General features: G+C 38.2%; 1 protein-coding gene across 1 annotated transcript; it reads right to left on the reverse strand.

Moving 5' to 3' along the window:
- Positions 1-1,734: 1,734 nt before the first annotated feature.
- Positions 1,735-126,379, reverse strand: cntn4 (contactin 4). Its single transcript, XM_053315477.1, has 24 exons — positions 126,323-126,379; positions 120,075-120,273; positions 113,841-113,877; positions 113,171-113,356; positions 106,618-106,793; positions 89,886-89,981; positions 69,171-69,374; positions 64,645-64,747; positions 63,507-63,691; positions 56,574-56,713; positions 51,443-51,572; positions 50,441-50,591; positions 31,298-31,425; positions 18,251-18,426; positions 15,854-15,974; positions 15,224-15,382; positions 14,200-14,349; positions 12,272-12,342; positions 10,499-10,733; positions 9,636-9,751; positions 6,657-6,843; positions 6,448-6,560; positions 2,233-2,401; positions 1,735-1,826 (listed from the first exon to the last, which is right to left on the reverse strand). The coding sequence occupies exons 1-24, from the start codon at positions 126,377-126,379 to the stop codon at positions 1,735-1,737; spliced, it is 3,381 nt and encodes a 1,126-aa protein (XP_053171452.1).
- Between the last annotated feature and the right edge of the window lie 127,431 nt (positions 126,380-253,810).

Genomic DNA, 253,810 nt, shown 5'->3' on the forward strand with positions numbered 1-253,810 from the left:
CTGTATGACATGTGGGTATTGTATTAAGACAGACTTGAAAAAATCCTGAACCAATCTCTAATGTAGTAGGTGTGAATGAGAATTATCTTATGAAAGTTTTACTTACTTATTCATGCTCTTTGCCCCCCTCACCTATCATGATCTTTAGCAACTAGTTGTACCTCACCCCTTGAGAGACCCATCTCCAGCAATTCAACGTCTACTGTTCTTCACCAGGTGATCTTTGGTCAGCTTCATTTCCCGTTTACCTGGTGGTGTATATTTGTATTATGTGTCCAAGTCATCTTAGACGACAGAGTCTTATTGGGCTAGAATGTATGGCAGATCTTTTGCAGACAGTCACTGTGGAATGAGTTGACTTGTTGCATGTGGTTATTTGCCAGCAGCACTCATACCCATATAATAGAACCTGCAGGACCAAGGCAGAGCTTGGTTTTGAGGCTGTAGGTGTTAGAACTCCAGATGTTATGGTGTCTTGAGTCCAGCGCAGATGTGGAACTGTCCCACATAAGAGCTAGATATCTTTTTGGGTTCCAAAGTCCAAAGATTTCCATTGTACACAAAGTCATCAATGACCTCAAGTCACTCACTATTTATAGTGACATGTATGAGTGTTTCTGTTGATGGATATCACTTGGGTTTTGGTGGTGTGGATGATGAGGCCTGTTTGTTAAGCATACTTGGTTGAGTTGATTAATTTTTTCTTGCAAATATTTTACATTTGTTGAAAGGACAAAAAGTTTATCAGCAAAGTCAAGATCTTCAAGCTGGCTAGAGAAGGTCCAATGGATGCCTCAAAGTGTTTGGCAGCAGTTGTTTTTCACATAATCCAATTGATGACAGTGAGAAAGAGAATAGTAGAGAGAATGCAGCCTTCACATACTTCAGATTGTACCAGGAACCATTTGGAGATACAGTAGTATTGCCAAGTAGGACACTGCATTCAAAGTGGTCATAAAACTTTCCCCATTAACAAGACTATCTTATGAGGACTTAAAGTTGTTTATTCTGCATTTTTCTGCAGATTAATGACATTTTAGGAGAAATTCTTAGTTTTCCTCATTAGGGAAATCCACCTTGAGTCAAATTTAGCTAGTATCACCAAATTTGCTAATGCAGTATGGTAAAGCTGTGTTGTCTTGACAGATGATTTTAGATGCTAATCCTCTCTTTACATACTGGGTAAGAAACAAACCAACATGTCGATGCAGCCCTTTGAGTGAAACATTGCAGAAACAAAAACGCAGATATGTAACAGATAACGATTAATAGTTAATTCACTTGAAAAAAATTGACTCTGTTACAACTTACAAGACATTTTAGAAGACAAAAGGTTCGCTGTCAAACTTTGATTTGCCATGCACCTAATTGTTCTCGCCCCAATAAGCCCAGACCGACTTCTGATTGATTAAGAAAAAAAAATCTATAAAAGCTCAACATGTCATACAAAAAGATGCATATAGGACATTTTTCTCTTTTCTTTATTTTTCCTATGAAAGCTGCTTTGGTAACAACATAGTCACGACATCGGTCAATCTCCTTTACTTAGCCTGGGTGCTGAAGGGGACTCCTTCCCTGTCATCTCACTGGCGTGTTTAAAAAAAAAACTTCAGCGTCTTCCTTCTGCCTCTAAAATCAAAATGAATGGGTCTAGTTACACCAGAGTGGGCTGTGTTTGCGTTCCGCCGTAGAGCTGTCTCCACATCAGATGCAACGTCTGCTGGGAGCTGTTTGTCATAAAGATGTCCGTGCTGTGAAAGACAGTGCTATTGTACTGAGGGCTGATAGAGTGGAGACCTTGGATGCTGAGCCAACTGCATTGGGGCCTGAAAAGGTATTGAAAAGAATGAGGCTGTCAGTCTATTGTTTGGAAAAAAACCCAAACCTGACTTTTTGGCATTTAACTTTTTTAATCGACCGTCGCTTCAGTCTGCTTTGGTAATTATGAGCTGAAAACATTCATTTCTAAAAATGCTTAAGAGTTATTATGTGAGCAGTGAAATGAGACATTGAAAATATACTATATAAATTGCTCAACTTTTCATGCAATACTTGCATTATTGTGTCACGTAGAGGCCATAATTACACAAATATCTCATGTAGCCCTTTATTTTCCCACTCTCTCTGTTCCTTTGGAGATGATGATAGCTAATCTGTTCTGGCAAGACAGCGGCAGGGGACTGGATTATTTAGCTCAGCCACAAGGGAGACACTAACTAACTCTCCACTGACCTGGTATCCTTGGGATGGTGATCTGCCTGCTACTGCTGCCTTCCCCTCCCTCTCCAAATGGCTTGATCTGGATGATATAATCCTCATCAGTAGGCAGGGCGAGCTCTACAGAGGTCGTGTTGGTCTCCATGACGTTTGGGCGGCTATGACGGTTCTTCTTGTATAGCACCTAAGCATAGATTAGAGGAGTTAAAACAAAAGTCAGTTACAGAAGCTAAAAAACAAGCCAGTTTTCACAGCAGTTTGTAAAACAGTCACAAAATGTAATCTATAGATTTGGAGCACAGAAGCTGCTGTGTTGTGTTAATCTCATTTATTATTCTTTTTTTGAACTATAACCGCAACATTACTCTACATTTATCACAAGATTTTATCCTTGTTTTTATTTCTTTATGTTAATTTTATCAGTACAGTCAGTGGTCCGCAGACCAGAGAACCCGCTGCTGGGAAGCATTTTCCTCACTGTTGAGTTTAATAATATCTTTAATATTTCTTTGACAATATGATAGATTAATATGACAATATTATACAACAATATGATAGATTAATGTTAAAACTATCTGTTTGAATTATTTCACCTTTGATTCTGAGAGTATGAGTATTTTTGTCAGTTTTGTATTGTTATGGTGAGGACACCAGCTCAAGCCGTAACATAACCTATACTCAGTTTAACATTATATAGTATTTTAGATACTGTATATTCCTGAGGGTGCTAAACAGAAAGAAAAGAAAAAAAGATGAACTGACATTCTCATGATATTTTTCACCCTGGCCTGATCATATGCAGTATAAAATATGTTTTGGCTGTAAAGATAAAGTTTTTATAACCGTAATTACAAACCTACTCAGGAAACTGAAATAAGTACAAGTATGCCAACAGATTTGTGCACTTCATAACAAGTGCTATGGTGCATCTCTAAATGGGAATTACAGCTTTTAAATACACTGATATAGTCCCCATGATTGGAAGTTAAGCATTAAACTGCTTCTAATGTGGTTTTAGGGGTTGGGAAATCAGATTTTAAAAATCTAATCATTAAATGAGTGAAAGTTGCCGAGTTAGTGCCAAGCAGACACCATACCCACATGACAACTGAAGTCAAGAGCTTTCCATAAAAGCTAGTTTTATGTCTGTAGCCCCTCCTGATGCTGAATGATACTCACTCATTCATACTCGCTGAATGATGTCATCATGTACTGGGTTCAAGGTCAGTATTTCAAAGCAGGAGCCATGCATCATCTTCATACTGACATAATGTTGAGACCTTTCCAAAGATTTATTTGGATTTTGATAAAGTTTGAATTTTCACCTCCATGGACACAACTTCACAGAACCCCTTGAAAGAGGTTTTTTTTGTGTGTGCCTATTTTTGTGGAAATAGTGACAAAAATCCTGCTTGGTAAAATTGTTTGACCTGACCTACTTTTTACTTTATTTTCATGATGAAATGCAAGATGTACTTAAACTATAAAACCCTTAATAAGAGAATCCCTGTGGAAGCAAAACATGCTTTCACCACCAGATTGTGCTGTGGGTAACTTAAAATAATGTTTAATATGCAACATGCACACAACAACCCAACATTCTGGTTATGTCAGGATAGTGCAGCGTCTCTGACCCCTCTGGCTGTGGTGACCTCACAGAGCACAGTGGTTATTAATAACAAATTACAACAACTACTTAACTAGCTGCATTCACTTTATTGGCTGAGAAACTTCAGTTGTGGGGAATCAGCTTCTTATAAACATCTGGACCACAATATGTGCAATTAAGATACAAATGTTCTTCTTACAGCTTGTTCCATAAGCAATATATACATTTATTTGTAACCTAGCAACATGAGGATCTAACTATCTGTATATGATTTATTTTTTCGTGTAAACTGTGATCTGATAACTGTGTGCAAATAAACAAAAGCAAAACGACTTAAATGAATGACTTGTGCATTATTATGTATCTATTATTCCCATCTGCCTATGCAATATTTTATGTTTTAACAAAACATGAAATATGAAAACTCATATCAGCATCTAAGGTGTTGAAAAAAAACAGGCTGTAAAGATGCCTAGTCTTATGAACATATCCAGTAAGCTTCTGACAGAGAGGAATAGGCTATTCACACAACCCTGGAAATTTTTTGTATCTATATGAATCTTGATTTTGGGATTATATGTCAGCATGACAGCGCCCATTCAATCAGACTCTGTTTTATTAGCCAATGTAAGCATACAAAGAATGTGTCTTGGTGTTTGCTCCCAATAAATGCAACACAGAAGGATAAAAAATAGACCAAAGCAGGGTAAATATTATAAAAATTTAAATTTTTTAAAAGCTATTTACAGAATGGAATAGTAATATTTTTGAAATGGATATAATACTTGAAATGAAATACTGAATGTAAAAATGTATCAAAGTGACAAGTGCAGACATTAAATAATGAAATGTAAAGTCCAGTCTAATAATTTTATGATCTTCCTGATTATATGGCCATGGTACAAGATTTGATGCAATTTAGTGCAGAGACAGGTTAGAGTTAGGGAAGAATATTGTGTTGTGGGCGAGCTTGTTTGACTGCTGTTTGGGCTGTCTGCCATCGGTGGGCTTCATTTATCTATTAAAAGGTAGGAATGTCTGTGTGTGTGTGTGTGTGTGTGTGTCTGTATGTATACAGACTTACACACACACACACACACACAGACAGACACACAGACAGACAGATTGACTAATATATCATAACTTTAAACTCAGAATAAACAAGCGTTCAGCCGCTCCGCTCTGCAGCGGTGGAGCAGGGATTTTAGCATGTCATGATCAGAGCTTTACAACCCTGCCATGAGAGAGAGGAGAGGATAAAAATCTCTCTTCTTTTGATAACGTTCAAAGTTTGGCTTTCTTGTGGGTTTTCCGTCATTTTAAATAGACAAAAGATAGAGAGAGGGTAAGCTTCAGAGAGAAAGTGCTGCAAAGCTTCCTCTGAGAGAGAGAAAGTCTGTGAATGACAGAAATATAATGTTATCTTCTGACTGTTTCACTGTGGTTTGGTTCTAAAGCACAAATAAACAACCATCAAAGACTCAACAGGTGATTTACTGTGGAGGCCGATGCTCTTTTGGTGCAATTTGGACACATAGCACATTTAATATTAATACGTTTTGGATAAACAAGCGAACCGCTCAGCTCTCTGTATGAGTATAGCAGGGGCTGTTTGATATAAACACCTTTACAGCAAGATGGGGTTTCTGGGTTGTGACTTGCTTAGCAGGACAAAGGCACCCTTCTCAGTTAAACTGCCCCAAAGAGAAGAACAAGGGCACACGGGAGAAAAAAAACAGAGGTGGAGCTCAGACAGTGTTTTATTGGCAGCTGATTTAACCAACGGAATAATATTAACTGCTTCTATGGTTCAACCTCAGTTTAGTCTTGCTGGTGAAGTCTCTGTCTGGATTTAAAGCATTTATTAACTCCTTATAGTTTTAATTAATACCTTTTTTCAGTTGGTTCTAAAGAAATAATAAGCAATTGGCACTGAACTAGTTTTGTTTCAAATTGCTACTGGCCGACTACTATGATAACTACAAATGCTTCTATCTCTGTTGTGTGTGAAGGGTGGGACGCCATCAACACACACAAAGTCAGTAATTAAAAGTGAATAGTAGGTATAAAAGTAAATGGAAGTTTTGGAAAGGGTAACAAACTGGACCCTGTTTTTGTCTCCATTGCAACAGTTGATGAGGTTCATGTGTAATGTGGTCGCTTCCACTATCTAAAACTAATACCATCTATATTGCTGAGTTATCAAGGACACTTTGATGTTGTTGTGTTGAGAAATGTTAAAAATATCATTAAAACTGACAATGAGGAAACGCCTCCTGGCAGTGAGTCCTGCAGTCCGCCCACCGGACTGATGTGGACCATTAACTGTACTGATAAAATGAAAATAAAGACATTTAAAAAAAGGATAGGATCTTGTGATTAAATGTTGAGTAATGTAGTGATTGTAGTTTAAAGCAAGAATAACAAATGAGAACAAACAACACAGCTTCTGTGCTCCCGAGCCTAAAGTGGTGCAGGCATAAAAGAGACTTTGAAATACTTGAGTTTGAAAGTTTGAGTGTCACAAAAGAATTTGTGTCTATGTACATGTAGATGATATTTTGCCACTGTTTCACTAACTGCTGTGATACTGGGTTCAAACTGAGCGACTGGACACTTACTTTGTAACCAGTAACTTCTGACTCATTCTCCAGGGCTTTGACCTGCTCCCAGTTCAATATTATCTTGGAGTTTGATGTGTTCCACATCACCTTACCCGGCGGCTGACTGGGTGCTGAGGGGAGAAAAAACACATTATTCACCTCAAATAGAAGCTGAACACTAGAAGAAAGTCACCAGTACAGTAGATATAATTAGATGTGATAATTACGTGGTTTCTTGGTGGTGACGTTCACAGTGGAGCTAGGGGGCCCTGTTCCTGCGGTGTTATATGCCCTCACTGAGATGTAATACGTAGTACTGCCTTTCAGCCCACGGATAATAGTTGATGTTTGGTTTCCTACAGTCCTTTGCACGCTGGCTGTGTCTTCCCTTTCACTTCTACTCCAGTACCTCAGCTGAAAAGCAACAGGGCAGAACCTCAGATGCGAACGCAGAAAACACGACAGACATCTTAAAAGCTTTCCGTTACACCCTGTCAATGAAGTGCAAACTGGAAACAGGTAGATGTGAACTCAGCTGGATGGAAGATGTGAACCTTTAAGCAGCGTGTCACTGTGCACCTATTGCTCTTGTTCAGCGTGAGCTTACGTGTCTCAGTTGTGCTGATCAGACACGTGTCACGGTTTAAGTTAAGAGTGAGGAGGTCACGTATGCAAAAGGAAGAAAAAGAGAAAATAAAGAAGAAAGAGAGAATCCTCAAAAATCCCCTGCCATCAGCTTCCACTGATAACAGATTTTCTTTGTCACTCTGCTTGTCAGGGCTGAAATAGCCGGCACGCTTGACGGCACAAATATAATTTGTCTTTCCTCACAGGAACGGTTTGCTCAGGCTCTGCTCCTCTGGTGACTTTGAGTGGTCAACAATTCATAATTCTGCCACTTTATGCAATCTGTGGATGAAAACAGCGCCTTTGTTCAAGAGGAGTGCAGCGCTACGTGTATTCTTTCTGAACCGCCATGGTGCAAACGTTACAGTTGGGTGAATGCAGTCTTACAATGAATACGCTCTGAGAACCAAACAGTTACTGTCAAAATAATTTAAAAACTCACTCCAATGTGCAGAACTATAATTCTAGAGCTGCAGTTCCATCTCCAACATTTTGGCAGTGCACCACTTAGCTATAGCATAGTCAGGAGGTGCATTCCAATCAGATTGCTGGAAGTTGACAGCAAAATTTCCCATCAGTCATTGTGCCTCACTGGAGCGTTAAAAACAAATAATGGAACTTTGAAGCATATAAAGAAGTATGCCACACTAAAAGCAGTGAAAAGTCTGGCTCGTTTTACCTTAGAAGTATATGGTTGACAATGTTGACAATAACAAGGTGCATGAGACCTGGCATTAATTTCATGCACCATTCATAATTATCAAGAATGACACAATATTAACCTCCTGCGACCCTGCGTCATTATATTTTGGGTTTGCTGGACCTTATACTTCATTCTGCTTAACTTTGACCTGATCAATTGACCTGTATTCGTGCACACTTTTTTGTGCCACCTAGTGGCAGCAAAAGTGCAATACAGTAATCAGGCATGTTGGCTGAATCAATCAACAGCTGATCCCCAGACACAAAAGCTCATCCAATTTTATGGTTGAAACTTGATTATTTAAGCTTAATAACGTTTGTAGTTTGATATGTTATACAAATTTGACTAATTTTAGCAATAGCAACAAGCTAGCACACAGCTAATCAGGAAGTATGCATTTGAGGACATTGGGACTTTATTGCCGTTTGTGCAAAAGGAAGGAGTAAATGTAAGGAAATTAATTGTCTTATACAGTAAAATAAACCCAGTGTCTCCATATGAGGACTTTTTTCAAAAATGACTTCCTGTTCAAAGCTTAGTTTTTATACTTATCAGGTCCTACTCATCTCAAATATCTAGAAGAAATTAAAAATGCTTAACAAACAAAAGATCTGGTCTCATGGAGTTAATATTACATAATAATAATAATCTGTAAGTAATCGACATATATATTACTTAATAATCTTCATAATAATGTCTTTAGTGATGACACCATGCATCTTGTAAATGAATCAAATCACATTCATTCACAAGTTTCATACATTCCAATAGAGTAAGTTTTGTTTCAATATATATTCAATATTTTATTTTAGTTTTGTAACATTTCCACAGTCGCAGCAAATTTTGTATATGTTACCAAGGTAACACATGGACAAAGTGATGTCTGCACTGGTGATGTTGCAGGGTGTCCTGAGTGAAGGAATTTTGTACTCCCTGACATTCCCTAAACAAAGAGCAGGGAGTACTGTTTCTGTACACTGTGTAATGGGATGCAGCTATGGGATGTATACTAGCTGGCTTAACCAAGGTAGCCTGGTTACCTTGGTTACCCTGTAACGTCACTGCAGCCAGAATGACAAACAAGAGAGCTATAACACTGACCAAGTGCAACACTATTATTAAAATATGCTTTGTTATCGCCATAGTGAAACCATACTGAGTCTCTCTTCCTCCCCTCTCTGTGATGGTCCGTTTTTTACTCCACCTTTGAGTGAAGCTGCTCAGAACATCTATAAACACATGTGATTTCTGATGTCAAACCGTTGTGAGAGAAAAGAATGCAGTTAAAAAGTATTACAGTCAAAGTAGTGGTTTGGACCCTCTGACTAATATATTATCATATATGACAACATTAGATTATTAATACTGAAACATCATTGTGTAAATAAGATGTTACTGTTGCTGGAGATGGAGCTAGTTTCAGTTACTTCATATAGAGTTTGTTCACATCTTGGATTTCAATAATGAAGGGAATTAAAATGACAAGAACTAACTGAGCGCAAAGCCAGTTTTTGAAAGTGCTTTGTTGTGTGGATTAGAAGCTAAATGTTCAATCCCTTAGAGTATTGCATCAGTACACTAATCAGGGTGGTTACAGTACTTAGGTAAGCAACAAGAGAAACACAACTAAACCCACAGGCATGGGACTAGGCTGGACCATTATGCATGCAGCAAGCTATTATCTCCTATGCCCAAGGTGCATGAGCCTGAAACACTTATCAATAATAGAAGAGAACAAGATTCAACAGCATTAGTTGCCATGCGCTTCTGAACACACACACACATGCACACACACGCACACACGCACACACTCAAACACACACACACACACATCCAATGGAAGCACACACAAACAAGGTAATTCATTGCAGCTCACCTCATAGCCTAGTACTCGTTTCTTGCTGGCGTTCCAGGGCAGAGCTTTCCACAGAACTTCAATCTCAGATGCAGAAAGGCTCTTGGCACGGACCCTTGTGGGCGCTCGGCCAGGCTCTGGAGTTAATGTATAAAAGACTCTGAATGATTTTAGAAGTATACTGAGCTTTTGATGACCCCTCAAAGTGGGAACATCAAAACTGTTTCAAAGCTAATTCTTTCATGAGAACAACAGAGGGAGGGAAGTATGGAAAGAAGACATCTGCAATAGCTGATAGAAGAACGCTGGCTGCAGTATCACTGCTACTGCTGTTCAGTCCCTGAATGGATCTAGTCATATACACATTCATTAATAGTGACTGAGCCAGTAGAGTTTATCAATAACATGTAGGCCTGTCACGATAACTACCTTTGTGGGACGATATATTGTCTCAGAAATAATCGCGATAAATGATATTATTGTCATTTTAAGATTATTTTATACCACTGATATAATGATCATATAATAGCATAATAATAAAAGGGGGGCATGGGGTGGGATTGGAGAGTGGGCACTAAGCTTTCATTAAAACATAGACTGCCATGATGGGCTGGGACAGAGTTATTTACCTTTAATAACATATAAGAGGCACCGCTCACTTGTGCAGTCTCCACTCAGTACATACACAGTGAGGAATGGAGGACACTACTTGCTTAGCCAATGTGACATGAATAGCCTCTTAGCTGCTAATGTGAAGTGTGGAAATATTGAGGTAAAAAAAATGATCATGTCTATGTATAATACGATAAGTCCATATATAGACATGATGATGTAACACGTGACATAATTACGTGACAGGCCTACATGCATAAGATCATACGCACCTTCCTCAGCAGAGTAGATAGTGGTAACAGGTCCGAAAGGGCCTTCCCCTTCATTGTTGTAAACCCCGACCTTCACGTGGAAAGGCGAGAATGGTTGGATGCTCTCGTTTTTAAAAACGTATTTGGATGCCTCGGGGGAAGGGACTGCAGCCTGCATCCAGCCGGTGGCACCGTGTGGTCGAAAAGCCACAACGTAGCCGAACCCTGCTCCATTCTGCTGCTCCTCTGGAACAGGCTGCAGAAACAAAACAAATATGTGATTTTAATGCCATTTTGCACATATAATCAATCAACGTGTATCTATTAAAACTCCTGATTCATCTTAGTGAATATATAAACTCTGAGTATGACGCAGAGTGCAAAGACAGACTTTCAATTCTTTGCTTCAAATATAACATGCTGTGCACACAAGAACTATTATTGGACACATCCATTACATAGTACAGTGCACTCAGCATGATACCATAAACTCAGCTGTTGTCCAGACTGATAACATGCCTCATGCATTTATAGCTGCTGATTTCATTCTAGTGGATAAACCCTCTTCACCCCTGTCCACTAAGAACCTCACTCATATAAAAGCACTTAATTTTTCCTTTTTTTAATTTCATTTGTAGCCACGTTTATGATAGTCTTATGCTTTGGTGTAGATATCTCTCGCCTTGTCTCCTGTCACCTTCAGGTCAAATTTCTTTTCATAACAAATTAAGACAGGATGCAACATTTGCATGGATTTCCCTTTAAGACTGGGTGCTTGTCCATTTAGAGCCAGATGCGACATGAGCAAATTTTAGATTATGTCATTGTTTTTAAGACGTGACTGATGAAATGCATTGTGATTTGCTAAAAATGGGGAAGGTAAAATGTGGTATGGGATGCATTTTTTCCAGTGCTCTTAGCTGGTGTTAGCCTCAGGTTTAAGGAGGTTGTTTTTTAACAGTGCATTAAGTTTTAGGATGTTTTTTTAGAGGGTGCCTTTGGTCATAATGGGATAATGGCCTTTTAATTTAGAGCCACCCCCTAGAAAAACAACACTTTTTAGCCCTTTTTCTTGTAAGGCTCTGAAAGAAACAGCTGTCCTGTGCCTTCATAGTGAATAAAGAAGATTGGAGCCTCTGTTGTGTGCTTTAAACTTTTATTCTTGCTACAGTATTTCACCTTGGTTCTTAAACTTGGCTCTAGGTTACAACTATACAAATAGAAATTTAGAGCATAAATTTCCCATTTTTGTTCAAGCAAAAGTTAAAATGAAAAATGCATAACTTCATCTCTACTTCTGTATCAAAAATGAAAAAAACGCCTTAGGAATTTTCATTGTCGAGGCAAAACAGTGACTTTGTTAAGCAGATGTGAGACTTTAATTGAACTCTTGCATATTGAAACATCAACACTGATTCTGTGAAACGTTTCACAGCAGGGATTGATGATTTTGAACAGCCTGAATAAATATAAGCTGTTGGAGTTGGCGTGATATGTGAGAGCTTTGTACAAAGAAAGAAAAAGAAAGAATGAAAGTAAAGGCAAACAAAGTGGAAAAAGAAGTTAGGACTTTGAAGGAACCATTCAGTTTAATTATCTTATTGAAACCTCAAAAGCATTTTTCTCTCCCCCAGGGTGACAGCGGCAGTTATTGCCTCTCTGTTCTTAAAAATGAAATGCCATACATTAAGCCATTCAGCTGTTATTAATGAAACAGAAGCCCAGATCCACAGAGAATAATGACGTCTGGCTCCCTCCTCCATGGGTGAGGGGGTTTTGAGCGGGCTTGCTTACCTCCCATGTGATGACTAATTCGGAGCGACTGCCACCGCCTCCGCTTACATTAGCTGGTGTGACCTTCGGTACTGGAAGAAGAAGACAGATCAGCTTAGCCCTGCTGACTTCACATGACGGTGAAAAGGCACTTGTAATCATTTTCCATGTTGCTAACTCCCATATGGCAGAGAGATTTTTGAACTTAAAAAATCCAGAAATCCTTTAAGATATCAGCAAACATCTCACAGCTGAGTTGTGTTTGCAGACGTTGGCCAGTCTGTGATTTTACACCAGATGATGCATAAAAGATCTAACCTTAGTGAGTCCAGATGTCTGTGGGTAGATTTCTGCTTTTTTCACTTTAGCTGAAATTTGAATACAATTTCAGCAGTGGCACAATACTAAAGTTGCTGAAGGCATACATTTTGGGCAATACTTACTCACTTTCTCAGTGAGAGATAGGTTAAAAGTATGCTAAATATGAAGCCGCAACTAGGAGACCATTAGCTTATCTTGACATGAAGACAGGAAACAGCCTGGCTCTCCTGATACAAGAAAATACACCTACAGACCTCTAATGAATCTTTGTTTAATCTGTTCAAGTGTAAAAGTGACACATTTTGGATTTATGTCGGTGTTATGTGGTAGAAATGATCTACAAAATGTTGTTATGCTTTTATATAAATTAAAAAAAGATGTCTTCCAGTCTTTATGCTAAGTCTTCCGGTCTTTATGCTAAGTCTTCCAGTCTTTATGCTTAGTCCTCAAGTCTTTATGCTGAGTCTTCCAGTTTTTATGCTTAGTCCTCAAGTCTTTATGCTGAGTCTTCCAGTTTTTATGCTAAGTCCTCCAGTCTTTATGCTAAGTCTTCCAGTTTTTATGCTAAGTCCTCCAGTCTTTATGCTAAGTCTTCCAGTTTTTATGCTAAGTCCTCAAGTCTTTATGCTTAGTCCTCAAGTCTTTATGCTAAGTCTTCCAGTCTTTATGCTAAGTCTTCCAGTCTTTATGCTAAGTCTTCCAGTCTTTATGCTAAGTCTTCCAGTCTTTATGCTAAGTCCTCAAGTCTTTATGCTAAGTCTTCCAGTCTTTATGCTAAGTCTTCCAGTCTTTATGCTAAGTCTTCCAGTCTTTATGCTAAGTCTTCCAGTCTTTATGCTAAGTCTTCCAGTCTTTATGCTAAGTCCTCCAGTCTTTATGCTAAGTCCTCCAGTTTTTATGCTAAGTCTTCCAGTTTTTATGCTAAGTCCTCAAGTCTTTATGCTAAGTCCTCAAGTCTTTATGCTAAGTCTTCCAGTCTTTATGCTAAGTCCTCAAGTCTTTATGCTTAGTCCTCAAGTCTTTATGCTAAGTCTTCCAGTCTTTATGCTAAGTCTTCCAGTCTTTATGCTAAGTCTTCCAGTTTTTATGCTAAGTCCTCAAGTCTTTATGCTAAGTCTTCCAGTCTTTATGCTAAGTCTTCCAGTCTTTATGCTAAGTCTTCCAGTCTTTATGCTAAGTCCTCCAGTCTTTATGCTAAGTCCTCCAGTTTTTATGCTAAGTCTTCCAGTTTTTATGCTAAGTCCTCAAGTCTTTATGCTAAGTCCTCAAGTCTTTATGCTAAGTCTTCCAGTCTTTATGCTAAGTCTTCCAGTCTTTATGCTAAGTCCTCAAGTCTTTATGCTTAGTCCTCAAGTCTTTATGCTAAATCCTCCAGTCTTTATGCTTAGTCCTCAAGTCTTTATGCTTAGTCCTCAAGTCTTTGTGCCAAATCTTCCACTCTTTATGCTAGGCTAAGCTAACATGCTTCTGGCACCAGCTTCACATTCAGGGTATTGTGTATTTCCCCAACTGTAGAACTATTCCCTTTACAGAAATAAGTAAATTATGTTGAGAGGGAAAAAACAAACATGCCATACATTTTTGGAAGAGGCATAAAGTTTGTTCTATTCATGTAGTAAGTTACATACAGGTCCCCTTTGTCCTTGCTTGTTTGGACGGCTTGCTGGGCTCGCCGGTCCCGATGGTGTTGCTTGCCAGAACTCGAAACTCATACTCCACCCAGGGGCTCAGGTCTATTACTTTAGCTGTCAGCCGGTGGCCCCCCACCACCTCAGGATCTGGAATAAAACACACAGTGGCCCCTTCAGCATCTTGAAACTTTGTATGTGTGTGTGTTTGTGCGTACATATGTGTGTCAGCTTAGCATCGGCAGCACACTGTCCTCTAGGCTGACAGGCCTGGTAGGACTCCACCACAGGTACATAGGACAGGTATAATCCCTCACAAGGACACATAATGCACAGACTCAAAGAACAAGAAAACAATCCAAAAGAATCACATACAAAGAAACACAATGTTAACGTGCTGCTTTGGCAATAGGCTATTTATTCAATTGTTTAATGCTAACATGTGTGTCAAGTGGAGTTATAGAAATCCATCAAAGTCACTGTAAAGCTATAAATATCAGAAAATAGAAGTGCTCCCACTGGAAATGGCAAAAAGTCCATTTCTCCTTTTGCACAAGGATATTTGTCTACCTGCAAGGTCATAATGTAATTCAGTTACGAATATATGACCCTGATTTGGTAAATCAATGAGGCCAGTAAAACTATCTTGTCCTTAATTCACAAAAATATCAATAAAGCAAGGTATACTGTACAGCGTTAATGCACATTATACCAATCATGCGTGAATGCTAAGGGCCCCATTAAAGAGGATGTGGGGAAAAATTACACTCTAACCATCGGTGCTATCACTTCTCGACACTATCAAATTACAGCCTTGGAAGCAAGCTTCATCATCAGGCAGATATCCATGTTTCAGGGTTCCCAGGAGTCCGATGAAATGGCGGTCAATGGTCATGCTACAATTGCGCACCATTTGGTGCTGGGGTAAAAATTACATCTCCAATATTCTCACAGGCGAGGCAGAATGAAGAGCGGCCCCCTCCATGTGATTGGAGGAGGCCACGGCTGGTTGGAGAGAGCTTACCTGTGGTGACAGCCTGCCACCCGAGGGAAAATGGTGTCCTGGCCTGGATGGTGTATGCCGTAATTGGACTGTGATTATCAGGACCAGGCCTCCAGGACAGAGAGGCTTTGGTATCAGTGATTTCTTCTACGTGGATGCTGGTGGGGGGGCCCGGGGGACCTGATAGATGGCATAGCCAGGCAGGAAAAAATAGAGAAAGATGGAGAGACAGACAGAAGGTGGAAGAGGAGGAGGGGGGAGATGGGAGGGTGGGATGTAAATCAGGAAGAGATGGAAAGATAGAGGGAGTCGTGGTTATTTTAACACCTGCGGCTACTGTAGCGAAGTCAGTTCAGTATGAAACCTTTGGGAACTATTCGGTCTACTTAAAAAGTAAATTTCCTTTAAAGCTTGAAGAGAGAAATTCTTATTTCTTTCTACTCTCTTCTTTCATTTCCTCATCAACGAGGCTCAGTAAACACGAATCACTACAAAACCTCCACCTTCTCCAGCAGTGGATGAATTATTGAACTGTTCTGAATTCTTAAAATGCAGGTAGATGTAAGAACTGGTCAGTAGTCATTTTGAGTTGAAGGCTGTCCGTTCATATTGGAAGCGAAAGCAGAATGGATGTTCACTGTTGTGGCTTACCTCTGACAACCAAGTCAACAGCGATGGAAATGCTGTCAACCTTGGTTTGCACGGCGCATGTGTACTTCCCCGCATGCCTCAGCTGGATGTTTCGAACCATAATGTCCCCTGCTGAATGCTGCTGTCATTCACCACATGCGCAATCAGGCAAACAAGCACACACACGCACACACACACACACACGCACGCACAGTTCTATAAGTAACATGGTAACCCTCCAGCCTTTGTAATTTAACAACAATACTGACTTTCCAGCCACATGGGAATAGAAAACCTATTCTCATGTACGTGTATCTTGAAAAATAAATCCATAAGTCTTCCTGCAGCATTTTCTACCACACTCTAAAATGACAAAGAAATACCTCTCTATAATGGAAACGCTCCACGTGTTTATTGTATCACTATAATTACTGAAATGTACTTTCACAAATAGCTTGATTTTGATTGCGGTACGAAGCAGTTTCCGCTATAAGGAGAGGCCTAATGGCTAGTTAGTTCTTTAAGGGAGACTTTTAGTCCATCTCTCTCTAATTGCAATTTCCATCCTACATTATCATTTAATCAGAGAAGCAGAGCAGGTTCTGCAATAAATTGGACATGATGGAAAGATGGTGGCAAGAATTCTATAGAGTGGCTGCTAGCTTAATCAATGTATAGATGTATAGTGAGACATGTAAATTATATTACACGAGAATGTGAATTATGTTTTTAAAAAAAGCTCAAGAGAAATGCTAGAGTACTGTACTGTACTGTATTTTTTTTCTTTTCACCTGCAGTTTTTTTTAAGGCATCTTGAGTTCATGAGAAAAATGAGCCTGCATATCACATGCTGAGATGTACGCTGCAAACCTTTTTAAAGTATACTGACGAAGGCTGGTTTGCGGGGGCGTGTATGTAAATTTAGTTTTAAAATAAACCACAGGCAGCAATTTTCTGGCCATAAATAATACACTTGATACAAACATTCCCTCTGCACTGCGGCTGAATTTATTATGACCCTGCTAAAAGAAGAAGTATACTATTGATGTACCAATGAATCTTTGGGCACCTCTTGACCTGTATTCAATGAAATCTCTGAAGGAGTTGAAAAAAAAAATCAATGTCTTTTATGTAGCAGATTTTAATAAGAGCGCAGTGACATTACTACAATTCTTCAGCACATTGCAATGGGGTTCCTTAATGATTCATTATATAGTCAGGGCCATCTAAAAAAAAATGGTATTAAAAAGCGGTGACAATAGGCGGGTTTCTAAGCGAGGGAGGTCAAAAAACAGTCTGAATAACAGGGAAGATCAACATGAGGTGTTGCACGAATCGTAGAAGTTATAAATGAAAATGTATGAAAATGCTTACAATCTTCCTTTTAGCTCAGAGTGCATAATTAGCGATTTTGTATGTCGTGATCTGGTCGGCCTGGATTTTAATGAGGTGGTGGATAGTTCTGAACAGAAGCTGGTGGAGGAAGAAACACCTGTTTTAAGGTAAGGCTCCATATACTATTACTGTGCTATTATTTAAGGGTGATTATTGCAAATGTTTGTCATGTTCTGTGATTAATGCTTAGGTGATCAGTTTGGATAGATCAATGTGGGACTTAGTGGCAGCTGACAGAGTTGCAGACTGTTGGCTTTGGATGGAAAATGCATCATATTGTTAGAAATTGTTGGCTGATGAATATTAAATCCTGTATTGATACAGTTTCTCATCTGTGAGATATTGCCTGTATCCGCTGCAGGCATCGAAAATTTTAATTTGCACTGTATAACACATCTGGCGTGTATATATCTTGTGACTTGCATATTATATATCCGAAATGAGTGCTCAAATGGCAAGAATTTCACACATGGTAATGCTGCTTTTAGTTAGTTAGTTTTTTTTAGCCTATATGACCCGTGAGGGGTGCTTCTCTGCTTTTACTTTTTGCTGTCTGTTGATGTGCCTTCATGACAGATGTCTATCAAAGTGTTGCTTATTGTAGAAAAAGTTTTAGAAATGCACGCAAATTTACCTCTACAGCAATTTCACTCCTTTTAACTTATAGCTTCTTTTTTAAAAGTGCAGTGTGTAGAATTTAGAGGAATCTAGCACAACATATATTCATAAGTGTGTTTACATTGGTGTATAATCCCATTAAAATAAGAATTTGTTGTGTGTTCTCATTACCTTAGAATGAGTCATTTTTATTTCCTGCCACTTGTTTCTACAGTAGCTCAGAACAAACTACATACTGTCACTAAAGAGGGGCCTTTCACATTTTTCATTTGGTCGCAATCTACAACCTTACCAGTAGATGTCACTAAATTCTACACACAATTCCTTTAAATACTGACAATGTCCTTATAAACTATTATGACTTTGTGGCAGGGTGTTTTCAACCATGAGGGATTATAAACTTACGCCGCCCACTTTTTCAAAAAATCCACCGTGGCCCCCAAAGTGGATGAGCTGTTCGTTGAAGAACCAGGTGAACTTGAGCTCCAGAGATGGATCGTGGCTGACTTGACAGGGCAGGACCACACTCTCCCCTACGGTGACATCCAGCGTGGACGGCTGGGTGGTGATGATGGTCGGCTCTGAAAACACACAATCATATCCATGCATGTTTGGTCAAACACATGACTCTGTTCCCCTTTTCCAGGCATTACCAGTACAGGAAATGGCTTTTCAAAAAAAGCCAAGCCCTTCCATCATCCTTATGGATATGTCAGACTCAGTTAATAGAAGGATATACGGGACAGAGCACACAGCAAACTAGGGCACACAGCTACAATAACTGGTATTAGTTTCGGCCTGAGCTTGTCTCTGTGGGGACTGGGAGATGTGTCTCTCCTGCATCCTGAGAAGCCTCCATGTGTCACTGTCAGCTCAGCCTTCGGCCCGGAACTCCCCCAGATCGGTCCGAAATTCCCAAAACGCACCACTAGGAAAACAGTAAACACCAGTGAGCACTTCCACCAGTCGGAGCCACTCTCTTTTCAAGCCTGCAGTGCATTACAATGGCATCACATGGGAATAAGGCAAGCGTCCCTTATCTGCACTTGTGTGTGAGGAGTGGAGGAGGAAAGTGGAAGGACATGAGAGAGGCGGGATGAGAGGGAGAGGCTTTGTTCTGAGAGTGTACAACACCTGTCTCCCTCTTGGGGGTGCTGTGATTACTTGGTTGAAATTGCCACTCTGAGCACACAGACTAAATTAACCATGGCAAATGATCCCTGGACAGGCATAGATTCATGTAGAAAGTGCCGGCAGTGCAGTCTTCATCCAGAGTGAATTCGATACCTTCATTGCATTGGCCCGTTCCCTCCCTGCCCCTTCCCTCCCTGACTCACACACACACCAACAGCATGGGCTCCCAATGTGATTTATCTAGTCGTTTTCTGGTATCAGGACAGAATGCTATCAGCTGGTAGGTTTAGTCATACACACAATGAAAGTGTGTCTAAGAGCCTCTGTCCTGTATTGCTGGGGCTAAATGGTGAGCGATGGCGGTGCTGTAAAAAGGTTGTAAAAACACACAGGAGGTATTCAAGGGGACTGTATCTGTTCTGTTTCTAAAGGCTGCCTACACCTTGTAGAACAAGTGCAGAAAGGAAATAGAAAGTCTAAAAAATTTAAAAGGTACGAAACACTACTCTTAAAAAAAAAAGAAAAAAAGGAAGAGTGTCAGGGCTGTTTCGGAGTGGTTTCATGGTAAGACAGTTACTCTAAATGACATGAAGAGGATGGAAGGCTCAGGAAGGATCTGCAGGGGAATACTTACATGGATCCACAGTTAAGCATATTTTACTCCTCTATCCCTGCAACATGGAAACATACTATAAACATTTATGTGCTTTATTGTGTCTCCTTTGGGGTTACTGCTTTTGCTTCTTTTCTACCATGAACTCGTCTCCTTGTGGTTTGTGCTGCCCGGCCTCGTATTGCCTCCAGGGATTCACTGTGACAATGATGGTGGGAATATGCTCCCTTATTACTCTCCTCTGTCATCATTTGTGACAGATTATATGGACAAGCAAGGTTGGTTACACAACCGCACACTGGGCTCTTGAGCATAATTTGATTGATTTCTATCTTGTATAATGCCTTGTTACCTACTGCCACTGTAAATGAGAGGATAGTAACCCGCTCACTTAGCAGGGTCAATCAGAGACAAGATAGAGAGCACCTCTGTGAGTGCTGCTCGAGTGGGTCAAACCAGTGTTGACGGGTCTCTGTTTGGATTGGAGATGCTGAAAATGTCATTCAGCATGTGTAAAGCATTCTTTCTATACCTGTTACATTTCATGGTGTTTATCATCAGTGTTGGGCACGTTTCTTTGAAAAAATAATTAATTATAGTTACTCATTACTTCTCCCAAAAAGTAACTGAGTTAGTAACTGAGTTACATCATTGTCAAAGTAAGTAGTAATTAATTACCAGGAAAGGAACTAGTACGTTACTTTAAAAAAAATGTTTTAAATATGTCAAATTAGTTGGCTGCCCCAATCAACTGGCCCAAAGCACGTTCAAAATTAAATTATGCCAAAGAAATGTACTAAAAAGAAGTAAATAATAAAATTGTACATGTAGCAGATATGCAGCAATTTAATTTTATTCCTCAAAAAGCAATAACAATATAAACTTCTCTTAATATAATATATACTGGAAATGATTAAATAAATATTGGCGTCCTACTCTGTCTTTGGTTATGCCTCTAAGTGCAGCCACTCTTTGGTAGGGAGAGAGAGGGAGAGAGGAAGAGAGAGAGAGAGAAGAGAGAGAGCGCCTGTTCGGGTGAAAACCACTTCAGTGAGGTCTGAAGAAGTAACGTTTTTGGCCCTAACGGTAACAGCATTGTAGCGGGGGAAACAGTAATTAATTTGATTACTCATTATTGAAAAAAGTAAAGTAACAGCGTCATTCCCATCACTGTTGATCATTAATTGATGAACTTTCCATTGTGTCCATGTTTAAAAAATGTAAAAGCACTCTGTTAGCCTACTGCTTTAGACATACCACATAACTGCAATGTCCTGTATTGTATGTCATACATCTCTCTTTACCCATGATTTGTGTCTCTCTTTGCACTTCCAACCATTAAATAAAGGCAAAAATGCATTCTTTGAAAAAATAAAAGAGAATATCTGTGCTAATGGTTCACTGCAAGGCTGCAGCATTCATGTTTGTAGCCTTTAGAAAACATTTACATTGCGTGTCATTAATACAATGAGGTAAAATAATTTACTGTTCATAAAAAACCTACCTGGCAAAGAGAGATTTGAACCTTTGAGTCACTGGTCTTCATTGCATTTCATTTTCATGTAGATCATTAAAAACAAGAACAATAAGCAACAAGGGCTTTTTGGGGAATAGGGTATATCTGTGCAAATCCCATTTATGAACTTGTTTTCATAGATAAAGTCATGACTTTGCTGTTGGCAGGGCTCAACCAGTCACATAAGGGCGTTGTTATTCTGAGCTGTCACCTCTGTGGTTAGAGTCATGTTATGTTTCAGCAGTTAAAACTAATTGGTTAAAGTTTGGGAAAGATATCTTGCAGTGTTGGCAGTGTTTTATATTTTTCTTACTGTCAACAAATCCAATGAAAGGAACAATACTAACATGTACAATACTGTCAGACCACTTGTAAAGCAGTCCATTTGTTCCTCACATGAAAATCTTAAAAACAAAAAAAAACTTTCATTTTTAAGGCTGAACATTTTCCTAGTAGCTGGGCACTGTAAATTGTATATTTGTTGGAGTGATTCTGTGCTGCAGATTTGAACCCAAGAGAGTATTTCCACCAGGACAGTGTATATGGGACTGAATTTATATCAACTACAGTGCCCATGTTCATAGTAGTGTCACTCTGTGCAGTGTTGTGGTGTATATATATGTGTTTTTCATAGTTTTAGGACAACAAAAGGAATGAGAGGACTTTGGATACACAGACAATACTTAGCAGAAGTTAGTAAGATGTTAGTAAGATCACTCATTGTTGGTTTTTGTGAGATATCACATAATCACAAAATATCACATAAAAAGTCACATGATTTTCTAAGCCAACCATCTGTGCTGAACTACTCCCCATAGACATGATGCGATGGTATATACAGTATAACAATGTCACAATACTTTCACATTTACTACTCAGGTCCAAAATTACCCCTAAGACTGCACGAGATCATTTTTCAGGAACATGTATAGGTATTTATGAGGGGAGTCTAAATCCTTTAGTGTGTTGTGACTGGAAATGAGGACAGCAACTATGTCAAGCCATTTTAACATTTAATAGCTAGACTGGTTATGTATTACAGACATCTGTAATTCAACTCTTCCTAGTCAAAATGAACAATTCCACAGTGTCATTCTTCCTAGGGCAAATGATGTCACTTTTGTCATTCATGTGGATTGGGCTTTCAATTTCAAATAATTACATTTCAAAGATGTTATGAATATGTCACAGTGTCCTATCTACCCATCAACAGATATCCACAGTTCAACTGCGGTTATCAGCAATTGTTTCTAATCATAATTCTAATCGTAGATATCTGGAAATTGTACTAGTGACACAAATTGTGGATTGTGAATATCCGCAATGACAATTCTGCTAGTCACAAAGTATTTTGGACATTCAAAATTACATTATGGGTATATATGGGGTGGGGGGTTTTTTTCATTTTGGGTATCTGATATTCAAATTATGACTAGTAACAAATTGATTGTATCTGAAATGAGAGAAATTCCTAATAGGAAATCTATTCAAAAATTCAGTCTATTGAAATCTTCTTTTTAACTAGGAAGAATTGAATAACAGATATCTGTAATATATATCCAGTCTAGGTATTGAATGTTCAAATGGCCACTTATACTTTTTAGTTGTAGATATCTTGAAATACAATGTCTACTTCTCAGAATATTATTGTGTAATATCTTTAATTACTATTCTGACTAGTGGATATACAGTTTTGACTAGGAGAAAATGCTGTTATGGATATCTAAGATGTAATTACAGATTAGAGCGTAGTTCGATTAAATGTTCAAACAGCTTGCCATAGGCTACGAGGTACAGCCAATGAAAGTGCAAGACATTTCCCATGTCTCTTCTTGCATGTATTTTCATTACAAAACATAGTCTGGGAATCATACAAACTCGTTGGGGATTCCTCCTGGTGAAAGATCTTGTAATGTGTGACCTCCTGTTGCTGATCAGTCATGTAGAATGCAAACCACAAGATTCCCAATTACAAGACAGAAAGTTATGTAATATGAACAGTACAGTGATCTGACGAATTTGAAAGTCATGCGGTGTGACCGAGGCATTAGGTGAGTGATGTAAGCTTGAATAATGCATCGAGGAGGGCACTGAAGAGCCATGAGCCATGTGATCTGTGGATTTGGAGCAATGCCTCACACCCAATCCTTCAAACTGAGATTCATGCAGATGATGTGACAGCATGCAGGTTCAAGACAAACACAGACTTCTGAAGGAAATGGTTATTCACAGGTAGATCATAAGCCTTTTTGTAAAAGGATCAACAAAATCTGACGGTACACATCAGACTAAGGTTCACACCATGTACTCAAAGACTCAAAAAACTGGGAGTACAGGAGGAAAACCAACCCATGGGGTCATGTTATTTTAGTCTAGTTGGCTACTTATCTCTACTTTCTTATGTTCAAGATATGGTATGTTCTTATTTACAAATGCAAGGCCATGCAAAGACCTTCAGATAGGCAGGTATACTCATACTTAAAAGAGGACACACGGAACAAGATTCCAAAACACCAACACAATGTATAGCATGACCTGCTGAACTATAGCGACCCATATTCAAACTGAATGTAACATGGAATCTTATAACAAACTGCATAATACTATTTCTCCCACCCAATGAAATCAGAGGGTGGAAGGTGGAAGCTATTTTATATGCCATTTATATGAAATTATTCATGGCATATGAAACTATTTTCTTTTAAGAACAATTAGCTTTTTTAAAACTCTGACCTCTGAGTGGTGAAAAGGTTGATGTGTTATTTTACCAACAAATTTATAGTATCGTTGGAGTGTGATAACATATTTATATTCTCATCTAAAATAGGCAACACTTCACATATTACAGAACAGATCAGAGCTGAATACTAGAAAGACAGAAGACTAAAAGGATTCTCAGTACTAAAGGCACCGTTTCACATCAAAAAGTATTAATGCATGTATCAAATACATGACTTACACACTCTTATTTTTTGCGTGACATACAAAAATAACGTACAAAGCTGACATGTTAATGCAGTTGTTATTCCAATTACTTTACTATCAAAAGTGTCCTATTCTAATAGTTACTCTAAGCTTATTTCTCAATATACAGCTCAGCGTAAAAACAAATATGAAGACATTTTTCAAGAAAGCAGCCAGACCTCCTGCACACTCATTCACACAATCACACATCTAAAAACTGGATCAACTCCAGAATGAATCAGCCTCATTCCACGTGAGTCCAGACAGCCCACTGTAATCCTTCAACAGCCTCATTGTCCAGACAAACTACCTACAGCACATTATACAATCTTTTTGCTGCATTCTTGTTAAGGAGATACATTTACACAAGAGCCACAGAGAAAGCTTTAACCACAAGAGAAGAAATTAGCAACCGAAGAGACAGAGAGAGAGAAGGTGTATCTGACTGACGTTATCCGTTATCTTTCTTTCATGGAGATGAAGTAACTTATCATGACATAATGTCCATTTGTGACTGTTGGTCATCTTGTGTGTTAACATAACTTTGTCGCTGTTGGTTAACCAGTCTGATATCACAATGACAAGCAGGCTAACTCTACTGGTTGTTTCATTTAAATGATGTTGTTAACTTTCAATTATTGATGAGAGGAGTTCACTTTAGAGCAGCAGCATGTTGGGCTGCCACACTGACCTGCTGTGGGTCCAGACTGGACAGCTGAGGCAATGAGGCCCGACTCTGCACCAGCAGAGCGGAGCTCTCCATCCTGTCCCTGGTGATGCCATGCTAGTCCAAATCCATTCTCGCCGTTAAATTAACAACAGCGATCAACTGTCCTTGACGACTTCTACAACAAGCTAACTGTTGTGTTGGTTATACACAAGTAGCTATCTATTGTTCAATTAAAAAAGGAACTGTAATTCTGAAAAAAAGGAAATGTGGACTCTGTTGAAAAGGGATGAACAAAATGTCATTTTTAGTGATGTCTTTAAAGCGAAACAAGTTTACAATTTGCACATTTCTGTGCTATACCCTTCTATATGAATCTATCTTACAGTGGTAAGCAATGAAGATGACATTCAGAAACAATCAGTGGACCAATACAATGTCCACTGACTTTTATATCATATTATGTGATTTGCATCATGTGTTTTTGTCAATCATAGATAAGCATAATGCAAAATGAAGTACATTGAATTGATATATGAAATCCAGCCTGAAGGAGGAGAGCAGGAGCTTGTCCTCCCTATACTCTCCTATGCTTTACACAAATTACCCTTCCCCCTCTTACCTGCCCTACAGATGTCGCTGTTTAAGTATTTCATTCAGAAATTTAAAAAAGGATTTTTCAGAAATATTTCATAAACTGAGATTTGGTAATGGTTTATTTCAACCAATTACTATTTTTTATATTTTGATTTCCCTCTCGCTTCTCAAAAACAGAGAAGCAACCCCCTGTGCCTCTATGGATGAGCCTCCTCAGATTCAAAGGTAAATTACTGTAACATTATGCATTGCATTCCATGCAGCTGAAAAAGCCCTTCAATCCTCAGTGTAATCTCTCAGGTCATTTTGAAACAAAACTGCTGTGACCGTTTTAAAAGGAAATCATTCCATTCCCAATTTTTTCCTTCCAGTTGCTTTTCACACCAAGCAGAATGCTTTCATCAGCACATCACAAACTCTTTTGACGTGCTTTTTTGAATGCCATTCATTTTTCAAAGGACATATCAAAGGTCTCTCAAGGACAAACTTCAATTGGAGGAGAACCTTGTGTATGTCGCTCAACAGACACATACAAAATGCTCTCAATAGCGTATTCATATGTTGTGCAGTGGCAAGACCTAAAATCACTGAGGCGTTAGTACATAATGGCGAGAAAGGAAGAAAGGGCTGCATTAGCACAGCTACAGTATATCCCAAAGAAGAACCTCATTACTATCCACAGAGCATAATGGCACAGGAGGAGAGCCAGAGAGAGGGCCAGGAAGTGTGAAAATGCATTGCGATACCACTGCTTTTACAAAGCAGCAGCTAGGACAGAAACACAGCAGACATCTAAGAGAAAGTTGACCAGTAGCTCAACAACTCTTGTTGAATGAGTTGAGCACAATGAGCACAACTGAACACAAGAGCAATATTTAGACACATGCAAAGCATTGATGACACTGCCAGACATCACTGCTGAATTCAACATCAAGGAACCTACTCTGAAGGAGATGCAGGAGGTCCTGAAAGGCACAGGAACAAGCTCAGCTCCAGGACCTAGTTAAGGCCTGTACAAGTTTAACAAGAGGTGCCCCAGGCTCTTTCACTGTCTATGGAGGATCTTCAAGGCGTTGTGATCTAGAGAAAGAGGGGCTGGCCCAGCAGTGGAGGGTTGCTGAGGCTGTCTGGATTGCAAAAGAGAAGAACTCAAGTAACATTGAGTTGTTCAGAACCATCTCATCAGCACTGAAAGCAAGGTATTCAGTATTGTTGCCCAATGTCTGATTGAGTACCTCCTAAAGAGCTAGACACCCCAGTGCAGAAGGGGCTTGTCCCAGGCATGGTGTTGAAGTCGAGGATGGCAATGGATAAGTTCTTCTTCATCCTAAAAGGCATTCACATCTCGTCTATTACTGAGAAGCCGTTTAGAATCCAAGGCAAAGTCTTTGATAGCACCCTAAAGACAGTGCATCACTCTAATCAATGAGCTAGTAGTTGGAGTCATGGCTGAATTAAGAATCAAGTTTTTGATGCAGTTGTTGAATGATATTTTTCCCAGCACAACCAACCCATATTGCTGAGGGTTGGCTGAGATTCCAACATGCCCCCTATGTCACTCAAGAGGATCACTCAAACACATCCTTAACTGTTGCCAAAAGGCTCTGGGAGAGGAATGCTATCACTGGCATCATGACCAGGTCCTGAAGGCAGTGACTGATTTCATCTGCATGGGGAGCAGCCAATCCAAACAACAGCACCCAGAAAGATAAGCCATTGCATTTATCAAGGCAGGGGAGAAACCACAGGCTCAGGCAAGGATGTCAGACAGGCTCTCATCACTGCATGGGGTTTGGCAGCTGAAAGTCAACCTGGGGAAGCAGCTCATTCCCAGAAATCATTGCAGTGACCATACTAAGGCCAGACATGGAAACATCAAGGCAAGTGATTCTGCTGGAGCTGACTGTTGCCTGGGATGACCAGATGGAGGAGGTCTACAAGAGGAAGAGGGCCAAAAATAAGAACTTGTTTGGAGAGTGCCAGAAGCAGGGATGGTAGGTGCAATGCATCCCTATGGAGGTGGGCTGCAGAGGCTTTGTTGGCCAGTCTTTCTACAGGTCCCTCAGTCTCCCAGGCATCACAGGACTGCACAATAAAAAAGCCATCAAAAACACTACCAAGGCTGCAGAGAAGGCACCCAAATGGCAATATATCAAGGGAGGGGGAGGATCTGTGGATTACACAGGCCACTTGGACACAAGTTAGGGCTTTATAAACCCTGGCTGGGTCACCTGAACCATGTTGTATGATTGTTGATAGACCTGAAAGACCCCAGGTTACATCACTGACAATGTGTATAAGTTGTATGTAATAACCAGAAATCTGATGGTGATCACTAAAAGATGACTGTAGATTTCTATAATGCCATCAGGAATCACACATTGCATTCTATCACACAGTTGCTGGCATTCAACATGGACAGAAGGGTTTGGTATAAAACTGAAATCCATTTCTGCCCTTTCCCTTTTGATTTATTCTCTACAGCTCAAAAAAGCCCCAAAGTGAGTAAATCATTGATTAGTGTCGTATTTTTCTAGGTTTAATTCCAATCTCATGTAACTCAGGAGCTTTGTGAGATTGGAATTGTAAGCTAAATGCTAATATCAGCACGCTAAACCACATTTTAACAGAATTTCCAAAATAAATGGCAAAAGAAAGTGTGAATCAGCATGTTTCAATCCACTACTATCAGTGCCATTATACTATTGCAACAAAAGAGGATGCAACAAGATGACATAATAAAAAGGGTGCATGGTTTTTCCAATAATGGAAAACCATGTGGAAAACATGATGGAAATAGGGAATTTATATGTGTTTCATGTATCGTTTTAAGGTACATCACATCTTTTTCTCTGACACTATTTATAATCTCTCTAGAGGAACGGAAGCTTCTTCATGTATATTTTGATTTATTTATCAGGTCTTTTTCCATTGTTGCCTTTTCTTTTTTACTTTCCAATTTCCAGCATTTCCACTCTGGTTTCTTTATGCACAAATTGAACGTGTGCATAAAAACAGGAGGATGAAAACACACTCAGTGACAACTCAAACATGCTGATGTTTAGCACATATGTTTATCGTGTTCAAAATACATTGCCATCCCTAGAGCCATAGTTGAAAAGGGCCAAATAGAACATGATAGTGACAAAATATTTCCCTTTTTGCTTTCTAAACACCTCCAAAGGAAAGGGTGTAATGATATGTCAGTGTTGATGGATTACCTTCAGGGTTTACAGAGGCAAACAGAAGTGAACACAGTATGATCTCAGAAGTTTTGAGTTCACTGACCATCTGTAATGATCGGAGGCAACCCTAATTGCAACGGCTCATCTCCAGTGTAATCAAAATTCACAGAGCACGTCTATAATCAAGTGCAATTAATCTGCTAATATCCCCCCAGTGTTGGAATAATGGGGACATTAACAGGGCTCATCTGTTGTGACTGCTCCGGTGCTGTTTGCTAGGTGGCTTATTCACAGCAGGAGACGCTGAATGCTTTTTGACAGGTATTTTTCAGCATTCATATCACCAAAGTCAATTTGAATAAACTACTGTCATCTCCTATAATGGCTGCTCCCACAACACAAATTTCTTCCCGCTAAACAGGTTTCCAATCCTCAATCAAATAGTGCATGTAAATTACCCCATCCCATTTTCCAAACAATATTGATTGTGACAGAGAGGCATAAGATCATATACAGGAACATTTGTACATCAGCTGCAGAAAACAGCTTTAACATATGATGATGGAAAGGAAGCGGGTGAGAGAGGGTGTCAAATAAAACCCCTCTTCCTTTTCACAAGAATAATAAGTGGATAACGGCGCTATCTATTTATGCTGAGAGGACACACACAGTGTTTCCTTCCAGCTTGATTGGAAAATCACATATAGGCCATCAACCTGAACCTACAGAGAGAGCGGCAGGTTTCACCCCCCCCCCCCTCCAAATGGTGATTGGCTGGTGCTTCTCTACCATTTTCATTTCATAGTGTGTGATAAATGGGTAAAAGGACAATGTAGAGTGTAACTGACACGGTGTGGCAATGTTGTGCTTTTCATTAGACTTCAAAGTCAAGCTCCTTTCAGGAGCAAATCAGGACAATTAACATGTACATGTGCAAAAATACAAACACACTGACATTTTACATTGTTAATTTCTTCCCTTAAATTATGCAAAGGTTACTGATTATTTTTGTAGAAAGGCAGAGTCAATGGGAGGCAGAGTGAGGCATCAGCATAAATCAGCAGCAAGGTGCACTCTAAGCTCTCCCTACATCCTTGACTGCTGCTGACTTTCAAGCATTCATAATATATGAAATCTGTCTTTTATAATTCAACAGAAAAAGGAAACATGCCTTGATAGTGATTTACAGAAGACAGAGCTGTTCCAGAGTTTTAAAAAAAAGTCCATTATGTGATGTGTTTTCTGGTAAAATGAGAATTACTGTATAGATACGGGACATTTGTCTTGCTGTTATTCACATTGGTATTAATCAATATTTTTTCAAAGTATTCAATCAAACACTAGCCTCTAGGCCAAAAAAGTCAATTAATCTAGGTTTCTATGGCAACTACTTGGAAAAATTGGGGTGAAAAAACTGCAACCCCTTTGCTGTTTGATATAGTATTCCAAAAGATTTTTACAGATTGCTAACTTCTAGAAGAAAGACAACTGAATGGATTGAACCCTTCAGCAACAATCATAAACTACAGAAGAAGAATGGGAAGCTTTGTCTTCTAGACGTTATAAAAAATGATTTTTCTTTTGAGAGTGGTGGAAAACACAGCAGTTCTCATCATATAGTCTGAGAGACTGAGAAGCACCACTTTTTGAAAGGTTTTTTTTTTTGGGTTCTTCATACCTGTGTAGTTCATCCCCTACCAGGTGAAAGGTTTATACCGAGACAAGCAAACAATAAGTGCGTGCTGCATGACTACAAGTGTTTATACTAAACTGTATTCTCTCTTAGGTAGGTAAATAACAGTTCGGAGGGAATTTGCAGAGCATGATCCCGCCTTCAGGGTTTGCTTTATCTCAGAACTTGCTGCATGTAGTGAAACTCAAGGAATGCAATGGCAGTTGCCTGGTTTGTCTACAGATTTTAATGCAAATATTCCATGATGTGCTGAAATATACTTGTAAATCAATACCAAACCTTTTGAAATATGAAGCATGAACTTTCCTCCCTAAGGCCAATATAGGGAAGATCAATAATTCTATAAATCTACACAAGCAAGCCGACAAGGAAGGTCAAGGCGGAACAAATAACAATAACACAAATAAACCACGCAACCTCTGTGAAAGGGGGGTCACAGTGAGGGTATAGTTCACTGAATATGTCAGCAAGTCCCCCAGGAACTAGAGGAGGTGAGAACACTATCCCCCATGGAAATAGGACAGAAAAACAGCAGTGTGCACAGAATAAAGCCATTCAATGCACAGCACTTTATACCCAGCTCACATTCATTTTTAATGAAGTATAATAAGTCACAGCACCAGAGCAGAAATGCAATCCCCAGCCCAGATGATCTAGCAACACTAGGCCTTTTTCACACAGCGTATCCTTTGACAGTACTGGAGGCACCAAGGCAGTGAGCTGAATGTTTTCAACACCTCTGCAAACAGACATGGCAACCGAGGTGTCTCAGTCTCTCTAGTAATGACAGCACTGAAAAAAAGCCCTGCTCCTCAAGGCTTATCAAAAGACGAGGAGAGGGCAAGGTGGTTGGATGCTTCAAAAATCAGTGTCTGTCTTTACTACGTTGGTCATATTCTATTTATGAAATCGAATATTTCTGTGTAGTTTTCTAGGGGTAGAATGAAATATCAAGTGACTCTGGCATGCTGTGACAGTGAAAAACATGTTTGAAAAAATGTCGGGTGGATTATTGGTCTGGGTCTTTGCTGACTGAATTGTAAAAGAGACTTTGATAAAATGTAAAGATGAAAAAGGACAAACCTTTAACTGTGATGCTTCCTGTGCTGCTCGCCACGCCAAACTGGTTGCTTGCCACACAGGTGTAGAAGCTTGCGTCAGATTTGGTTACGTTCCATATGCGAAGGTTACCGTTGTCCAGAATGGAAACCCTGTGGTAAAAAGAAAAGAGAAAATGTTTTTTAAAAAAGCTTTTATTTTGCTGGCGTGACATCAGCTTGCACTATTATTAACACATGCTGCAATCCACACTTGGTAAAAATGTAACAGTGTGGCATGATGCTGGCATACAGCAAAGATAAGTGACTAACACTGGGCAGAGAACATTTCTCAGTGTCCCTAATTAAGTTCTTCTTCTTTGCAGATGGCAACGATGAGAAATAGGATTGCATTTTCGGGGGGTGATTAATTCAGTGCATGACTTCAAGAAATCTAGGACAACAGTGGCTCCATGCCCTTTATACAATGGCCACAAGTGCTTCAAAAAGGTCAAAAGGCCTTAACGGAACTTGACATTTTCTAAATAACAAGCAAAAATGGAAATTGTGCCCTTGAAAGCTAGGTACTATGGGAAATCAAGGGTGGACCAACTCATCAAAGCACACTGAATTTTAATTATGTGAAATGCTCTGCTGAATCGGCAAACTGTAAATATGAAACGGCGTCAGCCTGACTGTGAGAGAGGGGAAAATGATGTGTGGCCGGTAAATTGCTCTGTTCACCTACGAACAGAGTCAAAGGAGTCAGAGCAAAGTAAACAGGCTCATCCACTGTTAGATAGCAGCGAGGGTGTTACATACTGCGAAATTATGTAAAGAGGAGAGCTGGGGTTTTTTGTGATGGTTCTTTACTTACACAAGTTATTCCACTCATATGTTGGCACACACACAGACACTTAAAGCTGCATCAATCAATATATTCCTTTATATATTAACAACTGGTTAAGTGCACATGTGTAATGTGAAAGTGATTGCTTGTAGTGATGAACCCACTGAGGATTATGAGCTGACTCTGCAGATTCCCTCAGCTCCACAGAGCATTTTGGTGTGTTTCAGCTCATTGTTTTGGGTTTATGGCCCACATCTGTTCTCATTAAGCCTATTTCCTAATGAACAACTATTCTCTTATAAACCCACTGACTGGCAGATAAAGTTAGTGAGCAGTTGTTAAACATATAAAAGCAACTCTATACAGTGTTCCTATGTCAAAGTTGGGTTTACAGTTTACTGTGCTGCCCCCAAGTGGCCAAAAAGAAGTCAATTAATAAAGGTTTCCTGTAAGCATCTAAGTACATTTACCTCTTACTTACAGTTTAAAAGTAGAAGGTCTAGCTAGTCTAGGTGTAGTCAGGCTGGTGCCTTTAGAGAACCTCTTTATAAACCAGTGTCAAATATCCAAAATCACCATAAACCCCACCACTTATAACACTGATGGCTATTTCTTTGTCCGTTTGTATTTACAGCTCTTGCTACAAAGCACCAATCATCTATCTGCCACTATGTCTTCTAATAATTACTACATGACTTAATTCAACCTGCAATCATATTTTTTGGACACTTGGGGGCATTGCAGACAAGCTGTAACAACAACTGTCACACAACATATCACCTTTGAAGTTGATATGACAAACTGGTCAGCAAACAGTTGCCAATATGGAAGCTACTGAGGAACATAGGCTTTTATTAGCTCTATTTTTGGTCTTGCGGGAGACATCAGCAGTAAAAACATTCCACTATGTTCACCAGCTAGCTGCTAATTATCTGCCGTTTATTGCTGGGAAGGTAACTTGAATGGCTTTTTGCTGAAAACTGCTGACTGTGCTACGAAAGAGGTGAGAGTGATCCAAACAGTATGTGCTCTAAGCTCAGTGAAAGTGCAGTAATGTGATATAATGTGTGGGTTTGTACCTACACATGACCCGTTTTACCTACAAGTATGGCATCATGTAAAACAACTGTTGTTTTCAAGTTGCCAGTGCCAGATTTTTATAATCATAGAAAGTAATCAAAAAAGTAAGGAAAGTTAGATTTATACACACTGTTCAGCTGGCAGGTTGTTAGCTATTACTGTGACCCTATATATTTACTGCTATAACTGTAAAGCACCAATTAAAACAGTCTGTCACCACTATATTCAAATACTGAGTGCATGACTGCATTAATTAACAGAGCAACAGGTTCAAAGATTCAAAGCAACAGAGCATGTGAAACGGCCCTGCTGCTCCAAAACATACTCCTACTCTGCTTTTGATCAATTCAAAGCAGCTATGTGACAGTTAGAGACGCCACAGTCGAATGCGAGCCTGAGCTCAGACGCAGAGCATTTTAATAGCCGTGCTAGAAGTCTAAATGACACATGACACACAAAACAGTTCATCAGCTTCTGCTGTTATGTGAGAGCAGAGTGTTTTTTTGTTTGCACCAGTGGATGTGTTTAACTGGATGTACTTGTGAAATGCGGTTGACACAGTGTGACACAGTGTGATATCAACTCCTCCTGCTTCATTGTCTACTCGGTGTCTTTTTTTTCCAAGTGGTGGATGTGATAAGAAAGTGCAGAGATTTTTAGAGAGAGTCTACTTCTAAAACCACACGATGCTGCTGAGTGGAGGCTTCTTGGTTGATATCAGGCTGGGTGAAAAGTGCTGAATGCAAAGTAGCCAACAATGACCATCGGTTACATGAGGTGCATATCGCAGTGTGGGATGGCCTACACTCTAATGGCATCTAACCTGGAGGCTGATCCATTTGAAGACAATGGCCTATTAAATGGCACCACGGTCATACAACTGACCATAAACCTGAGCAGAGTAAGCACAATTAAAACAAATACTACACATTAATTACATTGCATTGCTGGTTCTCTGATGACTCAGGTTATTTAGAGGATAAGAGTGGACTAAAGGCTTAAGCCCACATATATATCTACCATTAATTAACCAGTGAACTTTTTGTAATCAGTGAGTGTGAAAACAAATGGGAAAACATATAATTGTAACTAGAACAAGCTCTGACCTAATTCAAGTCAAACAGCACGGGGCTCACAGCAATACCTCAACATAACTAAATACCTGAATTTGTGCACTGCGCTGTGTATATCCACAATCCCCTTATCCTCAGGGACAAAACAGCTATCATGTGACTTGCGCACCATGCATCTTGTAAGAGGAGGCTCTGCGGAGAGCGAACAAGTGGTGCTGCATATGAGCACAATGGCTCTTACAGAGTGTTAAATCCTCAGTAGCTCTCCTGTGGAGCCAAGACGGTTCTTGGCCATTCACTGCATTGTCTATCTCTTTAAAAACATTTTTTTATAAAAGCATTATATGAAGACCGGGGAGGCACTTTCCTTTCAACGATGTTACAGAAAGAGGAGCAGACCAGCTGTCTGCATAAGTGTTCATCATTTTAGTTTGAAGCTAATGGAAGAGCAGATGAGGTCAAATATAGTGGAAGTCAGCCGAAGCACAGCGGTGGTGAATAAGAGATGGAGGCTTACTATTAACACGTTTCAGTTTTGCTCCTGCCTTCTCTCTGCTCTGCCACGGCCCAGACAACACGTCTGTACGATGCGCCCATTATGTGAGGAGGCATTTCCCACCTCCATCCCGAGGAGAGCCGATGGTGGAGGCAGGTATCAATAATTCACAGGTGAGATGAACACAAGTGCCACTCCTTTCATCCCTTGCCTCACACACAGGTTTAATGGACACGGCAATAATTCTCCTAAAAGGAGGCGATTATTTTGAACAAGGCGAGATGGCCAAATGCACTCGTGTAATCCTAAAAAACACAGGTGTGTATTTTGGGGGTGAGATCAAGCCTCAGAGGACGGGGGCTATACAGTGTTGATCCTCCCAGCTTCTGTGACAAGATGAAAGAGACAAATAACATCAGTCACAGAGCAGCTATCATGGTGTACTGTGAAGTGGAAATCGCAGGGAAGAGCCGGCTCCAAAGTAAAAAAAAAAACAAAAAAAAACACAACCTGTTTTTGTTATTTCCTTACATTCTCTTTGAGACGCTGTTAACAGATGCAGGCGTTGGTTTTTGTAAGCTTCCTCACAATCAAAAAGGCACTTGAAAACCACGGTTTGATGTTTCATTCAGACATATTTTGTCTTTGATCTGTTTGATAAATTCTACATTGTGAGAGGAAACTGTCACAGTCCAAATAATGAGTCACAAAAAAAAGCAAGGAAACTGCGTCGAGAGCAGCCGCTTTGAACTAAGTGTGGGCCTGAGATGTGTAGTGAGTTTTCTAAAAGGCAGCAGCAGGAGCCTCGTGCTCGAATTGGTGAAATTAGCTCGCTCTCTATATAAACACACTAACTCGCTAATGCTGCTGAAGAATTGGAGTGTACTCATAAAAATTCAACATGCAAACAATATGCATAATCACAGATCAGAATGTGATTTGAGAGTTCCAAAAAAGGGCCGTTCATGAATACTTAGTGACTCCGAGATGCCATGGCTGATTGGTAGCATGACTGCAGGGTGGAGGCCTGTATGCGTCTCTACTTAATTAACAGGGTAAATAAAACTGGCTTGTGAAAATAGGGGTTAAGATTCTATCAGTGGAACTACTCAGCCATGAGACCACAGGAAGAGAGATCGTCACAAGCTTACGGTGATTTTCACCAAATAATTAGTCTCAGCTAAGGCCTTCTATACACAAAGATTACTGCCTCAGTGCACACACACACACACACACACACACACACACACACACACACCACTTGCTCCACTCGCCACCACGGCAGCCATTCTCTTCCAAATACCAGTTAACTAAATGGAAAAAAAGTAAGTATGAAAAAAGCACTGCAGGGGAAGTGTTTGATATTGTGTTTGCCGGCCGCGGCGAGCTCACAGATAAGGTGAGGCGTGTCTGCGTTACCATTTCCGACCCCCATTGACCATCATCGACCTACCTGCGGGTGATGTTTCTAATCATAATTGTATCAAAACGTCAGTGTTGTTAACAGTGCCTGAGGCGATAATGTGGTGAGTGTGTGGAGAAAGAGGCGAGGTCACCATATCCTCTGAGCCGGGACAAGGGGTGGGACCTAACTTCAGGTGTTGATCTATGCTCTTGCCTGCTTTAAAAACCCTGAAGTGTATAAGGGGGTGGGGTTGTCTGAGATAAATTGAAAGGCTGTCTTTCCTAAGGTTCCCCACAGTGTGCTGTGCTGGAGAGAAACGGCCTTGTCAGCTGCATAAATCAAGCCCAGCTGTGCGGCGTAGACCCGGAACGCTAGAACCTGCAGAGTGCAATGCAAGTGCGGTAAAACTTCTCAGATGTTTCCTTTTATGCAGCTTTAAGAATTAAAAGAACGTGCATTCTGCTTTCATGTGAAGTCATCAACATCAAGGTTAACGCTCAATTAGAGGCCGCAAAGCAGGTGCGCTCTTGATTTTTGTTATCGTTCTTTCAGTTATCAAAGCGACTGGCTGACACCGGTGAAACAGGGACACCTGGGCATTTACTTTTGACAATTCTCCGATACAGGTGTAATTGATATTGATTTTTGCTGTACTCAGACCTGTACCAATGACTCTCATCTTGTCACATGGATCATTAGCCGCAGTAAATGATCCCAGTATTATCACATGGCCGTGTGATAGGAGATGATTAACTTGGAGGTGATTTGAAAAATTAAAGCTATGCCTAACATTTAAATGCAACAATAGATAGAGGCAATCCATGAAACCCTTGATCATAACTCTGCTGCATCAATGACAGCTTAGTTCTTGTCAAACATATTTGTCTTTCTGCCATACAAAAGAAATATCTGAAGACTGAAATATCTCAACAAATATTGAAAGCCATAACATTTTGACATTTGTGGTCCTCAGAGGAGGAATCCTCAAGACTTTTCATCATTTCTTGACTTTTTATTAAGCACCACCATGAGTTTGGCATTTTTAATTTAACAAAATATGTCTTCATAGGACAAATTGTGATGACTTTGGTAGTCTAGACTTTTTACATAGAGCCATCATAGATTAAATGCCTATTTGTCCAATACTTTGGCTTATGACCAAATATATACAAAAGTCATGACATTTCCATCAGCCTCCGCTGTACTTTGTGTTTATTGCCAATTAGCAAATGGAAGCATGCTAACACACTGAACCGACAAGGAACATTGTAAGCACCTGCTGACATTGTCATTGCGAATTTGTTAGCATGCCAACATTATTATTTTAGGGTTTTTTGTCATTATTGGGCAGTTGGTGGCAGAGGGGCTGACAGGAAACAAGGGGAGAGAGCGGGGTATGACATGCGACAAAGGCCCCCACCGGACTCGAACCAGAGACGTTGGAGGTACATGTGCTATAACCACTCTGCTACAAGGGCTCTCTAACATTATCATTCAGTTCAAAGCTCTGCCCAAGTGTGCAGCCTCACAGAGATACTAGCATGACTATGGACCAAATCTGACCAAAATCTTGACATCTGTCTCTCTATTAATGAAGCTGTATTGTGTTACCTGGATGTGCATTTATTTTACACAGTCAAGAAAGGCACCACTGAATACTTAAACACATTTGACCCTGAAATCATTAAAAGTGTGTCATGACACTATTTAACTTTAAATTTAGCCCTGACCTGATAGCTATCTTTATTCATTTTTCACAAATATGTAGACAGGAAGCTGCTGGCAGTGATCACTGAGGACCAAAAGAAGAGCTAGAGAAATGACTGTTGTACAATCCAACTACATGAGACACTCTGCGTCCAGTGTATTTAACATTCTGGGTTTAGGTTTGGAGTATCTGTAATACTGTAGGAAAGTTTTGGAAAGTTGTGCACCTTTGTAAGAATGATGACAGTTGGTAGGATGGAAAAATAAGTACGGATTTATAAAAAAAAAGAAAAAAAAAAAAAAAAAAAGCGAGGAGTTGTGCTTTAAATATGCTAGTGAGTCAGAGCTCAGCCTGATCATATTAAAACGCCTGGTAGCCAAAACGAGGAGCACAAATCACTCCCTCGGTGTTACAAGTTATCAGGCGGCTCGATTACAGTTTACTCTACCAGGCTTTACCAAAGTACCGCACTGTGCAGACAATTACCATCGGTCGTGTAAGAAAATGCCCATCTGACAGGGATCTTTTGGAGGTGTCAATCAAAGCTTGACAACAATATAACAAGTGTTTTTTGTGACCAGTGTTGCAGGGAGCTCTTGCTTCAAGACAGCGCAAATGATTATGAATGATTGACACAGAATAATCGCTCATTCTCCGGCTCTCAACAAAAGCAACTGGCAGCAGGGTTATGAGCTCTTTTTCCTATTCAGCTATGTTACCAGTGGAGTAAGTTCCAGGCGGCAATACTTGAAATGACTTTCCTTTTGGTTCACTGTGTATTGACACTTGTCTCCAGGGCACTGGCTAACATTAAAGCTTCTCTGGCAATATTGTTGCTTTATAAAAACACGGCCAGGGGACAGAGGTGCTGGGCTGCAACGCTAGTATTAATCTCTTGCTCTATGAAATGCACAAGACCGCTACTGCTCCAGTGTGTATTACCATAATGTAGGCAGGGAAATGGCAAGTTCTTCCCCATTGCCTCAACAGCTGAGATGAATTAAGCTTTTTCTCTCTTTTTTTGCATTCTCCTTTGATAGATGCAGCAGGAATTGCACACTTGGTTATTACACCAGCAGTTTTTTAGACCATTTGAATATTGGATGCTCCATTCCAGGAATGGGTTGCTAGATTTATTTATTAAATAAACAAAAGTTAAGCCTCAATATTCATAATTTTGAGATAAATGAAATTAAATGTACAACACATTTTGGCACCTGGTCTCCCTTCAACAATAAACGGAGAAACTGCTTACATAATGTCCCCAGGCATGAAAATATTGTCAACTTCTTATCAGTGCTTATAATGAAAAAGTAACAATAAAAACACACTCCAACTCTCTCTCACACAAACAAACAGTGAAAATGAATTTTCTCTGAATAAATGCGTAAAAGTGGCTTTTTTTTCTTTTTTTTAGGAAGGTGTCTTAATGAAGCAGGCTGACTGAGAATGTCTTAATTCCCGCCTGTGGAACATGATGTGATTGTGTTTGTAATTGCATTGCAAGGAGAGGGAGTTCATCAAGCTGGGCCGTGGAGAGGTTTGTGTATGTACTTCCAGAGGATTCCTTTAATCACAAATTGCTCTCCTGGTTTATTCCCTTCCAGAGATATTCATCTCTTCTCGTGTGTGCTGAGGTATCCCTTCAGGAATAAAGAGCACACATATGTTCCACAGGAAATTGTCAGAGGAACCAAGATGGATTACTCATGCTGCGCTGGCGGATTCTCACTTTGAAAAATGATATCAGCCACAGTCTCCCAGATAAAAATAATCCCGGCGAGCAGTACATGGGATGCAGACGGGTAAAGAGGGTTCTGACCTAATCTCAGCAAACATCTCAGAATTCACTTTATCTGCGGTCTGATATATATATATATATATATATATATATATATATATATATATATATATATATATATATATATTGAGTTTAGTCAGTCAGCACCAGATTCTTTGCAGAAGCATGTTTTACAACTCTCCGCCCCACCTCGCTCCCTCCTCCTTTACAATGAGAAAAACTGCTAATTTAGCAGAATGGTGCAGAAAGATGATTGCAATTTTATGGCCCTATTTGATCTGAACTCATGGCTCAAAGGTTTATACTTTGAGTGATGTAGTGGGATGTATGGCCACATGACTGGAAGGTAAATTGATCTACTAATTGATGGTCTCTAAATACAACAACAAAATCAATTAAGGCCAATAATCATGACTGACAAACAAAGACTGATGTACTGTCTGCCCATCAAGGATGTGTCCTAAAATGTAAATCACACTAACCCTAACAAAGAGGCATCTGAGACACTGTCAAGAATTTTGACAGTTTGAACATAATGCTACTGTAATGTACTTGAAGGCAAATCAGAAGCTTTGCAAAGACCACACTCTTTATATTCCCCAAGCTCAGTATTTATCTACAAGATTCAAGTCTAGAAACTTACCACTAATAATCAACTGACCATTTGTTAAGCTCTGCCCCCTTAGTAACTGTTGCCTGTCAACCTTTCCATTCTTGCACAGGCAATTTACAATGATAATTGGAGCAGATTTGCCATTTGAAATTCTCATTAATTTTTGGAACAACAGGTCCTTGATTACAAACTGAGGTAGACAATAGCAGCCTTTTCATTTCTAGCCGGCGACTCTCAATTTTCCCAGCTGAAGTGGATGTTCTATTGTGAATGGATCTTCCTTTAATCAATCTGTAGCCTAACTGATAATAATGTAATATGAAATACTCCATGGCCTTGAAAGTAACACAAGTTAGTACACCTAACTAGCTAGCTTATTACCTAACATACAACAAGGAACATGTTGCTTAATTGTTGGTTTTACAAAGGGTTAAAATAACCCTCCATCCCTGATTCTCTTCATGTAAAGACTATGTTCCTCCTACACCTCCAATCACACAGTTTGAACATGTGGAGAAAACCAAGGCTTCAAAGTCCTGCGTGCCTAGTTACGGTTGCTAAGCTAATGTCACTAATCTTCTATTGTGCAGCCCGCTAGAAATGATTTCTCTAATGGGCAAGGCAAATGCCTTTAATCCACCCTTGTCTAGACCACAGTGAGCATTGTGAAGATCACGGGGCCACTCTCATCTAATCCAAATTTATCTGATGATCACAGCGTGTCAAACACATGGTGCAGTGCCCCCGCTTACAGTCACAAATATATCAACTTACTGATTCATGTTCATCTGCAGTGAAGAGACTTTTGGGGTGGCCAGTGGCAAAGGGTTGGAGACACAGTATGAAAAAAGATGTCTTGGAATTTGGTTACAGACTATTAATGGAAATATAATCAAGCATAATTAGCCTGCCTGTAGCTGCATATTGTCCAGGTAGCTACCCTGCTGACTTTAGATAGTATGAATGATAAAAAAATGCATTATTTTGCCATTCTATATAATTACTTTGATTACTAATCAAACTAGCCGTTTACCTGAAATCCCCTCCGAAAGAAATGTAAGACTTCAGCTCTGCCCACTGATGTTTAAACCAACCCAACGAGATTATTTCTGCCTCCTGAGCAGCTCTAACTCTGAGACATGTTTGGATAAATAAAACATTTAATCTGCCGTGTGGATGTGTGTGCGTGTGTGCTAGCAGGCACCTCTGAACAGTGTTGCTTGTTGTCTGCAGCTGCCAGGATCAGCAAAGCACTAATCCTTGGTTTGCTCCCATTCTCAGGCGAGGAGGGGGGTACCGCACTCCTTCATGTGGCTTTTTTAGCTACAGCCAGAGTGGAGAGGTGTAGGCAAAGACAAAATGAAAAGCACCAGTCAGCTGTCCACCGCAGCCTTGTCAGGTAGTAAACCTTTTTCCTCAAGGCAAAGTAATGAAATAAGTCCTTCTGGGCACATAAGCTCTCTGTATTCAGACCTGGCACTGCTCACGCACACACTTCTAACCTCCGCAGAGAGCCAGAACTCCACTTCACAAGCAGATGTTCAATTAGAGTCAAATGAGGAAATTAGAGATCTGATGAGAGAAAAATGTGAATTGACATTTAAACATGATAAACAGTGTTTTTAATAAGTAGAACAGCATGCAGCCTAAGAATGAGGAGACTGAAATAGTGCCAGGGCCATCCGCTCACACAGATCATTTAATCATCACTTTTATTAATACACCTGTTTCCATGCAGCACTGATTAATTCTAAGTCTTCATAAAATTAAGCCCTGAGACATTTGATGAGACTCTTATTAAAGTTTCCTTGAAACAGAACAAAGGCATCATGGAAAGATAGCGAGATAGGCGATAAGTAAATTAATGCAAAGTTCGCTGCTATGTCTCTTCCACAGTTTTTCGGTGTTCTCTTGACACTTATTCTTTCTGGAGTGCGTCTGGCAGAGCAGATGGGCCTATAAATGGAGATCACTCTGTGAGACATCTCTTCATTTACGTGACAGCCATGCTTATTTGCTCTGCCAATGTAGGAGGGATGTATAATATGCAAGAGGAGCCAGTGTAGCACTGGATCATGACTGCAGATAGAATCTGGCAAATCCAGCCATAGCAAGTGTTGCTCTCTCTACAGACTAATGGAGTAATCAACATCCAGGCCACATACCCACACAGCCTCCTGTGTCTTCTCACTTAAACTCAGTGAGCCACTCAAGGAACTTGTCACCACTTAAAGCTGTAAACACACCTAGAAGATGATTTCTAAACTGCTCAAGGGGAGAAATGAGTCAGAGAACATTTCGCGATAGGATTTTCTCATGCTCGCTGATTCATGCGCCGCGCTCGCTCTTCGCTGCGTGTGTCAATAGTTTGGCAAAAGTAAAAAGCGGTATTAAAAGAGGCCTCAAAGTGCACATCCGAGCTTAATTTGTGACGAGCGATAAAAAAAGGAACACGGGGAGGAAGCAGGGGTTGACATTTGGGCCAATTTGCCGGCGGCACTTGATTTTTAAAAAAAGTAAATTGCGCAGATTTGGATACCGCTGGACGATTAGTGCGTTAAGCTGCTCGGATGTGGCCTCTTTGAGATTTGATAATGCTTTCTTCTTGACAAGGCTGAAGTAGAATTTGGATGTGGAATTACTGCGCAATGAGATACATGGCTCAAAAATATTATAGTTGCTTTTATTTCATTATTTTTACCGTTTTTCGAACTTTGTTTGGCTATATTTCTGTTTCATACAGATTTACTAAAACCAAGATGATCACATTAATGAACATATTATGGATTTTATAGCTCTATTGTGTAGGACTAGATGTTATTATCTCCTAGTTGCACACTTGAGGCATGCTGCCAGGACTGTGTGATGGTTAAGTGAGTAATGGCATCTAGAGGGTTCAGCCATGGATCCCAGTGTCCCAGGCTGACCCCCTAGATGCCATCTACTCACTTGGGGGCCCAGGAGGAGTTTCCTCTTAATCCACAGCCAATGGCTCCCCATTTCTTCCGTTCCTAAAAGGTCTTTGACTGCTTACTGGTGGACCTTCCCTCACACTCCCATCTATATTGTTTTATGTCATAATATGGGTCAATGATTTTTTTTGTGTCCATGTGGTTTAGTCAAATTTAAAGAGTTAAATGTGAAAATAAACTTATGAATAACTTGCACACATTATTTTTTGTGGACCCATCATGTCTGTTATTAATCCATTTTGAGAGAATATATTAGAGGATTATGGCAAAAATGTACTTAAATACACTGTAGGTGGATAAAATATGAAATATTTATCATTCTTTTGTGGTTACACCATTTGACACTTTCAGTCTTACTTTTGGTTAAAAAACATGGTGCAAATGTCATTTCAAATAAACATAAAAGCAACAAAAATACAAAATAAAATGCTATTTTTCAATTACTCATCTTTCCAACCCTTATTTGTCAACTGACCCATATATCATTATATATAAAAATGATGTATCTGCTGTAAACCTCAAAAATTCTTACAATTGAGGCAACATATGTCACCCATGGACTATTTCATGTTAGCAAGCATATGATAGATTCACCTATCACGAGTTATTTTTCATTCCTCATCTTTAAACTTTAACCTTTCTTTTCTCCTTGGACATATTCTACTAATTTCACTGCATAACCATGAAGCTTTCAGTGTATTTTAAAGGAAGTCTTGTGGACACATTATCCACAGCCACTGCTCTGGCCAGTGATGCCAAAAAAATCCCTGCCATCTGGGCAGAGGACACTGGTGTCCTGGTGTAAACATTTCCAGTCTTCAGCCTGCTAATTGTAGTGTTTCTTGTGACCTATGGCTGTCTCATCTGAATAAGCAGTGATTCACTAGCACTGTGTGATAAAGATGCAGCTTGTTTGTACTTACTGAATAAGGCGGCGCTGATTTAAACGCTTTATATTGCTGAAGAGGGGAGCGTTTTCCAATAAGATTAGCATTCTGTCTTATCATTGCGCGACCAAACCGACCAATAATGGCTGTGTTGTGATCGTTGGCCAAGCAGGCTGCTAAGACAATGGCCACTGTGGGATTTCTTACTAGCAATGAATACTTTATGTTTAGTTTTATCATCAAGACTAGAAACCATATCTGTTATACCATATATACCAAATATTGCTATAATAACAATAGTAAATAATACTGAAAATAGAGGAACACCTCTGACTGATATGTGCATTTTAAACATGGAAAGTATTCCAGTAGCATCCTTCTTTTATGTTTCTCTGTGTGTGCCGCGAGACTCTACATTTGTACTTGTTTGAAACCACTAATCTGGGGTAACAAGAAAAAAAAAAGGTGCTGATAGAACTTTGATCAGATGTTACCTTGGCAACAAGCTTCCTGGACTAACCATGTTCAAAGAATACACTCAAATTGTTACATTGGCAAGTGCACAATGTGTGCAACAGCTAAACACCAGTGCAGACATTCAAACATATCAATATATCAGTAGGTATATAATATTATCTAATGGTCATTTTCTGACTTGAAATCAGTAGAGGAATTGAGTATATTTGGGATAGGGGGATTTTTATGTCACCTTTCTTAAAACTTAAAGATCTACTGCTGATATGTGTAGACTACTGTGAATACTGGTGCCAAATAACCCATTACAATACCTTTAAGAACCACGAGGACCAATTTCAGCTATCAGAGAACAATTTCTTTCTCTCATTCATGTCTGATCACCAGAACAGACGGTTTCACAGACTGCAGCAGAGACACCTCAGTGCATCCACAGCTGTTTTAGACAAATTAAAATGTTTGACTTTTTTTTTTTTTTTACATTTTAATCCGGAAAGTGAATAAAAAATGAAATAAATGCTATCAAGGTCTATCTAAAGTGTGCTCCCTTTGCCTTTTTAAATATCATAATTGATATGATAGGGTATATTAATATCATTCATTGTTGAAGCCTTTAAACACTTTAAGTGTATTGAAACCAATATTTAACAATGTATTTGGGATTTTTAATGAATGAATTAATACATGAAACCCATTTGTGATGTATTCTATGTTAGCTCCGTCCTGTGCTTACGGACACAACAGGAGACCAACTGGCAATTTATCTGGGCAGCAGTTTGCCAGGTGCACTTTGTTCCATGGAGGACCGTCTCCCCTCAGCAATTATAAGACACACCAAAACTACAACAACTAAAATAAGCTTTCCTGAAGAATCCAGATACCAGATTAACAATTATTTCCCAGTATAAATACTGTATAAGCTAGAGAAAAAAAAATGACATGGTACAATAACAGAAAAGAACATTTTAGCATAAAGCTGCATCTGCATCACATTGCCATACCTCCAACCTATTTAAGATGTATGACCTTTTGGACGGCGCTAACTAAAAAGGAAGTGCTGCGGATATCTGGGGCATGCTGGACTTCTAAATGTCCATTAACTCCTTGGGGAGGAAAGGGGGTAGCGGAGGAGGGGGCGGTATGAATGCTATTGAGTAAAAAAAAAAAAAGATCATCATCTATATGAAGTTGATATTCAAGATAAAACTCATTTGCAATCTCACACATACACACACACACACACACACACACAACCACACACAAACACACACAAACACACACTCACACACACACACACACACACACACACACAGAAGGCAATGTGTATCTTTTATGCAGTTGAGACACGCTGCTGTGTCAGGGCACCGTGGAGACAAAAGCGGGGGGGTTGGGTTGGGTGGGTGGATTTTGTCCCAGCCACACCCAAAGTACTTTAATGCCTTCCTCCAGGCGTAAACACCTTCTTCAAAGGATTGAAAGATCCAGCACAAATATTTGCATGACTGCCAAAGCCGATAGAGATAAATACTCAAGGTCTTTAAAAGATGGTGTTTAATGCAGGGAGTGGGGGGGTGGGGGGGGCGCGACATCGAGGAACGTCAGCATATCCTGCGGCGGCTCGTGAGAGGACAGTTGATTGAGTGTGTCTGGTGTGAGAGGCCTAACAAACTTGATTTCGCCCCCCGCCCCCCCCCCCCCCTCCTCCTCCCACCCATCCGATTGTGACATATTGAAATGGCGTTGTTGTTTTTTTTTTTGTTTTTTTTAAAGGGCCGCTCTCTACGGCTGACACGGCCAACTTACGCACTCATCAGCAAGACCTGCTCTGGCTCTGCGCTCTCAGCTGCTTTGTTCCAGCTGATGTCATCTAAACCTCGTCCCTGCAGGGTTGTCTGGGGTAGATAAGACATCCCCTCCTTCTATTGGTCTCCTGCACGAAGAAGAAGAAAAAAAAAAAAAAAAAAAAAGGGGGTGTGGGGTAGGGGGTGGCTGCTGCTATGAAGATGGATTACCCAGCTGGTGACACTAGTTCCCTTTCCGCTGGAGCCACTACGGAGTGCTAACGCAATTAAGGCAATTAATCTTCAACAAAAGGGGTTCACAGCTACCTCTTATGATTTAGCAGCTCTCAGTACAGGTGCATAACAAAAACAGGCCTGCTCACACATGCACACATACTACAAATGCATGCAAACACACTCCTTTTATATACAGAAAAAAAACAACTCCAAATACAATTAACTAGAAAGAAACATAGCATGACCCACAGTTCATGAGTGAAACCAGGATGTTGTTTGCTCCATCATTTGCCGTGTACTCATTTGCGTCAGTGGGCTTTCACTCCCATTTTATGATTTTACAAACAACCAGCAGGATAGGACTGAATATCGCCGTCGACCTACAGGCAAGGCAGCTATTATTGGGCATCCATTCAAAAGACAACTGTTCTAATGATCGCCGGAACAGATGCTAAACATTTTTATTATGTGGCATACAGCACGAGGGTGTATGTGGGTATGTCACAGATGAGAGGAAAGGGAGATAATGGGAAAGAGAGTAAAGGGTAGGAGCCAGAGCGTTTAAATGCTCTGGCGTGTGTGTTTTTTTTTCGAGCTGTGTAAAACGTTACTCCACTTCCAAACTGGCAATACAGCGTGGCGCCATGGCAAAAAAAAAAAAAAAAAAGAAGTCCTTTTAATGTAATGCATCTGGGACTGTTGAATTTTAATTTCAAATCTGAGCTTCTTCTTCATTTTTTTGGGAGCAGCAGCCCAGGTGGTCTGAGCCAAAATATCATTTATTTAGTGCCAGTAAAGACATTAAAACATATTTCTGCATATCAAACATCAAACAGAACTACTAGAAGGAGGATAGTGTTGAAGAAGTCTATCTGCTAATTAATCCATTATCAGGATACTCTGAGTGCTCTTAAGGACTAAGTGTAGTAAATCCATCTTACAGCTACAGCAGCAACATAAAGAATTCCCTTATTTTAAATATTCAGGAGTAACATATACTATAAATGATTTAAATCTTGAGTCATTCATTATTTATCACAGCTGTTGGTCATTTGCTGATTTATAGTTAGGAATAATTGAGACTACTACTACTACTAAGTATACAGGTCAGTGACATGTTTTTGTGTCCATGTGGTTTAGTTCAATGTAAAGAGATTAAAATATGAAAATAAACATATAAATAACTTGCACACATTCTTTTTTGTGGACCTAGCATAAAATTTCTGTTTTTAATCCATTTTGAGAAAATATATTAGAGGATTATGGCAAAAATGTCTAAGTGGTGTAACCATAAAAATGTTATACCAAATAATTCAACTTGTTGGACGGGCAGAAGTCCTGGCTTCCGTCCGGCCATTGGCATTTTAAACAATGGATGATTTTTAGCCTTTTAAGCCGTGGTCACTTTAAGGTTTTTTTGTTTTTACTATTTATTGTTATTCTGTATTGTACTTTGTGGATTGCTTATGAAATTGTTATTTCTATTGTTTTGCTGCTGGCTGCGCCACCAATTGCCCCTCAGGGACAATAAAGATTACTTGAACTTGAACTTGTCACACCATATCAACTAGTTTGGCATGATCTTACATTATAACTTTTTATATTAAATAAAGGTAATGGAATACAATTGTTCTAAATATTACATTTAATCTGGGGAATTATCAACTTAAAAAAAAAGTACACTTAAATATACTGTAGGTGGATAAAATGTATTATTCATCATTCTTTTGTGGTTACACCATTTGACATTTTCAGGTACATTCAGTCTTTAAAAAAATGGTCCAACAAAAATACAAAATGTACATTTTAACAAGATATTTTTGAATTGCTCATCTTGCCAACTCTTATTTGTCACTGATCCATATGCAGTGATAGAACTTTAAGGAAAAACATCTCTTCGCTCTGCCACTTCATTTCAATCAAGGACATCAATGTGTGTCATGTCAAAGATGAAAATGAATTGACTTAAAATGGTGCAGGTGATGTGAGCTTGTGTGTGATGGAAGTGGTGCCGGGCGAGTGAAGGGCACCAGCACCGAAACCACTATGCAAATTCCCCCGCCACTTTGTTTGACAAGCAACAACACTGCTTTGTATATATGCAAAGCCTGGCAAGACACTGTGCACACAGCCCTGCTGTCAGAGCGGAGTCATGCTAGAGTGGTGACACCCATTGGGTGACCCCTGTCTGCAATTAGGCTACTGGGCCAGACTTCACACTTCATTCAGACAGACACACACACACACACACACACACACACAAACACTGGCAGAAAGTTATTACACGTAGCGCCACTTCACATCTCAGGGGTCAAACGTGGCAGGACGCAAAGATTGGCCTTCTGCTCCACAAAAACTTGTCAGAAGTTGAATAATTTGATATCGGGAGCCTTTATCATCCCTGCTGAGGTGAAAAGTACTTGATTAGCACTTTTAATTTACTCAGCAGCCAGTCTGTTTGGCCACCGCTAAAGATAAAACACGGCGAACCCCATCAGCCATTACACAGTCAGACTTCATGCTGCTTTTTCTCTTTGCTGTTCTGCAAGTATTCTCACCACATCTGAGGACTGCATCAGAATCTCTCCATGGACATACTGTGATCAAATATATCACAGTAACTGGAGCCTTTTGGTGCACCTTGATATAGTATTTCCATAAAACTTCTCTCTTCACAAACACATTACTATATAAAACACTGCAATCAAAAAATAGAAAAAAGGCATTAATATATACATGCAAGAGCTGCCTCAATCATCCAATGAGAGGACTTGAAAAATCACTGACTAATTGATGCACACCTAGGTTAATACAAATAATGTGCCATCTGTCAGACAATAGAATATGAGAATTAGAAAGAATAGAAAGTGATCAAAATGGTAAAGTACAACAGATAAACAGTACAACTAAGGATATGATGTCACTTTATCAATAAATATGATCAATAAATACTATAATCAGTGGTCAGTAATACAATATAAGATACAAGCTAGAAATAACACAGTGCTAATGATCACTAGGCCACTTATACATAACACAGACTCTCAAAGAGGTAAGAAAAGGAGATCTGTGTTATTATGTATACAAACAAGTGTTTTATCCCTTTATGATGTAGACTATGTTTTAAAGGGGCATTCCAGCAATTTAATATTTTGCTTTCATAGAGTTGGGACACATAAATGAGAAAGATTACAAAAAGAATGGTACAAATTGAAGAGCCAGAAAGCGAGCCATCCTGATTTTTAGTATCTAATATGAGTCAAGCTCCAAAAACACTTCATCTTCCATAATGAAATTTGGTAGCGCCTTTCTGTTTTGAATTTTAAGCCTCAACTCTGAGTTGTGCTATCCCTGATGACATCATTAAACCCTAATGAGAAGGCTAAAGTTTTCCTAAAACTTTGGAAAGCTCCCTCCAGAGCCACAGAAGACAGAGGGGTAAAATATGCGGAGTGCTCCTTTAATGCTCTGAAAGCACAGACGTAATAGTCTTTGTGTAAGGGTTTGAGACAAGCAGACTCTGAAAACACACTAATGCATGGATAATTGACGTTTTTTTCATATCATGTGTGCAATATCGCAACCTGCTGGGCAACATAACATTGGAGGTGACTTATAGAGAATGTTACATATTAAAATGCGATCAAGAGTGTCGCTTAGCATAAGAGCTGTCTGTATTAACACACAGGGAACACTGCCTCCAGGGATCTGTACCTGGCTGAAAAATAATGAGTGCACACACATGGGGGGAAAAGTCCAGCAGTTCTCACAGTGGGTTAAAGCAGAACAAAATGTCAGGGTGTTTTTGTTACCTGTTACTTTCTCGGAGCGGTTCGCTGCCCTTCCTCCACGAGATCAAACCCCACGGAGACATCTTGGGCTTGCACTCGATGAGCACATCTCCTCCTACCTTCACCAGCGTCTGGCTCCTCAGTTGGTTGTGAGCGAAATCTGGGGCAACAGCTGAGACAAGAGCAGCATATTAAAGACAGTGTTTGTGTCTCTTTTCATAAAAAAAACCCCTAAAGTATCTCTAATTATTCATCTCAAATTGAATTTATCATTTTCATTATCACCATTTTCAAAAATGAGTTCATTAATACGTTGCTTTATTCCCATGGTTAATTCAAGGACGCTAGATTACATTCTTTGAAATGTGAATAATTTATAACCAGAAAGGTAAATAAATAAAGTAAAGCTCACATTTGATGCTGTGGAGTTCAAAAGATTTATGTAACTTGTTATTATTCTCAGGCTACATGTGAATCAATACCACATTTTCACAGCAGAGACAGAAATGTCATGTTCTTTAGCTTTTCACCACATAGCTTTAAAAGTATGTGCCCTTTTCAAAAAGGTGTGCAACTGTCCAGCAGTGTCCCCAACATCTTTTTCTTTTGCATTTCCACCTTGAATCTGACCAGAGGAAACACTGCTGGTTTGAGCCTGACTCCAATCAGCTACATGATCAGTATAAGACATGCTGGTGTGAATGAGAGCTGCTGCCAGCCCAGAGTAGAGAGTGACAGTCTTGACAGGACAGATGGGCGAGGCTGGTGAACAGAGCAGCTCTGGCATACGTCACTGTCAGAAGGAAGCATTCATCTTATAATTAATGCTTTTCAATTAGTGGCCAATAAGAGAGGGGCCGGGGGTCAGGAAAGGAAGAAGATGAAGCAAACTTGAAAACCAATGCGAACAAATGTATGCCTGCACACACACATCTCCATGCCAACGAGCGTACCGTATGCACGCATGCGTGAGTGTGCACAAAGACATACAAAACACATACACGCATCAAGCAGACGTCTTACCTATAACTCTGAGCTCTGCATTGGAGTAGACCTCTCCGTGCTTATTCCCGGCCACACACTGGTACATTCCTGTGTCCGACAGGGTCAGGCGACTGATTGACAACACTCCGTTGCCAACCTGTATGCGCTCCTATGGACACATAGAGAGACACATGCATTTAATATGTCCTATTCCCACTGCTCATCTACATAAAAACAGCCAGCCAGTGGGCCAGTGAATTATAGTCTGGAAGTGACAGACGTGGCAATAAATCTAGGTTTTCATCACTAATGGAGGGAAAGGCTTGGGTGGATGGAGGCAGGCTAGCAGAAAATGACCCTAATCAATCTGCATGTTTATGAGAGTGAAATAAAACCATGCCCTATTTATATCTCCGACTGCACCACAGGGCCTGTTTCCCCTTCAGCAGGAGGAGGGGGATAAGAGGGGAAAGAATATCTTAACATCTGAGGGTATACTGCATTGTGAAAATTGCTTTTCTGATAAGTATGCTCTATACATACTAAGTGCTGTGTACATGGTCATGCTGAACCTCCTCTTCATCTGTTTGGACTGTTGTTTTTTTTCCCTGCCTGCAGGAGGAATCTTGCTCATCACTGAGCCATCAAATTAAGATCTATTTAAGGACGGCTGGGCATGATGAACTAAAAACTCAGTAGGATCAACGCATCTGTTGGACATTTAATCCCCGATATATGTTCATCTCTGTGATCTCGGGTTCCCCCTCAACTCCTTTCTCTATACAGTATTAAATCCTTGAAAGGGGTTTTCATACATCTCTGTGTAGCTGTGTCACTTTCTGCCTCTTCGTGCCCTTCAGCTCTTGTGTTTTCCGCGGGCTCACCCATAATGTCATTAGAGCCCATTTCCATAGGGGTGTCTGAGCGGCCTGAACTCCAGTCGTGGGGGATTAAGGTACTGTCACATGAAAAGAGAGACTGTCCTCACTGAAAGATCACAAACTAATCCTGTGTTTGAGCAGGTTGTGACTGAATTTCCATAACGCTCTGCGGCTCGGGATGTGCAGGGGCGAATATCCCTGCTGGCAAGGGAGGCAAATGGTGGCGTATATCAGTCTCTGCATGGAAAGCACACTCCCGTTTACGGGCTGCTATTAATTAAGCATGACGTTCCTCTCAAATCAGCAGTTTTTCATGCGGAGACTTGGGGGGACCATCTGTACGCCTTATGCTGAATGGAAATGATTGGCAATGTCATTTGCCAACAACACTGGGTTGATTCGTTTGATATCAAACTGCAAAAGTGCATAAAGAATGAACGGCGTGAAGGAATGACTTATATGGATGTAGAGAAGTGAGCTGTTTGGGTTTGATTGCTGGTAGCATGTATGTTCTCCAGAATGACTGATTACTAGAAGCCTTTGTTGAGATGACGCAAAACAGCTGTAAAATGTAAAAGAAAAAACAAATCTATCCTAACAACATGAAACAACTGCTATGAAGGAAAGAACAGGTTGGAAACTTTTTTAATCAAATGCAATTGTATGTATATAAAAATAAAATAAAAAGGAACACATGGGTAACAAGAAATTGATTTTGATCTCACAACAGCGATCTCACAAACAATAAAAGGAAAATGTCACCGCGGGGCGTAAAAAGAAGAAATAACGCTGTGCTCACCAGAGTAGAACTGTGAAAGAAATCTGCTAATTATACTCACAGATATTTGATTAGTCGACTGTACATGCCTGAGAAACAAAGAGCTACAAGTAGACAACCTTCACAATAGGAAGAAAAAAAAGGTCTAAACTGAGTCTGTTTTGTTCTGTTGAGTTTGAATACATCAGGAAAGAGAAAGGAATTTAAACCACTTCTCATCTCCTAATCAGGATGTGGAGGGTTTTTACCAAAATGACATCATTCATTCCCGAAATTTCAAGCGTTGGATATTAGAAGTCAAACAAGAGCAACCTCATTTCAAGAATGCTACAATAAACCATGCCTATGGTGGTCCCATACTCCTCTAAAGGGACTAAATCCTGTTTCACGGTGGAGTTTCCCTTTAATTGCACAGCCACTTAATCCTGCAGCCATTGTCAATAAAGCAGCAGAGAGTGAGGTCCTCAAGGTGAAAAGCAGCCACACGAAATGGAGCATTCCAATAAACTATTTTGATGCAGGGCGGTGATACATAGCACCATCAAGAAAAAAAGGACCGTGAGTCTTATAATGTGTAAGAGCTGCATCTGAAACAGCAGTATGTCTGTCCAACAAAGAGTCCAGCACCTGTAAAACCAGTTTGAGATTTACCATTATTACAAGGAAACACTAAAAATAGGTGGGGATCTTAAATATTTCAAATGGCTGACACTGAATAATTGAATGCACATATACTCAACTACATACAGTATATATGACCCTCTAGAAATCTACTGTCCTGTGTAGCCAATGACTATATACTGTTATGTTATTTTCACATAGGGATTTTGCTATTTCTGTCCTTCAAAGTTAGAAAAGTGTCAGGCAGGAACACGTTTGTTGAGATATTCCAGTGAGCCACACAATCAGAAAGGTCTCAATTGATTCACTGTAATAAATAACAACAAATGGTGCTTCCTCTTCCCACTGCTCCTTACATCGTTGACCTTTCCCTTCTTCCACTCATTAAGCCGCTGTGGTTAATGGTGGCATTTCAAACAATGTAACACCTTTGCTGATTAATCCGCTCACCTATGCATTCTGAATATGTCCATTTATTACGTCTATGTTTAGGGGAAATCTGCCGCATGAAAATCAACAGTCATTGTAACCTTTAATCATGCGTTCAGTGCTATGAATCCTGATGGCTGAGTGTGTTGAAGTGTGTTAGTATTTCCATCTATTTGTGAGGGTATTCTTTAAAGCAGTTGCATTTAAAGGAGACATATTATGCTATTTAGACCTGTCACAATAAATACTTTTGTTGGACGATATATTGTCTCAGAAATAATCGCGATAAACGATATTATTGTCATTTGAAGATTATTTTATAACACTGATATAATGCTAATATAATAATGAAAGGGGGGCGGGGGTTGGGATTTGAGAGGTGGTGCTACACTTTTGTAAAAACACAGACCTTTAATTCCATATAAACAGCGCTGCTCTCTTCTGCAGTCTCCACTCAGGACATACACAGTGAGGAATGGAGGACACTACTTGCTTAGCCAATTTGACATGAATAGCCTCTTAGCTGCTAATATTGAGGTAAAAAAAATTATCAAGGTCATGCCCATGTATTACACAATAAGTCCATATAGACATGATGATGTTGATAATTACGTTATCGTACAATAAATCGATTATTATAGCGACAGGTCTAATGCCGTTTTCTGGTTTTCTGTTATTTATATAGTCTACTGATATAATATCAAATATACTAAATGTGGTCAAAGTTCTAAAACTACTTTATAAAAAAGCTCCCTGCAAGTCAAAATCTAGGGCTTCAACCTACCCTGAGCACTTCGTTTGCAAGGTTTTTTTCTACCTTGCTGACCAGCTGAGGTCATCTTTTCTAGCTAGCCCATTAACAGCCATTTGTTCTATAGCTTTGGTCGCTAAGGTTGTTGCTAAGGTTGTTGCTAAGGTTTTTCCGTGTATTGTTCATGCTGTCCACTCCCATATTTTGGATTGGGCTTTGGCTCAAACATGTATGGATGTCTTTGAAAAGTTGACCTTTTGAGTAAAGAATAGGTTTCATGCCTCCCAAACCGGAGGATGTCTACCGGGGGGCAACTTCCGAAACCTGGCCAATCAGAACATAGTGGGCTCATCAGGAGGGGGGGGGGCTTAAGGTGACAGAAGATACAACAGCCTATTTATTTAAACTGAAGGGCTGCATGAAGGGTCAATATTAGTTAAATATCCAGTAGAGCCCCCGACTAATAAATATAGACTTGGAAATGTGCATTCAATGTCCCCTTTAAATGTATTCAATTCATGAAATGAGAAATATGGGAGTGAGGTCTCATGAACTAAATGAACAAAAGACATCAGATGATATGAGAATGGTCCATTAGACTGCTCATAAATGTACTATTTAAGAAACAACCTAATAACACCATAAAAGTGATATTTTTCCAAACATAAAAACAGATGGGCTGTCTTATTTACCAGCCAACAAAAACAACAGTGTTACCTTATAAAAGCTTTTTGATAAAAATGTTAGCCATTGGTTACACAGATTGTTGATTATTTCCCCCTGATAGAGAGCCAAATCAGTTTTTTATGAGAAAGAGGCTCCGCTGTGCCGAGCGTTGCCTCCAGTAACATAACGACAGACTGGGTTCATTCCAGCAACATGTATAACATTCGAGTGCTGATCGATATCCTCTGGTGTGTTTGCCTCCTTTTTTGCATAATGAAGCAAATTAACATAATGCCTGTTTATTTATCAGGTGCAAGCTGTGCTCGGGTGTCCAATCAATCTTCACCCCAACAACCTGGCTAAAGGATGCAATATGATAATCCAATACAATGAAGGAATATCGACTTTTTTTTTTTCTTCTATTTTTTTGTTCAAATGCCAGCAACAGAGTTCTGCTGCAGTTAAAGTTAGATGTACAAGGAAGCCGGCTGGAGCCACAACAGGCTCATCTTTCATCATAGTACATTTAATGGGAATTCAGAGGGGGCAGAGAGTTAAAAAGGATATACAGTGTTTGTATAGAGAATCTCACTTTGTCGTCTTTGGTGGCACAGGATTATTAACTGCATGTTAAATCTCTTTTTGCCAAGGAAAGATTTAACAGAAGATTAGGGTAGCACTTATATCACTGTGCTTTCCAGACTAGCATTAAAAAGTTGGCCTGTTTACAGTTGAGTATTTTAGCGAAGGAATAGCACGGTGGACACACTCTAATTCCTTTGAAATAAATGCTGTTTTGCCAATGTGAATCACATAATGTATTACTGCACAGGAGGAGCAGTGTTGTAATGAACAGTCAAGTAAAGCCCAAACAAGCAGCACAATAAAGCTTTCAAAATACAGTACATGGTTGCTCACATTCTTCATTCAGCAGCATCTAGTGTGGGAGAAACATCTGTGCCAAAGCTGCTGTCATAAGTCTAACCTTGGAAGCAAAACGTTATCTTCAATTCTAAAGAGATGCTCGCTTCTGGCAGATCTCACCTCTGCAGACTCCAGGCTCTCTCCGTTTTTCATCCACCTGTAGGAAGGCTTCGGCTTTCCTGTGGCTTTGCATTCCCACGCCACCGAGTCATCAATGAGCTTTTGGACATCTTGGGGTTTCTCAATAAGATGAGGAGGCGCTGGAAAAAGTAAAAAAAAACATAAAAATAGTGAAACTGTGTAGCGCCTGTCTAATTAAATTAGAAACATCATCATGTCTGCTGGGATCAAGATAAAAGAAGAAGGGTTTAGTATTAATACTGATATGGTAATGTGAGTCGCACTGAACCGTTACCATGTGCTCACGGCACACTCAAAAATGTGTTTTTCCTATTGTTGCTGCACATGTTTGATATTCAGCATGACTTTGAGGTGTGTTCCTTTGATCACAACCAATAATTTACACAAGTATGTTCCAAAAGAATTGAGCTTGAGCAGTAAAAACATTAAAATATTAACATGTTAACAGATCTTTCAGTGAGAGAGAAGGTGACAATGTAATATTAAGGATTTGAATCATAATTTACCTTTTACATTAACTTTAAAGAAGACATACTGTATTAGTTTCATTTCTAGATCTATATATTATATATTATATATATTTTTATGCTTTGCATGATCTTATCAAATACTGGCCCTTTAGGCAGCGCCTCAGTTCAGACCCACTATGTTTCTGGAAGTCTGTCAAGAGGCAGCTTTACCAAAGTCATGTTAAGTTACTGTTGATACAAACCCAACATTTTCTACTTTACTGCCTCAAATGAAAGGCTTTTAAATTACAAATTATTGTGAAGAATTTACAGGAAATGAAACATGTTCCTCAACAAATAGAGAGACTGGTCAAAACAACAACATATGGAGATATTTGGAGCTATATGTTCCACAGACCAGTTAGAAATAATGCAGGGAGGAATAGTACAAGCAGACACAGCCACAGTGATGATGATGATGATGATGATGTTTGATGAAGAGCTGCAGGCAACCAGCACACCTCCAACAGATAAACTACTTATTATACTTCGCCCTGCTTTGTAATGGAGTCATGGCTCAGCTTGACAACCCCCATAAAAAAGGAAAAAATGCCATAATGTTAGCAGTGTGGGTGATCTTATATAGGAATCTGTCACGAGATGACATCAGCTTGGGTTAAAGTAGAAAAAAACATTGTAAACTTAGCATCCAGTGAAGTCTGAAGCTTTTTGCTTACAGGCACAGTATTACCTCTACATATACTTACTTCATTATTTGACACTTTGCCTACATTTTCATGAACCTCTGACACTATAACATTATGTCCATATATGCATATCTATGTATAAGACTGAAACAGGTCCTCTTTAAGCCTTATGAGCAGTGCTAATGCATTTTCTGCCCTTGATTTTGCCTGTCAGGCTGCTTACAAGCTGTGCTATCTTACCTGTGGATGTTTTTTAGTCTATATGCAGCCTAAAAGGAAGACTGTAGACTCTACTCAGGGCTGGAATTACTGCAGGTATCAGGTACAAGAATAAAATAAGATTTTCTTTTTTTAAATTTACAGTCTCCTATTGTCCTGAAGTTCTTTTATTTTATTTTATTCCTTCAGTTTCCTATGGTGCTTATACTGGAACAAAAGTGAAAAACTGGATCCATATTCATTAAGGTGGCTACTGGTGCCATAAAACCCCTCCATTCAATACAATACTGAGTAAATGATAGTATAATTACACAGGGGGAGAATTGATTCTTGGCTGTGTCATGCAAGTAACTCAAGGCTAGGTAATGATAAAGCAAAAAAAAAAAAAAAAGTGTGGCACATGAAACTAAATGTGTAAAGCTCTCTCTGTGTAATGCTCTGTACATTCTGGATGATGTGTAGGTCAAGCTACTATCATCCTATATCACACAAGGCCAGTGTCAAGACAAGAGTAATGGCTGACCATAGCTTTTCCCATTCCACAGACCTTACCTAAGGCCACTCTCAAGGACTGACCCTTGAAGAGGCTTTTCAGTTACAATACAAATCCTGCTCTAATTGGCTGCTATATAATGCGGTATTTTGCCTTTGAGAGAAACAGGATAAACACAGTGAGATATCAAAAATGTATCCCTGCATGATATCTGTGCATTACAACTTCAGATGATGTGCGAGTGAGAGTGTGTATGTACTGTACGTGGGTGTTGTAAGAAGCAAGGAGAAAAGACTGATAAAAAGAGGTGCATGTAGAGACCAGAGGGGGGTATTTTGTAGTCTTCTGTATTATTGTCAGAGTCCAGCAAAGACTCCACATCAAAATCTGTCCTCTATCAAATAATGTTTATATTTCGCATCCTACTATAGGCTTCGAAGATCTCTTTCATAGCTGAGACCGATGCAGAAGGTTGGCTGAGGTCATTAACTGTTACCTTGTATGTAGGCTGCCCTCTTGCCATGTGGAAATGGTAAAAAAGCTACAATTTCCTTTGCCTGAAAGCTACTGAAATATGAATCTGTGGTTATTTATCCAGCTACAGAGGAGACAGATTTATTCTCCCCTAAGTGATATAACATCTATGCTTACCTTCCTCTTATTCTCTCTGTGGATATATTTTTAAATCAATCTCAGATTTATCTCCATTCCTTATATCTTGCAGAAGCCTGTGCAGCATGTGCCTTTATGGGTTTTGAACTAAAGAGAACTAACCAGAAGAGATGGTAGAAACTTACTCTATAAGACCACCACCACCACCACAACCAGTCAACCAGTCATTTAGCATCACATCCATTCACGCTACTGCAATCCTCCATCAGAGCCCCGGGCCGAGCCTGCCCCACCCACTGCACCTTTCAGGCCCGCATTGTTGTTTGGGTTTTTTTTCTTTTTTCTTTTTCTTCTCACTGTCAGGGTCCCTCATTCTACCCCTCACCCGCTGCAAACGTATCGACTCTCAGTCATTGCTTACCAAATGAAAGCAGGCAGCCCATCTCTGCCAGGCGCGCATACCATCGAGCCAAACGTCAAGCGGCTAAAGTAGAGGAAAGATGGGAATTTACCTTATCAGTGAAATCACTGTGAGATAATGCAAGGGGGTAAGTCTGTGGGTCTGTGGATACAACTAACCTGTCACAGCTTTGCTGAGTAATATCGGCATCAACAGGCGGGGAAAGGCCCATTTCTTTTCCAAGTTTTACTTTCAGAGATTTCAGAGATGGAAATTTGACAAAACTACTTAAAAGCTGGTTTCAACACAGAATTATGACTAACAGGGTGAAGGGTGAAAGATTGTGGCTAAATGCAGCCAAACTGAAAAGAACATATTTTGAATTAAGATATAATGAATATAATTTCACCTCAAACTCAAAACCACAAATGTGATCCCAAAGCCTCAATATGGTTAATGAATGAACTCCTGTTCCACTTAATATACTTTCTATTTCATGAATACATTGCTTTAAAGAAATGAGATGGACGAGATGAAGTGATGGAAAAATCTAACATTTAAAAACACTGTTCTGAATTGGAAATAGAACACCTTTATATCCATTAGGCGAACGTGCATTAGAGAAGTTTAAGCAGTAACTAGTTACATGTAACAGTGTCATGTAATTTAATTACAAAATCCATGTAACTGTAATCTGTTACATGGGCTTATTTGGAGCACATATGGTCTTAAATGGTGTCACAGTACCAATTAAGTCAGACTTTTTGACTTTTTTCATTCCAAAATGTACATGAACTAATGAATACATTTTCAAATGAAAGATACATCTTGATTTATAAGAAATGATCTCTCGTATAAATCATGTCAGTTTATGAAAAACAGCTGAACTTAGATTTTGGTGCTTAATGAGAACATTTACTGAAAACACTCATTAGAAAATTATAAAAATAATTATATATTATAATTATATATTATACATTTTAAATAAGGTAACTAGTAATCTGTAATCTATTACATTTCCAAAGTAACCTTCTCAACCCTGGGTTTAAGATAGAAAAAGTCAATGTTTGTGCATCTAACATTGACATTAAAAGGTTGAGAATGTTTTCAACAATGACCATAAAGCCACCATAAAGTAACACCTTCATTTCATCCTGTCTTAACACAAAAGCCCCTTGCTCTTCCTACTGTAGCTTGCTTGGATGTACACGAAATACCCTTATCGATCGCTCCATTGGCTTACACTGCTGACGAATGTCTCAAAGGCTTAATTCAAAGGTAGTTCAAAATAAGATTACTGATTTTTATCACCTGGCTGCAGACAGCTTGAGAGAGACAGAGAGATAGAGGGGGAGGATAGAGTGAGAGACTGACAAAACACATCAAAAAATGAGAGAGGACCAGCAGCTTTAAAGGACAAATCAAGGCTTGGTGGATCACAGCGTGTTCCAGGGTTGTTATAGTGAATGACGCTGAGAGCTTCTGGGACTGTTGTAAATAATGGCAAATTGTTTAATGCCCCAAATGAGTTATTTCTGACAGCTGACACAGCATGACTTGAAAGGGAGAAAATCAGAAGGAAGGAAAACAAAGAGGGGTCAAGGTTGGGGGAAAATCCATAGATGAATCAAAGAGCAAGCTAACTGCTTACAGGACTGGACCAAGTATTGGTCACATAGAAATGTAATGGTATTGTTTCATCCATAAATTCATGACTTCTTGTAATTAATGCTGCTGGAGTTGACAGGCTGCAGTTCTAGCATTGAGATGTTTTAATTAATAAGGTCATGGAGGTTAACTTGCCAACTTTGATTATTTATATGGATTGATGAATAAGATTTATAATATCAATAATATACTTTCCTGCTTATTGCTTTTCTCTTTGGGTTTCAGTCTAGTTTTAATGACCCATCAAACGCCATCAATTAAAGAATGTCAGACACTGATTACACACAGAATATATTATATACCATATACTAATCTTAATGGATGTTTAACCCTTTTATACTAACAGGAAATGATGTGTCACTTGGTCATCAGTGTCAGACTCTCAAATGTGACAGCCAATTATGATTATCAGAGAAACAGCTAAATCTTTTCCCCAAAAACGTATATGTTTTGTTGGCAAAATATCACAAGTCCTCTTATCTGATATGTTTTCAGCTGTTTTACAATCATCCACAATTAATTTGAAATTTTCCAGCTGTGAGCAGCTCCTCTATTATCAGTGGGTGCTGCATTGTGGCAGAAGAGAGTACATCATGTGTGCTGATTGTTTTGTGAATGCTGACAAAATGAAGTAACTCATGTAGTCTGGAAGTGAGACAGTGTTGGAATGAATACTCTTCATATTATTATTATTATTATTATTATTATTATTATTATTATTATTATGGGTTTAATATAACTTTTGAATTAAATTATACATGAACCATAGTCAGTTATTATTTTCCAGGTTTCTTGTGTAAAATAAATACATAATAATCATAATTAAACATATAGATGGTTGGATATGATAGTTTTGCACATTGAAACTGTAAGGAAACAGAATTATAACTTTAAATAATCAAAATACATTAGCCAAAATGATCTATTTTGGCTATTTTGGTTATTGGCTAACTTATTCTCTGAACTATATTTTATATAGTATTATACAGTTAAGTAGTGATATTCAGTAGCATCACGTTTTTATTGAATCTGCCTCACTCTTTCTCTTCAGGTCTGTTGAATGAGAAACATCTGAGTGACTTAAAATTGATGTTTTGTAGCATTAGCTGATAAAAAGCGCAGCACCGCAGCATGTTACACATTGCGGTTAGCCTGAAACTTGTTACTATTAGTAACGTCACAGTTACCTGTCTGAGGATTAACGTTGACATCACATGGCGCTGTTTTCTTTTTCTTTTCTTTTTTCTGAGCAGGTTCTGCCTCAGATGATGTAGATTTATGTTTTAACCAGCGGTCTGTGTTTGTTTCCTTAAACTTAATATCACTGTTAGCTTCTCTGTGTCATGCTAGCTAGCGGGAGGTACAGAGAGCTAAAGGTGTGTTCAGGGTCGAAGTCAGACAGTTGGACACAGCGCTTCCGGTCAGTCGTCCTGCAGTAAGCACCGCTGCAGACGTTGGTTGAACATTACATGGCTGTAAATGTGTGCGCATTATAAGTGTTGGGTTTGCGGGAATCAATTAAATTGTGTGCAATACCTGCAATCCCGCGCTGAAATTCAAGCCCATCATTGTAGAGTTAAACAAAGTCAAAGTAAAGTTAGGTTATTATGCAGTGGTTTTACTGGTGTGGCCCACTTGAGATCAAACTGGGTTGTATGTAGCCTTTGAACTAAAATTAGTTTGTCAACCCTGTCCTACTGTATAGCACTGTTTACTGAAACTCAGGTCTCGAGTATATCACTATACAACACAATAGAAAAGCCATGTTGAATGCAGATACCATTGAGTTTAGCACTGTTGAATTTAAGTGTTATCAGTCATTTTGTTAGAAGAGATATCAGAAATGGACTACACCCTCCAGTCAGTGGTTCTAATGACTGCCAGTATGTGAATAGGTGTGAGTGTGACCCCAGGACTATCAGCAACAATGAGTGGATCTACTAACGCCCTTCCTGTTGCTCCAGATGCTTCGGTGCAGATTATGTCCCCAACATACAGTATGTGCCACTGCTCTATGTATAGTACATTTAACGGCTTTGATCTCCAGTCAAGTTGGATGTCAATCACGATGCCATCTGGTGGAACCCAATACAAGGCTCACCAACAAGGTCGTATCCAAGGGCTCAGCCTCATCCGCATCACTCCTTTAATCTGGATCAAAATATTAGAGGCATCATGGCTGACAGCCTTTAATCATTTTGATGTGCTGTTAAAACGAGCCTCCCTTCTCACGTATGCCACACGAGCCGCCGCTGACTGCTTTATAAGACTAGCTGTGTCTGCTTTTGCTGCCTCTCAGTCTGAGCCGGTCTGACAGATGTGGCGCACGCTGGTCAAATATTCATGCGCGACAGGATCACCTACCGTAGAAAGAGAGCTTTCCCTTCACCGTGTTCATTCCCCTGGAGTTCTCCGCCACACACTCGTACGTGCCGGCATCCTCCTGTTGGAAATATGGGATTTCCAGGACGCCGCTGGCTTTCCTCATGTCCACTTTCCTGGGGAAGGGAACGCTGTCTGCTCTCCTCCAGTTTATAGAGGGCACAGGGCTGGAGAGAGGAGACATACAGAAGTTTACAATTTTTGTCAATGACTTGTCATGAATGGACAATTCCCCCAAATGTGCAGATTGTTATCTTTTAAAGGGTTTTAAAGGCTTGACACTTAATGGAAAAAGTGCTGTCACTGATCCTTTTAGTGCAGTAAATGTGTATATTTTTTACTGTTTCATTAATTACTGTTTGACTCACTTTGAATTCAAACAAAACTGCAATAAGAAAACTTTCAGTGCATTTCCCAGACTTTACTCCAAGACCAATAAAGGCAAATTATAGTTCAATTTGTGCTGCAAAATACTGATGCCACTCACTAATGATGAAGACAGTCATTTCAGAAATATGCCGAACCCAATTAGTAGCAAACAAACGTCCCTTAAAAGAGCTTTAAAATGCCTTAATTACATCATTATCCATACACATACAACCCAACATTAACTCAAGGTCCTTCAATTATTTGAATTTAATGCCTCAGAATTGCCTTAATTTGCAAGATGTGGGGGGACATGGTGCTTAAATTAACCTTCAATTATCCTTAAATCCTTAAAATGCAATGGAGATAGGAGCACAACATTTGGGGCATTTCTTTGGAAAGGATCAAAGTTTCTTTTGGTCACACCATTATAACATTCATATGAAAGGTTTAAGGAGCTTATATGGGTTTTTATTCCCTGGTGGATGTCTATAAAACCGCAAGAATTACCTCAGACTCCAAAGAGTTAAGTGCAACTAGGCATATTATTACCAAGTCCTGGACTCAGTGTTACAAAAACCTGCTATTTTAACTGTAGAGTCTTACATCACAACATGCATGCGCCTTCTAATTTCTCTGATGAAAACACATGAGGATTGAAGCAAAGTGGTGAAACACACACATGAAAAACATATCACAGAGCTTTTTTCTTGTAACGTATATATATATTTTTTATTTTTTCCTCTGGGCTTACTTTCCCAGAGCGAAGCATTCCAGCTTTACAGTGGATCCTTTGGCAACATGAACAACCTCTGGGAACTGAACTTCAATCTTTGGCTCGTATTCACCCATCACACCTGGAAGAGAGAAGAATACAAATGAGTGTTTGTGTTAGTGAATAGGCAGTGCTGGGGAGTAACTAGTTACATGTTACAGTGTAAATGTGTGTGTAATCTGTTGCAGTTACTGAGAAAAATGTGTCATTAAATTACAGTTATTAATGAAAATGTTGATGATTACAAAGGAGGTTACATCTGGCTAGACCTTTAAGATTTCCTTCATGTTTTAATATTTAACATGTTACTGAATACATATATTGCTGTGTTTAATTCTTTGAAATCAATATTTTTGTTATATTTAGTAAGTAAATCATGATGTGGGCTTATTTAGAGCACACATGGGCTTAAATGGTGTCACAGTACCAATTAAGCCCATGCCAGACTTTTGACTTTTTTCATAAAATATCTTTATTTTATATTCCAAAATGTACATAAACTAATAAATCTTGCTTTATAAGAAATGATCTCCCTTATAGATCATGTCAGTATCCATTAAAACAGCTGAACTTAGAGAGAACACTTACCCTAACAACTAAAAACATTGGTTAGAAAATTAGAACAGTAATCAAATGTAATAAGTGACTTACTTTGATTAAGTCATTGACATTACTTATTACATTATAAATAAGGTAACTAGTAATCTGTGACCTATTACATTTCTAAAGTAACTTTCCTAACCCTGGTGAAAATAAGATTATTTTTTGAGTTGTAACTCAAGGCAAGACAAAAAGGAGACACAAGCTCAATTAAAAAAAAAAAGAAAACACAAGTTGTGGTTTCTGCTGCTACTCCTCAACTACTAAAAACCTCTTTCAAGTCCAGCCTTCTTTTACTATAAGCTGAAATGCCTTTTTTCAACTTCCAACGCTGCTGCGATCTAAGCAGAAGAAAAAACACACACTCCCATCCCCATTGAAAATAATGAGAAAAAGAAACCAAAAAACACACAGACAGACCGCTCTCCAGTGGACACGCAAACACACTGATGTTGCATCGAGAGAGAGAGAGAGAGAGAGAGAGAGAGAGAGAGAGAGAGAGAGAGAGAGAGAGAGAGAAACACAACTTTGAGAATCCATAGACGGTTTGAGCTTTTACATCCAGATGAGTTTCATCTTGTTGTAGTGCTAACAGCTATGAACCAGAAAATGGGCCTATAAAATCCCCATGGGTGCTGCCACTGTGTCTACAAAGCGTCCCATTCACTGTCGGTGAAGCAGCTCTGGTGGATTATAATATTGCTGCTGTGCATGCTAAAAATCTCTGGATAAAGGGAGAAGACAAGAATGTGGGGCTCTCTGGCGTTGTAGCTCCGGGTAGAGACTCACTCATAAATCAAGAGTGGCATGTCTAGCGTGTTTTATCTTCTTTTTTTATATTCTTCCTCTTAAAAGAAACTATGGTGAATTATATCAATTCATTTGTAAATAATCGGGGGGTGGGGTGGTGGTAGTGGAGGGGGGGGGTTGTGCTTTAATTTCTTCCCTTTTGCAAGCTCTCTCTTTGCAAGCCTGGCTGCACAATCACTGTATTTTAAGCCACTCTCATCTACCGGGTGTAACAATAGGTTTTCCCCCCATTGCTGTAATTCAAGGCTGTGTTGCACAAATAGCTCTAGAGATGGAGGAAACAGGCCAATTTCATCTCGTTGATTTGCCGAGGCATGTGTTATCAGGATGGCTCCCCGAGTGACTGTGAAAGCTAATTCAGATCCTTATCACAACTGTCTCACACTGGAATGTAACCACCGCACTATCACCCATGTTCAAGCAGACAGGTGGAAGTGGATGGGTAATTGTCTCATACCATAACCTTTTGTAAAGGGGTTGGAGGAGGGGGGGGGGGGGGGGACACCTGTTTAATACACCCCTCTTCTTCCTGCATTGAGCTCCCTGTGACTGTGAGGTAAGGTGAAATAAAGGTATAATGAAACAGGAAGGGAGGAAAGGGGAAAGGGAAAGGGGGGGTTGCTAGAAAGAAAGAAACATTTCCTCAAATCACACCCAGCTATTCGCAGTTCTGTCTCTCGCTCCGTGATTGGTGATGAAAGACGTTTTGAGCATGTTTATTACCACAGAAAACTTCCATGAATGCTCAATTTAATTGTCTAAATATGTGACATCTCATCAGTGTGTTGACAGCCGAATCGCTTGCATTAAAAATTCATTGTTTCAATAAATTACATTTGGTATTGTTTGAGTATTTAGTTGTGTAGATACACGGTTTGTTTCTCATGTCACATACTCAGACCGTGATTTAATTTAACGATGTCAGCTAATATCTTTTTAAACCTCCCTCATCTCTTCTGTTTCATTAGGTTACAAATATAACCTAACCCTAACTATCTTCCTGATATAACCATTGTAACATACAGTAGAACACATATGTCAGAAATATTATTCAATACATCTTTACATTATCAACAGTTTTAATTTGACACTGAATAATTCATAAATGTGTATAGTTAGTAAATCAGTATATACCACACTGAAAGATTAGTTATGTATTATATATCACTATATGTAATAACTGTTGTGCTATACTGCATTATTAAGCATTCATTAACTGTTTATAGGCCAGTAATGCATGTTTCATATGAGGAGTTTTAATTATGAATAAATACATTGATAAACATTAAAAATGTTACTACCATATAATGAGATATAATAAGTGAACCATATTAATGAACTATTAAAGTGCCTCATCAGATATGTTTAAGACATTTTAAATACTCTATTAAAGTTTATATTTTATGTCTGGTATGTTTTGTTTTTTAATTACTAGCTTATTGAAAATCATAACATCTATAGTACTTCTATCTACTGCATAAATAACAAAATATTTGTATTTTCTCAAGTTTAACCACTAGACTCGCTCCTCCTACTTGACAGCAAAGTCAATTCTCAGTACTTGTGCACTAGAGGCTTCAAGTTTTCACATCACACTTGTGTACGCTGTGTGCTGGACAATGATTGACTCTAACTAGTTGTGCTGTCACAAATCGTGTTCATAGCTGCACGCCTTAAAGTGAGATTTATGGTGAGCACAGAGACATTTTTCCTCTTCAGCAGATGACAGTGCACACATACACACATTGTACAAAGTGAAACATCCAACTGGAGAAGAAAAACAGAGTTTTGAACGGAGTGGGACTTTAAAATGTAAGCATTTATTTACTGGGTATGAATGCTAAGAAGAAGGTATTAAAATAAAGAATTACCATTATTAATAATAATTCATAATTTCTAATAACAAAGCAGTTTTATAGGAGACAATGGGGGTGGATGGGGAGGTTATTGCCCCAGATCAGTTCTAATTAATTATACAAAACCCCACAAAAATATAACAGACGTTTCCAGTGAAAATTACATTTGGCATCATATTTCTTCTGCTGCATTAGATATAGTAAGGAACACGCTCCTGGGACGGAAGTCTACAATTAGATTACTTGCTGACAATGACCTTTCCTCTGGAGTGCCTTGATAAGGCCAGCCTAAAGCATCAGATCCACATGTTAAAGGACATGCTGAAATTAGCAAAGAAAGAGATAATTAACCTTTGAATTTCATTTGTATTCCTTAAAACCTCTTGTCCTACTTTCAGGTACAAACAAAACAAGTTTGACTTCTTGTTTCTCGTGGCCAGGGACCAGTTCACTTTTCTTTTTTTCTCTTTTTTTTTAGCAGGGCTGTATTTAATAATCCAAGTGATTCCTGCCTGTGTTATAAATGAGGAGCTGCATTTTCAGTACTGTTGGAAGTATGACTCAAATGGAATTATATGTAAAGAAAACCACAGACAAGCCATGATGAGATGTGACTATATAATAAATGTAGTACACATATTCATGGTGCCCAGAGGATGAATATTAATGACTTTGATAATCATGTTATTATTGCCAATGGGACCATAGCCTTGCACATCATAATGAACTGGCTTACACTATAGTCGCCTACAAAAAAAAAGCAAATATCAAACTATATTTATATGTGTACATATGTGTGAAATTTTGCTAATAAAGTGTTGTGTATGCATTTGTTTTGTCAACTATAGAATGAACATACTTTACTACTGAAAGTGCTACTGCTACAAGGCTGTGTATGAGGAATAATACATAATAATAGAATGATGAGGCTACAGGTTATTTGAAAATTATGCACTCCATCTTACCAATTAGAACTCAGCATTCTAAGAGGCTATTATGTGAAAGTAGTATATACAATGCAGTAGGGGTGCATCACAAATCTCACCTCACACGTGAGAGTTAAATATAAAACATTTGAGAGAGGAAAATTAACAACTCTGCTGTGACAGGATACTCAAATTAGCAGATTCTATAACAAAACAGCATGATGTGCAGCCCAACAATCAGCTGACTTAGGCTCTAATTAGATTACTGACTGGTGTTTATATTGCAAGTAAATGCAGAAAGTGTTGTTCTCACCATCACTACGGAGCACTAGTGGAGTGGGTGGACCCTGGACTCGGGTCTTTGTGACGGTGTTGGTCACCACGCAGGTGTAGTTGCCCACATCTGACGGCTCCACTTTGGCAATGTACAGATTCCCAGTCTCCTGCGAGATGAAGCGGCGAGTGTCCTGCTTCACAAATGTCGGGTACTCATTAAAGATCCAGGAAAATATCAGATCTGTGGATAAAGGAGGAAAAAGAGAATGCTCATTTTTGATGAAATCCAATATATATTATATATATATATATATTTTTAGAGGGGGTCATAAAACAGGGAGGAGAGCTCTGAGGTATCATCATATGGTCATATGGTGAGTGATAATTCAGACCTCCTGAGGGTAGTGAAAATGGTGACAAAATAATATCACGCTGAGGTGAAAATTGATGATGGCATCTGTGAGAGGTTACAAACAAATGTAATTATCTGGTCTCACTTCAAATGGCCATTTTTCATGTGGATAATAAGGATGAGGTCGACACTGGAGTATAAGTAAGTACTGTTCCCCGGATAGCCAGCTAGAATTAACGACACAGTCTGTAACAAAAACTATAATAAGAAGCATTGCTAATACTTTACATAAAAGGGACACAAAGTTTTGAGTAATTAATAAGCAAACAATGGACAAAAGCAGGACCTAGCAGCTAATTAATGAACAACAAGTAGTTTCTTATAATAGCTTAGACTCTTAGAAATGTTTGTATCTCCAACTAATAGCTGGCAGCTTAAATAAATAAAAGAACTGGGAGCACTGTTCGCAAGCTAACGGCTAAACTGATAGGTCCTATATATTGTGGTGGGCTGTTGCTTGTTAGTTCCATCCCAAAGTATCATGAATGACACCGTTGTCCTCTATTCTTTCCCCAGCTTTCATTTCTAACAGCTCTTCTTGCTTGTAGTCTTTTAAAAACTGGGACAGTGCACCCAGCTAACAATTTAAAAGTAGCTTAGCTCAGCACAAAGCTAATGCTACACAGACAGAGGCTTTTAGTCAACCTATGACTGATACTGAGAAAGCAGTAGCACAGAGAGAAAAGGTCTGTACTTCTCAGTTTCACTAATGTCCGGGGGAGACGGCGACACTACTGACTGTAAAAGGCGTCCAGGTGTATCCAATACTGCTAATGATGGCTCTGTTTCATTTAGGTGTCCTACAAAGTCATCCACTTTGAGGCAGCATGCGTGATACAGCGACCTGGACCTGGCTCAGCTAAATGAAATGTAGCCATGATGAATGTGTTCGGCAACTCAAAATGTCCACAGTAGGAAAGGCTTATTTTTCTCCTCTTCTGCTGTTTCAAGGTAAGTTTGTCAAATACCCTAAAAAAGGTAACTGTAAAGATTTGTGCAAACATTAAAGTTTTATAGGTAGATTTATTTATATTTCTTAATTTTCTTGTATTTGATTTACAGTCACATGATATGTGAATCCCACTCTATATTTACAGGTGTATATATGAGTGTAAAAAAGATAATACACACCATAGTAGTAGAGTGTATAATATAGGCACCTCTATATTCTAAAAAAGATATCCCTTATTTTAAATATTCAAAACGAAATATATATAAAATATATCCTGGTTATGAAACAGTCACAACATGGGAAATGAGATACAAATCTGTATTGCACACTTAAATGGATATTTTTTATTCCAGCTTGATAGAGTCCTTGATTCATCTCAAAATGTTTCTAAATTTGGCTTGTTTGTTTTTTTGTTGTTTTTTTTTGGGGGGGGGGGGGGTTAAATATATGAATTTTGTACATTGGTACTTTTGTGGATATATAACCATGATTATATCAGGAAATATGTGTGTACCTAAATAAACTAAAAATCAAATGCTGTATTTGTTCTGTTTTAGCATTGTGTGGCAAAGTAACAGTAAGTTAATAAGTGCCACAAGTAACAACTTAGTATGATTAATAACTAATGATGACTAAGTAAGGATTCGTTATTGGTCAGGTCTCATCAGCAGCTGATTCAGAGCTAATCAGGAATGACTTGTTATATAATTGGTTAGTAGGCTTACAGATCTATCAACTTGTCAACTGAGACGGGCTCATTAAAATGATATCCAGTAGCTCTCTTCTAACTTATTGTCTGCTATCAAATCCTTAGTTTGGAGAGACATTCAGTAGTTAGCACAATTTTACCATAGAGTAAATTGCAAAATATTTAATACTCATTACATGCGTATACTGACCTGATTCACTTGAGCATATAATGATCTATATGAAGAGGATGGACCACATTTAAGCCCAGAATCATTATGCTGGTTGATCCACACACAGTTGCTTATTTGACACTCTCGTAAATTCTACTTTTCATAATCTAAAATCGTTTTTCTTGCTTCAAACTTGTACCATTTGACAGGAGCTGTGAAGACATGCAGTTACATTAACAGGTACAATGCAAAATATTTGTATTCATGAGAGAGGCAGCATTTCTGGGAAGACATCTCTGCCATATAAGAGAAACTAGCCATCTGCATTACTTATCACTAACAGGTGGCAAGTACCTGTCAGACTGGTAAAATCACATCATAAACATCGCTGGAGTTTAAATGTCAGCCTTTCCCCAAAGTCACTTTGTTGTGTTGGAGTATTTCAAAAAGAATGGTCATGAGATCCATGTGAAAATGCACACTTGCCAACTACCTGAGCTCTTTGTGATACTTGTATTCTTTGTGCGACTTCAGTAAGAAGAAGAATGGAGGCGGTAGATTTAGTTCTTACAGTTATTTGGGTCATTGGGCTGACTTGAGCGTGAGATCCTGAGACATACATTAAATTCTTTCTGTGGTATATTTTAATAAAGAGAAGTAATTACAAAAAAGACAGTGGCCTACACGATTATTGAGCGTTTAATAAAGTCATAATAATTATATAGTTGTAATAATAATTAATGACTGTTACAGTAAATTCAATTAAGTAATTATTGGACTCCATTAACCTGGTCAATAATCCCATTTACAAGTGAACCAGTGTTTAAACTGAAACAAATGTTCAGCCAAAAAATGAATGAGGGTCTTTAAGAGTGCAATTTAATTAATACAACATTCAAAATCAAAACAAAACCCTTAAATCACCACCTCATTTTTTTAAATAATCACCAGTAAAATGTATATAATACTATAATTCAACCACAGATAGCACTGCCATGAATTCTATAGAGAAATCAGGCACACAGGAAGCAGCAGTATGACATCTATAATCCACCTAGCACAAAACAAATGAATTCTAACCACATTTTACAAAATAGAACATACTGTATGCTCTATATAGGAAAACTGAGAGAAATATTCTTAGTTTGTCACCTTTCATGCCCGACACATGATAATTACTTTTGTTTTACGATATATAGTTTCAGAAAGAATCGCGATAAACAATATTATTGTCATTTGAAGATTATTTTATACCACTGATATTATGATAATATAACAGCATAATAATGCAAGGTGGGCAGGGAAATATTGAGGTAAAAAAATGATAAAGGTCATGTCCCTGTATCATACAATAAATCGATATATAGACATAATGATTGATGATTATTGTACGATAAGTTGATAATTGTTGTGACAGGCCTACCTGACACTTAATATGTCTTTCAGTAGCTGTGTTGAATAGAGTATATCAGTAATACTGTTGACATGAGATTTACTCAGAGTTCTTTTCAACTCGATGTCAACTCATCAAATGTCAATGTTGTGACGTAACCTGCCTCTCTGGAGTCGTGCAGCAGGTCTGCGGTAACTGTCGGGCACATGCTATTTTCCTGCTGCGCTTAATCAAAACCTACCTGCCGGCGGACTAGCAATTAAACAAAACAGTCTTGGATAAACCCTTCCCTTTGCCTCTTCTAGCTGCTTGGCCATTTATCACAGCATGATTCCATACTCCTGCTGGCTCTAAGGATCAGGTACTGTACATGAGGCAGTGGAGGCAGTCAATCAGGACTATTTGGGACTCGGGTTCAGAGTTTGGCTGTCGGTGCGCGTTGAGCTGCTGAACACAGAGTAATGGCACAGCAGACGTCCGTGGGGACACTTCAAGGCAGGATAAGGCATGTTGTTTGTGTGTGTGTGTGTGTTTCCTCTCCAGTGCTTTTGGACAATGGCTGCACCTGCTCTCGTTCTATGTTTAAAACCCATATGACTGCATGGCCACAACGGACGCTGCAGAGAGCAAAAAAACCATAATGAGATGTCTCACACAGCTGGCCAAACGGTCTTCAAAAAAATCATCCAGGGCATTGATTTTATGGGTTACACAAGACTCCATGGTATAAAAACGGGACATCTCCAAGACGAATTGGAGAAGAAATCCAGCTGCCTTGAGAAGCAGCATTACAATCACTACCATGGTAACAGGAAATCAGCCTTTATTTTCTTTTTCTTTTATAGTGCAGACAGCAGCTTTTGCAGATGAGCTCAAACTAGCAATTCCACTTAGTGTAAAGTGATGTAGAACATGCCTTTTCAAATCTGAAAATACACAATAATCTTAATATAGCATTATTTGTAATACACACATTAAACTAGGCACACCACTGGAGTCTGTGGCTTCTTTTGGTCTGTCAAAACATCATTATTATTTCCAAAATGCGATCCAGTGACATCTGCTCAAGTCCTCAAACACCTCAGGGTGGTTCCCTTTAGATTAAAGATCACTTTGCAAAAGTCACAATGAATAAAGCTGCTGAGGTCACATAAGGAGACATGTGAGCTCAGCTTCAAAGGAGCGGCCTCACTGAATATTCAAAGCCTGAACAAGATGTGCAAGTCAAACATGCCCCGTCTCCTTGCACAGTTCAGATCACAACCCTGGACTGATTTGTGAAAGTGTAATGTAAAGACAGAGCAGGAGGACAAAGAAGGTGGGCCGTCACCCCAAAGTAGGCCAATCATTCTGCATGACAGCCAGAAAAGGAACATACGTTATCAACTTAGGGCACCTGTGGATGCACACATGAACGTTACTCCACATTGTGAGTAGGTAGTCTCTAGAAGCCACATTAATATTAATGCATTGTTTAAACATTCAGTGTCAGCATACACCCAATTTTCATTCATTTGTAATTCATTAAGTATTACACTTCCATAAAGTAGAGGGACTTCCAAGAGAGATTGAGAGGAAAACCCTGATCTTTCCATTTTAAATTTAGACTGTTTGTTCCAGAGCCACATAAGACATTATATTCACATAAATAGTATTCCCCATGACAAGTGAACAAACCTATCTGTACAATAATAGCATGAGTGCCTCTTTAATTTCAGTATGTGCGTATTCTTACATATTCTTGTATGCTGTGTACAGTGAAACAGGTACATGTGATGAATGGCTAAAGGATAGACAATACAACCCTGATCTCTTTGTTTCTATTTTAGACTGTTTGTTCCAGAGCCACAGAAGACATTATAGTCATATAAATAGTATTCCCCATGACATTAAACTAATCTATCTGTACAACAATGGCAAGACCGCCTCTTTAATTTCAGTATGTACTTATTCTTGTACAATAATAGCATGAGTGCCTCTTTAATTCCAGTATGTACTTATTCTTATATATTCTACTATGTTGTGTATGGTGAAACAGGTAAACATGATGGATGGCTTAAGGATGGACAGTACCACTTGCTGATTATATCTACCTCAGTTTTTCTTTACATTGGTAAAATGTATTGCTTGGTTTCACTGAGTACGACCGAAGTCTTGAGTAGTTTGCTTATCATTTTATCCAAATTCAATATTCACAGATACAAATTTTCTGGCAAAAAACCCTACATTTTCCACAATTTACAGTTTACATCAAACAATTCTTCAATCTCGGAATGTACTGTACAAATAAAAAAGCTGTTTAAAGGCACAGCTACTTCAAGCTTTTTGAGATTTTTATGTAGCTGTTTATTTTCCTTATCTTGACGTTTATGTTCTTTCCATCCTTAATCCCCCTGGCATGGTTTCAAGTGTGTTCCTTGTTCCTTGTCCTCAAGTTGTATACACAAGCACTTTGAACATATTACCATTGTAATATATCCTTGATACAAGTTATACAAAAAAAGACATTGCCACTCAACATTATACTTTAAATTAAATCAAATTAAGTCTGTGCAGTTCTGTCTAATTAGCTGTAGAGCGTTCTCCTGTTTAGTAAATGCGTCATCACCGAAGTCACCAATGAAATGATGAACATGCGTTTTTAGGTAATGGCTAGAAGACAACTGAACAAGTCTATTTTAGTCAATGATTGTGGATGCTTGGACTGGCAGCCCTCATGTACTCATGTATCTGTTACAGTTTGTGACGTCAGCCAGCGGTTGAAAAACCAGCCATGTTTTTTTTTCTCCATCCTTGTAATGTGATTAATTTCTACACAATACAAGCCCTGGCCTGCTCTCCTTCTTCCTGCTGCAGTCCCAGATCACAGCCAGAGCCACTGAAACTGTCCCTGGGGGGGGGTAGGCCCCTACTGATAAAAGGAAATACATATTCATTTAGACACAGACAACATTCATGACAAGGATGAACAACAACAAAAAGATATTTTTTTTTTGCCAACAAAGCAGCCATCTGTCAATACAAAAAGATGTCTGAAGCTTTACTGGAACATCAGGCGTCATAATATATTATCAGAATCAGCCTCCTCATCTTTTGATATTAATAATACATGTGAAGGCACACTGTGACAACAATATGCATTTTTAATCACCCAATTACAAAGCAGTGGGATGCGGGCAAGCTGCAAAATGCACAAATTTACAACAAAACGGTCCACGCTCGTCCTCTCCAAGGCTGAATAATTCTCTGATTACAGGCGTCAGTAGTGCGGCGTTACATTCATGAGTATCATGAGTAGGCGGGGTTGCCGGGTGCAGTCAACAACGCCGATGTGGTACAACATGAACTACTTTTTCTAAAATAGTTCCAGAGTCATGGAGTCAAACATGGACATATGAGAAAAGTCAAGTGAGAGATCGAGCTGAGAATTCGGTCCTATTAAAAATCTACGCTTTCACTGAGTTGAGGAGAGCATCTTTGCACATAAACAGAACGAAACAGAGAAAGAAACTCAAGACATTCCGTCCTCAGTTAAACTACTGTCAGCCCACATCGTGTTACTGAGTGCAGTACTTCCATATCTGCTCCAGGCTCCGAGAATCCTCTGTTTCACTGTTTCACTTTACAGGACCGGACAGGATGCACATGCTCCGTGTTCTCGAAGCCTCGGGTGGAAGCAACTCACAGCAACACTCACAATCTTAAAAAAAAAAAGAAAAAAGAAAAAAGGAAAGAACACTTGGAGCAAATGCACAAAAAGTGATTTCAGTCTTGAGTGCCCCTTAAAGGTCTCTCCCCATTAGTAAATAGAGGTCAGCAGCATTAGGTCGACGACTATACACGGTAATCGTGTAGTACAAAGAGCGCGGCTGGGTCACACTGGCAGCCCATTAATGTAGTTGGCTTTGAAAAAGACAGAAGCTGACAGCCTCTCAGCTCCTCTTGCTGCCTCTGACCCACAGTGACAGTCCGGGGGGCAACTGCACTGCACATTTGGGAGAAACAAACACTTTTGAAGGCAGCTTGGTTAAAAAAAAAAAAAAAAAAAAACCTTAAGCTAGAACCAGGTTGTGCTAATCCATTCTCCTCCCTTGAACTCTGGCAGTAAGTCATTACCATATATTCCTGGCACGCTCTGACACCGGCCTGTCAGATGGAGAGTGAGCTTGTGTGGATTCGGGGGGGTTAGAGGGGGTGGGGGTGGGGGTGGGGGTGGAGGCAAGCACCCGGCTCCTGCCTTTGTGCTCAGATCTGGCCTGGCAGGGTGTGTCATGCCTGATCTGTGCTCAGCCTCTTCTTCCTGTCGCTCCGCAACTCGACTGTAAGAGCAGGTAGGATCTCTGATGATGACACCGGTCACATTTGGTGGGATCACATCCTGCCGGTTAATGCTATGAAACCATGATACCGATATTAGCTGGGATGAATGACTGATAGACCATAAAAAACTGTATCTAATTTTACTACAAACAAATAAACAAACAAACAAAAAAGACTAGAATACTTTGAAAGATGACAAAATCATTCAAATTGGTGGTTGATTGTGTTTTATGACCATTCAGCCTGAAGGGGGTTGTTACTGGTTGTGGTACAAACTTGACTGAACCCACCAGTGGTTCAGTCATTACAAACATTGTTCAAATCCAAAGAACTGTATTTGCTTTCTAGTGGAGATCTCAACATTTCCAAAGTTGCTAAAGCCCCTCAGCTGTGGCTCCCTGGCTGGAGATCTCAGGAAGGCAAACTCAGTGTCATCTTTGTAAGACTCACTTTTATCGTATGGCTTTTTCTTAACTGTTGGTATTTGTTGTGTTATAATTTATTGTATAGGTCAGTGACAAATAAGGGTTGGCAGGATGAGCAATTTAAAAATATCGCTAAAAAAGCATCAGGTTTGTTAAAATGCAAATGTTGTATTTCTTTTGGTTTTATGTCATTTGAAATCAGATTTGCACATTTTTTTAACCAAAAGTAAGACTGAATGCTCCTGAAATGGTCAAATGGTGTAACCACAAAAGAAATTCTTCAAAAAATGAAATGGTTCATGATTTATATGATTCCCCAGATTAAATTTAATATGTGGAACAATTGTATTCCATTCTCTAGTCTCTCAAAATGGATTAAAAGCAGAAATGTTATGCTGGCTCCACAAAAATGTTTATTTTCCAATTTTAACCCCTTTAAATTTGACAAAACCACATAGACACAAGAAAAACTAATTGACCTGTATATCTTTATTTTGGATCTTTTACTTGCGTTATCTGTTTTTATTGTAAAGCACTGTGTAACTTTGTTTTGGGATATATAAATTTGAGGGAATGATGGAGTAATCATAAGTTTAATGAAGAGTTGAAACAAGTTGATACAAAATATATGTGGGTTGTACTGTAGGAGATATAGATAGCATCCTCTATTACAGTACACGTAATTTTATAATAATACAAATTACTTATTTATAAAGCACTTTACATTTGAAAAAACAAAACTCAAAGTGATCTCTATATTGTGATGTAAGTAGATCATTTGGAAAATGAACATGAATTGTAAATACACATATGAATGTCTGTTTTTGGCTAATCCAACAAATGAAATACCTAACATTTTAAAGTGATTTGTCTCATTGATGCAAACAATAATCTCAAAATCCAATATTGGCACAAAGACGTCCTGCACATTAACTTCCCCACCATGTCCTCATACACCCACACACGCTGCAGAGATATGTACCCATCAGCATTTTTACTACCAACTTTATTTGTCTCATGGTATTCTACTGTATGTATCATCATACTGCCTGCTGCTAACTGTCTGACTCTTAGTAATAAACATTAAAGTAATGTTTTTAATCCAATCGAGGAGATGTGAATGTGTTATATTGTCTCATGTAACACTCTGTACATATTTCACATATTAACACCACTAAACTGCTAATTGTTTGTGGTGGGTGGATGGATAGTAGAGAGATAACATCTTATTTTTAGAAATTCTCTATTTTCTCTAGCAGACATCACTGCTTTGCTTTTCTTGTCTATGGTAGAATGAATAAAATATGACACTCACTGTTTGGAAGTGTGGTTGCTGATACACTGTGTGTTTGTGTGTGTGTGTGTGTGTGTGTGTGTGTGTGTTTGGTAAATCCAAGATTTCTGTATTATCAGGCTGCTGATGCAACTTGGTTACATCATATTTCATTGTAACCATGTTAAAATGAAACATGAAGTGAAATACAGAAAAACTCAAACACACATTATAACTTGAATTACTATGAAAGAAGTCAGCTTAAATATGATGAAATGTAAATGATGTGAAGAATCTTTGTTATCACATCCAATTAAGCATCATAATGTTTGAACCAAGATAAGTAAAGCTGCCTTTTTATGTAAAAACAGACCAGTGATCAACAATTCTACCTAAAAGAAACTAATTAAAATCTGTCACTGTCCCTTTAACCTCTATAACCCACTATAATTCACTTTAAAATAGAACCTAAAGGAGCACATCGGAGACACCAGCCTCTGAGAAATCAAACTGTTATGATTATAAACTTCGGTTCCCTGAAGAGGAGAGAAATGAGATTGCAGCATACATGGCACATCCATCTGATGCAGCTCGAGCACAGGGCTGAGGCTTGCATCATTCTTTCAACAGGTAAGAACTGAGCGCACTGGGACGAATGGGACAACACAAATCCTCAATGGTCCTGCACACGTGAGACATCTGGTAACAGTGATTAAGCTGCTTTAGACTGCTACAGGTCAAGTCAATAACCTTATTTCACCGTGAAGGAAAATAATCTGTGCAATCACAATGAATTATAAAAGATTTATAAGAGTGATTACATTATATTACATCATTACCCTTTAAAGGTCGTTTTAGTTTTGATGCCATATTTTGGTGCTAAGTGGCTTCTTCCGCACTTTGGCATTTGTCGATGAACCATTACCGGTTTGGTTGCTGAATGATAGCGAGCATCCACTATTTAACCCTGTAATGCCAAGTGAATTATATTTGATACATGAGTTTTAGAGACCTCTGCATCATCAGTGTGATTTGTTTTTTTCCTGAAATACCTGATATTCACGATAATTGTAGTGCACAGATAAACCACCAGGGGACCTTATATTTGAGGCATCCAAGACAGACGTTGTCAATCAGTGAGACAAAATTTTGGGGCCTGGACATTTTTACCAATTTAAAAAAAGTTAACATCAAAAAAACATTCAAATAGTTACTGATACTTAAATAGGAATAGTTACTGGATTGATGCAATGTTGAATTACTAAATATTTTGTAGCTTGTTTTATGGTAAATTCCTGTTGAAAATGAGATACCCCAGGTATAGAAGGTCATTTAACTGTAAATCTGTCAATTGTCATTTGTGGGTGTGGCTGTATAAGGGATTAAAAATATTATATTCAGTATGGTTTTCTTTAAAAAAAACATGCTATGAGAAATACATTGCAAAAAAGTCCAGGTGTATCAAATATGACACAAAACAAAGGTCAAACAAAACTTCAGTTTCAAAGAATTTGAATTTTCTGGCAATTATTTGATGCTTCAGGCCTTACAGGGTTAAGTAAAGCTGGTTTGTTGGGTGCAAAGCTCACATGGATTGAGATTGTTAAGAAATTCTACAATAAGTGAGCTGAGCTGCTACAGTGAACGCGGCAACACAGCTGTAAAAGCTGGTAAAGTACATGCAGCGTTATGAATTCCAACTCCAAACTGCAGCCTGGCGCTCTGCTAGGCGAGCTAGGCTGCTGTGGACGAAGCTGTCATGTTTTCGACAATTGTTATTTTCCCCTTGCACAGCAGGTGACAGCGCATTTCTTCTGGGATGAAATCCCCACAGGCACCGAAGGGATTTGTGTTTATGTAGCGGCACCGAGAGCCTGAGGACATGACGTGTGACTGCAACCTGGCACAGAGGATGGAGGTGCTTACACCGCTGCAGACCATAAAGAAAAGGAAACAAGTTGTTAGAAGGAAGTTGCATGTATAGTATAGCCTATGTGGATTCAGATGAACCTACATCCATGTGAACCTGTGTTTCTCCATCTCTTTTTGAACCTACACTTGCAAACACTTCAGATGCAACAATAAAAAAAACAGCTATGTGTACTGTAAACTTTAAGGAGCTTAGAGGGAGATTTAAGAAGCGTGTCACTCACTCACGTCTTCTGGGAAATGTGTGCTGTGACTCCTCAGACTCCTCCGCGACCTTTTCATACGTGATTAGAAACTCTAATCAACTGAGAGTGTGTCACTCTCTGAAAATACAGCATATCCCATTTCATGCTGCTGTCATGTTCCTTGGCTGCTTGTCACTAGTTGCTCTCCACTAAGGTAACTGTGCTATGTCAAAACTACACAGGTTTTTTTCGGGGGGGGGGGGGGGGGGGGGGCTCAGTGAGCTCCGTATGGATGGTGTTGACAGTGACATTTGATATTATTTCAGAGAGCTCAAGTCCCCAGACACAGGAAGAGAGAGACAGAGAGGGGGGGAGGAGCGGGGGGGTATGACTGAATATGGGATTGTGAAAGGAGATTACTGGTGCAGATTGTGAAATGTGTCATCTACTAATCAGATTAAAGGCAGAATAATCCCTGATGAAAAAAGGGACTAAATATGAATCATATACGATATCGTCAACAAACAGCACCAGGGTAAACATCTTCCTCATCGTGTGTGAAGAGGTTAGGAGTTGAGAACAAATAGCGTTGAGCTTTAAAAGAGAACTCTTAAGTTTTTCTTTGACTTTGGAGGGCACAATTTGCAGGATATTCAAATGGTTTCAAGTTTTGAATAGTGTTGCTAGGTGACCTTTTTAAAAAAAAAAAATTCTACATTATGTTTGGTAATTAGAAAAAGGAAAGGCGACAAAAAAGCTTGGCTGGCTCTGACACTTTTTTTCAAATGGTGGATTGTTCAAACTGAACTCTAACTAGAGCCCACTTGAAGGCACCACCAGTGATTTGAACCACTTCTGTTAAATGTGGCTATTCAGTAATCTTGTACAATATAACGTTTCAAATGTTGACATGATTGTGCAGATGAAAGAAAAAAAACTGAATAAAGGCTTGAACATACTGTACCAGTGGAGAATAACCCTCCAGTGTGTTATATTGGTGGTATATAGTGAGATTTAAGGAATATCTTTTGGAAGTATGCTGGTCACAAAAACACATAATTCCTACAGCTGCTGATAGAAATCTGAGAAGTACTCTTAAAATATGGAAATGTGTCCACTGCACGGTCTTCATAATTAAGTAGCCTCTACTTACCCAGTTCTAATTTTGTGTGCATGAAAACTAACATGCCAAAACATGAAATTCGATATTGATTATGCTGATTATAGGTTTAAAAAAACTACAGGGAAACACTAATAGAAGAGAGAGGTTGGATCTGGATATGATTATAGATCTGAAAAAAGGCTGTCTACACTAAGAACAATGACTATAACGACAACAATGTGAGCGTCCACACTTACTAACTGTAACGTCCTGTATGAATGAAAATGGATATTGACCCGTTACTGCTATATGTTGTGTAGGGGAAAAAACAAAAAGAAACACAAGGGTTCACAGGCGGGTGCTGATTCAGTTTGTTGCTCAGAAGCATTTCGGGACACTAGTTGCTGTGATGTTTCAGTATTTACAGACCAAACTGACCCAACCAACAGCAGCAGATGTGCAAAAGCGCACAGATGATCAGCTTTTATTGAGCTGTGGCAGCGACACACAATATAACCATGAAGACTTCTGATCTGAAGCCGAAAAGATTCACTAACTATGTTGTTTTTCCACTGGATGGAACACAATATTTGTGCACAGCGACAGCTCTGATGAAGAGTTTTTGGGAATCGAGTGAGCACACAGCAACACATTGTATCAAATATGTAAAGTTACTGTGTTCTTTTAAAAGGTTTAATCGAAACTCATAGCCTAACCCGAACCCGGTCTGAGTTAATATACCGGTCCAGTTCAGTTAAGCAAATCATTACCAGACCATTCACATGACACACTGTTTCAGGTGTAATATGTGTGTTTTGGAATAACTTATATAAACATATGAGTTTATAAATGAATAGCTACTGGTGCATTCAAATAAACTAGTCTTCAATAGAAAAGCATGTTCCCAGCATGAACCTATGTGTCTCATTTACGGTAGTTCACTTACCATCTCTATAATACATACAGCTTTTTAGCTTTCCTGCAGATTTATTGTTAGTTAGGTACATAGGGTTTGCACCCTAGAGTTGATTTATATATGATGACTTGTGTGTAATTTCCAATGTCAATATAATATTATAATATATATTTAATTACTTTGGATTTCACATTCATCTCTGTTGAATGAATCGAATGAATCATGTACTTCTCATTGTTGTAGCTACTCAGCAGTGTGTTTATATATCTTCATCATTTATATGTGAGGCTCTTCAGGTTATAGGGCAGAGTAGGTGTGATATTCATAAAACACACCCACATCAGTACAATAGCTTGGTGATGTGTGCCAATGCAAACAAGAGAACTCACACCGCTGTGGTACTATCTACTGTTACCACCTGTTTAACATCATGAAGCTAGAGGCCAGCATGCTGTTTCATGTAGTTGTTATCCATCTCTATGTAGCATAATACTATCAAATAGTTTGACTAATCTATAGATGCAGCACAGTGACACATATGGAATAGCCTCCCTAAAGATACACATATTCACTGCACACACACACACACACACACACTCATGCACAGCACCATATGATGGGTAATCCTGGGTTATACAGCAGATGTGCACTCTCCCTACTAACGCACTCTTGTACTTCCATATTCCCATGAAATTTCTCTTCCCTCTATCACCATCCCTACACATTCACCCGTGCTCTTTCTTCTGTCCAAACACGTCTTGATGCATGGACGAGCCCGTCCTGCATATACAGCGGGCAGGACAGCTGTCTAGCATGCATAATGTGTCCTCTGAGAGCCCCCTCTGGCAGGTGGAAACCCACCAGAGCCTGTGACATACAGCGAGGGTCCCGCCACTATGGGAAGGTCTGCAAACATATGGTACTGAATAGGGATGCGCACAGGTTTTTCCTTGAATGTGCCACCCACATGCAGAATTTGATTAAAATGCAATGAGGTCCTCATGAGGTGGCTTAGGTTGCCTGACAGTCATTATTGTCTTGTTATTGGCTGTCAGGCTGTTGATGCCATACTGAGATACAGCTCCAAACTAAAGCTATGAAATATGAGTGCAGACAACTGGACATATGACAGATTTCTTCCAAGTCTAAGCATGAAATGGAGCACCCACCACCAGCACTGAATATGTACCGTCATCTTTTTTTCATGTTTTATTTCTCCATATGTGGTTAGGAATTCAGAGTTTTGGGCATGGCTGCTGTGCTTTATTATACCTGCTCAAAGCAACAACATGCAACATGAAACTGTCCAATATTCTCGATTCAGAAGCAAGGAAATTGGCTTGTGAATGGGACCTTGTAATGGCCATCACCCCTGTGAACTGCCACTGGCAGGAAAATCTCCTCCTCAGGTCAAATAGCCCTCAGAATCAAGAAAAATACATTCCATGCATATAAAATTGTATTCGTTTATCATCATCATCCCTTCTCATTCCCCTTTTCATTCCAAGATTTTTTATATATTTCTTCACATCCTAGGCGCATTCTGTCATATCGTGCTGTTTTCGTTGGTGTTTTTCCCTCATTTGTCATCTTGTTTCAGTGAATTTATGTAAAAACATACAAACATTGCATATCTTCTGACAGGCCAAAGCAGAATTGCAATAAAACAATAACAGAAGTGAGGTTGCTTCCTGACTTCTTGCCCTCAGTAGAGGATGGAGAAAACCTGTTAAAGAGCCATACCGTATCACCGGTTTTGTAAGCTCATTTATAACAAGTCACGTACATCACAGCTAAACAGTGCAATATATAAATATCAGCATCAATTAGCAAAAACAAACACATTCTACCCATGTTACATTATTCTTATTTGGAAATGTAGTTAAAAGCTGCCCATTAGATATAATGTCACTGACAAAACTGAATGTAGTCCAGACATTCACCATAATAGATACACAATTCAAGAGCCAGAAAAACGGTTTTCAGATCTTATAGGGATGAAGGGAAAGCAGGGGCTGAAAAGGAGGAAAAATATATCAAACTATTTAAAATTGTATAGCCTGTGTATGGTGAGAAAATATGTAATTTATAAGCAATTTGTAGGGCTGATACATTTCTAAACAATGTGTAAGTCCTTCTATCAATACTTTCTGACTTCCATAACATCTCGATGGCACTCTACCCTAAACTCATTCACTTCCACTATTGATGTAAATCTTTAAAACAGGTCACGAATTCTTTCAGGTCACAAAGTTTCAGTTTTTTTTTAAAAAAAGGCTTAGAGATCTCCTAAAACTGCTGGGCACTGTAGTTTTTAGCAAATGTTACTTAAAAAGGAGTATATAGAGGATCTGTTGGGGTCTATTTTGAGCAGCAGGACAGTGTTCATTGGAATAAAAGAACATGTCATCCAGGGCAAGGCTGTAGCTCCTTGTTTTTTATAGTTTTTAGATAACAATGGAGGTCTGTATAGCACACATATAAACTATATTAGACTTTCACTTCATAGAACATACTTAACAGAAGAAGCAACACATTGTTTTTGATGGGATTTGTAAATGAATATTGCCAGAAGAGCTAATATAAATAAAACAAACAACAAAAATAAAAGTATCTCAAAAGACTGCATTCACTAAGCAGACTGCCTGACATTTATGAAAGTAGCCACTAAAAATAAAAATCTGTTAAATAACAGAAGCATCAAATGCACATGCAGCAAATGTGATGAGACAGATTGGCAATTGGTCGATTTACGCCATTTACACCAGTAAACACAGCATTGATTACTTTGGCAGGATGAGCAATCACCAAGTTTAATTCAGTTTAGGAAGATGCTGCAGGTCCTGGATGGCAGGGCAAGCTATCTGACAAATGTGCTGTTAAACAGGCGAAGTGATGAGAGAGAAGCATTTGTTGTTGTTGTCAGACAGGACGTTCTCAGTAGAATTTATTAACAACATATTCTATATCCATGTCTTATATCTCTATTTTCACACATCAGCTCAAAGCATTATCCTGGCCACTATTCTACCACTAACGGAAAGATACTCTGTTCAACTCATGTATCTTTATACCAAATAAGTTGTACACCTTAAAACATGTACAAGTTGTACTTCTTTCAGGAATGTTGACCTATTGTACATAGTATTTTATCCTCATTAATAATCTCCACATACATCACCCCTCTATTATAGTGTTGCGCAATTCCTCCATTCAGGCGGTATACCAGTTTTAATTTCCTGTACATTACATTTAAAATAGCTGAAATAACTGCTGTAATTCTGCAATAGGCTGCAAAATATAATATAATCACCACATACAGCGCTGCTATCTGGACAGGCTATGTAGAGTGTACTGAGAGGGGACCCCTATTAATTATGTAACCTTCTTACTAATTAAGACAAAAATGAATAACCCTGAAATTGCCACACAAACAATTTGTAACATTAAAAGTTCTACATTTAGATAATTATACTGGCTAATGGAATGCTGGATATAGCAAGCTAGCTAGCCAGGTAGCTGAATTATTGAGATTCCAGAGTTTTAAATTGAGTCCAATGAACGAGGCCTAATGTATAATAACGGTTTCCCTGGCAATCTCTATCAGCTTCCTACTGCTTTGGAAATAATCATGACTTTTACGTGAATTGCTCAAAAAGTTTGTTTGAAAGTAAAAGCACGAAATGAACTAGTGCCTGTAGCATTATGGCAAACTGAAAAGGGAACTAAACCCAGGTTAGTTCATTTACACGTTAGGCTGTTCATGCTAGAAAAGTAGTAACTTAGCAGATGACATAAAATCTGTCTGCAAGAATCCAAATTGACATAAACAATGAGCAGCTTTCAAAGATTACCACTGGCTGAGTCTTACAAAGTAAACTTCCGCACACAGTTCTGTGTGTTAATCACATTTTTCTTACCATGTGGAGCTGAATGTTTGATCCAGTCGGCATTGCTCTTTTCTCCCAGTTGGTTCTGTGGAGGTGAAACAATCTCCAGGACAACAATGTTCATAAACGCTGTGTAATATTTACACAGCTGAGTTTACTGTCGTCTGAGGACACCTCTAGACTTTATATGTCTGACAGCAAAAGTTCAACAGCAGAGAAAGTTTTTCTCTTCACTCTTCAGTGACTGCAGTGCCACCAGCAGTTTCCTTACAGTCTAACCATGGTGAAAGTCAGCCTCATTCATGTAATCAAACTGTCCCAGATATAGATCTTTATGCAGTTAGCCTAGCCATAATGCTGCTATAGGTGGCTAGCTCCTGTGTTTACTTTCATTCAGACTCAGAAACAAACTCTGTGTACCCCTACAGGAAAATAAGCCACTTTAAACCTATAAAAAGGTCAGTCAAGCAGAAAAACCAAAAAACAAGAACATGATATACTGTGAAAAAGACTGAATCTTAAAAAAAGAAATACTGCGATACAGATTTTTGGTCATACTGCCCTGCACAACTCAGTTGCCAGTTTAAGAATGAAATCTATCTTATTAAAAAGAGAAATATAGTGACTATTGTGAGAGAACTGTATTTTAACACATTGCAATAATGTACCACATTACAGTAGCAACAAAACACAGAATTTACGAAAGCTTTTGACAGTGCTAAAAGTAGGCACTGAGGTGGGAATTCACTAAATAAACACTGTGTACCTTCTGTTGCCAAATTAGCGTTAGCTTCATGCTAGAACTCTATCAACATTAATGTGGGCTACACTACAGTTTATTCACACATTTCCCGCATTTAAAAGTTATGTTTTCCGACTGAGATTTTACCCTCACGGTATTACGGTTAATTTTTTTTACATTAAATTAACCTGTAAGACAGGAGTAATGATGGGAGAGAAACCTTTTTTGTTGTCAGGCAGAAACTAGCACTCTCTGGGCAAAGACATTCTCTAAGCTACAAATGCTACTGCCCTCTACTGGCCTGGACAGGATACAACACTGATCCATTTTAAATGAAAAAACTGAATTCTTATACCAAAAGTAAAGTTAAAGAAATACACAAACCAAAACTATCTAACTAAATTTTGTGTGGCTCACAAAGACATTTTAATTCAGGTTATTTCATGCCACTCATTTCCTTTCCAGTGCAATTCCATTTAAAGTCATTCAAAATATAAAATTAAACTTCAATGTGCTGACTGATGACAGAACTTCATGGTCAGTAGATAGCCTACTCTACATTTCAAAACAATCTGGTTTCAGCATGGATGAAACAAATCTACACTGCCAGATTAGCGGCAGTATCCCCCGCTACTAGCAGAGGTAAGTGCCATTTTAGATGTACCAAAAGCGGCATATGAGGTCAACAAAGAAAACCAGAACTGGCAATACACTTAGCTCTTTGCCTGATGATTGATTGCTTTTCAGTTGCTGCCAGTTTAAATTCTCTGATGCTCTGACCAACAGCTTGGCTGAACGTGTATTTATGTGTTTAGTGCCAACATTCTGGCCTGTTGAATCTTGATTTGTTGTCTGTTGATTTCTTGTATACTCTTTCTGGTGGGTGAATGGATAGATGTAACTGGAGCTGAACACATTGTTGTCTGTCGGCACTGTACAGTATATACAGCATTATAACATGTTACAGAAGGGAAAAGCTTTCATGGGATTTTGGTGAATTTTCAAGGTTGTTCTTCATGCCGGATTCCCATTAAATGACTTGGAGTAAAACATGGTGGCATACATGGATTTTAAACACATTTCAAAGCAACATTTTCATCTTTAAATGTCAAGCCACACAATACACAAACAAACACTCTATTTACTGCATCTGCTTTTAAATAACCAAGTGACTAGTTAGTTCATTCAGTGGAATGATATGTTGATAGCAGCCTCTATTCCAGCTCAGAGATATAACTCATTAAAATGGAGCTCTAATGGACAGCTTGTATTGGCTGTGTATATTACTGAAGAGACAAGTGTCTTGAGGGGGCTTTTTATGTGCCTGAAGATGCCTGACATGTTGGAATTATTTCCCTGTTGGTCCTAAAAAACAAACCTTAATTGGATTACTTCAGCGCAAATTGACAGATATGAAAAGAGTCGACCGGGTAGCATTTCGGATTCTACAGCACAGAGAACAATGAAATACAGGCCTATACGACCAACTATTTGCAAATCTAAAAAAATCCAGATTGCCACTGAGCTTGCCAAGGCTTTTCACCACCTAAACCCCCGAAAGGATACAAGCTCCAAACAATTACAATCAATTCCAGCCTAGCAGCATTTCTAACACAGCAGAGCATTGCATGAATCAGTGATATCTGTTAGGTGGCTGTCAGTTGGGGGAATGTAATCCAAGCAGCTGTTGCACTTAGCGGGTTTCAGTAAGAGAAGACAAGAATCTAGGAAAGGACACATCTGCTGCAATTAGACAGAATATATGAAGAACTTTTGCTGGAAAACTAATTTTTAACTCGTTCACTCGGCAAAGAAAAATTTAAACCACAACGTGCTGCTTTTACACTTTGGTTTTTGTATGAATTAAACTATAAAGACAACATTTTAATTAGTGACTTTTAGAGGTGTTGGTAGATATATATTATACCTTATATAATGGGCATTGCTTGTATTTGCTTGAGGACTACCATTAATTAAGAAAGGCTTATCATAGTTTATTAGCTGATGTGGAAATGAGGACCCAACACAATTCTCTAATCAAAGCAGATCCATCTGAAGGCTGTGACAGGAAGGATGTCGCACTTCCCATGACCTAACTAAGACTGATCACACCTAAGAATCAGATTTGAAGAATCACAGGGAAATCTTGCACATTCCCCAGCAGCAGATGTAAGGTGCTGATTACCAAGTCAAAAAGTGCCACTCAAACAGCACCAGCCTGAACAGCACCAGTCCAAAATACGAGCTTCAAACTGCAAACAAACATCTGAAAACGTTTCAAACCGTACAACCTCATCCATTTTGTTGGTTTTGAGGTTGAACAGTCAATAAAAGTGACAGTGTGTGGTTTTACCTCCAGAATGTGGCGGAGGGCCACACAGCAGAACCACTCCCTGACCTTCACGGACTGATACAGAGCTTCTTCTGTGCGTCTTGAAGTTTTCCAAGTCTGAAAAAAAAGAAAGAAAAAGAAGTCAGTAAAATATCCCCACAAGTCAGAGGCTAATACATCTGATCCTTGGACGCATGGAAGCACTGTCATGGACAAATGATTGTTTTTCGTACTCCATTGTTTTTCTTGCCTCCTTCCTTCCATTCAAGGTTATAGCCTATGGAGCCTATAGCAGAGTGCAGCAGGCAGAGGGGAACACTCAGTACAGGATGCCAGTCTATTATAAAGCTCACAGAGATAAACGCTGCACACCCTCACACAGTACCAGAGAGTTCCTGGCCTTAGATTGTGGTAAGAAACTGAAGCTTAGCCCTGACAAATACAGTACTTGTAAACTCTAAGGGCCAAAGTTCAACTGAGACAGCGGTGCAAATTACTGAACCACCGCAATAAACTAATTATACACATACAGCATCACTGTGATCCACTCTGTTGCTTAACTATCGTAACATTTTAAAGACCAAAAAATATATCTTAGAAAATTACTACAACTTCTGCAGCAACAAATTGTATATTTTAGCATGGTAAACAGCCTTTGGCTTCCCCTCAGGCCAAATCACCCCCTCTGTGTGTTTGTGTATATTGTAGATATTAAAGGCTCATTGTGATAGAGCCACAAGTATCCAAAAGAAGTGAATTAAAGACCTCAGTGGGGACTTTTATCAACACAAGTGACCGGTTAAGTTTTAAAACTTTAAAGTTTGATGGAAAGAAGTGTAGGTAGAATGCATGAATGTTAAAAAAGATGAATAAAGTGATTTTTAAACTTGTCTTACAGGCAGGGGGGATGATCCAAGAGATTTTTTAAATAAAATCTGTACTAGTGAAGCAAAAGACAGTCCAATTGGAGGAACTTGTTTTGTCAGTGTCGTAACATTTATCTGCCTTTGAAATTGTTAATTAAACTAATATTCAAAGCGAATCATGCCATAAAATACTTTATATTATGTTGATGTCAGTTAATTTGTCTGTACACGTCTTCCAGATCTTTAGAGACTCATCTAAAATCTTTCTTTCCACTGAATATTGACACACTGGGGTTTTTAGAATGTTTTTCTTTGTGGTTCAGTAACCAAAAGAGCAGTCAGTCTCTCTGTATCACTGCTGCATTAGATTTTAGTGTTGACTTTATGCTGCATATGAGGCTTGTTATATTCAGTTTTTATTGACTAACAGAAACTCTAAGGGAATTTAATGGTGTTAATTAAAAAATTGTGGAAAAACAGCATGTAAAATGAAGAAATCTGGGAGGAAATCTCATTTTAAAAATCAAATACCCAGTGCAAACACCATACTTATAACTGTCTGATGAGCATTTGCATTTTCATTTGTTAAATGAATTTTCCAAGCACAGAGAGGAGCTTATTTGCTGTAAATTGCATTTGACCCTGTCTTATTTGTCTGTGCTTCAGTAAACCTTACCAACTACGGATGTATGAGGATATGAAATCTGTGTGGAAATCAGTTTAAGCTGGGGGTTTTTTCCTTATAAAAGATCTGGGTATTTTTTGGTTTAAAAGCCATATAACCCTAACCTTGAGCCTTACAGAAGCAGAGCTGAAACCTCAGGTTTAAAGATGGACTCCAAAGCAGAACAACTGACTGAAAAGCATGAAATCTTTAACAGAATATTTTAGTGATTTCAATATCCACAAGAGAGGGAATGAAATATTGGTTTTGTGGATTCTTGTTGACATTAGTCGCCCGCCCACGCATGAGGAGCACCTGCTTTGAGCAACATCACTGCCAGATCCAAGTAGCACTTCCTCACTTTTTTTTTTAGAAACAGTGGAAAGAGTCAACAGGAGATGGAGGAGGAGAGAGATACAAATCCAACTACAGATGTTGTTATTATGTGAAATGCTTCATAACCAGTTGACGACTAGGCTGCATCCTCACTTTAAAAAATAGTACAGTATACTATAATATCTATCCATAAATATATATGTAATTTCATTCCCTTTAAAGTCATATTCAGTGATGCATGTTGAACAGCACATGCAGCATTAAGCTCCCAAATAATTGCATTCTTGAAGAGAGACACACTTGAGAGAGACAGAAAATGAAAAGAATAAAGGCTATTACAGTACCCTGCACTAGCAGCTGTATGTTGCAAATAATGAATGGAATTCCTGCATGAACTAAATTTATTAAAAAAAAAGAAAAAAAGAAGCTGAAATCAATAGTGACATACACCCACTTATATGAAGCAAACAGCAATCTGCAGTCCTGCTACTAAGCAGAGACGGTTTAGCTGTGGCGGGTCACACATGAGGGATTTTAATAGCTCTGGTGGTAATCAGGTTACCTTTCATTCATCACACCCACCACCGCTGAACATTACAAAGCTATTCCTGCTATGGTTTTGACACAAAAAGCACTATTATACTGAACTAATTTTTATGTGACAAGTGATGGAAACAATAGCAGTTCATAACCACTTATCCAGCGATTCCCTGCACTAATGGTGTACATCCTGTCAGAGCTCAGGAAATGTAATTCACACATCACATAGAGGCTTCATGTCTGCACTGATAGCTGGTGTGAGAGGGGGATATATATGTTCCTATGTGGAACTACTTAAAACCGAGAACAGCTGTTCATGTGGTTGAATATAATATTGTTGAGGCATTTGAAAAAAAAAAAAAAAAGCAGGAAAACAAGAATCAGTTCAATCAGTCAGTTGCTGCAGTTGTGTTTACATGGCAACAGTACAGTATTTTAAGAAATATTCCAAAAAAATATATTTTCCATATTTTTAAAAGTATTTCAAAATGTATTTTGTATTTAATTCATACTTTTATGACACATGTTTTAAATGCATTCATACATGTGTTTCTAACTAAATAGCAACCTAGTAAATGAACACATGCTAGGTAATAAAGGGGTCTCAACTTTATCCATACATATTCTCTAAATTGGATTCATTAACCTTAATTAACCTTGCTCTACAATGTGCAGCGTATTCTCCAGTCACTGCGAGCAGCAATGCGGACACGACTGCTCTCTTTTTGCAGACCTGCTCGTTGCAAAACTGCAACCAATCCACTTTCAAATGAGATTACTGATTAGTTCAGCCCCGAGTGATCTAAATGTAAAATTATTGGGCTCACTGATTTATGAAGAGGACTATAAGGTCAGTTAATATATGTCATATTGGCTGCAGGACAAGTCAATTAAGAAGCGGCCTTTAATTATTTCTTTAAACATAAATCTCTTCTTAAGCCACAAGCGTAGTTTAACTAATAGCTATTTGAGACTCTTAAGCCCTATTAAGAGAGCAATTTCTAATGTTTTTCTAAAGATTAATACAAGATTTGGTACTGGGAGGTCAATTGCTTTAGCTATTAGGAGACATATATATATATATATATATATATATACATATATAAATGTAAATATATAAATATCTTTTTTTATCTATAGACATATACAATAGGTAGGTAGGTAGGTAGGTAGGTAGGTAGATAGATAGATAGATAGATAGATAGATAGATAGATAGATAGATAGATAGATAGATAGATAGATAGATAGATAGATAGATAGATAGATAGATAGATAGATATTGCATTTTAAGAAGAACCACCAATCCTGTTTTCCATTGATTGATAAAATAGTTGCAGTATCTAAAACTCCAAAATGCCTTCCAATGTTCTTGGTACTTTTTACTACCTTCACTGCAAAGTTACTGGGTAGTAAAGAAGCTGCAGAGAGACCTTTGTCTTCCTCTCTCTCTGCCTCTGGGGTGTTTGCAGCTCAGCTCAGTGAGGTAACTGTGCAGCAGCTGAGAAAAAAGCATCTCAGACAACCCAAATGTGTTTCCGGTGTACATATAGACAGAGGACACTATGGATTACTTCATATTTAAAAAGTAAGCTGTCAAAACACACTTGTATGAGTCCACCGCTGAAAAAAAAAAAAGTGTAACAAAAGTGAGGCAGGGGTTCACGTCGCACCTGCTCAGGCTGGTTGGCCCCAGGAGCCGATTGTAGCCGGTGATGTTTGTGTTTCAGTTGCCCACCAGCTGAGCAGAGCCTGAGTCACTGTGCAGCAGCGGGTTTCATCAAGGACTGGTAGCGATTGTGTTTGTGTGGAGAGGGAGAGCAGGTGTAGGACAATGAAAGACTGGAAAGTTTTAAACTGACAGAGGGAAGGAGAAAGCAAGGGACACACAGTCTACCAGGGGAGTCCATTGATGTAGTGGTACATCAGTTTTTTCTGAGAAGGTCAGTGTGACATAAACTAGATAAACACTTCTCAAAGTTTTTCCTGTCATGTCCAATTTCCTTTTGTAAGCCAATTTAAATTTGTGTGGAAACTTGCCCTCCCAAACAAGAAAAAAAAAATCCATCTGTCAACATTCAGGTTTTTACACAAATTACACATTTGGTTGTTCTGTCAGCGAACCTGAGAACAAGATAGACATATTTTCTTTACTTCACTTTTGACTGACATGTTTGCTTGATGAGCACATCCTGTCTCTCTCTTTTTTTTAAGCTGTTAAAAATATGTGCACTTCATCTCGCTGTCTGAAAACTGAATCTTTGACAGCGCTGTTCGAGTGTTTGTTTATTGTTCCTACATAAAGCAGATTCATTCAACTTGAGTTCCCTTCCCCTTCTTTTTTTACAATTAAAATGGATTTAGTATTTTTCCACCATAATTAAACATCTCTAAGTATGGAGAGGGCTTTGAAGCAGCCTTTAGACATAGCCTTTGGGGGAAATAGCATTTACTCGAAATATCACTGCACAATTAAATTTATAAAGAATGTGATTTTTTTTTTTTTACATTCTTTTCTTCATTTAGTCCAATATTTCTTTGGAGGCTTGCAGTAATTGGGGAAATGTGTATTCCTAACATCAGCACTTTTTAAAATCCTGACTGCAGGCCTGGTTGAAAGATAAATCTGAGATGTTGTGAAGTTATTAGCAATATAGGAAAGCTTGTTGTTGCCTGTTGCACACACATCACAAATATTTCCTCTGTCCCCTTGTATTATTATGGATGGTTTTACCTCATCTGGGCCATAAAATGATTCAAATTCAAATTCAAACATGGTATGAGGGGAAAAAAACATCTTAGTAACTTGTGAGGCACTTTGTGACATTTTCTATAAAATGAGCTACATAGAGTTATCATTATCACACAGGTGCAGGGTCTGCTTGGCTCCTGAGCTCCCCTGAAAACATGATTTGTGAGGTCTCTAAAATATTGACAATATCCTACAATATTCTATTTTTCTGTATCTTCATCATCGTGGATCACGCATAAAAACTGGGCTACTGTTGATGTATGATTCATACATTCATACATGTTTTTCCATCACTAATTCACGCAGTATGCACATTACTCCACATTTCATCAAACTAACATTACTCATTTCTCTGCTTTGTAATCAACATATAGATATGTCAGATATGTCATACTCAAATTTACCCCCCCCCCGATATATGAATACGGTTGCTAGCTTTTAGTTCCAATCCACATAATGAAGAGTAATGGTAATAGTAAACACTCAGATGTTTCTTTAGTAGTCAAGGATGAAACATCAGTGTAACACACTCTGACAGTGTGTTGCTAAACCTGTTATTTATCATTCACAGGCTCCAGTCAAACTGACAGGTAGGCAAATGCTGTCATAATGCCTTCCTGCCTCCATTATACTAAGTAATTCAACTCATAGGAGGTCCTTTTTCTTATGTCCAGCATCTCAAGTGTGAATTATTAACATACACTCAAAAGTAAGGGGGATAAAAAAAAGAAGTGCAGGATTAAACTGCTGATAACATGTAAATCCACTCATTTGATTTATGTACTTGTTTGTCCCTGCTCCTTACTGGAAAAAAAAACAACACGCCCGTCTCTGCGCCGGAATAATTGAGTATCTGAGTGCAGTCTATAGATGGGATGACAAATTCCCTGTCTGCAGCCATTTTCACTCTGCAAATCATCTGTCCCCCCAAATTATATTTCCCGGGCTGTGAAAAAGTCGCCGTGACACTAGCGGGGCGGCGACCAGGTTGTAAAAGCCCATAAAGAGATAAGACTTAAGATACAGAGCAAAAGATGTCAGAGGAGATAATTTAAGATGCTTCTTCACAGGTTCATGATGTGTGTAGAATTAAATCTGACTTTCCCCTTTGCTTAAATGATGCGATTTGTTTTTATTGTCATATTTTAGGAAATAGCTACACTTTTCGGGAAGCTTTTTAAAGGGACGCTGGCTGTCTGTTTATCTCTTAACTGTCACTCAAATGTGGTTAATGTGATGGCAAGGCTAATTGACTTCCCTGTTGTCAGTAGGCTTTATCTCTAGCTGGTGTTGCTCATCAGAGATCAGTGATGAAAGCGTCTGCTCTGCTTTTTCTCCCTCCCTGCATCCTTAGTTGGCTGCACACTAGTCCCTTTTTCCATTCGAGGAGGTATAAAAGGCACAAGTAGGAGGACAGTATTTTCTTAATCAAACATAACTTGAATTGATGGACAAAATACTGGCTTGCGGGAACAATCTGGCCACTACAAAATGGCAACAGAAGCTTTCTTTTCAAGCATCCCAACCACTTACTTTCATCTGAAGGCATGATAGAAGGTTAGATAAAAGCAACCAAGCCTTCCTCCCAAAATATGAGCCTATAGAACAAAGTGGACATGAGCAAGAGACATCTGAGGTACTGAATTTATTCCAAAAAAAAAAAGAGTCTTTTTGGCATTATTTTTGGCTGAGATCAAAGCTATTGTGATTTGTGAAGAGGCGATGTCGACTTCTCTAAAGCCACTGATGGTCCCTGTCCACATCCACATAGATGTGGCCTCGCCCGTGCTGAAAGCATGCTGCAATATAGTGGTAAAATCCAGTCCTCCCCCTCTTCTCTCCATCCATCCACTCTCAAACCAGCCAAAAAAGAGCAAAAGAAGCATTGTTGTAAGAGGGAAGGCTGGAGGAGAGCAGCGAAAAAAAGAGCATATTTTACAATAGTAATGCCTTCAGATGCAGGGGGCGACATTGCGGGGGGGCTTGACCAAAGGCATGCTCTTCTTTTCTGAGAACACACAGCTGTGCACATGTTCATTTTGAGTTCAAAAGGAAGCATAAAAGCACACAGTTTGCCTGCGAGGGAGTTCTCAAATAACATATCCATTAAATTTGGTACATAAAAGAAGCAGAGTGTAGGCCCCCTTTTTTGAAATCACATTAAAAAATTCTAAAATTGTACTAATGTTTTCTACAGCAAGCTCACACAAAAGGGTCAGTGTAATTTTCAAAAAGGGAAGCGGATAATAATGATTAATAGCCTCAGAGCAGGTAAACGTGATGTCCCATCTAGATCCATTAGCATCAATTATTGTAAACCTGGGCTGGCATTACAAACAATGATCCAGATTAGGCTGATGATCACATCCAGACATATGAGCTTTCCAAATGCCAGCGCAACTAATCTTACTTCAACAAGCCTGTCCAACCGTGACCATGAGATACATCACAACCTGAGACTCCTTAAGGATGCTCTTTGTCTTCAAGTGGATGTGGGTATTATGTGTGTGTGTGTGTGTGTGTGTGTGTGTGTGTGTGTGTGTGTGTGTGTGTGTGTGTGTGTGTGTGTGTGTGTGTGTGTGTGTGTGTGTGTGTTTGTGGTTTCTACATTGTGATAGAGGATGTAATCAAATGTGCAAAATCATTTCTGCTGCTTTTTTTATATATATATATATCTCTGATGGCAGCTGTTTACATTCAGGTTACAAAAGACAGAATTTACTAAACAGCAACACAGTAAATAATTTAATTCAGTCCAATTAAAAATACTTACTTAATATTGAGCTCAGGGGAGAAAGCAATGCACGCTGCATAATCATGAAATCATAACAAACTATTTATCCTCACACTTAAAAAAAGGTTGTAATAAAATGTGCACATACAAATAAAATCAAATCAAAGGTTAAATACAAAGTTAAAAGATAATATTTACAGACGTGTCACTGTAACTACTTCTGTTGGATGATATATTCTCTCAGAAATAATTGCGATAAACAATATTATTGTCATTTGAAGATAATTTTATACCATTGATATAATGATGCTCTTTAATAATAGCATAATAATGCAAGGGTAGGCGGGAGGTATGATTGGAGAGTGGGAGCTACGCCTCTGTAAAAACACAGACTGCTATTATGGTTATTTACCTTTAATTGTTCTGCAGTCTCCACTCAGGACGTACACAGTGAGGAATGGAGGACACTACAGTACTTGCTTAGTCAATGTGACATGAATAGCCTCTTAGCTGCTAATGTGAAGTGTGATAATATGAGGTAAAATGATTAAGGTCATGTCCATGTATCATATGATAAGTCCATATATAGACATGATGATGTTGATAATTAAGTTATTGTATGATAAGTCAATAATGTAATTATTGTGACAGGCCTCAACAGTTCAATGCAGTGGCTAATCCTATATTATCTAACACTGCAACTTCCTGCATACCTATTCTATATCAGTCTATACACAGAGTAAATCCATTTAACCATGGCTGGTTGAGTTGTAAAACTTATGGAAAGACACCAAACCTCTTTCTGTAGATTTGTACATCTAAAAAGCTCTGTATCTTATTATCTTTAAAAAAATATCTAAAAATGACATTCACATATGCCTTTTTGAGGATTTGCTTAGTATTAAGCTGTGCAAAACATCCCTGTGCTTTGTCAATAATTTCCAGAATCGAGATTAAAGGACAGAGATTTTATCTTGGACTTTCATAAAGTTGGGGTTCTCATCACATGCAGATTTAAACATGATTCATCAAAGTTGACGAAGCAGATTCTGACCTTTTAGTGACTAATATGGCTCAAGCTCCAAAAGCAAACACCTACTACCATGTGTTGTAGGCCCTCCCAGCCTGCTATAATAAATTCCCCAGAATGCAATAACCATAACATAACATAACCCCAAAGACATCATGGAGATTGACAAGAGAGAAGACATTACTCACCTGTTTTCACAAGCTGAGCTGTACTTTTCATGACTGGTAAAACTGACTTTGATGTGCAAACTAGTGGAGTCTCTTTTTTAATAAGAATCTGTGGTCATTTCTTATCCTTTAGAAACCAGGAAGCACGTGGAAAATGTAAATACTTTCAGTCAAACAGGTATTAAAACATTCTCAGTATTTAAAAATCTACTCAGAATTACTCGGAAATCAGTTTAAAGTTGTTGAGCCTTCATCACAGAAAGATCTTTATTTTTTACAAAAATCCTTCCTGACAAACACTCATCTACAAGTATGTGGAGGTTTGGATGATTATGAATGTTAGAAAGCAATAAACAACCAATTCTAAGTATGTTATGCCACCTTATTGCAGGTCCTCAAGAGTGATATCTTGATAGTGTACCGCAGATAAAAAGTAACAGCTAGAGTAGACCCATTAGCTATTTACACCTCATTAACTAAGTCAATATACTCACTCCACATTATCACAACAGCTGAGGGGAGTCTAGAGGATTTATTTGCATTTAAATGAGGTATTCATATTTTTCCTTAAGGCTTTAAAGCATTCTCTAGTGACATAAAGAATTTTCACCCTTATATGCTTAGCAAAATATGAGCTTGTCTGACACTGAAAACACCCTGTAAGTAAGTATAAGTAACTGAATATGAACTCCCACACAAAGCTGGAGATTTTTTTGATGCAAGCTCCAATATCAAGAATTAAAAAGATTTTTTTTTTTGCTGAGCGTTGGACCTTTTTGACATCTCTGGTCATGTACTGGCGTTGTGAAAACCTCCCAACACCAAATAAGCTCATCACCACATTCAAAGCAAAACACACTCTCAGCATCACCTATGTAAGAGGCTATAATTCCGTTATTGAATATACAGCCTGTTCATCAGTATGAATTATGGGTGTACATCTTTTACATAATCACTGATATAGAATCGATAGACATACTAATCAAGGGCAGCCAGTATTGAGTGGGAGCGCCCACTGCCCATCAGTTATCCTTGCCTCAGGAGGTAGACAGCCACAACCCTTGTGAGGAGTAGCATCATCCATCAAAAGTTTGTGACATGGAGAGGAATACTGAAGTATTTGGAGTCCCGCCAATTTCAAAGAATAACCTTGAAGGTGTCCTGGAGCATGAAGACTAACAAATGTTACCTTAGGAATACGATTTTGCCGAAGAATCTGGTTTCATTCTACTTAGTGTTTACTTTTGTCTACAGGAGATATGTAAAAGTTAGGAAAGCAGCCAGTGTGGTTTGGTTGGTTGGTCCCAGCTCTTTTGTAAGAGTAAGAGTAATCTATATTCAGTGAGGTGGTATTACTACAGTATATAAAATAAAATGTTGTATTTACATTTAAATGGAAATATATGGTTTCAAATTAACTCTACGTGACTTCTACATGCTGATCTAAACTGAAACTGCCCCTTATTGTGACAACACGTTGTGACTTCAACACCACCCATAATGCGTTTTAGAAAGATTACTCACCAGGAACAAGATTAAGACACCACTGATGCCTATTTAATTAAAGAAAAGGCAGAAATCCCTCACACTCAAAGCTAAATGACTGAATTAGAAGGCAGGGCATGTTCACTGAACAACACTGCTCTCCTGACAACAGAACACCTGATCCCAGTGACTCACTATCAGGATTTTATTATCATTTTTAAGACCCGGTTCAAAATTAAAAATCTTTTGCCTCTCATAATGAGCCAGAACAGTTAATTATAATTTTTTGGGAGAAAAACTAGCAATCTATTCCAGTTTGAGATCACTATCCCTTATTCACTTGTGAGGCATTAGTCTGCAGTTTTAGTAAATGTCAGAATACTTTTTAAGTTCTAGTACTTATATATATTTCAAAGCACTTAGTACTTGCGTGTACAGATAATACATTTTTAACCCTGCATGACAAGGAAATCTGGCATTTTCCAATGAATGCATGAGTTTATTCATTAATGATTAAATTAAGTTTGCTAAACTCTTTAAAAGACTTGAAAGGAATGCATTTCCTGATGTCTAGACTGACATATTTAGGCTTAATAAATAAATGCTCTGATGAATTAAATAACAAAAATAGAATAAAGAAGCTTGTGAATTTTTGTAACTTAGTACTTTGTAATGACATTAGTTGACCATTTCCTGCTTTGCTCTGGTCTTGTCTTGATAATAACACAGGGATAATTTGGTTAGCTTTTTATTATCAAATGTCTGGATCTCTGTACACATTTTTGAAGTTATAAACAATTCATTTGTTTTGTCCATTTTGACAGCAAGATATGCCATGTATAGACAAAAGACGGATATAAGTCTTAATTGAGGAAGCATGAGTGAACAAAATACTTTTCCTTTATTAATGACTAGCATCAAAACATGGAAATACAACAGTGGGTCCTCTCAGTGATCTGCTGCTAAGATGCCTCCTTGGTGGTGGTCTGTAGGTTTAAACTGAATATAATTCAATGACACTATACTCATTTGCACCCATATCAATGAATAGCTTAGTAGAGACTATGTCACATCTACAACCTTCTTCAAGTCCTGGTGGTTGCATTCCTGCCAAATTTGTCATACAGGTTCTGGCCATTGTAGGTTCTTGGTTATTGGCCATTATTGACCCATCCCTCACCTCTGGTTCCTGACTCTTTTAATTTAGCTATGTGCAACTTGAAATGGATCCAACATTATGCAATAATTCCAGGCTATCGCAAAATTACCTTTCTTTCCAAAAACATTACAAAAAGTGGTCGCCACACAGTAAATGGAGAATCCGGAAGCCAACTGTATTTTTGAAAAGTTTCTGTCTAGTTTTCATCAAAAACACAGCACAGAGAGTCTCCTGGGGGTGCTAAATTACATTTTAATACAAGATGATTCATACAAGCTGAATGCCCACTGACAGGCTACAACAGTGGGTTGGCATATCTGGTTTATACTGGTTTATTTCATATTTATCAAATAGACAATTGTTCAGTTATGGTTGGTAATAATATGTCTGATGCTGCTGTCTTGAATTATGGAGTGCCTCAAGGGTCTGTTCTTGGCCCGGTTTTATTCTCTATTCCAGCAGACACGACCCCAGCGTTTCACAGCAGAGTTTATTAATCATTCAAATTTGACTGGGTCATTAATCACACATTTATCTGTGGTATGACAAACATATTTATTATAGTTTTACACTGACTTTATGGTATCTGAAAAATATCGAAGAGTTTACCCATTAACAGGATTTCTTATATTGGAATAAGAATTGTCAAATCAAATCTGTCATCTAGTGTTTTTTCAACACTGACTATTTCTCTCACAAACATTTGGCCCTGAATTTTGAGTATTTCAACAACATATCTTGATAAATAAACAACAATATGGATTGAAAAATTCAGTCAGCAATAAACAACTTACATTTACACCATATGGTGGTTGTAGTAATGCACTCCAGAATGACCCATGGGATTGTACTACACTGCTTTCTGCAAGTATTACAAATCACAGTTGAAAATAATGATGTTTTATGGTGTGACAGTGATGTGGTTATGGTTAGGTTTAGACACGAAAACCACTTGGTTAGGGTTAGGGAAAGATCATGGTTTGGGTGTAAATGATCACTTGAAACATTGTTTATACTTCCTTAAAGTTATGCATCCTTCGTCTTCAGGGCAACAGTAAACAACACAATATAATATGTTGGAAAACAAGTTGTGGTCTCAACTCATGGTTGGAAATGGGGAGCAAATAAGGGTTAAGTCCACTTTTTTCCAAGTAACTATCGAGCCATCCATCCAATCAGCCCTCCTCCTCCTCTTACGGCAAACCAATCTTATCAGGTCTTATCAGGTCATAATTACTACAGCCACTAGATGGCATAAACTTAACTATGGGTTATTTTCTCAAGCCTGAATTTTAGACCTATACTGTCGTTTTTCATGTGAAGACAGGCTGTATTTCAAAGTTAGTTGGTTATTTTCATGTGACTCTATCCTTTTTTCTTTTTTTCCTTTGTCTTGTGCTAGGGTTTGGTGTTGGATGTTGATGAAAACACAAACAAACACACAACCAAGTGCAGCTGCTGCACAGTTTGCAGCATCAACTGGTGCTTTAATCGTGGGTCACACTGCCAAGTCTCTGCAAATGTTTTCAAAGGCAGTTCAGATTAAAGTTGTAGGTAGCTGCTCACAGCTGGGGACTGGAGAAAGATGTCTCATATGAAGAAATGAGATCCCATTCCATCACAGCAGTTCACTATGAACCATTCCATACGAAACATATGAATCATTGGCAATATACAATGTAACAGTATTTTCATTTCAAGATAGTACAATTTGCTAGAAGAAAAAAGTATAGGCACAAACCACCAAACTAAACAACAAAACTAACATATACAACGGTATTTTAAGCCTTTGAAAGGTTTTTAAATACCCATGTCAATTTAATTACACAGTCAATTTACTGTAGGCTATATTTTGTGTCACCAACCGAGACTAGTGATACACTTGGCTTTTTTTCCTCCTGGTGAACCTAAACTTCCATTGGCTAGAAGCATCATTAAGATTACAAACTTAGTAAATCTTTTAAAATAGGTATGCCATCTGATTAAAGGATAATGCTGGCAGTACACTATGCTTTCTTACTGTCAACAAATCAAAAAAAAAAAGACCAAAAAGAAAAAATGTGCCGCTTTTGAACACTCAACAACTTCTCCAGCCTGTCTGTGGCTCTCAACCTCGAGCTCACCCGTTCCTACTTAAGTAATGTAAATCTTTAAAAACACATCACAAATGTATGCGCTTCCATTTTTAAAATGCTAAATAATTTCCCAAAACAGCTGGAAATTGCAGTTTTTAGCAAACATGATTCAAATGGGAGTAAATAGTGCATTTGCTGAGGAATATTTTCAGTCACGCATTTGGCACACATTTTTGGCAGCAGGATGGTGAGTGTGGGACTGAGCGTGTATGTTCATGGTAATGAAAGAACATGCCACACAGTGCAACGGTGTGACTCATTTATGTGTTTTAATAGGTTTTGGACAACAGTGGCACTCATTGGCACAGAGGAAGAAAATATATCAAGGTTTAGTTGTACAGGCAATACGTGATAGAAGAATCAATTGCATTGTTTGCTTTGGTCTTTTAATGGGATTTGTTGACAATAAGTATCTATATCTAGTGTATTTAATGTTAAAAACAAAATATTACGGCAATTATGTGTATGTTAAAATTCCCCCAAATAAAGCAGTACTATCACATATTTGATTGAGCCCACCTCTCCATGCGTCAATCACCTAATTCAACTGGAAATACACCAAATTTAAGACTATTATCTTATGACTTTTGACTGTTCATTCAGTGTAGTACATGTGCTTTTTCAGATTCAAATGATTAGTTCCATTTTGGCTGTGACAGCTCTAATTACCACTGGGCTTATTAAAGGTGTGAGTAAGTCCCAAAGTCTGTCTTGGTCAAAATCACAGTCAAATTACCACAAAAAGGTCACCATCTTTACAGGAAAGAAATAGGATAGGTGTTGAAATGCCATTTGCACCTAAAGTGTGAAGGTGCGTATATGACTAATATTCAGCATTATCTGAGCAGAATATGTCTGCAGAAGAAAAAGAAAATGTATTTGAGTTCCCCTAAATTTCTATAAAGAATGGCATGACACTCTCCAGTAATACCAGTTGCCCTTTAAATTATTCGCTTGAACCTTCACCATTCAATCACGCTGTGGAGTTAATTAAGCCATACCACAAGTAATAAAGAAGATAGATGACACTCGGTCATACATGTACGCTCTTACTCTGTGACAACAACTGAAGGCTGGTAAGGTCAGAGCCAAACAATTGATGGAACTGTCATCCTATCATGGTGAAAATCCACCAGCAGAATCAGATTGTGGATTGACTTTTCACTGGTGCAGGGGAGCAAACAAATGGCCTGAGACATATTGGTGGCCTTGTCCCCAAACGCCAAACCTCAGAATCTAATCTGAGCAGGCGATCACTCACTTGCTGTTAATGTCATCATTTATGCTTGTCCAATAACTGGCACATACCGTAGGCACTTATTGACTTCCTCTTGCTTTAGGAATATGAAGTCCAGAGGCTGTCAGTTAGACTCATCAAGATCCACCAAACAATCTATCATCATGATGTACGGAAATCGGTTTAAAAAAAAGTTATTAATAAAACAATCTGGAAAAGTGACAGTGCTGACTTTGCCTCTTGGAATTTTGGTTAGGTGCTATTGCGTTCTTTGCAGTATTGAAATGTCAATTTAACAATCTAAAAACTGTTGGTTTTATTACTGCAGGTCAGTTAGAAGGTCATAGCTAGCTATAGGCTCAAATAGCAAACAAGCAAAATAGAGGCTAAATACTATGACAAACCTCTTTTATGACTTAGCTAGTGATAAAATAGAAAAAAAGAATATTTTGAGACACTTACTTGATCAAATATAACATTTAAATGATAAATTAAGAATTACCTAGTATAGCTACAAGTTTAGGTTAATATGAAAATGTAAAAATAAGAATGCATTAGTATTTAGTATATTTAGTATTTAGTTGTGTTGTGAAGCTGAAAACAAAGCAGTGACATACACAGTTTCTATGTTGAATATGTTAGCAAACAGTAGCAGTAGTTTTATATTACTTCCACCTTGCATAGCTAAGTTTAGGTTAATGTAAAATGTAACAATCTGAGAGAGGTTTTACTTTATGATGGAACTTTTACTTTTGAGACAGAAATACATGTTCTGTAAATACTGAAGTACTTAAAAGCTACAGTAATTGTGCTGTGAAGCTGAAAACACACAGTTTATATAGCGAATGTGTTAGCAAACAGTAGCTTATCATTCATTTAAAGTCATGTTTTTGTCCAACTGACAATCATTGTTTAGCTCTGTTTTGGTCTCCATCAAGTCCTAAGGGAAATATATTTAGCCCTTTAGAGGCTAAAATGCTAAACAGTGTTCATTAGCTAGTGTGTGACTGCTACTTGGTGCTGGACAGGTAGCAGACAGTGGGTTTATCAGAGCTATTTTTTCTGAAAAGAGCTGGCTGTTACTGCTGGAAGCAATGTGGATGAGAGCAGGCTTTAAAATGAAAACAATCAGGTAAAATAGGTTAAATGCTCAATAGCGCTAAGGGGAAATATAGAAGTTTGTTATGTTACTCCACAATCTCTTTAACATTACACAAGTCATTTGATCCATTCTTATTGAAAAAAATAATAATTTTGATGCAGGACTTTTATATTTAATTCAGTATTTTTATGTTGAAATAAAACTGAATTCCTCTCCTCGATTTCTATGGTATAAGGGACCTTCACTAATGGCAGTTGAATTATTTACCATAAAGAGGCTTTACTTTGAGTTTCACTTCACTTTGACTTTTTGCAGGTTTATGTTTGATCTGCAGTGATGACTTGGAATAAACTCCACTCAGCACACACAGAGAGAGTAATAGCCCCCCAGAGATGTTTCCATGTTGATCATGTTATCAAGCAGAAGCTGTACGCTGTCCTGGAGTGCCACTTTCTTCTTTTTGCTGCGTCTCTTTTTCTCAGTGGAAAGTCAGAAGCCACTAAAATTTTTGCCCAGAGAGAGAGAGGGACTAACAGAAAAAGACTCACATGCAAAGGTTAGACTGGCCTCTCGGCTGACGATGGTCCCGAAAGAGTTGGAGGCGAGGCACTGATACGTTCCAGCATCTTGGTCTTTGTTCAGATGGCTGATTCTGAGGTTGCCTCCAGAAAGGCTGTAGTGAGATCCAGATTTGGCACTGATTTCTGTGCCATTCAGCTTCCACCTAAAAAAAAACACATAAATAAATAAATAAAAAATACAGAGAGAGAGAAAAATTAACATGTAAATGAACAAATTAAACATTGTTCAGTGTAGACTGTGGCGATGGAAGCATTCCAGACTACAAGGAGAAGAACGTGACTTGTACATTTGATTGTTTTTCAACAGGAAATAAATGAAAAGGTGGAGAGGGCCCAGAAATCATGCCCTCCAGCTTTGTGTTAATCTAAGCAGCAGTGAGCCACTGTGGTGCCAAGGACTTGACTCCCTGAGAATAGATAGCATTGCAGGCCATCCATCTTCCCAGACCCCAGTCAAACCGCACAAAAATGCTGCTTAATCATTATGGTACGACAATTAAAACTAATGCCTGCAACCTTGCCTTCACGCTTGTGCATTCTACACCAGTCCACGTGATTATCGTTGGTGTTAGGGGTGATCAACAAAGGGTATAATTCACTTGAAAAGGCAGCAGACGCTACAATGTCTCCACACAGATGTGCCGTATAAGAAGAAACTCATGTGGGAGGGAAATCAGTCATTTCAGAAAAATGGTTTCAAGCCATAACTTATTTCATCAAAAAAACAAAAAAACAAAAAAATACCCCCAGCTTAGGCGCATCTATTTGTTATCAGCACTGGATTTCCATTGAAGAGAAATAAAAGGTTCTGTGAAGATAAACAAGCTTGAAAGCAGCATTTCATACCGTATTGGAAAATGGACAATGCAGATTTGATTATAGGCCCAAGGTGATTGAGTGCTTGATTATTTCTTCAAGGAGAAGTTCTAGATTTCCCTCTGCTTTGATTTTTTAATTTTCTTCGAATGATTCGAGGTTCAGCTGGGAAAAACATTGCATTGTTTCATTTAGAAAAGAAAGCAGCTTTGATGTGGAAAAAGGGGGGCTTTGCTAAAGCCCTTTTGTACAGTAGACAGAAGTTGTACAAAGCTGTTTTATACACTGCTATCTTAAACTCCCCTTATTGTGCCAATTTGCTGCTTTTGAGGCATAAGCACCTTTCTGGGAGTATACTGACAGTGGTGTTTCATTATCATAGTGATGTTTTCTTGCTATATTACATCTTTTATAATATTATATACACTATAGAAAAAAAGAGATTTGCTAATTTTGTAGCAGAAAATCTATTGTCTACTATGTTTGCTGATTTGGCCACTGGAGTCAGTACAAGATCATCATATAAAGAAAACACACAAGGAGAAGCTGATTCCATGAGAAATAATATAGACTGTGCTATACTAAAGTAACTTACCAACAGAAGAATATTTGTGGGTAGGGCATTGCAGCACTCACAAAAAGCCTCTACAGACTTTATTTTAATAGACAAAATGTGTAGCACAATGGTCTTTCATGGCCCTTCTTCAGTTCAGTCACAACCAAGCACACACTCTCAAGAGCCTTATTACTACACACAATAGTGAAGCGCCCAAGGGGGGGTCGGCTGTGGTCTCGCGGGGACTACAGCAGCGATTCATTTGCAGCCGAAGTGGAACAAACAAAAAAGAAAATCAACATAAATATTTTAAAGCCAAAGTAACACCTTCGACTTGAATGAAAAAGGCCGGGTGGACACAGGGGGAGGCAACGGCACTCTTAACCTTGGTACCGGGCTCAGATAGTGGTTTCGTCTGTTTCTGAAAAGGGATCCTATCAAATATGAAAGCAGGCTTTTCAAAGGCGTAATTGCTCGGAGAGAGAGGGAGAAACGTTTTAATTGGGAGACAGCTTGAAAACCACATTTCTCTGACAGTTGTTGATTTGATGCTTTATCTGGGCCTCTGGAAACAGAAAGCTAATGGAGCCTGGTGAATGTTTTGGATGTATTTGTAATCGTGTTTGGCGTTGAAAAGGATAAAGATTTTACCCAGTTGCAGGAAGCGATTGCGAATCCCCAAATGCATTGTGTGTGTGTGTGTGTGGTAGTTAAACATAGTGGTAGTTAAAGATAATTGCCCACCCAAAGCTGCCATTGTTCTTTTGTGACAAATTGAATGCCCTTTGACAACCCCTGTCGCTTTAAGCCAATTAGATAACAACTTTAAAGCCACTAAGTGACGGATATTCCAATTTCTGTGAAACCCAAGCACGTTCTAACAACCAGATAAATTGAAACAGTGATAGAAAGCAGCATGAGGGGAATTTAGGATCCTGAGATTGTGTCACCACATATCCTCCTCCGCGGGAAGCGCAGAGCAACAGATTACATCAAACACATGTAAACTAGATTATTTAATAATTCTGTTTACAATGATTTATGCTGCAAAGCAGGTCACAACAGCAGTTCCATTTGTTAGGCACATGCTTTATGCAATCATGTAACAACAGGCCGTGTACACAGTGGCATAATACCACACCATCTGGCTTATGAGGCTGTGAATGTTAGGCGTTCTTTTCTTAAGCCGGGTGCTCTGATTTCTTAAAACAGTACTACTTTGTAAATGCACCAGCTCAGATTTTTAATGCATTTATTTCAGTTTTATTTAAAACAAATATAGCAATGTAAATAAATATGGATACATTACTCAGATAGAACAGATTGTGCACTGTATGGATATAAACAGCATCTTAATTTACAGTTCTATAGTTGTAAGGTAACCTCCCTATTATGAGTTTTTGTTGCTTTTTTTTGGATTTTTCAGATTCTTAGATTATCTTCATATTTTGAGTTTCTCTGAGGGCCATGTTACACATGCAGGTACACATTGGTACCTGGAAGCTTCCCACTACAAGCACAGTCTGATCTGCCAGTCACTGAGGAGCTTCACTGGAGCCTCTAGTCACCAGGGTTGGGAAGGTTACTTTGGAAATGTAAGAGGTTAAAGATGACCCTATTCAAAATGTAATAAGTAATGTAACTATTTTAATTAATTAATGAAAGCAATGTAACTTATTACATTTGACAACTTTTTGATTACTTTTCTAATTTTCTAATGAATGTTTTCAGCTGTTAGGGTAAGTGTTCCCATTAAGCACCAAAATCTAAGTTCAGCTGTTTTTCATATGTATAAACTGACATGATTTATAAGAGAGATCATTTCTTATAAATCAGGATTTATCTTTCATTTGAAAATGTATTTTTTAGTTCATATACATTTTGGAATATACATTAAAGATATTTTATGAAAAAGTCAACAGTCTGACATGGGCTTAATTGGTACTGTGACACCATTTAAGACTATGTGTGTTCCAGATACACCCACCTCATGATTTACTCACTAAAAATGTTAATTTCAAAGAATTAATAACAACTATATAATTATTTAGTAACATATTCAATATTAAAAGATGAGGAAAAAAACCCTAACCCCGACTTCAGATGTAACAACCTTTGTAATTAACATTTTCATAAGTAACAATAATTTAATGACACATTTTTTCTCAGTAACCATAACTGATTACAGTTACATTTAACTCATTACTTCCCAACACTGCTGGTCACAAGCTTGCTTCTCTAATCTTTAAGCCACCACTATGTTAAACACAACCATCAGTTTTTTAAGAAAAGCTAAATCATTCTGTGTGATCCAACAAGTTTGTTTTTTCTGACTTTCATTATCCGACTGTTCTGTTGTATTTGCAGTATTCATTGGAATTTATGTTTATGGTTTTTTTTTATTGGAAAGAAAAAAATACATAAAAGAAAAGTAATACATGCAGAAAGAAAACAATAACTAACAAAAGAGAAATGAGCAGAAGGAGCCAATTAACCGGTAAGGGCTTGTTGGGTGGCCCTCCTATGGAGAGACATACAACATAAAGACTTTAGAGTAAAGACATAAACACAAATACATTCAGAAGCTAAACAAAAACATTGAAAAAAACTCAGGTGTTACAAGTGTAACAAGAAAACGACTGATATGAGGATTTGATTAAAAATGGATTCATTTGCTTCATAATGGAAAACCTATGTATAAAAAGAATTAGATTCTGTATCTAAGGATGTCATGTAATCTAATGTCCGCTTACTGTATATGAAAAATACAGATAGCTGCTTTGCTTTACACCTCCATAGTGACTGCTTGGGTACATTTTGAATTTAAAAAATCTCAACACTCTTTCATTTCTCTTTCTTCAGGGTTAGCACAGACCGTACAGAACACTTTGCTGGTGGCATTTAACGTAAACACTGCAGCTCAAATGGTTACAATTTACTGCTGTGTAACATGCAATTAGTGAACTTTGAACATGATTTAGCTGTTTGTCTGATCGTTTTGACGCATCTGGCAGCAGCTGCTCTGACGGGAACGCGCAGCGACCTCGACAGCACACAGCTGATTAGGTCATCCTCTAAGATGGCTCAACCAAGTATTAAATGTACCAATCCCTCCAAATCTCACCCCAGCAATTTCAGTGAGCAAACATGATTGATTTGAACTTTTACTAGGCGGAGATGCTGCAACACAACACAACAGTCTTTCAATAGACTAATGGTCCATGTGAGGAGGAAATAAAGAGAGTGAGGGGAACGAAAACAGCTGCTCTTTGAACTCTGCGGCAAGGAAAAGACGTTTGAGTCGGTTGCAGGCAGAGCTTAACGTGTATTCCTAGGTTACAGATAGAGGAAAGACATGTTTCCAGCAGGGGGCTTGCTGGGAAAATCCACCGCAAAATAGAATTCATGTAATACATTCCCATGATCCTGATCAGCTCAGGGTTGATTTGTAAGGATGAACAAGTCTTTTCTAAATCTAGAAACAACAGAGCCAAGACTCTTGTTGCTGCATCAAGACGCAAATCCTAGTGCGGTTTCATTCTGGATGAATGGAAGACTGAATCTCACGACACAATGACAATACCCAGCGTGTTATTACAGGACGTGGTGGACCCTTTCTCTGCGTTACGGCTACAATGATACACAGCAGAGCACATTTTGAGTCCATGGAGTCTAATTCACTGTCAGTGGGGCAGCTTCAGGCTTTGTCAGATTAGAAACTTGCTGGTTTCTAGTTTTAGAACAGAAGTGTCGTGTAGAGCGTATGAATTAAACTAAGATCAAAAGAACAATATGTGGTCCCGTGTCGCACGGTTGATATGTCACATTTTTTAGTTACCACCGCTGTGAGTGACTTTCTGCTGCATGAGAAAACTACAAATCCATAATTCTGTAATTACTTATCACTTATTCTTATTACGCTATAGAGAATTACTCTGATTAAAGACTGTGAACCCTTTGACAGTATTTTTAAACATTTTGAAAGTAAAAAGTTTTCACAATTACACATTGTTCAGGTTTTTTAACTGTGTCCCCATGCTCTAAAGGAAAGTGTTGATTAGACACCTCACCAAAATAATGTTTGGCTCTCCTCAGTCATTCTTTCTGAAGTCAATGACGTTTTTTTGTGTCCATGAGGTTTAGTCAAATTTAAAGGTGTTCAAATCATGTCAATCAGGAACCATTTCATTTTTTTAAAATTAAGTAATTAATTGTATAAGTACACTTAAATAGACTGTAGGTGGATAAAATATTTAATATTTATAATTCTTTTGTGGTTACACCATTTGACATCGCAGGAGGATTCAGTCTTACTTTTGGTGAAAAATAGTGCAAATGTCATTTCAATTGACATAAAACCAACAAAAATAAATCTGATGCTGCTTTTTAGACAATTTTATAAGATATTTTTGAAGTGCTCATCTTGCCAACCCTTATTTGTCAACTGACCCAGTAAATCTTTAGAATCTGATCACAGATATACAGTATACTCTTTACTATAATCTTGTCTCTAAAGTGTTGAGGACTACTTTCAGCTGTGGATTAATACACATCTGGTGTGCTATTTATGCACCACGCACTATGTGTGGAATGGACTAAAAATAACTTTTCACACAGTGTATGGTTGTGCCTGCTATTGTTGTCCAAAAACACAGTTCATATCACAAATCATAGTTGGAGCTCATTGGTGGAGGAATATGTCGTTATAAATAGCAACATTTGATTGGTAGTCTTGGCTTCATGTCTATCTGTTTGGTCCTGTTTCATATATTCTGACTGAGTGATAGCTCTGAGGATGTGTGTCTTTTATCATGTTAGTCAAGCTAAGGGTTAATGGTGTGAGCAAGTTTGTGTCCACAGGAGATGACCAATCAGTCTTTTGATATAGAGCATCACAGATTAGTTGAGCTGGAAATGACACGAGCGTGCTTTATCAGGTTGCAGGATTTATAGGTATTGAAGTTCCCTCTTATGTGCAAATAGGGATTGTTGAAAACCAGATGGAGACATTTGCCAGTGACAGGTTGTCATGAATTGAAAGATGTTTGGATTATCGGTGGTAAAAAAAAAAAAAAAAAGCCTGCGGCATTGACGGGAAGGAATAATGTGCAGAGGAGGACAGATGAAGCGCTGCAGTCACACACTCACCGGTACATTGGAGGCGGGCTTCCCTGGGCTTCACAGCTGAACACCACCTCCCTGTTCTTCTCCAAAGTCTCCACAGGATACACAATGCTGCCAGGCTGCTTGGTGAAGGCAGGACTCTGCAGGACACTGCTCTCTGTAAGACAATAAGGAAAGACAACACAGCTGACTTTAAACGGAGACACCAGCCTGTTGGTAAAACAGTCAATTAGTCAGCAGCAGAAGCAGGTTTATGCTGCTTTAAGTGTTTAGAAGGGCAAAACCACAAGCAGACAAAACATATCAATTTGAGCTGCCTGTCACGACACCGCGGCGTGGGGAAGAACGATTTGACGCGGAACGTGTCTTCAACAGCAATTTAGGTGGTAATAGGATACAGAGCCTGATTTATGTTGAACAATTGTCTGGAAAAATGCCTTCATTTGCCTTTGTCAACTTGCTTTTATTTGCTCCCTTATTTATTTATTTGCCCAGCGAGGTTAGGATTATGTGTCCATGCAGAGGTTTAATCAGTTGGTATCATGTAGTTAGGGCTCTTTGTTGTAAATGACACAACAGAAGTCTCAGTTACTCCATTAAGGTGGCCATTAGCACAGTGTGCTTCTTGTGTGTGGCTCTGCAAAGTATCACCGAAGCTTAGAGGACAAGGAAAAATAACAGACCTAACACTCACTTCTTTATCACACCGTAATTGTTCTCATTCTTTAAAACTGAGACAGTCAGAATCAGTCAGATACATTGTTATCTGATATCAGTAAGTTCTCCTTCTGAATGTGAATTTGCCTAAGCTGCTGGATTCCACTTAATCATTCCAAAGTCTGAAAAGAGACGAAAGAAAGGTTGTTTTGAAAATCATATTTTGCCTTTAGAAATCTAGACACATGACTGCTTGAAACTGTCAAAGTGAATAGCAGATTTGACAGTTTTGTGGATGCTATAAAAGCTAATGTCTACATACACACATGCTCAAAGCAAAATAAAGCTAACATTTGGATGCTGGGCAGGTATAATGTTTGCCATCTTAGTTTTGTTAACATTGCTAAATATCTAATCACATAGTACAGCTGTGGATGATGGGATTAGTTTTAGGGCAGCCTCTTTTCATCGTGAATCAAAGTATTGGACAAAATTCCCTTTATGTCTGATGATGGTGCTATAGGGCTGGGTATCATTTAAAGAATTACGATATCAGTACCCTTAAAGTGATACCAATACCAATTGAGTACTTCATTTGATATCCATTCCATATTTTGTGTACTTGCTTTTATCCGGTGTAACAGGTGTGTAGTGTAGCTACATTTAGAGCATTGTGACTGTCCATAATAGGTAGATACATACACCAACCCATTATAAAATGAGACCAAATAGTCCCAGAAACCATGTATTGTGCAGCAGTGTGGGCAAAACCATTAAAAAGTTAATTTTTCAGCTTGGCCGACGGCAGCCATTTTGAATATAGGGGTCTCACAAAATTTCCCCACATTTTTGTGAGGGGCACCCCGGCTAATTTTATTCTTTAACCTTTATAGATGACAAATCCAGTGAGAAACGAACCTTCGCTCTCTACGGTCACGGAACTGCTATATATGACCCAACTACTTTGCCAATGTTTTGATCCATGACCCGTTAGAGCAAAGAACAAGGTACTGAAATACAATTTTTCATGCACAGTTTTTTCTTTTTTAAATTTGATTAACTATCAAAGCAGACTTCAGGGATGAGAACCCTTTTAGAATATTTAAGCAGCAACCACAGAATAATCTAAATTTGACAGTTAATTTAAATATTATAAGTACATTTTTGTCCTACTTCGTAATTATCTTGCAACCTGCTAATAGGTTTAGAAACCTTCTCCTAGATCCGTGAAATCAAAAGCAACCAATATTAAGCAGATTCATCTTGTGGCAATAGAATGAGCTTATAAAAGGAGTGTTGGAAAATGAAAGACATGAGACACAATGTGAGTGTGAAATGTATGCAATTACAGTGAAATTAGTAAATCAGGCGTGGTAAGGTACAGATTAGTTTTCAACCTACAGTAGAAGATGTGAACTGATTGCTCTGAATATTAGAGCTTGGTTAATGATCTCTAGAGTATTCACAAAAAGCCAGATTATGAAATTAATATATCATCAGGAAGTCTTTTTTTTCTGTGGCCCTTTCAACTTCCTTATTAAGTTTCCGTGCTTGTTCAAGTGGTGCAGAGAATCCCATCATGAAGCCTTTCTTGACCAGAGGTGGTGGAGGACTTATTCAACAGCTTGTAACATACAATTTTAAAACTTGTTATGATGGGTAGAGAATAATTGGTATCCTGAAACATATGATGCACCATGTCAAAGATACTACAGCACTGCATGCGCAGGCTGGAGCACAGGCTGGAGGTTGCAGGGAGTGTTTCGGGAGGCCTTTGAGATCTCCCACTGCAGCTTTAGTGAGTGTTCTTCAGCAAAATAATGCTGTAATTTCCATTTTAGCCAATACTGAATACCATTAGAGCCACTAACTAATTCCCACAACTGATATTAACCTGCTGTAACACTGTAATTATGACACATACACTGAAAAACATTGAATTTTGACACTTTGGCCCCAAGCACAATATCTCTACAACTATTGTCCTGATGAATTTAGATTAATTCCTAATGATTTTTTTTGCCCCTTTTGACCCTTCATATAGCACCGCTGTCAGGTCAGACATTTTATTGACAAACCCATTGGTCCTTGACAAGCTTTCTCCACATTGAATGGTAATATTTCTATGAAATTTGCGGTTGATTTTTAAGTTCCTCTTGGGAGTAAAAACCTTTTACTTATCACCTCCATCGGGCCAAAACATCCATTTGGCATAACCACTTTCCACATAGAGAAATGATGTGGGATGATTCAGCACAACCTATGATTACATTCAAGTACAAACTTTTTGATTATCCACAGTTATAAATAAATAATTCCAACAACATCTGTAAATGGCAAGTAGATTATTGGTTATGTGGGAAATGCACATATTTGCCATCTTCAGAGATTAAGAGAAGTTGATCAGTTTCTGGATACCATGTATTTTTAAGCAATTACAGATAGCCAGATACCAACAAGCTCCATGATATATTATGCTTCTCTATTGATGGATATCAGAGGCGCTACAAAGCTCCTCATATTTTTATGCCTTAGATCTATAAACCTTTTAAGTCACAAGCCTTCTACTCAAAAGCGTGTTATTGCTACTTCACTTGAAGGCTGTTTTCTTGGGCTGTAGTCTCCTGGTAGATTGGTTGGCTGATATGCTCTTTTCTGGCTAAATTCTCCTTGGCAGGACAATAGAAGCTTCTAACCCTTGAAAGTTTAGTGAGAAGATAGCACTGTGCTTGTTTGTGGGGGTACATAACTAGTTCACACTCCAACATGGTAGGTGGAGGTAATACACCTTAACACTGGTTGCCACCCACCATATAATGAAACAAAGAAAAAGAGATACACAGTGGTTGGCCAAGAAGAGATGGAGGCCTTGTTCATGCTTGTACAGCCTCGAGATAACATTATATTCCTTCTTCTACTAGTTTACTGCTCAAAACAACTTCATATGATGTAGTCTCAGGCTTTTGTTTTTGCCAACAGTTAATATCACCCACTAAAAATGTAGCATACTATCTACTACACGTTGTTAGCGTAGTTAGAAGGCATTAGTCTGGTATTAGCTAACTTGGCTTGGTTAGTAGATTAAGTGAACATCGTTTTTTTCCCCAAATCAACCAATTGACTGGTTGAAGAGTAGGTAGTGTTTCAGATGACCAAGGTTTTCATTGGTTGATTACAGCCCTACTGTTCCATAGGTATGCCCTATAGGTTCCAACTGTACCTACATTCATATGTGCTCATTTTAAATCTCAGTTTAAGGCATGTGCATACAGTACCATCAAAAGTGTGAACGCACCTTGAATTGTATGAGCATTTGTGACATCACAACTACTTCCCTCCTCCACAGTAGTGATCGCAACAGTTCATTTCGTCTTCAAACCACAGAACATTTTTAAGCAACAGGAAACACCATCATTGTGTTGAGAAAGAAGTGACAGAGCTATACATAGCTGTATAGGCATAGGGTAATGCATAATTCAAAGATCTGTGCAATAGGCAATCTAATTTAAGGAAATGTCTCCTTGCACACCTCACATTTTTTACATCACCACAGTATGTTTCCAATCCCCCAGAAGCATTCAAATTTCATGCTAAGTTTAGTGGGTTAAGTTATTCTTTTTTTATGCAAAACTGAGCACAGTTTAAATGCATTACCTCTGACAAACACGCAATCTGCAGAAGTCTGGAGAGTGATGTTAGGAGAGAGAAGTTTCTCTCATAAACACCAAGGAATGAAACCTCAGAAAATGTACATTAAGGCATTGTTGCTATCAGAGATACAATTACATACAGTATTGGTGACTGGGAAACTGATCACATAATGCATTTTGTAATTTAAACTGATTTTTTAATGCATTTTTATGAGCACAACTGTTCTATGTAGTGTGAGCAGAGTGCTGCTTACTTTTCCACAGAACTGCCACTCAGTCATCAACCAACTTCCCTCCAAAAGAGGATTTAAACAACAATACAGGAACATGCTTGCTCATCTTTTGGTTTCTAATTATTTTGGGCATGTGCTAGTTGTTCTCTCATCATCCAGTAGTAATTACTGAGGTCTTTCAAGGACACGACAAGTCTTATCTGGCAAACAACTTTTCAATATTTTGGATTCAAACAGCCGACTATGCTTGCTGTAACCTCAAAAAAATGAATTGACTGTCTGTTCACTGCAGACAGTCAACACTGCACCATTTGTAGCAAAAGATAATACTGACTGTCCCACAATAGCGAGTACGGTCTCATTCGATAGCTGTTTTTTGACTACAATTGTAGCGTGAGTCAAGAGCTTTCCAACCGCAATGCACTTAACAGACTTTGTTCGTATCCACTAGCAGCTAAAATTACAAGGATATCTTAACCTCATATAAAAGGTAGCAAATGGCAGAGAATGTGGCGTGTTTCTCTGTATTATCTAAACTCACACTCTAAAAACTCAAAAGAGGTAGAATCGGGGACTGAGGTGCAAAAAAAAAAAAAAAAAAAAAAAGGCAGATTATCCAGCTGTGGTAACAAATGGCTACAGATACTCCATTAGCTCACACCTATCACAATCAACAACAATGCTTTATGTCGTTTGATAAAGTGACAGAAATTCTACATCAGTCAATTTTATATTCAGTGAAGATTAATATCTTTATTACTCATATATCATCAGAGCTATTTCCAGTAGGACCGCAGGGCCAATATCTGTAAAATCATCTGCGTAGATGTGGCCAGCTCGGTTATGTGTCAAATCAAATATACTGTGTGCTAAATAAACATTAGCAAAGGCAATATATATCTTTTAACATGTGCAGTTTTTCGATTATGAGGCATATTTATCTTAATCCGGTCTTTACACAGGCATTATGCCCACTTTTGCTCATATGGTGGCATGTAATTCGTCATGGGAAAACAGCAGTGGAGTGCTGACTGCATACTTATGTGAACTCAATATCTATCTGTTTATTTCACCAAAATATCTGGATTCTTATCTGTATTTGGATTTATGACTGAAATTAGTGCAGCTTTTACAGTCTGAACTGCTTCACTTTCTACTGACATTTATACTTATTATTTATTATATGTACAAGTCTAGCCGCTAACAAAATGCACAAAATACCATAATACCTAATGTGACATTATAATAAAGCATCTTTTTTAGAATCTCATCTTCATAACAAAGAAATAACAGTTCATTTTTAATGGCCCGGTCAGTAATGAATAGTGGGAATGGAATACATTTTAAGAATGGGAAATACAACAATTTTTCTTTTTAAGATAATAATAGGTAATTTAGCCACACTGCATGTTCAATTTAATAATAGATTAGGTTGTATCTAGAATGTGAGAGGCTAAGATGAAAAGTTGGTTTGGTGTGTCAGTGAAGAAAATGAGAAACCTGTCTTGGCAATTATTGTACAAGCACTTTTGATACGCTGTTGACTTCTGCTCATCAGGTTATCTTCAACATCTGATTAAAAAAGTTTTTAAAAAAAAAGGACAAATCTATTAAAAACTGACAAAAAAGTTATTGAAGATTAACCTCGCTACATGTAGTATTATATCTCTGAATTATTAAGAACCCATTTGTTAACATTTTGGCCAACAATCATCTAGATTACTTGTACTTATAATGTAATGAATAAGGTATAATGTATTGGATTTATGATGAAGTTATATTTTATTTGATCTCTAAACAGATTTATGGGATGTCCTATGTCCTTAAGGACTTGCAATCAATGGAACAAGCTGATCTAACCCTTCATGATGTTAATGTTGTTATTCCTGATGTATCTGAGGGTCCCTGGTTCTTTATTAGATCCTGTCTTGAGAAAGCTTAAACAGATTGTGTATTATTGAATCTCTGTTGTTATATTCTGTATCCCCTCCCTAACCCCCAAAATTAGATATATATATATTTTAAAAAAAAAAGATTTATGGGATGTCCAGCCACTACTTTAAAGTACTTTAGTTGATTGTAGTAGCATGTGTTTGGATTTGATTGGGTTAAGACTCTGAGAAAAAGTGCTGTGATGTTTAAGGCAAGCTATACTGACTCGAAAATGGTAATGTATGCATGCTTTACATCCCTTATACACAGTGTAGTATGTATGAGGCTGACCTCAGCTTTGTCTCAGTTGTCTGAACACACACTGCTGGGAACTTTCTTCTTATGCAGTTCAGATGAGACTGTTTAGCATGTCCTCGTGTACTGCAGCCAAGCTGAACAGAAGGAAGTGGGTCACCATTAAAATCCTAACCCTATGTTTCTCTAACACTCAGGTACCTTTACACCAGGCTTCCCAGTAGACCTCACACACCTGCGACAGGCTGTATCTCCTCTGACGGTTACAATTCATCTGCATTCGAGTCTGTGGGAGAAACATGTCAGCCCAAAGCACCAGGTTACTGCCACAGGGAATACCCCCGGCACTCAGAAATTGGCTGTTTCCTCCATTACCCCGGCATTCAAAGATTTCTAAAATCTTAAACGAGATGAAAAATATGTACAGACATTAGAGAAAGCTTTGATCTTTACAGTCCTCACTTTTCTCCGTGACAGTCTGAGCAGTCTTTCTCTCATTTAAATGTATTGCAGTCGACTTATGTATTTATTTTGGTACTAAATATTTACTGGTGCTACTCATCTTACAAGATCATAGACCTTTTTAAACTTTAGTTTTAACACTCCGTACACTTTTTACTGACATATTTGCTTTCATAAAAATTTCAGCATGAAATGAAGTCTTTTCCTGGGCCAACGCTTAAGAAATAATGGTTCCCTAAAAGTTTCTTCACTTACACAGTATATGATAACTGGGTCATTTGGGTTAAGTTTGAGGAAAAGTTGGAGAAACCGAACTGTGTGTGCAGAACCACAGCAAATACCACACTGCAGTCATTTTGTTTTTAATTGTACTGTGTGTGAGTGACTATGATTAGGTGAAGAAACACGGTCATCTCTGCACTTCTATGAGCATAAATAGCTGGTTTGTTACAGACGAACAATTTAACAAAGTCTAATTAAGTAAAAAAAATGGTTGTGACTGATTAGGTTGAAGCTGGTTAAACTCAATTGAGAATTCTGCACCTGAAACTGATTGCCTGTTTAGAAAATGACACCACCCTTACAACAGCAGAAATGGAATTATATAGCTTAATTAGAATTTAATGCACAGGGTTAGGGTTGGCTTCAACATTTATCAGCCAGGAACACGTTATACACAGAAATGATATGCAACTGTAGGGAAATGAATACTAACGAGTTATGGAAAATACATGATCAGCATAGGGAATATACTAAATGACTCTTGTCACGACCTTTAACATATTTTAAAGACTTCTAGAAGAATATACTCATGGTGTTGTTCTGGTGAAATGTATTTTCTATCACTGAATCCATGGCACAAATATGGCCTTGCATTCAGAGGGCCCCCACTCCATCGCTCGCTGCTGGAGCCTTGTGTGTACTGGGTCTTTGAAACTAATCCACTGAGGGGCTCGCAGGTTTTAATGTCATCCAACAATGCCACAATCAAACAGCCACTCAGATGGTATCAGCACCCATCTTCTAAGAGCTGGAAGCGAGGTATTTTTGGACATACTTTGCTCTCTCGCTTAAGCTAGCCGTAAAAGTGGAAGATTAATGGCCTGAAAAACGCTTCTGATTTTGGCCGTCCTGAACTGTTTTTATGCTCTGAGACTGACCTGTTTGGAGCCACAATAGAACACCCACTGAGATGAGGTTCATTATAGTGTGTGAAATGTGAAGTAGCCGGCTGGATGTGTTTTTTTATTGTTTGCTACGGCTCGTTTCGCAGGAATGGAACAGAAATAGTGGTCAGTGAGTCTGAGTGTAAACAGTATTTGGTGTGGTTGCTGCGTGTGAAGTGGTTTGACCTAGAAGAAAAATGAGTCTTTTATTTGCACATTTTTATTAGAACTTTATTTTCTGAATTATGCATTTAGCGTTAGAAGAGGAAAAAAAAGATGAAAAAGTATATTATTCCTACAGTAATACAACCAGGGGAAACTCCTGACTCGCAGTTTCCTGTATAATCCCTGTAAGCACTGTTTGTGCTTTGGAACGTACAACACTGCAAAATGACTGCCTCTAAACAGACTTTGTTTGTTTTGCCCACCACTACTGCTCTTCTGCCAACACTATTAGGCATGCTGTAAATTTATTGTGCATGGTTAGTGAACAGCATGGCACTCTAATGTGGCCATTTTAAAGCCTTACTGCACAGTCTGCAGTGCAAACACTGAGCCAATCAAACGCTATAGGTAAACACTCTGCACCGGCATACCTTACATGAAGAGGTTTGCTGAGATAGGAATAAACAAGGGTGTAACTAGTGTGAGAAGTAGTGAGGACATAATAACAGAGGAGGTCTGGGGTTCTTTCCCTAGAACAAAACTTGCAATTTAATCCAATTTCCTGTGTTTCTGCATATGCTTGGTAACCAATATACCAATGGTCATCATGCTAAATTCTTCCAAAATTGTACTAAATATGCATATGAAAAAGCTGTATTGTTTTACACATAACTTTACTCAACTTCACATGCAGAGTTACTCAATTATGGATATATGTATACGGGTCAGTGACAAATAAGGGTTGGCAAGATGAGCAATTCAAAAATATCTTTACAAAATAGTTTTAAAAGTAATAGCAGGTTTGTATTTTTGTTGGTTTTATATCATTTGAAATGACATTTGCACCATTTTTTTAAATCAAAAGTAAGACTGAATGCTCCTGAAAATGTCAAATGGTATAACCACAAAAGAATGATATAAATTAAATGTTGTATCCACCTACAAGTTATTTAAGTGTACTTACTAATAATTGCTTACATCAAATGAAAAGAAAACATTTTGGAGTATTTCTAAATTTAAAATTTAAAGCATTTTGTCAATATTGAGCAGGACATATCACCATTTATTCTTAATCATTTGTGACAGATGATATAACATTTGTTACAAAACACAGTGTTGTGTTGCAAAAGATAAAAAAATAATCACATTTTTATGAAAAAATACTGGTTACACCAATTGACACTGGGTTGCATCATGTCATGGACCTGTATATCTTTGACATATTTTATTTCTGACAGATTTATGGTACATTAATATGGCATTATCAATAAATCATTTTTCCTGAGAAATCATTAACAATAGCCTATGTGACAGCTAAGCATACGTTTTGAACATATCTCCTAACCCATTTGTGCAGCATATATAATATACCTGTAACGTGGTGCTTCTCCCTGCCTAACCCTCACTGTCTTCCATGATCTGATCTCTGATATGAAAGCAGAGTCAATTGATACAATGTTGCCAACAAGATGTTGGCTCAGTCACGGTTAGCCTAGCATCAACAGGTCTAGAGAGAAAATATGATTACCCTGAATCACTGATAGCCTTCTAGTCCACCAACTCACATTTTCTTTCTTTCTTTCCATCTCCTCTCCAATGAAATACGTCAAGTTCAACTGCTGTTGTTGGCATTTCATTTTTATGAATGGCTGCTTGCTCATTCAGTGAATACTTTTTCAAGTCTGTATGTCTGGAACACGTCAGCATCCACAGCATATGTCCACAGCAGACTCCAGGCAGGCTGTCTTTGTCTACTATTGTCCATGTCTCTATGTGCCGTCCAATCTGTGACAATTTGGAGTATGAGACTCACAACCAGCAGCTCAATTTATATTCTCAGCCAGAATCTGAGCTGGCCAAATAATAGCATATGAAGCTCATTTTTTGCAATTAAAAATAATAACTATATTTGGAAAGTGAGGGAGCACAAACAAGATTTTGAAAAGGTGAATGAGATTTTCTTATTTCATTGCCCTCTACTACTACTACTCATGTTGCACTTGAACAGCATAATTGGGCTGATGTGTTTTCCACTCAGACAGACATGCAGTCACAGCCCTCACTGGGGTGACTGAATTCTCCAGGGAAGTGACAAATGGATATACAAGTCTTAGCATGGATGATGTAACACTTGCGTAGCATCCAGGCAGCAATGCTTGACAAGACAACAAAGAATAGACCTCACCTCCACAACAACTCCTCCAAATTAAAAGATTAAAAAAAGCCATTGTTTGGAACTGTCCCTCCAGAATGACACATGTTCTGAATGGATGTTCTATCTTTTGTCTGTACCTTCATAACTGTTACAATCATTATCATTGTTCATAAAATAAAACCCTGGAATGATCTTACAAGTGATGGTACCATGAGCCATAGCAGTGCATCTTCATTGATTTTTACACCAAGTCTTGCTGGAAAAATCCAACTAAATTCAACTTTGGGTTATGTTTTGGTGGCTAAGCTAGGTATTCCTGCAGGTATGAAACTGTGCTTCCGGTCTGAGTAAATCACAAACAAGGCAGAATTCATCAAAGAGTGTGAGAATACCAACTGAGAAAATAATGTGTTCATCTGAAATGCTGCTCTTCATTTTGGAGCACAGTATGTGTGGTATGAAACCACCGTTCCTCCACTATGGTTAAAGGTTTGGTTAGGTGTAGACACAGAAATGACTTGGTTAGGCCAGCATTCCAACTATATTATGCCTTTCGAGGGAGCTCACATTTTTCCAAGAGGGCAGGATGGGGGGTGCTGACAGACGGACTGACATCATTTAGTTTATGATATAGCACCGCCACACTTCGATGGTGATGGCAAAAATAGCATGCATGCCAGTATTCTTATTAAAGTGATTTAGTGATGAATAGCCCTTTTGCGTGAATCATACATCCATAATGGACTCATTTTACGCATGATTCATGATAATGAGAATGCAGAAAAATAGAAATGCATGGCCAAAAGAGCATATTATCAGTATTTTAGAGAACCCCCCCCCCCCCCCCCCCCCCCCCCTCCTACCAAAAAAAAAATCACAAATCATATCTTCAGGGGAGCTCACGTCTTATTATGGGGAGCCAAGCTCAACCTGGCTCCCCTGTGGTTCGCACCCTGCTGATAGGCTTAGGATAAGATAGAAAAGGGAAAAAAGGAGGACTTTCCTGATTTCAGTTAAAAGAATAACTATTTGGTAATGGTTCAGGAAAGGGAGTGGTTATGGTCAGAAAAGGAAACAAGGAAAAATAAGATGCCAACATTAACTGTTTGTAGGTAGTGTTTTGTTGACCCATCCAAGTATCTCAACCGTCCTCTGTGGACTGGTCACTCTATAGCAGGGGTATTCTATTAAATTAAAATTCACTGAGGTCCAGTTTGTGAAAATTTCCTTAAGTGAATTATGAAACATCATAATGTCTTTGTTATTTTTCAGTAGCTTGAAGTAGCATTGTAGTTCCATCAGCATCTGTGTCTAGTGGCTAGATTGTAGACTGTCAAATAAATACAGTAGAATTTTTTATTAGTATTGAGCTTGTGGGATTCAAATAATAAAATAATAAAAAAGAAGATGAATACATTTTCTTTTCTTATATCAAATAAAGATGGCATTTTAAAATAAAATGCATTATAGAAAGCTTTTGATTGTGTTTCTTAAATAAAGTGCTTAGTTTTTACTTTTAAACTTAAACTTAAACCATAAACTTAATTTCACATCTAGTAACTTTATATCAAAACTTCTCAACACATATTAACTCTTTTCTCTTTGTGTGTGTGTGTGTGTGTTAGTGTGTGTGTGTGTGTGTGTGTGTCTCACTGATGGTCAAGTCTCTCGCCATGTCCGAATGCATAGATTTGATTGGCTGATTAGCGTCACATGAAAAGATTGGCTATGCACAGTGGTCTGTGAGTTTCTGAGGGCCGCTTTACTTAAAATAGCAAAATAGAAACACTCTGACAAAATGTAAGAATACTGAATATTTCATCAGTTACAGGTCCGGGTCTGGATAGGACGGTGTCTGGGTCCGGATCCAGATCGTGGTCCACCTTTTAGTGACCTCTGCTCTGTAACAACGTCACAGTGTTTCCATAATATCTATATCTGCCAACAAGTATCATTACTCTGGATTTGTTGATGCTGTCATATTTCTTGAGAGATCAGTCTCCACGTGTGCTGCCGAATCATACATTTCTAGCAGGCATTGATGATATTCATATAATACAAAGTGTCTCTCCTTATCTATAGCAGGATCAATACTGATACTGAAACACAGTACCTCCAATTTTTATGGTTGCAGGCAGAGCTCCTTAATGATTTACCCAGCCTATAGAGTACCAGTGGAGGTCAAAGCCTGCCTGAAACAAAAATATGTCTTCTATCTAATAGCAGCTTGTGGTCTATCTGATAATCAGATAATCAGGCAAACTTTCATTTGGCGTGTGTAATGCACCTTAATAGTCACACACATGCACTGATTTCACAGATAAAGGCCTGGATCGCGGCGGGATCCTGAAATTTAATAAACACTGACATGATTGTAATAAAAGAACATTTTAATTAAAGTTCTCATCTTTAGCGTCACTGTCTTAGTAAAGCAGGTCCTTGTATGTGCCCTTTGGGATTCAGGCAGTAAACCCCCTGCAGCTCAGCCTCTCCTCTCCTACCCTGCCTGTGCCAGGAACCGTCTCATCAGTGTTCTTTTCCAGCCACTCAATTAGCATCGTCGTCTCATTAAAACACCCTACAAGCTGTCGGAAAACTGAAAGAATGGTGTGGGATGTACAGTCGCGGTTGTTCTGCACCCTCGGAGTGACAGTCGCATAAATCATTCATTTCTTTTGGGTTGCATGAGCTGAGAGAGGCAGCGTCACGAAATTAGCTTTGAAAATGGCAACCCCCGGTCCACACGAGCACGAGCAAGTGGCGAACACTTCTTGTGCTTACAGACAAGAGCTAGGTGATCTTGACTGATGTTGCTCCAAACAGGCATGAATAAAACATAAATATATAAAACATGCATATCAAAAGGCAAGAGTTGACAAAGCAAAACAAAGGCAAACAAAGATGTTGGGGCAGCGGATAGAGACAGGGGAGGAGTACACTCTCTCTTGAACCTGCTCTGCATCCTTAACATTGCCAATTAGCAAGGGCTTGGCTTGGAGGCCATCTGGGGATGCACCACCCCCCTCCTTCACCACCACCACCACCATTCATCTTGACATAATTGCTCCTCCTGAGGAAGAACAGGTGAGTGCATCTAGAGATGCGAGCATCAGGTTAGGCAGACATGCACTTCAATTTCATGTGCTACAGCTGAGGTCTGGCTAATACTGTCATCAAGCAGATCTCAACCTTAATGAAATTTTTAATAAGCTAGGGAACAGCTTTTAAAATCATGACAACCTCAGTGTATCAAAAAGTTGAAATTGTGGAGCTCTAAGGTCGTGTGACAAGGTTCAAATTGGCTGAAAAAAGAAAAAAAGGTGCCCAGTTTTCAATGAGATACAGTTGCCTCTTTAAACAGTGCAGTGGATTAGATGATCAAACCCACCTCGCAGAGTAATCTACTTCTAATCAGCACATAATGAAGTGGGGACAGCTGGGCTAGTTTGGAGGTGTGCGCGGATGCAGGCCCGGGGGCAAAGGGCCATGGAGTCTGCCTAGCAGCATGGCTCAGCTGGCCTGGCACGGGTAGACTCACCGCAGGCTGCTCACCCCCGTGGAATGACAGAGGTCAATGTTCATCCTGTCACTGTTAAAATGGCCTGAAGAGATCAGGGGCGGTACTAGTAGAAGAGACCTTGACATATGAGGCCATCTGACATGCACGTCAAACCAAGAAAATGCCCTTCATGGACAGTGGGCATGATTACCGAAACACATTACGAGTGCATCATTTTAGATGGCAGTTAGTGCTACGTCCAGGAACACTGCTGCTATGACAGATGCTGCACGTCCTTTGGTTAGTCAACAATGTTAAACTGCATGGGCAATACAGGAGAATATATTGTGCACATCCAGGTTTAGAGCTAGAAGGTTAGATGTCTAATATCCATCATTTCAAATTCATTTGGCTTAAAGGACATTGTAGTATATAAGTAAGTAGTACATTTATTATATTTTTTAAATTTACAGCCACCATCTTGGCATTCATTGGTTTCCATTAAGTTAACTACATTTTAAAATGGATTGAATGCTGTACATGTAACTTAGTTGTCTGTAAGGATATGATGGATGCAGTTGTAAATACTGAATGATTTAGGAAGTACTTGTGATTGTTATATTGTTGTCATTGTGATAATACTGCTATGGACAGACACAATATTCACTGTGATGAATTATCATTCTTAAACTGTGTTAGAGGTTTTAAATTTTTATATCATACCCTGCAGAAATGACAGGAAGCAGGTGGCTACACAGAACACATAGAAATTCAGAAACATACCAATATGGATTAGTTTGTGTCTGAGGGATTTGTCCTTGAAATGACTGCATGGCTGACACCGTCTCTAAGCTTGCCAACAGTGCGCTAACAACTGTGAGTCAGCTTCACTTTGTCAGTTTAGCATAAAACATCTCAAGTGATGCAGCTTAATTTCTGGTTAAAGAGTTCAAGTCCAGACGAAATGGTGTTTGGAGAATATCAAACTTCCACATCATGATGTATTTTTTGAGTGAAGCTGACTAGAGAGGTGGGAGATAACGTTGGAAGGAATTTGATTTGGACTTTGAAAAGTGGGCGTGTCATAATAAATCAGCTCTGTGCTGCTAAAAGTTAAAAATTGATTATTGGATGGTTATCATAATGTTATTGGCTGTGTTGTTGGCACACATCATATTTTGCTTCACAGGAAGATAAAATGATTTGATTTTAATATAAGAATACAAAAACATTTATTTTTTAGGGTCTACATTGTTAAATATGTGCACAATTTGACCTGGGATGTGATCTTAATGTAGGGATGCACTGATTGTGAAATTCTGGGCTGATGCCGATACTGATTTTTATAATAAGAATTTGGCTGAAAACATATATATAGCCATTTTTTTTGTTATTATGTATTCAATAGGGAAACAAAGTACAAAAAAAATAGATAAATAACTGAATTGTTTTAAAGTTATTCAGCCCATCATTACACTATTTGAATGAGCACAACTTCATGAAACTATCTTCAATAACTTTCACAATAAATGTTTTTTCTCTCTTTGAAAAGCTGCGATACCATTACCTACTTAATAAGAAGAATTTTCTCTACTTCCATAGCTACTGCTATTGTTGCTACTACTGTCTGAGTATAACCAGAACATCAGCCTCTGACACTGGCGAATTATATTTAGTGATAGGCCGATATTAGTCAACAAGGGGAATATCGACCAATACTGATATTTGGCCAATATATCGGTGCAACCCTATTAAAAATCTTTGTGTAATGCCAATATGTCATATCAGTTTGTTAACAATCACAAATGGACTGTTGTTGGAAAATATATATATCACAATGCGGCCTATTTGCAGCTAACTCTTGGCTAGGTGACCGCTAAAGGCTACTACGTACACTAGCTAAACAGCTTCATCACAATTAGCTTTAAAAAAACCTCAAAAAGAGTGTTTATCAGTGTTATTGTGTAGTGACAACATAAACTCTGTGGCCAATGTATAACATAGACCTGTGTAATCCAATGCAACAACTTGCCATAAATTCTACACTGATGATAACCATGCTAATTCAACTAAAGCTACTATTAAAGCTTCAGTGCTGGTATTATACCAATTGACATACATTATATTGAAAGTCTAACCTCTTCATGGCAGAGCTATTGGGTTGTATTAACTGTACAAGTGTAGCCTACCTCCAATAAAGTGGCAATTGTGTGTAGTGTATATTCTGTATTAGCCCTGCCATGCTGTAAACTATAGCTATCCTGCCAATTTGCTTTAATCAATCAACCGACTTGCAGCAGCACAACAAACTGGTGTATTTACTCCCCCCCCCCCCCCATCTGGGACAGCACTAGTAGCAAGAACACAGTAACTCTTTCATTAAGAGGGGATTATAATGCTCAATCACTGACTGAGGAAAGAAGGCACAATGCCACATGGCTAACTGGCCAGTGAAGCCGATTCACTTTTGGCTGACGTGGAAGAAGCAGGAGTCCCCTCATATGTCTGCACAAAAAGCTTTGAGAAACAGACTCCCATTCTTTTCAATTTCATGGCATAGTATGTGGTGTCAAATTGAATTTGAAATGTTAATTCATTCTGCACATTCATTTATCTAGAATTTGGTTGTTCAGCACATGCAAATTCAAGTTCCTCATTAAGACCTTTATTAATGATGGCACTGTTCCACTGAAGCCACTGAAGCATCCTAGTATGAATAAGCTTGTATGCCATTAATAATGTTATCAATTACACCTGCGCCCTTCATGCTTTGACATGTCAGAGTGTCCCCCATGAAACAAGGACATGTCTTCTCTTTCCTTACTTCAGTCTGGTCTGACCATGAATTAGAAGAGAAGGATTTTACATAAAGCTCAAATTACTACTGAATGAAATTGTCAATACAAACACATATAACAAAGTAGCAAACTGACAGAGGTACTCTTTGATATGCTAAAGAGTGCCATCTGGTTCCATCAATAACTTAATATACTGGCTAGATAGTGCCATCTGATTTCATTACATTCAAAGTATGTTTTTGAAGTACAGGTAATGATCCCCTTCTTGCTCATAACCCTTCACCAACACAAACAGGAAACATCTGCCTGTTGCTGAACCTCTACTTTCACATGTTTGATATCGCATCAGATAATTATCGTCTTTGCAGGAGCACAGCAGACAGCGGGTATCACGGCACCGCGCTAGACGTTCCCAAACAATCCATCCCTGGAGTTTATCTTATCGAATGTGCGGCAGCTTCATAATTTACTTTCAGGGCAAATGGAGCAGCATTTTCGCTGCATGCTTGAGCAAAAATTGCCGTAACGCTTCCATCTCTTTAATGAAATGTCATAATTAGACCTGCGAGTCATCTATCTGTCTGTCTCAATAACCCCCCCATATAAATTCTAAACATTAGCACCACGAGAAATCTGCTCGAGCAACTTATTGTATAATGTAATGAGTTTACCTAATGAATTATGCATAAGTACAGTAATCCTGACTTGAGAGTCTTTCACCTTTTTCTTTACAATGTCACAGCAAAATGAAAAAAGTCTTAAATTAGTCTTTTGATATTACAAGTGCAGTTGCTTTAAGTCCTGAGTGCATTATTATTAATATTTTGGTGTATGTTGCATATATTTTCATATTTGTAGGAGGACAATCTGTTTTCTTTTCTTTAAGTACATTGGATGACTTTCTAAAGAGGAGGTGAGTGTTTTTATAAGGGTTCTTTTAGATTTTTAGATTGGCTTTTCATTTCTCTCAGCGGAGGTGAAAAGTGATACTGAGCAGACCAAAAACTGCCTCTCTAAAGTCTCTAAGACAGATGGCTGAGAACATAACTACAATTAACAACTGGATGTGAACATATTCAAAGGACCCTTAGGTAATTTGAACTGAAGAAAGAGACTCACTTTGGGTTTTGCTTATCTCCAAATACTCATAAATCTAAGAGTACACTCCTGAGCGCAATGGTGGCATAGTCCTAGTTGTAGCCATGTCTGAATGTATTTGAATTAAGCAGTCTAATCATTATGTATCCTAGATTATGTTGATCAGAAAATGCTTTCATAATGAATAGTCTAACTTTGAAATCTGTGTGATTAACGATGAATGAATTTAATGCCAGAGATAAGACATCCTGAACCATGTGGCAGCCCCATAGCTAAATCTTTGAACACTGAATTATACATGAAAAGCCTATTTTGTACATGTGATCATCTAAATTGCTGCTTTAACCTTTCTCACATGTATTAGATTAGACAATTATATCTAATTAAATCATCTAAAACTAGAAAGTAATTATTGAGCATATATAATTATTGTACATATAGGGTAAATAATTATCATCATTAGATAATTATCAAAAATATCATGTTGAATGAGTTAATTATGTTGAAGTAAGAGCAAATGATAGACTATGTGGTTTCTGAATGTTTTATACAATACACATTATTACCTATAATTTATGTTTGAAATCAATATGATGCTGATGTTGTTAAATGCAAATTGATTCAGTGATTGTCTTATTAGACTTTATTAGATTAGTTTGGGAACACTGAATACAAGTCCACACATTTGAATTGATTAAGGTTGCAGCTTCAATTTTACTGCTGTCTCCTAGACTGTACAATTGAGGACGACACTAAGAAATGGTATGTAAAACCAAATGGTAAAAGGTAAGAGAGCTTTCTGACATCTAGGGGTTAATGATACTGTCATACTAGTGTTATTTTCTAGGCAGCTTGGTTGCACCAGGTAGACAGGTTGGTAGACTCTGGTTGCATCAGAAAGTGTAGGGGTGCCCAAGCTGCCCCCCTATTGTAGTGGACAGCTATCAGCCACTGTGGTCATTCATTTTAAATGCACACTTGCTTTCTGAAAGGATAGTGAAGCTTAAGTTTGACCCAGGCAAGATTTCAAAAAGCGGAAATAATCATCTACATTGTGTCTTGTGAGAAATAAACCGGTTTAATTGGCAGAATTACGAATGTCTTATAATGATGTTAGTTATACTCAGGCCAGCAAAGACAGAATGGCAATCAGGAGTCCCACAGTGTCGCCCACCCTCCTTACTGTTTCACTGAACGGATCTTTTAATATTGTGCTAGCATACACGGATACCATGCTGAAAACAAAGGATGGGTCTGAGAAGCACAGAGAAAATGAGAAGCATCATTAAGTAGCTGTACATCTAGCAGCAGCTCCTCTGCAGACGAGAGAGCAGATTCATAGCCTTATACCACTGAGTGCTTTTAAAACACAGTGAAGGCTCTGAAGTGGCAGGAAGAAGACAACAGGGATGAGATAATCTTTGTTTTGTTAGAATGCTAACATTATTTAGCTCTGTTTCATGCCTTGGTTTCATCAGAAATTCTAGTATGTTTTTTTTTAACCAAAGTATTTTTTACTGTGATTAGCTCAGACTTTACAAAGCTTCATTACAGAAGAGTTCAATGAAGGGAGAAAAGCAACCAAACAAATTATGTTTGCTGCATGTGCTACAGCTGTAACATTAACACTAATGAGTTTGCAGTGAATCATGGGGTTAGCATGTTCTGAGCACACACAAACTAGTAATTACTGGACAATTATAATTATTATTTGCATTTATGTTCTGCTTTTTTGCACGTTTTTCCTCATATCTGATCTTAATGTGATGTGGAACAGAACTTCTTGGGGACCTCATATTGTTTTTGTAAGTGCATTTAAGGCGTTTTGGGGGCATTCAAAATGACACATGTATAAATTTGTTTTCATTTATCATACCAATACCAATATGGTGCAGTTTAACATTCAAATGTCAAGTTAAATATATGGTATATTTAAAAGAAGATTGGCAACACGAACCACAAAAAAACAAACTACTATTTCAGTGTTTGATCTCCACCGAGAAAGTAATTGTAAAATAAATTGTGGTTTATATGCAGAATAAAACTAAGTGGCAGTATGTTCCTGCTCCATCTCACTTCCTAATAAAAGGTTGTGCTTAAGTGACAACAGCAGCAAATATCAATTTGACATTTTACTTTGTTTCATTTGACTATCAGGTTGAAGAATGGCACAGCAACTGAGGTTGAGTCATTGTTGAAGATAATGACTTTAGAAAACCTGATTCTCATTAAGAAATACCAAAAGAACAGAGTTACACAATACAATTCAGCAAGCATTTGGAATTGAAAGAGACTTTGTATTCAGTTCCTGAATCCTGATTTCAATAATGAGTTTATGAACATTACACTAGTACAAGACATATAAGACAGAACATTTGTGTATATGATGAATAAGATGACTATAAGTCTGTCTTCTTCAAAGCACAATGCTGCTGTATTCTAGGGTCATCTCGACACCAGTAAGCAGCAAAACTTTTCAAGTGAGTCCTCATCTGACTGGTACACCACCATCATTCTGCTACATTGACAGTGAACTGAGAGTATATGCATGGCCATGTGAATTCCTTATTTCTCACTTTCCCTACAAAGGTGCAATTTCAATGTGGAAATGAGAGGTTCAGAGAAATTGACACAAGACTGAAGATTACTCCACGGCTGAAATCTGACATTCTAGAGAAGCAGGTTGAGGAGATTTTCCAGTATAAGGAGTATTCACGAGATTACCAAATATATGAGGTAGCCTGGGCACTGTCAAAAAAAAGTCCTGTTTGAAAGAACCATCTGCCACTGGTTCTTATGGCTGGATGATTAGTTTGAAATGTAAAATGGCTAATTATAGGATAAAAGATGCAAAACATTGGCTGTCAGAAATGACTGAAAATGTTCTGAAAAACAAATGTAGTGATGAACGCCTCCCAGCCAACACTGGGAAAAAACCTACAAGGCTAAGGTCAATTATTGTCCTTCACAGCCTGCTGGTGAAACAGATGAATATGAGAGCTGAACTTTTGAATGATGTCAGATAGCGAAACAGTGCATCACATGTACGAGTGAAAACTACTCTTGGAACTATGGAAGAAAAGCAGCGGTACAGAAAAACTTGGCTGCCGGAGAGTTTAAAACCAGGTGGCCTGCACTTTTCCATATTGATGAGGTAAATACTGCCTATTTTTCTTAGTCTGCCTCTTCTCATTATGAAATCTTGTTGTGTACCTGCTGAAATTTAAACACTGATAAGGTCACATAAAAGGTGACAAAAAATTTGAACCAAATAAATTCCCTATAAAGAAAATGATGCTTCTCGCTGCAGTTTTATTACTTTTTGCAGTCATTTATTTTGGCTACCTTGGGAATGAAGAACTCCACAGCAAGTTAAGTGCATTTGACATATAAAGTTAATATGGTGACTGTGTTATCAAGCAATTGGATTGGATTGGATTTACTGTATTCATTCATTCAGTAGATATAGAGGCATTCAGTTAGAGTAGTGTCCACCTGATAAAAGGAAATCCAATATTCCCCCCCCCCCTCCTTTTAGCTCTGGTTTCTCCACCTATTTCTAAGAAGAATTCTGAAAAATGTCTGGCTCTTTAGCTGCTAGATGTTCTACTTTGTTCACCAGCCAGTCGATAAGTGTGTGTGTTGTGTGCTGCAGGGCAGGTAGTGGGTTTATCAGTCATTTGACAAACTTTAAAGAGAAAAAAATTAAAGTTTAAACAGCCATACAACCTACAGATGTACTGTTGATTTCTCACCACTAACCAGGAATAATAATAGTATAATATAAAAAAAATAATAGGAATAAGTTTGACTAAAATGCACTGTATATTGATTCCTATGCTATTGAAGACAATTTTGGTTGATGAAGAGGTCAACATTAGAAAATGTCCTTTTTTGGGGTGCAGTAGCTAAAAAATGTCTTCACACTAATGACTTAACAAAGTGTTAATTGTCTGTCATTTGCTTCTTTGTCTGAATTCTTTAACAACAGTTCCACTTGAGACAACCTTCATGGCACAGTTGGACAGTCATTTACCTCAGCTGACATCTGCTCTTTAGAAGTGTTTCAAGTCAAACACCAGCCAAACATTTGGAGATCTTGCAAGAGGTAAACATGTGTGTGTACAATGTTTTATAAATGTGTTCATATACCCTGTGCATTTCTGAAATGTACTTGTCTAGTAACACATGAAGTCCCATTTGCCTCAAGAGCAGCCTAGATTATTTGCAAGGTGCAAGAAACATTTCTAAGGCAATGTGATGATGTCTCAGAGAGGCAACAGTGGCATATGGGCTAGAGGAGCGAGCCTGTGATCACTAAGGTACCAATTCAATCCCCAGGTGGGGGAAGTGAAACAGCACACATGCCTTGAGCAATGCACTTGAAAATCCTTAGCTCAGTGGCCAGCAGATCAGACTTTGGCTGTACTAGGCACTCACATGTGAAGAGGAGAACATTGTTTCTCTTTGATGTCCTTAGCGAAACATCCCTTGATAGAGGGAAGTTAAAAACACATCTCCAACATTGACAATCAGGTCACACTTTACTAACATTCTTTAGTTAAAGAGGGAAGGTCTTTTAGTGTGTGTATGACCAAGTAGAAGTAGAGGTGGACATACAGGTCAGCCTCTAAATGATGAACTAAAGACAGTCTCTCAGGTTCTGTTTGTAAAACTGATCGAAACAATTCAAGTGTTTAAAAAAAACCAACCCTGCTTTGTAGAACCAATCCAACATCTTTAGGGCATCCCTTCATATTGGGGTGGTGACATGCAATTCACTACAGAGGAGGATGAAGGAAGAACATCATTTTCACTAAGGTGTGTCCTTGACAAAATGTAAGGGGTGTAGGTTTGCTAGTGGCGATTCTTGCCAAGAAATTACAGAACATTCAGAAACCCCAAATGTTTGGTAGGCTGAGACCTGCAGTTGTCTGGTATCATGATACTAATGTATTGTTTTTCAGGTTACCACAGGTTCTACAAAGGACTGTTTAAATCATTGGAATCATTTTACACAAGCTACAAGTGAAGTCAACCTTAAAAGATCTGCAGCCCCTTAATAAAGATGATGGACATTTCATTCTGGAGTATATGGTAAGTTCGCAGAACTTCACGTCACCAGACACATGTTTTGTCATTGTCACTCAGATGATACATGTGTTGCCATAGAGATGAAGACACCTTAGATACCTCAGCAATGCACAATAAAAGGTATATGGTGTAAGCAGTGTGTTCATGGCAAAGTACAGACTGTTCAACCTTCATATACGTACACAGCTGAACAAGAAAGGACATATATATTATCACCCAGCTTATCTTTAGAGATTGTTTGATGCGTGAGCAAGATGAAAGTTTCTTACATGCCACTAAAAATATATGCCACAAAACTTAAATTACGTAAATAATTGATTTTCTCATCACAAGAGATGACATCCTGAGAGACCTGTAGAAGAACTCTATGGGTATACACTGTAGGTCATCAACAAGGAGGGTGTAGGAACTGGACATTATGATGACAATAGCATTTTTGTTGAAGCAGTGATCATTCTGGACAACCCTGGCTCTGCAGCCCGAGCTTGTGTGGTGATTCTAGGACTGGTTTATACACTGAACTTGGGTTTACCCTAAAGATCTAAGACGCTACTACGAATTCATTGCTGCATCACAAGGCTTTCCCCCAAAGTCCTTGGACTAAAGAACAAAATCTGTGTTCTGTAGGATTGGAGGATTTCTCAAGCTTCACTTGTCAACACTGTTAAGCTGCATTATTGTTTCTAGTTTGAGGGGTGATGTTATAGAGAGCATATAATGTGATGTGAAATGCAGCTCCAGAAGATGTTGCAAGATTAAGAACAAAGTGATGCAGGACTGAATAATTAACACAGTCACTGATGAGAACGTTATACCCCACATAAGGTGAGGCATTTTATGGGGTATTCACATGAAAACTGTAACATTGTTTGCAGTTGTATGTTGTCTCCCAGCTATGGACAGTTCTGGTACATTTTAATGATCTATAGTGTATGGTGTGAAGCGTGTGGTGCAAGTGCCTTTGGGGCGTGTCCAAATCCACTTTTGCTATGTTAACAGCGGAATAACGGTCAATGCGCCAGGCACATGGTCCAAAAGGGATGGACTTAAGTTCCCTCATTAATCATAGACGTGTTTTGGGTATAACTCACGGTAAACCAATCAGACTGTCATCTCCCATTCCCTTTAAAAGCCAGGAGCGCTGTCACTTTGGCAGATTGCTATTATAATGGCGCATTTGTCAAGCAATGTGTTTCAAGAATAAAACTTGAGTTACTTTGGCTGAAAAGACTGAGCAACAGTTTGATTTCCTTTTCATTTAAAATCTTATTCTTGTTTTATCTTTTATATAAGCTTAAACCAGCTAAGATGTGGTAATAAGAATTAAAGTTAATGCAAATTACAATTTATTAACGCTCGCCATACAGTAGATGCAATCCTTTTCTGACAAAGATGTTATAGTTAAATTAATGTGGCAAAATACAATCAGAGATTTAGTTTGATTACCTTTACTTTAAATTCACTGAAAATTAAATTAGTAATAATAACTAATTACATTAAACGTAATTATAGTATGTGGGAATTACACGTTTAATTGATATGAATGTAATAAGAAAATAGGCTTACAACAGTTTAGGCTACATAATGTATTTAAGTTTTTTCACGTGGGTTTAGTTGTAATTATAAAGGAAATTAAAAATGTTCTCAAAATTAGTAATAGTTGAGCAAATATAATTAATTTACTTTAGCACAGCCAACTTGAAAAAACACATCTGGATTTATATAAATTAGTTGCACGCAAACACTAACTATAATCTAATTAAGTAAATTCAATAAAACATTTTTGGGTTGAACACCAGCTAAGGTATTGCTGGGAAGCCTGCCATCTTAATATAGCCCTGTTCTTAATAGAATATGAGGTTGCATGTAAGATTAAACAAAGAGTGGTGCTATGTGTTTGAGGAGTAGGCATGTACTCTATGAACACATGTGACCACTGTAGTTGTGCTTACATTTAGAAGTGTGTATTTTTGCATGTTTTATGTACAGCTGCATTGTGAACAGTTGCTCTCTTGTGTCCTGAACTGTACTGTTGCATATTAGACTAAATATACTTTCACAGGGTTTTGTGTTGTAAATCAAGCTGGAAAAAAGGAACAGTGCAAATTTTTGGGTATGAATGTATTGCATAGCATTATGTATCCTTGCACTACATGTATTATCCAGAGGGTTGCATTGCATTGTTGTATCTTTCCACCGTAAATGTAAGACTTTAAACTGACCCTTATGGACAAATACATTTAATTTAAATTGAATTAAATGCATGAATTGAAGCAGAGGGGGATTTCCCACATAATTTCCATGAAAAATGTGTTGAGTGCAACAATATTGTAGTTTCATTATCATAAGCATGAACATAAATAATATTGCTTAAGGTTTTTTTTTTTTTTTTTTTTTTTGAAATGCTGGTGTGCACAACCCTTTACGACGACCTCAGCAGTTTGTCCTATTTTCCTATTTGCAATGACAGTAGGCTCGCTGTGGTCAAGTGCATACTGTGTCCTGCTCAGGGCAGGCTGTGACTCACTCAGTGAATCCAGTCTTGGGGTGACACATGGCTAAATGGCTGCACAGTTTCCCCCAGCTATGTGTCTGTCTCAGCATTAATGCTCTCCCAGCCAGTGACTCGAGCTGCTAAGCTGCCCACTGAGCATTTTAGATGAATACTTGCATCGGCTGCACTTCTGACACGCTCCAACTAAATGTTGTCAAATACTGAAATATACAGTAGGTGAGGAGTTGAGGATAGAAGACGTGCTGCTCATTAAAAAAATGGATACAGATAAAATTTAGCTTATTAAAATGACAACATTTAGTTTAAGGGTTAGGGTTAGTTGAAATAAGAATCTCCTGAAAATAAGAGACAGTCAGTGAAAACCTTTTTTAAAATCAAATAAAGAATACATACCTATTTAACAATTTAACATCAAAATACTCATCATGCTCAACATTTGATGAATCCAGGCGACTTGCTTGGTAGTACAGCATCTCTTATTTAGCTTTAACCATGTTTGAGATGATGGTGGGAGATAACTGTGTTAGAGAGTGGTGAGTGATGCAGAGGACAGTGATGAGGACATTGATCTTGATCATAATCATGATAGCAGTAATGCTGATTCTATTGTATTTTCTTAGTGGCAGATCAGATCAGTGTCAGTCAGCGTTTGTGTTAGCGACACGCTGATTCAGAGGGAGATTTAACAACAACAGACTTAGCCACACTTACTGCCGTTTAGTCATTAGGATCTCAGATGTTTTGATATTCTAGACTCAGGCAGACATATAATAGCTATGTTCCCCATTGGTAAGATTTCTCTGTTAGTAAGAACTTTGTACTTTGTACATAAAAAGATATAAATGTTTGAAATGGAAACTACTGTCAGTCTTAAACACACAAATTCCCAAACTGGATTAACTTCTAAAGAACTGAATGATAGCAACCTCTTGTCATTTTTTTATGGGACGCCCTGGAATATTGATGAAAGGCGGCCAAGCGTTCTCCACTTTGAGGGTCTAGAGTAAACCTTACTATTAGCCTTCTGTTACCATTTAACCCCCCACCACCACCACCACCACCACCACCACCAAACACAATGTCTAATCAGGTCAATCAGTGTATGCGCAGGTACTACAATGATCCATTTTATTCTCCTTTTTTTTTTTTGTCAGAAAATTACCTAAAAATAAACGTATGCCGTGATCCAAAATGTGCCTAAACTGACAGGTAAGGGTTATAAATGAGAGGATATCAGCTTCCTATTCATCTCCGTGCACCCACTCTCCAGCTGGTATTCACAGTAGAGCTGCTTTGGTCTGTCAAAGAGCAGTTTCAGTGCTGACAAGTGACAGTTTAAAGACGAAAAACAACAAAAAAACCCCTCTAGTCCAATTGCAGGTGACAGTATATGAATTTATAGAGCACGGATCAGAATATATATAAAAAAGCTGGGTTGAGCAGCAACTAAGTGAGTCCACTTTGAGAAATAAGGTTTCCATCATCTTCCTCACATACTCTAACTCTCATATAACAACCTGCTCTCTAAAGTAAAGATAGCACATCATCTGAAGAGGCGGATCAAACATGTTGCGCAGGTGTATTTTTTTTTCTTTTTCTCAACCTCTACACGGAGTTCATTAGAGTTGGTGTCCTTTGTGATTGTTCAATATAATACGCAATGCTCTGCAAGTAGAACAGACACAGTGGCAACGCATGAACCTTGAAGAAAATGTATTTTCTGCACACTGCCGACGGACCGCTGAACATCCACGCAAGCCTGCGAGGATGTGAAAGACTTTATAAGTGGTATCAAGGTGATGGGAATGAAGAATATCTGCACGTATCTTTCATGCTTCCGTGTAACTATTAGGATAGATAGTTCTGTCACGGCACATAAATAGTTCACTGGGCTGAGAATATTCATTTTCTTTAGTCAGGACACTGATATATGGAATATGTTTTAACAGTGAGCGTCCATTTCACACTCAATGGTCTAGTAAAAGCAGAGAAATGAAAAGCAAATGTGACAGAATGACGAAGCAATTTGAAACAAATAAATAAATTGTGATCAACATTTTTGACAGGGTTGGGAAGGTCACTTTGGAAATGTAATATGTTACAGATGACTACTTATCTCATTTAAAATGTAATATGTAATGTAACTATTTCAAGTATTTAATCAAAGTAATGTAACTTATTACATTTGATTATTTTTCTAATTTTCTAATAAATGTTTTCAGCTGTTAGAGTAAGTGTTCCCATTAAGCACCAAAATCTTCAGTTCAGCTGTTTTTCATACTGTATAAACTGACATGATTTATAAGAGAGATCATTTCTTATAAAGCAAGATTCATCGCTCATTTGAAAATGTATTCATTAGTTCATGTACATTTTGGAATATAAAATAAAGATATGTGATGTAAAAAGACTGGCATGGGCTTACTGTAATTGATATTGTGACAAAATTTAAGTCCACGTGTGCTCCAAAAAAAGCCCACATCATCATTTATTTAAAAAAAAACAAAAACAAAAATCTTAAAGATCTGACTTTAGATGTAACCACCTTTGTAATCATCAACATTTTCATCAGAAACTGTAATTTGATATTCTCAATAACTGTAATGGATTACATTCACATTTATTTTTAGTTAAATTATGTAACACTGTTACATGTAGCTAGTGACTCCCCAACACTGATTTTTAAAATATTTTAAAATCCCCCTCCTTTAAAAAAGTGTTCCATCAGGTGTTTATTTAAGCTCTACTTTACAGAATAATGTACAAGCATGGCTGGATCTTACCCTAACCCTAACCCTAAACCATGCTTTTGATGGCTGGTATGTCCAAAACTAAAAATGAATTCACAAGATTACCTGACAGCAGCGTTATCCAATCAGATAAAAATAAAAGTTGTTTGGGGGACATGAGTTTCAGTTCCCTAGGGGACCCCCAGGGACCCCCCAGGGTACTAACACAGCCTTGTGTACAAGAACAGTTTAATACTATAAAGCTATTTTAGATTCTGCTGAGTGTGCAGAGTTTTGCTGGGTTCCAGTTGTGTACCTACGAGAAAGCTGTGTGACATCACAAGTGGTCTGGATTGGAGATGATCCTAGTCCAGTATGCAACACGTGTAAGCACTATGCCTACACCAGACACACATTTGTATTCATAGCAGTATTTTTATGTATCTTAAAGCATGTCTGGTGGGGATCTTTAAAACTCACTTTTGCCGATTGATTATTGGACCAGATAATTTAAAAACCACCACCAACACTAGCTCCATGTGCTGCACACTAAATGGACATGTAGTCTCCCTCCACTTTACGCCTAATTGATCAAAACTTGACACAGATAACCAACCTCAGTTTGAACCTTTTCTCTAATGCACATGAAAATGTTTATATTCTTATGTAAAAAGCTGATTCCTTCAACCTAAGGTTTGTTTTCAGTCTCCCTGACCTACATAGTTCAGTCTCTCATAATAACGATATGTATCTTTTAAATGTATTTTACAGAAATGTTTTTTTCTGTTAGCTGATGTGTTTTCTCTCTGCATATGATAGAGTCAGCCTGTGGCATAAATATTGCACGTCGCCAACAAGGGCATACATAACTAAATTATTATCTTTCCTAATGGTCGGTGTCATTTGGAGTTTACAAGTTATGTTGTCCAGGGAGTGCGGCGGGCTCATTCAGGCTGCTTCAGGGATCACACATGCTTAGCTGTGAGGGGTTTCCATCTAACTGCAAGGACACAGCTTATACAGCTCAACAATATAATGAGTACAGCCATTTATTGGTTTTCTGAAGGTCTAGCTAGAAAATAAATCAAATCAGGCTGACATACAGATGCATTACTTGTAAGCTTTTTTTCTAAACCCACATAACTACTTGGTATACACAAGAATTGATAAAATGCAACTCCATGCAGCATTCTGGGTTTTCACTGACTGCTGAGGTTTTGAATAATCATCTATTTCTGCCTCCTACATCAATACAAAAGATGCGAATGGAATTTCATTTCTGTTGCTCAGAGCATTTAAAAAATGACATCTGTAAACACAACAGCAATGTGTCTTTACAGAAACAATGTCCCGGTTACTCTGAGAAATCCACAGACCTCATTGTTCACTGTTTTCATCAGAACAGCTTTGTACCGTAAAGACAGAGCCAGTGAAGAGTGAATTAACCTCATAAACCGAGGAAAACGATTTTCTTTGCAGATGATACATTGCTCTTCAGTGTTTTAGATGTCATTTGTTTTAAGCAGCACAAAATACCATTGTATTTACCTCCATTGTGTTGGGGTGGCAACACAAATCTATTTATTTATTTGTTTATTTAACAGGGACAGTGCATGGCTCTCAGCCGTACCAGAATTAGCTACTAGCTAAATGTCATCTGTAGTCCCTGGGTCATCTGTCATCTGAGAGGTGAATATCCCCAAAACCTTAGCACATAAAAACTAAACTGGGTTCATGGCCAGATTCCAATTGGGGCAAGAGGAAATTATTTTTTGGGGTGATTTGGGTGAACAAACCCTTTAAAAAGACAATTTGTGAGTACTTTTCCATTGATTTGTTAAATATTTATGTCTGATATTTTTCTTATATCTATCCATTTAGGCCTCACTTTGTTGTCACGTCAACAACAGTGCTCTTCTTAGGCTCCATAAAAAACACTGTGTGATGCACTGAATATCACAGATGGGAGATGTAAAGCATCAGATATGAAGATGTATCCTCTGATATACTAAATAATGATATACTTATGTATATTTACAAAAGTGCTTCTGAGTGCATTCAATCCCCCCCCCCCCCACACACACACACACCTAGTAGAGTAGCTCAATGTCTAACAGCACGCACAAATTTGATCATACTGGTGATCCTCATCTCCCAGGAGAGGCTGAAAGTACGAGTATAAATCATGTAGTGTTGAAAAAGAGAACGAAGGTGTGCTACAAACAAATCCTCAGGTGAATAAAGCTTATAGATACAAGATATATGATCTCCCTGCAATCCCTATACGATCTCCCTTTATGAATATTCAAATAAATTAAAATATTTAATAATGCATGACAATAGCACAGAGGAAGCTTTGTTATAGTAGCATAGTTATTCAGAACAGCAGTAAACTGGAGGCAGTTATCTTTACATATAAAATATTAAAGAGGCAGACTCTTTAATCATTTATTATAACTAATGTAGATGGGAGCTGTTTAATCGCTCTATTTGTAAGTCACTTGTTAGATATGTGAATAAAGGATATATGTATACATCCTTTATTAAACCAGGTAAAAGTCGTTGAGTCTGATTGAGCAGCAGTAACATTGTTACAATAAACACAAACAGACAAATACAAATATAACACACTGCATATGAGTGGACACAATATCCAGTTAATATGCAGTAGTAGATCAAAGACAAACATCCAGTTATGATGCATAAACAAGCACAATTTCCTAAAAGAGTGCTAGTTTCTCAAATTTTCCCCCATTGTAATCAAATCTGACAGTTGCAGGATCTTTTTGTACATTATTCCAGGAAGAAGGGGGCAGCGTATAAAAAAGAAAGCTTTTGTGCCTAATTTTATTCTAACTCTGGGTAGCGACATTTGTAGAATATCACAAGAGCACAGGCCACATTGATTTTTGGTTTTTACACATGTTTGTGTGCAGATAAGGAGGAAGCAGCCCATGGAGAGATTGATATATAAAAGCCAGCCAATAGAGATGTAAAGAGATGGCCACTGAGCAGCAGCATACAGTGTACAGTGGCTTAAAAGTGTATATCCTTACAAACTCTGAATGGAAATCAACCAGATGAGATGTATTCTTGAATAAAACAAAAGCTCCTCCTATGGAAACATGTATAGCGCTTATATTTGTTCAAAAAGTAGGAATCTGTTGCAACTCCATGTTTTACTTTGAGTTGTGAATGCATGTATTATGTAGTATTTTGCAGCAAATTGATTGAATACTCTGTACACGACATACAGACATACAGTGTGTACTGTTTATCATATCAACCTGACTGAAATAAGCAAGTGATACGTTAAAGAAGCGTAGGTTTGCTTTCAAAGTCAGTGGAGAATCAAAGGTGGGTTGGATATGGCAAATAAATCTGAGGTTATGATGCAATGAATTTGCTTTAGTAGACTGCCACATGTGGTGTTTATTAAATGTATGTACGGAAACATGCATGTCTACTATGAAAATAAAGAAATAAAGATCATTATATCAGAGGAGTGTTGTGACCACTATGGTGAGGTAGGATACACTGTGCATTACTGCTGGTGATTAAACTGTTATATTGTAGATTAACCCTGACTGTGGATAAGACTTTCGTATGTATAAATATGTCTGAATCAAATGTTTTTTTTTTCCATTTTGGCATCAAATTATTTTTTCCTTTTACCTCATCGTGTTGAAGATGGTGAAGTTCTAAAGAACCAGCTGCAAAAGAAAATCTAAAACATGCAGTGATGATAAAAGAAGGACTGACAGAACATTTATCATTTAACATGATCTGAAAAGACCACTGTATTTGTTAGTTTTTACTTGTGTATGTACTTTACTATGTGTATGTGTATGAGTGTATATATATCCTAACTAACTAAACTACATTTTTTTTTTTCTCGCTCGATTTTCGCTTTCTAGAATATCTGCAAAACTATGGTTGAGGTTAGGAAAGGATTTCATCTATGACAACCAAACTAAGTTTAAAGTGAAGTTAGTCAAGATTGCACATTGTAGCTGTGACCAATCAGTGTCTTTTACTCTGAACTTCTCCATAGAACACACTGGAATCCAACTCCAATGGAAATCTATTTCAGTTTTGAGATTACAAGTCAAAATGTTGTGGGAATATTTGTATCATAACCGAGTAAATCTACACTTGTACTGGAAATGTAGGCTTTTATATACTGTGTAATCTGCTGCACTTTACACACACACACACACACACACACACACACACACACACACACACACACACAAACCTCCAATTTATTACAACAAGATAATAACAATGATTTAAAGTACTGCTCTCCCTGATGAAATCACTTCAGAAAATATTCTTAGAAATATAATTATTACTTATCCAGAACAAAAACTGTAAAGTACAACATCAATTTCATGTTGTATTATGAGAGTGAAGCGAGAAAAGACACAGTAACAAGAAAAAAATAGGCCAACGACAATGAACACACAAAGGCAGTCAGTAAAAGTGAGTTTTTAAAGCTTGATTAAAAGATGATGCATCATCCAGTTTAATTTCCTCAGGCGGCTTTCTCCAAAATCTGGAGGCTCTGATGGCGAAAGTAAAAAATTGTAGGGATTCATGCTGCTGCAGACGTGAGTGGGACTTTTTGATAAAGCCATAAATACAGAAAGCTGATGTTCTCCTAATGATAAGACATGGGTGACTGTTGTGTTTTTTTCTTTTTAGATCATAGAGGGGTATAAATAACGCGTTTGTTTCACCAATCCATTTTTGTTTTTTTTAGAGGAACAGGTCATGGAGAGTTGAACACTTTCAGTATGCATTAAGGCACACAGTATGGTGGTGAATAATGAATGAAAAACAATGCATGAAAATGACACTTGAAAGCTTTACTGGGGTATCTCATACTTTACTAGTTTGGAAATATACCTAAACTGAGAAGCAGACGGAAAACAAGAGATGCTGCTTGTGCTGTTGAATCTATATAATTGTACAAACAGTAGAAAATACAGCTCATATGTGTTGACTTTCAAGTAGAAGAAAACCTGCAGTTGTTAAAAAGGGTCAATTATACTAAAGTGCAAGTGTACACAGGGGAGCTGTGTCAAGGCCGACGCACGCGTTCTGTATTTCTGATTAGAGATGCAATGCATGCTTTTAAGCTGAAAAGAAAGCATTAGTGCCCCAACTATCCAAAACAAGTCACAACAGGTTGTCCTCTACGCGTTCCTTCGAAATGTTGGAAAAAGCTGTGAACTGCTCCAGTAATGTCTCATTAGCTACTGAGGTCAACTCAGTCAGAGCTTGTTTTCAAAACCAAAACATTTTTATTTTCAATGCTGTTTTTTTTTTCCTTTTTAACTGTTTGTCATGCAAAAAGAGTTGCCAGGAAAATAGCTTTAATGGAATATTTGTTGACCTTTTGGGATATATAATGCATGCCTGTGGGGGTTTTGCTTAAAAGGTGTGTTCATACACAAAGCAAAGCAGATTTTTGGGTTGTTTGGAAACTGTCCTTCCAACAAGAATAAAAAGCATTTGTCATTTCAGTAGAGAGCCCAAAATGATGTATGTCTATGCTCAAGTGTTCAAGTCCTCTAGCGGATGTAGGAATCATTACTCTAGTCTAACTGGAGCAAAGATCAATAGAACACTGGACTTTGACATGAGAGTCAACTGCTTCTGGTTTCCTCCTGACAGTCAATGTCAGTTTCTTGTAACCATGACTACAGTTTTTCTGACTTTAACCATGTGTTTTATTGGATTTTAGGTTATTGCTGTTAATGTTATAATCATAACCATGATCACAAAGGTTTCATAGGTAACCAAGAAAGTAATTTAACCCAACCCATGTTTTTCCTCCCTACCTTAACCAAGATTTTGTCCTGATTCAGGTGTGAGATCAGAAAATGCTCCAATGTGCAGTTCTGAAGGGCAGTAACAAAGGATTTTGTCGTTTGATTTGGTCGAGTGTGTGTGTGTGTGTGTGTGTGTGTGTGTGTGTGTGTGTGTGTGTGTGTGTGTGTGTGTGTTTGTGTGACAGCTTAGTATCTGATTGATCTCAAAACTCACCGGGAACTCCACTTCCTTCACTTATATTCCACCAGTTTGTCCTTTTTCCTCTCCCCTCTTTAAGTTTGAAAGGTCAACTTAGAAAATTTGAAACTTACACTGATTTATCTATTAACTTAATATGCAAATGACCTTGCATTGTGTTTGAACGTACCTATAGGAGAAGATCAACACCACTCTCTTGTTTGTAGTATGGTGCTAGAACCCACCGACAATTAGCATAGCTTAGCAGGAAAAACTACTCATTAGCACCTTTAAACTCAACTTATCAACACTGTACTGTATATCTTGTTTATTTTATGTGCTCAGATGTAAACATGTCAATCTGTAATATGAGTGCTATAGGCAGGCATTTCTTGAGTCGCGTGCATGTCACATCTTTTAGTAATTACAAGCAACTAAGTCAGAGCAATTGTAACACTAATACAATCGATTCGGTTACTTTAAAAAGTTGTTTGAGGTTTTCTTTTGTTTAAAAAAATACAAAAAAGTAGAATAACTATTTTAACTATGGTTCTCTCAGTTCCCCTTTTTCCCCATTTTGCCCACACTAGTGCAATACTCGTTAAAATGTGTCTGTTTGGAATAGGCCAATTGTTTTGCCCCCTGCTACTACTTCAACACATAGAACAATTAATAATATTGGTGTGAGCTGTGAATGACTTTATATACCAACAACATGAAATTAATTAAGAATTAGTATTCATATAGTAAATAAATATTCTTTTCTCACTAAAATAATAGCTGAATTTAAAATAAAGATCATATGTTATGTCATGTTTGCTCCAAAGATTTGTGCTTTGTCTCTAATGGCACTTCACAACCACAGCGGTCTCATAGCATATGAGACTAACTGCTTAATGAAGTATTTTTCTATTAATTGTGCATTGTACTCTTAGCGTTTCCATAACTCAGGTGACCTACACTGACCTATGTAGTCACTCACTGTCGCTGCTAATCTGCTAAACGTGCTTCTTACGCTATGCTTCTGTCTAAACACGTGTGTCAGAGTGTCCATGCTTATTTAAAAGCTCTGTTTTCACTGTCTGCTTTTCTCTCTTTAGAACAATTTTCTCTGACTCGTGTTAGTCGACAGAGTCCTGCCCTGTCCCTGCACACAGCAGAGTGTCTCACTGATGGCTGGTTTATTCAAAGATTATTAATAATATGAATTAATGTGTGTCGAAATGGCACCAAATTCAACTCCCTTGGCTCCCCAGCTATACACCTGCCAAATGTGGAGTCAGCCGGATGAACAGTTCAAGAGATACACGGCGTACATACAGACAGAGATTTCTTTCTTTGCTAAACAGATTATGTGAATGCAGCAGCCATTATTTCTTGTAATCTCACAAGAATTACAAGGCAGTTCCAGCACATAACTCCCTCTAAAAACCACAACTTGTTTTAGCTTAAACACAAACTCAATTCAATGGGTTAATCGGATCAGTAACCTCTGTAGGTGCTGAGAGACTTCATTTTTGTAGGAAAATGTAGAAATATTCCTTTAAGGTAATAGTTTTGTAGTGCAAATGAGAGCAACTTTCAGGGGGAAAAAATGCAATTTCCTCTAAATGTAGAACACGTGCCTGTATGTCTAACGATATGAAGATAGAGCATCCACTCTGAACACAAGGTTTACTTTCCATTGCTGTTTCTGTGTCTAATTACTTCCTGTTTCTGGTTGTGTTACTTTCTCAGAATCCTTTTGTTGTGAGGAAAACATATTTCTCTCACTTTTCATGCACCGGGAACATATTTGCATTTTAAGGCTCTTTTCTCTTACAAAGCACCAATATGCTCATGTCCAATGCATGCGTGTGTGTGTGTCTGTGTGTGTGTGTGTGTGTGTGTGTGTGTGTGTGTGTGTGTATTTGAGCCCCTGTATAAAATACTGAGCCTGTCTGGAAATGCAGCCGCTTTAATCTGCTCCACAGTAGAGAAATCAACCGGTTTTGAAACAGGATCCAAAAATCATACACAAAAAAGTCACTTGGTGAAAAATGTGCATGAGAGCGTGAACAGAAGTAAAGGGTGCCTGCTGCTATCATCATGGTAGAATAAGCAAGGGCAACGAGCAGGGAATTAAGATTCTGGATGCATGGGAACCAGGAGTGGGAGGGAGAGCGGTGCTACAGCAATCAACCACTAACAGGGAGGAGTGATTCACCAAGCACACAGGAAAACAAAGTAAGCAAAATAACCTACAACATGTACACATACTAAATCACCACACTATCAGCACAACCCTAAATCCACGCATTTCGCTTATCTGGAGCCTTCTGACTCACCCCAGCTAACACACAACGTTCTTATAAGATTTCTGGAATGTTCCTTCCAGGTTTCTATTTTGTAACCCCTTATAAGAAAACTGTGCAAATGGTTTTGTTCAACATAAACTTCCGAAAAACGTTCTAATAGTTAAATAAAGTAATGGTTTTGTAACATTCCTTTGAGGTTCCCCTGAGGTTCTCTGTTTGGAGAATTTTGGGTAACTCTCCTACAATGTTCTAAAAATGCTGCTCATATGTTTTGCTCAACATAACCTTGTTCAAAATGTTCAAAAAGACAAAAATAAATAAACATTTTGTGTAGTTTATTTTGAACTTGAACAAGGTGAGGCTCCATGCTGTGGACCCATTGTGTTTTCCAGTTATTAAGTCCTAGCTATACTTCAGTGTGATCAAACTTTTATTACTCAATGCCAGCAGCACTTACCTTTTATTGGAAAACAAAATTTAGTGTTACCTTTCAAAAAAAGACCAAAACAATGCATTTTTTCTGAATGGTTCAAGAACAGCTTTCAATTTACCTCAGTTATGTCTTCAGTAGGTGTTTTAGGCTAATTTTAAAGGAATTTGAAGTAACGTTATAGGGTTTAGCTCTGAGCATAAAAACAGCTTAAATAGCATTTAAAATAAGATTCCTTTGTCAACCGTGGATTTATTCTAATTATTTTGCTCATTTTACCTTTTGATAGTAACATTTTCCTCATCGCCTCCATTGTAAAGGTTCAATATGATCAGAGCAGGAAGGCTTCCAACAGTCTCTTATATACACTTCACTGAAATTATCTCTAACACTTTTGTTTGTCCAAGCGAGAAAAGTCGAGATTAGAAACACTTACATCAAGAAATTGGATATTAAGAGCAAATGGTTATAGAGTTAAACTTGATGGACAAAGCCTCTGGAGATCTTACAGTATATGAACATTAAATCTTAGTTAAATCAATAATTAAAATACCACAAGAGGAGGATATTGGGATGTTGGAGCCAACTGCGGAAGCTAATTGTGTTAGCATAAGCGGAACAGCAGTGATTAGGCGACAAATGACATTGTCCGTGTGGTACACTTGCATGAAATTGATTGGATGTGATTAGCTACACAGCTTTGATAAGCTAATGATTGGGAATAGGTAGCTATCCCATGCAAAAGAATCACTACGCATGCACACATACACAGTAATCTGCCAGGCGGAGTTCAACAGCATTTTATCACATTTGCTATTTTTTAGCATGCAAACAAGCTAAATCATTAGTGAGCCTCAGTCTCACACTAACTGATAAGTCCGCCGGCAAGTGGAACTGTGTGTCTACTTTCTGTGTTTACTTGTCATTCATTAAAGATGAGTGTTGGAAATGATTTCTCAGCTCTCCAAAAATGTGAATTTGTAAGACGTTTGGGCTTCTTTCCAGATTAAGTCTGCATTTCCCAAATCTCTACAATGAAGGAGGTGAGTTAAGTGTTACCATGACGAACAGTTGGTATTTTTTTTAAGCATTGGAAATGACAATGTTTCAGTTGTTGTGCCATGCTAAATTAAACAACACCCCTCTCATCACTTTGTTATCCATTCCTGCAGAATGGCGGTGTAGTCGGCTAGTGAGCAAGCAGGTGACTAATTTGAAAATGTAATTGGATTTTTGGTTTCCACTGACACATGTGTTATTATCAAACATTTTATTTATTTGGGCATTAAAAAAAACAAATCAACATTTAACTCCCCAGGAATGTAACTAGAGCTGCAACAAACATTATAATTCCTGTCCCCAAGACAACATGAGGTCTACTCTACTTGCCAATCCACTGTGGCACTCATCATATCGATAGCTGAGCTTTTTAGGTATGTTTAGTGTGTATCATTCTTGTTCCTGTTAGTCAATTTTCAAACACCTCTCTAATCCCCATCGAGGCCATATCATTGATTTTAAAGTGAGTTTTGTTCAGAACTGATAAGCGATGGGGTCAGTGCAATAATCCTGCATTCAACCTTAAAGATCTAAAAAGAAAAGAAAAAGGTTTCAAGATTCTAATTTCCGGTTCAGCATCTAAGAATACATCCTGAAAGATTGTTTAAAGCAAATGTTCATTTCTTGTATATTTTGCAAGAAGGATAAGCCATTTTTAGTCTAAGGGCGACCCTTTCACGGCTGTGGCTGATTGGACATTCTCAGTGGGCTTGTCTGCTTTCATTCTGTAGTTTAAAAAATGTAGCGGCTGTGTCCTCATTAACCCTGCTTTTCTCACCATGTAAATCTGCATATGCTACTTCTTACTCTTACATCAAAGCTGTCTGAATGTAAGAGAAGACAATTATTCTTATAAAGACAGTATGGAGATCTGGACATATGTACAGCCCACATGTAACATGGTATAACCTTCAGATTATGTTTTCAAAGGATCTAAATGGGTTTTGATTTTTGCTGACGATCAAGTTGTTGGAAATCATTATATTTCAGATGAATCTGTAATACTGCTCATATTGGATGAATCGGCAATGTACAATTGCCAATGTTCAGTGTCAATGCAGGAAGCAAACAGCAGGTGCAGCATACATATAGAAAGAATGGCAAAGGTTAGAGCCAGACCGATATACCATGTCAGCTGATATTATTGGCATGAAGCATTTTATGTATATTTATTCCTTTTCCTCAAGTCAAGTTTAATATACACATACATGTTTTTTGCTGTTGCATGTGCCTCCATTACTTATCTTTACCACAAGTGTTTGATAACCACATTTCAAAAAGATGTGTGTTTCATATAAGTATTCTGTATATTATTCTTTCATCCCTAATATCGGTATCTAACCCTAGTCAAGGTACAGTAGCTAGTGGCTAGGAAATTGGATAATGAGGTATCCTGACAAATGAATTCTTACTAGTTTAAGAACACTGTTAGTGTGCATACTCACTTAGAAAACAGTGCATACAGGTATTTTGATATTAGATATTTTTTTATTGTCCACAAAGGAAAATTAATTTTGCTCATTGCGGATAATGTGCTATACCTTAAAGATAGTTTACTTACCATGACCACAATCTTTCCCTCATCTTTACCCCACAATCATTTCCACAAATGAATATTATGTAAAGAAATCATTTCACCAAATGGTGTACTTATATAGCACTTTTTCTAGTCTTTTTGTCCACTCAGTGGTCAAAAAGTGCTTTTAACACTACATGTCACATTCACCCATTCACACACATCCATACACTGTTGGAGCTGCCATCGGTAGCAATTTGGGAGTATGTATCTTGCCCAAGGACACACTGACATGTGGACTGGAGGAGACAGGAATCAAACTCGATCTTCCGATTGATGGACGACCCACTCTACCTCGTGAGCCACAGCCGAGATGTTAAAAAAACACTGCGGCTGAACATGATCGCAGGTTTCCACTGGTGATAGGGCTAGTGATAAGCTAGAGCTAAGATTAGCAGCACAACATCATATTATTGGACATAATAACCCGCTGATACAATTTGGGTTAGACACAGAGCTTGGTCAAAATCTGTTGATCCTTAACCCGATAATATTGAATGGCGTGTGTTCTCATATTGCGAGATGCTGGTTGATACAGTTCATCCAGAGGAAATGTACAACCTCTTTGTTCAGACAAAGAACAGAGATTCAGCCCGCTAGCTCTGACAGTAAGCTTCATAAAGAACCTATTTGAACAGTGCTGTTTGATGTTTCTGCTCATCATTCTCATTACTTCAGGTATATGAAATGACAGTATTGTGATAAGACAGAGCAATGATTGGAAATTGTCGCCTGTAGTTCTTAAGGGGGCGAAAAATTAGATTTTCACAAAGTCAGTAGTCCATATGCTGTTGGGTTGTCTTAGGTTATGTTTATTCTCTTCATGAATGTCTCTGTAACACATATGCCTTTCATGTAGTATCAACACCAAGTAAATGTAAAGCATGCTTGTCAATTATCACCAGCTGCCTGCTGTGTAATCATATGGGATTGTTGGATCCACAATAAGATGAGCAGGAACATGCATAATTGAGAAAAGTGAGGACAATGCAATAAAGCTCAAGGTTCCCTTAAAGAAATCTGATAATCTAATGTGCAGAAGAGGGCAAAGGGTTCGCTACAGGCCTAATGTGTATTGAGTAATGAGATGGAGGGTTTCACCAGAACACAGACCTCATCTATAGAGCCTTTTTCTTCATCTTGATTAGTATAATACCTGTTGATTAAACACTGTGAGTGATTCAACTGATGCTTTCTGGTGACCCCTCCTATTTGTAAAGGAGACAAATTAAAGTCCTCCATCAAAATGTGATCAATGCCAGAGAGCCTCTGGCTGAAAGGGGCACCACCGTATAATGAAGCTATAATTCAACTTTACTGCACGATAAATGAATGATGGACATTTGAGAAACGCAGGAAGGGATTCCTATTGAATTATGGCCTTCATATATTAATTTGAGAAATCCACCTAAATTTAACTGTAGTTGCAGCATTTCTTTGATGAACTAACTGCTTCTACAGTGTTTAAAACATGTCATTATATATATATATTTTTGATTTTCATTTGCTGGATCTCTGTTTGATTGGGGACTCACTAACTAAACTGCTGGACCAGTATTCACAGACATCATTAGGGTCAGTCATGCAATAAAATTAATCCAGATAACTCTGTCACACTTGGTGCGACATGAATTTAAATCAGTCTATAAGGAACTTTCTGAATCACATCTGACATTTTTCTTTTGTTACTTATGAACGATGAACAATCGAGTCTATGGCTTCACAAAATGTTCCAGTTTTATTGCATCTTTTTATATAGAAGTTGACAAAACAATCAAACAAACAAACAAAAACAAAAAAACTAATATATAATCTGTATTTTCTTTATAAATGATTTCCTTTTGACTGAGATCAGGATTAAAAGGTAATGGGCCAGATGCAAGAAGTCTTTGGTGTATCTGTATGTTTACAGACCCACTCATAAAAACATTGCTCCACAGCGCTACTAGTGGTCAAAAACCCCACAGGGTACCTTTAATTTGTGTGTGTTAGCCTTTATTAAGAAGCCATTAATTAGAAGCCTAACCCTATGTATTTTAATATCTAATCTATTTTATGCCTATTCATTATTTATCATCATCGTCATAAACAATATTTTCATGCCTGCTTTGATGCAGTACACTCCCCTCTTTCACATTCAGGATGATATTGCTAACCTTTTCTGAGTGCCACATACAACACTAAAGCAAAGCCAAAATGCAATATTGCCTGCAATTGGAAATCTTTAGCAGACAAAGGCTTACTTTAACAGTAACTTTTGTATTGAATGGATTTGACATTCGTATTATTTTATATCAATAGGAAAAAAATATGTTCGCTTTCGGCTAATCTGCTTGAGGTTGCTCCTTTCTAAACTACGGCTTTCATACTGTCACCTGCCCCAAATACATATGAATAAGGACTCAGACTTCACAAAGGCAGCTTTGGCATGCATCAAAAGTTCTTAATAAGATACTTTACCTGCAAGGCACCCCATAAGTGACTGCAGCACCAGCAGTTTCCATAGCAACATCATCTTCAATTTTGTAGGGTCAAAGTAGTCTCACATCCAATCACAAATGTATGGGATCCGATTTGCACCTTTCTGGGTTCTCAATCTGTAAGAAAAGAAATAGGATGAGTGTGGTTGTATTGTTCTCATTAGAGGCATCTGTGTTTGTCCTCCTGATTAGGATGCTCCTTTCACAAGGTGTGAAGAATAAAAAGACAGCAGGAGCATATAGTAAAGCATCACAGTATTATTCATTTTGATTAGTTTATAGATGGTGAATTCAACTTTAACCTGTGATTTTATTACATGTTTATTTTAACAACCAGTCTACTGTCTAAAAGTGTAAACAGACTCTTTCTTTCTCCCTTTTACATGTTCAAATCCACAGTGCAGCTTACTAAAGTTTCCACTTTCCTAGAAGTTGCACCGAGGAAAAAAAGCATGTTGGGCACATGAACACAAAATACCTCATATACATTCATTTCCATATCTCCGGCAGCAACTCTAGGGACAACTTTTAAGTCAATATGAAAGCAAAGCCACTCGTATAAGTTCTCATAGCATTGTTCTTGCTTGAAGCCACACAGCTTTTGTGCTCATAAAAGGGCAAAGCCAAAAGATGAAAAACTCTGCAACATCAAAGAATTTCACAACAGTTGGGTGCTTTTCTCCTCAACACAGACAATATCTCCCCGGAGTAAGAATTAAAACTCAAAAGTACGTCGAGCGTCAGGAAGGTAGCTCTCCTCGGCATGTCGAACCTGAGTGACAGGGAAGAAGCTGAAGGTGTGACTGAGGCTGAGGTGAAGAACAAAACATGTTTAAAGGCTGTCAGTATTCATGAAAATGCTTCATGATGTTTTTGTTAAAAAAAAGGAAAGCCAAATATGATGAAACTTTTTGTTGAAATGACAATATTACATTTTTCACCTGTTAATTGTCTTAATATAATATGTGCTGCATTGAGAACAAAAGGTGATGTACAGTGCATTACTTCCTTAGTGTGGTCTTCTTAAACATGATTAGCAATATAAACCTTATTCTAATAATGAACTCGTTATCAAGCCCTTCACAAGCTCCTGCTGCTTGATAACGAGCTAATAATTAGCATTAGGTGTGTTAGAGTGGGGCGATACCTAAAACATGCAGGGCAGTAGCTCTCTAGGAGCAGGGTTGGTGACCACTGCTTTAAAGTAACCACTTTGTGTATATAATTTGAACCTTTGTCTATTTCCATTTGGTTGTATCTACAGGGCTGTTTTTTTCAGAACAAGTTAGCAAACTCACAAATACATTGATTTGGCATGACTTGTTCTAAGACACATTTCATCACAAAAGATTTTTCTTCAAATTGAAATTGGACGTGGGTGTTTGCCTGTATGTCCAACACACAGAACATATCTATATATGAATGGATAGATGAGAATGACAGCAACGTTAACAGGCAAATTATAGTCATTTGTTGCTAAATATGTTCTGAGGGACACATATTGTCTGTTTGGATTTTGTTCTGTTCTGTTCAACATTTCACTTCTAAAGAAGGAATGTGCAACATTAATGTAGCACACACAAGTCATAGCGAGGAAGTTGGGGAAGATGGTGGGTATACAATGTGCAGATGCCATTGAGTAAAAAGAAAACAATGACAGAATGTCCATCTGTTTAAACACTTCTGGTGCTTTGGCAGAATTCATGAGAGAGCAGAGTTAGCATACTGAGTCCTGCTTGTGGTGAAGTTTAGACAGTAGAAGAACATTTGGTTATATTTAGGGAAAGATGGTGACTTTGAGTAAATGTTAATAGAGTAAATATGTCGACTTTATCAATCTTTAACCAAAATCAATAGAACAGGAAGTGTTAACATGGAATCATTTTGATAACTGTGTGATAGAAGCTAGCTACATTTAGCTAGTAGCAAGACTACACTTTGTTCCCATTTCCTTAGCAACATTTTAAGTGAATTTCTCTCAATACTGAATTTGATCAAAAAAATGAGGGAAGAGCATTTTTTCATATTATTCCTTCTATATGTTTTTTTTAAGCATTTGTTGTTTGTTAAGCAAGTTTAACATTTTTATTGTGAATGCTAGCACATACCATCCTGTGTTGTGTTTAGCATTTTTATTTACATCAACATTTAAATTGATTTTAATCTTCAGTTTTCTTAACCACTTAACACACGCCCCTGTTTTTTATGTTGTTAGCCTAAACGACATGCCCAAGTTGTGAGCAGCACAGATCCCACATAGTTTGAGACTCAGAGATGTGTCTGGTATCATTGGAAAGGAAACACTCTCAGGATTCTTGTAAAAGTGTCTGTGTGATTCTGTGACTTACTGACAAAGAGTGGCAGAGGTTACAATGATGGAGTTGTTTACTCGCCCATAGGTTTGTCTTTACAATGACATGTGTACAGACATTCAGGGACCTCTCAGCAGGATATAGACACAATGAGGCCACAGTCACAGGTCTTGGCTTCATGCAGTCCAAATTTGGAGTCAAAAGACCAAAAGATGAATTTTTCAGAATTATTTTTCAACAGGTATGTCCATGCATTTTCCTCAGGTCCTTTTTGGAGACTCCAAATGGACACTTGGTTACCAAAGCTGTATAACCGCAATCAAACACCTATAACTTCACATCCCCTTTGCCTACAATCAAAATCTTGGTCTCTAATGAAAGCTGACGCCATATTATTATTATTATTATTAATATTATTATTATTATTATTATTACATATAACCATATATTTTTTGTTTGGCCATATCTATCTATCTATCTATCTGTTTATTTTGCTATAAGTCATATGTCAAGTCGAAGAAGAACCAACCGTGTACCAAAATGCCGTGTGCGTAATGATATATGGTTCAACTCTTTTACGCACAGGGCGCACGCCGGGTACGCTTGGAGTTTGTTTATGGACAGCCAAACTTAATAGCTTAGTGTCATACACCGTTGGAAACCTCTGACTATTGGCTAAAAGGTTATCAACTTCATTTCACCGAATATTTCCATAGGCTAGAACAGCAGTCAATCAAAGCCATGTCGTCATTGTTGTCGGTCACATGTCCTCATTGGCTTTGGAGACATGTACTGCCTAATCCTAAACACCGATTGGCTTGTGTGTGGTGTCGTCAGAAGCAGAAGAGGCTCACGGTCGTAAACATCTAGTCACGTGTACTCTGAGATGGACGTGCAGGTCAGGAAATGACGTAAACGGACCGTCTATAGTTTGTTATTTGTGTTATTACGTTACGTGTTGGACTAAATACATGGACATATTGAGGAAAGTATTTCGGTTTTATGGAAACGGATTTCATATTTCACAAGAATGGATACTTGGCGAGCTGTACAGAAAGTCCTGAGTCATAAGATGATCGTTGTGGATAAAGGGAAGACTTTGAAGGTATGTAGGCATTATAGCTTTTCTCACTTAGCTCAGGGGCTAGCCGAGCTAATCGCTAATACTATTACGGCTGTGAGTAACCATATAAGTTGTGAGTGGTCTTGAATGAATCAGGACAATCTAAGCTTTCCAACGATGTACGGCATGAGTATATATGTTTAAGGGTTGGTGTTTAAAACATCCAGAAGAACTTGTGGCTACCTCCTAACATCCGTCCCGTCCCGTAGGAGGAACAGCGTGCGTTAAGTGGTTAAATTAAATGTTAAGTTTCTGTGTTCTAACTTATCATACTTAACATGTTTTTAAGTGAATGGCAACCAAACACTTCCTTTTTTTATTCTCTTACTGCCATTAGTGATGTCATGGGTTAAAGCAGTATTGGGTTGTAAGTGTTGTTTTTTAAGAATGTGTTATATTAGTATCATTAATGGTATTCTTGGAAAGTTGGGGAGGGACATTTGAAGTCTTGTCCATACAGATTATGTATGAATTAAGTCACATTTACTCATTTTTGGTTTAGTTATGAGAGATAAACACCCCTAAGAGGTACTTGATTCTGACTGAACTGATTAGTAGTATTAAATAGTAGGACCAATTTATGGGAGTTCTTGTTAGTCAAGAGTGGAAGGATATTTGTGTAGTTATGCGCATTCCTTAGGTTTGGGTTTTTCCAGAAACTGTAATGTTTTTTTTTATTTTCATATGTTTTCTTAAATGTTATTCACAAATATTATTTTAAAAATCGAAGTGAGATTTCATGTCAACATCCAATTTATGGAATCACTGTTAAATTCTGCTCAGTATTTTTATACCTTGTTTTTGTAAGCTACTTGGTTAAAAATAGAGCAGTTCAACTATTTAGTCAGCAGTTATTAAGTCAGCTTTGGAGAAAAGAAAAGAAAAGTAATCCCCTTTTGTTAGTCATTGAACAACTCTGAGTCTGCCTCCTACCACCTTCCTTGACATTCATGCCAGACTACACCATAGCCAAGAAAGAAAGATGAATGAAAGATGCTACTTGGCACCCATGGCTTTCACTTTTAAGACTAAGTTGCGTTTATTTCAGCAGGATGTGTATGTATGGTTGTCTGATTGTGTAAGAAAAGTTACACTTAAAAGAGCTGATTCTACTCCTTCCTATATTCACTCCTGAATCCTGTCCAATCAGTGAGATAACTTTATGTGGGCGGGCTGGCAAAGTTAGCTGATGTTGACTCACAAATTGGTTCGGCATTTAACGTTTGGCATCCTACTTTAAGCTAATTTAAAGTTTGGCTGGAGTCTGTGGGTCAAACAGGTTTATTGAACATATGCTTCCCTATGTTCTATTTACAGTCAATGATTGCAGTTAAACTAAATGGTATGTTTCTCATCTTTGTTGCCAGTCAGACTCCTTTGTGGATTCAAAGACTGTGATTGACAGCCAGAGCTAGCCATGGCAAATGATCAGGGATTGACTGAACAATCTCAAAGGATGGAATTTTTTTTATTATTTGATTTTGTCAGTTTCTGAACATCGTAAAATGATCATAGATGAAAGCTGACTGAATATAATCACATAATTGTGGGGACTGTAGATGAAAAAGACAAATAGTGGGGTAGCAAAACCATAACTTTACTCCCTCTAATTGAATAATGGGGATGCATTTGCTCCATTTGCTCTACTCCATCCATTGTGCAGGTGCCTTGGTGTGTTTATCGCCCTTCTGTTCTGATTTGACTAAAGAAGTGGAGTGATTTTTGACACAAAACAGGATTAGGGTTGTTGGTAAATGCTTTTTAACTCATTTAACATTTGCAAAGGTTTTATTTACATGGACTTGCAATGCTTTTTCTTGTATTGCTTTGGTTTTTTTTATGGTTCATTACTTAAGTAGCAAATATGCATTACTGCCAAGTATGTGCATGCATTCTCATAACGATGTACTGGTGGAACATGACATACAAACGATACTCAACCTTTAGAATATTGCTCTACAGCGCCGCTGGTTATCAAACGCAACACAGGGTACATTTACTTGTGCGCTCCCAGGCGAAACATTAAAACGCTTTCTAACTTTGGAACCAATTGGATAGGTATTTGGTTTAAAGGGGCTGTTGAGTTAAGTAGGATGTAAATAGGGCAGAGAGAAGAGAGGCAGATTTATCCAGTTTACCAGCAACTCTGAGGGAAGGATACAGAATGAGTCGGAGGAAATGTCAGAGGCTGCCTCTGGAAAAGCTGTACTGATGTAAGAATTTAAGCAATGCAACCAGTTAAGAAGTGAAATCTACCTTCTGCAGAGCTCCTTTAGGAAACAATCAGCATTAATCTAACGTCTCTTGGGTAAAAATATATTTAGAGATGAGGCATGTTCGACACAACTCTCTCCAAAACTTACAACTATTTGTGTAATTTTGCCATTAAAGAGAAGCGCAGATGAACTCTGTTATTCCGCTCCTGCTGTGATTCAACACAGACGGCACAAAGTTTTAAAGCACAGCAAGCAAGAGTGAGACAGAGCCACTGAAAAACACACACAAAAAGACACCTGGAAGTATTTGAGTAAGCCACATTCTCATTAATCTGAGAATCTCTACCTTCTAGCTCTGTCTCCTGTCTCCACCTACAGAAAAGACATCTTTTATCTCTACACATCATATAGAGGGTTGTCAGAGTCTGTCTTGGGTACATCAGTGGTGCAAGGTTGTGCCTTACTCCTAGACAGAATTTTTATGCACATTAAAGTGAGTCTTATGAAAGCACCAAGCTCTGAGCCTATTAGGATAATGCCTGTTTTGGTTTCCTTTTAACATTTTACACTTGTGTTAATTTGATAGATGCAATTAGAACACAACACTTAATATGATGCACAGTGCAGGATGATGGATATAAGAGGGAAAAAAGGGCAGAGCTCTCTTTTGGTGACTCCCTTCACCAGAATCCACTAAATAGTAAATAAATAGTAATTTGAACACAACAGACAGAGAGGCACTATACTTATGTGTTAGCTTGAAACTTACATTTTGCCATTGAGGTTATTTGAAAATAACAGTCATGATGTCTCTTTTAAGAACGTGTTGAATCTTGATGCCAACCAAAAGCAATAATCCACCCAACAATCTGTGAAGCACGGCCCACAAGATCCACAGGAACTAACACTGACGCGACCATGTACACACACAACAAAATGTAAGTTGTGATTGTAGTATCACTTCAGTTCACAATGACAGCACATGCTTCCTAGTTTTCCAATGGATTCATAGAAGGTTGGAGCTGCACTACTCAATATTTTTATAGTAACAATGAAAAGATGACTGTGCATAATGTGAAAGGTGTTGCACATAGTGATAAAACCACTGAGATACATTATCAGACTCTGCAGAGCATTTGAACAGTTTTTAGCCTCTTGTTTTGGTTTTACAGCCTGGATCTAAATTGTTTTAATTTAGTCTCACTGTTCTCACCAAGCTCAGGCAGCTGTTTACAGCGAAGAGGACTGAAAACCCCACTGTGGGCTTCTGTTCAGCAACAAATGAAAAATAACAGATGAGAACTAACAGTGAACACAGGAGAGCATTAAGTAGCAAAATAGTGAGATACAAAAACAGAGCGAGATAGTAGTATCAGCTATATGAGGTGATATGTCAGTGTTGCATTTACAGCTTGTACCCGCTGCTCCTGATCCAGCAGCCAAGGAGACTACAGTTATGAGGCACCAGGGTTTGAACCAATATCAGGCAACCATGACCTCACTCTTACTCTACTGAAGTTATTGTGCTTGATTAAACTTAACCAAACCTTAACTGTAGAGGAGGCAGATAAAAGGGTCTGTACAAATGAACCCTTGTTGTAATACCTGCATTTCTTCATGAAGGTATGAGCACTTGTAGGATCATGGTACCACCTCTTGACCCAAATTCGCTAACTCTGCCCCATCAGCAGTTCAGATAAGTTTAAGAGGAGCTAGACCCTATCGCAACCTGCACATGTATAGGTTTTGTTACTCTAATCTGGCAATGAGTACATAACTGTCTCCAGATTCCGAGGTGAGGCCTTGTCAGGGTAAAGAAGTGCACTCATAGAAAAATGTAGTTACTCTTAGTAAATACTGTCTCTCCAGGTCTATTTTTACAGTATCACAGTCTTGCTTTGGCTCCCTCCACCCCTTTCAACTCAACCTGATAAAGCAGCCCAGCAGCTAAAGATAACACAGTACTGAGCGCCTCACAAACTTGCTCCTGCCGATTGCTTCTGTAATCTATTTAGTTACTTGATGCCGGGAAAATGGAAGTTGATAAATGTTCTGGCTACACACAGTATATATCCAGCTGTGCCTTGTTAACAAAATGTAAACAAAATGCTGTAAAGTGCTTATAGTGCTCATTGTATTAATACCTTAATACACACGATGACACTTTCCTCCAACATAGAATAATACTTTTCATTTGTAAGGACACATTTCAAAGCACTTAACAAGCAAAGGCAAAGAAAACAAAAGGAAACATTTAGATTTCAAATTGCTTTTAGTGCTGAGGACAATGATGACGGAAGAAAGCATGTGAGGTTATCTTGACTTAATTCTTCACTCTTTCCAGTGTACTGTACCATTACAAGTATTGTAAGTATTGTTTTGCTACTACTAATAGCAAGAACAGATGTTCTTGAAAAAAGGAAATGAGTGCTTCTGCATTCAATCAATATCTGCAAATTGCCTTAAAATTGAAACATTGGTAGATTTTCAGCCACCCATATATTTAGCAACTTAATTAAAAAAACTTCACTAGATTAACAACTAGCAAAGACTTTTGTAATCACTTTGAGTCTTTGCTGAAAACAGATAAAAAAAGACTGGGAGTCTACAGGTATGCAATCAGCTCTGAAATCAGTACTTAGGCACAGTGGTGCTTTGAGCTAAATGCTTGACATCCTTGCTAAAGTGGTGAACCAACAGCCAGCAACCAACCAGCACTGCTGACCTCTGGGCCGTGCCGCTAGCATGGGTATAAATCCAGAAGAATCTTTGTGAATCATTCATACAACATACATGTACAAAAGGAATCAGGCAATTTTGTGGGTGGACCCATTGACAGAAAGTTTGGGCAGAATCAATTAAAAACACCTGTTTGTTTACCCTTTTAAGCAGCACACTGTGTGCCAGCCAAGGTTTAGTGATGTAAAGAACAGTCCACAATCGATCTATTGCCTGCTCCGAGAGGAAAATGATATCTTTGTGCAGGAGGTGCAGATTTGCAGCTTGAATTAAATTAGCTTGAGAGGAGATAACACGTTTGGTTAATGTACTGCACTGGTTCTAAGAGGTCCATCGTCCAGTGTTCAATGGTATCAGGGCCAAGAGCCAAGCAGAACCAGCAGTGATTGAAGGGACAGTTTAGCTGTAAGAGGGCTGCTGGTTTCTAATATGTGGAGCCACATTTACAACCCTCATATGTTGTGGCACTTAATGATGTTTTTTTTTTGGCTGACACCACGCTTACAATGGAAATTGTAAGTTATTTCAAGACAAGCTGGCTAACTTTCAGTAGGAAAGTGTTACAATATAATCCCTTCATGTTCACATGCTGTGAAAATAGCACAGAACATGAAAGGGAAAAAAGTGCTGGGTGCTTTTGACCTGTTCAGGAAAGATGGGTGAGGCAAACACAGAAACCCACTGCCAAGGCCCACCATGCTGTTTAATAAAAGATTTAAAAATGAACATTTCTGCACACAAATGTTGCTGTGTTGGAGTAGAAATGTGATAAAGATGGAGGAGTATGATGTAATTCACAAGAGAAACAATTAGCATCCTGGTTTAAGAGGTTAAGCTTATTTTTTTGCTATTAATGTTAATATGGAGATATTGAGATTGAGTCCACATCGAGAAGATGTAACTGGTAAATGCATGTTTGATATTTATATTAAATCAATCATTTAATCAAACATTCTTATGACCTCTCATTGGCCAACTTATCGATCAGTCATATCAGTGAGACATGTCTTTGTGTTTATTAGCTCCCATGTTAGCTTTGAGCACATATAAACTCAAATCTCTGCAGACCAGATCAAAATCCTCATTGAAAAAGGTTATATACCTCGAGAGAAACATAGTACACCAAGTATTACATGAACTTGGATGCATTCTGTCTTAAAAGGAAGATCTTTACATGCAACCCACAAGGCCAAAGCTCAATCTTCTTGTTTCTTTTGTCTCTTGACAGAGTACAACCTTGGCAGGAAACCTTGCCATTTTTTCTTGAAACTCATGACACCTTACCTTTAAGCTTATATAAAGTCTTGTTTGTACAGTCTGAAGACCTAAAAACCAGGGGTATGAGGATACACTCAGGTCACGAGACAAGACACGATATTGGGTTCATGAGATCGAGACGAGATTTGAACTATCTTCAATGAGGAAATATATGACTGTTCTTTTATTTGAAATTCACAAAATGGATATTGAATTGAAATGTTTTAGCTAATCATCTTCTAATGAATCACTTTAGTTCTACTTTCTAAATATATAATTATCATATGCAGTATGTAGCACTGTGAAAGGTTTCCCCATTTAGATATTTTATAGATGGATCATTTTGGTATTTATTTACCATAAATACAAAAGTTAAATACAATCACAAATACTGAAAAGTAAATTATAAAGAGTAGAAACAATTCTAATATATAAATATAAATTAAATAAAGTATATAAATTAAATTAAGTATCCAGTTATCAAAAATTACAATAAAAAAACAGAAATAAAAGTAAATTGCACAAATCCTGTATCACATAAATACACAAGTAGAACAACATATAAATTGTGTTATAATTTAGTAGTGTGACTCATTTTACTTTTGGCATCATTAGGCTTCCACAGCTGCGCTAGATTCCCCCGCTCCTCCTACCTCTGTGTCAGTTTAGAGACCAGAGGTCAATTTACCACTGCTCCTCTCCTCATCTCATACTTCTTCTCAACAGGTAGAAGCTGTAACAAGGTTAATGATCCACATTCTAAAAAGAAGACATGAAGTGAGAATGAGCGATAGAAAACCGCTCGGCCCTTAATTATAGCTTTGTGAGACAAAATACACTTTGACGAGAAATATCGTTGCGTTGCACCCTTACTAAAAACACTGACTTGCAATAGATAATTAGCAAAAGAACAAAAGTAAATATTGTTTGCACCACTACTCTTGAGTACTTGACTGAAACTTGATCAGGAACTTGGTCAGAAGCTTGGTCTGCTACAATCTTAGAAGCAGGTCCTCAATCAAGAAGAGTGGAGCACTGAACTTAAAAGCTCCGATACAATTTTAGCCTTAAATCGATGGTTCGCAATTTCGACCTAGCGTCATATGCACCATGAGGTCTATCTAAACACCACTATTAGCCGAATGTACAGGCACTAACGGGACCACCAGTGTATCTCGTAAATGACCCCACTAATATTGGATTGGATTATTATCAATGGATTGATCATGCACAGATCTCTAGATGTTCTGTGCAGGTGTCTCGTGAGACCACACGGTATTTCAGTGATTGCGTGATATTTCAACGATGTTTACAACTTTAGCAGTAGCAGCAGAGTAAAAGCCATCAGGTAAGTGTTATTTTAATAAACTCCTGGTGTACTTGCAAACTTTTCAATGCATTGATTAATGAGTAAAGAGCCTATTTGTACTACTGTAGAAGGCATTATTAGTGGGGTAATTTACAAGATACAATGGTGGTCCCGTTAGTGCCTGTACTAAGCCATTCGGCTGATCACTCTAACTCCATTATTTTCCGACCAAATGAAAATAAACGGCTGAGGTGGTGTTTAGATAGACCTCATGGTGCATATTGTATGACGCTAGGTCGAAATTACGCCGAACCATCGTTTTAATGTTAGTAGTTTGCTAGCATTTACTACATGTAGCAAACCTTTTATTCCTGCTATTTCCACCAAATGTCTCAAAATTGCCTGCTATACTTAACTGTCACCTGTTGCTATTTCACACTATTTCATTGGTGCCCAGGTAACATAAGATGATTATACTCTCTTGTCATTTTAGTACTCTAAGCATAATAGCAGTACCAGAGCAACATCACTTCGTCAACGCTAAAGCACTCAAATGCACTCATGGGGAAGAACTATCATATTAGCCCATTTAGGTGTTTTAATTAGGCTTTTTTTTCAAATTCATTACCATTCATTATGTTTTAAAACTGGTATCCAGAATGTTTCTTTCAATATGTTGTTTTTAAGAGATGCTCTTCATATGTGGCTATTTAGATGTTCATCACTAATGGTTTGTCAGGTTCACTAAAGACCATTTTAACCAGAGGCATAATCAATAAAGTGCACCCAAGGCTTCCGTATAAGTGGGGGCAGTCGACAAAAGAGCAAAAGTTCTCTCCCACTCTCTGGATAGTTTCTGTTGTTTCCTCTTTAACTTTACTTTTGACTGGTCATAATAAATAGCTGTATTACCAGCCACATCTGTAGCTGCTTTTATTGCCGTCTCATTAAGCAATAACCGAGTTAATTGTCTTCCAGTGTCATTTCCATACAGTCACAGTCCCTGACACCAGCTGTAGATCTGCAATAGCAGGTGTAGTCGCAGCTTGGCAGTGATACACGAGCTTTGTTGTGATATCATTTATATATGTCACGGGCTTGAGTATTTCTTCCTTTCATAAAACTCTAAATTTTTACACTTTGTGCTGTTATATTGAGCTATGTGTGTCGTAGATAAAAGCCAAACTGTGACAGCTTTGTGAAATAGCTCTCTGCTGTGCATCCACATCACAGCTGATGTGGGTGGTACATTCGGACAGTTCTGATTTTGGAAAGTGACTTTTCCAAACTGCGTCGGCCCTGCCACATCTAAAGCGCCAGTTCAATACAGAGAATACATCTGAGGCTTAGGCGGAGGAGTTTTGACCATCGAAGGCAAACCATATTTTCATTGGCGCTGTTTTTATTTCAAGCATTTTAACAAAACACCTGCTGCGCTTGTTTTCCTGTAGGGAAAGTCTCAAGAGAGTGTTTCTTTTCATGCCGTAACAATCACCACCACATTTCCTTAAAAACCTGTTTAATATATCCAAATCCATTTCCTGCTGAGAAATAATGATACACAAAAGAACCTTCAAACATATTATAATAATAATGTGTTATTTTCTTTTAGTTGAATGTAAACCACCACTATACAACACAATGCTGTTTGTTTCCCACTGAACATTTATACTTTCCATACAATTGTGCTATTTAATCTGTATATCTTAAATAAAGAAAGCACTTTAGGGAGCAATACAGCTACACTACACTGAATACACTTAGACTTAAAGCAGGGTTTTTTATTAACCCTTACATACATTACATTTGACAGCTGTAAAAACACCAAATTCTAGTCCATTGGGGCTTTTCTGGGTCAAATTTGACCCGTATCTATTGATATGTCTTAGTTAAATGAATAGTTTTAATAAGATAGTAGTTATGAGGATTTCTCTATATGATGTAGCAGTGAAGACTGATGGCTCTAATTGTTATACAATAAACCCCACACTTCTATAAGTTCTGCTAATTTTCACTTTCAATAAAATACATTTCAATCATTATTACTATGTTATATTTTCATGTTTTAGGTAAAATAGGACATGATATTGTGTGATAGTAGCTGTTTTTCTCCAAAAAATGAGTGGTGTGAAACCTAAATAAGAGATTCTCTCTGCTCCCTGAAACATTAATCAAGGTTTAATCACCCATTTCTGAATCAATCAGATCGGTTATTGGTGCGCTCTAAATAGATCTGTGGCTCAAAATTGGGTATAGACACTTTTTATGAGGGGATTCTTAGAGCATACAGCGAGTGTGTAAAATATGCACAGTATGTAAAGGTTATGAAATAAGCTTCCTGGAAATATTCACATAGTGCAAGATACTGTACATAAAAGTCATAAATCAATCCTTTAATTAAGTAAAAGAAAGTTCTATATCTATACAAAATTGTGTAGGAGCATTGCAATATAGCCACACTTTATACATAGGTGCTTCTGCCTCATATGATATAGATGTATTGATGACGTGATGGTAAATTAGTAAATTGAGATAATGTGACATCTGAATATGGACTTCATCATTTTCTGACACAAATTAATGAAATATGCTTGAATGGGTGCACATTTCTCTTCTTATCCCAAATGGATAGTATTGTATTCAACAGCAAAGCAAAAATATTCATTATTTTGTTCTTGTTTTTTCTCTCTATCTTCTTCCTCCTCATTGTCCTTGGTTTAAATGGATGAACCAACTAATTGCACTTTGATACAATGACTACAGAATCTCATTTATCTGAACCGCAGACATCTGAAATGGTCTGCTAAACAAACACTTCCTTTTTGGAATGCCTAATTATTTCATTTGAGAAACAGATGAGATTTTGAATACCTGCACTTTGCAATCCCCAGTTCTCTCTAAAACTTATTTCCCTACTTCAACATGCGCACACAAACAACATGTTCTTCCTAGACTTCAAAAATGCTCATTAGGGATTTTTTTCTTTCTTTCTCTGGTTAAAAAATAAATCTTTAGGGGGCTTCAATCAGCAGAGAAATGCGAGTAATTATAACCAGAGACAACAAATCATAATGTCCTCATTTAACAATTAGAAAACATTAATGAAGCAGCTGCAACATGTGTCCGTTAACTAATCAGCATATTTCCAATTTTAAAATCTGTTTTGCCGTGAGGAACTGATTTCATACATAACGTTGTTAGTGATGGTGGATACCAGGAGCTTCATTATGTAACCCTGGCTGATTAGTTTAATTCAAAACCAATTATAGAAAAGTCTGAATATACATAAAAACAGTTGCAGTGAACATTTTTCGGTTGGTTGTCTTTGGCTGTAAACACTCTCCAGAGGCTGTTAGTACCATGAAGTTACCCTTGAGCAAGACACTAGCTTACAGGTCTAACCATTTCATATTATATTAGTTTATCATTATTTTTAATGAAGGAGAAGAAAGGATTGAGATGATTTTTAGAGGATATCTTATTGGCACAGCCTAAATAAAATATAGGGAAAACAATAGAATAGCTAATACTGATATAAAATAAACATACATGCATATGTTGATTGCTAATAAGAAGCTCGGCATACAAGAAGAAGAAAGGAAAAATATGCTAAATTCAACGAGTTTGTCTCATTAAATAAGCTCCTCTGTTCTGCATCTCCCCAGATAGAGAAGTGACAGAGTTGTTCTCAATTGTGTGAAATGCTAATGATTTACACATCTGTTACATCTGTGGATTTCTGAATCTGACAGAGGGGGGAAAAAAATCAAGTCATTATAGGTGCCACATCCGGCTGATAGATAGTTGTATAAGCAACATGTTGAATATAAACATATATGTGCAAATAACAATGAAAAAAAGATGTCTGATATTTCTTTCACTTTACCCTTGGTTACATAAAAAGGTGAAAATGTGCCTGCTTTCATAAAGAGACGCTGGAGTTAGCTGTATCCAAAGCTGCTGATAACTACAGTAAAAATAATGACCTGTCTGGGTTTGTCTTACCAGCCTGTTTCAGCCGCTGGTATCACAAAACTCATCACAAACACAACTTAGTCTGTAAAATTTCAGCTCATCACAGATTCATCAGTTTGCAGACAGGAAATGTGTCCACTGTTCTGTCTCAGTATCTAATTACTTGAGCGGCTTAATTGCAAATCCCAGTTTTGCATTCATGAAAGTAACAAGTCTAATGTTGAATTTGTGATTGATTATGTACTAATATATTTCATGAAGGCAGCGGCAGATGTGTTACATTATTCAGTGGGAAACATCAACAAGTAGTGACACATGAAAAACAAAAACATCTTGAAAAGTCTCATTTGGAGCCCTGTATAATATTCCTATACAATCCTTAATAACTTAAATAGCATTGGAAACTTGCTTCATATTCTTGTGTATTAAAAATATTACTAAAGTAACTTATTTAATAAATGTGACAACAAATGAGAAAAACCGATGAAGACAATGAGATGAGGTTGAAAAGGTAAAAGCTGGTAAGTGCTGCTTGTGTTAATAAATCAATCAAACTGTTTAGTTTAGTTTAGTTTAGTTTATTTGGATCCCCATAGCTGTTACTCAGGCAACAGCTACTCTTCCTGGGGTCCATATTAAAATAAATACAACCAATTACATTACAATTACAATATAACATAAATGCATGTATTTATTTAATATTAATATATATATATTTAATAAATATATAAATATTTAATAACTGTATTTATATAGCAGCTTTCAAACAAGTTTGAGACTGTGTAAAGTGAATTCAGATATTTTCTTCTAAACACATTAAATAAGTCATAAATGTATTTCTAAATTAGGTGTAAAAAGCATTTCAACCGTTAAGATTTGAATTGTGGAGCTAGGCTTCACAAACTGTGTTTCAAGATTTCTGTGTTCAGGATTTAGTGATTAGCATAAACCCGCCCCTGCTGCTGTAGAGGTAGAAATACATTCAGCGCACACTACTGCTACAGTCTACCGTTAGCCAGTTAGCTGAGTTAGCCACCAAGCTAGCAGCTGAGCTAGCCGCCGAGCTAGCCGCTGAGCTAGCAGCCGAGTCATACTGATTTTTACACAACTTTGAAGTCTAATTTCATATATTTGGTGATTTGTTTAATCATTCAAATTTGGCAGGGTGGTTAACAACACACTTTTCTGTGGCATGTCAAACTCAGAACACATATTTATTCTTACTTTACACAGACTTTAATGTATTTCAAAGTGCTTAAAAGTTTACTGACAGGCAGATAATAAGACGTCAAGTGACAACATAAAGAAAAAGAATAAAAAATGAGAGAACAGATTAAGATATTTTTAATTGTAAATGAACTGTGTTTAAATTGATCATGCTATGATGAACATATGTGCTGCTGTAGACACTAAATTTATAAGTTCTTAGTGCTAAATTGAGAACAAACTCCCACACTAACCATCATCGCATAGAGGCTTTAAAGTATGAAATCAGGAAATTACTTATACTGTAAGTATGTTGCTGTAAATTTCAAGTAATATATATCTTTATATATTTATACATTTTTTTTACTTTTTCTATGAGTTTTTTCTATAGATATGATTCATTTATCTGTTCTTATGCTTCCAATTCTTTCTATTAAATCATCTGATATTTTGTTTTTATGTAAAGCACACTGAGTATGAAATGCACTATAAATAAAGCTGCCTTGCCATGCCTTGCCTAGAATGTCCAAAAATGTAAATATTTTTTAAATGATCTGGTTTTTGCACGCAGAGGTTGTTAAAGGTAATATATAATAGTCAAATTGATTTATTTTTATTTTATAGGCCTACTATGACTTTCCTATAGCGACTTAGAATATCCAAAATTTTAAATATTTTTTAAAATGATATTTTTTGCAAATAGAGGGTTACTAATATTGAAAAATAGTGGTTACTTTTAATAAATTAACAGTAATAACAGACTGTGAATGTATGTTCCCTATAATAGTATCAAATCTAAAGAAAACATGAACATAAAATACATTTGTGGTTCATAATTTGGCATAGGCACTCATTCTAAAGGAATACTTAAGCCAGGTCAGAATATGTATGGAAGGGTTAAATAAATGAAGCTATTTAAACCTGAATCCTGCTACTGCCGTAACCATGTATTAAATAATTCAAACACCATTTGAACCACAAATGTTGATTTGATGTAATTGTGAAGTGACAGTATCTCTTTGAATCTTGAAGCTTTCTGAAATCTTCTGATTAACAAGAATAACTTTCTGCAAATAACTAAAAACTCACATAACCGCCTCGCATAATATCACCTCGCTACTTTATCTCAATTTCCATTTTCTTGTTCTAATTTACTCTTTTTACTCAAAATAATCCTCTTCCACTTATAATCAAGACACACTGTTTACTGTGATGCTCCAGTTTTAGGTTCATAAACCCTTTTGTATGCACCACTAAGCTCCTGACAGGGAAGATGTATAAAGATTGTGTAGTTTAAGAGGAAGTACAAAAGCAGTTTTTTTTTTAATATTCTGAAGCACTTGTATGTTATAAATCAAGAGATTATATAAAGAGGAATATAAGCTTCACAAGGCACTGCATGAGCAAAATGAGGTTTATTGTTTTCCTAGTGTGACTTTTAAAGAAATGTACAAAAATGTATATAGATTATGATGTTTAAAGAAGATGGCTATCACTACTGTGGTCAATTTAGCCCCATTCAGTTTCAGTCAGAGTGGAAAATTATCCCCAAAAAGCTTAAAACCAAGATGATCCACCCCCACTACACACACACATACACACATACACGCACAAAAGGGCTCATAGTCTGAGTGCTTGTGTTTCATAGACAGTTATCAATAGAAAGCAGAACTGATTACGGTATATTTGTACTATTCTTTTGAGCAATCTCAGCAGGTTTTAGTCAGTCCTTTAATCTCAATTCAGACAAAAGAAAATAACAATGCCCTGTGGGGAACACAGTTTTGCCGAGTGCTTACATTGTACTAAATGATGGAGGAAAGATGGCTCTCACACAACAGCAGCCACACCCAGTGGAGCACAATAACCCTGTGAAACTGTGCTCATGTGGATGCTCAGTACCAAAAAAAAGAAAGAAAAAAAAACACTCCACACACGAGTGAGGTATATTAAAAAGAATCATGAACCTCATCCTGAAATTACTTGGAAAGAAGATGTTTCGGAGGCATTATATAAGTCAATTTAATAATGCAGCAGACCCAGAGTTGGTTGCAGTGCGTCGTCGCTCTTTTTTAACTACTTCAAGCCATTCCCAAGGAGAGCCAGTGTCCAACTGTGTTTGAATTAAGAAACGTCGAGGGCTCGGTCTGTGTATAACTAGCCCAAGGACAGCGGCGCCTTGAATTGAAACCAAACGGCCTGGAAGTGACAGAGTGTCATAAAGCAACCCTTAAAGCGAGGGAACTTATTCTAATATGATTGGATTACAAATAGGGCATTTAAAAGAAGCAATGAGACTAAATAAATAGCAGGAAATGGAGCTGTCTCAGAGGGCTCTTGTATCCTTTTTTTATTCTTTTAATCTTTTAAATATTCAAAAAATGAACAGAAAAGATGAGACTAGGTAAGATAACATTGAGGGCCTCTGCTGTATTGTAGTCAAGTGTACTTATTCCTGATAGTTGCAGGCTCTCAAATCACAGCAGCGAATGGTAAAGCTGTTTTTGTGTAAATGACACTCATTCATGACCTTCCTCTGACTGAATTAAGCAACAATTCATCCTTTTAGAGGCCAAGCAGTGGGTGGAAGATTGTGTATGCAGATAAAAGATTTCAATGGAGCTTGTGCAAGTACAATACAGGCAAACATAAAAGTGGAAAGAGCTGATTTTAAGTAGAAAGAAAGTACCTTTTGAATTTTTGTTTGTTTTTTGCTATAATTGTGTTTTTTTTAGCAGACACAAATTTGACCAAGTTGCAGCTCTCTAGATTATTTTCTTTACTTGTCCTTTGTTGAAGCCACAGCTGCTTTGATTCAGTAAATTCATCTTTTAAGTATCTTCTCCGTGGCACGCTGACTCTCCTGGAATACAGCCTAATCATAACTATCACACCTTTTTTTTTTTTGGCTCAAGAATAAACATGTAATTTTCCAGTATCCTGCCTGACAGGAGAGGTCTCTTCATCACTCGCTGCTCTAGCTTGTCAAACAACTCTGCAGTCATATTCAAACAAGTAATGCATATGTAACACGTATAGAAAACCACACAGTGCTCTCTATGGTAAAGTACTATCCAAGGTCTGCAGCAGCATCCTCATCCATTATAGTGCTGTGGAGACTCACACAGCGCTGTTTACTTTTTAAAATCCAGCAGAGTGAAGCAAAAAAAAAAAGAAGAAGAAAAGCAACCGTGCCGAACGACAGACACCGAGCCTTTGTTTTTATTTGCTGCTCCCCGCTGTGACTTCTTGTATGTATATGTGTGTGTGTGTGTGTGTGTGTGTGTGTGTGGGTGGTGGTGATGGTGGGGGGGCTGATCAGCGAGATGGTTTGCAATAACACACACACCCAATATGTTGCATTGTCTATCAGAGTGTACGCACAAGCAGAAGCATAGATACAGCAGTGGGGCCCAACCTGAGGTTCAGGACCCTCAACAAGTGTCGTGAGATGGATTTAAGGACAGGTAAGATGATTACTGGAGTATATGATGTCTTATTTTCTTAACTTTTCCCTAATCTTTTCCTTTTTCTTGTAAAATGCTGCAATATTAAAGCTGCAACTAATGATCAGCAATCATCACGATCAATCCATCCACTCGTTATTTTTTCGATTCATCTTTCATTTTGTCTATAAACGTCAGAAAACAGTGAAGAATGTCCATCACAATAACCCAGAGCCACAAGAGGCAGAAACATATTAGAGCCTAACTGATCAATCGATTCATGGATTAGTCAACTGACAGGAAATTATTCAGCAACTTTTTTGTTTTTCAGCATTTGAAGATATGCAGCTTTTAAAAAAAAATCTTATAAATAATCATAAACTGAATATATTTGGAGTTTGAGTTTTGAACTGTTGATTTGACACAAAGAAATTTGAAAAAGTCATATTGAGCTTTCGGAGAAGTTTCAGATTCTCAAGTCTGAATGATGAATTGATTAATCAAGAAAACCAGTGTGCAGATTAGCTGATCATTTCATGTTCATCAGCCTCAATTATAAGCCTTATTTTATCCAGCCGACCCAAACTATTTATTCTACTATGATAAGAAAGAAAAACAGCAATTTTTTTTTGACATTTTCACTTGGAAAATGACTCAATTAACTGATTTCTGTCAATTGACTTATCACCCGTTCAGCAGCTCTACTCTGACTTAAAGATAAGCACCATGTGGCGACTAGTTAATTGTAATTATGAGATGCATATTAAGATGTCAAAAGCAATTTAAGGAATCAGTTTAGTAAATAGGATGTTTTTAAGACTGAACTGCATATTTTGCTTTAACAAGTCAAATCCATATATCCTGGAATTTAAAAGAGGCAGAAAACTGGTTAAATCCAGATAGAAAGGAAAAGCAACAAGTCTTGCCCCCCCCCCCCCCCCCCCCTTACCCCCTCCCAGCATCCCTCCATTCTGTACCGTTTAAACTACTGACAGAATGATGGTGAGAGACTATAATGACTAATGTAAAGAGCCCATGTGACTGATATGTCAGTACGGATCCTGTGTCAAAACAAGTCAATGTGAAGAGTAAGAGACTAAGAGGCTCTTCTTACCATATGTAAGATAAGGAGGGAGAGAACCACACATTTAAAGTTCTCCATCATATTACACACACACACAAACACAAGAGATAAGAACACACAGTCTACCGTTGGGTCTGCTCCTTGAGCTAGTTTTCCTGGAGAGACATGAAATAAAAATGACCTCGATGACACATTTCTTTGATACTTCCTGCGGAAACCACGCCATGAAATTTTGATGGCGGGGCCTCTAAATGCACCTATCCCAGGATATTTTTAATGTCACTTCTGCGCTTCATCACTTCTGACAGGCTTGTTGGCTCTCAGGCCAACAACCGGCCATTAAAGAGCCGTAACATCTGCATCATCACGCACTAAAGCTCATACCGGTCAAGCAAAATGATGCTTGGGAGATGCTGCTGGAGTTATTAATACTTGAGTAGCATGAGATTGGTCGGGTGGAAGGATTTTGGTCATTTTTTGGTTAAACTAGTTGCGCAATCTACTCCCCACTCCCCTTCTCTCCAAACTGATTGAAACATTTTTTAAAAACCTTCCATATTAATGCTCAAGAGAGTCTCTCCTCTCTTGTGTCAGGCTTCCGGAGAGATGCTGTGCGCTCGTGTTCCCGAATGAAACACAGAGCAGCAGGAATAATCTCCCCTCAACCACTTTAAGGTGAAGTTGTCTCATTTCACTTCTGCTAACCTTCAGAATAAGTTCAGTCTCTTGTCAAGTCGAGATGAGGAGTCTATGCAACGGATCACACGGGGAGCGACTGTAGCTGCTCCCTCAAGTCAGCCATGGCTTCCACTGACTTGATGGTGAATGAACAACGTGCACACATCAGCAGATAGATAGACAGATAGATAGATAGAAAGATAGATAGATGCTGGTGTGCAGCACATGGGCTCGCTCTCTGACTGGTTGTTATCATCACACTGACACATTTCTCCTTTCGCACGCTCGCTACACCACGCAGGTGGAGGAGAGAGGGAGAGATGGAGGGAAGGGAGGAGGGGAAGCTCATTTTTATGTTCCCCGAGCAGAAAATTCTACAGGAGTCACTTTCAGTTATCATTCCGGTGAGCAGTTTTTGGCAGAAGTTTGGCACGTCTGGATGTGCTGAAACTGCACAGATGTTCACATCTATTAAAATATATTAAAGCGGGCTCTTGGCCTTTTTATTTTTTCGCTGGACTTCCAGGCCCCAACACAGGCTTTTATGACCACTGGACAGCTTGCACAATGATTGACAGATGCACTGATGAACACCATTAAAGCAGTGATAACAGTGACATCAAGACTGATTCAATATGATGTCATGTTGGAAGCAGAGCAAACATAAAACACACAATGAGAACTTCAAAATAGCAGTTTGGGATTACTTTTTTTTTAATCCTAAAAAGGTGTATAGGGTAAATGAAGCCCCTCATTATAAAGGAGTGAATTAAGAGATGTACATATGTTGTAATAGTGTTAGAGCTCAGGTTTTCTGCAGGTTTATCCTGACTTAATCTCTCGGTATCCAGGACCAGACAGATCCCCATGGTGGTGGCTCTAGGTGGTGAGAAGCAGCAGCAGCAGCAGCAGCAAGAGGCAGCAGCGGTAGAATAATCAACAAATCCGAGGGGATTATTCAAGGAAGGGTCAGCGGTGGTGGTGGTGGTGTGGTGGTTGGTGGTGGAGGGGGGGGGGGCGGATTACCGAACATCTGCACTGATCGCAGAGACGCACACCCGCAGATTACTACTTTACTTTCCACCATGATAGTCCCACTCCCACAACAAAGTAGAGACAGGCAAATCAGATCAGCGGAAGGGTGAAATTCAGAGAAGGCAATCCCTCCTCGCTTTATCGAGGTTTTAGTGTAATCTGTGAGGGAGGAGGGGAGGGGGGGGTGGAAAAAAAAGTTAGGATGGAGGTTTTATTTGTTTCTGAGCCCGCAACTACTACTGCTGCTGCTGCTGCTTACTGCTGTGAGCTGTGAGATGAGGAGATTTAACTTGAAGTTGCAACATGAGCCAGAATGGAACAGAGTAGCATGATCATTATCATAAATAAACAACAACAATAAGAAGAATGATAGTAATAAATCTTACCTGCCCCTCGCAGCTGTAATTTCTCAGGAAGATTTCACTAGCCTCAGATTAATCCGTATTTTTGTCACTAAATAAAATAGTGCGCACAGACATCACTGTCGAGTCTCGGCGACGCTGCTACTGCTGCTGCTGCTGCTGGCCAAAAACATCCGTCTGACTTGTGCCTTGTGCGCAAAGATGCTGCTCTTTCTTTTGTTGCGCTACATTCGTCGGGCTGTGCTGTGCCGTGCTGTTCCGTGAGGCAACACAACACTACTGAGGCTCCATCCCTGCCTGCCTCTCTCTCTCTCTCTCTCTCTCTCTCTCTCTCTCTCTCAGTGTCAGTAGCACAAGTATCTGACGGCGTGGCGTCTCGCAGCTTGCATATTGGAAAGTGAAGCCTCGGTGTGCTCTCACTCCGATGCGTCAAGTCTCCCTCTCTCTCCCCTCATCAGACAGCGCTGGAGCTGAGCGGGACGCACGCACGCACGGAGAAAAAGAGAGAGACAGAGAAGGAGGAGGAGGAGGAGGAGGAGTGGGAGAAAGAGGTTGAAAGAGGAAAGAGAGAGAGAGAGCGCGCGCTGTCTTGTCTGTCTTCCCAGACCAGCCTCTCACTGCTCCGGCCATCCAAGTGGAACAGACTCCCTCCCTCCTTTCTCCTCCTCCTTCTTCTACTCCTTCCTCACCACCACCATCTCTTCCTCCTCCTCCTCCTCCTCCTGCTGCTGCTGTTAGGATGTCCAAGTAGCAGCAGCAGCAGGGATGTTGATGGACCAAGTACCTTTTGGCTGGCTTATTATACTGTGATAAACAACTGGTAATACCTCTCAACAGTGGTATAAAATGCACTTGATGTAGTCCACTGCCTACTTTTTTATAATTAATATAATTAATATATTTAATAAATATTTAATCTAGATTGTTTTTTATTATTCTTGTATCCATCAACTCAGACAATTCAGGAGAGTCCTTGAATCTTCAAGTGCAGTCTGGTAGCTAACCTTATGTTCAAGCAAATAAAAACACCCTTTCAATAATTCACATGGAACTTCAGAGTTGTGTGTCTGCATTTTGAGCCTAACCAGAAATTATTTTTTTCACCCCTCTTATCTAATATTTGGAAAATAGCCTTAGAAAAGTCCTCCAAACGTGTCTTTGCAGTCGAATCCAGCAGCGTTCCTCTTTTGTTTTTTAAAAATCGATGAAAAGCTTCTGTTTTTTCAAACGTTTATCTTCGCACCATAAGTTGTAAAATGAGCTATTCAGTTCTTTTTCTAGGTCATATCTAACAACAAACACCCCTCACAGACATGGAGGTAGACTATGTGGGACAAAATCCTATCAAATGAGGCGGGCCATGTAGCCTGGTAAATATCTGTTAAAAAAAAAGAAAAGAAAAACTTCCTTCAAGGGTGCCTCCCTTGTCTTACTAAACTAAACTTCAGGAACCAGATTGCATAAAAATGTAAAATGAAAAATAATCTCTCCTGTGCTCAATTTGAATTCAAGAGTGCCCTGCTCCCAGCAGGAGTCATTCAAGTTACTTGCTCATGCTCAGATTCACGAGAAAACTCTGAGACCACCCACAGGACCGAGAAGAACAATTTGCATACGCCAAGTTTCCTTGAAAAAAAGAACTGAATTCCTATGATATTACATGAATTGTAGAACATATATTTATAGAATACAATGTGTTGAATATATTATGGAAAACATGCCGGTAATGTGAGTGAAGGAAAGATAATTGTCTGCTGTACAGATGATATTGATGATTAAGGCTTGTCAAATGTCTTACACTCTACAGGGAGATTTTGTAATTGAGGGACATCAGTCCTGAGCAGCAGCACGGACTGTAGACACTGGTATTAGTGGCTGATGACTCTGCTGAGACTGATGAGTTTGATGATGTGATAAACTGATGATTCTGCAAAGACTGGGCGCTAATGGTGCGTGCAGAACGGCTGCATTAAAGCAATAGAAGGCAGAGTGGGAGAAAACATGTTTAAAATGAAAGCTGCAAGATAATTGGCTGACAATGGAGGTGTGTCTCCATGCTATTGGATACAGCAGATGTTACCAGCTGACAGCAAAGGAAATAATGAGTGACCATGCGTGAGTATGGCCTGTCACAGTAACTACTTTTGTTGGACGATATATTGTTTAAGAAATAATCGCAATAAATGATTTTATACCACTGATATAATGATCATATAATAACATAATAATACAAGGGGGGTGGGGGTTATTGTACGTTATTGTTGACTAAGTTGATAACAGGCCTATGTGTGAGACGTAAGAAAGGCAGGCTTATGTGTCCAGTCATAGTCTTCCTTACTTGACTTGGTTCCATATGTTTAATCAACACAGGAAATGTAATCTATGAGGTCATAGTGATATCATGAAGTGTTATAAAGTCACTATGTCCTCACACTTGAGTGCCGCAGGTACAAAAAGTCCCTATAGTGGTTTCACATACTAGCCAGTGTTCTCATTACAGTGAAGAACATGCAGTGAGTGTACTACAGGCTATTCAAATGTTTCTCTCAACGCACAATCATTCATCTCTTTCTGTGACCATTCAACAGAGAGAAAAAGGTCTATCTTCAATTAAGCCGGATTGCCTGAAGGGATCAATATTTGCCACTGATATTGACAAGGGATGCAGGGGCAGGAGGTCAAACTGGTCCATAACCTCTCTACATCTCCACTGTAAATCAATAAACGGATCCAGCTAACACCTGTGAATCCGGGCCGTGTAGAGCAGCCGCCGCACGGGCCCCGAATGCAAGGCGTATGCGAACGCTCATCCGCACGCATTTACATAATCACACAGGCTTGTCAGAGCTAAAGAAGTGCAGTGTATCAGCAGGATATCTAAGTGCCTGTGAAGGGGAAATCTCAGTGAAGTTGGGTTTTAAAATGTGTCAAAAAGCTTTAAGGGGGATGATACCCAGCAGCTTTGACAGGTCGTTCCTTGCACTGCATCGCTCTCGCCTCAACAGGAGTTCATATTGAAGCTCTGACCATCAGTCAGCAGTTTTTCTTTCTATTCGTGAGACATTTGGTTTATCTGTTTCATGAGGAATCATAGCTTGCACAGGATACCAGTGTTTCAAAATGCAAAGAAGACACACACAATTCATATGATGCTGCTGGTATGTCTCAATTTGATTTCACATTTCATTGATTTTGCATATTAATCCCATGAAGCATGGGCGTCGCAGCAATTATATGAGGGGACAACTCCAACCCACTTTTTTAAACAATCAATTTAGATCCCTCCACTTTTACAAGCGCATCATGCTGCGTTCCATTTACCTCGGAAGTTGGGAATGACATCACACCACAGTTTGAATTGTTCCAGTTTAGAAGTCAGAAAACCAGTTCTAGCCATTGATAGCAATACCAGTTGATAAAAATGTATTTCATTGTATTTTGCTCATACAAACAGCATAGCAACATGTCCACAGATAGAAGTTGGACAGTTCTGTGTGTACGACTGATTTAAAAACACACAAATAAGACAAAACTGCTAATAAACAGGATATTAATACAACTTTCAGCATGGTGGTGATGCACAGGGCTACCATCTTGGATTTTGAGATCGAGACTGGTGAAGTTTGTCCAACCTTCCGAAATCCAACTTCAGGGGGAATTCCAGTTGAGAAATCGAAAATTATGACTTCCAAGTACAACTAAAATGCACCATCAGTCTACCCACTCAGCTTTGTTTTCAGACCAGGGTATTTAACAATATGTTCATTCATATGTTGTTCTCCTGTTGCTCATAGCTACAAATCTCTACAGACTGACAGCAGCCTCGCTGTTCGGTTAGGTACCTGTTAAAATCATGACAGGGGGCACCCTCATAGTCAAGTGGTTAGTGTTCACCCCTTATAGCCACAAGGTCACTGGTTCAATCAGACATCGAGATTGTCCCACCCACAGTTTCAGTGCTTCCTAAGCTGATGCCCTAAAGCTTTCCCAGACCTTAACCACAATCTCAATGAAGCTAAAACCCTCTTAGCTTCTGCTCAATGCAGTTGCACTGAAAAACTCTTGTCATGACCCTAATTAACTAGTTTCAAGTCCAAAATGTGACATTCAGACCACACACATACACATACACATACTCCATAAAAAAGCAATGAACAAAACCAACTCATACCCTGTTAGGCAGTTTCATGCTTATTTCAGAGGTGTGACTTTGCTCAAGAAGTTTTCTCAGTGTGCCATAATTTATTCCCCAAGGAAAAGTATTTTAAATGACTTCACCTTCCTCATTTACTAGGCCTGTAATAAATATATTTATGACTCCCTGAGTTTTGAGGCACTGCGTAGTGTCACACACTGCATCTTCTTAAGAGTTCAGGTTTTCAAAGAGCAGGGAGATTATGTGATGAAATTTGTACACTTGTGGCAAGTCAAGGTGTTGAATGGTTGCAGGGTGATCGGTAACAGCGGCCACAGGAGGAAACAAAATGATGTATTGTATTGTTATTTATACATTTGTTACTATTTAGTTTGCTATCTCTGTTATGTAGTCATATTATCTGTAACATGGTGAATTTGTAATGTTTTTTAGGGTTAGGGGTTTCTGCCTCTCCCTGAACTGTATATTATTTGTTCTTTGTATGTTTTGTGTCATTTTTAATTTGTGCAAAATAAACTAAGAAATGTATATATCAATCTAAAATGTTCTAAAAAAATCTAGTGTCCCTTGAAAAGTTTTTACTGTTAACCATGATGAACAATACAGTGGTTGAGCCCCTGAAATCAAATCATGTCATTTGTATCCTTTCTTACTGAGCGAGACACGAAGGTGGATTATTTCAGCCACTTCTTAAGAGTCTCCACTGATTGCCTGATCACCTCATACAGTCTTTATGCTAAACTAAGCCAACCAGCTTCTGGATGCAGCTTCCTCTTTACTGTACAGACATACAATTAGGGTAACAGCCAGTGGTTAATTTGTAAAGTGGGAGGTCCCGGAGCGCTGAGGGGTGGGTGGGTGTAATGGAACCAAAAAAAAAAAAATTACACTGCCTACGTAGCTTCTCTGACTAAAGAAACCTAAACAACATTGTGTGTACATCAGGGCAATGTTTATTTTAATTTCAGAACATGTAACACTGCACTGCATGGGTGCAAAATGTAAAAAAAACCCCCAAAAAACAGCAGCAATTATTCATCAGACTATTAAATTAACCAAAAAACCCACTGGATGAGACAAACACTCCATAATGTGACCATGACCATGTAAACAGCAACAGGCTTACGACTTACGGTTTAAATATATACACATAGAAATTATAACATGATGACCACCCAATAATCAATCATCAATACAAACACAGAATGGAATAATTGCGATTTCTTCCTACCATCATTAGCCTATTTGTCCAAAATGGCCCATACAGCATCCATAGAGCCCCCGGCCTCCATTCCCCTGATTCTTCCTCTACATATCCTGTCCAGTGCAGTTCTATGGCCTTTTGCAATCCATGACCTCACGCATGGAAAGTGGTTGAACCGGGTAAGCGGTGGGCTGACAAGGCAAAGGAAAAGTAGGGAGGAGATGGTAGAGGGGTGAAGAGACGTCCTGTTTGCTGTACATATTAAATTCATCTGGGAAAAGCTCCTCTCACACTTAAAATGGGGACAGTGTTGACCGCAGCCAAGAGGTCATTCAGTTCATCTGGGATGAATGTCCCATTATTGTCACGGTACTCCATGAATACGCTGATGACATTCTGTGGGCTATTAATGTAAAACTGCTGGCAGAGCGTCTCAACTTCACTCTAGCCAAACAGCGCGTCACCATCCTGTAGCTAATAAAGCACTTTTAAATCCTCAATTAGCTTTTGGTCTTCCCCTGTGATAACATGCATTTCTCCAGATTTCTTGCTAGGCTCCCAAAACACATCCATTTGCCGGCCTGCATGCAGGGGTACACCCTGAAAGGAGTCTTCCTCGACACCGCGCTGGTTCAACAGGCTGTATGGACCGGGCCGTTCAGACATACCCTCGAATACCTTGATCTGACGGCAAATGGCTTTATGCGCCATTATGATATTGCATTCTTGTTTTTGGAGCTCGAGAGACAGCTCTGACAGTTCTTTCAGTGTGTCATACATGAGTCCTAAATTGATGGCATGAAAGGCGCGAAAGGCGCTTTGCCAAGCCATTGTAGCTTTCGATTTGCGCTCTCGGGCGATTCCATCTCTGGCAACTGCATTCTTAAATACATGATTAATGGTCTCTTTTTATTTAAGCTTGTGGCCTCATCCAGCATGAGTCCGATTTTTGGAGCTCAAGTGACATTCCCCTGTATAACAAATATTTGATGCCTTTACATGTGCTTTAGTACTCCCATGCTCAAAAAGGTTTTTCTAGAAGACTCTTTGCTTTCTTCTTAAATTGGGAGCAGATGATGTCACTGAGCCTGAGATCCATTGTTTTGCCAGTTTCACACCTGAAGTTTTTTCCGGACCTAGCGATCCCACTGTCTTAAAAAATGGCACAGCCCAGTCCAGTTTTGTCCATTGTAACCAGGGATAACTTTTTTTTCCCTCTGTAAACTGAGAGTCCATCCAGATTTTCCCAGTTTGAGTGTGACCGACAAATGTATCTGCTTCATTGCCATGACAATCTCTTGCAAATTCAAAGTGGGATCCGACTGGCCTGTGTATTTGAAAAAGTTAAGCAAACTTTGTTGTCTTTTTGAAATTTTTATGGCTTCAATTTTGTTGTTACAAATGTTTTAAGGGTCATATGTATTTTCATATGTATCGCTTGTTATATTGGTGTTATTTGTTGGTGCATCACTGATGATCAACCTTTTATTATTAATATTAACTGTATTCATATTAATTAAGGTGGGTGATAAGGTGGGCTCATGAACTACACTGTTTATACTGTTGTTGTGTTATTATTTATTAATTTAAGACAGTGTTAGTATCAAGAATGAGGTGTTGCAAGTCATGTTACCTTGTCAACAGATGGGCTGGAGGAATTTAATGATTTTAATGCATTTCTCATGCTGCTTTCTATAAAGCTAAAAACAACCAGGGCAGGTGTGCAGTATGAGCACATATTACAAGTGACAAGTGTTTCACTTAAGGCTTTTTGAATGTATGACTTGTACATGCACCGAAAACCGTAGAGACCCCACTAGGTGGTAATCAGCCTCGAGGAATGTATCACATTTATAAAAAAAATTCAGATGTGAAAATATATCTACACATGTATTTAGCAGATCTATTCCTGACAACCAGCTTGTGTGTTTCTGAAGGTTTCTTACCATGAAAGACATGTCTTCACTCTCTCAGTACCTGAATTAAATGCTTAAGTCTGCAATTAATTCAACCTTTGATCCACCATTTTTCCATTATCCCGATATAAGCCTTAATTATAGTGAGAGGGATTTAAGAAGATCTACTCCTTTAAAAAGAAAAAAAAAATCAATTTATATGCGAGACCAGTGGTAATTAGTAAGAATGTACTGAGGATATTCCTAGTTGACCTGCAAAAGGGTGGAAAAAAAGAAGAGATTATCTATTGGGAGGAGAAATCGGTGGTATTGACCTTGGGAATCTAACAACTTGCTGGAGTAGAGATTCAATAAGAACTGAATGAAACCTCCTAACACTTTGATTGGTCCGTGGATTAAAAAAAAACACCCTCTGACAGGTAGTGAAAGCATCACAGGTGTGAATCCAGCTCCATATCATCTTATTTCACATTGTCTGTCACTTTACCGTGCACACCATCCCATGAGGCAGACGAGCCATAATAAGAATGTAATGCCCATTTCTTGCTGTATTGTGTGGAGGTCTGAGCTTTCGGCATCTGCTTAGATCCTAAGCCTGCTAATGACAGCTTTGCTAACCTCTGTAAGATCTGTCTTTTTCTCTAAAAGGACAGTAAAGCTTCTGAACCATGAAATAGAGCCCAATTTTTCTCTCACAAATGTAAACGGCCAGTTTATCGAGCTTCTATTAGCTTCAGACTAAGGAGTAAGAACAAAAAAAATCAAGTAATGGATTAATCAATTACTGTGTTAATTAGCGCAGCGAGTGAAGGGTGAACTTAATTTGAAACATAGATTATGTTATTTTGATGTACACTTAGAGCCATAGTGAAATGTACTCATAAGATTCATCCTGGGTGAACTGTATGTGTAAGATTGATGCAATTGCTTTTTACTTGAGAGTGCACTGGAGAGTCACACAGATAGAACCTGATGACTGAAAATGGAATTTCTCATTACTGTCTGTGTGATATCGCAGGTTATTTTCTCTCAGAGAACACAACCATTGTGTCTGAAAGCCGGCCGCGAATGAGAGCGCTCACACTGAGGTTTCAAAGGCTCCCCGTGAAAGAAGCCCCCCCACTGCTGCCCCAGAACCACAGAGCAGCATATGATATAGAGCAGAGCTGTCATCCTCGGCAGCCCGGGTCTCATTACTCAGGCCGTATTTATCCATCCAGGCTCAGGAAGTCTGCGTTTATCAAGCCTTTTTATCGATGGCCATCGGGGTCATTACTAGGGATGGACAGTATTTCCTGTGCAGTCATAATTAAGTCATAGTGCTGCAGTCATTCGTCAGTAAGGTTATAGTTTGACTGAAAGCTGCAAACGCCCTTATAGCGAGCTCTTCTAAATAGTGTTTTGCAGAATTTCAAGATCACTGGAGTCTCTTTGTCTCTTCTTTATGATGTCTTGTCAGTAGACGTGTTAATTAAGTGGTCTAAACACACACACACACACACACACACACACACACACACACACACACAGATACATGATTTGTGAAACCCCAGTGTATACATTTAATAAAACTCTTAACCTTCCACATATATTATAATCACATTGTCATCTGGCACACCTGAGTCATCATGTATCCAACCCCCAGGGTTTGGAACACACTTCTAATGTTGTTGTTTTTTTTTGTACATATAAATATATACATATACATATGGTGGAGTGGTAGCAGGTGGGGGTATTACAGTGTGGGCCTTGTGTAGTAGTGAGAGCTCAGCATTTTAAAGCTAATTTCAGCATTACTGTCACATTGATGTGTGTTGCTGCAATCCTGTGGTTAGACTATTTAAAAAAAACCTTTGAAATGTGTCACACCAGGGAGGTGAAATGTTAGGTCACATTAGTCTAGAGGTCCTTGTTAAACATATATGGTATCAACATGCAGACTGGATGAATGTTTTTAACCTTGCCCTTGATACACATAAAGAAAGAAAACATGTGATAGAAGTGACAAAGTCAGAGAGTTTTTTTCTTCAATTTGTGGCATAAGCAATGTGTAAATATTACTGTGAGACAATAAACAGAAAAGACAGTTAAATCTCTATTCATCCCTTGATGGAGGAGAATAACCTTGTTTATGGGCTGTGCCACAAAGCAGAAAATTGGTTCCTGAAAAAGTCATTAGCAACTTGCTTGTTTTATAGGGTGACATGCCCTCTTGTGACCAATACTATGCATTTTTCTCTGGAGGAGCTTTCCCCCTCCATGTCAGATACTTAAACACAGAAGAAGTGGAAAAAATACTTATAGACACCATAAATTAGTCTGGTACTGGTCTGTGAAACTACTTACTGTAAACATTTATTTAAACACAAATATGCTATTATTTGCACACATACAAAATGATACATTTAGTAATTTGATAAGTTAAGGGGAGGATAACCATTAATTTCTTTACATGTATCCATATAGACATATTTTAAAATGGTTTATTTCTCTATATGGTCCTTTCTATAATGTTGTCAGACATTTATGAGCCAGTCAGTGGCAAAAACAAGCACATTTAGTGGACATAGATTGATGGGGCACTATTGATCCCACCTGATCATTTTACAGCCTGTTTCACAGCTGTAGTGCTCTGACTCAACACTGGAGCAATTTTTAAAAAAGGTAGTCCCCAGTTAGTCACATAGTTGAAAAATACCCAAGTTTCCCTTTAAGAGGCTTTTGATATGATATGTAATGTAAAATATATATTACTGCCATTCTGTGTACTGATTAACGGCTTCACAGTAAAGATTAAAAAGTAGTATTTTCTTTGTTAGATATTGTGTTTTACTCACTGAATAACAATTTACAAGAAACACACAGGCCAGATCATTAGGTTAACTAAAGAAAACTAAATTAAAATGCAGTTACTGTTCATGTCTAAATGTGGCTCATATACTGTAATAGATATGTTTTAGTTATTAGACGTTTCAAAGTGTTGATACAATTTAAAAGTCATGTTGCAGAATCTCAATCACTACATACAGACCCTCTAATAAGTGTGCTGGGGGTCATTTACGGAATATCACTCCATTAATAAGATTTGATTTATATTAGCTTTGACATCTCCTGTGTGGGTGTTGATTGGCAGATGTGCTGCTCTCTTCAGCTCTGACGCTAGCACTGAGTCAGACAACAGTCATACTATTTCACTAACTTCAGTGTTACTTAATTACAATACCTGCCCTGTTACCACAACTTAGTTAAGAAGCTAATGTTAGTCCAAGTGTGCAGTGTGTGGTGTTCCCAGTAAGCTAGCGTTAGCATGGGTCTAAGGTAGCAGGGTGTGTTTCCAGACTATGAAAGGCAACAACCCACAGTCCTTATTTGGACAGTCCTGGCTCCAAATGTATAGTATACATTTTATATTCTAAAGCTTTGTTTTTGTACAAGTTAAAAGAAGAATGGCTTACTGATTAGTAGCTTTAGACGTGGTGGTTGGTGGATTTTGTTTTCATCTCCTGGCTTTAGCTTAATATTTAATGCACAATTATGAGAATGATATTGATTTGTTTATCCACTTCTTTCATGAAAGTGAATGAGTGCTGTTGTTCCCAACAGCTACCAAGAAATAGCCTTGCAGTACAGAGAACATTTAAAATCTGCTACAAATGAGCAGCATAACTTGAAACCTCTTCTCATTATACTTTTTGCATTTATATTTACATGTAGAGACAATCCACAAAGTTATAAAGTTTTAAAACAAAAAATTGGTAAGGAGACCAAGCAGCCTTTTCCTCAGAGAGTAGAACTGTGTGTCAGATCATAAAAAAAGAAAAAACACAGCAACAAAGGCTCTATTAATTTCTTAACTCCATAAAGTATGACCGTGACTGTTATACATGAGAAACCCATTTTGATCACGACCTAGTGAATCTGTTCATTTGTAGGTGAAGTGAAAAGCAACATTTTTTCCATTATGTATACTTCATTAACTATATCGGTCCATTCCTCTATTATGGGGGAGTCAGGAAGCAGCCGGTACATAGTGATAGTTTTTTTATAAGCCACCGCCAAATAAATAAAGTGCCCTGAATGAGTCAACTTTCCTTATGATAAAAGTGGAAAGTTATTTTAATATTAAATATAGCTTTTCAGTGTTTGGTGATGGACATTCTCAGAATACATGCCATACCTAAAACAAATCACTATTCCATTAACTATTCATTCTCATGTGATACCTCTAAAATCAGATAGTAGTTAGCCAGGTATATTACCGAAGAAACATTCTTTTTTCAAACTGCCTAGTAGGAGAAACTAAAGAAAAACAACTCTGAAAACTCTGAATGTCAGGTATCTCTTTGAATTCTAGACACAGAGCTGTTTTGTCAAAATAGGAAAATACGAAGTAAATGAAGACATGACATCTTCAGAAGTCTTGAAGCCTCTGGGTAAAGCTGGCACTGCAGAATACTGCGATATAAACAAGTATAAAAAGTAATGCTCACTGCATAAACTGAACATGCACTGTAAGTAAGAAAACAACTGATTTAATATTTCATCTTCTGATAGAATCCTTATTCACCCGCAGAAAAACCCTCCCATTAGGAGAGAGCACAGGTGGAACAATATCTGACTGGCCTTGTCATCATGTATTTTCCTAAATAAAAAACTATTGTCTTTAAATATAACCTTCTTTCCACTCTAAAACACATTTAACTGGATATGACTACTTGTTAAGCTCTTGTGCTATCCCAGATCATTGTTCATTAAGTGTTAATGAACAGTGGCGGAATGAGCGGGGATATTACAGACAAACAATTAGACAGGCACTCAAACAGAGGCTGCACAGGTCAAAGTGCAGCAGATTAATTACCTCTGTCATGTGTGAATGAAAATGGAAGTTACAAGAGAAAGTACGCTGGCAAAGGATGTGTAGATGCTGTGTAATTTTCTTCCCGAGCTGCTTTCAGCCAAAACGGGGGCACAGTCTTAAGATTAAAGCCGCTGTACGCAGAGCTGGAGAAAAGACAGCAGCATATACTTTGGATGCACCTATGTTGCTTCAATGAATACAGAGATTTATTCTCTTTTCTTCCCAGATTGGAAAAAGATCATAAACAGGAGAGTAAAGGAGGTAGAGGGAGAAGTGTAAGGCGTGCCACCCCATCACCCACGAGTGACGTGCTGATCTTCATTTCCCTGCTCACTGTAGCACATCTCATCATGCCTTTCCAGGTGCAGCCTTTTTGAGCAGTTTCCCTAGTGTCAGCTGGGCCTGCTGGGCTGCTAGAGGACATGCTAACAAGGATAAGTGGAGGGTATACTCTGTGCTCACAGCGGGGACATGTGATGTGTGGATGTGGGACCTAGTTAGATCAAGTTAGGCTCAGTCACATACACTTAAAGTGTTCATTACTATGTGATTGAGAAGATTGCATAAGAGGAATTCTACTAAATAACTAACCTATTTCTGAAATATTTCCAATATGACTCCTTGGGTCTTATATTCAGTGGGGATTGCATCAACATTTTATAAGCCCCTGTGGTCATGCTTGGAGACCACTATGTAATTCCAGTGCTATAGTCAGGCTACTATCATCACTTCAAACACCACAGTCAACTTCTATTGTGTGGTGGACTGACAGGAAATGACAGGAAATAAATCATCCTATAGCCAAGTACAATATTATGGGCTATATTTTTGTGGAGGTGCAATGACCATGGTGCAATGGTATTATCCTGACATTGAAACTCTTTACGTGTCTGTGTGGTATTTTTGTGCAGAGCACACGGTGCACAGTTGGGAGGACAGGTGCAGACAGGTGGGAGGTTGGCAGGTGGTGGCAAGAAAACAAGTTGTTGTATTTTGGTTAAAATGTGGTCTGTTTCTGAGATCAACCAATCCAATGGTGCTTTGATGATTTTGTCAAAAAGCACAAACTAAATTCTTGCTGCAAATGTGCTGCAATAATAGATTAATGTTTGAGATATACACAAGTTATTTCAATTATACACTCCCCGAAACTTGGCATAGACATTAAGGTTTACTGTGGTTAAAGTAGGAAAGGCAGTAAATCAGTCTGCACTGATCTGTAAATAAATGTGGGTGACTTTTATAGTATCTGCTGTCCACAGCTGCTTTAGACTGTATGAAAAGCTTTTCCTTCAGTTCACTGCAGACTGATATGTTGATAGCCTGCAAGCCTCTCATTGGAGAGGTGTCATGCTGCTACACACAGTTGTTAACCGTGTGCTCCTTCTATAAATTGCCTGATGTCACTGGGCTGATACATACAACCACATACACCTCTATACACCTCTATACACACCAGACTGGTCAGTTATAACTCGATATTCTGTCTGTTTTATAAAGGAGACTCTTGAACTATGGTCGAAACACACATTTATTACTAAACTTTGACACTTTTCACATTGAGATATGTTAAAATTACAGCTACATCTCTCTCAGCTTGGTCCAACGCAATGATAAACAGCTTCACCAAATATATATGTAGCCAGGTGAACAGGGGTAACAGGAGTAATAGCGTGGTTTTGGCGTCTATCTGCTGTTCTCTCTCTGTTTCATTCACACTGTTAAATAAAGTTATGTGGCTGAAAAAATACATATTTATTTGTGCTGTATTTCTTTTTGTTTATGTAGCAAAGAAGACTGTTGTCTATAGATACCTAATGTTCAAGTCCATTAGATTGAGTTTGCTGTAGGAGAGAGTGAGACTGTAATTATTACATTGGCTGGCCTATTTACTTAAAACCAGTGTTTTAAAGCACTGTAATAGACAGTTAAGACCTACAAAAGAGTCAATACTAAGCTGTTTCAGGACAAGTTGTTCATAGGGGATATATTTTGTTCCCTTGTTGGTTTCACTGATGTTAATTGAGTAATTTGAGTACAATTGGGGAATAAAAGCGCCCACTAAAAATAATTTTGCCCTGTGTCCAGTCCCATCAATTATGATCAGGCCACACATATTTATTTATTTCATTATCTGAACTAACTGATGACAAAAACTACTCCATCTGTCACTGGAGGAGAAGAAGCTTTCAGTTTGCTGAGCTGCCATTATCACGTTTAACTGTGATTGGCACAGCTGTTTCAGAGCTGTGAGACCAGTGGTGTGACTGGCAGTATTTAATATTCATCACACCCACTGATCTACATTCACCTTCACCCCAGCCCTTTTGCACTTTGCACTGCTATAGACGCCCACATAGTCTAGTCTGTGTGCCCAAGACCTACCACTGCGCTTGTACGGTTAAAATAGAGCCATGTAAGAAAAGCAACATCAGAAAAACACTTATGAATGGGTTCAATCAATCACAAAACCATAAAGTGCCAATTTTGCTTGAAATACCACATAGCAGGTGAGCCATTGAAAGTTACATCATACTTCTAGAAATACCACACCGCTCACTAGTGAGAGTCCACAGTAAATCTAATTCATGCTGGTACCACATCTGCTTTCATTTATTTAGATGTGTTTTATTACTTTACCTACCTTAGAGCTTGATTAGGATTGATAACAAAGTCAATACACTGACTTATAAATGAACCTTCTTCCCTCAAACCTGTATTAATTCATGTTTGGACCACTTGGGGACGGCTCAACAATCTCAACAACCCTGAGTTCTGTTTTAGGATTACATGATGCAATCGCTTGTGACCTGCAATTACCATACCACATTACTGAGTAGAGATGATCATACCAACTGTGGGTTTTCTAAGAGGGTGCCACAGTGGATATTTGAGGCCTTCATAGGTGTTTCGATGACAGGCCCACAACACCTCATCAGCAACATCCTGCATCCCAGGTGCGCTGCCTTTTCTGCTCTATCTCCTAACTGTTGGGGTCCAGGTGATGTCTCTCCTCTTGATCCAGAGCCAACGATTATCCTGTTTGGCGGCAAAGGAGAGGGCTTTGGTTGCTTGCCATAGGGCTTGTCCTCGAAATTCCCTAAAGTAGCCTGGTGGTCAGCCTGCCCATTAAAACCTCTGCAGCCGACTTCAACTGGGCACTTCTCTTACTGTATGAAGCTGCAGTAAAACTAAGGCAACAATGGTAAAGTTGCAGGTTGTAATATCAAACTAATAGATGCTCAAACACTATGGATAGCGGAAGGTGACTGCAGTCGGTTGATAATTCTCTGCAGGTTACTATAGTGGCACCTCTCACATTACAGTAATATTTCCCTCCATCGATAATACAATGTGAAATATTCATCAGTGGTCTTCTAATAGTTTTAGAGATAATGTTACAGTAGCTCTTAACCCATTTAAAATAATAACATTACCAGACACGTGGAGTTAACAGAAGTGTGATTTACATGCTATGATTCCTGCAATAATGTGTGTTGGTTACAGTGATGTTATATACATCAGGATTCAGTCCCTCTGAGGCTGAAATCTATTATAAGTTCCCTCTTGATATTTGTTGCTTATGAGATGCAGTTATGTATTTTAACCCAGATGTGAATGTTGGCAATTTCAGACCTACAATTGACATACTTGGGTTTCATACTGTAAGATGTTATATTGATCGGTTCCAAAGGGAAACATTTTGAAGCTCTATAAAGCAAAATATTGACGTTGATCAAAAGCCATAGAGTATAATAGCAGTGGTTAAGTTGTGTGCTGTATTCAAGACAAGCTCTGCTCTTGTCAAAAGAGCTTAAATGAGGTAAATATGAAAGTATTAATTTACCTTTAAAGACAATCTGCACCACCAGGTTTGGAAAATTAGTGGCACCAACAATTAGATTCATAATACATCTAATTAACAGTAAAACCCTGAATCCTGTGTTAATAACTTCAAGGGTTGAGCTGGGGGCAATGTCATATATTTGTGATAAATATAGATTTCGAGTAGTGTTTTGTTATACTTGTTATTATTTGATCTGTGTAGTTAAAATCAATTTAACCTCTGTTAGATGTAGAAATTAAGTTTTGTTGTGTGGCACTGGAAAATGTGTGAGCAATTCATCTAAAAGTTCATTCCTATCACACTACACCTTTATTGATAAGTGAGCACTAAGGGGGAAAAAATGTAATACAGATATATTAGATCTCTAGATGGTTTTACAGGAATCTCTAAAAGGATGTCTCAAACTGAAATGTAGAGACATGCAGTGGATATCAATAAGTTTTAAGTCGACAGCAACTGGATTTACCGTTTTAGACTTAAAGACGTACGGCGAGCGGCTTCTTCAGATCAGTCCATCTGACAGGAGGGGAGTTCTTCACCTGACAGTCAAGTTGTCAGTGAGGGGGATGTTAACATGTTGATGTTGCAGGAGGGTTGTTGGGTTCACATGTGGCTGGTTATAGTCACATGTGAGAAGCTATGAATTAAGGTGTGAATTTGTGTGAAGCTTCCTTGTAAAGTGATATCAGGAAGGCAGCACGAGTTGTTGATTGGCGATGTCACACCCCCTCGCCCCCACCCCACCAACCACCCCCCATCTCTCTACAAGAAGAGTTGTTCCAGTTTGACATGAAAGGCCTCCTTCACTCTTCTTTCCAACCACATGTCTTCTGTCCAAAATCTATACATCGCCTTCCTTAATGAATCTCTCTTGTTCTTCAGACAGAGGCAGACTGCTGACTCTTGACCTGAGAAGCTGGTCCTTTATACAGTCTACTTGGCTGTTGTTTCATCCTCTGTGTTGTGCAGTTGTGCAGAAAAGGAAGTTCAAGAAAGGAAGTTCTTTGATGAAGTGCTATAGCTTATTTCTTGTACAGCGAATCCCTTTTAAAAGACTGAATTGCAAAATAGCAAATATTTTAGAGGGCAAGGTTATTATATTTCAAAATTTGAGATGCATTCAGAACAAGAAATTGAAGATCGTATCATTCAGATGGTTTACATACTGTATGATGTTAAGCACAACCAAGATTTGATTTAATGCCCACACATTGCATAAGTTTCTGACTCGATATGGCCTCTATAACTTTGCCAACTTCTGTAGGAATGGCAAACTTAATAGTTCTCTGGCACGACAACAGACACAGCTGAGCACAATCAATCAATTAAGCAAAGTTAATTAGAGCAGAGATCCAAAAGAAGCATCTGGTGAATGGGTTACACACCAGTATAGGACAATACTTCTTTGTCAGTTGTTGATTCGGTCTGACAATGAAATGTCTCTACGTCAGTCACTTGTAGCACCATCCTCCTTTGTTCAGCAGCTGGACATGTGGAAGACATAGGACATTGAGGATTTGTGGCCCATTTAAGGGGCTAAACAGTCAAAGTGTGTTTGTCCTAATTTTTCTAAATGACTGCAGCCGAGGTTTCGCACCAGTGAAATGGAAGAAAAGTGGCAGAGCTAAAAATGGCGCATTTGGTCTCATGCAATGTGTATTTTTAAGGTGTTCCTGTTCAAAGACTGGAGAGAATGACCACATTTGTAGAAATAGCTGCTTCATCTTATTTATCACCACAGACAGGACACTGCAGCAGCCGTCTGAATTTAACATTGGGAAAAGCGAAAGTAAAATATATGGCACTGTTTTATCAGACATACAAGGAGGGAGACGCACTAAAGCCAGGTCCAAACAGTCGAGGCAGAGACAAACCAAGAAAGGAGTAAAAACACAAATTAAAAGATGCTTTGGAAAGTCAATCTATTATATAACATATATCCCACACAGCTTTACCTTTCTGTTACCTCAGTTTCCTCCTGCTTATTTTTCCAGACTTATTAAAAGGCTCACAACATCCCCGCTCCAGTGCAATGTGATTGAAGCTGCTTATTTACGACATCATTTTTGCCTCTTATGTCAGAAAAAAATAGACAAATTAAGTTCCAAAGATGTTCTTCCTTTAACCAATGTTCCATGGTCAGCAGAAGAAAACACTCTTTTTGCATGCCATTGCTTACAGCCCAGTATCAGATCGTATTAAGTGGCACCGATGTGTTGACTCAGCAGATTCACACTAATTGAAAAATTGCAGTGCAATTGTTGTTCACCATACTGTCATTTGCAACAGACCAAGTAAATATCACCCCAATATAATAAATGCACTTTGCATCAATGAACTTGACATCAGTCTGTTGTCGCATGGTGATACTGAATAGTTACATCATTCTTACAATCTGCACCCTTGGGTTCAAGTGCATATTTATGTACAAGCAATGTTCATTTTGATTGAATCTTCATCAGGGAATTTACAGATTAATTTATCCACATTTGTGTCTTGAAAAGTGGCATTTTTTTTCGAAATGACCAATTCATGGGTTTCTTTTTATCTATCACAAGGTTACTAGAAAAGGTATTACCAGTTCCAGTTTATACCAGCAATAGGTCTATAAACAGTGCTCATGGCCATCCTTTCTGCAGTAATACAATTTACTCACTCTCATAAGTTGTGCTTCCAAACTTTAGCAATTCTTGCTCACTGACAAAAATTACATTTTCTCAAAGTTACCTTCAATTAGTTTTTAGTCTATTTTTTCTCAGGGAAAGAAAGGTCTGTAATGAGTGTCATTCTTCATAGTTCTTGTTGATGACTTCACCGAGAAAATGTCACCATGGTAATAAAAGTTATCATCCAGTTTGACAGTTAAGAAAACTTTTTCACATAGCAAGTTTTATAAGCAGTGTAGAGAAGTTAAAAAGGTCAAGATACCGCAATGTTGTCTGGGAGAATTACAAGCACAGTGAGGGAACTAACTCCATTTGATAGGTTGACCGTATCCCAAAACTTGAGACTTCCCTCACACCTTTCATGGTTTTCTGCTTCCTTAGTCAGCTCAGTAGCAGAGATAAGAGGTGAAAAGCCTGTTTTGAACCTCAGCACAAAACAGCCCTAATGGTCTTAGATCATGTTCCCTCTCTGACACACCATTAAGTGCTAAATGTTAGGAATTGCATTACTGCAGCTTCTAAGATTAAGAGTGATAAGGAACCGCTGTTATTCCTATCCTCTGTGCTCACCAGCACAGGCCATAGCTTTCTGCTGATGAATAATTCACACAGCCAAATCATCTGCCGCAAAAGATAAAGGCCCTCCAACCACTCCTCAAGTGTATTGATTTTTCTTCTCTTTGTATGTTGGACTGAAGAGTGTCAAATGGATAATGGAAGCACAAACTGTAAAGAAAAAAAAAAGAGTCATAAGCACTTTCAATCACCTCAAGAGTTTTTTTCTGACACATCAAGGACAGAAAAGTTGTAAAGGTTAATAAAATGTTGCTGTGGATGTTTCACTATTCAAATCACAGCCTTCTAAATTCATTTTATTGCTGAGTTTTATAATAATATGTTGAATATTTTTACAGTACAATATTTAGTGTATTGATATAGAGTTCATTTGCAATATTTGCTGTATGTCCTGTTTCTGCTTCCAACATGATTTTTTCCACCTTTACTTTGATTTAGTTTTATTGACTATGACTAAAACAAGTGACTGTATCACCCTTTTATTACCGTAAAACCTGTTTGAAAATACATCTTGGATATATGTTTTGTAATTGAAAATGACTATTTCTCTATATTGTGGCTCAGCAGGTCTCTTCTTCAAATGCTGTGTGGTCAGCGTTTGAAGAAGTTTAAGAGCACAGTGTGTAATTGTGATCTGCTCCATCAAAATGAGTCAGATGTGGCAGCGGTCCATTCTTGTAAAAATTGATTTACACCTTTTTTTTTTAGCTTGTGTGTGTTTCTCAATAAACAAAGTCTCAATATAAAGCTTCAATATAAAGTCAACATTAATGCAAAAAGTATAGTTTTGAAGCTCTTAAACATGACGTGAGGTCCTAAAGTTTCCTCCTGTTTATTGACAAGGCTGAATGAAGTTTATTGCCAGATGAGACAGATTGTGATAGCAAGCTAGATACGTGAGGAAGACATTGTTCAACTTTTTATATTTAATTCTCATTGGAGGTACATCTGATGATAATCGGACAAAAATCGGTACTGTTGGATTATTTCACTGCGCCAGGCGGCCAGTGGATGATAGTGGAGCGGAGTCTGACAACAGCTCGACCTCAGAGTCTGACTGAGACAGCCCACCAGCTAATGTATTGTGCTCATTTTGACTTGGGTCTTAGTACATTAGTTTTCATCCATGTGAAAATGGCAGAATGTGAATAATTATCTTCAAAACCCTTTTTCTCAAAAATAACATATCATGACAGCCAAACTTTGGAAGAGCATATCTCACTGAATATTTGGTGTAGAAAGATTATATTATATACACCATAAAGCTAAGACTTTCCTCCTTATAGACATACAGAAAACTCAAAATGTGTTTCTGGGTCAAAGTATTTCAGAATGATGGAGCAAGTCACAATTGACAGCTGTCATACCAGAAGGAAACATCTGGAATATACACAGCCAATTAATCTAAACATCATTATTTTTTCGTTCTGATTAATTGCTTTCAGTCTAATTTAAGGGTATAGATTGTTTATCATGATATCTAATATTTAAACTCACTATGTGACTCATGTTGAACACCCAACTGTAACATTGTAGGTTAAATCTGCACCCTAGTTATAAGTCTTAACCAGGTGTGTCTCACATTATGTCTGTATGGAATATAAGTAATCTGACAGGTAATTGTTACAAAATTAGTATGAGAATGACACATGGGTACAAATATGGGTACAAAGTACTATTTCAAAATAAATGTGAGCCCTTAAACATCCCCATTTAGGACCTGCCTGTAGACTCCTTTAAGCATCAGGTGGCAATGGACAAGTAGCTCAGTTGGGCATCTAAAATTAGAGAATAAAATAAAATAAAAATCTTCCTCCTATTTGGTGCAGCTTCAGGCCCTGGTTCTGACTGATAGCTGAGCCACCACAGTTATCAGCTTTGGCTCGAAACTGTGCTGATAACTGCTCCTGACAAGCCAGTCAGTGTGTGATATTTTGCTTGCAGTTGTATTGACAAGCTAACTAGCATGAGAGAGTGCATTTTTCCCCCTAAAGGATGTAGATTTGCTACCTTTTGCTACAATATGAGTAACTTGTCTGTGTTTGTAGTTAAGGAGACTTTAGTTAGACAGTTAATGTGTGTCACAGTTCATAGTCTGTGACCCTTCGGTTGTGTGGTGCAGGCTACTGTCTGATTGTCAGTGTCGTATCAGGCCAGATGGTGCTTCATGCAATTTATGTTTAAAACTAAATGTTATATTTGGCCTTTAAGGGGTTCAAACAGACTGATTTAAGTAAAGTCTCATATAAAAGTTATTAAATGTATAAAATGCAGTGAGGTCTGATAGATATGTCTAATTCCTGCAACAGTTCTGCAGCAAAATATCAATAGAGACTTATCAATAGAGACCTTTCTTCTGTGACTCTAAAGTTTTAATGTGATCCTGTAAGCTTGGGCTGCAAGGCTAATGACTGGCTTAATGAAACATGGGATGGATGGATGGTCCCTTAAAGAGGCCCCTCTACTCCAGTATACCTACTGTGCCATTTGGTTCTTTTTAAGTTTAATAAATATATTTCTTATGTGAAAGTTGATCAGTGCCACCCCCCCTCTGCTCTGACTCCCTGCTCCTCCTATCCCCCTTCATTCAAAATGTTATAGACACACCTCTGCAGGCTTCTGCTATAGAAACCCCCTTAAGGATGAAAGTGTTAATGAGAAATTTCATGCCATATCTCTGTGGGTCTAATGGGAACTGAGTTAGAAGGAAAAAAGTTTGACATTAAGAACTTTATCCTTTCAACTTCATGAAGAGTTTGCACAAGTCTGTAAAAAGAGAAGATGAGTGATGCAGCTATACATTACAAGGAAGGGAAGAAGCCTTTGCTGCAATGGCTTTGTTGAGAAAGATAAAATTCATCATTGATGTGCATGTCTCTGAATTTTACGCTTACAAGTTTAGAGGAAGAGACCTCAGGCAAACATTTGTAATTTTTACTGTCAGATTCGCTAATTTTTATGACATAAAGTGTCACATGTTACCTTATCTTAGATGACACTACATTTTACCTGTTTGTAATCTACAATTTGCTCTTTTCAGAAGCTGTTAATACTTGGAATGTATTTTCCATTGCAAAGAACATGTGGAATTACACAGTAGCACACTACATCAAAGCATCTCTGGGTCTATTGTGTTGTAATGAAGATATTTTAATTGACATTTCAGCATGCAGATAAGTCACTGCCTATTCTTACATGCACAGAAATTGGTTTTCAACTTTATTAGGTGCATGCATAAAGACAATATATATTCACACTCTTTGTTTCAGACTTATGAAGCCTTGTATACACACAGTTCTGCAAATTCCACTCATTGTGAAACTGAACAAGCCTCATTTTCACACCCACAATCAGCCATAGATACACACAGATTTAATCTACTGTTTGAAATATATCTGTCTGCTCCACCACTCATGAGACTGGTCAATAAACAGTAATGATACAATTATACAGATTGTTTAGTTGCATCGGAGCCTTTCTTCAAAAACACATGGCAATTACACAAGGTGGCAATTTAAACCATCATCAAACCACCACATGTAAACCATCATGGTCAGTGATGTCTCAATCATCATACGTCGGAAATGTAATCGATCATTTAAACTAAAAGTGTTCATCAAACAAACTCTGCAAAGTGCTTAATCAAGGATAAAGTTTTAAAAATCTAATTTTATGATTAAATCTGCATTTGATCACAAGTTATAGATCACTAAGTAGACTACAAAACTTTACACAATCAGCAACATTAGTTAACACTCTAATTTAATGTTACAATACTGTGGAAACTGCTTATAGTGATCACAGTTACAGTGGTCAACCTCTTATCAAAAATGCTCGGGACAGAATCATTCCTATACAAATGCTCTTTACTATTTACTATATATCCATGCAATAAATATAAAATATGTTAGTTAGATAGTAATCTACATGAGACAAAGAAAAAGAAAAAAACATCTGTTATAATAATGATAAATTAGCTCACTGTATTAGAATCAAGATATCATGTAAGTTCTTTAATTCATATTACACTCAGCTCGATATACTGTATGCGTGAATTGGTCATATTCTCACAGGCCATTATCCCAGGAGGCCAGTCTTCTGAAGTCCCCCCCCCCACCCCACACCAGCATTATAAAGCCTATATACATATATTCAATAGGTCATCTTAGCTACAGTGACACAGCTAGTAGCAGTTGCCATCAAAAATGAAACTGAAAGGAACTAGCACACGGGCAGAAAGTATCTAGCACTTGTTGCAGTAAACCCCTAAGCTTTAACTACACAGACTCTGGAAAATGGCAATCAACCTCGCCTGTAAATAGGTAAAATAAACATGGAAATGTAATCATTTTTTTCTCATCAATACTTTACCGCATTATAGCTTATAAGGTACTTATTATTTGATAGCTGGCCAAGGATTAATACATTTGTTAAATATTTAATCAACAATCTGAACAAATACGTGAGCATGGGTCTGAACAAGAAAAGGAAAGGATGGAGGAGGAGGAAGCAGGAACTAGCAGAGATCCAATTAGAGGTGTGTGCACTATTGCATGTTATCGTGTGACTGTGAAGTACATTAGAAAACAACACATCATTCATATGATCAAGTTGGACTACTTCATAGTTGCATTAAAAGATAAATGTCAAGTATGTTGCAAAGTATACCACATATGTAGTTGCCTACATCAAGGTTGGTCATGATGAATTAAATGAATGCAATACTTGATGCTCACGTCCGACAGTTTAAATGGTCTGTTATGCTTTTTATTTTTTAACAACAATAGAGTTTATATTAATGAAGCGCTCTTATGTGTTCTTACTGATTGAATACATCTGGAAGATTCAGCTGCTGAGTCAGAAAGGAAGAGGTTTGATATAAACATGCTGTGTCAGTTCATATTTGGTGTCTTAAATTGAGGACACTTGGCATCAAATTCGTGGGCTGCTTTTTGTTGCCAGACCACCGCCCCCACCTGTTTTCTCACCACATAATCTCCTTTATAAGAATACCACCTTGTGTATAAGAAATGTATGCATGGTCTTTGTGAATGTTTCATACATTTGGCCCCAGGAAACATCAACTTCCTGTGTGGTAAAGTGGACCTATTGTGCTTTTCTGTATGTCAGTCACATAGAATGTTACCTGTTCATAATAAATATAAAAAATGCCAAAGTATCAAATAATGAGGCAGACATATTTACTTTCAGCCCGAGCTGATGTCATCTTGTGACATCTTGTGAGCATGCCAGTTCACTGCTCAGCTCCGCTATCATTATGGTGTTTTTCCATTGTTTTGGGGGTAGTAACGCTGAGTCATAAGCAAACTAAGTCGTTTACCTAGAGATGTGCTGGTTGTTTGCACTTCTTCATCAAATATCATCATTACTGTGGCTGTTTCTGCTTGTAATTACTCTCCCTGCATTATTTATAACGGATCCACTCAACAAATAGCTCCAAATAACTCCATATGTTGTTGTGTCGACTGGTTTTTAGCGCGACTAATGAAGCTCTACTAATTCAGTAAGAAAAGGGTTCATTTCCTGTAAATTCTTCATAATAAGAGTTTACCGTAGCAAAGTAGGGGTTTCTGGCACAACTTCACCCAATTCCCAGGTATATGGAGAGAGGAAAAAAGTCCAAAAAAGTCAAAGCTCCAGCAACACTTGTAGTCCATAATAACGTTATTATTAGATCAACATGTTTCGGCTTGTGGCCTTCATCAGGGTCATCCCAATCCAATAAGAGCACACTGTCATTTAGTCACTTAAAGCTTTTAAATTGAAGCATGAAATGTTGGGTTTGCATCAGCAGAAACTCAATACAACTCTGACAGGTGCTACCCCTCAGCAAGCTTCCAGAAGGCTGGATAACCAGGAGTGGGGCTCAGACAGGAGGTAAAACTGCCTGTTAGAGACATGGGGCTGAACTGAGGGGCTGCATAAAGGGTCATTATGTGAATCATGAAAAACAACTCTGATCTAGTCCCAGAATAAGAATATAGAGCTGGAAATGAACATAAAAGGCCCTTTTTCGGATAAGTTATCACTGTGAAGAAGTTAATTAATTTAAAGTCATACCTATTTGCTGGATAGCAAAAAAAAAAATGTAATATATGTATGAACAGCTCAACCTGGATGCAGTCACTGGCCACCATGCCTGTTAGAGTATCATAAATATTACAGTGTTTTATTAGGTCTTCAAAATGCTTACTCAGAGGAGACAAACTCTCTAGATCACTGGATCCCTATTTTAAACATATCACAAGTGTGTGCTGAGGATGATAAGTGACTATCATCATGGTCCATTAAGCGCACGCTCGTGAATGTTCCGTGGAGACAATTTAGAGTACAAATCGTCCATACACCAAGACTCAATGTCTACCATAGACTATTGTAAGCATTACTGTTGTAGTAGAGCAAACGGAATTGACTTGTGCCCTTGCCATATCCTAATCCATCTTGTCCTGTTGAAGTGCATAATATGGAAATGCATGCACAGGAAGAGAAAAGAGGAAAAGGAGACAATAAAACAGACACATCAATGCCTGGATTGGCAAGGCCAGACAAACAGTGCTGCCTCATTAGGCATTGTTTGCACAGGTCTTTGTTTACTAAACCAATATGAAGCTACCCTATTTAAAAGGTGTACTACTAGCTATAACATTTGCATATCACAAGTGTTTTCCTGTACTGCAGGGACAAAGAAACCCAGGAAAATAGTCACTTCTGATGTACTGGAGAGTATCTACTACTTTAACAAGGATGCCAAGCAGCAAAACAGTACAGATCTGCTTTTCTATCTTGATAGGAGAGAATGTTATGTCAAATATATGTTATGTAGATGTTGAAATCTAGCACAGACTGAAATGTGTATTTTGTATGATTTTGCTGGTATGCATTTCTGCCCTTTTTGTCCCAGTTAACCTTTAAATGATCAAACTGTGGATTTTAATGCCAACAGTGATGATCGTAGAAGCCATGAGGGATTTATAAACAGTCCGACAGGCATTTATTGCTCAATATTTCCTCTGTATGTAGACTATTAAATCCCAGCAGAGATCTTAGCTTTCACAGGTCAGCAGTGAGGCTTTATGACCACATGTAATGGCAAAATTGGAAGAGATGCCAGATTGTATTGCAAAGAAACCATTTAGCCTTGCTGGGAAAAACAATTGTCTATGTTTAGTTGTGGTATTCGCTTTGAAAATAGCATGCCAGCTATACATAAAAGGGTATATTTTTTATATGAAGGATATAGCACACATTCCCACTCCCATTTACACGTCTCCCCTCCTGAGGTTTCACATGCATCCAACATGCCAACAATATAATCAAAAATAAATATAGCCACCATGTGTTCCTCTCTATGCTAATTAACTGATTACCAAGACAATGATTTAGTTTTAGGCACACATGCAAAAGCAACCATAACTGCAGTTCACAATACATTTAGCAAGAAAAAAAGGCAATATTCATTCATTAAATAAGTCAATAAAAGAAATGAATGTAAACTATGATTTTTGTCATTTCTCATTCAACAGCAATACCCTATGTTCAATTTTACTAGAATTTGTTTGGCCAAAAAAAGACAAAAAAAAACGCCTTTCTGAGTCAAATGAAAAGGCAGTGACTCAAAAGTGGAAAAATGTACATTAAGCTTTTGAAGGAAAGAATCAATGCTGTATTTTTTCTTAGATGAGAGCAGTTTTAAAAGTGACAGCAGCTGGGATTCACAATTGGGACTTTAGCTCTGAATTGTCAAACAACCTGTGAGAACAATTTATAACAGACTTTCCATAAATTGTAATCAAAATAAATAGAAATGTACAAGAGACAAGCTTCAGGTAACAGCAAGCTATTTAAAAATCAAAACCAGTGTGAAAACCTACCAGCTGTCAGCTCTCTGTCACTGTACTCCGCACATACCCGTTTCATGTCACGGCAAGAGTACTGTGAATATCAAATGCAATTTTAATTACTCTACATCAATGCTTTTGTATAAACAGTCATCATGTTGTTCATAATCATCTTACCAAACCAAGTAACTATCTTCCATTTTATCAAGGTTTTTTTTATTTTTTATTTTCTTGTCATTTTCTTTTAAAATAGTAGCTGAAAGAACAACACATTTTCAAAAATGTCCTCCCAGGGGAGCTTCATGCCCCAGGAATGCCCCTAGCATTCTGGGTAACGTGCTTTTTATAAAGGTTATTTTTGTTGAGAGTCTGCTCTATTACACAACTCATAGTGAAAATTGACAGTATAGTGTAGAATGAAGGGAGGTGACAAGGTAGATAGACAAGTTAAAGGATATGTCTGCATTGGCACGTTAGGGTTTCTACATGGTGTTTTTCACAGGAACAGTGTAAAGGAGTCAAAGAGAAAAAGAGAGAATTATTAATATTGTACTCCTTTTCACTAAATTGTGCATCAAAAGCCACAGAATAGATGAATCAAGTGCATTAATCATGTGCCAAAAAACAAACTCATGGGAGTTTAAATCCATTCAGCACATATGAAATAACTATAGTCCACCTGGAATTAGTTCAAGATGAAGCCATCAACAAGTTTAGAGAAGAAAATTAAGATTTAAGTGCTAAAATATAATCAAACAAATCATGTGAATCATACAAGGCTGTAATCCAGATGATACCATACGATACGATACAGTGCGGTACGATATGATACGATACAGTACGGTACGATACGATATGATACGATACAGTACGATATGATACAGTGCGGTACGATATGATACGATACAGTACGATATGATACAGTGCGGTACGATATGATGCGGTACGATATGATGCGGTACGATATGATACGATACAGTACGGTACGATACGATATGATACGATACGATACAGTGCGGTACGATATGATACGATACAGTACGATATGATATGATATGATATGATACGATACGATACGATACAGTACATTACGATACGATACGAATATGATACAGTACGATACGATACTGTACAGTACGATGTGATACAGTACGATATGATACAGTACGATACGATACAGTACGATACGATACAGTACGATATGATACAGTAGAATACGATACAGTACGATACGATACAGTACGATACGATACAGTACGATACGATACAGTACGATACGATACAGTACGATATGATACAGTACAATACAATACAGTACGATACGATACAGTACGATACGATACAGTACGATATGATACAGTACAATACAATACAGTACGATACGGTACGGTACAATACAGTATGATACGATGCGGTACGATATGATACAGCGCGGTACGATGTGATACGATACAGTGCGATGCGATATGATACAGTACGGTGCGATGCGATACAGTATGGTGCGATACTATATTATATCATAGAAAAAGCAATTCCAAAAAATGTAATACTAGATAAACAGATGAAAAGAATTGTGATGAAAAAAAAAGAAATGGTTGAAGTTCTGCTGTTTGTTCTCCCCCATTTGCACAAAACTCAAGTAGAACAGCAACAACATGTTCAAGTGGTAAGAAAGTACTGATGGTGCATCAATGCATTTGATGTCTAAAAACAGGCAACACCAGTCGCTGGCTTTTAATAGTAACAAGGGCTCACTGTAATCTGACAAACGAACAAGCAGTGGACATGAAACAAAAGGTAAAAAAACCAAACAACAACGAATATGCTGTCATTGTTTTCAGACAAAGAATATGTGAGTGTCTGTTGAAATAAATGTTTTTATGCTTTAAAACGCAGGTTTCCATCATGTAAATGTTCTATAACAGCACAGTTCAAACATGACAAGGCCTTTACAGAAAGAAAACATCCTGGAAGCATTGCAACTCTATCAGTTAGTGAGACACTAATGGAAGTTGAGGTTGTTGACCAAAATAAAAAAAAAATCTGTACGGGAAAATCTGCATGATGTACCATCCCAGTATGCTCAAATTACATTTATATAACTTTCAGTGTCAATGCAGGAAGTAGTGTGCATTGTATGTAGCACATGTGGCTTCCATGCAGGAGACCGAGTTCATCTTTTGTCACAGACCTGCAATAAAAATTCACTTTATTAACCATAACTGCAATCTTTCTGTAACCTTACGGAACTTTAGATGCTTCACTATCATATTTTGACATGACAGATCTTCCCCTAACCTAGACATAACGTACTCATGCACATAAAATATAAGATTTTAAAGCTGTAGTCACTGAACTCATGCTAGATTTAGCTAATTCTTTCAATAGTAACTTTCTTATCCGGTGACAGTTGAAGGTACAGTACTATATGGAATAAGGACAATCTCCACCACTTATAGCAGATTAAAAAAAATGGGAAAGGATGGAAAGATGAACAAAACACTGAAGCAACAGTTACAATACACAGACAAAATAACATTATGTAAGTAAATGTAATGACCCGGTAATTCACTGAGGAAAATGAGCTGCAGATATTTAATCAAAATGTTCATGTACATTATCATGTGCAGATATTCAATCCATCCATCACTTGGATTATTTAGTGACATGTGTTTCCTCCACACATTTTAATGCAATTTATCACACCATCAAATTTAGCTTACAAGGGCAACTCAACATGTCTCAAACACAATATCTACATTATAGAAGAAGCTTGAGTTTATTAAGCCCAGGTTCAACTTTAAAAAACCCAGACTTAAAGCTAAGGAACTGAATTGAATGGGAATGTATAAAAATGTGTACTTTTGAGAGCTTTATGTGTTCTTTGTGTTTTCCGAGTGAAATCAATGCACCATGGAGCCCACATGTCAGACCTCCATAAGTAATTTAAAACACTTATGTTAATAGGAATTCCTTCCCCTGCCATTACTGTGCAGGTAAACTAAGGCACACTGTCCTTCAAAAAATATTTATAAAAGCTAATGTTCTGAAACTAATTACCATCTTTTGTGCACTGCAAAGATCAGCTCAATAATTTATGCTGAAGCAAGTGGACAGGCTATATCCATAAAGCTTGCATTTCCTGTGAGTCTATTGTACAACAGATTTCCACACGTTATGGTATAAACAGTGTATAATTTGGAAGCAAAATAAATGTGTATAAATAAATGTGAATGCAAGTTTGATTGTGTCAAACCTTCTGCTGTCCCGGAGACAGCAGCATTAAAATGTCCAGAGCCAGCAATGAACTGACCATCTGGCCTGGTTCTGAGCCTACATAGGCTCATTGTCGCCATCAGAAAGTCATGTGTGACATCATGGCACCCTCCATAAATTGCCACAATCTAAGTACTGACACCCTGCCAAACACATGTGCAACCCTGAGAATGACCGGCTCCTCCACCCCAATGATCTCCAAGATGGAAGAGCGGTCTAAAAATAATATGCTGAAACCCATTTCCCCTGTAAAAACACCACTTCCCAGCAGTTAGAAAATCAAGACTAAATTCTTATGCTTTTGATGTCATGGAGTAGTCTTTATTTCCTATCATTAAAAATGCATTCATTCTTATTTGATCATTTTCCAACGATCTTCCACCTTTTATCATATAATTAAAGTACTTATATTTGTAGTTTGGGCAGCTTGATGTCGTCCATTTATACATCCCTTCGCTCAGTTTCTTCTAGGAAGTGTTTCTTATAAAGATCATCTACAGGCAGCTATAGGAACAGATAAGAGTGACACTGAGTACATCTACTATAACAGTATTCACTCAAAGCCCGACAGCTTACTACTGTTCCATTGTTCAGATGTGCTGTGAAGGTGGAGGGACCCTCCTCCCTTTGGTAATTATCAGCCATGCTCTGTTAGAGGACAAGGACAGACACATTTTAATATAGGACTATATCAGTTACTGCAATACAAGCTAACCACTGTAGGTGCTACTGTATGATGTAAATTGTGATCTAGGGTTATTTAAAGAACTACTTCAAATGGAAAAAAATATATACACACATGTTTTAGTTTATTAGGCACAGCTAGATAAAACTAATGGAGTATAATACAACAGCCTTGTCATAAATCCTCTCATCCATGAAGGTTATAATATTCCGTTTTTATTTATTCTGTTTTTAAAGATGTTTGTTTTACAGCCATTCCAGAGGCTGTAATTTGTGGTGCTGCTGAACTTTATTTGTAACAGTTCAGCTGACAGTAAATTGAGCAAAGGTGCATTTTGTTGCTAATGAATTCATCCTTTCATATGCAAAAGGAAGAATGTGTCATCTTGCATTCTCTTAGAAATTATAGTCTTGCTTTAAAATGCTCAGCCAGAATGGAATCACTATGATCTCTTTACCACAGCAAATGTGTCAGTTGAGTTAGTTGAGTTTAGCTTAGTGAGAATGAAGGCCACTCAGGACTAGGGCTGGATATCGTTTAAAAAATGTAGATACCAGGACCAATCCATGTACCCTTTAAGTGATACTGATGCCAATTAAGTACTCATTTAGTGCACCTGCTTTTATCTGGTGTAACAGGTGTGTAGTGTAGACACACTTTACAACATTTAGGTGGAATCTTGGCTGCTGAAGTACGCTAACCCAAATTCACCACGACTTCACCACCACAGACGGGTTGTAACTCCTGAAGCCAATCACTTGCCGCATTAAATCCAAGAATCCTTGTGTTGATCGGCTGTGAGCAAGTCCATAAAAATAGTCCTATTTTCGGGCTCTGGGTGCAAAAAGGATCGACTATTTGGTATCAATTTATTCCCATCAATACCTTAAAAAGGTAGAAGGAGAACCGATACCCAACCCTACTCAGGACCTAAAAATTTAAAAGAAGAGAGAATTGTGCCCATGGAAATAATGTTAAGAACTTCACATGGTTTAAAAACACAGAAGAAAAGAATAAATAGCATGCCTTACTCATAACCTACATGAGTCAGGCAGCATGAAGTCCAACAGCTGCACAACACCGCCTAATTATATACCTTTCTAAATACACAGGTGCAAGTAAATTCGCAGAGGCTGTTTGTCTGAGGAGAGGAGTTTCTTAAAGCTACAGTCAGCTGCTTATACTTCTTGTTTATAACAGGAAGATGCTATATGACATTATGGTGAATGTTAACTTTAAAGCATAAATTATTTTACACTTTATCACATGGGTAGGACTATTGCAACTATATGCTTGTGGTGACATCATTAATCATCAGTGGAGGAGAACATCTGGACAAACTGTAAAATTACAACCCAATCTTTATGTTGTATACACACATTTTCTAAACCACCTTACTGGTTCATAGAGACAGGGTTTTTTTGGACAGTGAGTGTTTATTAGCAACATTTTGGTTACACTCACTTTTTGTTTTGCCTTGGTATAAAGTGGTGAAGATAATTAGGCTAAACTGTAGGAATTTGGCCACATTTCCAGTCCCCAGCACTACCCTGTTTAGTACAATGTCACCATAACAGAAAATAAGATAATAAACCACATTTTTCCTTGAAATGAGCATTCTCAAAATAATGTTTTCCATGTTTGATTTTTTCCAAAGTCTACTTCATGACAGCTGTTCTCTGCCTTGATGTTTCTACTTTACAGGGTTTCTTTTTCTCCCCCTTTTTGTCAATGTCAAACATAGAAAATCCAAGGTAAAAAACTAAAAGGGCACACTAATGTGTGTAATGAGCTCATACCTTTGCAAGGCTAAAGCACGTTGTGTGTTAAAAATGCAGAATAAAAAGCTTTGCCTGCGTAACCAAAGAAAGGAAAACAGAGAGCCGCTGAATGGGTCTGACTGAACCCTGCATGTTTTTACTGGATTCATCATTTGCATTACTCTCTCAGTATTATAATGCTCCAAGCAGTGAGTCAGTGCTGAGTGAATGCAGATCTTAAGGTTATGCTGGGGCGACGCTGCTTAAGTCCTGATAATGGATGCTTTGAATGCAACTCCGTTGAGATATTTTAAGACATGTACAATATGTCCACATTTAAAACCAGCGACACTAGAGAAACAAAACACCACATCTACATTCTTCCACCCCAATAATCCAACAGACAAGGAATCTCTTTTATTTCCTTCCTTGTCGGCTAAATTACCTGTGTATCTGCTGTGTGGAGATAGGCTCTTATCTTATGTGAATATGTTGACAGGAAGCAGCATGGTCTGTGAGGTGGATCCGATGGGAAGGCGTATCTTGAAGGCAGCGACTCTCTGCAACATTGACAATTCCCCATGCAGTATTTGCCTTGGTAGCTCCAGTTAAACCTGTGTTTATTACTTGTTTGACTGTCTAAGGAGCATTGTCTCCCTCACTGCTGAACATCAGCTATGGTTTTGTTTCTGTTCATGCTGAACATAAAAAGTGGCTTCATTGTAGAATTAAAAAAAAACATGTCATGGGTGAATTTAAACCATACTTGACAATTTGGCAGCAGTGTAGACATAAAAGCAGCAGTAATCTTATATTTTTAGTATTAAAAGTGAATCAAATGACTGTGTGATGTGGTTACAACAAACCTCAGCTCTCTTTGTGTTTTAACATCTTCTTGCTCACTGGGGGATACTGACGAAGCCACCAATTCCTGTCAAGGGGCGCCAAAATTTTGCGTCACCGCGATTGTTCAGTTTAGCAGAGTAATTAGTAAGACTAAAGATGTAAATGAGCCCAGCTGTAGTTCATCTGATTTACATAAAGTACCACTAAATAAGATCTGATGTGTTGCTGTTTTGACAAGTCTAGCACCTGGTTGTAAAGCAGTAGAGCACAAAAAAGTGTTTTTCTGCTACTGAACTCTGAATACTGGTTAAAGAGAAAGTGTTTGTGGAGCTCTAAGAATGTGTTTGTCCAAAGCTATATGTAAGGTTAGTCAAAGAGTCAGACATCAAATACAGCATGAAACATTATCGTAGAGATTTTAGTTTTTTTGACAAGATTATTGCTGTAAAAGTATTTAAAACAATGCAACAGGCCAATTTATGTCATAGTCTGCTTCAGTCATGGCACAGGACTGGACCGACAATGAGCTATTAAAAGACAGGCAGGAGGCTGTTGAAGGAAACAGGAAGATAAAATTGTGAGAAAAATAGTCTGTTACATTGCTGCTCATTAGTCATCATTAGTGTTATGGTACTGAACAGACAACAAGCATAAGATAACTTTTCATAACGCATCTTTTAATTTGCTGCGATGTTCTTTACTGCTGGAACTGTAATGATTTCATTATCGGAACTATTACAAATGTGAAATATATACGGTATTAGGGTAAATTTCAGTAAATATGACCAACTGCAGTTTAATAATTTAGTGCTTAAGGAAGGGCTTGAAAACACTGGGATAATACACATTGTTTTGATTGTGTTTTCCATCCTGCATAATCTCTCTTATCAACCATGTTCCATCTGAAGAACATAAAACCAGAATAAAGGTAAGTTTTCAATTCACATCTCCCTGAACTCCTGGGAAAGCATTGCAAGTATGGAAAGTTAAAACAATGAAAGTGAACATTTAACTAAACATTAAACAATATATAGACATCCATAATACTTGTCTGTGGTGATTTAATCAGAAAATGTTGATTTAGCTGTAACAAAAGATAATATGGGATAATGTGGAGTAACAATGCATACAATGCATAACTAAAATTACACTATATTGGACTTTTATTCATCAACAACCCCAAATGAATGCTAACTTTGCTTCGTGTCTGTTGTACATGTAAACACTGTTTACTACAGATTAGTGATTACTGTGCCTTTGCGACTCCTTGTGGCACAAGTGAGAACAGCATGTCCTGCTGCCCCAAGTGGCTGAAATCAATTACTGCAGTGTTGTAAAAAGTTTATATTGCAAATATTTCTTCTACTTTTGCTTGAGTTTTTCAAATGTAGGCTCAGAACCATTCCTTTTTATAATGTCAGTCAATTAAAAGGAAACTGATTCTTGAAGTTAAAAAAGGGGTAATCCTACGGGAATCCAATCAGCAAGACTAGCTAAATTTAACTTGAGGGTATAAACTAGATGAAACAGCTTATCTAGTAGACTACTTTGTAGGTTGTAGACAGTTTTCTGGGTTTTTTTGTCAATACACAAGATTTTAAAAGAACACTGTTAATTACATTCTTGTAGATCATGTAGCTGCATTGCATGTAATTATAAAGTATGTACTATGCAATTAACTGTGTCTTCATTCAACTTACTTCAATTGTAGTGGGAATTAAGTAGGATTCTAGACAGCCATTATATACGTTTTAAAGTTTGGTTTGAACTTTACTTTAACACTTGTTAGCTAGAAATAAAGGAAATCTGTCAGCACAAAACTAACCCATACATGTACCATCTCTACAATACATATAGTGGAACATTATATAACATGAATACTTCATGTCATTGAAAGAAAGGGAGAATGGACTTTGATGTCAAATAACATAAGTCAAAGTTCAATACTTTTTCTTGCTGCTTTGTTTATGGATCATTCTTGTTGGCTCATGCAGACTGTTTCAGAGAGACAGAGCCTGCAGTGCTTTGATTTTGAATTTCTCCAGTTCATCATTTATCAGTGGTTGAGTCAGCTTTGACTGTGTGTGATTTGAGAATGAACCTCCGCTGTGCACATGCATTGATACGTTTTTGAAGTGAACATAAAACTTTTGTGATCTGTGAAAGCTTTTTCTCTATTCTGGTCTGTATCTGTTGAGACCTGTATCACAGTACAAGCTTTGTTGCACTATATAGTATATATTTTTAATGCAACAGTTAATGACCATGGCCACAATCATTCCTTAGCTGAAGCCTGCAATAACATATTTTTATGGCCACTTGGGGGCAGTAGAACCCAATTTTAAACACTGAAATCACATAGCAAATGTGGTGACTGTGATCAATTATTCACTCTTCTTGTTCTTTTTTTTTAATGTGTGCTTTTGTTCTCCAACTACAAAGAAAACTATCTTTCTCCTTTGCTGCTATTAGTTGCTAACTTTGTTTTTCTACTGGCTGCTGCTGATGCTAGTGTAAAGTGGGATTTCAGAACTTTTTTCATGTGTGATTTTGGCTCTTGTGAAATTTGGACATTGATGACTAATTTAGTTTGAGAGGATCTGTTGACACATTACCCCTCTCCTCTATTGTACTGGGATGGCAGCACACATCTCACAGTTGGATATATCAAAACCTGGACACAATAAAAGCACCTGTCTGTGTGATTTGATACTCGAGGCTAGTGAGACAAGACACTGAATGACAACATGTCTGAGTGAAGGGACCCTTTAAAGTTGTCTTTTAAGGTGCATTTATTATTTTTTTTGTTCTTTCTGTTAAACCACTGTTTATTGATAACACTATAACCCTGACAGAGTATATAGTACATGCTGAGGGAAACTGGGAAATCCTCAATAAGATGAAATCAAGCCTAATCTATGCATTTTGATCAAATGACCCGTTTAACACTGTCACACCAGTTGTGTGTGACAAATGCTGTATGCACACCAAATAAAATATATATTTTTGCTTTTCTTTTGTATCTCTTAGGATTCTTGTGCAATAACACTCTTGTGGTCTTAGCTGGGCTTTCCTTGATATAGCAAGGCTATAGATCATACTGCCCCGACCTGCCATCCAGCATGGGTGAGAAATGTGCAGGAAAGAGACTCAGGCAGTCACATGCTGGACTTTTTTTAGCTTGTGGAAAAAAAAAGAAAGAAGATGAAATAACTTCATCCACGCACAGCTTCATCCATATCACACCCTGAGTCCTCTTTCAGCCATGCTCTGGTGCATTTAATACATTTATTCCCCAATAATATATCCTTACAACTGCGTTTATTTTTAAACTCTTTATAATCCTTAGGCTCAGAATCAGGAAGCAACCACATATAATTGTGTTATTGTAACTACCTGGGGAAAAAAAGTTGAGGCCATCAAGTTGTCATATTGTTAACAGGTATATGGGTAGAAAAAGCTATTAACAGGTCAATGCTGCACAGTGACATGGACTAAAATGTCGACCGGCTGGGAGATTGGCCTCAGGTGACAGGGCCACATTCTTCCCAGCAGCAGGGGGCTGAAATCTATAATGGATGACTTGTCAAAGATATCATTACGAATCCTCTTTTGAGCCCTGACAATAGACTGCCTGACTGCCAATGAGCCCTTCCTGTCAGTGGAACAGAGCCAAATAAGATGCCGCCGAGGTGCATGAACTGTCTTCTTCTTGCAAAATAATGTAAATCTGAGGTTTTAAGGATTCTAAAATCAAGCTCTTTAAGCTGCATGTAAAGCTCAAACCAGACAAAGTTGAAGAAAAAGACTTGGGAATTTCATGAAATTATAGCATTTAACATAACTTTCTTGACGGTAGAAAAAAAAAAAGTCTTTATAGTCTTCTCAGTATTTTTTGCCCTAGAGATGCATAATAACCCGGTGCTGCCTTCTTTGTGATAACACACCCCAAGTTCATGGCTGTTCCCTGACATTATCATTATTACACAGTGCCAAATTGGAAGTGTCTCAGGAGGTAGAGATGACATTCAAATATCCCATCCAGCTCTATTCATTATGGCCAGTGTAAGTTTCCCCCCCAGTGGGGAACCAGGTGAGCAACTCTTCTCTAAACTCTCACCTAATCATTTTCCACAAGAAATCATGTTTCTGTGTAGATGTTGTTCTATGGCTGACATTCATTTTTGACATTTTTTAATTATTATTAGTCATTAATCATTTGATTAATCCCTTGTGTCTTCAAAAGGCTCTCCGTGCTAAATTAATGAGACTTGCTGTTGTGTACAAACACTGCTGGGGACTGAATTGGACCTTTATTGGGGGTTTTCAAGTAGGCACTATCCATCATTAACATTATGCAGAAAGTTAAACCAAAGATATTCTGCAAATTTCTGTACAAACAGCCAACTCCCCCCCTATACCCCCCAACCCCAGCTATTATACCTTCAATAGAAATAGGACCTAGTGACAGCTATTCAATAAATATCCACTTATGTGTGTTTTTAGGTGGTGTGATATTACCCTAAGGTGCCATAGCAGTTGTGCAAGTTATTGACTCTGTTTAACAGAAGTGCTTTCTTCCGCCGCTTATGTCCCCTAAAACTATTTTCTCAAACTTGCAAACATGGATGGAATTTCATTTTTGTTGAAAGAGTACACTTTGCATGTCGCTGTATTCCGTCAATCAAATAAATGACCCAAGGTTGCGGATCCATTTTTAGGCTTTCAATTGCCTTGAAGCAAAAATCTCAAAGCGGATGCACTCAGCTCGTATTTCTAAATTAGCGTGTCCCTTTTTTTCTTCTTTTTTTTTTAAACACAGAAAGGCACATGAAGAAGAAAAGCAGAGGTGGTTAGAATGCAGAAGATCCAGCTATTTCCTACTGAGGAATTATTGGAGCGTATCCCTCTGGTCTGCGGTGTAATAAGTGGGCTGAGACACTATGTACTAATCATTTGACAGTAACAAAAGGCAAAAAAAAAAAAAAGGCAGGAATTTTTTTAAAAGGAGGACTACTTTGACCTCTGGTGTCCTAGGAGAAGAAGCAGCAATGTAGGTCTCTTTATGAGTAATACTGTCTTCAGCAGACAGAGAATGGCCAGTGCTATTATCTCCCGGGGGTTCACTTAAATGTTAACATCTTGTACTGACAGGATTTCTAAACCTCATTCCTGCTCTGCATGTTGGAACAAAGAAATTAAAAAAGTGAGGTCAAACATCTTTTTTTATTTTTAAAGAAACAAACAGAAGACTGAGAGTACCTGCGCTTGCTTCTGAAGTTGTTTTTACAATTCATAATTATCAAAAAATGTCACAATAGAAATTCACAGGTAAAAATACCTGATGTTGCTGGCTGCGTGGGTGTTGATGCAGTAAAACAAATACATAGATATATATTGTTTGGTTGTTTTTTTAATATTTATGATGAGCATAACTAAATGTGTTTTTCTTTATTATGTTTGCCTAAGTTTTATATTTTGTGTGGATTTTGAATTGTTATAATGAGTGTAATTGCTATTGCTGTGTAAAAGATTATTGAATTTCTTGCTTGATCATTTATTTTAGCTTTTGGAAAAATAGAAAAGATTACTAAAACAAACTGAAACTTGTTATTGACAGCATTATGCATTATGTGTTTAACTTTTTGTGGTGTATCATTTATGTACTAGTATATACTCCCCTTCATTACTCCAGCTGTCATCTCTTGCTTTTTAAGATAATCACACTTCAAGAAAAAGCTGTGCAGTGATTCTGTTTTATAAGACAAACATGTCCAATGATTAGATCCATTATTTAGTAAACCTATGTTATTTGTACTATTGCAAATGTATTTTACAGTCTAATTCGAAGCAGTCTCAAGAAAGGTACATCCCTGAGGGAAGGGAATTCATTGCTTTGCAAATGTCACAGTGAGGCAGAAAAAACATGTTCAAATTAAAAATACAGTGTAATACTGTAAAAAAACAAAAACCTGCAGCTGTATTTCTTCCTAACATGGTCCCTACTTACACGCTTATGGTGACCCCAGGCGTTGTTGTTGGTGAAAAGAAGCAGCCCGTCTGTCTTCTAAATATAATTCTTGTGTTGAAATGTGCCTCAGCAGCAGATTCACTCTGCATTTAATGAAACACACACAAACATTTTATACAGGGTCTCGAGGTGATAACAGGATTTGATGAGTATTGATTTACGCAAGTAATTTGAAACCCTACTACATACTGTACATCAAAAGTCTTTGACATCACTGTGATTTGTTTGAAATAAGGCTATCCATCATGAAACACACAAAAATGGAGCTTGAAAAGAGTTGAGGAACACCATGTGTGTCTCTGGAGCTGAAGATTCATTACGCTTTGATTCCTATGCAGTTTCCCCCTCTTTTCAGTCTCAGCACTCAAGCAAGGTTCGTTCTCGTCACGACCCTCTGGAGAGAATTCCTACTGAAGACGAGTTCTGGTTTGAGTTAATGGAATTAATACTGAAAATCAAAATATGCTCAGCAATTGTTCTTGCAAATCCACATGCCCCCTCCCCATTAACATCCACCACACCTTTGACACAAACTACAACAACATCATGTAATTCCACAGAGCGTCCCTCCAACAGGACCAACCTATTTCATATTTATACCTAGTGAGGAGATGGTGTACTTCGCTGCGCTTTTGAGCGAGAGATTTCCCTAGCCTCTCACAAAAACGCTGCCACCCTTTAAACATTCAAGTCATGGTTCAGTAAGGTGCCTGCTGTCAATTTTATTTATAAACCTCCCTGGCCTGTTCTTTCATTCAGACAGACGTTCTACTACCCCTCCATCCACCTCTCGTATATTGCCATGAGAGATGCAGACACCACCTACAAGGCATCCTCAAAGGCAAAGGGTAAACATGGCTCACAACAGCACTTAATGCAATCACTGTGCAAAGAAACACATGCCTCAGCAACATCGAGCTACAACACACTTTCGAGGTGTTAAGGTGAATAAAAATGCCTTGCTACGTCCCGTGGCTTTAGAAGTGTATATTTCTTCTGAGAGCCACATAGCAGAAATTACCCCCTGCTTCCTCTGCCCAGTGTTTGCCTCTCGTGCAGCAAGCAACGAAGCTGTGAAGGCGTGATGACTCCCTTGTTGTAAGTCTGACATGATACTCACAAACCAAAGTGATGGTTCCCTGTGTGGGAATGCAAAAAGAGAAGCCCCAGTAAAACAGATAGGTGCCCTGGAGAATGCCAGAGGAACACTCAAACTGTGGTATTTTAATGACATAATGAGGGCAGTTGCATGCATTTCCTTTCCTTTTTAATTTGCAGTTTTATGCAAGAAGTAACTATGTGAGTGTGAGACTGAGGTACAGACATGCCGCACAGAGGTGGCCATCACAGAGGATCTTGTTAGACTAATTTGCATGATTCTTTTCTTTCAACTCCACTATTCCCAGTTGCATCTTCTTTTTACCTATGAAATCATTGTTTTGCTCTCATTCCTTCTGTGTAAAAAGGCTCATCTCTGCAGAATGGGAGAGGATAGCATGCCCTGAATGATCACTGGCTGGGTGGAGGATATTTTCCTTTTTTTCCCTTTTTGTATAACCTTTTAACTGCACTGATTTTGATAAACGGGTATACAGTCGTAAGATTACATTTATTTTAAAAGACAGTTTTCTTTATATTTAGTTAAAAAAACACAAGTGTGGCCAGCATCAGAGACGTGCACTACATAATGAATGGTAGGGATGGATAGGTAAATAGAAAGCATAAGGTTATACCTATAGCATACCTTATACCTTTTATGAAATGGAAATTTTATAAGTACAGGCGTTAACATCGCTTAACATCGTTAAGCAAAAATTCATGTATATGTATATGTGATGCCATATAGTCCGTTCCTGTATCCCAATTAGGGCAGAATACTCCAGATTCTGTGTTTCTAAACAGAGAAAGTCATGATAAGTCGACACTGAATGTCCCACTTCAAAGCCCGTCCTTATACTGCCAACAAATGCTGCCCTCTTTGCCTGAACTTGAAGGATCCAAGTGCATTGTGTGCAGCTGCCAGTATCCATGCCAATAATTTGTTCAGTGGAGAATTCTAGTGATTCTCATCAAATTGGCAAATCAGGGACTATAGGAAGTGATATCTGGAGTGCACCAGTAACCTTGCCCAAAATAGGGAGACAAGGGCACCCTGGCCTGGGAGGGGAGTTTGCCTGACATGCTGAGAGCTCTACTGTTGGGCTGTCTTGGCTGACATAGCTCTTCAGTGCTGTATTGAGATTGGGGGGCAGTGCCTGTGAACTGGCAGACTAGGTGGTGATTCCCATTTTTAAAAAGGGGGATTGGAGGATGTGCCCCAAATATCCGGCATCATACTGTTCAGCCTCCCAGGGTAAGCTTGTGCCAGGGTGCTGGAAGCAAAGCTTGGCTCTTTATCATTGCAGCAATACTGCAGTGATGGAAGTTTGCACACCAGTCTGCATGTGCTTTGTGGACTTGGAGAAGGGTTATGACCATGTCCTTCGGGGTACCTTGTGGGTGGTGTTGGGGGAGCATATGGTGCGAAGTTGCAATGAGTCATTCGGTCCTTGTATGGCTGGAGTTAGAGCTGTGTCCACATTCTCAGCAGGAAGTCGAACACTTTCTTAGTGGGTGTTGGGCTCCAACAGGGTTGTTATCCCTTGTCACTGACTCTGTTTGTGATCTTCTTGGACAGCATCTCAAGGCACAGCTGGGGGGAGTGTCCGGTTTGGGGACCTCAGGATTGCTTCTCTGCTTTTTGCAGAGGTGTTTCTGTTGACTTTATCAGACTGTGACCTCCAGCTCGTGCTGAGTGTGACGTGGTCATGATGATCGTTAGCACCTAAGTCTGAGGTGAGACTCTTAGCTGGAAAACTGGATTACTTCCTTTAGATTGGAAGTAAGTTGCTGACCCAAGATGGAGTTCAAATATTTTGAGGTCTTGTTCATATGTGAGGATAAGATGGAAACAAGCCTATTTAGGGTGTCTGCACTCAATCTTTGAATAGATGCAGGACATTGCTGGCGGAGAGGGATATGTGGGTTATCTTACTCAAGTCTGCTGTCATAGCAACTCGGTCATTCATTCATTCATTTGTGGCTTTCCCTGGCAAAAATAATTAGATTTAAACCTATTTAAGGAAGCCAGTAATAATTTGCCATATTGTTAGGGTGTTAAAGATAAGTTGTCTTTATAGGGACATACAGTATTTACCATTAAACTGGTGCCCTGTTAGCCAGTCAAGGTGAGATTGTAGATTAAACCACTTTGGACCCCTTATTAATACTTTCTTGCCAGTTTGAAGGCAACTTTTTGGTAAAAAAACTAAAATTGTCTGACTTTGGCAGTTGAAGAACACGTGAATGTACCATTATTTATAGTCTCACTAAAGCTTCTGAAGATACATTCTTTGGAGAAGAGATTAATTTGGGAGGATATTCAGAGATTCAGAAAAGTCTGATGTTCTAAGCTCAACAAAAAGATCAACCAAGGTATAGAAAGGTTGGAGATGTGTGTGGGAGATTTATGGTAAAACGTTTTAACTCCTTTGACTGATATTTGCTGAAAACAGATAAAAAATATATACACAAGTCTTGCAAAATATAGCAGGTTGTTGCACTGCTGCTCTTTTGTCTTATGTTGCTATGATGAGAGCAGCAGTAGATACAGTACTACAGATTTTACACCTGCTTTGCCCAGATATTTTATTATAGACACAATTTACTAATCAATTGCTGAGGGTATCTGTGTAAATTTCTCTTCTCTCCTTCCATATTTTACACCTCTGAAGAAGAACACTTGTTCAGATGTGCAAACCCCACACCCCAAGTTAATTGAATTAACTCATACCTATGTTAACTGCAAAAGTCATGAAAAAAGACCCTCTCTAGAGTCAGTGTTTGGTTTGTCCATTGCGGGCTACATCGAAGAGAACTCACTTCTATGCCAGTATAAAGGGCTCATTGTATGGTAACAAAACCTCAACAATTCTTAGTTTCAAGTGATTCCAGTCAAACTAAAACATGAATATTGAATATTATATTCCATTTCTGCCAAGTCAGCTCCACCAGATGCCACTAAATTCTAGACACTGGTCCTTCAAATCCACTCAAACCCTCTGTGCGGTCCTTCAGTAGGTAATGACAAATGCAATTGGACTGCTTAACGCCAAGCACGTAAAATGGGCCATAAATCTTGGGTAAATATCCCCTTGAGGTACACTATGCAATTTACGGTACTAATAAAAAAAAGAGTGGGCTTACATCAGCGATGCTTTCAAGCTAACACCTTGCCTGTATGCTGCAAACAAATAACGCATGTTAGAGAAAACATTTTAAAATGAGTATAAACATGGGTGGACATTTTCTGTCTTCCGATCAAAGTCATGCACAGGTCTAGTCTGCCCCACAACCACAAATCTTAGCAACCAGAACCAACCCATTATCTTCAATGATCTCTGAATCAAGTCCTTCCCTAACTCATTTAATATGAGTCCTGACCTGGCTTTTTTTAAATATATTTTTAAAAATAGTGCTATGTGCAGCAGGAGAAGAACTCCACAGGTTTAAATGAAATATGTTCATCTGTGTGGATACTAGGGGTGTCACTATTCTTCAAATACATGATTCTATTTCACTTTCTATTTTAAGGTTTAAATTAAATTAGATTTATACTTTTTTTCAGCACTGGTGGCTATGCAAATGTTAGACTATAGAGTCATGATTTGTCAACAGATAAAGAGATCATTGGTTTAATGCCTTGACTACTGTTATTTACATTTTAGAATGATTTTTTTAAAAGATAGACTACATGGTATCAAGCATGATATAACCATTGTATATTTCTTGGAATGTACCACATTGGTCAAATTTAAATAATTTATTTAAAATTAAAAAACTAAATTTATTTCATCAATCAATTAGGATCAATTGTTAAACACAAAAACAAAAAGAAGAGCCACTAGATGGCAGAAGGTTACTTTACAACAACAGTTTGAAACTAAGTTTACGCATGCTGCATTCGTCCCGGCACCCTCGTCTCACACTCCTGGCTGTACATAGAGATGAATGTTTGTCCAGCTGGGACGAAATTAGGTTTTGGTTGAAATTAGGTTGTGGCTTGTTGTTTATCTTCTACAGCATCGTTTGTGTAGAATTTTTCACTTATAAGTTACTGATGTGGGAGGTAGTGTAACCTACAAACTGTAGTTTTTCTGGCAACAGTGCATTCCTTTTTTACACAACTCCAGTTTTGTTGTTTCTCGATCATCTCCGGCTCTGCCAGTGGCCATGGTGTCTCGAAAAGTAATGAAGCTCCAGTGAAGCCACACCGTTGCACTAAATAACATATTCCTTCTGCTTTTGTCCACCCAGCAAGGCTGTCTTACCAGGCCACTTTTTCCTCACCAACAAAGTTTTCCCTCTTCTCTGCATCATATACTTCTATATTTCTAGCATTCAAAGCAATCTGGAACCTCTGGGTTCTTCAGCAGTACTCCCTCACATGTACATCCCTTTCAGCTGGTCTGCAGAGCTGCCAGTATACTGTCAATAAAGCATTTTTCATCCCTACCTTTGCTAGCCAGCCATGTATTGATGTATTAGCCTTCAATGAAACCTGGATACATCCAGAAAACACTGCTACCCCAGCTGCCCTCTCTGCACCTTTCATGCTCTTTGTACTTGTGTCAGGTGGAACTGAGTGTTGAAGCACTTATTCTCACAGGCTTCTCCTTGATCTGCTGCAGCTTGGATTGTACATCGCTTTGGACAAAAGTGCAAAATGAATAAATGCAATGGTTTGAAAACTGTGGGAGAACAGGTGTGTGAATTCAGATCACCCAGGCTGAAGAACACATGTATGCATTAATGAACTGATTATATTAATGTTAAAACTGGAGCAGAGTATTGGACAAATTAAAATTTGACCTACTGTTGGCACCACGTGAACATTTAAAGGTTCACCACTAAAATTCATCCTTAGGGAGGCATGTTTGTACAAAATGTCATAGCTGTCCAGTAGCTGTTGAGATATTTCACTCCAAACCATAAATGTCAACCTCATGGTGGCTATAGAGGAAAAGTAAAGGATCACCAAAGTCATAGGGATTCTTCATCCTGGAACCATGAATGTCTGCACAAAATGTTGTGCCAATCTATCATGTAGATGTTGACTCTATAAGTGAAAACTCTGACCTGCTGATGGCACCAGAGAAAAGTATTGGGGACTAACAAAGCCAGCACATATAGTCCTCTGGGCACCATGAACATCTGCATCACATTTCATGGTCATCCATCTAATACTTGTGGAGACATTTCACTAAAACAAAAAATATGTCAGCCTGATAGCAGCACTAGAAAAACCATCCATCTTAAAGTTGTTCAGACAGTATATGTCAGTCCATGTGGTGGACTGGCCAACTGACTGACAGACGGAGACTAGCATCCCTAAAAACTTCCTGGGGCAAAGGGAAAAAGAGAACACAAGCCTCACTCACCACAACTAGGTCACAAACAAGTGAATATCTGAATGGCTAGCAAGACAAAAGTAGAACAGTCACCAATACTGTACTTTTTTGTTCTATTCATTTTATCTTATATTTTAGCTCATATTTAGTTGATTTTGTTACAGTAAATAATTTAACCTTTATACACACAGTATGTCATTTCTACTGCTCGTCGCTCAATTAATACATAACAAAAGTGTGGTAAAGGGGATTTTTAAAAAAAAGTGAATTTCTCTGGGTTTGAACATTGTGGGAACTATTTTTGATAATGTAAGCACGCAGCAAATTTTAATTTCTCTTTGGTGTTAATAAAGTATCTATCTATACATCTATGACCATTCCTCTTCTCATACTGAAGCTTCGGACTACATGGCTTATATTTTATCATAAAGCTATACTGGTTGCTACCGTGGGGAGAACAAGTATTTGATAGACTGCCGATTTTGCAGGTTTTCCCACTTACAAAGTATGTAGAGGTCTGTAATTTTTTATCATAGGTACTCTTCAACTGTGAGAGACAGAATCTAAAACAAAAATCCAGAAAATAACATTGTATGATTTTTAAATAATTCATTTGCATTTTATTGCATGACATAAGTATTTGATCACCTACCAACCAGTAAGAATTCCGGCTCTCACAGACCTGTTAGTTTTTCTTTAAGAAGCTCTCTTGTTCTCCACTCATCACCTGTATTAACTGCACCTGTTTGAACTGTATAAAAGACACCTGACCACACACTCAATCAAACAAACTCCAACCTCTCCACAATGGCCAAGACCAGAAAATTACAGACTTCTACATACTTTGTAAGTGGGAAACCTGCAAAATCGGCAGTGTATCAAATACTTGTTCTCCCCACTGTATATGAATACATCTGTAAGTTAAAGGTCATACAATGTTTTACATTTTCAGTCTTAGTTACATTGGACAAGGTTTCAGATATATCAGTTACACACTGTACGTCGCATTACAGCATAATATGAAAAAGACTATTCAAGATGTATCTTATCTGTCACAGTCTGCACTGCTCTCTGTGTCTCCAGCCCCTGCTAACTTTTCCCAAGCCGTATACTTTCCTCCAACGGCCCAGAACTGCCACCCTTAGGATGTCCACTAGATGTCCTCGTACTATCCCTCCTTTTTCCATCTACACACCTGTTCCCACTTCTCACCTGGCCTCCTCCGCCCACACCTTACCTGTAAGCCACTTATTTCATATATCAGCCCAGGTCTTTCTTCCCTTGTCACATTGTTGTTGTTGTCATGTTGCTCTTTGTCTGTGCTTTCAAGCTTCTGTTTTCAGTTACCTGGACCTGTACGATATCTACACCTGCTTGCCTGCCTGTCTGGACTTTACTGTATCTCATCCCTGCAACTCTGTGGATTTAATACTGTTTGGACTTGGCACATATGCCTGTGAGCTATAGTCTCTTCACTTTTGACAATAAACTCACTGAAGTGTCCCTGCCTGCCTCTATATTGTGCATTTGGGCCCCTCCCCTGCTACCTAAAATACACTACATTATCAGTGATTCTTTCACAATGTGAGATGTACGAGCCGGCCCATATGGCACCATAGCTGGTATCACACCACTGACCTCTGGTACTTTGAGGTAAAGCTCTTGAAAATGAAAATCGCTGTTGCATTATATGAACTATACAAGTGTACGATAAGAGGTTGCTGTAGATAAACTTCCCACTATGTAGGCTACTGTGCATTCACATCACCATATATTAACTGAAAGCAGTTTTAGAGCACTTGAGAGGTCTGTCCTGTTGAAATAACATGCAATACCACAATATAAGCAGGTTTGATAACATGGACAATCTGGATGTAATGTAGGCAGATCCCATTACAGCGTGTGTATTCTATCTATTAAGTCTGTTCTTTTTGTAAGCTTTGGTATAGTTGTGGTCACAGACTCTCCCTATACACATATTTTGAGTTTAATTCGTTTGCCAGAAATAAGACAAAACAGTCAATTAACAAAGTTGAAAATGAATATGACAGATAGCACTTTTCTTTTTTCTCCTTTTCTATAGATATTGTGATCAATATTGTTATCGTGAATTCTTTTGGCTATGAGAATCATGTAGTAAAAATCTGATATTGTGGCAGTGCCGTCAGCACCCATGTACCAGAATTAAGTATAGGGAAATGTTATTAATCTAAATGGTTTCAGTTAGCAGGGAGTAGATGCTTCTCAATATTTAAGCTTCAATTTGTGATATAGATCATCTTTTCATGTATAAAAAAGTGTGTCATAAGTACAGCCTAGGGCTGAGTGAGCCTGACATCTGTAATTGTCTAAATATCAGAACATGATGGAATTTGAACATGAAGCCCCCCTGATACTGGTGAGACTAATACATAGGTTGATTGTTTTTATGGTCCAGACTGCCAATGATGACTGATTTCTCTGCATACTGATATACACTACCATGATATCTACCAGTTAAGTAGTTAATGAAGGGAGCAAACACACTTGGTAGTTCTGTTTTCTTGCTGTACATGCTCTGCTCACCTGTCTGTCCATTTGTCTGCTCTTTCGTCCAAACAGTGGCACAGTCTGATGAGTAACTCCACTGCTGCTCACCGCCTGGTTTAGGGCCAGCCCACTTTAGTCCTCTTGTTTTACCAGCCATGTCCCGAACTAGGCATCCAGAACTTTCTCCTTTATCTGTATCTGCTCCTTCCTTGTGCTTTTTCTGCTTTTTTTTCTTTTTTCTTCTACTCTTTGCTTGGCTTTTGATTGCTATTGGTGTGTCTCATTCTCTTTTTCCTACTCTGACCAAATGTTTTTAAAAATAAGAGCTTCTATCAAAGTTTTCTTCCAAATTAATTTCCTTTTGCTCCACAATTTCAACATGGACTTTTACCAGTCAGTGGCTATATTGACAATTTTACCCTTGCTGTTACACACAGTCATGGATTTAAGTGCAATGCCAAAATCATACTCAAAATTGAGCTGCAACTACAAATCACACCCTGTACACACCAGCCTTTAATGAGTACAACAACCGCAGGTCTCAGTGTTTTACTTGCCGACATAGAAACACTGAAACAGCCATTAGTTTAAGTTCATGTGTACTTCCAAAGTTGAACCACTACCTTCAAACATACACTGCCTCTAACAAGCTACAAACAACACACAACACATATTTACAGTCCCTCTGTCAACTCAAAAGAAATTCAGGAACAGATCACTGACTCTCCTGAACAAAACCCAAAACACTATATCCTTATTGACTGCTAATAAGAATCCTAAAGCTACTGCTAATGTTAACTCTACAGCAAAACACTGATTTGCTCAAAATGCAGTCATTCCTCTCTATAATCCTGGAAGTGAGCCTCTAACCCTTTTACCCCTCTTTTGCTCTCGTATTCGAGTTTCACGTGCAGGCAGTCTCAGTCAAGCTTTCATGGTCATCCCAGAAATAGATCGTACTTCCCGCATAATTGCATTAAAGCGATGGTTCGGCGTAATTTCGACCTAGCGTCATATGCACCATGAGGTCTATCTAAACACCACCTCAGCCGTTCATTTTCATTTGGTCGGAAAATAGTGGAGTTAGAGCTATCAGCCGAAAGTACAGGCGCTAACGGGACCACCAGTGTATCTCGTAAATTACCCCACTAATAATGCCTGGATTATTATCAAACTTCTACAGTAGTACAAAGGGTCCTTACTCATAAATCGATGCATTGGGAAGTCTGTAAGTACACCAGGAATTTATTAAAATAAACACTTAACTGATGGCTTTTACTCTGTCTCTAATGCTAAAGCTGTAAACATCGTTGAAATATCGCCTTAGCATTAGCATATGACGCTAGGTTGAAATTACGCCGAACCATTGCTTTAACAAAACTTGAACAAAAGCTGCAATTACTACTCCAAGAGCAAACTCACCAAGGATCACAAACTGCAGATCAACCCGTCCGACTTGACTGAAGATTCATGTGAAACCGGTTCTCTTTTCGTCACTCAGCAGCAGACCGCAGCCGAGCGTCCCAGCGGAGCAGTAGCTTCAACTCTCCCCTCCTCAGCTGCTTCAACAGTCCAGCGGCAACAACTGCCACCAGGTCTCCCGTGCTTCCGGGTTTTCGCCAAAGCCAATCACCACCCGGATTGGCTCGCATGACATCACAGAGCCCCGTAGCCCCACGGCCACAGCCCCCACTGGCGGGGGCCAGGTAATGTTGCGCTACTCATTCTACTCAGACTTCTCAGTACTTATACCAATGGCACGAGACATCAGTTCTGCATCATACATTATCCATCTCCACTACTTTGTAGTAAAGAATTCATAATTAATTTAAAGTCACTTCCACATTGTCTTTTTCCATTTACCAGCTGTTGCAGTTTCTCGTGCAGCTACTCTAATGTCACTTTGCCATTGCACACCATTACACGGACTTGCACATTACAAACACTGGGTTGCACGTTGCTAGTACATCTAGTCAATTGTCATTTAAGCATCATCTGCCATTAAACACACTGTGTCGCACGTTACTAACACAACTTATCACAAATACAACTAACCTGAAATTGCTTCTATACCATCTGTGTCATAAGCACCCCCTGCTGTTTTCCTGCTTCAACCACAGCACTTTGCTTCACCCGGACTTCGGGCACCGGGATGCCGCGACCCCTGCCGTGTCCTCACTACAATCACAGCATTTCGCTTGGACAGGGACATCAGACACCGTGATACCAGCAACCCATGCTGTTTCCTCACTACAACCGCAGCGCTTCGCTTAGACAGGGACATCAGGCATCGGGATGCCTGCGACCCATGCAGTTTCCTTACTCAAGCCACAAGCCACAGCATTTTGCTTAGTCATAGACATAGCCATTTCCTCACTCCAACTGCAGTTTTTTGCTTAGACAGGGACAGCGAGCACCACGATGCCAGCGACCCCTGCGTCTCCTCACTCCGACTGCAGTGTTTCGCTTAGACAAAGACATTGGGCACCACAATGCCAGCGACCCATGCCGTGTCCTCACTCCAACCGCATCTCTGAATTCAGACAAGCGCCTAATCATTCCCAGCTATACCTTTCTCAACGTATCATTGTCGCACCATTCTTAAGATCGCTCAGTCTTGGTTGAGGTTTTTGGGGGTCCTTGCTGCCCGGGTGCTGCAGCAGATCCTTCATACAGCCTCCCCACACCACATCAAGAGCGCTAACGGTTCATTTAAACATTGTTAATAAACTTGTAAAATGCACCCATGTGGTCCTTGCTTGTGAATGGAGCTCTGTGGCACAGAAAAATACCATATGTCAGGCTTTGGACACTTTGAGTTAGAATAACAGCAATAAAAACTGTAGAATATTATCAGACTTATTCTTCATGGTTTGGTTATATTTAGGCACAAAAACAAAATGTTAGGGAAAGTCAAAGTTAGAGAACGTGGTTAGAAAAACAACACTGACAAACAATGGTCTTGCTTTCCAAAGTTGCATTCTTTGTCATGCCACTTCCACCTTTGCCTCATTACTTGAATGGGCATCAGACTACCTTGTCAAGTAATTGTAAACAATGTTATTTTAGGCATTTGCACAAACAACCAAAGGACAACCAGAGGACAGTCTTAAAATGGAGCTGCTGCATAGATGCAAGAATGTTGAATCATTTAGCCTAACAGGGAGGAAGATTATGATTTTGAGCCTCAGATAAACAAAAAGATATCCGCCAATTCACACATTATATTTTAAGCAACCGCAGAATTGTGAATATTTTATGCATGCTTTTGTCTGTTTATCCTCTTTTGTTTCATTAATGATTCACAACTTGCACATTAGACAAATTGTCCTGACTTGAATGTGTTTTGTTGTCGGACGAGTTCACAGCATGACCAGAACAGCATGGACACGGCACACTTCATTGTAATGTTTTCAGGCCTCTTACAGATCCACCATGTATATTGTTGGATTGTCGGTGAAGCATGGACTGCATTTCCCTGAATAAAACAGCCCTAACTTAGATGTATTTGCTCAGTGATGCCTCAATAGCATTTACTACTCTCACAGATGGCTGCTCTCCTTTAGCCTGGAGGAACATAGTCAAGTCTGAGCTGCTTTTAACTGTAACCCAGTAAGTTGGCTCCTGTTGTGTTTGTATTACAATTATCTCGGGGAGGGGGAGCATATTTATTTTACGAACCCAAATATGAACACGAGAATACTCGGAACACAAATTTCAGAGAAAAAATGAATGCATGTTAGTTTTTATATAACAGCCTGTGGATGCTTCCCTCAGGTTAATAAGACATGAACAGTTATTTTTCTGCATTTTGGATCCCAGGTCTCAGCTATTTCTAGTGAAGTCGGGAAGCTCAGTCATGTAGTAACTCTTGTGCTTTTTCCCCCATGAGAGAGATGATGAAACTAATCCAGGACCATTCGATCAAATGAAACTTTTCAGTAAAGCAATTTTTCAATGTCACATTTCTTTATGTTTGATCCATGAGGTAGGCTTGTCCCATTGGCATCATCTATCATCATCAAGTCGAGCTACCGAGCTCTCCTGACCACTGAGCAGTCGTTCTCCTGAGACGGATGCCTCTGAGGAACATCTGTCAATCAAAAGGCTTGTGGAGGCTTTGCTGCATTTCCATCTTCAATCAACCACAAAGAAATTCATGAATCTTATATGCTGGAATCTAGTCCTGATGCTTGTGTAGTTATGCATGCAAGTTTACTGGTATTTAGGTAAATGCATGCAAGGGAAACTGAGCACATTCTCATGCAGACGACACATACTTAATAAAAGTCTCTCTTTGACATTTCAGTTATCCTTATAAGATATATTTCTCATGCCAGTCACAAACCTGTGCCAGCTGTGTTAAAGCACAGCTTTCAGTCAAGATTGGGAAATGAGACTATTGGAAGAGAGTCTCTTAAAACCAGGAGTGTAAACATTAATTCTAGTTATTGTTGGCACCTGTGTGTTAGCTGAGGTGAGTGGAGTACTCTAAATTTTAAAAATGCCTTCTGTTGGCCTACATTCAAATGATTTGTAAGATGCAATAAAAGCTCATGGATTCATGCGAGAAAAAAAGAGACTTATTTAGGGTTTTCGAGATGCAAGAGCAGCAGTCCATTCTGTCATTTGAGAATCATTTTTGAGTGTCTTTGAAAGCTAATCAATGGTATGCGCCATTTAAAAACAAAGACCTATGATTTAAGCAGTCTGCTTAGCAGGAAATACCAACACATGCCAGTGCTGCTCACCTAGACTGATTGACTTGAGTCCTTGAAATATCAATGCATTGAATAGCTGCTGATGAAGTGCTGACAGAAATACTGTAGCAGGGAAAATCAGTGAATGAGACAGTACCCTGAGGAAAGACAGGACAGGACAGACAACAGATTTTTGGGATGTTTGCGGTCACCGAAGGTTGAGCACTATTCAGACATGGAAGATGACCACGTTAATTGGGGTCGCACCTCTGGGACCTACTCTCCTTTCAATGTAATTTTCTTTTGAGATTGATTTGTGGAGGAGGAAACTAGTATAAATGAGCCCATTTTTCTTCAGAGACTTAGCAGCGGAGTGGGAAAACTGGGATCATTTCATCAAATCATATAAGTGTTTACACACAATATGTAGCAATCTTCCTTTGCCAACAATAATAAGTACTAGTTGCCAAGTTTCAAACACCATGTCATTAATCTGTTGTGCGGTACACTCAATTACTCCATTTTTCTCTAAGGAGCCAGGAACAGACTGTGGCCTTAACTGTGGTTTCACAACATCTATAATTAGAAAAACAATTATTCAATTTCATGATAATCATGGTTGCAACACTGTGTAACACACAAATCATTGCCTGTGTATAAATGTGCCATCTTCCTCGCTGTTCCCTCTCACCTTCAGAGTTCATCTGGGGCTGATGAACACAGCTCATAAGAGCTACATGTGCTCCCTGATGGTTTAGGGAGATATTTCACTTGTTTATGTTCACCATATGGTTGGTGCAACTTTGGGGACATGGGAATGGGGTTACCTTCAAAACAGGCTTCTACACACAAATGTCCTGTTTCATATTTGCTTGTGTATATGCAGATATGCAGAACCCTATTTTTTAAAGCATTGTTTTGGGCTATTTTGCTTTATTCAGCTGTGGACCATTGAGAGGATTCAGGGACGTTGCAATGACAGTACATGATATGCATCTTATCCACAGGGCCACCAGGGCGCCCCAGAACCTACTGTTTTTAATTATTTTATAAGGTCACATTGAGCTACATGGTGACACTGTTCAGAGTTAAATACTCTGAAGTGGCTTATAACTTAATCAGTCTTCACTGAAGGTAGCTAGATCAGAGATTTTCAAGACATACAGGTACTTTATGGCTTGATGCTATTTTTAAGCAATAAGCCTGGTTATATTCTCTATTAGTTTCACTGCCAACAGATCCAATGGAAATACCAAAGCCAACTTCCATTAACACAACATACTCCTGCCATATATACTCAGAGCATCACATCTATATTCAGCGGCTGGAAATGGTCCTCAACAAATACAAAATGTAGTCTTGTTTGAGTTATGCTCACTATATACTACAGTGCCTAGCTTTTTTGGGAAATTGCTGTGTCTCTTGTAAAAAAAAACAAAAAAGCAACAACAACTATATACAGTACTTGTCATAACCTTTTTGATACTCCTGTAGGGGTAAATGGTTTTGTGGACAAGTGGCACTGGCAGGGTAGAGAAATCAGCGTATGAAGTCAAGGTTTTGCCCATTTCATGGAATTGTTGCCAACAGAAATTTAGAATTTTCCCAGCCTTCTTTTTTGCATTTTGTTAAATCTGCAATAATTTTTCAATTTAAATGTGCAGACATGCCATTTGTGAAACATGTAAAAATGAAGTATATGTGCTGTGCTGTGTATTTGAAAGCCAGTTTATGTGGGTAATATTGCAGCGCTACTGCTTATCTGGGGCCACATGTCTCAAGGATCAATGTAATTTTCTTTTATTTCTTCCATCAATCAATTCCATGTTACAAATATTGTTACAGTTAATCCCATGCTTTCCCATACAAACATGCACATGTATGCAGAAGAGAAACATATAGCTTCTGATCTGCCTTGCTTCTCCAGTTAGCGTTAGATAATGACAGTGTCCAGATGTCTACACAGTGCTCAGACTGATTGCCTGAGACAAAGTCAGCAATGAAAATAAATGCCTTCACCAGGCAAAAATCTGGATGAGATCAGAACTGAAGGAGGGAAAAAAAGACAATGAAGTTCGACAGGGCATTTGAGGTAAACTTCAGAATTTCACGTGTTTAGAACAGTCTGTGTTTGCTTTATTTTTCCTAGTTGACCACTTAAGTCATCATCATATTCAACATTTAACCAGAGTATAATAATACAGCTTACAAACGTGGTTGTTTCTGCAACATCCGTGCATCTTAATGATTTTGAAGCAATTGATTGTCCCTGTAACTGCATCTTTGAAGACAGCTGCTTCACAGAGAGCACAAATGCCAATGCTCCGATTTGTAATTAAAACTGTGCTGTGGAAGCTGGGATGGGATGATTAAGGCAGTATATCCTCCTTTCATTCCATCATCTATTTACTGACAGATGATGGAATGAAAGTCTTACTGATAACTGTGATAGTGCTACACTGATACCAGCTCTGCTGCACTGTGAGGGGACAATATATCATCCATCCACATATAGTAAATTCACAGCAAGCTGGACACACACACACACACACACACACACACACACACACACACGTTTTATATAATGGTCTGAGGTTGACATGCCTAGTGTGTTAGCAAACCGCTGCTTACTGTATTTAAACATCAAGCGGACACTAAACATCACCATTCATCTAGAGTTGTGTTTCTGGCCTCCTGACTAACTTGAGTCAAATATGAACTCTGTTATCCTCTAGCCACAGTATATAGAATATATCTAGGTGTTAAACACACTGCATACTCCACTACGTTTACCAGCTAGACACTAACTTGTGTCATTTGGTGTTGGCAGGTAGTGTACAGTGGGTTTATCAGTGCTTTCAAGCTGAAAACAGTCGCCTGCTGCTAGAAATGGAGCACAGATGATGAAAAAGGCAAGCCTGGTAAATATACTAAAACAATACGTAAACCCTCCTGTTGTTTTTTGTCGATCGTGCAACTTTTGTCCACCTGGGTCAAAATTCACCCGATCTGTGACAGTGAATAAAGCATAAGGTATACATTAACACCTAATTCTGTGTTAGACCTTTTTAGCCGACTTAATTACGACCTATTACCACAGGTTTGAAATTATACCTAATTTTTGAGTGAATGTTTTGAGTGGGGTCAAAACTGACCCAATGACCACAGCAAGGTTGAAAGACACTAAATTACTTGCAGAGTTGAGTTAAAATTTACTGCACGCTTGTCTCTTCTTGACTAGAGCCCGACCAATATAACGGTCGGGCCCTATTCTTGACCCATTGTTTATATAGAAAAAATTATCAGTGCAGCTTGAAGAGTAATATTGTTTTTTCCTTTAATCTGCATTCAGCATGAAACAGTTCACAGCAGATATCATCATATATCAACACTCTTATCAAGTGCACTAAATTACTATGAGCTAAAATTTGAGTAACACTTCTACTTCAAATTGAACTACTGATTGATCAGGACTTTCCACTTAATCACCGTTCACACAACTGAATCATTTGAATTGCAGAAATGGTAATATGGGCCCACTCCTCTCTCCCTGAGTCACTGAAACTGGAGTGCAAAACAGGAACAGTGGATATTTCATTTTCCTTTCAAAGGCTTCAAAAACTAGTTGAAGAGAAAAGCAAACATGCAAAAAAGAAATTGCAAATGGAAGCAATTATCCTGCTGCTAAAAGAAAGAGGTGTAGGACTCTAGCTGAGAAAATGAGTACAACTAGAAAAATAAGCAATTTGTGGAACTGAAGAAAAGATGGAATGTGTGGGGGAAAAGAAAGAAAGATGCACATCCTTTAACATTAGAACACTATCAGTAACATTAGAAATTACCATGCCATATCTAATCTGATCCTAAATAACGAAGAGATGATCCATAAATGCCTCAAGATCAAACTGTTTCTTTTTACTTTTAAAAAGGCATTTGTTATGGTTGGACAATGTCACTTTTGAAAGAAGCAACAGCACACATTTCATCTTGCTAATGAAAAGTTGGATTCAGAAGTAATAAATTGCACCATTGATCAATTCAATACACTCAGGGCTTTTCCATCAACAGGCATACTTAGTCTGACATGACCAGTATCTTATTTGGTGGCTAATATTTGCAAAATGTACACATATTTCTGTGTAACTGACATTAAAAAGTCTTGATGACATTTGCCTTCTCATTTCCTGTTTTTGGTCCCCACTTGCTCATTCAGATCACCTAATGATGCTTTTAAAGCAGTTGAATTTTCCTTCATTTTCTAGATTCTTGTGACTCAGTGTCCCATTATTCTGTTATTTCCTCTTTCAGCCCCAACGGCTGCTGCTCAACTGACATTACATAGTCTCATTTAATTATTCCCAGCTGTGTTCGGGACTGCCTCATCAACTATGTGGTAGAAAAAGTGGGTGGTTACCATTGCAGAGTTTTGTTGGAAGGTTGGTCGTCATGCCTGAAGCCTTAATTCTTGTAAAAATGAAAGAAATTGAGTGAAAGAACTTCCAGTTAAGCATTAATATCACTGAGCGTGTGTCTTGGTGTGGTGTATTAAGGTGTGATAGTTTCATTACAAGTCTCTGCATAAAACAATAAATGAGCTGCAGTGGGTCACGTGGGACAGCAATAAACCCATTAAAGCTTGGTACAATTCACTTGAAAATATCTGACATCATTTCATGAATTTCTAAGATTTTTGGAATGGACAAAGTCTACATATTTAGAAGATGTTTGATAATAAATTGTAGGCTATTAGGACTTGTTTCCATTGATAATTTCACTAACAAAATAATCAACCACTTCAATTCTGACATGTTTCCACAATCTCACTTTCTGGCATTTTAAAGTCACTTTCTGATCACCGGTCAAGTGTGCCCACCAAGCAGGTAGCTCCTGGTCAGAAAAGTGAAGCCAATGCGGAAGCACCTTGAACCTGCATTCTCTCTAATGGCCAGCAGGGGGTGACTATATTGGCTCCAAAAAGAAGTTAGATTGTGTGGAAGTCTATGTAAGTCTCAATCACTAGTTTCAAGTCTTCTTCAATACAACATGATATTCATTTTGTAAACGATGGTCCCATTTAGAGTAAAATAGACAATTAAGCAAGGTATACTTTAGGACGTGGATATTTTGTGATTGACAAGTACTTACCACAACAACAATGTTTATTAAATAACATAATCATAGCCTAAACCAGATTAAGAGAGTATAGGCATTGCTGTCACTAGTTCACAGTGAGTTCATGAAAGTGAACTATAACTGGTCACCTAAAAAACTCCTATTCAGTGTTTGCTTGTACTAAAAGATTTGCTAAGCAGTCAGCTGTACAATTTTTCCAGTAAGTGCATGTTGTTATAATGGTTTTAAGCCTGTTTTTGCTGGTGAAAATTAGCATTAACATTAGCATTGGCACAGTTAACCATATATTATATATGCACTATGCTAACCAAGCTAGTAGCTACCACTAAGGTCAGCTCCACCCTTTGTCAAATGTGGTCACTTCTGGCTACAAAAATCCAAGATGGCAACAGTCAAATTGCCAAACTCAAGGCTCTGTCCGCAAACCAGTGGGTAGCATCACAGTGGCTACATCCATATTTTTTGTACAGTCTATGGTGCCCACTTATTCTTGTTTTTAATACTGTGCACTACTGCTACTCCTTCAGGGTTTACGGCCCTGCCAGATCCAGTTTGGTAACTCTGTCACGGTTATCAATTTGAATAGTCACAGTAACACATCAGCACTTTTTACACACACGCATGCATTACCACGACTGCAAACATTAAAAACACATCAAGTCCTGTTAAGGCACCCATTAGTATACTACAGTGATGTCTCCTATTTATGGAGTCGAATAAATGTGCTGTATGTTTGTTTATCAGATGAGAGTCCATAGAAGATAGAATCAAACTATTTACACATTTATATGATATAATCCTAGAATAAATTTGCACAAAGATAAAGTGTATGCATTTATTATATTGTGTATTTTACACAGTGGAATCTAGAATCAGCAGATAAGAAGAAGATAAGAAGAAGAGGAAGAATCACCGGTGCTTTGGAGCTTTGGCTTGGTGGGCTAGTTTATTCTAAAGTTTGCAGATCAGCTTTTCTTTTTAATTTAGTGTACGCACAGAAAGCTCCTGTACAAAGTACATGACATATAGGCAACAAATGATGTGATATGAACTCATGTTTCACTAATCAATAATTTACAAAGGACTGATCGACATGGCATGGCCCAGATCCCAGGGGATTTCCAAGGTTAATGGCATACATCCATTAATGGGCTGAAATGCTAGAGGTCGCCTGACAGGATATAACAGATAAGAAGACATTATTGTTCTGTACTTAATGACAGAGCAGGCTGCTTGCCTACAGTTTAGTGGGGTGATGGAGGTCACAAGAAAAATTGCTGACAAGAACAAAACATGTTAAATTAGCTTTAAATAAAGAAAGACATTCAATGGTGGATGTGACATGATTCCTTGCTGTCCGAGCTCTACAGTAGGTAATCAATAATGGAAGACTGACACACCAGGCAGTGAATATACAGTACTTACCAGGAATTCACATTCAGTGTAGAGAAGACATCTTGTACTGCACGACTGTAGATTAGACACAAAGGAACACATTCAAAGCATCCATTCAGTGTTGCAATGGTGTCTTTAGTACCAGTTTTCACATTGACACACAAGTATAAAATAGACTGCATTCACAAGGCAGACTTTCATGCTCAATTGCTGCTCATGCCAGACTTCTTAATTTTTTCTTCTTCCTTTTTTGGAGATGTTTTTTCTTCATATCTATTCTAGGATGTAACCAATATCTGACACCAATATGAACTGACAGCGATGTTGAAAAGACTAGTCTGAAGAGTGACAGTAACAAAAGATGTCACATCGCTGCAGATTGTTTTGAACACATTTTGGTTTTGGTGTCTGCCCTCTATTTTTGACTTGAATTGAGGCTTCTCCCCAAATATCAGTCAAGCCATCAATTCCACTTCCTCTCCACTCACAAGCTTGATTTTGTTTGTTTGTCCTCCAAGAAGCTGCCTTCGCCCCAGAGTTATAAAAGTAGTCTCAGTTAAATAAATGTAAGACATAATATTGCTGACTAGCTACACATTGGACAATTTACCTTAAAGCTGCACTAATCAATAGTTTTATGTTAACAACAGATTAAACGAATAGATGTTATGTGAAAAAGGCTGTTGGTAATAATGAACCCACAAAGAATTATCACCAATCTCTGCAGTTTCTCTCGTTGCTTTAGAGCTCTTTCAGCTCATCGGTCTGGTGTTCTGTCTCACAGTTGTCACTAGCCTAGTTTCCAGGAGGAGAGGAAGCTCTGATACACTGCCAGAGTGCTAATAGATGTTGGGCAGGTAGTGTACAGGAAGTTAACAACTAGCTGTTGGAGCATTTAAAGAGCCAGACTATTTTCTCAGGAGTTAGTTGAGATCAAAACAGAACAAAAAGAAGAGTCAATATTGGACTAACAGTCATCAGATGGGCAGAAACTTGAGTTAAGTTAATGGGCCTCATTTTAACGACCTATAGCACATGGCGTGGATCGTGTGCCGCAAGTGTCTTTGGGGCGTGTCCAAATCCACTTTTGCTATTTTAACTAATAAATATACACTGTAAAATGTAACTTATTTCAACTTAAAATATGAGTTAAAATATGGTTAAATGGTTAAAATATTAACATTTTAAAAACTAAATATTGCATTTTGTATAAATCCTTCATTTGATCAGTTTTAGATCTGTTAATTTATTGACCTGCTAATGTAATATTTTGAATTTGTAAATGTACTTCAGATTAAATGTGGTTTCGTTTTTACTTTATTAATTAGGAGAAGTAGTTTTCAGTTGACAAAAACAGACTTACAGCTACAGCTAAAGTTGTTTCTCTTTAAAGTCAATACAATGATAATGTATAGAAATGATAACAAAACCTAACTGATACAAGTATACAGGGGTAGGATCTGAATTCAATACTTTCTGCATTATTTTTATTGTTATGAAGAGAAACAACTGAGTTTCCATATCATATGTTTTCTTTAAACTACAAAAAAGAAGGATCTCTGGAAAGTTTTAACTCTTGAACAATGCATGCTGGGAAATTTTCTAGTATATGGATCATATTTCTTTAGAAACTTAATTGAATGAGTTGAGTGTACTGTCAGCAGTACATTCATTCAGTGGTTTATGAGTGAACTACTAAATATATGAAGTAATGAATTAAAAAGTAGAAATCTTTGGTTGTTGCTTAAAAGTAATAAAAAGTAGATTACCAAAAAAAAGTAACTAAACTAAATTTACTTTATTACTAAAATTAGACTTTCACTTTCAAGGTCATGTTCATGGTCTGTTTACAGCTTTCACTCAGTGGCCTCAAAAAACCTAATAAATGCAATTTTCAAAGGATAAGTTTGGTTTATTAGAAATAAGGTTTTATTCAAAGCACTTCCCTATGTCTACTAACCATCAGAAGAGATTTGGGTTTGTGGTTTTGCTCAAGGACACTTAGACATGTGGACAGAATAAGCTGGGGATTGAACTGCCAACTCTGTGATTAATGGACAACTCACTCTATTTGCTGAGCCACAGCTGCCCTTGATAATGAAATTGAACTCACTAGTTTCATTCCATTGCATGGTGACTGCTTAAAAGAAGTCTGAAGTATTGAGAAATGCAGACGGTCAGACCATTGCACAGCTTTTAAACAAACCCTGAGGTTAACTAAAATTATTTTGAAGCAGAAATGATAAAATATTACCCAAACTGTGAAAGCAGCCGCCACATTTCTACAGACCATGAAAGCTGTGAGGGCATCTCATTTTCCAGTGCAACAAGGTATTATTGCCTACGTTTGGCATGCAATCACTTTTTGTTTCATTTCTGAATAGTGTTGTTTTTCGGTTACAACCTTTCTGACTGTTTTTGTCTTACCCCATCAGACTTAGCTGAAGTGTTTTTGCCATTTTCATCAACAACAAGTAAAAACTTATCAGAACCTTCAGAAATGATGGACTATGAAAATCAAAACTGTTATGAACCGACACTGTACTTTAAAGATTGGAGTAGGCCGATATATTGTCTCAGGAATAGTCACAATAAACAATATTATTGTCATTTGAAGATCATTTTATACCACTCATATAATGATAATATAATAGCATTGGAATTGGAATTGGAGAATGGGAGCAACACAGACTGCCATTATGTTTGGGGACAGAGTTATTTACCTTTAATTCTTCTGCAGTCTCCACTCAGGACGTACACAGTGAGGAATGGAGACACCACTTGCTTAGCCAATGTGACATAATAGCCTCTTAGCTGCTAACGTGAAGTGTGGCAATATTGAAGTAAAAAAATGATCGACGTCATGTCCATGTATCATATGATAAGTCCATATGGTGTTGATAACTACGTTATTGTATGATAAGTCGATAACGTGATTATTTTGACAGGCCTAGCTTGGAGTCTATAGAAAATAGCATGTGTAGTGTCATTTGATGTAGGATTATTTCATATCAACAGTATCTAGATACTCTAAAGAAATGATGGCATCCATAGATCTCAGTGAAGGATGATACTGATGACTGCAGGGTTTGTCAGTGCGAGCCTTCAGCAGTGGTCTTCCACAGAGGCTTTTACCTGTGAACCTGGGAGGAGAGCTCTACAGGCTGCCTGTCAGCTGTCCCATGGTGCTTGGAGAAGGCTCATGGTCTTTTTAATTCGCAGCCAATCTTCTGTCCATCACACCACTTTATCCCTACTTTAGAGCTCAGCTCAGGTCCACACACTGTCACTTTCTGACATATCTCGCAGCCTACACCTCGACAATACCAGAAAATATTGTCAGCCAACCCCCCCCCACCCACCCATGCCCCCAACTTGCTTTCAATATGAGCAACAAATCATATTTTCAAACTGGATGTATGAACAGAACCTCCTACTGCCTACAATCCACTCCAATCTGTATTTGACTTAGCTGTGTGTGTTTCTGTATGTGTGTGACGGCAATGAAATCACATATTGAGTGAGATATCTGGGTAAAATTCCTGACAGACCACTCTGAGCTTATCGGGTGACCCAAGCAGTTTTCACGGATAGTCCCCCACGAGGTGTCCCATGTTGATAATGACAGAGGGAGTTCCAAAAGAGCGCAACACGCACAGCCCAGCAAGGTAAAGAAGCAACTTCTTGAATGCTGCCATTCTCAGGAGATTTCCATGAATAAAGGATTAGCTACAAGCTGTGAGTCAAGCTCTGGTTCTTCCACTTGCTTTACATATTTAAGGCTAAATTTTGCACCAGCAGAACAGGCGGCTTAAAGTCAAAGGAGATTGTGCAGCAGTTTTGTAAAGTGGGAATGACTCCAGTCTCGTAGAGGTACAGTATATTGATGTACGTTGCTGAGATTCTTGACATAAGCTGCTTTCACACATGCACTGCAACCCTGAACTTATCGACATTATCCCGAGAAGCTGATATGTGTGGCACTTTTTAATTTTCCTTATTGAGACACATTTTTCAAACAGTACATTTTGTAATTATAACATGATTTTGAGGGAATATAACATGATATAGACAAAGAAATAGAACTTAAAAAAAGGTATTTAATTCCATGACAGAAATATGCACAAATCTAGAGATAGAGGTAAAGCACTGAAGAGTATCAATTGATAGTTTTGGTAGTTCTGTTTGTTTAAATGTAAAATAAGATAGTAATTTTTTCTTATGATGTCTTATTTGACTAAAATAATGAGCAAATGTCTTTATTTTTTAAGATCCAACTGAAAATCAGCCCAAAATCTTTATCACATGTACACACTGAATAAACACATAGTGTCTACCATATGATTACAAAAAGAGCATTTATCTTCAATATTAGGGAATTACATGATAAGCAATGTGATGAGTTACTATGCTCACATTTAAACAGGAACACTACATTTCTCTACAAAATCTTACACAAACAAATAAAATCAATAAAAAACAGTTTTTAAAAAGGTACGTTTGTTTCTGTACGTGATATTGACATTATTCTATAAAAAACATTTGTGAGGAGAATATTTATGCTTATACAGAAGGGACCAATTAAAGACATAGACATAACCTTCTTTTTTACCTTGTGTGGTTTATTTTTCTAAATAATTCCTGAGGTTTGACAGTATCTTTGACCAGAATGATGTATATCTCTGTGTCTGCAATGTCTTTTACAGCAAACACGTCACACTTATTTAGTTAAGATTTAAACAAGATATTTCAGGGGGGGTGGGTGGATGATGACAAATACAGCTTAAGAGACTCGAGTTCATCAGCTAGTTGCAATATCTTTATTTGCATCCCTTTAAAAAGGATGTGAGGTTATTTATAAATTGAGAAGTTGGCTGACCAGTAAAACAAAGGAGAGATGGATAACCCTGATGAATTCCTTTCTTTATGACAAATAAGGATCATGTAGTTACACTGTACAAGGGTTTGATTGCTAATCAATTAATTTAACATAGAAAAAAAGTTCCCAAATTTGAAAAAAATGAGGGTATCAAAATAAAATTGTGGGCCACCATATCAAACACTTCATGAAAAGACAAAAAAATAATTAAAGGACTCCTATCTCTTATATCTTTATAATTAACCAAGATTATACAAGACAGATATTATTGGAGATATGAAGGCCAATTATGAATACACATCACATTCATGAATTATTTCATTTAAGAAAATCATTACATGCTTTGCTAATATGGAGGCAATAATTTTATAATCATTGTCGATGAGTGTAATTGGTCTAATAATGGTAATGAGTAAGGCTTTTTTATTTTTTGTGGTAATTAGAGTGAAAAGTCCTTGCTTTAATGACAGGGGTAATTCTTCCGTACAGATAGCCTCATTATGGACTACAAGTAAAGATTTTATAATTTGTTTTGGCAATTACTTTATAAAATTGAGAGGTGAGCCCATCATTGGCTGGTGATACATTGTTTCAGATCTTATATTCTTGAAAGTATTTCCTCTGAAAGTTACATTTTCGAGCCATCTGTGCTAATATGAATAATCATTGTTTTTGCATCTTTAATTGAATTCAGAATATTAGACTTTTCATGGGAATCACTAAGGTAATAAGTATTGGCACAGGCTATATTCTTAGAGGTAATATTACCATCTTCCAATTTTTAGTCTGGGTTATTAAATGTATTTCTGCATTTCTTCTTTCTAAATGAAAGAAACGCCTGCTGTTCTTTTCACTCTCCTCTAACCATTTCTGTCGAGAGTGCACAAAGAAGACTGCACTTGCCCTCTCTGCATAAATTTCATCCACTTCCTGCAGTCATTTGTCTAAAGTGATAGCATAGTTTTCATTGTTTGCATAAAGATCCAAAGTTCTTTGCCATCTAAAACAGCCAACTTTCTAATATTATATTTTAAAAATTCTCAATTTTTTCCATATTTATTACTTACTACTGCTATATTCTAAAACTTTTCAATGAGGTAATGCCTGATACTAGGTCTTCACTTTGCAGGTGTGAGCTATTAATCTTCCAATAACCCACATTCCCTCTATTGTTCCAGTTATTATTGAGATTCATGAGAAATGTCTACCTCACTTACATTAGGTTCAAGCTCTGTTGAGATCAGCCAAAAATCTATTCTTCATTGAGTAGTGAAGTCTTTGTTTGCCCAGGTGAATTGTCTATTTATTGCATTTCAGTAATTATATACGTCCAAAACATTCATTCTATTACAAAAGCAGATTAATTCATTGTCACAATTCATTGCCTGTGATGGATGTTAGTTATAGAAATTGGATCAAACCATTTTAAAATCACCTACTAATATATAAGTTTAGCCAGGGGGTATCTCTCTGGAAGGGATTCAGTTAGGTTCTCTAATTCTTAATATAATGTTCAGTGTAGGAGAATTATAACCATACTACTCTTTATCTAATACAAACCGTTCCTGCTATTTCAATGACAAGCAAAATCCAGTGACCTCTTATTCTTACATTTGATCCTTATGTTTATCTTTGAGGGTGGCGATTCCAGCAGAAAGATTTGAGCCATGTGACAGCCAAACTCACTGAACCACTGATTCTTCCAAGTTTCAAATCATTTGGGCATGAATGACATTTCTGCTGTTGAAAACAAACAAACCAAAAAATTGCTTTGCTCTTTACCAAGTCAGGTAAACCACCTTAACAGACACCTAGATTACCTCCATTAAAATACTACTGCTGATAACACCAACCATCTATTAACCTCTACACATCATTTCAAATTGAATTAAAAACACCACACAATAATGACTAAGTGCCTATTGAATTAGTATCAGTCTATTAAGTGTGGCAGTAATGCACAGGGTCCTGTATACTCTTATAACCGTGCTAGCCTGTGTAATAGAAATGAAATGAGCAGCTTTTAAACTTTTAGCCTCATTATGAATTGCAAATATATGATGTGCCTCTACTTAGCAGGACTGTATGGTATAGAATCACTCATTTTGAATCCTGTGAGAAATGTATTTTTATATACTGTTCCCTTTTCAAACACAAATCACATCTTAATAAAAATAGCTTATAGTATCTTCACTACCTTCATTCACTACTATATTCTCACTGCTGCTGCTTCAGAATTTTATGAAATGTCATGAGAACAATTCCACGACTTTGCAAAGGATTTTTATTTTGAAACAAGGGACACAGGAAGTGATGATGAGTGAAAGTGAGGTGAGCCAGAGCCTGCTGCTTTGAACTGAACATTTGTCAGCCTGTGTCTATTAACTTCCTTGTGGAGAAGAAACAGCTGATTCATATCGTTAAATGAGGAGTTATCTCTATAATATCTCTTCATTTCATTTCCAAAAACTTAAATGAGGTGGCAACTGGCTAGAGAGAGATCACCAGGGAGCTAGAGTCTTCTGGTTAAATTGCTGTTGGCTTTATTGTCATTTCCAATGAAGAAAGGTTTAAATATCACAATATAAATAATGTATTTTCTGTCTAAATAGAACACTTTATTTCTTATTTTTTAATTACGTATTGTTGTTTACTCCAACCGCTGGCACACTGCACCACCCAGGTACACAAAATCCCTCAGTCCCTGCTGCTCACACAAATCCTAGAGGAAACACTGCTTTAAATAATGCTGCACATAATGAATGTAGTTAATGAAAACTTATATTAGAAATAATAAACAGGTAGAACAAAATGTATCTCCCTTTTGACCTTTCTATATGTCATTTACCAATTGTAAAGCCTCTTACTAAACTCACACTCTGCAACCAAAATAAAATATTGTCCTTTAAACCAAAAACTAAACCTTGCAGGCGTGAGTTGTTGTTAGGGACCTAAAACAAATGACTGCTTCACTTGCCAATGTAAGCTATCAAATAAAACAGCATGTAAACTGGTTAGTGGTTACTCACAGCTGAAACATGGCCGACGGATGAGGAACAGGCAGATTCATGATGAAGGAGGCAACAGTCCTGATGAAGTGAAGCTGAGCGGGACACGTCTAAAGTTACTCTTCATACAGTAGGAGCAGTGTTTCCTGGTCCTCAGTCTAATAAATATACACGACAGTGTTTGTCAGTCACTTCACTCATCCTAAAGCTCCTTTACTTGTCATGCAGAGTTCATTTTGAGCTTTAAGCTAGCTCACAACATCGACACATACTAGCAACATTAGCTGTTACTACAGCTACCTGATTCTGATTCATACATTGTTCATATGAGAAAACAGTTATACATGCCTTCAAGGTCTCTAATCAAACAAGGTGGACTAAATATGACAATACTAGAACTGGAAACAAATAAAGTTATTCTATCTTTGTCCTAAATGACAATCCAGAGTTCCTAATTGGTAACTGGAACTGGTTATATGTAGCCTCAAAAAGCCAAATATAGCCGACCATATTGGACACATTTACTGTAAATCTATTTTTCTATGACACACAGATTATGAGCAGAGATCAGACAGCTTCCAGTGAGCTCTGAGGAAAGTCACTGCTGATTATATCTTCCTAGACTAATGCTAGGGATAAACCACCTAATCCATCATACATTTAATTGGCTCAACCAGGATCTTTTCCACTGATATCAACTTTAAGATATGTTTGATTAAAGTGTCTGCCTCTCTAAATACCAGGTGATACATATCAGAATGAAAGTCACACAGATGGGCTCTTGAAATACCTGTGCTTTATTTATTGTGGTTTTCCTGGGAACAACAACCTCTCTTGAAGAATTGGTGTCTGACCCAACACTGGCTTTATTAGTACAGATAGTGGTTATTGGTGCAATTTTATAGTCTGAAGATGTTTCATCCATATGAAAGAGTGATCCAACTCTTTTATCTTTGTTAGCTGACTCTAAGGTCGGTCTAACCATGGACAGACATTCCCATTTTTTCATATCTTGTTCAGATTGTATATTTTTTGCCAAGTCAGAAATTGGCTCTGCTGTCATACATTTTAAGAAGTTCCACTGGTTCAACATGGCTGCTGTCAAAAGTTCTATTATAAAGTGTAGTGACCTTTTTTATAATATTGGAGGACTATTTTTCTGTCTTGACTGTAGTATGGCTGCTGTAAAATAGAACTTCAATTTGTGGCTAAACACTCCACTACTTTAGTCCAGGCTGAAATATCTCAACAATTGGACTGCCATTACATTTTGTACAGAAATTCTTGGTGTCTAGAGGATCAATCCATTTGATTTTGGATGATAACCTAACTTTTCCTTTAGCGCTACTATAATATTACCATTGGTGGTTTTATGTGAAATGCGATTATTAGGTGGTTTATTGGGAAATGTCCTCCCTAGGATTAACTGTAATAATGTTTGTGACCTCTCACTTTTCACTTTGCGCCCTTATCAGGTAAACTTCTATTTGTCCAGTTCTTTGGTTGATAATCAAACACTTACAAAGCTCATGACTTCTCATCGGCGTCAGCACTACTTTGTATTTGCAGCTAATTAGCAAATGTTGGCACGCGAACACATTAAACAAAAATATGTCAATGGATACATCGATCAACTGATGGTCAGTTGGACCGTCCAGCGTAAGTGTAGAAGTTGAACATGTTGACCTTGCTGAAATGGTAATTAAAAAATGCAGTTTGAGTTGTCAGAACATTCAAGATTAATACAATCTTTCAGTGTTTGGATTAAGTAAGTTTGGAGCCATAGTAGTGATGTGGAGAATCTCGACCAAACATCTGACTGAATGTCAATAATCTAGTGTAATGTGGGACAGTTTAATAACGCAACCATCTTCAAGGAAGTTATTCTCTGCTTTAAAGCAATTTAGCCATTTAACCATTAATCACATGGTTTCCTTTTCAAGTACTACTGACCTAGAAAGTCACTCTCAGGTCAGTAGTGTTAACACAGGTGTTGGCTATGAATTGCTTTTTATGTTGTTTATTTCAGGTGTAGCCAGGATGTTGCTAAAAACTGTCACTTACCTGTTGAATGTCCATTAAAAATGGTCAAATCCAAAGAAGCCTCTAGAGACTAACATTTCCCTAATATTTACTAACATAACTTTAATATACTGTAGTCCCACAGGATAAGAAGCACTCAGAATACAAGCCATATTTTTCTGTGTGGAGTACAGCAGAAATCTCCTGAGACCAATGTTACAAAGGAAAAAAGAAATCAGTTATGCCCCAGTTAGATGTATGAATAAATGAATTAAACAAGCCAAGGAACACTGACTGATTAAAGGATTTCAATGTGAAGTTTTTATTGAATTCTCTTGTCATCTCACAGAGATATCTTATAATAATACAATGGTATTACATTACTAAAGTAATAAATAGCAGATTCAGTTAAAGAAAGCTTGTTAATCATAAATGACACGGGATAGATTTCATAAAGACAAAATTGAGACATCATAGTCAAATATTCCAACAGAAATTACAACCATTAAATAGGAACATGTGATGGGATTTAAGGTTTTTAGGTCATGAAACAGCACAAAACAAACCCTTCTACATGAGAAAGCACTGAGGTTTGGATTGATGTATTTCAAACAGTAACACACTGAATACATATAATAATAAAATAATGATGATATATAATAACTTTATAGCACTTCAGTTCATTTAAAGTAAAGAATAAAGCACACAAATGAGCATGAGTAATACACGCCAAAGTCATTTCAACAAATGTGTGGTTTCCTAAAGAAGTCACAGATGTGTTGAAACTACAAACTAACAAAAAGGCATCAAACAATCTAAAGTAAAAGATGTGTATAGCTAATCTGAAATGTATACTATTACATTAGCATGTCTTTACATTTTTATCTGAACACTAACTTTCTCTCTTAAACCTTAAAATCACTCTGTAGCATATGAAGGTGACACTTAACTAAAAACCAACCAAATGATGTTCATCACTATACTGGTATTTGCAGATACAGTGAAATATGCCTTGGAGGAAATGTCATAAAGCAGAGAGAGAATAGTTTTTTCACATATCAGACTATATATCTCCAAAATATGAATTTCTGTCACGTTTGAAGGGATAATTCAATTGTTTTATGTCCTAATATTATTGGAAGGGGATAGTCCAAAGACAAATGTTGTAACTTTGATCATCTCATACATTTTTTTTTGTATTCTGTGTGGTGCATACTAGTGTTTGCCTTCTACATATGAAAGGCCCATTAAATACACAAAACACTTCTTAAAGCTTTTTCTATCCACTTACCTTCAATTTAGTTGGTATAATAAGTTTGTGTGGAAGGTTGTCATTAGTCCTTGAATTTTTACACCATCATTTTGCCAATCTCTCCACTACAGAGAAGTCATTTTTTAATCACACATAATCACATAAAACAGAATTTCACAAATAAAATAAATATCTTAATGACATTGTACATTCTAAGTTTGATAAGCTTGCCCTTATGCAAAAAAATAATTACAATCTGTATGTTTTAAAGACAGAATTGAACCATATAAACTTGATAAGGCAAAGCAGCTTTTTATGAATTCTTCTTATCTGGGTTTGCATTTGTTTCCATATAAAGCAGTGTTTCTTGATGTGCTTAAAAAGCTTCAGAAAACTAGCAGTGTTTCCCTGTGTAAAATCAACACAGAAAACTTCATGATTTTGGTCTAAGTGGATCATTATGATTACAGATACGGTATTCAACTTTTTATTTTGAAGATTGTCTGCTTTGATGGTTTTGGCGAGACCTTTGAGGACTGCTGGTCACAGCAGGGTAGTTAGGCCAGCCAGTGTGTTGACTGGGATGTAGATACCTACTGTATGCACTTATCAATAATAGTCGTTTCAGTCGGTTACCTTAAACTGAACTCAGAGACAAGAGTTTGAACTAATTAATGTAAAAATGTAGTATATTTGGAAAACTATGGGAGGCTTTGTTTCCCTAAATCTCTAGAATGGATATCTGCCAGGTTTAAATACTTTGATTTTCCTTTAAATTCAAATGGAGATTAACTGAAAGGTTTTCTTCCTAAATTGCTTAACCTGTCATACCTAGTCATAGGGTGTCTGATGCAGCTCATTAGGGATGTGAAAGTGACTGAGACTTGTACCTTTTGGTCTGTAACATTCCTAGAGGTCACAGCAAGCCAAGATACGTATAACTTGGAAGTTGAGGCAAAATGATGGGAAACAGACACTGGAATGGGGGGAACCGATGACATGGCCCCGTGCTCAGGTTCATTTCACAAGTAAAGATAAGGAATTCATCTTTCCATGTTTATCAAATGCATGCATTCTGGAGGATTGCAGTGGTCCTGAAAATAAGCAGATGAAAATGTTTTGTAACTGTGCTGTGAGTAACAGTCCAGCCACAGATTTGTGCATGTGGGCATTTGACAACCTGTCAGAAAAGTCCCATCACCCGTTTTTTGGGTTGCAAACCAGTGGTTGAGAAACATTGCTCTACTTAGCTGCTTATTCCACAAATCTGCCATACAGAATGGACCCAAAAACTATGCTCATTCTAATGTCCAGAGCTAAATATAAAGGCATCATAAGCTACAAACTGAACATAGGAAATAAAAAAATCATCACGAAACAGCACATCTTCATTGGATATGGACCCAGGCTTCCTTTTGAGTTTAGACCTGTAAAGAAAGGAAAAAGTTCATATTAGGAATGAATGGCATGGTGGCTTTTATAAAGGAAGTTTTATAGGAACATCCAGATTCCACATACCTCCATCTAGGTTGCATTACATATCTAAATGTGCTTAATGAACTTATTACGGTACACAGTCATGCTGATTTCATGAGAATATCTTCTCTAAATCCTGAGAATGTCACAGTTTCGTAAAAGTTTAAAAATATACACATTTTAAATGAATGAGAGTAATTGCCATTTCAATTGGTCATGTTGCTGTTATTAGCTTCTTCCAGGTTCCTCCAAATATATTATTTACCAAATATGTGGTACAAATAGTTCAGCCAGCCAACTCACATGGGGTAGATTATTTTTTAAATGTAGAATAGGTATAACATTAGTGTTTGGTCTCTAGGTTCTGACCTCGTTGCTCCCCACAAGGAACCATTGATCTTACACAGCAAGGAGTATGGACTGATGATACAAATTCACCCCCCCTAAAACCGCACTACATTCAGAGCCCAGTGCCAGCTAGGCCACATGGTGGTTGGCCTAGGCACCACCTGCCAAGCAGCCATTCCTCATGAACTCCTCAGCCAAGAGGGGAACTTGCTATAGTGAAGTTGTGTGTGGGTGGAAGCACAAGCCGCTGTGTGGCCATAACTCTGCTAAGCACCTCAGACTATGAAGGGAATACACTATCTAATGAAATAAGATGCAAGAATCTAAACCCAGCAAATGGCACTCAGCTATGCAATATAATAATAAAATCCCAAATTGAAGGCTTGGAGAAGGCATGTTTGACAATACATGCATTAGCTTAGTTTAGCAAAGAGTGTGGCTTTAGGTCTGATTACCCCCTCCTCCTGAAAATGAAGCAACACCCAAGGGAGAATTACACTGCAAAACCAACACTCTACATATTTGAAATGTGAAAACTTGTATTACCACTGAAAGCCTCATAAAGCACATGCCAGATGAAGCAGGAAATTAGTCCAGTCACAATCAATAGCATGAAGCCAGGAGAAGCATAAGAGCAGAAAGTAAATGGTAGTAAGATATGGCCACAAACAGACTAGAAGGACTGCAGCAGAGGGAGAGCAGCTATGGGAAAGGCTACAAGGCTCATACTTACTTTTGGGGCACGATTATTAGTACTATATTTTAATATATATTTTTTATTTAATATATTTGTTTATTTGTTAACAGTTAACAGTATACAGAAGATACAGGAGCAAACTCATTCACTGAGAAAAATGTCAAAGAACATCCAACATTTGGACCTAACATTATGAGGGGGTTTAATAGCACTTATTACAAATGAGAAAAAAAAGCACTTAATTATATTCTTATATCATATAATTCATTCATTAAGTTTATTTGTTTTTATTTATCTTTGATACTAAATATACATAGCATCAATGACTGTAGCCAAGAGGTGTCAAAGCTATTCAATAAAGAGTCATGTGGCTGCAGGTTTTCATTCCAACCAAGCAGGATCACACCAGGCTTGATTCATTTAATTAACTGATCTCAGTCTTCAGACCGTTGATTGGTTGAATCATGTGCTCTTGATTGGTTGGAACAAAAAGCTGCAGGCACACGGCACTTTATGGAATAGTTCGGACATGCCTGCTGTAGCCTATACTGTGGCACATGCTGTATTTACTGTAACAAGCATCATGCACCAGCAAACTGGAAGTCCTGATATAAACCATTGTGGTGATACATTTTATATTGGTTCATAATTTGGCATTGCACTGCGAGATTACACTCTTTGAAATCGATGTGACATAATCGACTAGATTGTATCAATAAAGAAGAAGAAGCATCTTCTTTCACAAATGATTTTGCACTTTATCCTGATAACAGACTAGTTTAAATGTTTGTCAGCATTTCACTCACTTAATTAACTTTAATTAGGAACAGCTGATATAATCTGCTATTGCCGATTTTTCCGCCTTTTACAGACAAAAGCATGGTCAGTGCGGGTTAAACAAGCTGCTGTTTGATTGTTGACATTGCTCTGGTCTGATAATAAAGAGGGAGGAATATTAAAGATTTGATAAGAGTCAACGATGCAGTCTGTAATATCCTGGTGCTAAATACAAGTACCAGAATATACAAATACTTAATATTAACACACCTAAGTTTTCCACTTACAGTAAAATGCTTGCATTGAGGAGCCCTGCTGGTCCCTATACCAGCAGGTAGCAGTGAGCACTGACTGAACTGAGATTTGACATCCAGGCTATGTTGTACTGTATCTAAGCACAAGTATTAAACTTAGCTTGGTGACTGCGGTGATCCCTGCCTTCCTCTGGGTAGTGAACACTTTAAAGCCAATCCCTAACCACTGCAGCACGAAGCTCCAGCCTCAGCCCCTCAAGTACACGTTGTTTCCTGCAGCTGAAATGACAAATGACTGCCAATCGCAGTCTCTGTGCTCTGGCCCAATGCCTGAGGAAGCAGCATGGGAACACAATGCAAACATGCTTCCTCAAACCCCCTCAAAGCAACACAATCAGCTGATATGCAGCTGAGTTTACTTTTGAAACACTAAACGAACAACAGCGGCGACAGTGCAATAGCCGCAAGCAAACATGTGAGTGGTGTGGCAGAAGGCATGCAGGTAAGTGTGAGCACAGTGCTGATGGTTTAAAGGACCAGTGTGTAGGATTTAGTGGAATTTAGCCTCTCTTTTAAGCATACAGGAGAACCTAAGGTGGTTTGTCCATTCTGGGCTACTATAGAAACATGGCAGCACAACAATGTGGGCTACATGGAAAAGGACACACCCCTTTGTAAATATAAAGGGTTCATTCTAAGTCAAATAATTCTTATTTTCAGGTTATTATACACTGATTAAAACACAATTGTGATATTATATTCCACTTCTGTCAATTTTGTTATATGCTACTAAATGCTAATAAGGGTGTGTTGGATATATGTTACAGTGAGGGGAGTATGGCAGCTGAGTGGAGCAGCAGCTACAGTTAGGCTGTCTGAACTAGCTTGCAGAAATCGCTTCATTTTTGAAGAAAAATTCACATTAATTCCATGAATGTGAATGGAAAATAATGTGATCTAATTGGTAACTAAGGAAGTTAGAATATTTTAAGATTTTTAAAAACATTTTACTTTACTACTTCAGAGTTCAGAAGTTATTACCAAAAATGGTAAGT

Source organism: Scomber japonicus, chromosome 3 (genome assembly GCF_027409825.1).
Source record: "Scomber japonicus isolate fScoJap1 chromosome 3, fScoJap1.pri, whole genome shotgun sequence".
Classification (NCBI taxonomy): Eukaryota; Metazoa; Chordata; class Actinopteri; order Scombriformes; family Scombridae; genus Scomber; species Scomber japonicus.

Bases quoted from the DNA above. Each gene is read 5' to 3' on its own strand.
- cntn4 (XM_053315477.1), bottom strand. From the start codon at position 126,379: ATGCTAATTGAGTGGCTGGAAAAGAACACTGATGAGACGGTTCCTGGC. The intron at 63,692-64,644 runs GTAAGCCCAGAG...TCCTCTCTCCAG, and splicing joins GAATGCTTCGCTCTGGGAAA to CCCTGTGCCCTCTATAAACT. The intron at 15,383-15,853 runs GTAAGCCACAAC...GCCATCTATCAG, and splicing joins TGTTGACTTGGTTGTCAGAG to GTCCCCCGGGCCCCCCCACC.